The sequence below is a fragment of the Ursus arctos genome, unplaced genomic scaffold (assembly GCF_023065955.2).
Source record: "Ursus arctos isolate Adak ecotype North America unplaced genomic scaffold, UrsArc2.0 scaffold_12, whole genome shotgun sequence".
NCBI lineage: Eukaryota > Metazoa > Chordata > Mammalia > Carnivora > Ursidae > Ursus > Ursus arctos.
The window spans coordinates 31,994,542-32,282,899 of record NW_026622786.1 but is presented as its reverse complement, the minus strand read 5'-3'; the positions used below and the strand labels follow the sequence as shown (position 1 = coordinate 32,282,899).

The 288,358-nt window shown below is 43.1% G+C and overlaps 2 protein-coding genes, 2 long non-coding RNA genes and 2 pseudogenes across 7 annotated transcripts; 3 read left to right on the top strand and 3 right to left on the bottom strand.

Moving 5' to 3' along the window:
- LOC113254432 (palmitoyltransferase ZDHHC6-like) overlaps window positions 1-1,165 on the bottom strand; it is an 8,467-nt pseudogene extending 7,302 nt beyond the window's left edge.
- A 6,853-nt stretch (window positions 1,166-8,018) lies between these two features.
- On the top strand, window positions 8,019-86,605 carry LRRC8C (leucine rich repeat containing 8 VRAC subunit C). The gene is made up of 3 exons (XM_026497645.4): window positions 8,019-8,252; window positions 51,287-51,428; window positions 80,086-86,605. The coding sequence occupies exons 2-3, from the start codon at window positions 51,291-51,293 to the stop codon at window positions 82,357-82,359; spliced, it is 2,412 nt and encodes an 803-aa protein (XP_026353430.1). The 5' UTR covers window positions 8,019-8,252; window positions 51,287-51,290; the 3' UTR covers window positions 82,360-86,605.
- Window positions 86,606-112,389: 25,784 nt separating this feature from the next.
- Window positions 112,390-120,124, top strand: LOC113254433 (uncharacterized). Its single transcript, XR_007190322.2, has 2 exons — window positions 112,390-114,021; window positions 117,013-120,124. It is a non-coding gene; the product is annotated as an uncharacterized LOC113254433 (long non-coding RNA).
- Window positions 120,125-156,417: 36,293 nt separating this feature from the next.
- On the bottom strand, window positions 156,418-158,598 carry LOC113254314 (39S ribosomal protein L30, mitochondrial-like; annotated as a pseudogene).
- A 4,553-nt stretch (window positions 158,599-163,151) lies between these two features.
- On the bottom strand, window positions 163,152-174,285 carry LOC130543435 (uncharacterized). The gene is made up of 3 exons (XR_008958786.1): window positions 173,959-174,285; window positions 171,503-171,573; window positions 163,152-166,566 (listed from the first exon to the last, which is right to left on the bottom strand). It is a non-coding gene; the product is annotated as an uncharacterized LOC130543435 (long non-coding RNA).
- Window positions 174,286-174,298: 13 nt separating this feature from the next.
- On the top strand, window positions 174,299-286,834 carry LRRC8D (leucine rich repeat containing 8 VRAC subunit D). Of its 4 annotated transcripts, none has more exons than XM_026497641.4 (3): window positions 174,299-174,561; window positions 195,370-195,520; window positions 283,887-286,834. In XM_026497641.4, the coding sequence occupies exon 3, from the start codon at window positions 283,889-283,891 to the stop codon at window positions 286,463-286,465; it is 2,577 nt and encodes an 858-aa protein (XP_026353426.1). In that variant the 5' UTR covers window positions 174,299-174,561; window positions 195,370-195,520; window positions 283,887-283,888; the 3' UTR covers window positions 286,466-286,834. The 4 variants fall into 4 exon arrangements, with proteins under 4 accessions (XP_026353426.1, XP_044239599.1, XP_057166468.1 ...); XM_057310485.1 differs by lacking the exon at window positions 174,299-174,561 and adding an exon at window positions 174,799-175,465; XM_044383663.3 differs by lacking the exon at window positions 174,299-174,561 and adding an exon at window positions 190,456-195,056.
- Window positions 286,835-288,358: the final 1,524 nt, after the last annotated feature.

Genomic DNA, 288,358 nt, shown 5'->3' with positions numbered 1-288,358 from the left:
AAAGTTAGAGAAATGCTAGGGTCAGCAAACTTAAACAAGTATTTTTAACTCAGGACTTCTCAGAGTCCTAAGCATGTTAACATGCACTGTGAATCTCCAAAAGGGGTATGGTATCCTGCAAGGGAATTGGACCACAGATCCCTATCTCTCAGGGCGCTCGAAGGGGAGAGTTCAGAGGAAAGGAGCTCGGAAATGCCTCAACGGAGGAATGGCCCTACCTCATTGGCCATGGACGGTGAACAACAAAGGTGCTTTGGGAGGATCTTGCCTGATGGGCCTGCCATGCTCCAGGCAGATTTCCTATGGATAGCAGCAACGGGGGCCTTCCCCCTTCCTTGATCGAATGTTGGTGATTATATCCATTACTGACTGAAATCTAGGGAGGATAAATATGTATCATTTTAAGATCAATCTGAAAAGTTTTAGCACTGAATAAGTCCTAAGAAATCTCCTATTCCAACCCCTTCACTGCAAATAAGGAGACTGAGGATGCAAAGATATTAAGAGTCTTGTCCCAAGTCACAAAGTTAGTTAATGGCAGAGCCATGCCCGGAATCTAGGTCTCATTAATCCCAATTTGTACTCTTTTCACTAACAGCAATAAAAGTGACCGTTGCTGACCACTATCATTGATACTGAGAAGGAAAACCAGGCTTTCTTAGTTTTTTGCTTTTGTTTTGTTGTTCTGTTTTGTCTCTCAGAGAGATAAACAACATGAGTAAATTCAGGAAATTACTAAGTGAACTCAAGAAAATGCACCATGTATCAGTACGGGTGTTGATTTTAAGAAGAGATCATCTGCGTGTGGTTAAAGCATTTTCTAAGTATACAAAGCACCTTTCATGATAGTTTTCCTTTTTTAAAAAGATTTTATTTATTTATTTATTTATTTATTTATTTATTTTGGTGGGGAGGGAGAGTGCACAAGTGGGGGGAGGAAGAGAGGGAGCTGGAGAGAGAGAATCTCAAGCAGACTCCAAGGCACAGAGCCCGATGCAGGGCTCAATCTCACGACCCTGAGATCATGACCTGAGCCAAAATCAAGAGTGGGGCGATTAACTGAGTCACCCAGGGGTCCCCATATAGTTTTCCAAAGAGAGTCATGTTTATGTGAGTAACAAGAACATCTTCCATTTCACTACCCTGGTAAGGTTTCTCGAGCCATCGATAGTCATGCCTCAGAGAGCAAGCAGCTTCTTAGTCAAAGGAAAGAAGCAATTCCTTTGGCTTGAAATTAGGTGCTTTGTCAGGGCTGATGTCACAGAAATTTGAGGAAGTCAATGTTAAACTGTGATCTGAGATGTTCTATGGCATATTCTATATGCATAATAAGATATGGTGTTAAGAGACTGGAAATGTCAAGTCCTGGGAAAATTGAGTTACCTTCCTTAGGAGCTATACCTTAGTGTTTTGTTTTGTTTTGTTTTAATAAATAAGGACGTTCCAAACCCCTTAAAGATGTTTCATTACCTTTAGAATAATTTACTGCATGGCTACAGATAGTCATTTACAGATTTAATTAATGAGTTAATACATATAAAGTTCTTTGAGCAATGGCTGCACATGCTTAATAAATAGTAGCACGAAGATATTATTTAGTAATATAATTATAACAGTGAGAGGCGCAAAAAATAAAAACCACTCTTGAGAATGTCAAACTCATTTTTTACTTCAAGCTTATATATGTATCATGTGAAAGTCACTCATTTATCATTGGCCCATATGAACAATAATTCTAAGAATGAGTTTCTCTGCCTGGTATATTTCATATTGCCTGAACTCAGAGCCACAGACACTTACTGATCTTTTTTTTTTTTAATGATTTTTTATTATATTGTGTTAGTCACCATACAGTACATCCCCGGTTTCCGATGTAAGGCTCGATGATTCATTAGTTGCGTATAACACCCAGTGCACCATGCAATACGTGCCCTCCTTACTACCCATCACCAGTCTATCCCATTCCCCCAACCCCCTCCCCTCTGAAGCCCTCAGTTTGTTTCTCATAGTCCATAGTCTCTCATGTTTCATTCCCCCTTCTGATTACCCCCCCTTTCTTTATCCCTTTCTTCCCCTACCGATCATCCTAGTTCTTATGTTCCATAGATGAGAGAAATCATATGATAGTTGTCTTTCTCTGCTTGACTTATTTCACTTAGCATTATCTCCTCCAGTGCCGTCCATGTTGTAGCAAATGTTGAGAACTCGTTCTTTCTGATAGCTGAGTAATATTCCATTGTATATATGGACCACAACTTCTTAATCCAGTCATCTGTTGAAGGGCATCTCGGCTCCTTCCACAATTTAGCTATTGTGGACATTGCTGCTATGAACATTGGGTGCATATGGCCCTTCTCTTCACTACGTCTGTATCTTTGGGGTAAATACCCAGTAGTGCAATGGCTGGGTCATAGGGTAGCTCAATTTTTAACTTTTTAAGGGACCGCCACACTGTTTTCCAGAGTGGCTGTACCAACTTGTATTCCCACCAACAATGTAGGAGGGATCCCCTTTCTCCACATCCTCTCCAACAATTGTTGTTTCTTGCCTTGTCTATTTTTGCCATTCTAACTGGCGTAAGGTGGTATCTCAGTGTGGTTTTGATTTGAATTTCCTTGATGGCTAATGATTTTGAACATTTTTTCATGTGTCTGTTAGCCATTTGTATGTCTTCATTGGAAAAGTGTCTGTTCATATCTTCTGCCCATTTTTTGATTTGTTTTTTTGTTTCTCGTGTATTGAGTTTGAGAAGTTCTTTGTAGATCTTGGATACCAGTCCTTTATCTGTAGTGTCATTTGCAAATATATTCTCCCATTCCGTGGGCTGCCTCTTAGTTTTTCTGACTGTTTCCTTGGCTGTGCAGAAACTTTTAATCTTGATGAAGTCCCATAAATTCATTTTATCTTTTGTTTCTCTTGCCTTTGGGGATGTGTCATAAAAAAGGTTGCTTTGGCCGATGTCGTAGAGGTTGTTGCCTATGTTCTCCTCTAGAATTTTGATGGATTCTTGTCTCACATCGAGGTCTTTCATCCATTTGGAGTTTATTTTTGTGTATGGTGTGAGATAGTGGTCAAGTTTCATTCTCTTGCATGTAGCTGTCCAATTTTCCCAGCACCATTTATTGAAGAGACTGTCTTTTTCCCACCGGATGTTTTTTCCTGCTTTATCAAATATTAGTTGCCCAAAGAGCCGAGGGTCCATTTCTGGGCTCTCTATTCTGTTCCATTGGTCTATGAGACACTTACTGATCTTTTATTAAGAAGTTTGTTTTCAGTCATAAAATGCTTTTTGGTTAAAAAGTAAGCTGAAAAATCACCTCATGAAGACACATTTGGGATGTGAGTATGCTATTGGGAGAAGCACAAACTAATGCCATTTCAAAAACTACTGAAAATGTACCTTACTGAATTTACTTGATGGATTCAATTTAAAAACACTCATTTTCCATAGGATTGAGTCGCGGTTAAGCAGGAGAACTCTGAAATTAGACTTGCCTGGGTCCAAATCCTAATGCTTCTCCTGAGGGGTCATATGACCTTTGATCAGTGGTTATAATGTGCCTCAGTTTGCTCCTGTGTCAGTAGGAGAAGATCACACTGCCTGGATAGCGAAGGTAAATAAATCAGACAATGCGTATAAAGCTAGCACTCAGCACACAGCATGTACCTAGTAAGTGTTCATGATTATCATTTCCAAAGTCTATCACAGATTCGTGGGACCGACCACCTCCATCTTATGTGTCTGTGTGTGTCGGCGGTGGGTGGGGGCTGGAGGGGTGGTAAATAAACAAGACTGATTTTATAAGGATTTGGCCCATAGTTTTGTAGTATCCTATTTTTAAATCCTCAGCACCACCACCCTCTCCTCTGGCACAAATTCAACTGCCATTTTAGGGTCAAGACCACATTTGACCACATTATCTCTTGGGCAACTTCCTGCTCACACGACATTTTCTAGGGGAGGTTTTATTCTCCCGGTCTTAGCATTTTTAATGGCATAGAGTCAAGGATTTCAAAACTGTTGCTAAAGGTGGGTTTTAACTGGCAGCTATTAATTCAGAAAGTGCTAATGGTTGCAACAGTGTTATAAGAGCTGCAACTTAAAACAGCAATGCTTTCTGTTAGCTTGGGACCTTCCCACAAAAGCTCAGAGAGGATCTGGGGAGCAGATGTGCATAGGGTGGGTAGAGAATACTGGGCTAAACCCTGCTGGTGGTTTTGGTTTAGAATGTAGATTTTACTTTCACTATTACTAGGCAGGATCAACTGACATCAAATATAAAACAAAACAAGCATAACAGGTCGGTCTTCAAGAACAAGCCCACATAGAAAGAGCAAGGTTTAAGCAGAGACACACACAATACATAATGTCAGTATGAACTCTATGAGCTAAGGGATTCACATCCGAGAACCTGAAGTGTAGTACAAATTATACTGAAAGTCAGAACCAGTACAAAAAATGGAAACTTTAAAAAACTCGTTCTTCCAACATTTAATACCAGGCTCTGTGTTAGGTGTTGACATAGCAATGAAAAAAGATACAGTAGGGAAACAAAAATGTAAAGAGATAAATGGCAGCACATCATGGTAAGTGCTGTGGGAGCACAAGGAAGGGAGAATTACACTTGCCGGGAGCCTACAGAAGCTTCACAGAGAAAGCAACTTTTGAAATACGCCTTCAAGGAATGCTATAGCCCAGCCTGCATTTTGTTGCAGCTAACAACAAAATAATATAAATACCATTTCCATACAACCCACTAGAGGGGTTGCAGATACTCTTTCTGCGTCTCACCAGAACCTTAAAAAAAAGTAAGTACTGATGTTCTATTAGACAGATGGAGAAACTGGGGTTCAAAGATTAAGAAGCTCAGGGTCACGTAGATAGTAAGGAGTGGACCGAGGACTTGAGCCCAGATCTGTATCATTCCAAATCCCTTACCGTGGCCCTGCACTGCCCAGAAAGATCCACTTCAGCTCCCTATTGCCAAGCAGGACATGGTTAACTTGTAACTATGTGGAGTCTTGGTGTGGGAACTCACTCTGCAAGCCCATTGAGAATGGCAAATTTTGGTCTAAAGAATTGGGCGAGTGAAAGGCGAAGGTAGTGGCTCTGTACACATGGTTCACCTGGGCCCTAGTGCCCGCTTCTTACTCGGAAACGCAATCACATCTAGTTCGAAACGGATTATTCTGATTCACGGGCTGCCAGATTCCCTCTCTCCAGCTCTGTGAACACCTTGAAGTCAGGGAATGAGCCTAATTACAGTAGTCCCCCCTTATTTGAAGTTTTGCTTTCCACAGTTGCAGATACCCACAGTCAACTGTGGTCCAGAAGGAGATGATCCCCCTTCTGACAAATTGTCAGAAGGCTAATAGTAGCCTAACATTACATCACAACGCCCATGTCCCTCACCTCACTTTATCTCGCCATGTAGTTACTATATCGCCTCACATCATCCAAAGAGGAAGAAGGGGGAGTACAATACAAAAATACAATATGATATTCTGAGAGAGAGACCATATTTACATAACTTTATTACAGTATATTGTTATAATTGCTCTATTTCATTATTGTTGATTTCTTCCTGTGCCTAATTTATAAATAAAACTTTATTACACGTATGTATGTACAGAAAGAAACAGCCTCTCTAGGGTTTGGTGCTATCTGCAGATTCAGCCACCCCCTGGGTGTACTGGAGAATATTCCCCACAGATCAGGGGTCTATTGTGCTTCCTCGAGACCCTCAGAGTCCAGCACTCACAGGGGTTGGCTGATCAATTGTGGATTCACCTGATGTTTTTCCGAGGGCTTGATAAGTGTGGATGTCGAGTAAGTTAGGTTGACTGAGGTGAGGTGACTAGACTTAGGATTTGCATGCTCTAAAATAAGAAAAGGTGACCTAAGCAGTATAACAGTGGTTTTCAGACTAGTGCCTGTCAGACTTTCGAGTGCATGTGAATCATGTGACTCCATGTAGCCCTACCCAATACACCCTATTAAAAAACAGGTCAAGTGCAGACAAAAGTATTGCAATTAAGCATCTGGAGGAAGCAGGAGACTCAATTTTCAGGGTTCATATCCCATTTCCAAATCCTGTTGCCATGCCTGGTCCTTTTGCTTTCAGGTCTATGAAGAGTGTATTAAGTACATAACAGCTACCATTTTTTGTGTACTTATAAAGCGCTTGGCACTGTTCTTGCTGCTTTAAGCATGTTATCTAATTTGCACACCACCCTAGACTATTATCCTTATATTGCTGATGATGGGGAAAAAAATAAAATTAGCAATAACTCCCTTGTATTTACACAGGAAGAGTAGGGATTTATTCCTGATTCACCTGAGTCCAAAGTCTAGCGTGGAAGAATAGTTCCATGCCCCTGGGTAATGAAAGAGCATTTCAAGGATGTGTAAGCTTGAGGTCAGGGTGACAATGGTACAGAAGGATGGAGATACTCAGAAAGCCCTTGCAGAACAAAGCCCCCGACCAGAGGTTTGTGCCCTTAGTATTTGCCTCGTTGAGCGTTTAAATCCAACTAGGGTATTTAAGAGCTGAAGCTGCCTCGTATAGTATCCGGTAGCTTGCAAGGTGCTCACAATTTTAGCAAATTGCTGAAGCCAACCTCTCCCTTTCACCAGGAACTCTCCAGAAATTTTTCCGCCTGCTATCTAGGAGAAAGGCCCCACCCTAGATTTTTGTGTTGATCTAGGTTAATTAAGGCTGGTGTTAGAGTCATCTCCCACAGCCTAAGAGGGTTTAAGGTCGACTTCCACAACGTACTGGAGTTGAAACAAAGGTGGTAGCTTGCCCAGCAAGTAGGGGGAAAGCAGTTAAAAGCTTAAGGGAACAACTTCTGGACAAATTTTCTTTTCATTTTGACTTGGAACTAGAAATGGGGTTAAAGGAGGTGCCTGCTCTCTTAAGGCTTGCTTGTAGGAACAAATCAGTGAAAGACGATTAGATGCGTCGGCCCTCTCCTGACTGCCAGGACAGGGCAAGAGGTTCATTTTCAGTGCTCTTACAGTAACTAACACTGAGAAGGCATCCCAGGAGACTTGATATAACCGAGTGCTCTTGTCTGTACATTTTTCACTGGGCAGAAGATTTTCCATCCCAATAGCTGTCAGCTTTCAAGAAGACCGTTTGCTTTCTCATCCTGAAATTGGGTAGAATGTGGAGAAGAGAAACATGCTTCGGATCAATCAATAGGGAGAACCCCTCCCCCCATACTCTTAACAGGTGGTTTTGATGAGGACCGTCAACTCCTTGATGCACAGTTCACAATTGTAGGCGGAGCGTTCAATTCCAGCGTCTCGGGAACCTGCTGCTGAGAGACGAGGGAGCCCAGCTCTCAGTGTCCGGAAACATGGGGGTTCCTGCTGGAGAGGAGACTCAGGTGTCCAGGGAGATTGGTTTAACCATTCTCCTCAGTCTCCCTCAATATTCCCCCCGCCCCGCCTCATTCCTGTGATCTTATGGGGTCCTTCTGTTCTCCTGCGGGGCGGCAGATGAGAAGGAGGGATTAGCTCCATCCTGACCCCAGTCCTGCAGGGGAGTTGCCAGAGGGCTATTTTTAGTGGTAGCTGCTCCCCTCTAACACCCGGGGGAGGAGCTGCGGCAGTGGAATGGCCGCAGAGCGCAGAGAAGCCTCGGTTTTCCGCGCCCTGTTAGGGATGGGGGAGGTATTCGACGCAGCGGGTTCCCCAGGCAGAGGCCGCCAGGTGGCCGCCTCCGAGGCTGGAGCGGCCCCGCCGGGAAGCGCGGGAGGGTTCGTTTTCCATGTCCAGGGGAAAGCCTCCGGCGGCCGGCAGCAGCCTCGCAGGCCAGTCCCGGCGCGGGGTGGTCTCCGCAGGGGAGGAAGTTCCCGGGCACGGCGGCCTGCGTCACAGCGGGGCTGGGACCGCGGGGCGGGCGGGCGGCGGCGGCGACCCCGGAGCCGGGCGCTGGGCGGCGCTGGCTGCCGCTGGCTCGGCTGCGCGCGGGGCGGCGCTGGAGGCGGCTCCGTCCGCGGCCGGGGAGGCGGAGGGGAGGAGGGCTGCGGGGCTGGGGCGGTAGCTGCGTCCCGGCTGGGAGCCCGCGAAGAAGACGAGGAGGAAGGCGCCGCCGTGGCCGCGGCCGCAGTGCTCCGGGCGCCACACGCCATGAGCAGCGGCCCCGCCGACGACCCCGCTGTCGCTGGCCGCCGCTGAGCCGGACCCGGAGACAGCTCGCCGCTCCCCAGCACCCGCCCCGCCGGCACCCTCGCATCCGGAGGTAAGGGCGGGGACCGCCGAGGGATGGAGAGGGGCGGCCCGCCGGGGACCGCCGGGCTCGGTCCGCTAGGTGCGCGGGAGCCACTGCTCGCCCCGCCTCGCTCGCGTCTCTGCCTGCTCCCGCTCTCGGGCGGGCGGAAGGTGGTCGCCCGCCCAGTGTTTGGTCCTTGCAGCCACCCGCTGCTGGGGCTCGGGGACCCGTGAGCCCCTACCCCACCCATCCCAAGCCAGCCCCAGCGTCGGTGCCGGGGACCCCAGCCTGGCGCCAAGCACCGCTCGGCCGCCACAGATTCTGCGGACTTGGTGGGGGGTGGGGGGACCGGGGGTGGAGGACGAGGAGAAAAGGCGGCCACCGCCGGGGCAATCTTCCTTCTTCCCTACCTGAAAATCCCCTGAGACCCCACCGCCTGTCCCTTCTGGTCTGCTCTCCCCTTGTACCCCCGAGTCCCTGAAGTTAGCACTTTTGGGGAGAGAGGAATCTGATGGTCTCCGACGGGAACGGGAGCGCGGTGCCTGCCCCTTTGCAGGACCGGAGGGGAGAGAGGGTTTAGCCGGATCGGGCGGGCCCCAGAAGCCAGGTGTCTTAGGCCGGCAGTTGAGACCAGGACCGCCGCCTTCAACCCAAACCCAGGGTCGCCGGTCTTTCCCTTTCCAGCCGGTTCACAGCAGCGAGGTGGTTAGGGATGGAGTTAGCAACTCCGGAGCCTTAGGATGTGCTCTGTAGGCGCTAATTCCATTCTTTTCTCCTCAGCCAGCTCTTCCCTCCCCCACCCCACGCCTGCCGGTGCACATCAGATTACAGTTCCTTCAAAAGCTCACACGGTACCTAGCTCTGAATAACCACAGACACCTAGCCCACATCCCAGGACGGGTATTTCAGAGTGTCAAGACCAAACTTCACTTGGTTTCAAATTCTTTTTAAACATTTGAAACTCAGCAAACCAGTTAGGAAAACACTTGCAAGTCCCCATCCTCAAAGTAAAAAAATAAGAACCGGTCAGTTTTGTGGGAGGGCTAGCCTTGGGCAAAGGGAGGGTTGAGTGACCCTATTTATCGCAGCTTTGGGGGGGGGGGAGAGGAATAGATAAAAGAAATGGCAATCCTATTTTATTCACATACTTCTTATAATATAAGAAATGGAGCTTCAGCCAACGGGCACATTTCTGGACAGGTATGGAGTGGTTTCCTAAGGCATCCATGAGGCTTCTCATGGACAAGTCAATAAGATGCCGTCTAGATGGGAAAGGAGGCAAAGTGATAGTAACCCTCTTGCTTGGCACGTTCCAAAATTGCTGGAACCAAGGAGCTTTATACGTGTATAACTTTTTTCTTTATTTTTTAATGATTTGTATAAACTCAAAATGTAGGTTGAACTTACCCAAATTTGCTGAGATTCATAAACCATGTGTTGGGTTTATGGGTATATGGGTTTATGGGCATAGATAACCCATTAGATGTATACTACTCTAAGCTATGATATTTGTATTTCTTCTGACTTGCTTAATTAGGGAAGACCAGGGGCGTAACCCTGATTTACTTTACTTTGGAGTGATTAATTTAAATACTGTCTTGAGGTCAGTTTGTTTGCTTTTGAGGGGCAGTTGGCGACCAGCTTTGCAAGGATATTTTTCATGATTCACGTAATGGATTGACCACAGATGGGTCTTACCACTTTAACAATGCTATCAGAGATAGCAAGCATGTTTAACAATTTTCTTAGAAATAAAATTATCAAAGTCTTTGTTAATGGTACTATCTCTTATTTCTCAGATTGACTAAGCACTTTGTTTAATGGAATGCTTTTAGAAGAGAATGCTTTTAATGAAAAAAATATATGAGGGAGTATAAAAGAATGAATAATTTTCCACTTATGTAAATTTTAACTTTTAAAAACACTACAAAGTTAGCAATTTTTAAAACGCCTAAGGTGTTTAATTTTTACCAAACTGCTGTTACGATTTTCCAGTAGTCTGTAGTGTTTTTAAGTTACCAATAACATTACAATACAGCCCAAGTGTAAAAACGGATGGGGTGGAAAGTTATACGTATTTTGCCAAGTATTGTGTTAATGACTTAATATGGTGGGTACATTGCTATAATATAGTCCAGCACGGTAGGTACCTAACATACATTATACTCAAACTCGTACAACAAAGGCTTAAAGTAGATGGTGCCATCCGCCTTTTACAGAAGAAAGAGGGTCAGAGTTTGTGACTTGCCCAAGACAAGACAATGCCTGAATGAGGCCAAGCCTCTTTAGCCTTAATGATGTCCTTTTCTGTTATCCAAATCCGCCTATCTCTTTTCTACAAAAATGTATTGTTGACTTGCTATAATGACTCTATGCAGAAGCTGAGATTGAAGAGGTGAAATCACCTGTCCAGGGGTTTCCATGTAACTAGTAGATAGCAGAATTCACATTGGGAATCGGGGTCATCTCTTTCCTAAACCCATGTTCTTGCCACTGATCTCTATTAAATGACAGATTAAGAACTTAACCTAATGGACATTTTACTTTTTTTCATCAGCTGTTCTCATCCACAGGACAATGATGGTCTCATAGGCTGTAATACACTCTCAAGCTTTTATACTCAGTCCCTGGAGTGCTGGCTGTATCTCCAGCCCTAGATGACTGATGAAAGCATATTTGTAACCAATGAGGGTGACATTACAATGGAGGTATCCTTGAATCCACTGCATTTCTCTTAAAATAAAAATCAGGCTAGACTGGCATGGGGGAAAGAACATGGTCTCAAGATGGGAAAAGCTGGTATCAGATTTTGGTTTTACTGTCCAATACGAGTGTAAACTAATCACACTGTGGAACTTTCCTGAGCCCATTTTCTGATATATAATGGAGTTAATAAAACCTACTTAGTTGGAGTATTGTGCAGACTAAATGTAACAATCCGTGTAAAGGACAGCTCCTGTCACCTACTAGGTGTTCAGTAAATGGTAGGGATTAGCTCTCCTGTATCCTGGCGCTGATGGAAATTTCTGCTGGATTTTACTCCACCTCTATTTTACATGCATATAGTGATTAGTCATTGCTATCAGTGATTCATTCTTCATATGGCTAGACAAAGGTCTAATCTGGTTTCTAGCATCTTTAACTTTTGAATCACATCCTTTTTTTGTAGTCCTGACTTACATTTACTCACCTTACATAGTTTTTTATTTGCTCCACTCTGCATATTTTTTTAGAACTTTACTAGCCATACTTCAGTGAGTTGGAATTTGTAATTTTTGGCAAACACACTTTCCTGTTTTCTGCTTCTCCTGATTTCTCAGCCTTGCTTATCACTCAAAGCACAGTGACAATCCCACTATCTTCCCGCCACATACCTCACCCTTGACCAGATCTCCGCTAGCTAAAATTCTGCATGTCCTTCAAGGCCCAGCCTAAATGCTGCCTCCTTCCTGAGCCCATGTACCTTCCATTTTAAATCCTTTCTCAGTTCAATTATAATTCAGACACCATGTACTCCTAATAATTAAAAAAAAAATTTTTTTTTTTTACTTTTTTAGTTATTTGCCCTATGGTAATCCTATGAAATTTCATGGTATCCTATGAAATTCTGTACACTCTTTGAGGACAAGGGAATTTGCCTATTTCTTTTTATTTCTGGCTTAGTATAAAATACAAAGGGTTTCTAATTTCTGAATGAAAGATGAGTCAGATATTCCGAGAGAGAGCCTTATAGTAATTAGGAAAGGTGCCTCTAAATTATTTGTCTCAGTTTCATGATTATTGGTGACACCTTCCTCTTTATTTTGAGACTTCTTTGTCCTAGCCTTCTCCACCAATTTAACTGGTATTACATTTCCTGGAAGGCCTTTTTTTCTTTTTCTTTTCTTTTCTTTTTTTTTTTAAGAGAGGGAGGGTGGGACACGGAGAGGAAGAGAGAATCCCAAGCAGGCTCCAAGGCCAGCGCAGAGCCTGACCCCGGTCTCAATCTCACAACCCTGAAATCATGACCTGAGCTGAAATCAAAAAGTCTGTTGCTTAACTGACTGAGCCACTCAGACATCCCTGGAAGGCCATAGTTCTTACAGCCTTGGCCATTTGGTACCAGGTAAGATAGCTATGTTTCATTAATAAATGGCTCCTGTGATGGTATAAAAAACTCATTAACTTTGCAGGTATTGAGCACATCAACAGTATTTGAGTAGTTTGGCATTTTCAGTGGTCCAGATGGATTTCTTTAATGAGGAATAGGATTTACCTGAGGGAAAGGAATACCTACCTTGAGAGAAGGTTGAGGTAATGAGCAAGAAGAATTTCAAACCCCTTTGGCTGGAAATAGGACTAACCATGGCACAGCGTGGAGGCTGCAACCAGAAGTGACCTCCATGAGAGAAGTAGCACAGGGAAAAGATGCAGACAGTTTCACACAAACATGAGAGGTGGAAAAAATGGAAGAGGTAACGGAAATGAAGCACAACTATAATGGTATATGACCGAGGCCTGCTAGATAGATGGTATTCCTGGAGTGTAGAAATAGGAAAGAGACTGTGAGGCAAGATTGGCAAGAGAGGGGAGGAACTAGTGTGGCCTCAAATGTCCAGTACCTTTAGTATACTCTCATTTGCTCCCCGGGCTTCACAGAAAGACAAGAGGATAATCTCAGCGGTTTGCTTAAAGTAGATTGTTTGCCAGGAATATATTGAAAGTTTCCTAATTATTAAGAGTAGAGAATGACCGAACTCTTTCAATATCAGACATGAAGTAAAGAATCTGGGCTATCTGCTTAGAAGGGTAACACACTCGCAAGTTCTGGGAGTGAATTTAGGATCATTTTCTAATGTTGGATGGGTATTCTAAAATATGGTTCTGTAGGGGCACCTGGGTGGCTCAGTCAGTTAAGCGTCTGCCTTCAGCTCAGGTCACGATCCCAGGGTCCTGGGATTGAGTCCTGCATCAGGCTCTCTGCTCATTGGGGAGTCTGCTTTTCCAACTCTGCCTATGCTTTCATCTCCCACTAGTGCTCTCTCTCTCTCTCTCAAATGAATAAAAATAAAAAATCTTTTTAAAAGATAAATAGAATAAACTAAACTAAAATAAAATATGGTTTATAGTCTGTGGTGTATCCAGTTGTGAATGGCAGCTGGTAGAGAAATGGTCATATGGGTTCAGAAAATGAATAGGATTTAGAAAACGGGGAATTGGCAAAATTCAGAAATCAATTTTAAGAAAGAAGCCTTAAAGCTTAGGGAAATAACTGAAGATCTTTCAGATGACTGCAGTATTTTGAGTCAAAGGAATCCAGAAACAAATGTTGTTTGAAGAACTCTTCTAAAAACTGGGAAGAGCCAGAGCTATACTACTGGAGAAGGGTGGGAAGGGAGAGCAAAGGTGAGTTATTTTGGCTAAGCCAGGAAACTGCCCGAAGGCTTGAAACACTGGGGAGAACATAATGGAACTCATAGAAAAGTGTTTCCCAACCATTTTTTCTTTTCATTATTACTCTCCCTCCACGAGTTTTTTTAGATAAATTGTAATACCGCAGGTACACTGTGTATCTGTTCATGAACCGTGGCCGTTTGGCAGGCTGCAAACCATTATTTAAGTTTTTTTTTTTTTTTACTCTGCCCTCCAGAATGGATTTTTGACAGGGATGAGATTGTCACCCAGTTGAGAACACATGGTGCGGCATGATTCTATATTATGTCCAAAAATCATAAAAGAGCCACATAGAACTAAAGACATAAAGAAGAGTCAATATGTTTATTTGTATGAATGTGTATCATACCTTAATTGACAAATTCTCTGAAATTAGATTGTTTTTTTTTTGCCTTTATGAAGAAAAGCGTACTTTATCAGCTCTTAAGCTGAAATATACATGTAAAAAAATATAAGGCTTCTAGTTGGCCTAGTTCTCCCTTAGCAAAATTATTAAATTTTTAAAGTTATCTTCTGAAGCCCCCTCTACCTGCATTCTTTTGTTTCCTGGATAGGAGGCCGTCCCCTAACTTTAAATGCTCAATACCCTTTATTTACTTATGTTATGCTGGAAAGGCTCTGCTGTTAACTGATCATTCTTGTGACCTGTCAATTATACATGAGTAGAAGTTAGTCTTTAATAGAGCATGTGTATTTTAAGCCATTTATTTATACTTATGAAACACTACATTCCCTACCAAAGAGATTTCAGTTCATAAGAAGTAGATATTTGGGGGGGAGTGGGGCTCTGAAGTCATTCTTAGCTTTTTCGCGTTCTGTTCCTTACTCCGGTTCCCTAGGGAGTAAGCCTGGGCTTCTGGTGCCCAGTCTCAGGAGCTGTGAGCATTAGAAGGCTCGGCTTCTTTGTGTGTTGACTTCTTTCAGCATTTGGAGCCCATCAGCCCTTGCATACTCCCTTCCCCCCAAATAGCTCATCCTCATCTCCTCCAGCTTTTGTTTTAACTGTATTGTTCTTTTTCCTTTCCTTCACCACCAAACCTCCAGTAACTGTTTTTCAACATCTTTTCTCTTTCGTTTTTGGAGGTGCACTGAAACCTCCCTGAGGGCAGAGACCATATCTGTCGTTCATTTCTGTATCCACAGCACCTGCACAGAGCCTGGGACATAGCTGCTTAAGACAGAGTTGTGCGATAAATATTTAATGCCAGATGTTACAGTAACATGTCTAAGCTACCAGTTTGGAGTGTATCCTTCTCCCTTTCTGTTCTTTTAAATTCTGATATGAAATTTGATAGTGTAACTAGAAGTTACACTTCGTAATAGGGTCATGAACTATGCACAGGGGAATATTTCTATATGTGATTGGAAATTAGGAGCAAGCATTATGTAAAATATGACGACTGGACACCAAAATAAATCTGAGGCAAAACTCTCTAAATAAGCTAAATATATGAAAACTCATGAGTCCTGTGATTTTATTCTGTGTATTTGAAGACCTTGTCAAATCAATAAAAATTATTAAGTACTTTTTCTCAAATATTGTTGAGGTTTATGAAAATTAGGAATAGGGGGTGCCTGGGTGGCTCAGTCAGCTAAGCATCTGCCTTCAGCTCAGGTCATGATCTCAGGTCCTGGGACTGAGCCCTGCATCTTTTTTTTTTTTTTTTTCTGATGTAAAGTTCGATGATTTATTAGTTGCATATAACACCCAGTGCACCATGCAATACGTGCCCTCCTTACTACCCATCACCAGTCTATCCCATTCCCCCACCCCCCTCCGCTCTGAAGCCCTCAGTTTGTTTTTCATAGTCCATAGTCTCTCATGCTTCATTCCCCCTTCTGATTATCCCCCTTTCTTTATCCCTTTCTTCCCCTACCAATCTTCCTAGTTCTTATGTTCCATAGATGAGAGAAACCATATGATAATTGTCTTTCTCTGTTTGACTTATTTCACTTAGCATTATCTCCTCCAGTGCCGTCTATGTTGCAGCAAATGTTGAGAACTCGTTTTTTCTGATAGCTGAGTAATATTCCATTGTATATATGGACCACAACTTCTTTTTTTTTTTAATGAGTTTTTATTATGTTAGTCACCATACAGTACATCCCCAGTTTCCGATGTAAGGCTTGATGATTCATTAGTTGCGTATAACACCCAGTGCACCATGCAATACATGCCCTCCTTACTACCCATCACCAGCCTATCCCATTCCCCCACCCCCCTCCCCTCTGAGGCCCTCGGTTTGTTTCTCATAGTCCATAGTCTCTCATGCTTCATTCCCCCTTCTGATTACCCCCCTTTCTTTATCCCTTTCTTCCCCTACTGATCTTCCTAGTTCTTATGTTCCATAGATGAGAGAAATCATATGATAGTTGTCTTTCTCTGCTTGACTTATTTCACTTAGCATTATCTCCTCCAGTGCCGTCCATGTTGCAGCAAATGTTGAGAACTCGTTCTTTCTGATAGCTGAGTAATATTCCATTGTATATATGGACCACAACTTCTTAATCCAGTCGTCTGTTGAAGGGCATCTCGGTTCCTTCCACAATTTAGCTATTGTGGACAATGCTGCTATGAACATTGGGGTGCATATGGCCCTTCTCTTCACTACGTCTGTATCTTTGGGGTAAATACCCAGTAGTGCAATGGCTGGGTCATAGGGTAGCTCAATTTTTAACTTTTTAAGGGACCTCCACACTGTTTTCCAGAGTGGCTGTACCAACTTGCATTCCCACCAACAATGTGGGAAGGATCCCCTTTCTCCACATCCTCTCCAGCAATTGTTGTTTCTTGCCTTGTCAATTTTTGCCATTGTAACTGGCGTAAGGTGGTATCTTAGTGTGGTTTTTATTTGCATTTCCCTGATGGCTAATGATTTTGAACAGTTTTTCATGTGTCTGTTAGCCATTTGTATGTCTTCATTGGAAAAGTGTCTGTTCATATCTTCTGCCCATTTTATGATTTGTTTATTTGTTTCTCGCGTATTGAGTTTGAGAAGTTCTTTGTAGATCTTGGATACCAGTCTTTTATCTGTAGCATCATTTGCAATGAGCCCTGCATCTTAAGGGACTCTGCTCTCCTTCTCCCTCTGCCCCACCCCCCTGCTCATGCTCTTTCTCTCTCTCAAATAAATAAAATCTTTAAAAGAAAAAAAAAGGTTCAAATACCTTTTTCTTTTTTGAAATGGGAAAAATATAACCAATAAATCCAACTTCTGGAAAAGTATTATAGAGGATTATTAAGCTAATAATACCTGGGTTTTTCAAAATAACTATGAGAATCACTTCATTAGAAAAATACTGCCAGGCTAATTTGTATTATCTCCCTTGACATTAGCTCCAGGATAATGTTCTTATCAGCATAGTTAGGAAATACTGTCCAGCACACACGTCTTTCTAGTTAATGCAAAGCTGTGTGGCTCCCAGAACATGGTAAAGCTGAAGAATTAGCAGCTGCACGTGTGTCTAGTGCTTGGATCTGAATTGGGGGTTTAGGTATTTTATCTACGAATCTACGTGGAATAATAGGAAACATGTATCTGATATTTCATTAAATGGCTGCATGGTGGGTAGAATGCCTTGGTGTTGAAGCAAGGATTGGAAATGAGCTTTGCAAAAATAAAATAAAATGAAATTAAAATGAAAGGAAATAGTCAAAACGAAGCAATAAAATTTACTTAAGGAAAGTAAAGGGCTATATCTTGAAGAAAAATAAACAAGCCAACCATATAAATATACTAGAGTTTTGCTTGGGTATTGTCATTTCCGTATCACCAGTATTTAGAATAGTGCCTAACATGTAGCAAAGGATCAATGAATATTTGTTGAATGAATAAATGAATGAAATGCAAGATGGAGAAAGACTATATGCCATGAGGACAAAAGCAAATTTATTCTTAAGGAAATGGTGCTGGGTAACTAGTAGACTGAATAGACTGTTAGAAAGACCTTCTGGACAAATCATTTATTTATGAGCATATATTAAAGTTTTATTTCAGTCTGACATATAAGAGAAAAGGTTTCTGGTAAGTCAGTTTGAAAATTCATTCTTACTAGGGACATCTTATAAAAGTAATGGATGGTTAGACATTGTTATGAGATCTAGATAAAAAATGTAGGTTGAAGGTTATTAGACTCTTAACTGGGTCGTTCGGTAGCTGGTTTCCAAGGATGAGTCTTATCCCAATTCCACATTGTACAGGAGGCTAGCCAGTGCAATAAGGATGAAAAAAATGTAAGACGTCAAGATGAGAAAGGGTGAAGTAAAAGTATCTCTCCTGATAAACTTTGTGATTAGAAATTAGGATTCCATATCCTAAGGAATCTACAAAGTGGCAAGTAACAGTAAGTGCCTCACTAATCTCTAATTGACCTGCAGGTATTTAAAATCTATCTAAAAAAGCTTAGAAGTAAATATGTTGACAGTCATTATTTCAGTCAGCCCTTGTACATGAACGTGTAGATTTGATTGTCCTGAGAGTGTATCCTAAAAATGTAATCACATTAATAACATGTTGTCTATTAGCTTTTCCCCCCCACATGACAGCTTTCCCCATAATGTGATTGCAATAAACAGAGCAGCCTACTATTGACCTAATTAAGGAAATAGGGAGCAAATTAATTAAAACTAATGATTTCCAGCATCTCTTTTATTTATGAATGCCATATTCTGGATTGTGGGAGGGGGAGCAAACCTTTGATGCTACCTAGATACTGCATGGTATCAGATATATTCTGAGTATAAAAAATCTCCTGTTTTTATTGCTACAAATTTGGAACATAATCTTAAGACAACATTATAAAATGTTGTCAAAGAAGAATATAGATGACCAATGATAAGAGAAGGTCATATTGCTGGCTGTTGTATTAACTACTAACAACTAAATCAGAAAGTCTATTTAAAAATGTCAGAATTTTAATTTCTCTAGAGGCCAGGAATCTTTTATTATTCTGCTTGTTTACTTTCAGTTATTTATAATCTCAATTCCAAAAAATGGTATAAAAGCAAAAAAGCTGGGCATCTGGTTGGCTCAGTTGGTTAGGTATCTGCCTTTGGCTCAGGTCATGATCCCAGGGTCCTGAGATCGAGCCCCACGTGGGGCTCCCTGCTCATCGGGGAACCTGCTTCTCCCTCTCCCTCTGTCTTCCCCCTACTTGTGCTGTCTCACTCTCTCTCGCTTGCTCACTTGCTCTCTCTCTCAAATAAATAAATGAAATTTTAAAAAAAAGGCAAAAAAGCTAATTGCCTCTTTTGAAAGAACACATTGGGTTGGGTAAAGACAAAAATAACTTTTGCTACCTGGGTAGGATATATAAGTAAATAATTTTACAGCCTTACATTGATAAAGGCCATCTCAAAAATAATTTTTCTTTCTCAGATGCCAGTTATTTATTAAGCTACTTTAAAAAATAATTTTATCTCTGTATGTGTTATTTATACTATAAATCATATAAGCTAAGCAATGGTGGATGACAGTATTTAAAATGTTAGACTTTACTTTTTAAGGTAAAATTAATTTTATAGAGCATGTTATAAAATAATGATTATGATCTTTGAATGTTATGAAGAACAAATTATGTTTGTATATATGATATGTAAATTTAAACTATCATATGATAGTATTTTATCAAAGATTATTCATTATCTAATTTTAATATTAGTCCCAAGCCTTAAAATTAATTATCTTGAGTTACAATTTACATTGCCATTTAAAAATAGTATAGGGGCGCCTGGGTGGCTCAGTCGGTTAAGTGCCTGGCTGTTGATTTCAGCTCAGGTCATGATCTCAGGGTCATGAGATCGAGCCCCAAGTGGTCTCCATGCTCAGCACAGAGTCTGCTTGAGATTCTCTCTCCCCCTCTCCCTTTGCCCCTCCCCCCATTGCACACTTGTGCACTTGCTCTCTCTCTAAAGAGATAAAATCTTTAAAAATGGCATGATTCCTATTCATATTAAAAATCTATCAAAGAAATATGACATTCCATGGTTTCACTTTACCGCAGCATTGCCTAAGATTTATGACCACCATTAGAGAAACAGACACTAGTTATAATTCCATTTTGTTGAACATATCTACACTTAAATTTTTAGTGTAAATAATGATCTGACCTATGATATAAATACAAGGACTTTAACAACATCCAATTAAATATGCATCCTATCAGAGAACAGATCAGTCATGCATAAGCTAAAATACATTTTAACAGCTTTATTGAGATACAATTTCCATACTATAACATTTATTTGTTTAAAGGATACAATTCAGTGGTTTTTAGTATAATTACAGAAATCCTCACCATAATCTAATTTTACATTTTTGTCACCCCAGAAAGAAACCTGTACCCATTAGCTATTACTCCCCACCAGCACCCCCCCTTCTCCTTCTCCCGAGCTCTAGGCAGCCAACGATCTATTTTCTGTATCTATAGATTTGCCTATTCCAGACATTGCATGTAAATGGTGCCCTACCGTATATGGTCTTCTGTGACTGGCTTCTTTGACTTAGCATACATTTGAGGTTTATGCATGTCACAGTATGTATTAGTACTCCATGCCTTTTCTATTGCCAAATAATATTTTATTGTGTAGATACACTGTATTTTCTTTATCAGTTGACAGACATTCAGGTTGTTACAAGGAATAATGCTCCTATGAATGTTCATATATAAGTTTTTGTGCGGACATAGGTTTTCATTTCTCTATTGGATAGATTGATGTAGAAATGGAATTGCTGGGTCATATATAACTTGGTGTTTAAAATTTTGATGTGAATTTGGTGTAAATGAGGTATAATTTTTGCATCATATCCCAAACTAGAATAAAATTAGGGCTAAGACATTTAACTGTCTTTTTAATGAAAACTGACAAAATAGTTTAATTTGTCCAAGTATTCATCATTAGGAATATCCATTGACCTTTGAATTTTAATATCCTTCAACCACAGTTTGCAAAGTACTATTAAAGCACTACTAAATCTCTTTAAATGTTGGATTAAATTTTCTGGTCAAGAAATATAGAAAAGGGGGGCTCCTGGGTGGCTCAGTCGTTAAGCGTCTGCCTTTGGCTCAGGGCGTGATCCCGGTGTCCTGGGATCGAGCCCCACATTAGGCTCCTCCCCTGGGAGCCTGCCTCTTTCTCTCCCACTCCCCCTGCTTGTGTTCCCTCTCTTGCTGGCTGTCTCTCTCTCTGTAAAATAAATAAATAAAATCTTAAAAAAAAAAAAAAAGAAAAGAAATATAGAAAAGGGGGCATCTGCGTGGCTCAGTTGGTTGAACGTCCAACTCTTGACTTCAGCTGAGGTCACAGTCTCGGGGTCCTGGGATCAAGCCCCACATTAGGCTCTGTGCTCAGCAGAGAGTCTGCTTCGGATTCTCAGTCTCCCTCTCCCTCCATCCCTCCCCCTGTTTGGTTTCTTCTTCTCTCTCTCTCTAAAATAAATAAAATCTTAAAAAATATATATATACACATATATGTATATCTATATAGAAAGGACTACTGAAGGCTAACTCTATAGCTATTTGTATATTTTTGGGTTCTCTGTCCTTAGTGAACTGAACACCACCTGCTAATGCCAAACTTTTCTTCTGTGCATTTTTCCTCTTTTTATTGTAAGGTGGAGGACGGATATTTTTCATATTCCCTTACTCTAGAAGTATGTAAGTGTTTATTAGCTCCTGCCTAGAAACTGCGAACTCCAATCATTTGAAAGTCTGCAGTCTTGTTAGTTTCCCTCTGGAAAGAGGTAAAGTCACCTATAAAAGTAAAATATCTCTTATTGGTTAACATTTTTTTCGGGTACTGCTCTTTTGCCTGGGATGGTGATGGAGAGGCTGTCTTGATAAATTGGATCTGTTTCAGTCTATTTCGTACTATTCCTGTAATTCACTGTGAGACCAAGGCATGGCAGAAATTTCCCTTAACCCTTTCTCTTCACACCCTTGTAAAAAAATCAAGGCAGATTTCCCTTTTCCCTTCCTTTCAAAGTGTATCTATTTGTTTAAGGAAGTATTCTCCTAATGCACAAAAGACAAACTCCTGCAACCACTTAACCTTCATTCTTAGAGGTGTTCTAAGCAAGTGGGAAGCTAAAGGTCTAGTAGGGGCCCAAGGGACTCACTCACCATAAAAACAGAATACTATAAATAACCACTTCCAAACACAGGCAAATGAACAGAAAACCTCTGAAAAAATTCCTACATACAATTTTAACTGTTAGACAAATGCAAATATAGATGCAAATATATACAATCCAACTGCAAGCAAAACACAGAAAACTTCAGACTTCTGTGAATGTTGTCAAAGGGTAAGTTTCAAAAAGTTGAACATAACTCTTAATATAGAATGAACATGTCAAGGACTTATTCAAGTAAAGAAGCCGGCTGGTTCAAAGAGCATTCAAGGAACTATCTGAAAAACGAATGTTAGAATAACATTGCTAGGTTAGATACAAAAACTAGGTAATGTCCTTCAGGGCCATAAAAAACAAACAATATTTGGGGTTTTCTTTTATACTGGACAAAAATCTGCAAGCCTGGAATTTAATCAGCAATACTTAGCAAGTCCAAGAAAGGTATATTTCTCTAAATCTTTGGGTGAACCAGTAAAACAGGTCTTTAGTATTACATCGAAAGGGTGTACTGCCTTCCCTTAGTCTCGTTTCCAAGTTTTGGATCCTTTTTTTTCCCCACAAATGCATACTTTTGCTCATCCTAAATTTCTTTTTAAGGGATTTGATCACTTCTTAGTAAAGTAACAGACATTTAGCCATGGAATGCGTCAACTACAAAACACTGGCCATGGAAATCCTCAAAAGATGGGACAGAAACTTTGGATTCTACACTTGAGTCCTTGCAAGTCCTTTATTTCTCTTAGATATCAGTATACCTCTCTAACCTCATTCTGGGGAGGAGTTCTGTTTTAATTTCAATCCCAAATTCAACCACTTCTTAGGGCCCAAAATGCTCTCCAAGCTCTCAACTTGGGTGGCAAGTCATCTAAGCCCAGAAGAATGAGAATCTATTCAGATGGCCGTTAGACTTGGACATTCAAGTGCTCAAACTGCCATATTCCCTCAAAAACTCCAAGGCTCGGGAAGAAAAACCAAAGGATCTCAATAGCATACATGCCATGAAGTTCCTTAATCCAGAGGCTACCCACAGCTCTGCTTCTTTTGAGATGAGTGAGTCTCCATCGAACCTTCAAGAACCATTACACTAGGCATTGGCAAACTGTGGCCCACGTAGTTTGGGTCTGCAACCTGTTTTTTATCTGGCCCACTTGCCGAAATTGGTTTTTACGTTTTTGAAGGGTTGTTTAAATTTTTTTGAGGAGAATATGCAACACAGACTATATGTGACCTGTAAATCCTAAATATTTACTCTCTCTCCCTTTTTAGAACAAGATTATTTGTCCCTGCATTTTAAAAAAATGACGACTTCAGTGTTAGTGTGTATCAAAGTTTTATAACAAACTTCCTGTAAGAGAACAGCTCTCTAGTAGGCTAATTTAACGATTTGCTCTTGGTAGGGACATCTTGTGGGAAAAGAGAATGGTTAGAAAAGCATTAGATTTGACATCAAAAGAAAATAAAATTTGTTAAAGGGCAGTAAACTTGGTTGACAGCTGGTCAACTATGTGGGTGGTAAGTAATTTCCCAGAACAAGTCTCGATGTCATTAAAGTTCATGAGAATCAATTACTTACTTGAGTATTGTTTCGAGAGCACATTTCTTTCTGGGAAGAGGTTGCAAATTATATCATACAAACAGATTAGGAACAGTTTTTCTTTTACAAGGCAATGTATTGTATATTTTAAAAGCATACACTGGGATGCAGTAAAAGAAAAGTAGACTCTAGGAACCTTTGACGCCACACTAACTCTTACAGTTTAATTTAGGACTACACAAATAAATAGGAAGATGAAAACTTTGGAAGGGAGTCAGGAGACCATCGCAAAGAGGATTAAAGCATTGAAAAGCTGAATCTATGTGGAAAAAAAATGAAAGGAACTGGATATTTCAGCTAAGATGAGGAGGACAAGGAGAAATTTAACAATTACTTCCAAGGGTATAAAGGGGTCTCCAACTGAACATGAAGAGCGATTGTACATCTCTTCTCAAAAGAGGTAAAAATTAGGGGCACCTGGGTGGTACGTCAGTTAAGCATCCAACTCTTGGTTTCAGCTTAGGTTATGATCTCAGGGTTGGGAGGTTGAGCCCTGTGTTGGGCTCTGCTGTCAGCATGGAGTCTACTTGAGATTCTCTCTCCCTTTCTCTCTGCCCCTCCCAGTCATGCTCTCTCTCTCTCAAAAAAATAAATCTTAAGAAAAAAAAAGAAGAAGAAAAGAGGTAAAAATTTAACCTGCAGCATGAGGATGACATCAAGACATGAGCCTTTACACAAATTTTCATAAAGCCTGGGTCTTTAAGACAGTTTAAAAATACAGTAGAGTTGGGGCTCTCTGCCATGGATTTAATATGGCCGTGCCTGAAGGCTTAGCCAGATAACCCCTTGAGATCATATATTTTTCCTTTAAGACCATACTGGGTACAAGTCATTAGGTCTGCTATCCTTTGAGGAGATTAAAACCAGTAAATCCCTGAGGACTTACTCAGTGACCGAGGGGGTAAGGTAAACAAATACATGAGTGGCAAAGGTAAGGGGTAGCACTACCACAGGGGGACAAGGAAATATTTGCAAGTATTTTAAATATATGGAAAGGGAACCAATGAAAACTATGGCTTAGAAGCAAAGACCTGAACTCAGGAAGGGAGCCATCCCTATCTGAGGAAAGAGCAATCCAGGCAGAGGGAATAGCAAATAATAAAGACATATCCTTGGCACGATGGAGGAATGGCAAGTAGGCCAGGGTGAGGGAAGGGCACTGAGCAAGAGGGAGAATAGCAGTTATTAAGAGAAGATGTTGTAGGCTCATGGAGTGTCTTGTCCACTTTTTCTTTTTTTATAAGATTTTATTTTTAGGTAATCTCCACACTCAACGTGGGGTTCAAACTCACAACCCAGAGATCAAAAGTTATATGCTCTACCAACTGAGCCAGCCAGGCACCCCCCCCCCACCCTTTTTTAAAAGACTATTTTTGTCCACTTCTACTCTGAGTGAACTGAGGAGCTGTTAGAGGATTGTGAACAAATGAGGGTCAAAATCTGACTTGACTTTTAAAAGGATCCCTCTGGCTGCAGTGTGCAGAAGCCCTTAGCCAAATTTTTTTTTGGCCTCAGAGCCTTTCACTCTTAAAAAATTATTGAAGACCCCAAAAGAGCTTTGTGTGTCTTATATCTGTAGATATTTACCATATTAGGAATTTAAAACTAAGTATTTGTTTTAAAATGACAATAATAAAGCTACTACATGTTAACGCAGATAACATACTTTAATGAAAATAACTATATTTTCCTCTAAAAAAGAGAAAATGACATCGTTTACATTTTCACAGACTCCTTGGGGTCTGTTCAGCCTGTTCACTGTGGCATGTCATGTAGCTTCCAGAAAACTCCACCGTATACTCAGGAGAAAATGAGAATAAAAAGGCAAATAATGTGTAGTATTGACCTCAGTGATCCCCAGAGAAGGCTCCCTTTGAGAAACAGAGGCAGAGAAGGGACCAGGCTGTAGGAGGCAAGCATGGAAGCAGGAAGATGAGTTAGGAAGCTGTTGCAGTAAACCACAGGAGATCACTGGTGGCTCAGGGGATAGCAGTAGATGTGATGAGAAATGGCCCTATTCTGGAGATATTGTGAAGGTTGACCCCCACAGGCTTTGTGGACAGGACAGACCTGGATGTGAGAGCATAAAGTCCAAATTCCCGGTTTTGAACCAGAAGAACTGAAATGCGGAGGATTGTGGGAAGAGCAGAGTTGGTGAAATGAAGAATTCTGATTTGGACTTCCTAATTTTGAAATGTCGATCAAACATCCAATTATAAATGTCGCATCTGAAGCTGGATATTTAAGGCTGGGATTTAGGAGAAGGATTTTTAATTGCCTTTCCAGCTCTCAGTACTTTTTAAAGAAAGAACATATAAAAGTAAGTTTTCTGAGGCTTTCAGTGTCTAAGATCTATTATTTATTCTACTCTCAGACTTGAAAGTTAGTTTGGCTGGATATTGAACTCTAAATTAACAATTTCACCAAGAATTTGAAAGGTTTTCTTTTTAACCATTACCTTCTGGTGTTCAGTATTGCCACTGAAAAGTCTCATGCTGGCCTGAGTTGTGTTTCTTTGCATGTATCCTCCAACCTCCTCTCCCTCAGAAGCTTTTAGGGTCACCTCTTTATCCCTGAGTTCTGAAACCTCATGGTGGTACAGGTATTTATATTCATTCATTATGTCAGACACATTGGTCAGCCTTTTTAAATATTGAGTCTCATATCCTGCAGTTTGGGAGAATTTTGCAATATTTCCCTGGTAGTTTCTTCACTTATTTTACCTTTTTACTCTATGAGATTCTGGTTTTTAGCTGTCAGATCTGGAATCTGTATATCTATTTGTTCTTCCCCTTTGCCTTTTGTTTGACTTTAAGATTAATTTCCTTAGTATTATAATCTAACCCTTATAATGACTTTTTATTATTTTTAATTTTCAAGTTTTTTCTGATATGTTTATTTTATGGAAACAATATCTTCTGCTAGCACTCTGAGAGTATTAATTATTAATTTAAATGGGATCGGTTGCAATCTGCTTTGTGTGTTTCTCCTGCTTTGGTTTTTCTGTGCGTTCATTCACTCTTGATTATGTGTTTATATCTGTCTTTCAGGTTGGAGGCATTCCCCGAATGGCTGGTAATCTATAATAGTTTTTCACATTTAATAATGAAGCATAGAAAGTTGTTTAGGAGTACAGTGGGAATTGTAGAATTTATCCACTGAAGAGCTTCCCTGTAGGTTAAGATGGTAGGCAGCCTTTCGGGGAAGGCTTCCAGTTAGACATCATTGTGGCAGGATTACAACACCTAGCATTTCAAGATCATGTCTACATCATCTTTATCCTGCACACCACCCAGTAGCATGTGTATTTATATATAATAGTGTGTATTGACTGGACAATAGGTGTGAGACTCTGTTTTATTGTGTAAAAGCACCAGGGCAGTAGGATCTCGTCTAATATAGTGTAGTCAGAGGCGGAGTTTGGTCTAGAACCTTGAACTTCCAGTCTCATCTTCTTTCTACAACTGACGCTCTTCATACTTTCCATCAGAGCCTCCCGCAGAAGAGATTTTCAGAAGTCAGACTTTCAGAATTTCAGCTTATTTCAGAAATCTGGAATAGAGCTAGAAGCATTCTGTTGAAGCACCAAATCTCATTTAATATCTTGTATTTTAACTTTAAAAAGCACATTCAACTACACCCTTGTTGGTTTCAATATAACGCTTTCTTTTAATCCAAAATCTTGGAGTAAAGCCAGTGTGCCTGTAAAATCCGCCATGTGTGTCCTTTGGCTTCTCCTACCCCACTCTGGCGTGTGTGCACCTTCTCCAGGGTGAGCACTGCCCCAGGCGGCTAAAGAGTTAAGTTATGAGCACAAGTGCTGTCAGGGTCTCTACTTTCTCTCTCCCTAACAGTGACTGGAACAAGAAAGGTCGTTCTTTCTTTCTCTCTCATCCTAGTAGGAGCATAATCATGTGGGTCTATGATGTCAACGGTTCAGCCTCCTTACGTCCCGACGTTCCACCGTTGCTTTCATGTCTCCCCCACTGGTCTGATTGAAGATGGTGAATACTAAGCCTTCACCCCAACTCACAAGTGGGGAGGAGGATATATCGAGGGCAAACTCCTTGCCTTTAAGGGCACAACTCACAGTTGACTATATTTTTTTCTCCTTCCATTTCACTGGCTAGAACTAAGTCACATGGTCACCCCTGCCTCCAGTGGGGCTGGAACACATACTTAGCTATTATGTGAAAAAGAGAGACTGGTTGTTGGGAGACAGTAAGTGATCTTCTCTCCCACCGTGGTGTTGCCGTCTTATAGCTGAAGGCACAAAGGGCATAGGCACGCATGTTGCTGACCACTTGTGGACCCCAGAAAGGCAGCTGTGTTTGTAGATGGCCGCAGTCAGAGGAACAGCCTTACCAAAGTTGTGTGTTCCTCACACTAGTAGGTCTACCCACCCAAAGGTGTGCAGTAGGGACGGGCTTGCTCTTAAGGTCAACCGCTCAGTTAACCTTGTCATTACTCTATCATTATTATTATCAAGATTTCCTTCAACTCAAGATTTCCTAAAATTCGGGGTCATACCCCAGAGATGCTAGGTGCTAAGTAAGCTCCAGGAGCCACGTAGGCTGTGGGGCATCTGGCAGGCGTGCACATCGGAGACCTCTGGATCTGCAGATCTCTGGTTCAAGAACTGGGGTGGGGGGGCGCCTGGGTGGTTCAGTCGGTTAAGCATCTGCCTTCAGCTCAGGTCATGATCCCAGGGTTCTGGGATGGAGCCCCACATCCGACTCCCTACAGGGAGCCTGCTTCTCCCTCTCTCTGCCCCTCCCCCTGCTCGTGCTCTCTCTCTGTCTCTCAAATAAATAAAATCTTTAAAAAAAAAGAATTGGGGCAGGGTGACATTTTCATGGGGTTTTGTTTCAATCTATCCATGCAACACACATGGAATTAGAGATGGTTGATTTGAGGAAACTGGCCTCTCTTGAAAAAAAAATTAACAAGTGTTTTAAAGAGGACACTACAATCTTGGGGTACTTTTTAGACACTTTCCATGAGTAGTAAATATAGAGAAACATACAGTAAATAGGATTTTGAAGATCCAGAATCTTCCCGAGAAGCCTAGCTCATATTTTCTTAATTAAATAATGAGGTTGATAATTGTCATATTTACTGCCGGGCACTTCTCAAACTGTGCATAATTTAAAGAGGTTGGCACAGAGCTAGATTTCAAACCCAGGTCTTTCCAGCTGTAAAATTTGCATTGTAACCACTACAATTATGTCGAACAAAATGGCAAGTAGGGATGACTTTTTATTTTTTAGGTGAATGTGGCTATTTATGACCAAACCTCGTGTTCTGGGGATGTCGATGTTCAGTGAGGTAATATATACATACAAGGTAATAACAGGAATATTTTTTATTGGTTTTACTGTGGGCATATACTTGTTTTGGACTAAGGACTTTGTATCACCCTAGATATACACAACAACTGTAATCACTTCATAGAGAAGGAAATCTGCACAAACTACCTTTAAATTTTATATTAAAACTGTCTGCAAATTGTGCCAGTGTTCTGAGTAGGAGCACATCCTTTCTTTATAGGTTCCCCCACCTAAGGCGGGTAGTGGGCTCCATAAGCAGCAGCCACTGTGGTTTAGAAGAAGGATGCTTAATCTGATAACAGTGGCCTCTGCAGAAGTTTTCAGGGCATCGATTCTGCCTTGGAGGAGAAAAAAAAATGTTAGACCCAAACTGGAGCCGCACACAAAGGACCCTACCTCATTAGAATATTTTATACACAAAACCAAAAATGGTGTGGGTGAGGCAAGGTGTGTTCTCGGTGTTAAGCAGCAAACGTATTTACAGAGACTCTCGGCAAAGTGAGTGTATGACTGTGAGCATCTTTACATTTGCTTGTCCGTATTGAGATTTTTTGTAATCGGAATACACCATGCTTTCCAAAAGCCCCCTTGTGCCACATCCGAATACGAGCAGAATAGGTCCCTTATACGAGGAAACCAGAAGTCTTGGAAACAGTGGTGCTCCTTGATGTGCTTTGGCCACACGACTGTTTGGCTTAACTGACATTTCTGGTAATGGAATTGCTTGAGTCTCAGAATTAGTTTGCTTAGAATTTTTATGTTTCTGCCAGACGTCGCCCTGTTGACATATACAAACTGAATTGAAATTATTTGCATGACATCATAAGCCGTGTAAGTATAGCATCTGAGAACAGTCTAAGGCTCTGATAGGTTAATTAATCTATTTGGGTGTGTTTGCTTGGAAACCTGGAGGGAAGCCTGTTGTCAAATATATTTGTTTTTAGAATATAATCTGAAAAAGAGTTAGAAAATGTGTAACCGCTGTAACATTTGAAAATAGTCATTCCCCATCTCTCAGCATCCGACTAAGGCATTTATTTAGTGGAAGTGGGGAAGGTAGAGAGACAGAATATTTTAAAAATAGACAACCATGTCCTCACTTTAAAAAAGATTTTACTTAAGCACCATCACTGTTTTTATATTAGAATAACCTATGAACAGGATTAAAGAAATCTTCCTTACCATTTATTTTTTTTAAGATTTTATTTATTTAGAGAGAGCTCGAGTGGGGGGATGGGCAGAGGCAGAGGGAGAGAGAGAAAATCTCAAGTAGACCCCACACTCCGCGTGGAGCCTGATGCAGGGCTCTATCTCGTGACTCTAAGATCATGACCCGAGCTGAAATCAACAGTCAGGCACTGAACCGACTGAGCCACCCAGGCGCCCCTTCGTGGTCTTTCTAAAACTAAGCAATTGGTGTAAACGTTGAACCTGCATATTATTCTTCATTATCAAGTGATAAACTATGTTTATTAATAATGTGGATGCTCAGCATGCTGAGAATGGGCACTTCTAACAGGAAATGGACTATCCATACTCTCATTTAGCTATTGGGTGAAGTAGATTCTGCCCTTTGAATTCTGTAAAGTTATTAAGTGTCTGACCAAGAGACTGAAGAGCTAAGAGATTTAAAGCCAGAGTGTTAGGAGCCACTGCCAATGGGAAAGCAAACGGAAATGTAAAAGAAAACACACACAGATATAATGCATACACACAGAGTAGATATTATACCCCGAGTATAATATAAATTTAAAAGAAAGCATCTCTGATACTATAATGTAAGCTAATAGGAAATTTCAAGTAGCATTACTCCCATTTTTAAAGAAATTTTTCTGCAGAGGAAAACATCCTTTCTTGCTATTTCCTAAATTAAATCTAGAAGGAATTCAGTCTTCAGTTCTGTTGTTTCTATTGTCTGTGGACTGTTAGGTTGACTGACAGAACAGCTGGCTCTGAAAACAGGTTCCCTGCGCCGTGCTCGGGCTTCTCTGCGTACCGGTGTGTAACGCCGGGCCGAACATCCAACCTTCCACAGACTCGCTCTCCTCTGTAAGAGGGGGCTGTTCGGGCATGAAGTGCTATGTTACATGTGAGGTGGCAGACCCTGTCTAGGTGCCCAGCCGGCCTTAGCTCATGTTGTGTTGGAGGCGCGTTTACCTTTATATGTAAAGAGATCTTGGCTAGGTAAGCTCAATACTCACTGCCAATCTAAAATAAAATGCCTGTAAAATAAAAATGGATTGCAGTTCTCATGTTTAAAAGCATCATCTACATTCAGAGAATGTTCGGGAGGGGTAAATCATTGCTGTCCGTGCGGGGCTTCTTGTCCACGTACAACCGTGACTGCCCAGACAACTAAGGCAGAGGCTGGGAGTGCCAAAATGAGCAACACTCCGCCCTTGCAGGATTTACAGTGTGGGAGGGGAGATAGATGGGTGTATAAATAACCCAGGGAGGGGAGTGAAGGCGTGAACAGAGCAGGTAGGGAAAGCGTTGATCCTGGACTGCCTATAAAAATACTCAGCTACAGGCTTCCAAAATAGGACACTGCAGTTATGGTCTAAGACCCTTGCAGACGTCATCCAGCCGCGTGTGTTTCCCGCGGGAAGGGGGCCGCGGGGAGAGCCTGTCTTGATGGGGTGATCTGGGGAAAGAGAGGGTCGGAGGTACGTAGTAACTAAAGATGTGATTAACCTATTCCTTACGGCTGTAAAATATAAATTTATAGAGTACTGCAGTCCTTTTTAGTAAGTGATTTCTGCTTTGATAGGCCCAGATAAAGCTCTGGTTTTTCCTTCAGATTTCCTCTGATGCTTGGGTTTATGTTTTATTACAGGAAGAGGAATTAAGATGTGTGTAGGGAAACAGGTCTCAACCTCAGCTGTGTGTTAGAATCACCTGAGAAACCTCATGGCCAGGTCCCACCCCAGATATACTGACTTAACTGGACCCACGCATCAGTATTTTTAAAGCTTTCTAGCTGATCCCGGTGTGCAGCCAACATGGAGAGCCACTGCTCTACCCACCCTGGGCTTCGTTTTCCCAAGATGTTCTAATAAGCTTCAGAAGACTGGCTCAGCCCAGATTCTGTCAACAGGTTTTCCAGTTGAGAGTTCGTAATTTCATATCAGTCCACGTGTTTTCTCTTTGGAAACACATGCCGCTCTCTGCTGTTTCGTGACGTTGGCTCCCAGGGAAAGACTTACCTTAGGCTCTGAGGGGAACGGCAGGGGACTTTCTCAGCCAGCATTCTGCTCCAGAGAGAGAGCCTTGCCTATTTTTCACATTTCCAAAGCATGACCAACTAACAGGTTTTGTTCTAGAGCCATCTATTCAATCATTTAATAGCAGGTTCTCTCTGTCTACTGTAAACTTCTCACGTAGCGGTTTGCATTCTGTTTTTATACACAAGGTTGAAGCATTTTGTATTTGGTACCTTAATCTGTCCATATATTTACAGATTCTTGACTCATCTGTTAGACTTCTATATTCCTTTGCTTATCTCAGTGTATGTAACATCTCTGTATGGGTTCTGTTTCTACAAATTTTTCATTCAGCAAATACCTATTGAAAGACAAGTATGGGCCAGACACTCCCCTAGACGTTACAGACAAAATAGTGTCCAAAGCAGGGAAAAATTCCTGCCCTCGTGGGACTTACATTCAAGTGGGAGGAATCTGAAGAGAAATATAGAATTAAAATATATGGTATGTTCAAGGTGCTAAATGCTATAAAGAAAAATATGGCAGGAGGCGCGCAGTGATGGGGCTGGTGGTGGTTTGTGATACGAAATCGGCTTTGCCGTGTTATCCAAGCAAGAGCTGGTGAAGGCTTGGACCAAAGTGGTGGTGACAGAGATGGTGAAAACTGGTTAGAATCTGGGTAAATTTCAGCAAGGCCTGAAGAAAGCAAGGGATTGAGCCAGGCAGGTATCACCAAGAGGAGAATTCCAGGGAGGGTATTTGCAAATGCAAATGCCCTGAGGCAGGAGTGAACTTGGATGTTCAAGAACCTACAAGAAGGACCAGTGCTGCTGGAGCAAAGTGAGAGTGAAGGAAAGGGCTGGGATACTGGTATTGGAGGTGGGAGGGGTGCAGATTGCATGGGGCCTTGTAGAATTTTTGTAAAGATTCTGGCTTTTTTCTCTATGTGAGAGGGAGTTACTAGAGGGTTTGGAGCAGATGAGATGTCTAGAGAGTGTCTGGCCCAATATTTTAATAGGATCATCTGGCCGCCCCATTGAGACTTAATCTGTATGGGTCAGTGGTAGAAGCAGGGAGATCAGTTCTGATTGCAGTAATCTAGTTGAGAGATAATGATGGCTTGGACCGGGGTAATAGCAATAGAGATGAATCAGAAATGGTTGAATCTGGATATATTTTGAAGGTAGAATTTGTTGCTCTTAAATAAGTGTCTCATGTTTTTCCACATTCCTCTTAAAAGAGCCTCAAACTCCTGGGGGCGCCTGGGTGGCTCAGCTGTTGGGCATCTGCCTTCGGCTCAGGTCATGATCCCAGGGTCCTGGGATCAAGTCCCGCATCGGGCTCCGTGCTCGGTGGGAAGCCTGCTTCTCCCTCTCCCACTCCCCCTGCTTGTGTTCCCTCTCTTGCTGTCTCTCTCTCTCTCTGTCAAACAAATAAATAAATAAATAATCTTAAAAAAAAAAAAAAAAGAGAGAGAGTCTCAAACTCCAGTAAGGGACCCGAATCATTCTAGTTGTAGAAAAAGATAAACTTTCTGGCTCTTGAATACCCCAAATTCAGTATCCTGTTGTTTTGTTAAGGAACGGCAGTATTGCTGATGTGGTCTACTTCTGATCCACCATAACACCCCACATTTTGCTGCACTTACTTGCGCATTGCTGGTCAGCTGCCACTGAGAATTTTGACCCAAACGATCAGTGATCGCTGTTGCACTGCTGTTGCTTAGCAAACACCTATTCTTCCTTTCCTGTGGCCTTTACTGGATTTTGTGGTAGGTCCCTGGAAAGTGACTTAGACAATGAGAGTAAAGAACATAATCCTACTAATATTTTTATAAAGGAACCAAGGTTCAAAATAAATCGGGCCGAGAACACCTCTTTCCCATTCCCATCTTCCTTCTCCCAACTCCTTGAACAAGGCACAAAAAGATTTTCTTTTCAACCTATGCCTAAATCTCTCCGGTGGCCTTGGATGCCTTCTTCGCATCCCCTTTGCCCCTAAGCAGAGTTCAGGTAGCATGAGAAACTGCAGAGCGTTGCAAAAGACAGCTGCTGGTTCTCTTCCCCAAAACGAAGTGCACTTAACTCTAAATCCTGGTGTTCACAGAAATATTTCTGTTACACACTTTTAACAACTGGGAGAATTTCGGAATAAGCATACACTTGTCTTTCATTCAGCAACTATTGATTGCGTACTTTTTATGTCCCAGGCACTGTTCTGCACAGTGGGAGCCGGGAGTGAACAAAACAAAGTTCCTGTTTCTTTGGAACTGAGCTTATGACCCAGGAGACAGACAGTAACAAGTCCGTCACGAGTAAACAAGTGAATACATAGGTAGCACATCTGACAGAGATAACGCTGTTGAGACGAGTCACTTAGAATGAGAAAGGGAATGCTGGGCTTGTGTGCTACTGGCCATAGCAGGTTAGTATTAATATTTTAAATAGGGTGACCAGAGGGGCACCTGAGTGGCTCAGTTGGTTAAGCAGTCAACTCTTGATTTCAGTTCAGGTCATGATCTCAGGGTTGTGAGATCGAGCCCCGTGTGGGGCTCTGTACTCAGTGGGGAGTCTGCTCGAGATTCTCTCTCTCTTTCTCTTTCTCTCTCTCACTCTCTCTCTCTTTCTCTGCCCTTCCCCCTACTTGCACTCACTTGCTCTCTATCTCTCAAATAAATCTTTAAAACATAAACAAATAGGGTGACCAGAGAAGGTGTCTGATAATATGACATTTGCACAGAAACTCTTCCTCTGCATAGGAAGTGAGAGTGACTCAGTCCCACATCTGGTGGGAAAATGCTCCTTGCTACGGGAAGTCCTTAGGTAGCTTTCTTCTCGCTATGCACTTCCTAAGTGACTTCATCCTGCCCCATGGCTTTACCCACTTCCTGTAGGGTGATGACTCCCACACTTGTATCTCCTGCCCAGATCTTCCTGGCTCTGGCTGGGAAGTGTACCCAGCTGTGAACGGAGCCCCTGATAGGTGGCTCAGATTTAACAGATCTCTAATGAAGCTTATCACCCCCTCCCCAACCCGCTCTTGCTGCGGCTTCCCTCTCCCCTTAGCAAATGGCAGTCCCATCCTTTCTCCTTCACAAGCCAAAAATCTTGGTGTCATCTCCCTCTCCGAAACCCCACATCTCATCCATCACGTTGATCAGGATTACTTATATTGGGGAAAACTGGAAGTGGAAACTTGGAGAGCTGGGACAAAGCAACAAGTGAGATAAAGTACAAAGCAGAGCACTAGTAGAAGTATCAGCAGGGCGCTATTTGATGGTGTGAAGAAAATCGAAGCTAAGGGAATGGGAGCCCTGGAACTCAGTTGATGTGAAACCACGTCATAAGCCAGATGAGTCCCTAAAAGAGCCACAGCTTCGAGGTGGGCCACTTTATTTGGGGATGTCTTAACGTCCAAACTTAGCTGGCACAGCTAAGACTGTAGCCCAGGGTCGGAAAGAGACTTTAGGTACCCATAAGAACATTCACATGAAGTTCACCTGAAGTATTTCTTTAAGGTTTATTTATTTATTTGAGAGAGAGCCGGGGAGACAGGAAGGGGAGAGGGAGGGTCTTAAGCAGACTTTACACTGAGTGTGGAGCCCAACACCAGGCTCAGTCTCCTGACCCTGAGATCACAACCCTGAGCCCAAACCAAGAGTTGGATTTAACCGACTGCGCCACCCAGGCACCCCGACGTGAGGTATTTTCTATTCCCTGCCTCTGGAAACTTTGTGGACCTGGATGGGGAAGCCAGAAATGCAGAGTCATAATTTTAAAAAGGCAATGAACATTTGAACCATTTTGTAGAAAAGCCGATCCTCTTTGTGGGCACATCTGTAATAAAACAAAAACACTTTGCTGGAGCATCAGGGAAGGGAAATTCTGATAATTTTCTAGGGGCAAGAGACGGTTAATAGTTAAGTGTGTTGGCCAAATTAATTTGAAAAAGAACAATGAAAAGGAAGTAAGTAGTCGCTGTCCTTCTATTTTAATTTGGTGCACATTTCCCAGTATTCAAGTTTTCAGTACAGAAGGTGCTTGCTGTTTTGCTGCTCTGAGTTCCTGGAAATCACATGGAGATTCCCCCCAAAGAGAGCTGGGAGCAGTATAAACTTTGAGTGTGGCATTCTTCAACAAAGGGTTTGGTGTCAAATGAAAAACGGGTATAATCAAAAGTATAACATTAAGCACTCTCTGTGCCTCTGGTACAATTCTGTTTTTCTAGCTATTTATGATAGGATAGTAAGGCTCATTCCAGTTACTCCTTTACAGAGAGAGAAGCTGAGCCTTTTCTGACCTTTAAGAAGATCTTACCTCAGACTTTCTCTTTAAGATCTTACCTCAGACTTTCTCTCTCAATGCCAGATTTTTTTTTTTATTTTATTTTTTTTAAAGATTTTATTTATTTATTCAACAGAGATAGAGACAGTCAGCGAGAGAGGGAACACGAGCAGGGGGAGTGGGAGAGGAAGAAGCAGGCTCATAGCGGAGGAGCCTGATGTGGGACTCGATCCCATAACGCCGGGATCACGCCCTGAGCCGAAAGCAGACGCTTAACCGCTGTGCCACCCAGGCGCCCCTCAATGCCAGATTTTAGAGTAGAGTGAGCAAATTGCAAATATGATTGCCCTGAATTCAGCCCTCAGATACCTAACTCCTCACACAGGTGTTGTTGCCCGTGGATGACAAGGCTGAATTTCCCATAAAGGAAGTTGTTAGAGACTGAAATAATTTCTCTAATAAAGTGGAATGAGCTTGGGCATTGGAATTTGAAAGACCTGAGTGGGAAGTTTTGCTATGCCATTCACAGTCTTTGAAACTTTGGAGAAATTATTTAATCTCTCTCCGCACACTTCCTCTTCTGTAGAGCCAAGATAATACTACCTCTTGGGTTTAACGTGGCGTCTCCATAGACAGACAACATGTTCAATGCGTGGCAGTTAGTAGACACAATAATATTGAATGTTCATTATTATTATGCTTTTCCTTTTCCAGTTAACAAAAATGTTTCAAAGTTTGTTTCTTCGGTTTTTATAAGGAATTATTTTTTAGTGTGATACGCCAAGTTAGAACCGAAGGCTCCAAACACCAAGGAATTCTTATTCTTAATAGTAAACCCCCTACCACACTTATCAAATTTGATTGTTAGCTTTGTTGATAGAATCAGTAGTTGTCATATACTGAGCACTGCAGCACTGCAATTAGTGCTTGCTACAATTATCTCTTAAACACTTCTCCCGGTAGTCCTGTGATGGGAGAGTCTATCCTTTTCTCCATTTTAAAGAAGAAGAAACAGATTAAGTAAACCTGCTCATTGTCACTCAGCTCACAAGTGGCAGAACCAAGATTCACACTCAGGCACCTTGACTTGGGTGCTGTGCCCCCAGTCACTGTAATTCTAGAGTAATGCTTTAAAACCCTAGTACTACATTAATATGACCGTCTATTCTTGCTTTAATTGCCAGGGACATATAACCACCCAAGAAGTAGAGATTGCGCATGGAAAATTCAACCTATTCCTTCTGTTTGTTTCTTTCTTTTGTCTCTTCCTATAATAAAACCCGAGCTCTAGAATGTGTGGAGGTGCCATGCCGTTTGGGGAAAAATGAGTGGGTTGGAAATAATACATAAAGTTGAACTTCTAAAGTCATTTAAGATCACACATTACTGAAGAAAGTCTCATTTGATCCCTGTAAACCCTTTGCCTTGCCCCTGATTAATTCTGGAGTTAAAGAAAAGAAAGGTACAGAATGTTTATTAGATTAGCTCAGTCCTTATTACTATGGTTCTACTCCCTTGGATATTCTCTTTCGTTAATCTGTTTACATGTTTTTTGCCTGTTGCCATGGTAAAGCTCATTCCATGAGTGAGAGACCTCAGTGCTGAAGGAGGTTTTCTTAATGTTAAATCTTGCATTTTCACTTCCACATTTTATCTTGGTGTTACTAGGGCAACCCAAATAATTTCATTTTCTCTTTGAAGTTGATGCCTTTAAAGCTGTTATACCCTCATGCTGACTCATTCATGTTCTTTTTTTCTAGTTTAATTTCCACAGATACTTTCTTTACACAGATGTTTTCTGATTTTCTGTAGCCACGATGGCTGAGGTACTGTTGGTATAGTAGTTAAATATGTGGGGGAATTACAAATCCTACTGAGGATTAGAAAAGATTTATGGACCTTCTCAGCAGAGGAAAAAAATAAATGCCAGTTTAAGAAATAATGGATAAATATACAATGGGGAAAAGCCAGTCTCTTCAATAAATGGTGTTGGGAAAACTGGACAGCTACATGCAAAAGAATGAAACTGGACCACTACCTTATACCCCACACAAAAGTAAACTCAAAATGAATTAAGAACTTGAACGTAGGACCTAAAACTATAAAATTCCTAGAAGAAACATAGAGGATAAGCTCCTTGACATCAGTCTTGGCAATGATTTTTTGGATTTAACACCAGAAGCAAAGGCAACTAAAGCAAAAATAAACAAGTGGAGACTACAGCAAACCAAAAACCTTCTATATAGGAAAGGAAATCATCAACAAAATGAAAAGGCAACCTATGGAATAGGAGAAAATACTTGCAAATCATCTATCTGATAAGGGGTTACTATCCAAAATATGTGAAGAACTCATATAATTCAACAGGAAAAAAAGCAGTTCTATTAAAAATAGGCAGAGGATCTGAATAGTTCTTTTTCCAAAGAAAACATACAAATGGACAACAAGTATATGAAAAGGTGCTCAACATCACTCATCATCAGGGAAATGCAAGCCAAAACCGCAATGAGATATCACCTCTTGTTATCTATCAACCACTCACTTGTTAGAATAGTTAGTATCAAAACAATAGGAAATAACAAGTGTTGGGAGGATGTAGAGAAGAGGGAACCCTTGTGCCCTATTTGTAGACATGAACATTGGTGCACGAGCCAATGGAAATGGTATGAGGAAAACAGTATGAGGTTCCTGAAAAAAATAGAACTATCGTATTTATATGAAGGATACAAAAACACTAACTCAAAAAGATACCTACACCCCCCGTATGCACTGCAGCAGTATTTACAATAGCCAAAACACGGAAACAGCTTAAGCGTCTATTGATGGCTCAGTGGATAAAGCAAATGTGGTATGTATATATACAGGGGAATATTATTCAGCCATAAAAAGAAGGAAATTCTGTCATTTGTGAACATTCATGGACCTTGAGGACATTATGCTATGTGACATTAGTAAGTCAGAGAAAGACAAATACTGTGTGGTCTCACTTAAGTGTGGAGTCTAAAGAAATAAAACAAAATTTGTAGATACCGAGAAGAGATGGGTGGTTACCAGAAGCAGGGGTAGGCGAAATGGGTGAAGGGGGTCAAAAGGAATGAACTTTCAGTTACAAAATAATTAAGACCTGGAGCTGTCATGTACAGCATGGCAACTATAGTTAACAATACTGTATTGTATATTTGAAACTTGCTAAAAGAGTCCATCTTAAAAGTCCTCATCACAAGAAAAAAGTTGTAGCTATGTGTGGTTGGTGGATATTAACTAAACTTATTTGGGTAATCATTTCACAATATAGACACATAAATCAAATCATATTATACACCTAAAACTAATACAATGTTATACGTCAATTATATCTTGATTTTAAAAAGTCATGTTGAGGTGCCCAGGTTGATTGGTAGGTTGAGTGTCCGACTCTTGATTTCGGTTCAGGTCATGATCTCAGGGTCCTGGGATCCAGCCCTGCATCAGGGCTCCCCACTCAGTGGAGAATCTGCTTGTCTCCATCTCCCTCTGCCACTCCCCCTGCTCACACGCTCTCTCTCTCACACGTTGCTTTGGGTAAATTTTTAGAAAATTAGAAAAAGACTCTTGGTGAGTCTTGGTGCCTCTCTAAAATAATAAGTAAACCTTAAAAAAAGACATAAAAATACGGAACAAATATTATTTATTATTATCCAAATTTATTTGGGTCTTGGGTTTTGAATAGCAAGTTGCAAGAGTTATAGCAAGGGTTTCATCAAAAAGTGTGTCTTACTGTATTCTTTTTCTAAGTTCAGATTGTGAAAGTTAAGGTACCTGTTTATTTCGTTTCACTCTTACTTCATCCCAGGGCCATCTCCTGTTTGGTTTTATGTCTCTGTCCTTCTCTGGCAAGTCTCTTGGCAAACTACCTGCAGGAGCTAAATGGCTAGTTGGCATTCTTCTTTCCCAAGGCTGGTCTGGCTTACAAACCTTTTGAGTTTGATTTCATGCAAAAAACCAAGGAGCAAAGAGAAAAGATGGCGTATTTTGAGTCTCCGTGTTTAACAGGTCTGTTGCCCGTGTATTTGACTATAGCTTCTAATTTATCTTTTATCCCCAGTTCTTGACATGTAGTAGTTGGATAACAAATGTTGAAAGAGGGAGGGAAGGAGGAAAGATGGAGGGAAGGGGGAAGAAAGAAAAGGAAGGAAGGGGTTATATTTAAGGGAAAGAAGAAAAGGAGAAAATTTTAAAAAATAAACCAAAGGAGACTGTCCTCTGCTCAAAGACTGAATTTTCTATGTGTAACTCAGACATCAGCTGCAAAGGAGGAGTTCTAGATAAATTTTGAGCTAGGTGGCTACATGGCAGGTTGGCACATGTTTGGACAGATGCAGGGGAGACAAGCAGCCTGTGGCCCTCATAGCTGCCACCTGGGTTCAGTCCCAGGAAATTACTGAGTAGCCCTCTCATTGGTCATGACTGGTCTACTGAGATTCTAGAACAACGTTCACTATTGGTGGTGAGCATTTTGTGAATTCAGTACCAAACATGGCCCACCCACCCGGAACTTTGGGGCATCTTTAGACAATTAACAAGAGAGTGGAGGCATTGTGTGGAGGATGATTCGGGAGATCCAGTGGAGGTTGGTTCGTGTGTTTTAGAAAGCAGTTCAGCAGCAAAGTACCAGGTGAAGCTGATAGGGTCTATATGCTTCTACAAAAGGGTTGCTTTGGGTAAATTTTTAGAAAATTAGAAAAACTCGTGGTGAGTCTTGGTGCCTTTGGCATTTCAGTTTAAGAATGTGTAACTTGTTGCCCTCCTTGTCTCACTGCCTGAACCAGCTTGGGCTACCCTGTGTCTCCAGAGAGAGAAAATATCAGATCTAATCTTCGTCAAAGTACACAGAAACAAAACGATTCTGACAAGTGATGGAGGGCAAAACGATACATCTTAAAGGGGGAACAAAGAGCCATTGTATTACAGACCTTTCATTTTGGCTGGAGTGTTCTCCTGGTCCTTTACCTAGATAACTATTCCTACCCAACTTCATATTTCCATGCAGACAGCACTTCTTAAACCCGCAGTAGCTCAGGCATCTCAGTATATGTCAGCGTCCTAAACTTCTACTTCATCGTACCTATCACAACTGTGAGTAGATGGTTGTCGTTATTTACTGTCTCTCCACCATAATGTAAGGTTCATAAGGACTTGTAGAAAGAATGAATAAGGGGTGCCCGGGTGGCTCAGTCAGTTAAGTGTCCAACTCTTGATTTTGGCTCAGGTCAAGATCTTGGGGTCCTGGGATCGAGACCTGCTTTCAAAACAAGAAAAACAAGAAACTGAGTCTGCTTGAGATTCTCTCTCTCTTTCTCTCTCCCTCTGCCCCCCCCCCAGAATAAATAAATCAATCTTTAAAAAAATGAATGAATGAATAAAGCTGTCAGGCACTGTGGTAAGTGCTAGGATACAAAGCTCTTAAAGACACTGCGTCTATCCTTGAGAAACTGTTTCCTGAAGTAGGTATCTTCCAAGGATAATTTATCCCTCTCTCAGCTTCCAGAGGGGAAAGACCAAGGGTGAATCACGATGGTATGGTTTTCTTCACCTCATTTTCCCAAATCCTACTTCTTTCCCACAAGAATCCCAACATGGACTCTGTTTATCTAAGGACATGGGGTAGAAATGAACCAACCTATTTTTCCACCAATTTCTGTTTCTTTGTTGAATGGATATTTATTTTGGTTTTACCAAAAACAATTTAAATTTATGTCTATAGAGACATTTTTTTGGTCCCTAAAACATTAGTCTATTAAGCTTTTAACATGGGTCATCTGAAAATAGGATCAAACATTACAGAACAAATAAAAACAAACAAATCCCCACAGTTGTTCCATAAACCTTGATTTTCCCTTGGACCTGAGCCACCCAAAAGATCATCCACGCATTCCTAAATCCCATTTTGCTTCAGAACTTCCAGAGTGTCTCAGCTTTGAAATGTTTGACTTTAAAAAGTTAGGTTTTTCCCTTGTTTCTTCCTCACTTTTTCCAACTAAATCTAAGGTTTTAGAAAAATTCCTGTGACCTTTCTACACGATTTTTCATTTTTCGGTATTTGTGATTAATACATAAAACCTCCCAATTTGGGACACCTGGGTAGCTCAGTCCGTTAAGTGTCTACCTTCAGCTCAGGGCATTGAGTCCCGCGTCGGGCTCCTTGCTCCGCGGGGAGCCTGCTTCCGCCTCTGCCTCTGCCTGCTGCTCCCCCTGCTTGTGCTCTCCCTCTCTCTGACAAATAAATAAATCAAAGCTTTTAAAAAATACCTCCCAATTTAATAACTACTGAACTAGTTGTTTTCCTTTCAAGCCTCCCTAGTCCACCTTTTCATCCTACTGACAAAGTCACTGACCAAAACAACTTTAGATAACCAGACGGCACTGTGCAAGTTGATACATTGTGGGGCTTCAGCTGCTTGTTTTCTAGGTCTTTCAACCATTTTTAAAAATATATTTAGCAGGGCCCGCAATGTGTTTGAGATCATTTTCTCAGGAAGGGACTCCCTTGGCCCCAAGCCATCTTTCTTACTAATAATAGCAACTTCAAGTAAACAATTTCAAAATACTATAAAGTTTGTCTATAAGGTGGCACTGCTTTGGGTTCCATGTGAGCTGATGGGTCCTATTTTTTTTCCCCTCTGTTTTCTTTTTGCTGACAAAGTATTCAAATGAATAAGCCTGAGATCTCACACTCAGACAGGGCTTGTATTGTAAATTTGTTAATTATTCATTTATTCAACAAATATATGTTGAGCATCTGTTACATGCCAAAGAGTGTTAGGTGATGAGAATAGAATGGAGAGCAACATTAATCCAAGAACCACACAAATGAGTGGAAATGGGGTCTTGTGACAGAGGCCACCCAGGGAGTCCAGGGTGCTGGCCAGAGCCCGGGTTTGACCCAGTCGGGGAGATCAGGGATGTCTTACCTGAGCAAGTGGCGCTAGAGCCAAGGTCTGCAGGATCCATAGGAATCTGAAAAGCAAGGGGGGTGGAAAGAACATTTATTTCAGTTATAGGATTAACACCGCAAGGCCCTGCTCCTATTGCTTGAATCTCCCTCACAGTGACTTCAAGAGCCACACAGATCACTTGACCTTTGCAATCACGTAATGATTGCACCTCCTTTCACCCTTTCTTTTGGGATTAGGGGTAGTTTTTTTGTTTTTGTGTTTTTTTAACTAAAGAATCTATTATCTTCAGAAACAGATGTATTTTAGTTAGTTGATTCATATTTTCTAAGCTTTTCTTTCATTTAGATTTTGGGCACATTCTAGATCTAAGAGGCAAGTAGCCTTTGACCATATTCTCCTAGAACCTTCATATAAAGACATTTTATTCCCTCCCTCAGCTTCTAGAATGCAAGCCTCTAGGAGTACCGAGTATCATTGTGTTAGATTTCATTTAGCTTTGCTGTGAGAAAATAAGAGTTGAAAGAGGGAACTCATATATTATCTAATTTGGAAAAGATGGGCCATTAAATCAATATGTTAAATTTAGAGCCAAACCCAACAAGTATTTTTCCTGTAGCACAAGCCTTGCATTAAATATTTATTAGTTGGATGAACAAAAACCAAATATTCTAATTTTTAGGTGCATCTACATCCATTTTCATATTCTGACAATAAAATATGGTAGTTGTTAATTTTCTTACGTAGTGTCATGTCTTCCTGGGGGCTGGAGGACCTGGACCTCCTTCCGTCATGGATTTTACTGAGCACATCCAACAGGAAAGACAAACCAAGAGTTGACTTCTTAAAAACAATCTTTGTGAAAAGCCCCAAAGAGAATTATTTAGCAGTTAATGTTTTTCTGCTATTATGAAACCTTTGGGTTAGATCCCTGTGAAGAGTTTCATAAAAAGGGCAATAAAAAGGTTATCCTATAAATCCATTAGTCTTCCGATCTCTCACTTTACCAATCTCTTGTTTCCTGAGCAGTGTTACTTTGTTTCCTAGTTGTTATATTTAACATAGCTAGAAATGTAAAATTTTACCACATTAAAAAAAAAAAGCTTAGTGGGAAAGTTCTTGATAATAAGTTGCTTTAGCTGTCTGTCGCAATTTTGGTTGACTCTGTTTTTCTAAGTTATCAGTCTATCCATGTTTGTGAAACGTATTTGTAAAACATGCCAAACTGCCTGTTGGAACAGACAAGGCACCTTCCTCCCGTAGAATCATTAGGAATTCACCTTAAACTATGGAGCATATTGGGCCCTGGAGCTCATACTATGAAACAAAACTCCAGAAAGTGGAAAATGAGTAAGAGCCTTTGGTGTTGATGTTCTGAAGGACAGGGTCTTCCTGCCTTCCCCGCCGTCCTCTGTGGGCTGTCCTTCTGTCCGAAAGGAAGGAGCCTTCCATGTGGACTGACTGCTCGGCCAGCGCCTGTCGTGTCTGCATTTTCTGGCCTGTTCCGCATGCTCGCGGTACACTGCTGCTTAGGACTGTCATGCTTGCTTTGCTCAGGCGGGTAAAATGGGACTGAAGATAAATGTTTCTTTTTGTCCATTAAAGGAAGAGAGAGTCTTCAAAGCAGTCATTACAGATTTACTCACTTGAATCCTAGACTTAGTTTTTGGAAGTCAGGACTGATAAGATGGACTGAAATCTTGTCTCAATCACATTTCAATGATATCAAGAGTTGGAAGGGAAACACATAGTCTTTTCAAGGGTTTGGAATCCTGTTCAGGAAGGGGTGGAGGTGTGTGTGTGTGCACTGTGCCTCCTGCAAGACTGTCCCTGCTTTAAAGGAGAGAGAAACAACATGAAACGAAGAGGTGACCAAGACCACCAGCGGGATGCAGAGAGCCAAAGCCACATTTCTCAGAGAGACTTTCCGTAAATTCACAATGACAGAGATGAGGAAGGCAGTGAGTAACATTTGATGATAATCCTTTATGATTGCTTTTTAAGACCATTAGATCACAGTGTAGCCTCATTTTAGAAAAGATTTCTGAATTCACATTTACTTGAAATGTACACCATAAGCATCAAATAGTTATTAGTGTCATATAGATGAAGCTGAAGCTCTTTGACGAAAGTTCCAAAGAAAGCAGAGCCTTCTTTTAAGATCTCACCAAGATTTAGAAGTGCACTATTGCAAACCATTATTATCATAAACAAGACTATTACGTATGGATCTGTTTTCTGTCTCTTGTTTCTTAATAGAGCAATGTTCTGATAAGGGAGTCACAAAATCTGGCCATTGGGGACACGCTAGACCTAAGAAGTCATTATCGATCGACATATCCTCTTTAGCACTAGTGACAGAATATTGTGCATTAAAATTTCAATCATCCTTAACTTTGAAATTATAAATTATTCCTGACTCTTTTCTCCTTCTCAGACACTGTCTTCAGTAATGCATGTTCTTGAATAATCATTATTTACAATGCGAAGCTATATGGTAATAGTCGCTCTTGTATTTACTGCAGTGTCATACTTCATAACAGAGGATGATAACAGACGGAAGAGCTTGGTCCTTACTACAAAATGCTCAAATGGGCATATGTATCTGTATGTGGGTATGTGTGTATATGGAGGCCTAGTTTGATTTAACAAATATGAGTTGAGGTCCATTCTAAGGTATTGTGTTGTTTTCTAGAAGACACAGAGATAAACAAGATATAAACCCTGTCTTCAGTGAAATACAAATAACTTCTTTAAATGCATCATTGGCACATTTACTAAGCACTAATCAGTCACATTTACAAAGCAGACCAATGATAATTGATGCTTTCATAGGCATTTCTTTAATATGGGGGTGAGGACAGGCACCTTGTCTTCTGTTTTGCTCACTTCCATTCCCCTAGCACCTAGCACAATACCCGGTATATCTTACACTCTCATTATTCTCTAGCAAGTGCCTGAGTAAAGAAAGGTAATCTATGTGTGTGAGGAAAAAAATCCAGCTGTTGATCATCATATAAAACAAATTTTTAGTGGATTGAAAAGCTTCTGTCTAGGATGAAGATAACTGTGGAAAATACCATGTCAAGCAAAGTCCTTCAGATGTAAAATGAATGAAGGGATTTTTCTCTAAGTATGTGAAAAGTATAACGAGGAAGAGGTATATCTTTCTTTTAAGAACGAGAATTGCTAGGTAGGAGTGATTTTTGCTTCTCACCACCACTACCATCCTTAGAAAAACAGGTTAAAGGGGCGCCTGGGTGGCTCAGCCATTAAGCGTCTGCCTTCAGCTCATGTCATGATCCCAGAGTCCTGGGATCGAGCCCCACGTCGGGCTCCCTGCTTGGCGGGAAGCCTGCTTCTCCCTCTCCCGCTCCCCTTGCTTGTGTTCCCTCTCTCACTGTCTCTGTCAAATAAATAAATAAAATCTTAAAAAAAAAAAAGAAAAGAAAAAGAAAAACAGGTTAAGCTTAATTTGAATGTTTTCCAAATAATGTAATTGGACCATTAATTTAACATATGGCACCGTGGAAATATGCAAGGAGATAATACACAAATGTATCCATTGGGTTGCAAGTTTCACTTGCCTCTTCCCACTCCTTCTGAGTCCAAAATTCTTGCTTTATGGGACTGTAAGGGCAGTAGAGCTCAAGAATCATTTAAATGTATTAACAATAGCTTTTTAAAATTTTATACCATCAAATAGGGATATGAAAAGGGAAATTGAATACAGGAAAAATTCTACTTAAATTGTTTGTTTCTTAGGATATTGACTAGATCCTCTCTAAGTGCAATTCAGGTTCTAAAATTTTATAACTCGTTTATGATTTTCTTTTAATTGAATATATTTCTATAGAACCATGGAATTACGATCTTCTTTGGTGGGTTTTTCTAGAGATATTTTGTCATGTGTACCACAATACAGAGTAAAACACAATCTAGAGTCATGTTCTCCCAAGAGAGAAAGGATCATTTTAGGAACTGGAAAATTTGGCATTTTCTCCTGTTTTTTATTTCCATCATTGCACTGCCAGAAGAAAAGCAATTTGTTTTATTTTTATAATTGATGTTTGAGCATATCCTGATGACTTTATTTGGATTTATGGAGCCTTTGGGTACAGCTGAGAAGAACCCCTAAATAAATCGTGGTATTTCTGTGCTCCTCCTCACTTGCACTGCTTCTCCACACTAGCCTCAGGACACCAGCTGATTTCCTGGCCCTGTACCATGGGATCTTCCTCCCATGACGTTACTCAGAGACACACTTTGCCTTTATGATGATTATTTCTAAAGCTTAAGTCAGTTGCACCCCTGTTCTTCATTCAAATTACTACGTATTCACTAATTTATCCAGCAAATATTGAGTGTCTACTATATGTCAAGCATTATTTTCTGGGTAGTTGGGATACATCAGTGTACAAAATAGAACTGAAAAGTACCTGCTTTCATGAAACTTATGTTCTTATAGGAGACAGACAAAAAAATAAGGAGCACAATATATTTTGGCAGATTGGATGTGCAATGTAAGAGACAAGTCAGGGATGATTCCAAGGTTTTTAGCCTAAGCAACTGGAAGGATGAAGTTCCATCAACTGAGAGAGGAAAGTTGCAAGAGAAATGGGGCTTTGTTGGAGTTAGGAGGACGTAGGAATAAGGGAATAGAACTGGAGTTGGTTTGGGACATACTGCATTTAGTATGTCTGGTGGATATCCACATGGAGACGTCAGGTAGACAAGCGGGTCCATGACTCTGGATGCAGGTATGAGTTTGTGTTTAGTGTGGGTGCTCTTTAAAGCACTGTGACTAGTTGCAGTCACCAGACGATGAATGACTGTGGGAAGAGACGAGGACCAAAGACTGAGCACTGAGCACTCCAGAGTCAGAGGTCAGGGAGAAGAGGAGGAAACAGCAAAGGAGTTAAAGAAGGCACAGCCAGGGAAAGAGGAGGAAAACCTAAAGGACATGGCATCCTAAAAATGAAATAAAGAATAGTCAAATTATGCCTATGCAGCTGATACGCTGATAGAGCAAATAAGTGAGGGCAGAAAATTGGCCATTCAATTTAGTGACATGGTGAACGATATATGTGGATTTCTTTTCTGTAGAATTCATATTTCATGTGCTCAGGCATTATTGAATTTTTAAATTCATTTTTATAATGGGCCACTCACTACATTACGGTTATAATACATGTTACCATTTGGAATTGGCTCTTGTTCCCGTGAATGGTGTGTGGTTGTACTGTCTAAAAGTGTGCCACTTCCCAGCTGCCAGAAAAATGTGGACCAAAGCAAATGCTGGCTGTACCCGCCTGATAGGCATCGGAGACCAGTGTTAGCAATCAGGTTTGAATCAAAGTAGAACAAGTTTTGTATTCTTAAAGTTAAGGGTTAATAGAGCAGGATTTGTTCTATGTAATTAATTCTGGAGAAAACGATATTAAGATTCTCCTGAGAGGGAGGAAAATGGATTGTTCAGGAAGAGCCAAACAAATGAAGGAAAGAAACTCTGGGTTTGCAACTAACTTTACCAATATTCTTTACCAAAGGGTTATATGATATGATCTTTTGGAGAAGTAAATTTTGTAGAGCCATTAAAATGACTTTTGGAAATAAGTATTTTTTAATAAGGAAATGCACATGGATTTCTGCAAAAGGACACAGAGGCAGATATATAACATAATGTAAAAATCATGTAATTTTAATTAGGACACCAGAATCTCATGATTGAGTTGAAATGCCATATTTCCAAAGACATTATTTAATTAGGGAAACTAAACCCTTACATAATAAGTTGGAAATCAAAGTTGGAAGAAATATAAAGGTAATCATTTACATTTCTAAAATAGAAAAAAAAAAGAGAAATAAAATTGTGCTAATTGATCTTTAGGGGAAAAAACTGTTTAAACCCAAGCAGTTTATTTTCAGAAGTGACTCCTTCAGCTTGAAACAGTAACTCTTGAAATGGTAACAAATCAATCGGAAGCTACAATAATAATGAAAGAGACATCAAGTGTAGTCCCTGTTATGCATGTCTTTCATCAGAGGTGCTGAAATTTGTGAGAGAAGAATACAAAAAAGTTTTTTTCCGTCAGTGGGCAGAAGGTCCATCTGTCCTCTCTTTAGTTATTGGAGTTTTTTATTCGACTTCTTTATCCCCACACTGCTCTACATTGGTGCATTTTATTCCTGAAGTTGGTCCTCACTTTAAAGACCAAGCCCAATTCCCTCCAAGGTGTACAGGAACTTACCGTGAAGGAAAACCCAAGAAACCCATCAAAGAGTGTAGACCAGCTTGTTAGCGCTGTCACTGCAGCTGGTCCGGCTCGCCCGGGGTCTGACTTGGAGGAGCCCCACTCCATGAACAAGCATCGGAATTCACTCATTCACTTGTTCAACAGCAGTTGTTCAGGGTCTCCTCCTGTTTGCCAGGTACTGTGGTAAGTGATGGGAATGCAAAAAGGAGTGAGACAGCAGCTTCTGAAGCTGCACTTGGAGGCTAAGAGGAGTTAGAGCCTCTGGGACTGCCACTGGAACATTCGGGACTAGGAAACCTTTGGGGCAGTGAGGTTGTAATAATTCACTGAGAAGAAGCAAAGAGGTCATGAAAGTGTCAGGACATCAAACTTTGAACTAGCCCGAAATGCCAAGGATGCTAGGAATCTGCAAAGTTCTTTATTTAGCTTGTGTGGCTTGTTGGCAGCATGTGTTTTGAGAACACACGTGGATAACATGTAGCTTCTTCCTTCAACAGGCGTGCAGCTAGCGATAGTAACAGAATGGGGTTAGGAAAGTCGTGTTTGGATAAAATGAGAAAATCGTTAAAAAAATTATATCAAATGCTGCACAGATGTCAGATAGGTCATAAGTGAGAGCAGCACCAGGCAGTTGAAATTTTCAACACTGTGTTAAGGAAAAATCCAAAAAGACGACGAATCACTGCTTAAGGAAGTCAGCTAAAGCAACAAGACAGAACGGATAACAGGATAATAGTTTCCAAAGATAACCACCTGTGAACTCAAAGAAGAGGCTTGGCTTTGCTTTGCTTTGCTTTGGGCTGTTTATTGTATAGCCCTTAATTCAGTATTCGGGAAGGAAGGATCCGTAACACAAACAAGGCTTTGGAGAAAAGCAGCAAATGTAGCCTTGCCCTTGCTCTTTAATTAGGACAGAGTGACAAGGACAGATGCAGAGAGCTAGATTATTGGATCCAAAGGTGGCAAAAGGGAGAGAAATTTTCTTGTCTCGCATGGGCTACCCTTATTCGTTGCCATAAGATAAGAAAAGAACATTCCTTCTCACAGTAGCGCGATGATGAACTTCAGGTCCTGGATCACAGTAAAGCAGTGGGACGTGAGAACGTGTAAGGCAGACTAGAAGAGGCTGTGTCTCTTTCCCCTTCCTCCCAGAGCCTCAGGTGTATCCTATTCATTTCTCTACTGTTATTTTGATAGAGATAGACATTTCCAGGGACAACTGATTTCTCAGAGGAGAAAATCAGGATGAATTTGAGGTTCACGGTGAAATATGAGGAATACAGAAAATAGAGAAAAGAAATCAAGTCAAAAACACAGGGGCAAAAAATGGGAGGCAAGAAAAAATGAAGTCCTTTCCAAAGCATCCCCTCCCCCTACAGCAGCCTCCATCCATGAGATCTTCCCTCTTCTAAGACACGGACCATGTGGCAAAGTCGTTCCCCTTCCCAGGGAGCAAGCACTATTATTTTACAACTAGAGATCAGTAAATAACACAAGCCAATGCTGAGATTACATATAAAATAGTTTAAAGCAGCTTCCCCGGATGGTAAGGGAAATAACAGAAACACTTCAAAGGTTGGGCTCTGTTCTCTGCAGCACCTTCATGTTTTGTTTAGGGGAAGGGAGTCCCGGAAAGAGTGCTCTGCCCTCGCATGGTCTCTCTGGTCCACCTGCAGCCAAAGGGAACCCACTTATGGGATAATAGTCAGGAAAGGACTTGCCTTTTCCATGTGGAAACCACTCTACGGTGGTTTTATTCAAAGGCTTAATAACAGCCTCAGGTGCCAGGACAGCTCCTGGAGTAATTCAGACTGTTTCTCGCGGTTGAAGCAGCATCTCACATGCTGTCAATACTGTGTGTTGTGCATGAAGATAAAGTAATTCACAGCTTTTCCTTTCTCAGAACCATGATTCCGGTGACAGAATTCCGGCAGTTCTCTGAGCAGCAGCCTGCCTTCCGTGTGCTGAAACCATGGTGGGATGTGTTTACCGACTACCTTTCGGTGGCCATGCTGATGATCGGTGTGTTCGGATGTACTCTCCAGGTAGGTGCCCAGACCCGTCAGAACGGAAGCCAGAGCAAGTCACTCTGCTATCGAACCCTTGCAAAAGAGCTGGCAGTGTGATTTTTAACCCCGTAAATACTAGTTGCCCTTCTCTACCTACCTGTGTATGGGGTTCGTAGTCATGGCAGGGAGCCCCAAACACGTATTTACTGAACTTTCCTAAGAAGGTAACTGTGGTACTTGTAAGATTTCACTGAGCCCAAAGAGCAGTGGACTGTAGTCAGCTAATACTTGATGCCACTGACATCAAAGGGAATCCCTTACCTTTCAAAGTCGGACTTACAGTAAAATATAGCATGTATACAGCCACAGTGTCACTTGTCTTGCCAAAATGGAACCTTCTGAACTAACAGTTTGATGTGACAACATTATTTTACCCAATGTTTGTTTATTTTTTAAATATTTATTTTAGAGAGAAAGAGAGAGAATGTGCACATGCATGCGCACGTGAGTGGGGGGAGGGACAGAAGGAGAAGGAGAGAAAGAATCCCAAGCAGGCTCCATGCTGATTCCAGAGCCCAACGTAGGGCTCGATCTCATGACCCCGAGATCATGGCCTGAGACAAAATCAAGTCAGATGCTTAAGTGGCTGAGCCACCCAGGCACCACTCCGCAAGTTTATTTCTGAATTAAAATGTAACCCAATGAAAGTTTATTCTATACAGATGCTACATATTCATATATTGAATCCAGATACTTTTTGCGTTCCTGTTATGTGCCAGGCACTGTCTTTGCGGATACACACACACACACACACATACACATGCGTGGGCACGCACACACACACACACACACACACACACACACGGCTCATTTCTCAGGTAAAACTACATAGACCAGCAGTCAAGCGTTATACTATGATAGAGGCATCCGTAAAGCAGTAAGGGAGTGCAGAGGTGGGGCACTGGGCTTGGGGAAGAGAGAAAAGGCGATGGTTATTTTAAAACTTGGAAAACCAAGGAGCTTGGATGGCTCAGTCAGTTAAGCGTCTGCCTTCAGCTCAGGTCATGATCCCAGAGTCCTAGGACCGAGCCTGCATTGGGCTCCCTGCTCACTGTGGAGTCTGCTTCTCCCTCTCACTCTGTGCTCTGTCTCGCTCTCTCTCAAGTAAATGAATAAAATCTTTATTAAAAAAAAAAACGAAACGAAGCCTTGGAGAACCAGCTATAGTCAGGGGAAGGGAGCTGGGGGTGGGAAAAGGTGCCAAGAAGGAGAAAGAAAGTTCTAAGTCATGGATGTGGCGAAGAACACTACATCTTTGGGAAACTGTGAGTAGGACTGGCACTCGTTGGGTGTCCTCAGTGTGAGAGTTGAAACCATGCCTGTGAATGGAATGACCAAGGAGAATGTGGCAAATGAGATGATGTCAGAACTACCAAAGCGTGAGGAAGAAGGAAGGGGTCCCTCGGCAGGAGACTGAGAAGGGGCCACCACACAGATAGGTGGAAACCAGGAGGGAGGATGGGCTCAGAAGTCAAAGGCAGTGGTGACCAATGATGGCAGGCATACAACTAACCCATGGACTAAGGAGAGAACAGCGGCATGTAGGTCATTTGAAATCATAGTTTGAGTGGTTGGAAAAGTGAATGGAAATTAAAGACTGGGGTAGATGTGACTTTCAAGTAGATCGGCTGAGAAGAAGTTAAACTTGGAAGAAACAGAAATAACTAGAAGTGGTGCAGAATAGAAGTAAAGGCTTTTAAAGATTGATTTTAAGAGGCATCTGGGGGGCTCAGTTGGTTAAACATCCGACTCTTGATTTCAGCTCAGGTCATGATCTCAGGGTCATGAGATAGAGCCCTGCATCGGGCTCCATGCTGGGTGTGGAGCCTGCTTCGAATTCTCTCTCTCCCTCTGCCTCTGCCCCTCACCCTCACCCTCTCCTCTCTCCCTCTCTAAAAAAAAGAAAAAAAAAGTGGATTTCAATAATAGCTAACACATAGTGCTTCCTAAGTGTCAGGTACTCTTCTGAATACTTCACACATATTTTAACTCCTTTCATCCTCATGGCAACCGTAAGATGTAAGTACTATTATTATCCTCATTTCCAGTGAGATAACAAAGGCTCAGAGAGCTTAGGGAAACCTCCAAGGTAAATGGCAAAACCCTTGCTGAGATCCAGGCAGTTGGACCCCAAAGTCTCTGCTCTTAATCTCTAATTCCATGCTGCTTTTTATTTGTAGCCCGAAAACATTTTGCCCTTCCTCCATGCCTTTCCTAGTGAAAAACTAGGGCTTGAAAGAGAGAAAGAACATACATTCATTAATAACTAAAACAAATGGTTGTTGAAGAACCTGTTGTGTCCCAGGCACTGTCCTAGGTGCTAAGAATTATCAACGCAGGAGGAAAAAGTAAAAACAAATATCCCTGCCTCACAGAGGTTAAATTCTGTGGGAAAGCCAAATAAGAAGAAATCAGTTAGTGAATTAGATATTTTGAGGGTAATAAGGACAATGGAAAAGGAAATAGAGCATACGAGGATGGTCTTAGCAGGTGATGTTAGGAGTGGCAATTCTCAGACAGGAAGCCTTCGGGAAGGTGACTTCCGATGAAGGAATTGAAGGCAGTGCAGGAGCCGGCCAGGCAGATGTCCAGGGAGGAGCCTCCCCGGCAGAGGGAAGAGCAAAAGCAAGAGACGGGTGGACAAAGTGTTCACAGATCCCTTCCCCTTCTCCAGGAGAATTTGACATTTGACTTGCTCAACTTTCTAGCTCTGTTTCCCTGGAGACCTGATAAAAGTAGAATGTTAGCCATGTTACTAGGCAACATTGCTGATGGTAGAAATGACTACTGTTTGGTCAGCTGCATCTGGACTAGAAGAATGACAAATGCCTGGAAGGAAGCCACACCACGGGACTTCTGTGATTGTGGGGACACCTATGACTGGGCATGTCCCTTGACACACAGAAAGGCTATCTATTGAGGTACAACAGATATTAGTCCCTTTGGAGCACATCCTGTTAAGCCAGGATAAAAGCAGACCCCACCTCAGTGGATCTCTTTTCCTTGTGCCTGAGATGATCTGGGGAGGAAGGGCTCACGGAGAGACGAGGTCCTGGGCAGGGTGTGGATCACACACAGACAGTTATGAAGGTTCCTCCAAAGGTAGAAAGCCTGGTGCCACTTTGCTGCCAAGCTGTGACTTTAATCCTGGATCTTTCTAAGTGATTCTGGTGCCAGATGAGTGTTAGGATAATCTCAGAGTCTGAATGTTGAAATGAACCTAGGAAGACCCCTGGTGATGTTCCAGGCCACAAGCAGGGTTGGCCCTGGCATGCTGGAGGAAGAGCCGCGAGGCCGGGGTCTGGAGCAGAGTGAGGGAGGGGCAGGGTAGAAGAATAAGGCCTGAGAGGCAAAAGCTGTGGATCACATAGGACCCTCTTGGCCCCTGTAAAGGTTTGGGCCTGGCTCTGGGCGAAATGGGACATTTTTGGAGGTTCAAGCGGAATGTTGTCAGTATCTGACTTGTGTTTCAACAGGACCACTCTAGTTGTTAAGAATACAGTGTAAGGGGCACAGATGGAAGCAGGGGGATTGTTTAGAAGGCCAGTGCAGTAATCCAGGCAAGACGTGAATCAGATGGCTCGCACCAGGATTGTAGCTGTGGTTCTGGATATATTTTGAAGGATAAGCACCAAGATTTGCTGAAAGATTGAATGTGATATATGAGAAAAAAGAGAAATTGTGACTGTAAAGTTTTTTAGGCCTGAGCATCTGGAAAAAGTTTGTTTTTGAGCATAACTAGATATCTAAGTAGACTTGTTAAGTCAGCAGTTGGCTATAAGATGGAGGATTTCAGGGTAGGTGAAGAAGGATGGTCATCTTCACGAAAAAGGAGGTGATAGATTCAGGAACCAGATAACCCTTGATTTGGCGGGAGGGGGCATCTTCCACCAGATTGGGAATGATGGCTATAGATGCATTTTGGTGGGGTGGGGGAGGCTGAGAAAGGTGAGAGTTTATGCCTTATGGCTTCTGTGAGGTAGAAAGCGACCCATCTGTGGGGTGCTGGTGAGGGTCAGGGAGGTGGCAGGATGTGACAACAAGGAAGGCATGGGGTAGGTTCCTCAGGAGAAGGGCAAATATTTAGAATGGCCGGTTTGCGAAATAGGGAGGCGACATGGACAGGAGGACCTCATCTGTTTTACTTTATTACCACATCATGGCGCCCGGCCCTGCCACAGGACCTGCTTACAGAGTGCGGGAATCCTTTCTCTCATTCGTGTGTCATAGCAGATGGAGTGCAGAAAAGAGAACCCTCACAGTGTGTCTGTAAGAACCAGTAGTTCACTTGGAATAACATGAAAACGAGAGCATGAACCTATGAAAATGTCTATAATGAACTTCATTTAAGAAGTGTGGCCACAGTGAGCTCCGAAGGGACGAGTGAATGAGTTCAAGTGAGTTCAAGCACGACTTGATCATCTCTTCCTATGCCATGGTCAGAGTCATCTTCCCGGAGCACAGCCCTGTCATGTCTCTCTGCTGTGCAGGGGCTCTTGATGCTCCCCACGGAGCACCCCGCCCGGCGTCACCACTGCTTGTCAGAGTGACCTACCCTGGGCCCTTCACACACAGGCCTGTTTCATCCTCACAACCTTTAAAAGAAAACAGCCCTCAGTTAACTAGATCCGGGGAGTGTAGTCTGAGATGTCAAGTCTCCAAACAATGTGAAATGCCTCAAAGGAAGATTGCATCAGAATATGAAGGCTTCCAGGCTCAGAATTCACAGGGAGTAGACCACTCAACAAACAGCCTAAGTACCCGCAGTATGTCAGGCATCGTGTGGTGTGCTAGACACTGAGAGAGAAATATAGTACATTCCCAGCCCTCAGATTGCTAATAGACTGAAGACCACAGAAATCCATAAGTGGTATCATTCAGTGTGTGAGCCCCTCAATGGCAGTAGACTTCAAGAGTGTTAAATATGATGTCATCTCAGCTGCTGGAAGTTAGGGACTTGAGATGAAAATTGAGCTAAGTCTCAATGAATGAATATATGTATATAGAATATATATAGTGGTTTAGTATATTTGTATATTTTGTATATATGTATTAAAGGAATGGAAGGAAAATAAGCACAAACAGAAGACATAGTATAATCATTTTATAAAGCTCTCATTGATGGGTCAGTGGCATTTTAGGGGGCATGCTGCAATGGGTGGAACATTCCTGCACAGCGGATGAATTGACTTCTCCAGAAAGCCAGTAGCGTTTCCATTGAGTAGCCCTGGTGAGGGGAGCTGCCCTAGAATCTCTGGGTACTGTAGCTCTTCAGAAGGAAACTGTAGAGGTAGACGAGTCCCATTTTTCAGATGCGAATTTTCATCTGAAAGGTTAGGTACCTTGTCCCAAAGCCGAAGGGGATTCAGTGGCTGTCCAGATCTGCTGTTGCCTCTCCAGCATGTGCCTTTCACCCTGTGCACACTGCTGTGGAATCGCATGGAAGTGTTACAGTTGCACAGATCAAGGGGCCAAATACTGGCTTGTGAAACAGGATCTTAAGATAAAAACAAGTGCAAAATGACTAAAATGGAAAATGGAAAGTTAGAGAATATGAATTTCCTGAATTACATCTTAGATTTTCTAAAAGATTATTCGCTATACACCTGCCATAAAAAAAAAGAATAACTTTCACCCTATAGTAAACATTAAAGAAACAGAAAATAGGGGCGCCTGGGTGGCACAGCGGTTAAGCATCTGCCTTCGGCTCAGGGCGTGATCCCTGCGTTGTGGGATCGAGCCCCACATCAGGCTCCTCCGCTATGAGCCTGCTTCTTCCTCTCCCACTCCCCCTGCTTGTGTTCCCTCTCTCGCTGGCTGTCTCTATCTCTGTCAAAAAAAGAAAATCTTTAAAAAAAAAGAAAGAAACAAAAAATAAAACATGGTATAAATTAAGAAAGTAAAAACATCCCATATATCCATATTACAAATGAAAGTAATGTTCCTTAGGGGGAGAATTTGAGCTCTTGTTTTAGTTCTCATATAATCGTCTGAAATTGCTTAATGACTGATAATTTCATAAACAAAATATTCTCTATGAAGCTAAAATTCCTTTCCCAATTCCAAGGCAACAGTTTAAATACGTAAATAATCATTAAAATAATATCATAAAATAGGGTTTTAGGCCTTGGGTTTCCCTTTGTAAAGTGAAAGTGTGATCATTCTTCCTGATCTTACTTACAAAACAAGTTACTCCTGTGGTTCAAAAACATGACACAGCAACATCTAACGTAGGGTTACAAGGACGCTCAGTGGTGGCGGCTCGGTCGGTTCAGCGGCTGCCTTCAGCGCAGGTCCTGATCCCAGAGTCCTGGGATCGAGTCTCGCATCGGGCTCCTTGCTCAGTGGGAAGTCTGCTTCTCCCTCTGCCTGCCGCTCCCTCTGCTTGTGCTTTCTCTCTGTGTGTGTTAAATAAATAAGTAAAATATTAAAAAAAAAAAAAAAAACCAACCAGTAGTTCAATAGCTTTTTGACTCTTTTCAAAATGCCTTCTTCCAATGGCAAGGAAAAGTTTCTTGTTTATTCCTAAAAAATTGTGTTCAGCAGCGCCTGGGCGGCTCCATCCGTTGAGCATCCAGCTCTTGGTTTCAGCTCAGATCTTGATCTCAGGGTCGGTCGTGGGATCGAGCCTCACTCAGCTCGAGCTCAACAGGGAATCTGCTTGGGGTTCTCTCTCTTCCTCTCCCTTCCGCCTCTCTCCTGTGCGTGCACGCTGCGTGCGCTCTTGCTCTTTAAAATAAATAAATAAAATCTTAAAAAAAATATGTTGTGTTCATATAGGTTTAACAGTATGCATTTTGTAAACATGGAGAAAGGAGTTGTTACCTATGAATCAGTTATCAGTGCCCATTCTTTTTTGCCCTGATGTAAAAGGGTTACAGTCAACACTCGAGTCTTACTCTTATGACAAATATTTGTCCATTTCCAAGCAAGTAGCTATTTTCGAGGCTGCCATGCAATAAGAGCATGTATAAAAAGCATTCCTTAGATTACATCAGTGCACATTAGAAGCCAACGTAAACTCATTGTAAACCAGGAGACTGTACGTATCCTATTCCTGTACAGTCATACACCCTTGAGGGCCAATCGTGTAAACACCCAACTTTGTGCTATAAACAACACTATTCAAAACTCAACACACTCAATAAAATGGAACAAATCCTGAAAGGTCAACACATTGCTTCCTGGAAAAATAAGATTGCTTTAGATCTCTGCTCCGTGACTCCAGGTTATCTTATTATGACCAAATCCAAAACAGCCCACAGGCAGGCTGTTACCAAATATAGCGTTAGTAGTTAGAAACCAGAAACAGGAACTGGAAGAAACAAGCCCCCTGGAAGTCCAAGGGGACCGCTTTGTGACTGTTACACCAGAAGGACATTTCCTGCTTTCTGAATTAGGAAAGAAAAGAAAGCCCAGAGAATGATTTCAGTGACTTGAAAGCACCTACCGAAAAATCCTTGGGGACTTAACCCAATCCCAAGGTGCAGTCTGGCCAGCAGGGTCACCCTGGAGAGGAGTTTGGGACACCTGAGCTTGTCGGTCAGAGTCAATTCCCCACTGTGATTTCTGGTGCACATGGAAGGTAACTTCTGCTTCTCTGAGTTAGAGCCGTCAGTGTCAACCCCACAGCCAGTGGCCTGTTGGTGAAGAGGCTCACGGGCGGTTCACTGGAAAGTAGAGGTGATAAAAAATGATAGACTCCAGGACGATTCCAGAGGAGTTCATTTTGATAATGTGCCCTGAATTCTGTCTTCTGTCTCCTTCCCCCACCCTCTGGCCCATCCTGTCTGGATTTCTAGTAGATCTTTGTCTCTTGTCAAATTTGAATTGAGAAACGGAGACTCAAAAATTCTTTCTTAGATTAGCCTATTGTTTTAGGTGTAACTCAGAATTCTGATGAAAGAGTAGATGGCCTTAATGAGGAGACTGAAAATGAAGCCCTCATCCAAGATCTGTGTTGGTTTTTTTGGTAAGATTTTATTTATTTGTCAGAGAGAGTGAGAGCATGCACAAAAGGAGGGGGGATAGGGGGAGCGGCAGGCAGAGGGAGAAGCAGGCTCCCTGCCAAGCAAGGAGCCCGATGCGGGACTCCATCCCAGGACCCTGGGATCATGACCTGAGCCGAAGGCAGCCGATCAATCGGCTGAGCCACCCAGGCGTCCCTAAGATCTGTTTATTATGAAGTTTCTGTGTACCCTCATGTCACCATTCTACCTTGGGTCTTTGAGGAATGTAAAACAGAAGTCATTTGATGGTGAAAATCATTTTAAAGAGCAGCCTTGCCCATCTCTGTTGGACGGTGGCGGTTGCTTTTCGGGAAACACTATTTCAAAGTCCCTGTTGCATCTAAGTAATTAAAATATGCCTTAGTTAGGACTTCCTTGTTATGGTGGTTTATTCAAAATGATACTTTTGATCTTCCCTAGAACTTGACTCTTGTCATCTATCACCTTGACAATTTAATGTGGAATGAATTCCTGGCCACGAGAATAATATATGAGTACCTTTCACCGTATCCTCTCGGGTTTAACGTGGGCCTGGACCTAAATGCCTTTCTTAGATCATCCGGTGCCGTCCGATGCCAGTTAGTGAATGAGGAACAGTTCCTTTTATCTCACTACTACGGATTGTTATGCTCATGTTACTATTGATTGTTTAATAATGCATCTTTTCCCTCAAATAACGCAGCACTGTTGGACTTCAGGTGTGTGAGTGTGTGTGTATGTTTTCCTATAAGAAGCAAATGAGATTTACCATATATTTAGTCTCTGTTGTTGATCCTGGGTTATAAGTCACCAAGACCTGTGTTTCAATGTCTCTGTTGAGTAGGTTTGCTCTGATATGGAGGGCATGATCTTGTGTTCTAATCAGGGCTCTGCACTTGGAGACCCTCTCCAGTCCTCTAATCCTATCCACCGAACAGACCCACTAGTCCTCCTCTGCTCACTTGCTTCCTCTCAAAGTCCGCTCCTTCCCATTTCACTGAGGACACTGACAACATAAGGGTCCTCTCATCCACACAGGGGCCCTGAGATAAAGATGCAGCTAATACTGGGACTACATTTTAACTGTAAGGCTAGTAAGTTTCTAGGTTATATCTGGAGTCTTCTGTTTAGTATAAAGAGTGCTGCTCCTTCTTCCTCTATTGTACTGTTTTCCTTTATAAACTCTTGCATTTTTGTTATGTTTATTTTATAATTTCTATTGTTTTAGAACAGCTAGCCTTTGTATAGTTAAAAAAATTAACCCAGAATTGTTTTGTGCTCACTTTTTAAACTATGTAGTAAAACACTCCCAACTAGAAGATACATACCAACCAAAAGATTTAACAAAAAAACAAGATACCGTTCAAAATAGCAACTATCAGGGGCGCCTGGGTGGCACAGCGGTTGGGCGTCTGCCTTCGGCTCAGGGCGTGATCCCGGCGTTATGGGATCGAGCCCCACATCAGGCTCCTCTGCTATGAGCCTGCTTCTTCCTCTCCCACTCCCCCTGCTTGTGTTCCCTCTCTCGCTGGCTGTCTCTATCTCTGTCAAATAAATAAATAAAATCTTTAAAAAAAAATAGCAACTATCACATATATAGGAATTAAGCCAACCAAGAATACACAGGAACCTCAAAGAAAACTTTAAAATGTCTAGTAAATGACATATAAGATAATTCGAATTAATGGAGAGAGATTATATGTCCTTAGATAGCACAGAATTGATATTGCAAAGAGATCCAGTCCCCACAAATTATTTTATGAATAAAAGCAATATTAATAAAATTCCAATTTGATTTTTTTTTAGAAACTTGATAAACTTATACCAAAATTTATATGACAAGTGCTCACTTATGGCAGTGGTGGGGAATAGAGTGGCATAAAGGGATAAAAGGAAAGAAAGAGAGGGGTAGGAGGAGGAGAGGGAGGGAGGGAAGAAGGAAGAGGCATTGCAGGAATGATAATTACTATGCACTGAGGAATATGGATAATTCAACCCTGTGCCATTGGGGTTCCCCTCTCCCTACCATATGCACACACACACACACACCACCCCAACTATGTGAACTAATTTATTTAAATATTCTTCATAGAATATGAGTCAGGTGCTCCATTTAAATCTCATCCTTTTCTTCAGCTGTAAACTTCTAAATCTCTGTGCAAATGTTTCTATTGTATTTCACAAGCTAGAAATTTCTTTTTTTTTTTCCAAGCTGGAAATTTCTTAACTCCAAATTCCACAACTAGAAGAATCATTAGCTGTAAGAGTCATCATCCTTTTGTTTCAAAAGCAAAAATCTAGCTGGAAGAATTATCTCTAAGTGATATAAACTCCATAAGGCTATGCCTTATGTCAGGTTTATCCTCTATCCCCAGGACCAAGAGTAGTAGCAGGCCAGTGTAAGCGCTCACTAGAATCCATTCTGTGGAACGAAGAGGTGAGTGAGCAAAGAAGAGTAGATGAGACCGTTATTGCCAAGTGGAAAGGTGCAGTGGGCATCTAACAGCTGTGGAAAGGGGCTGAGACCTTTGAATCACAGAGACAGTATATCCATTTGTGGGCATCTCACACCATAACTTAAGAGACTGTGACCAGTACAAGAGAGAAACCCACACCCCCTGTCTGAGGCCTGGTGGAAGGTATGCTTAGCCTAAAGTTGAGAAGATTAATGGGAACATGAGATTGGATAGCAGATACTTGAAGAGGTGCCATGTGGAAAGTTGAAATGGCTTAAGCTTATTCCATGTGTCCTAGAACACCAAATAGAACCAATAACAGAAGTTTTAGGAAGGAAGATTTTGGCTCAGTACAACCCAGACTCTCAAAAAGTCTAGAAGTTTCTGAAAATGTCATGTGAAGTAGTGAGTTTTCTCTTATTAGAGATGCCCTTCCAGAAAGTGAATAGCCCAAGAATCCGTGTGTCATGCAAACAATGTTCCTTTGTTCTCTACATATAATAAATAGTGCTAAGCAGTGAGGTCAGGCAGTGATAAAAAATGATAAGTCCCTGGTAAAAATAAATAAATAAACAGTTAAAATACAACATTAGATATAAGTGCTTTGTGAAAATTAAAGCCATATAAGAAGAGAGAGTGACAAGTATCCTACTCTAAAAAGGGTGGTCCAAGAAGTCCTCTCTGAAAAGGTGACATTTGAGCAGAATTAGAGGAGCGGAGGGAGGGATGTGGGTGTCTAGAGGAAGACAATGCCAGCAAAGGCAACAGAAGAGGCCAGCGTGCCAGGTCCAGTGGGAGCACAAGGGAATGTCACCCCTTACAATGTTTCTCATTTGCATCGTCTTCATCAGGTTTGACACCAGTATTAACCTAAAGTGAGCATCACCACTGGTGCCCGGGGGCACTGTGCTTCCGTAAATATCAGTGGTCTTAGATTTAAGCTTTCAGATTTCGGTCTGACTTGTGAGATTTAGGACAAAGAATTTAATCCCATAGCGTTTGGGACCTAGGACCTTATGAACTGCTAAAGCAATTAGCATGACCCGTTGTTAACACCTCAGCCAGAGTGTGTGGCAGAAAATGTCAAGAGCATATCTCATTGTCCCTACAAGACTTGAAGTTACCAAAAGGCAGGATGCATGTCTGATTCCTCTCTGTGCGCACCTGCATGTCTTAGACCTGACACGCACTCAAGAAATGTGTTGAGTGGATGCATTAACATGCTTCAGCAGCTCTAAGAATTCAGTGACTGTCTTAATAAAAACAATGATATGAACATGCAGCTTAAAACTGAATCATAAACTGACAGAGGAAAGCTTTGTGTGGGGTAATTAATGAGGAGGTAATAAAAATCAGATCTTCCCCCAAAAGTAGAAAAAGCAGCCAGTAGCAAGTAATTTTCCTTTAGTGATATCAGATTAAACGCAGCCTTCTAGAACTGGGTAAGCACAGGGGGAGCATTATTCTTAGAATAATTAGCATAAGCCTTGGACAAAGAAGTGAGATAGGCCCTATGTTTGAGCAACAGACCTGGAAAAAAAAAGTTCTTCGAGGATGTATTGCAATAATGTGCTAGGGAGAGATCAACACACCCTGACTCATACATGGTTATATGCCCTCATGTGCTAGAAAACTACAGCCCAAAACTTGTGTAGAAAAAAATACCATGCTGTTTTGGCATAGAAACTTCCAGAAATTGAGCTGCCTCAGCGGAACAAGTTATAGAGTCAGTTCGGTGAGACCAGTGGAATATGTTTTACAGAACTGAGAATTTATGTTTTGACCGTATGTGGTTGTTTTATAATAAAATTGTAGTTGAGTGCCATGGCAAAACCCAGGTTTTTCTTATCCAGACGGTTGCCCATTTATTCGGATGTTGTGCAGAGAAGTATACTGCAACATCCCAAAGTAAACCATATTATGGGCAGTGATTAAGTTCCCTAACAGTATTAATACTTGACCTTGTACCCAGGGATGGGATTTTATGAGCTTCCCTAAAAGTCTAAAAACCTCCATGTTGTTTTGTGGGAAAATGCTTTCTTCATTCTAAACAACAGGTTTGCAAGGGGATTTTTGAGGGCTTTTTTAATGTTCATTAACTCTCTAGAATGCTTTAGTCTTTCGGGGATTTTTAAAAATTAACTTAAAATTTAGTGGTTCTTGAGTAATGGTGGTACTTTCATGATACAGGTTTATTCTATTCTCTGAACTTTGTAGTCCTGCACTAATTAAATTTCTTTAAAGAAATAGAAATAGCAGAATTTCAGAATTGCCAGAGAATTAGAGGTGATTTAGTATAGTTCCCATCCAGTAGAGAAATCTCTTCTATAACATCCTTGACAGATTAATATCGAGTTTCTATTTGAGTATATGTGGTGATAGGGAGAAGTATTCTGTTCAATGAAATTTTTGCCATGAAACTACAAATAAATCAGTACGTATTTGTTGAATGGTGACTAGTACCCAGGACTGTGTTTGGTATTATGGGGAAAACAAAATAATTAAGGCTCCATCTCTGCCCCCAAAGGAGCTTAAGGAATAGTTGGAGAGAAATGAGAATAACATATTCATTCATTATACCATCTTATTTTGTTGCATGTTAAGTTCTGACAACATGAAGCTTGGTCTTGGCTCTGAAGCTTGGTCTTGGCACTGTTGCAAAGGAAAACATTCATATACATCCTTCTAAAATGCAAGATAATTGTCGCAGTGTGTGTGTGTGAGCGCGTACATGTGGTCATCTTTCAATGGCCATTGCTCGCGATGACTGCAAAGGAGGAAGAACAGTTAAGTCTACCTGGGGAAATCGAGTTTGTCAATATTCTATATAGGATTATTTACATTATATTCCTGGGGGAAGGAAGTGTTACGGTATGTAAGATTTGTGAGGCAAAGTAAAATTGAATATATGTTCGCTTGGAAGATTCTAGCAAATGAGGACTCGGGTTTTTTTGATGTAATAGCATTTCTTCTTCCTAAAGAATAAAGGAATAAAGGCTTTTAAATGTGCATAGTGACTTTTTGTCATATAATAGCAAGTTCTAAACACTAGCTTTCCTAAGAAGTAAACTATGCTAACTGGCAATATTAGGGTCAGCTATTTTAAAATTGAGCTGATGTCTCAAAGCATATTAGTCCTTAAGAGCTGGTGAGATTCTTTGCACTGATACCTAAAGCTAAGGCTCTGTGGCTTTAAGTTCAGGCATGTTAGCTTATGTTTTTGGATGTTGACGTTAACTTTTAAAATGTAGGTGCTATGGTGATATATGGAATTGTTGAATCACTATATTGTACACCTGAAATTAATAGAACACTGTAAGTTAACTGGAATTAAAATAAAAACTTAATTTAAGGGGCACCTGGGTGGCTAGTTGGATGAGCGACAGCTCTTGGTTTCAGCTCAGGTCATGATCTCAGGGTCGTGGGATCAATCCCCGCATCGGCCTCCGTGCTCAGTGTGGAGTCTCTTTGGGATTCTCTCTCTCCTCTCCCTCGACCTCTCCCCTGCTTGCATGTGCTCTCTCAAATAAATAAATCTTTAAAAAATAAAATAAAAACTTAATTTTAAAAAAGAAGAAATCAACCACACCATCAACCACAAGTCTTTTGTCTAATAAACAGGCCATCAATTACAACATCATTTTACCTTGGAAGAAACCTTGTGTGCTCACTGGAAATGCAAAACCTGCGTTGATTTTTATAATTTCAGCTACATCAGCTAAATTTAAAGAGGAAAGTTAAATCCTTCCCCCCAAGCTCAAACAGAAAGCGTGAACTCTCCCATGGATAGGTTTTTAGGTGAAACACATGGCTTTTCTGAGCCTCCGTTTTATTAATGAGCAGAATAGACATTTCCATTTCACAGTTTATTGTGAAAAAATGGTGGTAAAATAGAAATATATTACTTTTATTCTCTTTAACTAAAGACTTCAAATGCCTTCATCTGGTGCATTTCCTTATAGCCCTAAGTGTGATTAGTTGGGTTCTCTGGTAAACAGATTGAGAAAGGTCTAAGATAAAGGACCAAATGCTCAATTCTTCCCTCTCCCAGAGGACCGTACAGGAGCTTGGTAGAGGACAAGACCAGTCAAGAGAACATTTGATGAAAGCTCAGCTCTGGTCCCAAAGTCGCTATATCCATCTCCTGGTGAGCTAAGCCAGACCTCAGATAGTCACAAGGCCTTCCTTTCCCTAAGCACCAAAGGCTATGTGATCTGGATGAGGAGGGACTGGGGGGCAGCTCAAGAAGCTTCCTTATGCTCTTTCCCTGCACTTTAATCTTTGCCTGCCTGGAGCGGGAAAGGGGACACTCGGGCAAGGAAGAGACCAAGGTGGGAAGGGAGGGTGGGGTGAGGGGAAGGGGGGAGGAGGAGATCGCTGATTCACCCTAAAGCCAAGGAGAGAGCTTGTCTGAGCTATCCTCCCCAGGCCCTCCTTCAGTACTTTCCACTTCCAAGACAGAGGCAGCTCTAGACGCAGCATATCACCAGCTTCGAGGAAGAAGAGAGACTTCAAAGTGGTGACTCCCAAGGGAAACTCTAAGGAGAGTCCAGACGAACTAATCTTGAGAGCTCCCGCCACTTGAACTCAGAGCCTTCACTCCTTATGAGCACCAAGGGTCACTACTTTTCCTTTAATGCTACTATCTCTACTAGCCCCGTTTCTCCTAGAAAGAAGGAAGGAGGAACAAAGAAGAGTCTTACGTTCTGCCCAGAGGTCAACCATCTAGATAAGTCAGAGAAAGATCCATAACTGGAATTCACTCTTCGTGGTAAAAGATCTATTTCCCTGGAATGTGTGGAACCTTTCTTATCCAAATGAATGATATTTCTGGAGTCCGGATAGGTCAGCTTCCAAAAAGCATGATGATTTCCTACCATCCAACAAACCCAAATGACTAAGAATTGCCATGAGTCTTGCCTTACCTGCAAGCCTTCTATGATGTCATAACGACGTACAGATATTCTCTCGTAAACGACACCATCTGTTCCTTCACGTGACATTGACCACAGCCTTGACACCTTTCACATGCTGAGTGCTGTTGCAATTTATTCGTTATCAGAGTAAATTTCTAAAATAAATGATCATTTTCTAAAAAACCCTTTCAGTACAGTTTTTTGTCTGTGCTTCCACAGTGCTTCCATTGTTTAGCATGATGCATTTTTGTGCGGCTTGTTCAGCGCTGTTGTCTAGCTAGCCCAGAAGATTTATGTTTCTCTTTGGACTCCCCCAATTTCTTCCTTCTTACTCCTGTTCGCAGATTTATCAGCGAACTACAGGGTGTCCAGGGCTAAGTCAGTTGAGTACAGAACTAGGATTTCAGTTCCTGGAGATTGCTTCAAAAAGAGCTTTCCCTTCATTATTTCAAGAGCATAATTATAAATATTTTACATTCCTCAGGCAACTGAAACAAACTGTGTCTATTATGAATCATTAACTGTAGGTTCCTAATGTTTATCCATAGTTTTTTTACATCCACTACATTTTCTCACATGGTTTTGACTTTGAAATGCTTTCCACTTAAATCTTAAATTGCCATGAATCAAATAATTCACTAGTCCACTTGGCTTATGGAAAAATGCCATGAAGCAAAAACAGTTTTGTAATCTGATCCACTCCCTCATTTTTTAATTTTTTTTTCTAGTGCCTTTTGCATCCCGCAGCAACCGACCTCCTAAGGAGAAGAAAACACAGTGTAGATACTACTAAGATATAAGAAATGAGAGCACCCTTCATAGCTGGAACGTCTCCGGCTAACCAGAGGTTAGAAACATTAACATTTGGGGCGCCTGGGTGGCTCAGTCAGTTAAGCGACCAACTCTGGATTTTGGTTCAGGTCATGATCTCAGGGTCATGAGGTCAAGCCCTGCACTGGGGCTCCGCACTGGGCATGGAGTCTGCTTAGGATTCTCTCTCTCTCCCTCTCCCCCTCCCCCACTGCACTCACAAAAGTGTACGTGCTTGCGCTCTCTCTAAAAATAATTAAAATAAAATGACATTTATAGTATGTATAGTCATCCTTCCCCTCAAAAAGTCAGTGTGTCTGTATTACAGTGATAGGAGAATCACCTTTATTAAGGGAAGTATCAGATGTAGACATGATCCTAAGGCAGATGGGATGGTTTCTTTTTTACTGTGCCTCCCAAGTTTGTCTCCCTGTTTGTGTATCTTAAATGAGTAAGCACTTAGCTCCGGCTTTAGGAAGCACTAGGCAGACCTCATTTGGCAATTTGGAAGTTGTGTGAAATGAATTGTTTCATCTCAGAGGAAGGTAGCTAGAAGCCAAATACTTCCAGATGTTCACTGGCATCCGATTTTATAAGTGTGCGTGCTTGCCCTTGTTGTGGTTTGTTTCCCTTTGGTGGGAAAAATGTGTTTGTTTACTCACCTCATATTTACTGCACTCCTAATTCGTGCCAGGCAGTGTTGGTGAGGATGGAGTCCGCCTCTAAAGAGCTTCCTGGTCTAGGAGGTAAAAGGATGAGCAATTATGCTGTGTTTCCTTAGGAGCTGTGATGGGGGCCAACCAGGGCTTAAAAGACTGTTCCAGTTCTTTTTTTTTTTTTTTTTAAGATTTTATTTATTTGTTTGAGAGAGAACGGGGGGGGTATACTAGCAGGGGGAGAGGCAGAGGGAGAGGGAGAAGGAGGCTCCTCACTGAGCAGGGAGCCCGATGCAGGGCTCGATCTCAGGACCCTGGGAGCATGACCTGAGCTGAAGGCAGACGCTTAACCAACTGAGCCACCCAGGTGCCCAGTTCTGTTTAACTATATATCCTTATTCTGTACAGTAATGACTCAGGAAAGTATGCTTTAACTTTTTCAGTGTTTAATTCTTCTCCTGGACTAATGGCATTCAGTTCCCTCAGGCACAGAAGTTTCTGATAATGCTCAACTCAAGAAAATGTGCTTGATGCCTGGGTTGGTCATGCACAGGTGAGCCTATAACAAGTGTACTATTGCTCTACCTTCCCACCGAGAGAATTCATAAATTCAAAAATTCAAGTTTTAATCAGTTCATCCCTCCAATACCTTGAATTTTGCTTCAAGGACATGGACTCCGGGCATCAGAGGTGCCAGGGTATGACTTTTTTTTTTCTTCTCCTTCCCCCATTGCTATCAAGGCAATGAGCAACCAATAAAAACAGACATTTTACTCAGCCCTTGTGTTTGTTAATAAACACTTTAAAATTGGGCAATTTGCTTAAGACTGGTATATTTCCCCCCCTCTTTCTTGTTACTCCCTGGCTATGCACTTCCTCTATACACTGTGTGTTATTACCTGTCCCCCATATAAGGACACAGGGAGCCCCACAGCCCTGCAGTTCCGCATTCCCGTTTCCCCTGGAGAAGGGCGCTGGCTTGTGCTGGTGAGAGGGAGGCCGTGTGCGGTGCTCGGGGATGTCTGTGCTTGTGCTCCCGTGGTCACTGCCCCCAAGTATACATGCACTGGCCTTGGAGGATAGCAAGACGTGTGAATCAGACATTTGCTGAGAACGAACGTGTTTAGATGTTCACCCCTTTAGAACCATCTTTCCCACCTTTTCAGTTCCTTTTCTTTCTCACCAAGATTTGTTTGTACCTAAAATATTTCCAGTGGTTAGCCCTGAAACAAAATCTGCATTTTCAGAGCGAATCCTGTCACTGGTGGAGGCAAATAGTGTCTCTTGAGAATTGGCGCTTTCTTTATCTTCTAGCACCTTGTTTCTGGGAGAGTAAGTTTGTAATTCACTGATAACTTAGAGACGTGCTAATTAACTTCCTTCCTTGTATCTCTGTCCCTTCTCCCGGGAGAAATGAGTCTACCTCAGAGAGGAAGAACCGCACTTGACCTTTGGCATCTTTTCTCTTACTCTTCCCAAGTGCAACCCTTTGCTCCTACCTCTGGAACCACGAGGTTCTGACCTTAACCCTCCCATAATCCATCCAAGTCCAGTAGCTTCAAAGTCCAAATGAAGGTGCTCCAACCCCACGAAGCCCACCCTGCTCACGCCAAGCCCGAGTGTTTATTGTACTTACCGCGCCGTTCACTGGGTGAACGGTATACTGCCTCGTTTGCACCCCTGACTTCTCATATGACTCTTTATGTCTCTCCAGTAGAAGTGTAAGTGCTCGTCGAACAGCAAACCTTGGTTATGCCTCCTTGATTTTCCTATGGTGCTTAGCATAGAGTGGATATTCAAGAAGTTTTCGTTGATAGAACTAAAACCTCTCTATCCTTAGTATCTCTGAACAAGCCCTGGGAAATAGGTCTTTAGGATATGTTTCTTGCTAGGTCATTCTTGGGTTAGGAGAGATTTTTTTTTTTTTATGTCAGACTGGGGGCAAATCTGGATGATTCGCTGCAGGGGAGAACCCTTTGGAATCAGCTGTATTTGAATCTGTGGGGTGGGAAGAGGATAAAGTTAATCACCTTTATATTGGCCCATCTGCCTCTTTGTGGCTGCCATCTACCTGTTTGTAACTAGGCCATAACCAAGTTAAAGCACTTCCTCTTCGGGACACCTGGGTGGCTCAGTGAGTTAAGTGTCTGCCTTTGGCTCAGATCCTGATCCCAGGGTCCTGGAATCGAGCCCCACATTGGGCTCCTTGCTCAGCAGGAAGCCTGCTTCTTCCTCTGCCTGACGTTCTCTCGCTCTCACTCTCCCTCTCTGATAAATAAATAAATAAACAAACAAACAAACAAACAAAATCTTTTTTAAAAATATAAAGCACTACCTCTTAAAGAATCAACCCCCATCTAAAGAATATGCCTGGATCACAAGTTAGCATATTGGAATGACACCTGTTGTTTTATCATACGCAGCAAGTTTTCTCACTGCTTACAGTGATAATACAGTCATAACTATGACTTAAAGTCTAAACGAGAGAAATAATTTGGGGGTTATAATGTATAGAAAAAGAGTAATGGACTTAATTGTTGAGGTTGTAGGACAGTACGTACTCTCATACGCTGTTATTGGGAGATGAATAAAGAAATTCAGCCTTTGGTGGGGAGAGGAATTCGGCATGACAGGTGTACCTTGTCTGGCACTACCCAGGCAATGCTGATTCTTCATTATTTTAGTCTTGAAACTAAAATTTCATATTAAAACACACACGCACTTCTTCTGGAAAAGATACAGAAGCAAGTGTTGCACTTCAAAGCACTCCCTCTGTTCAATGTACATAGCCATGGTAAGGTATAAAAAGAGATTTTAAAAATGCATACATGGATTCAAAAACAAGAGAGCATTTCTGTGGAGCAGGAATGGAATACTGAGTGGAGCTGAAGCAACTGTCGGGCTGTGAGCCAAAAGCAGGCAGTAGCAGCCAGGGCTCGGCTCCCGCCAGCAAGGGGAGCTAAAAATGCACGAAACGAGATAAGAGACCGGGAGCCTGGTCACTGTTTGAAGCCAAAGGCCCCCGCTCTGAAAGGAAGCTGAAAAGAATGACAAGTAACTGGATGGTGGACTGGTGCTTCTGAGGAAACCGTGCCTCCCAACCAGGAGCTGAGCCAGCCTGCCTGCTGTTTCCCGACCAGATCCGTGAGACCCTGACTTCAGAGCGGAACATCAGAAGGCCGTGATAAGAGCCAATGGTGGGTTGGGGGGCAGGGGGTTGGGTGCAGGAAACCACAAAAGAGTGCACAAGAGATGGTGGGAGACAATCTCCATCTCAGAACCAGCTTCCCACCCAGAGCACAGGAAGAAAACCATGCTCAGAGAAGGCTCTCAGCAAAATCAGCCGTTGGAACATTGATTCACTTGAGACCAAACTACATTTTGAAACAAATAATGAAGTCCAAATAAATACACTGACAATGGTCCAAGAGAAAGATACACCATTAAAAAATGGGGAGATGTGACAGAAGAGCAAATGGATAGAAAACATTTAGAAATTTTGGAAATAAAAAGTCCCTGAATTTAAAAATATGAAAAATAAGACTATGAATTAGATAAGAATCCAGAGTTAACCCAGAGCCCAGCACAGAGAGGCAGGGATTAAAGAGCACACACACCGTGGGTGATCGCCGAGAGGCTCTAACATACGTCTAATAGGAGCGACAGGGAAAACATGGAAGAAATGATGGCGCAAGGTGGAAGCAATATTTAAAGAAATTTTGCTGAAGTTTCGAAAATGAAGAAAGTTGAGTCCTTAGCTACAGATATTGAGCAGGATTAATCCACATACATTCAGGATTAAGGTGAAATTGTGGAGGATCTGGGGTTGAAGGCAAGATCTTAAAGAGACAGATCGTAGAGAAAGATAGATTGCCCACTAAAGAACAAACTCAAGGTGACAGCAGGCTTCCCAGCAGTGAAAATAGAGGCCAGAAGACGGAATAGTATTCTAGCACTGAAGGGAAATTGCTGTCCACAAGAGAATTTTATAACTTTCTACACTATTATTCAAGAATGAAAGCAATAGAGACCCGTTCAGATACACAAGGTATATGAGCTTTCAGTCCACAGACCCTTATTAAAAGAATTATTAAGGAATCTCCTTAGAGAAGATGCAGTAACTAAGAAAACTGGTTGAGTGCATGATTCCATAAACCTATAAATAAGCTCAGCCAACGATAGGTCATTTTTTTTTTTTAATGTGTGTTTCAGGAGAAAACAAACAAAGCCCAAGAACAACACAATGGGCTAGTTCAGTGGGTAGTTCCAACATGCTTGGAGCGGGGTTGCAAGACTGAAAACTTTAAATGTGTATGTTTTAAGAAATTATAGGTAGCCTCTTTCTAGAAATACAGTCTACACATTACTCACCAGGTGAGGCAGGATGGAAAATAGGAGGTGTGGAAAATGTGATCAATACAGCAGAAGGCAGGAAGAGGGAAGGAAAGGGATATATAAAAATAAAAAAAAAATACAGAAATAAATTCAAATATCAGTAAATATCCAAATATGAGTGAGCAAAATAATGTCATGGATTAAATTCACTGTAAAAGGAAAGAAGTGATTAGTTTGGATTTTTTTTAGGATCCATAAAAGAGACGCCTAAAAAATAAAACAAAATTACCGACAGGAGTGCAAAGTAGATGAAAGAACAATATTTTTTTAAAAAAAGCTGGTGGGGTACTGTTGATGCTAGACAGCATTTAGCCCTGCCACCTTCAAGAGTGCACTCTTTATCAAAACAAGATCTATATTTGAGTTTTAAAACGTGTAAATCTTGGAACCACCGCCACAAACAGGATAGAGCAGAATCTCAATAACCCAAGGCGAACTTCCCTGGTGCTGAACGTTTGCCATGAACCTCTGGCAACCGCCCATCTGTTCTCTGTCCTGTTTTGTAGAATGCCATGTAAAATCAGATGGCGTGTCATTTCTTGACATTGACATTGGTCTCAGTAGAAAAATTACCTAAATGCGTGTCATCATTGGAATGTTTTTAGTAAATTATAGCATAGGCACACTACGAGTTCTCTGGTCCTCAAAATGAAGCAGAGCCCTATGTGGCAACGTGTTACGGTCTTCAAGACAGACAACGGAAGGGAAAAGCTCCAGGTGCAGGAACAGCCCATGTAGTGAGAGCCCATGGGTTTGGATGTCCTATGTATGCATGTGCACAAGTAGAGATCTGGAAGGGTGTGCCCCAGACTTACTAGTCTTACTAAGGGATGGCACAAAGGTAGGGAAGGAGAAAGAAGGATGTTACCATCTGTGTTTAAAAAAAAAAAAAAGGTAATGACAAATAATAAAAATATTTAGGGATAACATTAAGTGTCCAAAATCTCTGTGAGGTAAGCTGTAAAACACTCTTGAAAGGCATAAAATTGGATAGGAATCAATGGAAACACACCGTGGAGAGAGAAAATCAATGCCATAAAGATGTTCATTCTTCTTAAACTAATTTATAAATGTAATTTAATTCCAATAAAAATACCACCATGGTGGGGTTCTTTTTCTTTCTGGATCTAGGCGAGTTGATTTAAAGTTCATTGTGAAAGACAAGCATGAGTGTGAACAGTTATCACAGTGATTACTGATGAGTTGACTTTCTCCCGTGCTTGACCTCGAAGGGCCTATTGTTCTTGGTATCCCTACATAATAGCGGACATACAGCAGATACGCCCAAACGCTTGACTTCTGAGGGCACACACAGAACTACTCCGCTCTCCTGTTCTGCCACTCCCATCAATGTCATTTCTATCTCCAGCATGTTCGAGATAAGCTGGCACTTGCTTCTGTTACTCTGTCTTTGTTATTTCAAGCAGCTTCTCTGAAGCTAAGTGGTTTTGTTTTGTTCTGTTTTCTTTTAACCTCAGCTCTTCGGTGCCTCATTCATGCAAATGAGATACTTTTTCAACTTGTTATCACAGGTGGGTTCTGCTTTTCGCTGCCTTGCGTTTCTGGAAATTGTCTAAATTAAGGGGATCTTATTTTTACATTATCATAGTGGATGTTATAATTCTAACAAAGTACTGAGACTCAAATAACTATCATCAAAGCTGTATCAGACAATCTAAGATGTAGCCATGACCATTAATGATTTAAAATCGTGACAAGTACTATCCAAAGGCGCTAATTTTGCCTTGACTGTGCAAGGCATTTCAACACGTGATAAAGTGGGCACACATTCCACTTAAAAATGCAACTCTTTGCTGGGATAAATGTGACAATTATGATCTTAAATATTTGATTTCTTTTCCTAGATCTGAGGACCACTTCAGGCATGGTTTGGTTGGGTTGTTTCCTTTTTTTTTTTTTTTTTTTTTTAAGATTTTATTTATTTATTTGAGAGAGAGCGCATGAGCTGAGGGAGAGGGAGAAGAAGGCTCCCTGCCTGAAGCAGGGCTCAATCCCAGGACCCAGGGATCATGACCTGAGCCGAAGGCAGGTACTTAGGCAGCTGAGGCGCCCAGGCGCCACGGTTAGTTCCTTTTTTTGAATTCCCAGTTATTTCCTTTTTTGAATTTTCACTTTGTTTGTCTTGAAAACACACTGAGTTTCATTTTTTTCCCCCTAAAAACTGCTGTTATCTCAAAATAATTTACAAATGAGAATTTATGAGTCCAAATTTTACTGAGCCCATTTCGGCAATCCCTGAAACCCTTGGGTTTCTTTTCCAGAAACATTACCTAGGTATTAATCACAGTGATGGAACAATTTTACATGTATATTTTTATCCCTCCGGGGCTTTTCATCGTAAGGCCTTGAGCATTTTATACAGGTTTGCCACCTGACATCAGCTGCCCCTTCGGATCTAGAGCATGATGGATCAAATTCCGGTCCCTGGCCCCATGGCCATCTCCAAGTCTTACAGACTCCTGGAAGGATTTGGTTCTCATGGTCCTCATTCCTGCTTCCATGGAAACGGCATTATAGATTTTTACCATCCCAGGCAGATTCTCCCTGTCTGTACAGATTTGATGCACGCATGCAAGTTTGTTCCTTTTTGTTGTGATTCTTATAAATTGACTAACAAAAGCTCTGTGTGTGTGTCTGTCTGTGCGTGTCTCTGTGTAGCAGATTTCACCAAACTTCCAGGCAAGACTGAAAGGTATTTATATCTCAAAATAGAAATAATGAGTATATACTCCAGCCTCCCACCATGTTGCCTGACCCATTTTCTTTGATTCAAGCCCCTCTCTGCTCTGCTGACTCACCACCTCCAACCTCCAAGCCTGTTCATCCCCGTATAGAGTAGGGTTGGCCATCTTTGTTGCCATGGCTTCATCTGACCTTTGCTTTCAGTGACTCACCTTATTCTGTATCCTTCCCTTCCTGGTTCCCAAACCAACTCAGATATTTTCCTTAACACAGATGATTTTTATTCAAGAATTATTCTCATATCCGCCTTTAGGATAGTAACTTTCTCACCTTGCTGTATTTTGGATTGGATTCTCTTGTTTATGCTTTTTCCATTTTGTTCTTTCCCCTTACCCCATTTCCCTCCCTTTTCAGTCTCCTTTTCCCTGCACAAACACCCCTTGTAGCTTCTGGTCTCAAGCGTTCTGAGGGTTGCCTCTGGATGAAAGTGGTGGAATTCCTCTGCATTGTGACACGTGTGTATGAGCTTGGGGGGGTGGGGGGGGCTTTATCCCTGCTCACCCCCAGCCGCTCTCCCTCAGCCTGCAACCCCGAGCCTCCTTTGAAATTGGTGTTGCAGCCTTTCTGTAAGGCTTGTTTGGCTCTCTAACCTTTAAATGATTGGCAAAAGGTAAAGAGAAGTGAGGTATCTAGGTTGAATTAACAAATTTCTCCAAAAAGCAGGAAAGAGGAAACAAAGAATTTCAAGTTCTTACAAGCTGCTCTTTTTTACAAAGATACCACAGAGCACCCTGTGCCGTTTGTTGTTGTGGTTGCGGCTGCTGTTTTAGGAAGCCTGGCTGCCTTACTTTTGTCTGTCTTTCCCTTTTTTACCGCACCTTCGAAAATGCAGATCCTTCTCCCAGTTCTTCTCAATGCTGCCATGTTCAGAAATACTGTGTGTCTTTAACATGGCGGAGGCAACTTCCGTCCTCTGTCCTGAGGCCATTTTACTGTTTAAATCCTCCAACTCTTGCTGTTGGACTCCTGAACCTGCCCTGTTCCTTCTCATAGTCCTGGATTAGGCAACCTGCCATCACATTTTTGGAGAATTCTGCTCTGAGCTGCATCTCTTCTGGAGTCTTCTTATGAAATGTTCTTTCAGCTGCAGGAGCAGCTATTGTCCTTAGCAACTGAATTCCAGTATTTTTTCTACTCTGTGCTCACTTCTGAATAGTTAACAGCTGATGGAAAATAGATCACCGTCTTTCCCCTCCTGGGATTTAAGTAGGCACGTTTTAAAAATTCTGTCTTTGTGAAGATTGAAATAGAAATCCGGCATCAGAAGACTGAGAGGAACTTGGGGAGATGCGCTCTGTCTCCCTCCACTATGCTGGGCTGTTCTCTATGAAGCCCTCCCAGCAGACGCTTGGTGAGATGAGAAGACATGTGGAGGGGTAGAAGACACTAGGCTGTAAACAGAAGACAGGTTTAAATTCCTGCTATGTGAACTTGGACAAGTTACTGCCATTCTCTGAACCTGAGTTGTTTTTTTCTTCTGTAGAATGGGGAGAATATGACCTGCCTTCCTAGCATGGCCGATGTTAGCCAATCAGGTACATTTGTGCAGAATATAAACAGGTAGCCCTCCCTTGTGACCATAGAGAACCCCAAGAGGATGGGGCTTCCATCCCGCTGAGGGGCACAGCAGGATTTCAGCCCACCCTTGCTTGCCCCCTTTGCTTGGCACCCTTGTGCAATGGATATCCTGAAACCCTATGCAAGCAAGCTCCAGAGGTCTGTCATCCTCCACCATCAGGAACAAGCCTGGGAAGTGCTGGGCAGGGGGCCAGGAATGGGGCTGCCTGGTTGCTTGGCAGGGAGTTAGCACTTTAAGAAGGTGCCTGCCTCGTTACCTTCTAACTGATCTTGCTTTCACAAAGCAAGGCTTCCGTGTTTTCCTCATAACACTAACAATGCCATATTAACACACTAGCTCCAAGGTGTCACTCTTGGGGAAGGTACTCAGGGACGCACTCCCTTTCCCTGTTCATCTCTCGCCCCTACCTTCTGCTGACGTCACAGACTGCTGGAGCGTTAACAAGACCACGAATGGGAGCACATCCAGAACAGGACCCCAAACACTGAATGGCTTGTTTGTCTCTCCTCCGTATTCCTTACGGGTAATCTGGCATTGTCTAGACTTCCTCCCGCTATTTTCTATTCCAGGGGTTTCCAAGGTAGAGTGCTTGACCCCCCAGAAATGCAAAGGGTGCTGCATTGAGATGTGAGATAAAAATGAAAACTTTTATTTAGACAGGCGCTCCTCATTTTATTGCACTTTGCAGATACTGTGTTTTTCTCAAATGGAAGATTTGTGGCAACCCTGTGTGAGCAGGTCTGTTGGTGCCATTTTTCCAATAGCATTTCCTTGCTTCATGTCTCAGTTTCACATTTGGGTAATTCTTGCAATGTTTCAAACTTCTTCATTATTATTATATTTCCTATGATGATCTGTGACCAGTGATTTTGACTTGCTGAAAGCTCAGATGACAGTGGGCATTTTTTTGACGTAACCCTTTAATAGACGATAGTACAGTGTAAACGTAACTTTTCTAAGCACTGGTAAACCAAAAAATTCATTTGACTAGCTGTGTTGCAATAAGTGCTTTATTGTGGTGGTCTGGAACCGAACCTGCGATATCTTCATGGTATGCCTGTATTTATTTTAAGCCTCAGGGGAAAGGAATTAAGCTTTTCTAATATTTCACATATGGATCAACAGGACTTTATGGATGTAATTATGAATAGACATACATATACTGAGTGGGCGTGGTCAATATTTTTTCTCTGACATAGGTAAGTGATAGAAACGCTTGAAGACCACTGCTCAGTTCTCACACCTCTGTAGCCACCAAATTCTAGAAATGCAGTCACATGTGTGATTTCTTCTTTGCTTCTCCTATTTGACATAGTAAATAATTCCTCCCTGCTTCATCTTCCAGGACAGAGCTTTTATAACTCTTGTAATGAGACTTCTTCTCTTCCCCTTAACCTAATTCTTTCACTGTCACCTGCATAGGGTTTTGCAGAAATAAGCTCTTTTCCTGTGACAAAATTTGCATAAGGTAATTTGTTATGATAAAGTCAGATTGGGATCTTTTCGGTTTAATTCTAGAAAAGCAGTAAAATGAAATAAGAATGTGGGCTCTGGGTCCAGGTGGCCTGAGCAGGATGATAGTAGCAAGTAACTTAACCTTTCTGTGCCTTGGTCTCCTCATCTGTGAAATGGGAATAATAAGAGTACCTGCCTCATCGGATTCTGGTGACAATGAATACCGGTGACATTTTTAGAACAGAGTCAGTGGCGTATTAAACACAGCAGAAGTTTTCTGCCGTCAGCACTATAATTGCCATCCTTACCTTCTTCCCTAGAAGAGCTGAGGGCCACATGCAGACATACGCAGCTCCGAACTGGAAATACTCGTGTCGGTTTGGGACTCATCCACTTTCTCAGCAAATACACGTGGGTGGTCTCCTTTGTCTTGGACACTCTGCTAAATGTTGGGTGCCCCACTCCATTGTCAGACCTTGTACTTCTGTCTGGGGGGCAGTGTCCCCATGTCACCAACTTGTGGTCACATTCCCATGCCACAGCACCCACTTGACAATGGATTCAGTTTCTGCTTCTATAATCAATGGAAGGAGCTTTGTTGTTTGTTACCAAAGTTACTAAACATTTTGCTGTTGCAGAATCACTGAAAGCTACGGGTTTCCAGCCATTTGACATTTTTAAGGTACAAATAGATTTTCCCTGCATTATTAATCTCACATTATTGCTGTCAATTCCTTGGTTATTATTCTTCCTCCAGACTGTTTGCTTATTGTTCCTGGGGACAGTTCCTCCAGGTTGATTCCAGGAGTATTTGGCCTCATACTCCTTCATCTGCAAAAAGGATGCCCTCTTCCTTACCCAAATTGCAATGTTAGGAGACTACTGGACATTCTTTGGGCTTACTTTTTTTTTTTTTTCCAACAAATTGCTGTATTGGTAGAGGGATAAAAGTTTTCAATGTAATATTTTGTGTGAAAAGCCAGCAAGTTTAAACCTAACTATTTTACTGTGAAGAGCTTCTGATTCCTTCATATCTCTCTGCAGAGAGATGAAATGGTTTTCATAAAAGCTTAGTGAATTCCCATTGTATGAAGGCCATTTGCATTCATCTATGCATGCATTCCAGGGTATGGGTAGAAAGTAAAGGGCAAATGATAAAGACAGGAATTTCTTCCACATTTCCTCCTGCCAATCCTGTTAATTCTCATACACAAGTCCATCTAATCTGGGGAGCCATCCAGTTCAAGATTGAGTCTGATAAGAGGATGTACTTCCCAGACAAATGACTGATTCTCCAGGCTCCAGGGAGAGAAGAAATGCAAAATTTTAAAATACATGAATGTTCTTTAAATACTTATTTTGTTGTGAGTTCTTCTGTGACCTAAGACAACTGCTGTGTTTTATGTCATAACTTACACACGATGAGCAAAGTCAAGTATTTCATTTTCCCAGCACATGGACAGGGAATGAAATCCTGGTGCCGGAATCGAACGTTGTATTCTCCAGGCAAAGGAAATGGACATTTATTGGACGTTATTGCTGCTTTCTTCACACTAATGACATTATCGGAGCTCTTTGAATAATATAATTTGAAAATATTACTTCTGTGTTCCAGGTCATGCAAGACAAGATCATCTGCCTTCCGAAAAGAGTCCAGCCTTCTCAGAATCACTCTTCCGTGTCCAATGTCTCCCAAGCAGTGGCCAGCACCACCCCGCTGCCTCCCCCCAAACCGTCTCCTACCAACCCCGCCACTGTAGAAATGAAAGGACTAAAGACAGATCTGGACCTCCAGCAGTACAGCTTCATAAACCAGATGTGCTATGAGCGGGCCCTCCACTGGTACGCCAAGTATTTCCCTTACCTGGTCCTCATCCACACCCTGGTCTTCATGCTCTGCAGCAACTTCTGGTTCAAGTTCCCCGGCTCCAGCTCCAAGATAGAACATTTCATCTCGATCCTGGGGAAGTGTTTTGACTCTCCTTGGACCACACGGGCTTTATCGGAGGTGTCTGGGGAGGATTCCGAGGAAAAGGACAACAGGAAGAACAACATGAGCAGGTCCAACACCATCCAGTCGGGTCCGGAAGGCAGCCTGGTCAACTCTCAGTCTTTAAAGTCCATTCCGGAGAAGTTCGTGGTTGACAAGTCCACTGCCGGAGCCCTGGATAAGAAGGAAGGGGAGCAAGCGAAGGCCTTATTTGAGAAGGTGAAGAAGTTCAGGCTGCACGTCGAAGAAGGTGACATCCTGTATGCCATGTACGTTCGCCAGACTGTGCTTAAGGTCATAAAATTCCTGATCATCATCGCCTATAATAGCGCCCTGGTTTCCAAAGTTCAGTTCACCGTGGACTGTAACGTCGACATTCAGGACATGACCGGATATAAAAACTTTTCTTGTAATCACACCATGGCACACTTGTTCTCCAAACTGTCCTTTTGCTACCTGTGTTTTGTAAGCATCTACGGACTGACGTGCCTGTACACCTTATACTGGCTGTTCTACCGCTCTCTGCGGGAATACTCTTTCGAGTATGTCCGGCAGGAGACTGGAATTGACGATATTCCAGACGTGAAAAATGACTTTGCTTTTATGCTTCATATGATAGATCAGTATGACCCACTGTACTCCAAGAGATTCGCGGTGTTCCTATCTGAAGTCAGCGAGAACAAATTAAAGCAGCTCAACTTAAATAACGAGTGGACTCCCGATAAACTGAGGCAGAAGCTACAGACGAATGCCCATAACCGGCTGGAATTGCCTCTTATCATGCTCTCTGGTCTTCCGGACACAGTCTTTGAGATCACAGAGTTGCAGTCTCTCAAACTGGAAATCATCAAGAACGTAATGATCCCCGCCACCATCGCGCAGCTGGACAATCTCCAAGAGCTCTCGCTACACCAGTGCTCAGTCAAAATCCACAGTGCGGCGCTCTCTTTCCTGAAGGAAAACCTCAAGGTCTTGAGCGTCAAGTTTGATGATATGAGGGAGCTGCCCCCCTGGATGTACGGGCTCCGGAATCTGGAAGAGCTCTACCTGGTTGGCTCTCTAAGTCATGACATTTCCAAAAATGTCACTCTCGAGTCTCTGCGGGATCTCAAAAGCCTTAAAATCCTCTCTATCAAAAGCAACGTTTCCAAAATCCCTCAGGCGGTGGTGGACGTCTCCAGCCACCTGCAGAAGATGTGCGTCCACAACGACGGCACCAAGCTGGTGATGCTGAACAATTTAAAGAAGATGACCAATCTGACGGAGCTGGAGCTGGTCCACTGCGACCTGGAGCGCATCCCCCATGCCGTGTTCAGTCTGCTCAGCCTCCAGGAACTGGACCTCAAGGAAAATAATCTGAAATCCATCGAGGAAATCGTTAGCTTCCAGCACTTGAGAAAGCTGACGGTGCTGAAACTGTGGCACAACAGCATCACCTACATCCCCGAGCACATAAAGAAGCTCACCAGCCTGGAGCGCCTGGCCTTCAGTCACAACAAAATAGAGGTGCTGCCGTCCCACCTGTTCCTATGCAACAAGATCCGGTACTTGGACTTGTCCTACAATGACATCCGCTTCATCCCGCCTGAGGTCGGGGTGCTACAGAGTCTGCAGTACTTCTCCATCACTTGTAACAAAGTGGAGAGCCTTCCAGACGAACTCTACTTCTGCAAGAAACTTAAAACGCTGAAGATTGGGAAAAACAGCCTCTCGGTACTTTCACCGAAAATTGGAAATTTATTATTTCTTTCCTACTTAGACGTTAAAGGCAATCACTTTGAAATCCTCCCTCCCGAACTGGGCGACTGTCGGGCCCTGAAGCGGGCCGGGTTAGTTGTGGAAGATGCTCTGTTTGAAACTCTGCCTTCTGATGTCCGGGAGCAAATGAAAGCAGAATAACTTATTTTTCTTTAAAGCCTGACTGAGACGTGCTTCTACCAAATACAGTATAAATAATTAGGTAGTCTTAATGCCTTTCCTATTTTGTTTTTTTTTTTTTTGTCACACAAAACAAAATGTACACAAAGATTGAGTAAGGAGTATGTATTTTTTAATAAAAATTTAATTGTATTTTTTCAATATTAATATTTTAAAGTTTTATTTGTCCTGGAACCTAATGTACCTATTATTGTTTTCTACTGACAGAAACAGGTGGTTCCGTCTGTTTTTTTGTTTTTTCATTTCATTCTTGTGAAAGGGAGGGAATTTTAAGTTGCATGCTTTTTGGTATTTTTTAAATAGATATTTTGCAAAGGTCATTTTTTGCCTGTTTCCACCTGTCCAGGGTCCTTACTTTTGTTTTTACTGTGTCTGTACCAAGGAGTCTGCGCTAGTCCTTGTAAGACCGGCTGCCTTCCGCGTTGGCCGAGTCCTTCATCCTACGGGAGACTCTTCTCTGGAGTGTAAATTCACATAAGTGCATTGCCACAGACCACTGCTTTCCAAATTTCTCCTCGTCTCCAACAGAACCCTAAATTGTGTTATTTCATTTACCTGACAGTCAATGTGGTTGTTAGGCTAGGATTTTGTAAGTGAGTGAAATCAATAATCTTCCATGGTTGGCTGGTCTGAATTGGTCATGTATCATCTGACTGATTTGTGTTCTCCCCAACATTTCAAAAATATCGTTTAAAAACAAAATACAGAGGCTCTCCTCCCCCCACCCTTCATCTTAATATTGCTATGTAGTACTGGTGAGCAACCTCAGAGAAGCTAGATATATTTTAATTAAAATAGGTAATTAAATTTAAAAATCAGAATCAGAAGCCTGGTTTTTAAGTAATGTAATAACCTTTGATATCTTGATATGTGGGTACATCAGACAGAAAAAAAAAAAAAATGCCCTGCCGAAGCCGTCTCTGAAAGAGCTGGCACTCTAGTCAGGGGCCCGGGTTGCTCCGGGCAGCGTGGGGCGGCCAGCTCCTCACGTCCTGCCTGTTACGCAGAATAACCCACATCTCCGTAAGTGGAGCTCCCGGACTCCTGCCCCTGCTGCGGGTGCGAGCGATGTGAGCACAAGGAACTGTTTCTGTTTTCTGGCTTAAAATAAGCATCTCACCTAAAATGGTTCTGTTACTTTTTTTTTTTAAAGGGGTGAATAAATTGCTAAGTGGCTGTCACTTAGAAATAATTTTTGCTTGGTGGTCAGCAGAGCTTTTATTTATCTTTGTATTTAAACCAACATAGTATACGCATCTTGGGCAAAATCTGTAACTGATTCTTCAGGAAAATGAAAACACGATTCGTGCCCTCGATCCAGGGCCAGTTTTGCTGATCATGGGAATTGTGTTTTCTGTAGTCAATTCACACTGACTGTTGTCAGAACTCTAGTCTGACCTAAGAGAGTTTTGTGACTTAGCAATGAAAGACAATAGGAAGATGCTCTTGGGGTTTCAAAATAACTGCTTTTATATTTTGCGCCTTGATCCTGGTGATTTTCTACAGTGCTGCTTTGGAATTCAACACAACTGCTCAGCAGACACACGTACCTCACTCGTGTTGGAGATGCTAGGAGGTGTCATGGAGTGAAGGATTTGGGGAAGAGATGCTTTTCATTTGTTGAATAACGAAATCATGCAGTCCGGATGCTTTATTGTTTCTGTTCTTGTCCAAGTGTTCGAATGGTGATTTTGTATAACTTATTTCCCACCTAGAATGGAAATGATATGTTAAAATAGTAACATAGCTATATTTCTTGTAGGGGCAGATATTCAATTCCAGAATGTGGTTAGGATCCTGCTTATGAACAATGTGTTGTATTTAGAAATACAGCCCTCTTATTTTAAGCAAACAAAAGACTTGGAGGATTCTCCATGGCTGAGCATGACAAAAATACCCTGTTGAAAAAGGTAAGCTTAGATAACTACTGGTAAAACACTGGGTGCACTATTTTTCTGGATAAAATTTATAGTTATTTTCTACACCACCCTTCAAAAGGGATCTATTCAGGTTAAAAATCGTATTTATGCTGAAGTCTTTATCTGGTGTTAAATCATAATCTCACGTGGGGTTCATAACTGACATAAGTGACTAGTAAGTACTTTTAACACTTGTCATAATTTGCTCTCAATTCCAGAAGACTCTAATTTGCTTGCTTAATGATTTCACAGGCTGACCCCTAACCTAAATTCTAAATAACATCCAGTAAATCAGTATTGTTCTATGACTTTATGCTTAAACTGAGAAGGATAATTCATAGATGTTTCTATTAGATTTTATAAAAATTCAAAAGTCTCAGACTTCATCTTGAGTGTCAATTTTCTGACTCTGGCCCTTTTTAATATTGTTTTTGTTCACATTTATAAGCAAAAATCATTCAATTACATTTAGCCTTTAAATGGGAAACTCAGGTAAATGAACTGCTGATTTTTCTAAAGTCCTTTAATGGATCAACTCAGTGTAAACGGGTGTTTACCTAATCCCTTTCTGTATTTTATAAGTGCTCTTGCTAAAAAAAAGGAACAACTAGCTCTATTTCTCCATCCTCTATAGGATTCCTGAGCAACTGCTTCTGTAAATCTAAAAGCACCATCTGTACTCGTAATGCCTGTGGCTGGTCGAAGCCCATGCTGGGTATGCTTTCTGGTCAGTTTTACTGGTTAAGTGTAGAACAGGTCATTGTCTGGACATGGTCTGGTTGAAGCAAAGCATAGAAGTGTATCCCAGTGGAACTCCCCTAAGAAGAGCACACCTCAGAAAACTAGTTGTGTGTTAGGTTTTTGTTTTGGTTTGTTCTTAACACAGCACTTTCAACATAAATGTTCTTGATACAGTGAAACAACTGTAGGTTTTTCTTGCGGTTCACCCACCTTTTCCCTGCCATTACATTTCCCATGGAGCTGCTGTAAAGAGTTGCCACAGTCTACATGGCATCGTGTTTGGCAAGAAGGCTTTCAGGATATGCCTGCTAGGAGTGTTTCGTTCATTCAGTGGTGCCTCTTTATCTGCCTCTCAAGCCATCCTTCTTAGAGAGGGTCTTAAACAACCTGGCATCTTTCTTGGGCTACTTGGGATGGGGAAGATCCAAGTCCTTGCAATGTGCTGTTTTATGATTTCTGATACTGAGAAAAAAGAAGACACGTTCTTTATATCTCTTCTTACTATTTCCCCCAAGAGGAGTTTTGCTGTTGTTTATTTTTCTAATTCTATCATTTAAAAAAAGTCCATTTTTAAGCAGTTTATTCTACTCTCTCATTTCCTACCAAATATCTGATCAGTAGTAATGCTATCTGTACTTAAACAGTGAACATTCGTGATCCATCTTTATGAAAATGGTCAGCGGTACTTAGTAGTGAATAGATAAGATGAATTTTCATATAATTTCAGTTGGTGTCTCCCATTAATTCTGAGTGTGGTAATGCCAGTCAAGCCGTCCACGTCTCGGTAGGATCTCAATAACTCACAGTAGGGTCCCTCAGTAACCTTAAGTTACCAAAACAAGGGAACAATACAGCTCAGCTATGAGGGAGGGGAATGCCTCAAGAGTCTGTCAGACAGTCTCGTCTTTTCTTGTCAATTCAGACACATTGTAAGAAAACTTGGACAGTCTCCACCAGACCTGCCATTGATTTTTTCAGATTTAGGTCTCAGTGACATGCTTCTAATACAATTTCATACCAGCCTTTCAAACTCGGTGTCCCCTCTTACTGCATCTTCCCAGAGCCATGTACTGACAAAGGTAACATCCTGAAGTTCATGCCAGGGGAGGGAAGAGTGTCCTCCTGGCCCCAAGGAATTTTTTTTTTTGATCAGAAGACCTTGAAAAAGGATACTTTGTACAACTTAACTCATTGGCCATGTTAAACCACAGTTCCTATGTATGGTTTTTAATGTAATTATAAATTTGCTCTCTGCTGAATACTATTCCTTCTCCCACTCGATTCTGCCTCGTGAATATTTTTACTGGGGTTGAAACTCAATGCCTTATGTGCTCACTCTGTTGTTGTTTTTCCTGCCACTTGTTTTCTCTCACTGTCTGTGTTCAAATTGTGTCAAATGCTGGTCAAACCTCTAAGACCGTCAAGAAAATGCTTGAAGGTTGATTTGTCATCGTGCAAATTCCCGATAAAATGTCTTCATGTTATTTGGCTATTGTAGTACATAGGAAGAGAAAATAACTTAAATAAAGTCATTTTTGTAATTTAAAGTTGAGATTCGTCCCTTCTTCGATTATAGAAGTCACGTTGACCTTTTGCATTTCTCCTGGTGTTGCTTCTGCCCTTGCGAAGGCTCTCTGTGCTCCGCAGGAAATGGGCCGCATGCCTTCTTTCGCTTCGTGTTTAGCTCGTTTCTGCAATTGTGACTAATTATTTCCTTCCTTAATTCACTGTGCGGCAGCATCTACCTCAGGGGCCCCTGGAGTTCTATTGGAGTCATTAGCGCTTGAATATGTCGTCTGGAGGCAAGGGCTGTGCCTTTGCCAGATCTGATTATGGGATCGCTGTCCAGCACAGCTCTCGCCACACGGTGTTCCGGTAATGCGCGCAGCTGCTTGAAGGAATCAGAACGGTTCTGCTCAGCTAGAAGCCTCCCCTCCTCCATCACACATACTCCGGCTTATGGAAGCCCTTTTCAGGAAAATCTCATATACCACTTACGCAGAAGAAAATTGTGATTGGTAACTTTTGAAGCTATGTTGCCACTTACCGTATTTTTCTGTAGTTGTTTGTGCCTCCATCATCTTACTGGTAATCAACTGATAGCCCTTGGGAGAAATTCTATTGAGACAAGGAAGGATTCTGAGAGTGGTGAGAGGCCCTGTGAATGTGTGCATCAGAAACTTGTACAGGGGGACGCCTGGGTGGCTCAGTCGGTGAAGCGTCTGCCTTCGGCTCAGGTCGTGATGCTGGGGTCCTGGGATCGAGTCTCCCATCCAGCTCCCTGCTCAGCGGGGAGTCTGCTTCTCCCTTTGCCCCTCTCCCTGCTTGTGCTCTCTCTCTCTGACAAATCAATAAATAAAATCTTTAAAAAAAAAAAACAAAAACCTCACACAGAATTGTGTGGCAGCTCGAGAAATTTTGGAGACATGAGCTGAGAAATGCAATAGAATGGAGACAGCTGGTGATTCAATGCAATTTGCACAAACAGAGAAGACTGTCCACTGGTACCTTCCAATGTCCCATCTTCTGGTCCTTTCATTTATACACAATATTGAGATAAACACTGACATTGAATAAATCAAGTCAGTTGTTCAGGCTAGCGAGATATAAGCCCTTCTGTTTGGGTACAGAAGTACATAAGAGGGAAATCACGACAATTTTAGACTCAGTGAGGGTACTCACATGGCCCCAGGCCTGCATATTTTGGAATGTAAGTTTGAATGTTATCATCAGTATCCAAGTAGGAAAAAAGTGAGAGGCTGTACTAATTTTGTGTGTAAATCTTTGAATACAGGCTATATACTTTAGATTTCATATTTGAGCAAAACAAAACACAAACATTTATATGATCAGGCATACCATAGATGAGACAGTATTTTCCAAGTTTAAATATTTTACATAAAGACACAGCATTAGGCAAAGGTATTATTACCGAACATAAACCAAACTGACCATGTTGATTATTTTGATTTAGGGAATCTTGTTAGAAAGTTTGCAAGCAGGGGCGCCTGGGTGGCACAGCGGTTAAACGTCTGCCTTCGGCTCAGGGCGTGATCCCGGTGATCTGGGATTGAGCCCCACGTCGGGCTCCTCAGCTATGAGCCTGCTTCTTCCTCTCCCACTCCCCCTGCTTGTGTTCCCTCTCTCGCTGGCTGTCTCTATCTCTGTCAAATAAATAAATAAAATCTTTAAAAAAAAAAAAAGAAAAGAAAGTTTGCAAGCAAGTAGAAAATGGGCTTTATTTTTTGAATCTTTCAGGGAATTTTTTTCAACTCAAGTTACATCTAGACATCACCATTTAAAAAAGTGTTTATTCAGTTTTTAGTAATAATTTCAGGTAATATAGTTCTTGGAAATAGTGACACAAAAGAGGCAGCCTGTAACTCTTTGTGTTTTATGTCTCCTTTACAGTCTAAGAAAAAAATTAACTTCCAGCAGTGATTTTAATATAAAAATTATAATATTTCCTCACTCATAATTGCAACAGTTCTTGGGATTCCTTTATGATTTCACATAGTCTTTGTGGAGTGATTTTGCTAAAATCATACTCTAACATTTGGACAGCCTAACTCTATTAACTGATAGCCTTGGGGCTACGAGGACCATCGTCCCCATCCAAACTGGTTCTGGGCTGTGTCATTTTCCCAGGGCTGCCATAACTATCACACACAGGGTGGCTTCCACAAACAAATTTATCGTCTCACGGTGCTAGATCAAGGTGTCAGCAGGGTTGGTGGCATCCAAGGGCTGTGAGAGAAAATCTGCTCCACGCCACTCTCCCGTCTTTTGGAGGTTTGTTGGAAATCTCTGGGAATCCCTGACTTATAGATGGGTCGTCACTCAATGTCTGCCTACATCTTCATTTGGCATCCTCCCTGTGGGTCTACCTCTGTGTTCAAACCCCCCCCCCCTTTTTTTTAAAGATTTTATTTATTTATTTGAGAGAGAGAGAGCACAAGCAGGGGGGAGGGGCAGAGGGAGAGGGAGAAACAGACTCCCCCTGAGCAGGGAACCTGATGTAGGGCTCGATCCCAGGACCCTGAGATCATGACCTGAGCTAAAGGCAGACACTTAACCAACTGAGCCACTGAGGCGCCTCGAAACTTCCCCTTTTTATAAGAACTCCTCCGTCATATTGGGTTAGGACCCACCTAATAATTTCATCTTAATTCGGTAATCTGAAAACACCCTATTTTCAAATAAGGCCACATTCACAGGTACTGGAGGTTAGGACTTCATCATTTTGAGAGTGTTGGAGAGCAAGAATTTGTGTCCTACATCGAAAACCAGGGATGTACTGTATGGTGACTAACATAATATAATAAAAAATCATTATTAAAAAAAAAAAAGAATTTGTGTCCTCTTCAAGGTCCCTCTAAGCTGGACTAAGAATCAAATTGATATGAGACAGATTAACAGGAGAAAATAAATTTTAATAGTGTATCTATGGGGAATCCACACAGACTGGAAATTCTAAAAACGGGAAAAATGAGATCTCTATGTCCTCTTGAACTAAGGAGAAGAGGGTAGAGGTCTGGGACTTCAAAGGGAAAGAATGCAATTCACAGAATAAGAAGAAGAGCAGATATTTGGTAATTAGATGTTTGCCCCACCTTATAGATAGGTCAGATAAAATTTACCTCTGCTAATAAACTTATTCTGTGAAAGACCCCAATTTAGATTCTTCTATGTAGTTAAGGGAGAGGCGAAAAGTTTCTCTTGAGCCTGCAGGGTCTCAATTGCCTTCAGCTCAAACTAATCTTCATGCCAAAGTGGCCCATCTTGGGACAGCCTGACCTTGGCCACTACGGGAGATACAATTCAATCCATAGCACTAGGCAAGATACTTCTCTTTCTTAATAAAACTATTACATTCCAGGTTTACCAGAAAGATAGAATTTGGAGCCCTTAAAGATTGGTTAACTCAGAGTTTTGAAATAGTGTTCCCAGAAGCTCTAACGGTCCAACAAAGTATCGCAGGGGGCCTCGGAGAGTAGATAGGGCTCCTGGTTTCGTATCTGTTCCAATTACTGTTGCCATGTAACGAACCACCCCAAAACTTAGTAGGCTAAAACAACTATTTTCTTACACTCCCAGATTCTGTGGCTATGGAATTTGGAGGGCATAGCAAAAACAGCTTCTCTCTGCTCCACAGTGCCTGGGACCTCAGTTGGGAAGACTCAATGGCTGGGAGCTAGTATCATCTGGAGTCATCTTCACTCCTACATCCAGCATTTGATTCTGGCTGTCGGCTTGAACCTCAGCGGAGCACAGCATGTCAGCTTCAGGGTAACCAGAGCTCTTCTGTAATCCCTTACGGCTCCCAAGAGACTATTCTAAAGGGCAGAAAGGATGCTGTATCACCTTTTATGACCTCACTTTTGTGACATCACTTCTGCCATATTCTATTGGTTGAAACCATTGTAAATCTTGCCCGGGGTTAGGGGCAGGGGAGAGGGGATACAAACCCCACCTTTCAATGGGAAGAGTGTCAGTGTCACCTAGTAAGAATAGCTGGAACAAGAGAAACTGGTGGCCTCTACGAAAATTACAATGTTACACTGTCCACACCAGTCTCTTCAACCAGAGGCAGCAGGTCTCCCTAATGTTCACTAGCAACCGTAGCTAGTAAATACGGGACCCACAGAGGCCAAATAAAGCTGAGACGTTTTACACAATCCCTCAGCAAATCCACTGATTATTGCAGAAAATCAGAAAATTGAGTCGGCTAATAGTCCCTTCACCCCTTTCCTTTGTTTCTAATTTCTTTGGGCAAGATGGGAGAGTCTGGCAGAATTTGTTACGAAATAACTGCAAGAGAGTCATTTCATTGTATTGAAATGCATCTTAAAAATCATCAACTTTGGGGGCACCTGGCTGGCTCCGTCAGCCAAGCATGTGACTCTTGATCTGGGGGTCCTGAGTTTGAGCCCTACTTGGGGGTAGAGTTTACTAAAATAAATGTACAGCTTTAAAAATTTTTTGTTAAATCCTCAACCTTTTGACAGGGTGTGAGAGGTGCTTTCATGAATTTTATTTGACTGTCGTATGTTTCTCCCAGTGACAGCCAGAATTTCCTGCAGTGCTCAGAGATGCACGTGTACACGGGGCGTGCACAGCCCTGGTCTGTGACTTACAGTAATCGGAGGAAAAGTCTCATCAGTGTCTGCGCTGAAAGGTGGGGAGAGCTGGAACGGCCCGTCAGCCAGGTCCCTCAGCCGCCACTCTTCTCCAGGCCTGGTGCCCAGCCCCCTGCCCTCCCGCCTCTCCGGCAGCCTCCCCGGCCTCCCTGACCTCCTGCAGTCGCCCACCCCCTGCTTCTCTGCGACCTTCTCTGTTAGCTCCTGTCCTTCCAGCTCAGGAGGAACATTTGGGGTTAGGAAAAGTTTTCTAGGAAACAATTACTCACAAGCAAAGGGACCAGAGAAGTCCCAGAGATGTTCTCCAGCAGACAGTTTAAACTAATGACTCGCAGCTGGGCAGCCTGCCCCATGGGGTCCCATGTGAACCGAGTCTGTGTCATGCTGCCTTAACTTCGGTGTCCTCCCTCCAGCCTACTCATCTTCAAACCATTCACTGCGGGCTCCCCTCACTCATGCTCACTCTTGTAAAATCCACCAACATATTTAGTTCATTCGGAAAAAATAACTTTAATGGCACATCTTCCCTCATAAGGTTGTACCGCAGAGGTCAGCTGGAGTCTGAACGTCTCTTAAGATTTAGATGACACTGGCTATACCCCCATCCCAAGCCCTTTGGAAGTCCCATGCCCTCCCCAAACCACAAAATTTCAGTGTGTGTATGATTTTAGGCCACTGGCTCTGAACCTCTGCTTCTGTGGAATGTCTTCCACACATCACCCCCACGGTTCCACGTGTTTGATCCCTCTTCCAGACCTGAAAGAGGAGTCTGCCCTGGTCCTTGATTTCCCCCGACTCTAGTGAAGGTTTGGGGAGAGAACAGAGCATTCACGAGAGCCATGCAGGCCACTTTCCAGCCTCATATTTGTAAAAGCCCTCAGCCTGTCCACAAATTGTTCCTCCACCTCCCAACCCCCTCCCACCCCCACTTCGCCACCTCTCCTCCACCCCCATTTCCCTTTCCCCAGCCCCTCTCTCTTGTGTGCTCCACACCCCACCCCCAGCTCAAATTCCTCAGTCAGTGCAGGACAGTTTAACTTTCCCCATTCTTCCGTGGCCTCCTGCTGTGGACACCCTCACTCACCTCTTCCACCCTGGCAGCTTATCAAAGATTCTCTCAGCACAGTTCCACAAGAGGAATGCTGGAGTCTGCTGTTAAATTATTTTGTCAGCCTGTTTGCTACAAGTCCTTGCTCTGGGCGGCACCTCTCTGACAGTTCCTCCCGTCATCTTCAAAATTCCCTGCCTTTCTCCTTCCCTCTGAACATGCCAAATCTCCAAGTTTCACCCTCAGCCCTTTGTGCCCCCCTGGTCCTCACGGGAGCCGTCAGTGACCTCGTGACTTTCAGGGTGATGCCTGCTGCCATTCTACAGCAACTCCCAGGGCCATGCCCCCGGCTACCGCTGCCCTCCGCCTCTCACCTCCTGCTGCCTTCTGGGCATGTCCTCTGTCCTGTCGTCTCAGGCCTGACGTGTTGGAGAGCAAACCTCATCTAAGCACAACGATTGGCAGCAGCCCTCTTAATGGTCTCCCCGCAAACTGCTCGTCCCTCCAGCCTTGCTTTCTCCTCTTCTCTATGGCTAGACTGGTTTTCCAAAGTGTAATTCTGATCTTACGGCTCCTCTGCTCGAAACCTTCTCACTGTCTATGTAATAGAGTCTGTAGACCTTAGCCTATGTTTCAAGGCCACCACAGTTTAGGTCTGACCCGCATTTCCAACACAGGTCCTGGAATCCAAAGTGAATTCAAACCCTCACTCTCCATTTACCTGATGTATAACCTCGAGACAGTTAATGTAAACTCTCTGGTCTCTGTTTATATTAAAGGCATCCATATTCTGCCCCTCCCAGGAAGCCCTAAAATGTTAGGTATCCCCATGCTGGTCTTACTTCCAATTCTGTCCTTGCTAAATTACAAATCTATGTTCATGGTTTATTACCAGTCCTGGTTCCAATCAAGGTAAAGACAATCTGTGCTCTGGAAATTCTACCTGTATCCTCAGCCATAAGTCATAGCTGTTTTCAGGGTCTCTGCGGTATGACCCATGGTTCGCTAGCAAGAGAGTAAAATGAAGTGACAATGTAATCATATATACAGTCCTCCAGGTGGATGGCTAGCTCTATTCTGCAGCAGTCACTGGGCTGTGAGGAGCCATGGGTGGAGTTAGGGAAGGATGACTGTTTCCCTTTTCTCCAGAAGTTCAAACACTGACAGGTAGCTGGAAATTCTGGGGGTAAAGGCTACAGCCAAAAGTCTGGCTGCCTCATAGCATTGATTTCAAACCGGAGTCGACCTCTCATCTCTGTCACTGTCCGGATGTGTGTATTGGAGCAAATCCCTTCTCTCCTCAAGTCATTGTCTCCCCATCTGTAAAACGGGCAGCAGGGAGGGGATACCCACCTTAAGGGCTGTTGCGAAGGTTAGTAGTGTGATGCATACAGTGTGCCTAGCTCAGTGCTTGCACTCAAGAGATTTTCCAGCATCATGATGACTGTGAACTGAGCTCTGGGTAATGTAAGAAGTAGCCTATGGTATTGTACGTTTTCCTAAAGCCAACATGAATTTAACACCTGGAGGTACTAGACTTTGTCTTACAGGCAGTAAGCTTGTAGCTTTGCCCCGGAGGAGCTGGTGCTTGCCAGGAGAGTCACAGGGAAGCAGTGCCAGTGGGCTGCACGATGAGCGGGGTAGCAAGTGTGTAAACACGGTTCTCTGGAAAGACAGGCTTTCCCACCAACTGCATTTTCTAAGCACACTCCAGGTATCAGACACTGTTCTAGGTGCTGAAGGATCAAAAATGAATATGATCCCTGTTTTTAAGCAATTCCTAATCTGACAGGAAAAGACAGCCAAGTATTCAACAGCTAGAATCCATTATAAGAGCCCACACTACACGAGTGCAAGGGGGCGTGTGGTCAGATTCACCCGGAGACAGAGAGGAACGGTTTCTGGAGGTAAACCTGAGCTGAGTCTTGACGCATGTGAAGCCCCTGGCAAAAATGAGAGGACTGGGGGAGAGCTTTCTGGGTGGGTCCAGAAGCCTGCAGCACCACACGGTGTCAGGGAGGGATCATGTGCCATCACGGGGAGGCAGGTGCAGATGGGAAGCCATGGTGGATCAGCTTGCAGGTGTCCCAGAGGAGCCGCCCACGCCAGCGAGCTCTTGAGCTCGTCCTTCAGGCAGTGGGAAATGGGAAAGAATTTAAGCCCATCCTCAGTTACACCCAAAGCCTAGATAATCTTACAAAGTCTGCCTGAGAGCTTCCTCTCTGTTTTCAAATCCTTGTGAAAAGAAAAAACTACCATCTGGTCCTGCAGAAAACCAAAAGCTGCAAGGGGAAAGCGTCGTGGGCAGACTGACAATGCCCAGAGCAGACTTGGCCGCGCACAATGAGACTCACAAACACAGTGTTGCTTGAACTTGTCCTTGGCATTAGGACACCTCGGGGAAACCACCCAGCGGACTCATTCTCCTCTGTCCCTGCCTCTTCCTCTTCTTTCACACCCTAGTTTCTTCCTTTGCTTTGCTGCCATTTTTTTTTAATAGCCCAGCTAATTGCTGGAAACTTGCCCTGTTTCAAGTCTGGAAAGTCAAAAGGAAACCACTCAAACTGAGCTCTAAGTGTGAGTCTAAGGACGTAACTCTCCTCTTTCCTCTGCCCCTGCCCCTTGGGGTATCGGGGTGATCATTTGGAGGTGCCGTTGATCTCAGGGCACCCGAGGATGTACACACTTTGTATCTGCCCGCCCCCTCCGAAGCCTGCTCCTGGGGGAGCCCAGGCTGCCTGCTTGTCCTGTGGCCTGGATGGTCCAGACCCGGAGAAGTGGAGGAAGGCGTGGCTCGGCTCAGCCAAGCGTCCCCATCTGACCTCTTGATCTTTTTCTGTCCCCAGAGGAAAGGTGGAGCTTTCCTGCCCGCAGAACTTAATTTCCTTTTCCCGTTCTTTACAACACTGCATTCCTGTCCTACCTCCTGGAGAGACTGGGACTTGGTATTTCACGTGGACAGCCCTCCATGAAATCCCTTTTTTCTCAAAACCAAGGGCTTTGATGGGCCTCCAAGGAGAAGCACAGGTTGAAAAGCTAGAGGTCGTCCCCCTCCTCTGCTGGTACCATGTCTCGGTGTATTCCTCACTCCCTTGCCTCCTCCAGGGTGAGGCTTAGATCCTGGCAGGACTCCAGGGAGCCTGCCACAGTGGGAGCATCTTTGTCACCCGCCTTCTCCCTGACCAGACCCAGGGAGCCCCTCCCTCTTCCAACCACTTTCAGACAAAGGGAGCACAGGCCACCTGAGTGTCAAACTGCTCCAGCAATGGCTGTCCACAGGGACCAGGCAACACAACCTGGAAGTGGGGCGAGTCATGCCCAGTGGGACTTACTTGAATCAAAAACAGAAAGGAGACCCCAGGAAGCAGGCAAATATCCTCTTCCTCCCTCCTACCAATCATCCCCAAACTCAACTGTTGGGTATGTCCTTCTAGAGACATCCATGTCAGCAAGAAACAGGCTGTGTTTTACCATGAAGCTGTCACCAACTCATTAACCAGTATTGACTTTCCTCCTTCCCTGCCTTGATTGTCTTCTTTCCTCATTTTTATGACCCTGCCATTGCACCTCCCAAAGAAGATTAGCAGGTAAGTTTTGCCCCAGACTGTGTTCTAGGGAGCGTACTACCAGCAGCCCACTGACCTCTCTCGACCCATTAATTTGGTTGCTTTGTTCCTGGATTGGTCTGGGCAGGTTTTTATCCGCCTCTGTCCAACACACTCTAAAACCCCAAAAGAAGGGCATTGCTTATTTCTTCCGTGGAGAAGTTCAGATCTACAGATCTCCAGAAAACATTTAGTCAGGAGGAGAGCCATCCAGCACAGCACTATTATCAAGAGTGGGGGCGAGAGGGAGATAGAAATCATCTAAACTTCCGAAAAACAGAGAGTGATTTTTTAAATGGTACATTTTTACAATAAAACACTAGACAGACATTGAAAATTATGTTACAGGCATATTTATTGACAAATAAACTTATTCATGATGTGTCAATTGAAAAAAATCTAAGTACAGTGTGATCTCACTCTTGTAAGAAACAAAAATACATATATCTCCGATTTTTAAAATTTGGGGTTATGTGCCAAATGCAAACAGAAATTGTCAGTTGAGGGTAAGATTAAGAGTGAGTTATCCATTATTCTTTATATGTAACAGTATATTTAATTTTTTCCTCTAAGAAATACATATTGTGTTTTTTTTTTTAATTTGAAAGGAAAAATGTGTCTTGGGCCTGTTGCTCAAAAATGCCTGTTCCTCAGAAATGCACATTCTGCAGTAATAGCTGTAACTTAGAAGAAAAATGCGATGAAGACCCCAGAGAGCCTCCAGAAGACTAATGATAACAGGTAAGTTTTCATACTCTTTTATGTTTGGTTAATTAAGAGGATATGGTTCATAATTGCTCCAATGACATACATGTGTTGAAGTATAAAGATACTGTCTATATCTCTCACAAGGGAAAGGGTATAGTATTGTTATTATAACTGTCTTCTCTGAGGCAGCTTGTAAAGTACACCCATGTATTTCATTACTTTATTATAGTCAATCATTGTATTATTCTTTAAAACATCTGTTGCTCCTTGAATGCTTTTTTTGTATGCATTTTAGTTCTTGAGAATTTTTTTTTAAGATTTATTTATTTATTTGAGAGCAAGAGAGTGCACCCACACAGGGGAGCGGCAGAGAGAAACTCAAGCAGACTCCACGCTGAGGGAGCCTGACCTGGAGCTTGTTCCCAGGATCCTGACATCACTCCCCGAGCCGAAACCAAGAGTTGGAGGCTTAACCACTGTGCCACCCAGGTGCCCCTAGTTCTTGAGAATTTTTAAGAATGAGCCATTGCATTTGCACAGGGTGGGGCAAATGGTGGGCAGTCCATATAGTACACCAAGCTTTGTCCCTTTTTCAGAAACTATGCTGGGTCCTGGGGAATCTGAAGTTAAAGACACGTACTCTTCCCTCCCTGAGCTCGTAGGGGCCAAGGACCAATGAAATGACATCTGTGGTTGGCTATAGCAGGAATGCTGTGGCCGAGCTCTATGGGCCACAGAAGAGCCTGCCATCCAGACCAAGGACTGGCGTGGTCAGGAGACACTTTCCCAGAGTAGGTGGCATCTGAGCTGTATGTTGAAGGATGTATGGAAATGAGCCAAAGAAAAGGAGAAAGGCATCCCAAGCATAAGCTAGAAGTAGAAGAGAGCAGACCCAGAGACTAGAAAATGAAATCTGTTCATCATTGCTGTCGAGAACTATCTGCAGTGATGGAAAATGTCTCTATCTGTGCTGTCCAAAATGGTAGCCACAGCGACATGTGGTTATCGAGCAAGCAAAGAACTGAATTTTAGTTTTATGTCTTTTTTTTAAATTTAAATTTAGCCACATGTGATTAGTGGCTAGTGTATTTTTTTTAACACCACTTTATTGAAATATGATTTGATGTGATTTGATGTGGGGTCTGGGAGTGAATGGTCAAGAAAGAATTCTTGAGGCATTTTCAGTAAAAAAAAGGTGTTTTTTTTAAAACATGGGGACAGGACCCATGGGCAGAAAGACCTGCACTGGGTCTTTTGGTTTTGTTTTGTTTTTATTTTTTATTTTTTATTTTTTTTTAAAGAATTTATTTATTTATTTGACAGAGATAGAGACAGTCAGCGAGAGAGGGAACACAAGCAGGGGGAGTGGGAGAGGAAGAAGCAGGCTCATAGCAGAGGAGCCTGATGTGGGGCTCGATCCCATAACACCGGGATCATGCCCTAAGCCGAAGGCAGATGCTTAACCGCTGTGCCACCCAGGCGCCCCTGTTTTGTTTTTAAAGATTTTATTTATTTATTTGAGAGAGAGAGAGTGAGAGAAAAAGCACGAGCCTGGGGAGAGAGAAGCAGACTCCCTGCTGAGCAGGGAGCCCGATGGGGACTCAATGCGGGGCTCAATCCCAGGAATCTGGGATCATGACCCAAACCAGAGGCAGACACCCAACCAACTGAGCCACCCAGGCACCCCTGCATTGGGGTTTTGAGGAGCTATTGGTTTTATACTTTAAAGTTGGGGGGCTAGAAACAAAGAAGTTTCCAGAAACGATTTCCATATGTTAAGGAAGACTTACAGGATGCTGAAGGTCTGGCTATTGTCAAGCAAAGGTTGCTTTTTGCTTTTAGCAAAGCATTAACGCTAAGACAGTTGGGATTTCCTGGAGAAAAGTCATACTCTGCCTGTCTCGAGTATTTGTCGATGGGCTGCAAGTTGTAAGGAAATTTAATTTTGTCTTCATCTCCTTTTGCCTTTGTTCTCCACATCATGATTGCAATACAAAAAACTGTGGTGAGGGGCGCCTGGGTGGCACAGCGGTTAGGCGTCTGCCTTGGGCTCAGGGCGTGATCCCGGCGTTATGGGATCGAGCCCCACGTCAGGCTCCTCCACTATGAGCCTGCTTCTTCCTCTCCCACTCCCCCTGCTTGTGTTCCCTCTCTCGCTGGCTGTCTCTATGTCTGCCAAATAAATAAATAAAATCTTTAAAAAAAAAACAAAACTGTGATGAATCTATGTATTCGATTTGATGAGTTTGGTGAAAAGTACACACCTGGGAAATCATCACCTCCAAAGGTTTGCCCCTGCCCTCTTTATTTATTATTATTCTGTGTGTGTGTGTGTGATAAGAACAGTTGATGAAAGAGCCGCCCTTGCTACTGTATTGAACAGCACAGGGGCAGGTGAGGTCTGCTGTTACATCCTCATTTTTTCTGGTAAGTTTCATTTTCATTCTAAAGGTGGAAAGGAGGGCACGTGGGTGGCTCAGTCTGTTAAGCGTCTGCTTTTGGCTCAGGTCATGATCCTGGGGTCCTGGGATCGAGCACCGCATCGGCTCCCTGCTCCGTGGGGGGCCTGCTTCTCCCTCTCCCTCTCCCTCTGCCTGCTGCTCCCCCTGCTTGTGCTCTCTCTGTCAAATAAAGAAATAAAATCTTTAAAATAAATAAACGTGGAAAGGAGTCCCTGCAAAATTTCAAAACAGAGTAATTACATGAGTAGGCTTAGGGAAAAAAAGATTACTTGTAAATTAGGAAGCAAGGTAATTTGGCCAGTTTTTAGCATGCCTTCATTTTCCATGACCTTCGTAAAGAAGGTGACAAAAAGGAAGCATGTAAAACAAACATCGCCATAAAATTCAACTTTGGAAATCGTCTGACTGTGGAAAAGACCAATTAGCTACCTACAAACCAATCAGTAAAAGATAACCCTCACAGAAGGAACTTGAGTAGATGGCGTGAATGGACCATTCCCCAGAGCCCGCATACAAATGGCCAATTACATGCATAAAACAGGGTTCACCTCACTAGTATCCAAAGTCATTGCAACGAAAATGAAATTCCCATTTTCAACAACCAAATTAGTAAAAGTTTTATTTTGAAGACCATATGTTGTTGAAGATGGAGAGTCACTCTCTTAACTGTCTTTAAGAGAATAAATGTATACATCCATACGTTCCGGAGGCCAGTTTGGCAGTATTTTTAGCAAAAGACTTGAAAATGTTTCATCCCTGTCAGCCAGCTATTCTGTTTCTGGGAATTTGCCATAAAGAAGTGGTTAGGGATTCTTGAAAAGATTTATGCCCAACACTGTCCATGTGTGGGTTACATACAATGGTGAAAACAGCACAACAATCTAATTGAGGTTCTCAATAGATTTATTACATAAATTATGATATATCTAACGACTGAGAGCCACATAGACATTAAATGTCCTGTTGCATATGGATATTTAACTGCAAGGGCAAAATGTGTGGGATATATTTTTTAGTGGAAAAAAATCAAATCCCTATGAGAATGTAAGCTTTCAGAATGTAATATTTGGTTGAATATTAAAAAATTGTAAAATAATACTGAAGGATATTTACCAAAATGTTAATGGTATTTATCACTTAGTAGTGATTTGTCACTTAGTAATGGTATTTATCACTTAGGTGATTTTTATTTTCTTCTTTGTTTCTCTATTTTATAATTTTCTACAGTGAAAATCTGTGACATTTAAAATAGAAAAGCATTTATTCAATTTTTTTTAAGATTTTATTTACTTATTTGAGAGAGAGAGAGAGAGCCAGCGAGAGAGGGAACACAAGCAGGGGGAGTGGGAGAGGAAGAAGCAGGCTCATAGCGGAGGAGCCTGATGCAGGGCTCGATCCCAGGACCCTGGGATCACGCCCTAAGCCGAAGGCAGATGCTTAAACACTGAGCCACCTAGGCGCCCCGAAAAGCATTTTTTTAAAATCGAGGTTGTTAATTATGTAGGTAGTGTTCAATTAAAACAGAAGTAATTTAAAGTATGTAATTGCCACACATCTGTTGTACTAGATAAAATCATTAACGTGATGGTAGGCATTTCCCAGTCTAGACTTGTGGACAACAGAGCTTTTAAGGAGGCAAAGTGACTTTGGAGTCCTTTCCAGAAACTCTTCCCTGCTGTTGGGAGCAGCAGAAGTGCTTTAATTAATCAAGATAAAATGTTTCAACCAGAGATAATTATGTATATGAAGATGATTTTGCAGCCAGATATGTGGATGGTTTATATAAATAGAAGAGATTTTTCCCCTTGTTAGGTTGTTCCCAATATTTTAACCCTGATGTATCTGGAAAAGAAGATGACAGTGGCAAGGAAAGCTTCCACCAGAGACTAAACAACCAGAAACCTCAGCTGATCAGAAATTCTTCCGCCTCTGACTTTTAGGAGAGAATGAAAAATCTCAAGAAAGTGACTGTAAATTAAGAATTTCTCATAGCCAACTTTCAGGATATTTCTCAAGGCTTTGACAATTCAGACTAGTCTCCAGACTCTCTCTACATCAGTATTTGTCATTATATCTGATGAAAATAATTCCTAACGGTGAATCTGAAATTCCAGAAGGATTTTTATTATCAACTGAAACAGATTAAATTATGTTCTGTATACTCTACTTACTACACTGAAGGAAGGGAGGGAAGGAGGGAAGGAGGAAGGAAGGAGGAAAAAGAGGGAGGGAGGGTAACTTATATATAGACTGGGAATACTGGACCCCACCCAAGGGCTCACAAGTCCGCATCAGAGAACTGGCTTCCAAGGGCTTGGCACATCTCTGTGTAGTCTGGACAGATGTTTAGTATCCTACTCTGCCCGGTAATTCCCTGGAGGAATATGAGTCCTGCCACCTCCCTTCTCCTCTAGCTCATCTTGGAGGTTCATAGATTTCTCCGTGAATAAGGGTGATGCCTGTGCGTCAGAGGTGAACTTCATCACTGAGGGCCAGGTAGGAGGTGGGGGAGGTCCGGAAATGGCAGGGAGACCTGGTAGTTCTGTCCTTAGGAAGGGGATTGGGTCCTGCTCTTTGTGTCTTTATACTGTATCATAAGCGCCACACTTCTCCTTATTGTCTGTGTATATATTAATTTTCTTGTTTATGATATTTTCCCATGCCAGGGCTTATTTATATTTTTTTCAACGTTAAATTAAATTGATTTGGGAGGGGCACCTGGGTGGCTCCATCAGTTAAGCATCTGACTCTAGATATCAGCTCAGGTCTGGATCTCAGGGTCATGAATTCAAACCTGTGTTGAGCTCCACACTGGCATGGAGCCTACTTTAAAAAAAAAAAAGAAAAAAAATATATGGATGGATATATTTATTTATTTATTTTGGGGACACCTAGGTGGCTCAGTCAGTTAAGCATCCTACTCTTGATTTCAGCTCAGATCATGATCTCAGGGTCACGAGATCGAGCCTTGTATTGGGCTCTGTGCTGGGCATGGAGCCCACTTAAGAGTCTCTCTCTCCCTCTCCCTCTGCCCCTCCCCCACCCCCACCCCCAGACATGCACACTCGCTCACTCGCTCGCGCTCTCTCTCTCTAAAAAAAAAAAAAAGCTGATAAGACTGATGACGTGCCACTCTTTTAAAAATAATTTAAAATGATTTGTGTAATTTTTCTTCAAAAAAGAAAACCCATTTTGTCTTTCCCATTCCTCCCTTCCCATCAGTCAAGCCTCAATCCCTTCTTCCACGTCGCAGCAGGAGCCTTTCCCTGCTCCTATCTCCCTCGGTTCCCTCCTGGGATCCGCTGAGGAACCGTCCAGGCAACTCTACTCACATACTTCACTCCCAGTTGTGTTTATTGACAGGACTGATTTCTGTTTTGACATTCGGGAACTTCATTAATTCGCAATGACTTCTTCATCTCTCTGGTTCTGGCAGATCCTTAGGGGAAGAAAAGGCCATCTTCCACTTGTAAAGTGACTTGGGTGGGTAATGAGGTGCAGGCCTAGAAGAAGAGATAGAGGTTCGTCAGTGACAGACAAGGGCAACTAGAGGTCCCAGGAGACTCTCCTGCCGGTTACTATTATGGGACCACACCTGTGTGGGGTAGGACTGGGTATTTTGTGGGTCTCAGTATGTAAGACCTGTATGAGAGGCCTGTGAAGAAACAGACCTACTTATTTTATTTTTAAGTGTATTTTGAACCTCTGTGATGAATAGACGCTGAGACAGAGGCAGTGTAAATGAATGAGCAATTTCACATTTTTGAGAGCTCACTTAGTAAGTCTAATCCTGCCCCAGGGGCAGCAGGACTCATCTGTTGCCCCCTCTCCCTTTTCCTGTGGCTATAATTAGATACCTCGGAGAATTCAAACGTACAGTGTATAATATTAATTTAAGCTCCAGGAAAGCCGAACCTGTCTGTATCCCCAAGGCCTAGTGCTTAGCACATAGTTGATGTTCAATGATTATTTGTTGAATGGGATGAATGAGTGAATGTGAATAATTTATGTGATCACTCCTACCTTTTATTGTGTCAGTAGTTGCTCACCTAGGACATTGTTTCCAAATCATGCCATTGATCTCTGCCTTTGTCCGAGGAAATGACTAGGATCTCCTCGTGGATGAATAATTTAGCCTTAGAGCACGGCCCCTGAGGGTAGTGCTCTTAAGCCGGCCTTCTGCCTGATGGGGCCGCCCGCTCTGCGCAGCGCCCTCTGTCGGTACGGGCCGGCAGGTGCGGTTCTGCGCCGTTCTCCGAGCCCAGTCCCAGGCGCAGCGTCTCAGTCAGGCAAAGGGAGGGCAAGGGAGCTGGGGGTGCTCCGGCTCCAGATCCCCGGCTCCAGATTCCTTTCTGAAGCTGAGGAAAAGCCAGCTCTGCAGGGTGGAAGGCAAACCTCCCTGTGGAGGCTAAGGAGCCTCACCACCTCCCCAGCCTCTTAAACGAGGTGCCTTCTAGGATGGTGTACCCTCTCCGCTCACTCCTGCACCCCAAATAAGGGAAACGCAGCATGCTGTCATTCTTTCTTCTCCCAAATAAGGTAAACCCGAGTGTGACCTCATCCCCTGACTCTCAAGTAAAGAAAGCTCATCAATGACTTCAACTCCTTTTCCCCAAAAAGTCAAGCTCAAGCATGCATGACCTCCCCTCACATCCAGCAGGGTCAGGCATGATGTCACTCCCACCCCCACGCCTCTCTTCCACCCTCCTGGCGGCTGACACATTTCCACCCCGACCACGGCCTCTTAGAAGTGGCTCTGCCCAGCGGTGTGGGCGTCTGGCTGGAGGCTGCTTCCTGCCAGCCACGGGGCAAGCCCACCAGTCTGAGAGGCAGCTCCCAGTCAGCGAGGAGTCACATCGCCGTGACTCAGCGCCTGCGGCAGAGAATTTTACTCCAGGCTCAACATTAAATACGGTGCTTTGAGGCAAGTCTGGAGGGCAACTGGAGCCAATTTAGACTGAGAAACTGAAAAGCAAAAGGGGAAATCCAGGGTTGAGAAATTCCTAGAAAAGAAATCACAACCTTGGCCTGGAGGAGAAAGTTGCTTGAGTTGACAGGGCTACTAAGTGGAGAAGGCCTCAGATCTGCCACAGCTCACAGGCCGGCCAGCACTTAGGATCCTGGCCGTCTGTCCACGTTCCCTGTGTGTCCTTCTGACCTCCCGTGCAGGCTCCAGGGCCCGCCATTGATGAGGGACAATGGCAGGCCCCCGACAGACAGGGCAGCCCGGGTGTGCGTGGGGGACTCGGCATCTAGTGAACAATATTATTTGAATCTGCAGCCCAGATTTCATTCCTAAGAAAGAGGCAAGACAGGGCAGGAGTTAACGTTTGTAAGTAAAAAGTCTAGCCGCAAGTGGATAGTCTGGGAGGCTGTGCATGTGTGGGGGCAGGGGGCGTATGGGAACTTGCTGCGCTTTCTGCTCGGTTTTGCAGTGAACCTAAAACTGCTCTGACAAGTAAATCCACTTTTTTTAAAAAATATTTTATTTTTTATTTGACAGAGAGAGAGACAGCCAGCGAGAGAGGGAACACAAGCAGGGGGGAGTGGGAGAGGAAGAAGCAGGCTCCCAGCAGAGGAGCCTGATGCGGGGCTCGATCCCAGAACGCCGGGATCACGCCCTGAGCCAAAGGCAGACGCTTAACGACTGAGCCACCCAGGCGCCCCAAAAGTAAATCCACTTTTAAAAATTGGCTGCAACTTCTTTTTTAAGTCTATTGCATGGCCACAGAACCCTGCCTAGCATCATGCTGAGGTTAATCCTCGCTCAAGAGGGAGACCGGGTCAGCAGGCCGACTAAGGCATTGCGATGATAGGATCCATAGGAAATGTAGCTCTTCCTCTGTCTCACACCTTTGGCATATCCCTATCCTTCGGGTTACAGGTCCTCAGCTGTGTACCATTGCTTTGCATTCTACAGCTAGGAAGAAAGCCATAGCAAATACTTCTGGGAGAGATAGACTCTAACATATGAATAATCTTATAAGAGATCTATTTTTGCAAAGAAGCTTTTCTAAGCCTCAGTTTCTTCACCTGTAAAATGAAGATAACAATATTAAGTGTCCTACAGAGATGTCATACAGATCAGCCTTCAGGAAGTCTTCACCATCTGCCCTATTTAAAGAGCCACAGCCCACCCTCCTGGACCCTCGCCAGTACTTCCTAGCACCCTTCCTCATTTTCTTTTTCTACAAAACATTTACCGTCTTCTCCATGTCATATATTTTACTTTTAAAATTCTCTTTATCTCCCTCTGGAATGTAAATCCCATGAGAGTAGGGATTTTCCTCTGTTTTATTCTAAACCCCCAGCATCTGGAACATTTTCTAACATATTATAGTCCTCAGGAAATAGCTATTGGATGAACGATTCCTGTAAAGGGCCCGGCACTACGGTTATCCATGCCAAGTGTGTGATACACATTGGTTATGTTTATTTGCATTATTCCATGCTGCAAGGTTCTAAGAGTAAAGAATGAAGAAGTTCCTGAGAGGAGAGGAAGGGATGCAGACAAGAGAGAATTAGTGAGGACCCAGGAAAACAATAACGTGTGTGGCATCGTGTTGCTGCTGTGGGTTGGGCCTACGGATGTGGGTGCGTGAATGGCTCCGTGCCAGGCCCCCCAAATAACTTGCAGTGCCACTATATAAGGATGGTTCATCATGTCTTCATCAGATGATATGTGCACCTTAGCCAACTGGTACACCTCTTTCTGATTCTTACAGCAGAATCTGGTGTGGGTCAATTGTACTTTTCATAGTCATTCCAATCACAAGCGTTAAAAACTTTCAGTATTTCATTTGATGCTTAAAAGGAAATATGAAGAATTGTCCTAAATAAGCTCCAATTAGCTGTGTCACAATAGCACCACCAGGAGGGTGCCGGGCCGTAAGAACCAAAGTAGAAGCTCAGAGGGGCATCAGAGCAAAAGGCTGAAGTGCTACAGCAGGCAGAGCTGAGCTGTGACAGGCAGCAGCGAAAAAATCATCCTAAGTGGATAGTAAGCTCTCCAGGCATCCTGATAAGGCGTGTTCCTGTTATGTGAGCTCACAGGCCATATATAGCCCAAATCAATCAACAGGCTGCCTTCCATCTTGATGGGAAGTTGGTGCTTTCAAAATGTACTTGCATTACCTCACTTCCTACAACACACACACACACACACACATACACACACACACACACCCAAATCCTTGTTTATCAAGCTCAGTTTTCTTATTGAAATGCTCTGCTGACTCTCAAAAGGGAAAGGAGGAATTCTTCAAAGTCATGATGAAGGTGTCATTGTCTTGATGCTTTGAAAGGACCGGTGTGAAATTATTTGTTTGGTTTCTTCATCTTAGCTCCTACTTTCGTCACATGGAGGTCCACTCAAGCTCCACTCAGGGTGGCCAGGAGCTGAGCTAGTTGTGGGCAGTCTGTGACGTCCAGTGGCTTCCCCAAGGGAGAAGAAGAGAAGTCCTGTGAGACAACTATAGGCAAGTGACTCAAGGGGCCCAGCCACACACCCAGTGCCTTTGTGCGAACTGTAAATAGTTGCTTCCTCTAGACCTGTGGATTGGAAGAGTTTCCATTTTTCAAGGCTGAAGCATCCCTGAGCCTGGTGAGAGAAGCAGGGCTATATTCTAGCCACTCCCATCCCCTCCCCTTGTTTGGACCTCTCTGTGCGGGACGAAAACAGCCTAACGTGGTAACTGGCTACGTGACTGGGGGTGTTGCTGGGCTAGATGAACATGAAGGACAAAATGCCTGACCCCTGCTACATACACCCCACAGATGAGACCTTTTTCCTTTGCAGCCAGAGTTCAGCCTGTTGTTGGATCTACTCTAGAAGATGCTAAACTCCTAGTCTTTCTCACACATGCTGCCTCCTAGCCACTAGCCAGCCCTGCTCGAGGCCTGTGATGGTATCAATACTCAAATTAGGTGGAACTAGGAAGAATGTCTTTCGTGGGTTTAAGGTTGAACAAGTAACTTAAAAAGCCAGTTGGAAAGGGACAATGTGGTGTTATGGAAAGGCCACAGGATATGGAATCAGCTGACCTGGAATGGTGGCTTGATAAGTGTTAACTTGGTGAGGCTGAACTACATTTCCCAGAATTCCCTTTCCTGCATGTTTCCCATTAGAGTGGCCACAAGAAATGTTCTTGGTTGAGATTTGAAGGGGACAGTGAAGCAATAGCCATTTCATAGATTGCACATGTTGCCACTAATCTGTGGCTCACCTCACTGGTTCCCCCAAACAAGTGTCTTTTATTGCTGGTCTTGCCTTCCCAGAGCACTCCATTGTGAAGCAATTGCTGGGGCTGACCCACCTCTCCCACCCCAACCCAAACTTCCTAGTTAAAATTACTCTTGCATTTTCCTCTGACAGCTAAATAAACCAAGCCCAGTCCCGTCAACTGACCTCCATCCCCTCCCAGGTGAAACAACAGCATTTTCTTAGGGTCTTTGAAGATGGGGCTTTTACACAAAGAAAGGTTGTGAGTAGAGCTTGTAGACAGTGGACCAGCTGGTAGGGGAGGTATTTTGAGGTGGTTTCCTCCAAATTGCAACATAACTGGCACCATATGCTCTATTTGGATTCACAATAAAGGTGATTACTTATAACCTTACTAGCAGAGGATATAAATACCTCAAAGAAGACCTCCACTGTTTAAAATCTTTTCCAGCCTTAGGGCTTGCTGGAATATGGGGCATTCAGACAAGGAGGCCTTTTACCACTCCCTCAGCTGTCTGCACCTTCAGTGGAGACGGCCACACATACACCCTTCCTAAGGTCACTTTCTGCCTTTCATCCTGCTGTGTTATCACCCTGTCTTCCATCTATCTTGTCAAAAGTGAACAAAGGGGTTTGAGCTACCCTGGGACAGCTTGACACAGAAAAGATGTCCTATCAAAATCCCAGAATGTCACGATGAACTAGTTTAGAACCAGTATGATGCTCCACAGTGACTCTTCCAAAGTCTGTCTCGGGGGAAAAAATATTGAACCTTTGACTCATTCACTGACAATGTGGGAAATTAAATGGGGGAAGAAAAAAAGAGAAAAAGGAAGGAAGCAATAAATGCCTTCCTTTTTGCCCATAGGTATCTGATTCAGGGCAGCGCAAGAATCCTGGACTGCAGTCAGCTACAGTCATGGGTGATTCCCTGAGTGAAGAGGCCAAACACTGGCAAAAACAAAAAACAGATTTGATCCACTGCGTTCCTACCCTAATGGATGCTGAGAAATCGACACTCCATAACCACCCACAAATTTCCTGGTACTGCTGCTGTCATTGCAAAATGCTGGCTCCTTCAAAGTATCATCTCTTGCCCCTGCCAGAGAAAGCCAGCCTTTAAAGAAACTGGATCCAAGGTCACTTACTTCCACATAGAGAGACTATTTCGTCAGCTGCCAAAATTCATTCTTCTAATGTACTCTTACCCAATAACTTAAGCCTGGTGTGCTGGGCAGAGTCCAACTTGGGTAATTCCATTCTCCCAACCAAATTCTCCCAAGGAGTTTGAACTGGACATAACATTATGCTTCACTTCCTCAGCTATCGTATTATTAATAAAAATAACACTTTTCATCCCCAAAGCATGATGGTCATATGAGGATAGAATTTCTAAAAAGGCATTATTCTTAAGAATTTAGTGATGAGGGGCGCCTGGGTGGCACAGCGGTTAAGCGTCTGCCTTCGGCTCAGGGCGTGATCCCGGCGTTCTGGGATCGAGCCCCACATCAGGCTCCTCCACTATGAGCCTGCTTCTTCCTCTCCCACTCCCCCTGCTTGTGTTCCCTCTCTCACTGGCTGTCTCTATCGCTGTCGAATAAATAAATAAAATCTTTAAAAAAAAAAAAAAAAGAATTTAGTGATGAGAGATTCCATTATATAAATTTAGTAAAGTTCTCTGGAAGTCGAGTCTAGATTCATTTATTCAATGAATAGTTATTAAAGTATATGCCAGGTGCTGTTCTCAACACAGTGGATTCAGCAGGACAAAGAGAAGGTTTTTGCCCTAAAAGAGTAACTATTAGAGGAGCAGGAATCAGACTATTTAAGTTATGATACAGAGTTTAGATATTATTAGAGGTGCAGTTGGAGAGTATTGGTGGCAGGATATGATCAGATTTGAGGTTTTTTAAAATAAGATCACCATGAAGAGGAGAAGCCATTATACAGAATATGTATGGGCCAGGGTCCTAGTCTTCTACTTTCCACTGGAACTGAATCATTCCAGGATCAGCACAACTGTTGCCATAATTTCCTCCCAACAATCCTTCAAACAGCATTGAATCTTGGTTAGCTCAAAGGGCCAAGGAGGCCAAAGCCATGGTTTGATCACGTGGCCATCAGCACTACACTGTTCCATGACAATTCCTACCCCTCTTCTCTAGCTGGCCGTACTTCATAGACTCCCTTTGCTCATATAGACACCAGACAAGAAGGTAAATGAGGAAGAATTAGCTCACCTCCACTGCTCCAAGAGCTGCCTATGATCTGCTGAAGGTAGTTCAGTGGCAAAATCAAGGAGCAAGTGTATCTCTGTGTATATGTGACTTATTGCATGGTGGTGTTCTTGGAAGAGCATTACGACTGACAAAGAATCACTGAAAACTTTCTATTTATTGCCCACCCTGTGAGCAGTGACAAATATAAGTACAAAAGTCACAGAATCTGAAAATAAGGGGCACCTGGGTGGTGCAGTCAGTTAAGCATCTGACTCTTGATTTGGGCTCCAGTCATGGTCTCAGGGTCATGAGATCAAGCCCTGTGTCAGGCTCTGAGCGCAGGGAGAGTCTGCTTCTTTCCCTCTCCCTCTACCCCTCCCCTCCACTCTCTCTGTCTCTCTCTCCCTAAAATAAGTAAATAAATCTTTTAAAAAAAGGAATCTGAAAATAAAAGGGGACCCTAGTGGTCATGAAGTCCAACCTCCCACCTAATGTAAGATACTTCTATGCAGCCCTGATAAGGAGTCTTCCCATGTTTTATACACCTCCTATGTCAGATGGGGGCCAAATGAATAGCAATTTAATTGCAAATTGTTCTGTTAGCTAGGAAAGATCATCGACTGTGGTACCTATTGCCCAAAGTTGTGGTCTGAAGGATCAAAGGACGGATAAAGTCACATCTTAAAGAGGGGCCAAGGTAAGACCCGGAAAAAGAGGACCAAATAAGTTTGTCAATCTCAGAAATAAGAGGGAGAATAAAGGATACTGAGTCCTACAAGAAGATACCCAGGCTGCTGATGAATGAGGAATACAGAGTACATGGATTGGAGGTAAGTAAGTCTGAAGAAATTCCTATGGGTGTGTACAGATTCTCATGATGGAATTTTTAATACAATTCTCACACAGATTTGTATGATTGTTACCAAGTACTTTTGGAGGGGCTGGAAGGAAATTTATATCCTGCTTCCCCTAAATGGTCACTGCCTCACATGGAAGCCCATTGCATCATTAGGAAGATGAATATTCTCTGTATCCTCTTCCCTCTGGCTATGGGTCTGCTCTTGCATGACATACAGAGCAAATCTAATTCCTTTTCCTCAGGACAATCCCTCAAATAATTAAACAGTTTTCATGTCCCCTTTCAGTATTTCCTGCCTCAGGCTACATATCCCTAAATTCCTTCGACTCTTCTCGGATGGCATAATTTCATAGGTGCCAAACTTTCAAATTGAAAAGGGCTTCAGAATTCAAGTCCAGATCTCCTTCTTTACCCAGGGGAAAGATGAGGTTTAGGGGGGTGAAGTGCAGCTGGGTAGGGAGCGGGTTCTGCCCGGCATCACCCGGAAGTGGCAGATCCAGAACTTAGACCTGGATCTCTTAATTCCCAGACCAGTGTTTTCCCCATATCTTTCAACAACCCTTCCTATTCCACTTCCCTTCTCTGGATTCATTCCAGATTCTTAGATTTCTTCTTTAAATGTAGCCCCTGATGCCAAATCTACTTGCATGTGTGTTCCAACCAGCCAAGAGAATAAGGCAATTGTTATCTACCTTATAGTAAACTCTATACATCCATTGAGGCTGTTATGATTGCTTTAGGTTTTTTGGCAGACCCTGATGATTCATATTGCATATGTAATTAATTAAAACCATTTGTATGTTTCTCTTTAACTTGAAATATGTCAAGAAAGATACTTTTCACCTTGTACTAGAATGGTTCACTTTTAATTTAACTTAGGTATAGGATTTTATATCGAATACTCCTAAATATCTCTTTACCTGGTTGAGGTATTTTTGAATGCTAATTTTCCTATCAGGCCTATTAAGTAACCACCCACATTTTATGACATACATAGACTCAACAAGCACACTGTAGCAAAGATAGTTCTTCCCAAATATGCCATAGCCTCCCCTACTTTTCCCAGACACTGTTGTAATTGGGTTGGGGGCATGTGACTACCTCTGGCCAACAGATTGTGAATGAAGGTGATGTCACTTCTGGGCCAAGTCATTAAAGAGCCAGTGCGATTCTTTTCTTCTATTCACCTGATATAGAGATCTTGCAGGCCACATGGTCTAGATGCCATAACTTCAGAGGAGTTTACGTGACCGTGGCAATCCATTAAAGACCATTAACAGTATTCCATTAAAGTCTCCACATCCAGCTACCAATTCAATTTATTGCCCAAAGACATCATAAAAGACTGAATTAAATGCCTTGTTAAAATTCAAATATATGAAGTCCCAAGGAGCATGATAATCCATTGTAGGATTTTAAGCGTGGGTGTGAATTTTGAATTTTAGATATGCATGGGAGTGGGGTGTGATAGGAAGGAGCTAGGACTAGAAGGAGAGGCAGCTAAGAGGTTGACTTTTGAATGTCTGGAAGGGGAATGGGGTGACTGCAGACAATATGATCTTACTAAGGACAAGTTTTGTCAGTTACTTCATGTCCACTCTTGCCAGTGTTGCTAGGCTGGCGTAGCAGAGAAATAACCAAGTCCACAGTCCTGAGCCTGGCTCCGGCCTGCCACTCAGCTGGTCCTGCTCCATTCTCCTTCTCTCTTCCAGCCATTTGTACACTTTCCCATTTACTTCGATGCCTTGAGGATTCCCTCTGATGCTGGGCTTTTGCACAAGTCCTTCCTTCTGTTCAGAATGCTTTCTTACCCTGTCCCCCTTTCCAGCCTAATTCCTCAAACTTCAAATTTCAAGTTTTTCAGGGAGTCTTCTGAACCCCCCCCCCAAACTAAGTTAGATTTCTTGGTTTAGACCATTTGGCCCATACCCTTCCCTTTTCAGAACATTCAGTACCCTGAAATCACCACTTCTTACAAAATCACTTGCTCTCTCCTTGAGACTAAAAGTTCTTTGAGGGCAAAGGCTATCTCTGTCACCACTGAGAACTTAGACAGTGCTCAGTAGGTATTCAAATAACATTGGTTGAATGGGATTATCTAATCATTTGTTCTGGAAACGTGCCAGAAATCAATGCTAAACTAAATGGATTGCAAACCGTAGAATCTCCTCTTCTTATCCTCTGCCCTTCTCCATATTCAGGGTATTTCCTCTTTCCTGCAGGGCTCCTCAGGGATGACCCACAGTGATTCGTTCAGGTTTCTGGGGTTGTCATTGCTCTGGTGCAGGGATCTACGAACTGCAGCCCAGTCCAAATCTGGCTAGCTGCCTGTTTCATAAATAAAGTTTCATTAGAACAGAGGTACACCTGTTTGTTTCTAAATCACTAACGGCTACTTTCACACTACAAAAGCAGAGTCAAGTAGTTGCAACAAGACCAGTTGGCCCGCAAAGCCTAAAGTACTACCTTTACAGAAAACATTTACCAACTGCTAGTCTCGTATAAATATTTTAACTCATTGAAGACAGCTAGGTGATTTCTTTCTGTCATCTCATCTATATTTGGCTTCTTTTCCTTTTTTCCCTTTTATCTGCCTTTACAATTTGAGATTTATTCTTTCTAATAAAGGATCTGTAACAAAATAGACAGATGCCTACTGTCACCTGCTGACATACCTTCTGCTCCATATAGTGTCTCTGCCACGTTTGTCTTTTTATAATAAAAATCATTTATTAAAAACAAAAATCAGTATTTCTTTATTCAATTCACATTTTCTTTTCACAGTTTTATTGAGGTATATTTGTGGGTTTTTAAAGATTTTATTTATTGAAGTGTCTGGGTGGCTCAGTTGGTTAAGTGTCTGTCTCTTGATTTCAGCTCAGGTCATATCTCAGAGGTGTGAGATCCAGCCCCACATCGGGCTCTGTGCTCAGTACAGAATCTACTTGTCCCTCTCCCTCTGCTCCTGTCCCCACTCACATGCTCTCTCTAATAAATACTTATTCATTTTTAGAGAGAGAGAGAGAGAAAATGTGCATGAACAGGGAGAGGGGCAATAGGAAGGGGGAAAGAATCTCAAGCAGACTCCGAGCTGTGCCCCACACAGGGCTCAATCTCATGACCCCGAGATCATGACCTGATCCGAAATCAAGAGTTGGAGGCTTAATAGACTGAGCCACCCAGGCGCCCCTCTCAAACTTAAGAGTTTTGAGAGCATGTCAGAAGAGCTCTCAAATTTTGGACTCTCAGGTGAGAATCTACTACCTTTCTACAGTTCCCCAACCAATTCTCCCACTTGGTCAGTGTTATGGGTTGAAATACGTACCCCCAAAGAAACAAGTTGCAGTCCTAATCCCCAGTACCTCAAAATGTAACCTTTTTTGGAAATAGGGTGTTTGTAGAGGTAAACAAGTTAAAAAGAGATCATAATCTAATAATAATGATCTCTTTATCTCCAACAAAGAGGAGAAATTTGGGCACAGAGACAGACACACCATAGGAAGGATGCCATATGAACCTGCAAGCAGAGACGGGGTGAGCATGTGCAAGCCAATGAACAGCAAAGATCGGGAACAAACCGAAGAAGCTAGAGAGAGCACAGACGGATTCCTCCTCCAAGGCTTCAGAAGGAACCAGTCTTGCTGACACCTTGATCTTGGACTTCTAGCCTCTGGAACTGCGAGACTACATGTTTCTGTTGCGTAAGTCACCCAATTTTGTGATACTTTGTTACAGCTGCCCTAGCAAACGAATATAGTCCACAGATGCAAGAGTTTGCCCGCTGATGCCAGTATGAACTCTCCTCATTTTCCTGGGTCTGCCTGCTCTAGTCCATCCCATCAGAGCCCATTGTTATCCCACTAAAGATTCTCAGACTTGAGACCTAACCTCCAGATGTTTTTGTTTCGGTAACTGGAAGGTGGAGTCTAGGAATCTTATTTTTATTAAGCCCTGCAGGCAATTCTGAGGTATGAAAGTAGGAAGGACTTAACAGACGTCATGTAGTTGAGTCTCCTTCCTGGCCCCAGGGCCTTAGCCCTCTGAAAACTGAGCTCAGCCAGGATCCAATGGCCCCAGTGGCAGCCAGTGGGATCTTGTGCTGCCTGGTGTTCCTCGGGTGCCCATCCTCAAGACCAGGCCTAGGCTGGGGGCCTGCTATTCCCTCATTCCCTTGTTAGTCCTCCCCCTGACCCTAGACCCCAGACCAGTGGCTAGGCCACTAAACCTTGAGGACAGATCTCCCAAATGACTGACTGCTTACTCTCCTGCTTCTTGAGTGCGTCCTACCCTCAGTTTCCAACCATGCCCTGGTCATTTTGGGGGACTCTTGTGCCCAGCATGGGAAATATTCTCAGTAACTGGTACCTGACTTATGAAGGGCCCTTCCCTGCCCTCTAGACCCTGGACGTACCAACCTGGCTGCATCTCCATAGCCAAGCTCAGCAACTCTTTGGGTGGCTCACTGTGCTTGTACTATACGCATCCCTTTTGGCTTTCATGTTAGGCTTCCAACCCAGTGAGGGATACAAAAGGTACATGGATGCACATTATCTATGAGTACAGGGTTCTGAGGGCACAGAGATGGAGCACCGGACCAGGGTCTGGAGGGTTTGGAGGAACAGAAAGCAGCCTGAAGAAGTTCCCATTTAGAACCAAGACCAAATAAATAAATAATTAAGTAAGTAAATAAATTTATTATGTCATATACCCATATATATTAACATATAATGTTATATATAATATTAATATTATATATAACAGCACATAATGCTAATATATAAACATACAGCAATATATTATTAACATATAATAATATAATGTTAAGACTATCATATATTATCAATATATTATTTATTATAATTAATAATTATTAATGTTAATGGGTTTGGGAGGAGGGGGAGATCTTCAGGCTCAAGAGCCAGAGAGAGCATGATGTTTCTGCTAAAAGCTAGTCGCTGGAGGGGTGGGCAGGAGGCAAGGGTTTCCCAGCCCCATCTTGTCCCGCAGGAGATCTTTTCCAGAAGACAGTTAAAACCAACAGGTCACTCACGTCAGTCATATTTGAGAACACGTTCCCTGTTCAGCAAAGCATCCCAGCACCTGCATGAGGGGAAAGTGGGTGGATGCACTTGAACTGACCCTCAGCCCATCTGTCCCTCATTCCATCTCTGACTCTCCTCTTGTCGGCTCTCTTCATCTTCCTGATTTCCTTTCTCTTCCACGCGACTCAACCAGCCTCATGAGCCACAAAAATAATCTGTTATTGTTATAGGCAGCAGTTTTCTCAGACTTCAGCTGGCAGCGCTTTCAACCTGATGTAGGGAAAATCTGAGGATAGCACGTTGGCCACAGCCCTGCACTACCCTTCCCCCATCCCTAACCATTCTGGATGGTCCTTACAAGCGGCCTGCAAGGAAATTAATGCCTGCTTGGAATTAAATAACAAGAAGTTTCTAGCAATCTAGATTTGACACTAACCACTCAAGAACTTGAGACACGGCACATAAGACTGGGTGTGAAAGACTATCCCCCAGTCCCAGGAATTTGAACTTGCTTGTGATGTAAGCCTTAACCGGGACAGCTTGGGGCAGATGCTCTCTTGAACTGCTGGTTATACCTTCCCATTTAAAGGACTATTAATCAGCACAACATGGCAGCTAATATGGAAAGCGAATGGTAAAAAGGAAAGGCAATCATTTCCTCACTAAACAAAAGAAGAGATAGAAATCTGAGCAACACAATCTGGCACTGATTGAAAGTAAATTACCAGCTGATTAGATGGCTGTAAATACAGGGAGAGAAGCCTCAACAGGCAGCTGGATTGCGCAAGGAAGAGGGAAATTAGAGAGGGCACGGGAGGTGCTGAGCACAGACAGGGCTCGGCAAAGAGGAACAGTGGCAGCTCTGTACCGCCAAGATTACAGAAGCAGGAAGGGACCCGTAGGAAGCGTTCCGTAGATGGAGGCGGAGGGAAAGCAGAGCCCCCACCTCCCACTCCGGTCTCCCAGCCCCACATCCCTAATGAGCCTGAAGGACGAGTGTTTGTTATTGCAACACAGGAAGTATCAATGACTTCTGTTCAGTGAGGAAAACCTGTTTTAGGTTATGTGCAATCTGGAAGCTTCTCACTTCCTACCATAAAAGCCACTCTCATAAAAACCACTCACATCCCTGCAGTCTAGAGACAGAGTCCACGCAGATGTCAGTGAGAGATACCATCCCCCAAATAGCAGCTGGGCCTGTTTCTGCAGAGGCAAGCGCTGAAGGAAGCAAGCCCCTATGAACTGAGGGCTCTCTGCAATTAGTAGAAGGAGCTTGCCACAAGGAAGGACAGAGTAATGTAATTAGGAAACTAGGTTCTCCTGTGCCTACCAAAAAGATCCCCTCCTCCTCTGGCAAATTGGAGAGAGTCGGGCCAGACAGGGAGGAGGTGATTGGGGCAGAAATGGTGGGGGAGAAGGAGGATGGTTGTAATTTTTGCATTAGTGATGGAAGTGAGTTTAGCAAAGGACAGACAGTGGATGCATTAGTCCCATGAGGATTACTGTTTCCACAGCCCTGAGCCCTGCCCTGCAAGCTTCTGTAATCCCTAAGCAAGGCAGCTCTCATTGTCCAAGGAGAGAGTACAGAAAGAATACAAGGCCGCTGGGTTAGCTCAGCAACACTCCACCCTCATTGTCTTTGGGTTCCAGCCCATAGGCCCTGGAGATGCTCTCACAGGAAGCAACGACTGGGGGCCATGGAAGCCAATGACCATATCAGCTACGGTTTGCATCTAGAAAGAACCATTCCAGTGTAACATAGAAGAAGACATAAGCGGATGGGTAAGTACTACAGAGTAAAGAGAACTGGGTGGGAGGAGTTGGGAAAGAGGTTTTTGAGCTTCAGTAAAAGTCATTTCTTTAGCCAAATCCAACTAAAGGTGTCACTAATTCTCTAAGATCGGGCATTTGAGCTGACAACACGCTGGATGCTTCCTGAAGCTCATTGGATGTGACTGATACGATTAACTGTTCAGCTAACCGGATACCATTCTCATTCTACATGGGGAGGTAGTCATTCTCCACACATGTTCAGATGACCTTTATACGATTCAGAATTAAAGAAACCTTAAAGCATTAGGGGTGCACAAAACTGTCCCTGTCAAGATTATGGTGTTCTGAGGGCAAATTCCAGGTAAGTAGTCCGTTTCATCAAATGTGTCCTTGCCACTCTGTAGATGTGACCCCCGTCACAAAAGCCAGGGTACCTCAGGTCACTAAAGGGACCCACAGAGCTTACACTGGCCGAGGAAAAATTCAGAGATTCTTTGAACTAATTTGGGACCAACTTTTAGATGAGGACAGAAATGCAACTGGGTTCACTTCATCTGGTGTTAACATGAACGTTAACATGCCAAATATCTGAGTCACTGACTAAAAATAGGAACAGATTGGAGAACTAAAGGGCGTGACTGGGAGGAAGGGTGATGCTGAAGAAAAGGACGAGGAACTCATGCTGACAGCTGCTTCCCTAACGGACAAGAAATATGAAGAGCAGACACTGCAGAGTGTGAGGGTTCTTCGTTTTTGTTTTCTGGTTTTTTAAAGATTTATTTATTTATTTTAGAAAGAGAGAGTGCATGAGCAGGGGGAGGAGCAAAGGGAGAGAGAGAGAGAGAGAGAGAAGCAGACTCCCAGCTGAGCGTAGAGCCCGACGAGGGACTCAGCGAGGGGCTCAATCTCACGACCCTGAGATCACGACCTGAACTGAAATCAAGAGGTGGACACTTCACTGACTGCACTCCCCAGGCACCCCTCGGAGTGCGAGGTTTTAAAAGACCTTTGAAACAACCATCCTTTTTTGCACCACCACATCCTTCCCCCCCCCCCCACTCGGAACAATTCCCGCCAGTACTGGTAAGAGGTGTGTTTCCAGTAATCCCTCAAGTTCATTCAATCCTCCGTCTCTGACAAAGTCGAGGTGAGGATTGAGGGAATGAAGTAAACATTTGGTTCTCACAGACTCGAGAAGTACAACTCCTCTTCAGGCATCTCTGTTCTGTTTTCCTCAAGACAGCAGAGGAATCCCAAGAAGCTACAGTGTGCCCTAAAGGAGCCAATGGGAAGCATTGAGTCTACTTAGTTTCTAGGAGTCTAGGTTGGAACAAAGTGTATCAGTGAACCTTGCACCAACTGTAGCTGCCCAGTTTATGCACATAGTTTCTTGTCTGTAGCCAGAAAGTAAAAGTAAAAGTATATCCTGGGCAAGAAACATTTAACAAGGTAATACTTTAGAACTGCTTTGGCTAAATCTTACTCTCCAAAAATTCTGCTGCAGGAGAAAAATGCAGTCCTTTCCTAAAACTGATCAGTATTCATGTAATTCCCATTGAAACCTGGGCAAGTTTCTTTGCTGGCCTTGACAAGTGTATTCCAAAATTTATACAGAAAGGAAAAGGCCCTAGCATAGCCAAAATGATGTTGAAACACAAGAAGGAAGGGGGAGAAATCCCTCTTCCCAACCATAAGGCCTCGTCTATAACTAGAGTATCAACACCGCACAGTACTGGGGGAGGGAAGCAGCATATAGCTCAGTGGAACCGAAGAAAGAACCCAGGTCTAGAGCCACACAAATATGCCGCTGGCTAATTTTGATAAAGGAATAAAAGCAATCCAGCGGAGGAGAAATCGTCTTTTCGGTAAATGGTGCTGGAAGGTTGGACCTAAACCTCACAACCTAATACAAAAATGAACTCACAGTGGATCATGGACTCACATGTGAGCATAGAACCATAAAACTTGTAGAAAAGAACACAGGAGAATATCTTTTGGACCCTAGGGTTAGGCAGAGTTCTTAGACTTGACCCTAAAAGTGTGATCCATAATAGGAAAAATTTATAAATTGGACTAAACACTTTTGCTCTATGAAGGACTCTGTAAAAGGATGAAAAGACAAATAGCAGGCCAGGAGGAAAGATTTATCAATCACACAACCAACAAAGGCCTTAGTGTCTAGCGTATTCATAAAAAACTCTAGAGGGGTCCCCGGATGGCTGGTCAGTTAAGTGTCTGACTTCAGCTCAGGTCATGATCCCAGGATTCTGGGATTGAGCCCCACATTGAGCTCCTTGCTAAGCGGGGAGCCTGCTTCTCCCTCTGCCTGCCGCTCCCCATACTTGTGTGTGCTCACTCGCTCTCTCTCTGACAAATAAATAGTGAAATCTTTAAAAAAAACAAAACAAGCAAACAAAGTCAACATTTAAAAAATGGATCCAAGACATCCTTCAGCACAATGTTTCACAGCACGTATTCTTTTTTTTTTTTAATGTTTTAAAAGATTTATTTACTTATTTTGAAAAAGAGAGAGAGGGGTCGGGGGAGGGCATAGGGAGAGAGAGAATCCCAAGCAGACTCCCCCCAATGAGGGCCACGATCTCACAACCTGAGATCATGACCTGAGCTGAAACCAAGAGTCGGACAGTCAGCCGACTGAGCTGGACCACCTGACTTAGGATCTTGGGGGTGGGGGAGGGATCGATAAAATGCAAATGCCTGTGCCTCACTCCAGAACTTTTAATTCCATAGATTTGTGTGGGGCCTGAGATATCTGCCTTTATTTGTTTGTTTATTTATTTATTTTAGAAATCTGCCTTTAAAACAAACTACTCAGAGTGCCTGGCTGGCTCGTTTGGTAGAACATGTGAGTCTTGATCTCAAGATCGCGAGTTTGAGCCCCATGTTGGGGGTGGAGTTTACTTCAAAAAAAGAAAAAGAAGAAGAAAGAAAGAAATCTATTAAAAATTAACAGTGACAAAAAAAAAAACCAAGCTCTTCAGGAGATTTATTATTATTATTATTGTTGTTGTTGTTGTTGTTGTTAAAGTTTGAGAATTTCCACAACTATTCAATCTAGTGAACTATGAAGGAAGAGCTGCATTAGAAAGGAAATCAGGATGGGGCCACTTGTGCCCTGAAGGCGCAAACAAGAACAGGGACTATCTGAAGACTAACAACATGGGGGCGCCTGGGTGGCTCAGCCCTTAAGCATCTGCCTTCAGCTCAGGTCATGATCCCAGGGTCCTGGGATCGAGCCCTGCATCAGTCTCCCTGCTCAGTGGGAAGCCTGCTTCTCCCTCTCACACTCCCCTTGCTTGTGTTCCCTTTCTTGCTCTGTCAAATAAACAAATAAAATCTTTTTTAAATCTTTTTTAAAAAATTAAAAAAAAAACTTGAAGACTAACAACAAACCAGAAGTGTTATGAAGAATTTCTAAGGAGCAACCACTCTCTAGATCTATTAGGATGTAAATGAAATGATGAAGTGCCCTCCCCCACACAGTCAAGTATACAAGTATAAGGAGACCTTGCCACGTATGGAGAGATTTTTTTTAAATTCTCATAGCCATGCTGCTCAAGGGGCCTGTTCACAAAGGGCTTGTGAAAGCCCAGGAAAGACCCTGTTTTCTGAGGATAAGGCATGTACTTTAGCAAGTTGGGGGACACTCATGCCCTGGCTGAACCAGTGTCTCTGGGCCTGTGGGGAACCCAGAGCCAGGGACCCCAGCTATGAGGGGCGAAGGCCTGCCTCGGGGTTCTTTAACGTCACTATCACCACCTTTCCCACTCACTCACACATCAGTCTATACACAGGTCAGAGATGAAGGAGCAGCTCCTTCTCACCAACCCACCAAATAGTCCGTGTTTCTGCCTTCACCACTTTGCCTCCAACCCTTCGCAGGTGGCAAAAGGAGAGCCTCAGGACAAAGCAACACGACAGTGCAGACCCCGGTCGAAGCCAGGCTCCTCAGGGGGGTGGGTAAGTAGGAGGGCTGTCACCACGTCTCTGGGGAATGTGCTGGAGGCCAGCCTGACAAAGAGAACGAGAAAGCTGCCAGGGGAAGGTGAGGCAGGTCGCTGTCAAGCCATCAAAAAGTGAAGTGGTCTTTAGGAAGGCCAAGGCCAGCCCACAGAGCTGCCGGCCAGGATGAAAGAACACACGGATCTGTGGCGAAGGGCAGGAGTGACCCGTCAGCCCGAGATGATGGCCTCTGCTCTCCAAGGACGCTGCCGGGTGGCTTTTCAGACCCCAGCACCACCCAGGTCCCCGAGTTCTCCGGCCTTTGCGCGCTCGAGTCTGTTGTACTGATGGGAGCTAATTAGTGCTGAGACCGACTCCAGTTCGTTTCCGTTCACCTCATCACTTGTTTGACTTCTGGGCTGACGCCAAGGCACAGACATGGTCGTTCCCCCTGCAGAGCAGGCGCACACGGGCCCTGGGAGGCAGGCTTCGGCGTGCCACACGCTCCCCGGCATGCACACGTATTTACACGCACGCACGCGTACTCACCCGTACACACGCTCACACAGGGCTCGCCCATGCGCAGATAGCGCCTGTATGCAGGCACACACTCGTGCCCGCGGGCACGCACAGCTGCCCCCGCGGCGGCTCGGCTGGGCCAGGCCTCTGCCTTCGGGGACGAGCGGGCCTCTAGGAGAACTTCGAACCTGCGATTGCCTCCGCCCGCCCTCCTGTTCCCCAGGCCACTGGACACCCATGCTTGCGATCTGTAATTCATCCCTACATCTTAGGCCTTTTTCCAGCCATTGTCAATGGAGTGGGAGACCTTCCAACCCTCCCTCTCAATGAAAAACAACTGTTGTAAACCCAGGCTCCCGTGAAGTTCCCGGGGCCTCGCCTGGCATGGATTTTAAGCAGTGCTGCCGCCCTCCCTGCCTGTGAATCAGGCTGGGCTCCAGACGGGGTGGGGAAGCCCTCTAGTGGCCAAGGCTGACGTGACAACAGCCATTGAGGGCTCCGGATGCTGCAGGAACGGTCCACTCTTCTTAAGGACATGGGGAGGGAACCACAGTCCATAAAAATCTTCACAGACGAAATCCTCCCTCTCCATCACCCCCAGATCCTGCTACTCACCAGGTCCTATCAATTTCCCTTCCGCACAGCTGTCCCCGTTGGCCCACCCTCGCCCTGCCTTATCGCCCACGCGTAGCTGGGCTGCAGTGGACTGTTGACAGGACCTCTGTGTCTGATCCGTTATGCACCTCGCTGCCAAATTCATCTTCCAGACTCTCACTGTTGGTCTTCTATGTTCTCTGTTTAAGACTTCCAGACTTCCCCACCGTCTCTAGGGGTGACGCTCAGAAGGGAGACGCCCTTGCGGAGACACATTTCGCTGTCTCAGGACAGGTCCGGCAGCATTTCCCCACACGGTCTGGAGAGGCCGACGCTCTTCCCTACACCGTGCTCGTGTTGAACCACTTTTATCGAGGTGTCGTTCCTCGTGGTACCCTATTCCTCAAATGTAGAGGGCTGAGGGAAAGATGGAGAACCACAAGTCCTTGGGGCAAAAGTTCAAACTTCTCAGCCCTCCACAATCTGGCCTCGAATTTCCTTTCTGGCTTTAGTGCTATAGTACATTTCAAGGTTACGGACTAGAATCAGACAGTCTGGCTTAGAATCCCAGGGGTACCACTTATTAGCTACGGTCCTGTATGGAAAGTTCTAAATCCTTAGTTTCTTGGTGGGGTTGTTGAGATGTTAGTGAGGTAGCCTGTGTATGAGACTTAGCCCAGTGCTGCCACACGGTCAGTGCTCACTTAAGGACAGCTGTTATTAGCACTCCTCTGTCTACAAGCCAACTGGTTTGCTCGCAGGTCGGGCACATGCTTGCATTTTCCATCTCTGCACTTGGGCTCTTGATGCTTTAATTGCCTGGAATGTCCCCTCCCTCCTCTCTAATGTCAAGACCTTACCTGTTCTGCTGAGCCCAGCTCAAATTTCTTCACCTGCTTAGAGATCTGAGCTAATCTTGGACTTATGGACCTCACACATTATCTCTTGTGAGAGGAAACAAATACTTTGTGATAGTGCACCGTATAAACTTATGCATGTGTGCTGTAGACAAATTGGGATATTTGTGCAATCATTCTGAAAAATAGATAAAGCCTTATAATGGGTGTTCATGCATTACTGGAGTAGTTATTCAAATTGTTTTAACATTTTACTTCTCTGCGTAACTAGATTATAAATGCCATGAGGATAAAAGCTCTGTTTTATACTTATATTCTCTGTAGAACATATCTTACATGATACTTTCACTATGTTAGGTAGTTAGTGCTCACTTAATTAAGAAGTGACTATATCTTTTATAATAGTAGTAACATATATCCTTGTCCCTTAAAGCGATTTTCCATTCATTATCTTATAAGCTTTGATTATCTCACTTCTACGATATCCCTGAAAGAAAAGCAAAGCCTAGACCTATTTCATAGGGAATTTCTTATTGGAAGTCTTGCAAGCAAGTTGTGTTCCTTATATGTGTTACATCACAATAACACAATCTCTAAATGGAAAGATAACTGGGTCAAAAAGGGTGGGGGGAGGTAAACTTTTTACAGTATGCTTGTACCATGTTTATTTACAAATCCTTTGGAATTTAGCCTATAAATTATATTCTGGAGTCTAAAAACACCTTCACTGTAAATTTCAAAAATAATTGGTATCCCACGATGAGATACCACTGCACACCTATTAAAATGGCTAAAATACATGTAAAAACCAAAATTGACAATACCAAGTGTTGACAAAGATGCAGAGTAACTGAGCTGGTTGACTTGCATGATGCTGTAGGTGCTTTAGAAAACAATTTGGTAGTTTCTTACAGAGTTAAAGAAACATGACCCGTATGAACCAGCAAACACATGCCTAGGTTTTTACCCTAGAAAACTGCACACTTGTGCTCACACAAAAACCTATACACTAATGCTTATAGTCGATAAAGAACGGATTAGTAGTTTCCAGGAATTATGGGTAGGAGAGGGTTCGGCTACACGGGTGCAGCGTAAGAGAATTTGAGGTGGGGGGAAGGGATGACAATTGTCTATATCCTGACTGTGGTAGTGGTTACACAAATCTATGCATGTTAAAAGGTCATAGAACTATAAACCCAAAAAGTAAAGTTTACTGTATATAAATATAACAGAAAAACCATCTTTTAAAGAAAACTCAGAAGTAAAGTTCAGGAAAAAGTGAATGCTGTCAATGAATTCAACAGAAAGGTATCAATCACCTATTATGTATAAGGTACTGCCTGGGGTAGGCAAGAGGGGAACCAGAGCCCAGTGATAACGTGGTTTTAGGAGCATTAGCTTTGAAATCAGCTAGAGCTAAGATTGAACCCCTGGCCTATCTTTTTTGAAATGTGTGTTCTTAGGGAGGTTATCTAACGTTTTTTGAGCTTTAGTTCAAGAAGATAATAAAACACAGAACGTAGACACAGTAAGAGGTTGGAAAATGATAACTATTATTACTACCATAGCATTGTCAATGCCAAAGCTGGTGACATCAGTAAAAATGATGTCTCTGGGGCGCCTGGGTGGCTCAGTCGGTTAAGGTCCCACTCCTGGTTTTGGCTCAGGTCAAGATCTCAAGCTTGTGAGATGGAGTGAGCCCCGTGTTGGGCTCCACACTCAGTGGGGAGTCTGCTTCTCTCCCTCTCCCGCTGCCCCTCCCCGTGCTTGTGTGTGCTCTCTCTCTGTCTCTCATAAGTAAGTAAATAAATAAACAAACAAACAAAAAAACCAAATAAATCTTTTTAAAAAATGATGGCTCTACCTTCAAAATATACCCAGAATCTAGTCCGTCTCAGCACTGCCACTGCCACCGCCCTGCTCCAAAAGCTACCATCACCTCCCGCAATAGCTAACTAACTGCTCTCCCCGCCCCCATCCTACAGCCTGTTCTCAACCAGCCACCAAAATGATCTCTTTAAAATGTAGGTCCGATTATGTCACTCATCTGCTCAAAACACTGTTGTGACTCCCCGTGTCACTCAGAGTAAAAGGAGAAGTCCTTCCTGTGTCTTCAAAGACCCTGCATGCTCTCACACTGTCTCTCTTACATTATCTTCTATTGCTTCCCCCACCCACTCTTCTTCTTCTTCTTCTTTTTTTTTAAAGATTTATTTATCTGAGAGAGAGAGAGGGAGGGAGAGAAAGCGAGTGGGGATAAGGATAGAGGGAGAGGCAGAGAGAATCCCAAGCAGACTCCCTGCTGAGCAGAGCCAGACCCAAGGCTCAATCCCATGCCTCTGTGATCACAACCTGAATCGAAGAAACCAAGAGTCTGAGGCTCAACCGACTGAGCCACCCAGGCACCCCCACTCTTCTTCTTCCACACTGACCTGTTACCCCGACTTGAACACACACGGCCTCTATTAACAGCCTTTGCACCAGCTCATCCCTCTGCCTCAAATGCTTTCCTCGTGCCTGCACTGCTCACTCCCTTGCCTCCTTTGTGACTTTGCTCAGATGTCACCTTCTCAAAAAGGAAGAAAAAGCCTATCCCAACTACTGTGCTTAAAAGTTCAACCTGCTCCCCTTTCCCCCAGCCCTAACAATCCCCCTTGTCTTGCCCAACTTTTCCATATGTCTTATCACCTTCTCTATAACAAAACCAAACATTGGCAGATGGTCTTCTCGTAAACTGCTGGTGGGAGTGTAACTGGGTACAACCACTTTGGAAATCTTTTAAAGATTTCAAAATATTTAAGTCTTCTAAATTTAATGAAGGTTTAAAAGTCTTTAAATCTTTAAATGTAAAGAATATCTACTAAAGCTAAGAATATCCTATGCTGCTTGTGCATGTAAATCCAACGGAAAGGAGTGCCAAAAGGCACATATTAAGAATGGTAAAAGCAGTTTTATTCATAATTATCTCTGAACTGGAAACAACCCAAATATCCACAGTAGAGTGGATAAATAAATCGTAATATTTTCAAGCAATGGAATAATACATAGCAATAAAAAATGAATGATGATACTCTCAACAGCATGAATGAATCACAGGCCTAATATTGAGCAAGAAACAAAAGAGAATATTGTATATGATTTATTTGATGTGCAAGAAAGGCAAGGACTTTAATGATAAAATCAAAATGGAGCTACTTATTTCCCTAATGGGGAGGTAATCTAATCTCTCTGAAAGTAATGATAATAATATCCATCTTGCAGGCTAACTGCAGGAAATGTATCTTTAACATCTAGCACCAGATCCTGGCACAGAGTTTTCCTAACTGAATGATAGTTTATATTCATGTATGTTCTTGATTTACAATAGTTCAGCAATTGGCAAGTAGAAGGTAGTTTTAGGATACCCAACACAAAGTTTCAGTTGTATTTGTATACCATTAGTTGCCTCCCAATAGCCATCCCCTTTTTCTTCTTAATAATAGAATCTATATTTTTGTTCCAAGAAGCCATATACCCAGTCCAGAATGATGAAGCATGACTAAGCCAGCCATGGACCTCCCATGCTCCTTTGCCAGACCCACTTTCCCAATTCCCCCTTACACCTAGAGATGCCCATGTGCCCAGTTTGGACAAATGAGACCTAAAGAGGAATTCTGATGGGAAACTGTTTAGAAAAGATTTGTCCCCCTTGCTAAAAGGAAAGGCACACATTCTCTCACTGCCCTGTCCCCCATTTTCTGCTTTTGGATGAATGATATACGGAGCTATGGCAACTGCCTTTTGACCATGAGAATCAGAGAGAAGAGGACAAATAGCCCCAACTTATCAGAATTAGCAGATCACCTACCTTCAAAGTTTTTGTTCTACGAATTATCTTTATTATTTACGCTCTATTATTTAAGCATTGTTAGTTAAGTATTCTGTTACTTCCAGCTAAAATCATTTCTGTGACTATTCCTTAGAGAAAACAAGCGTGCAAAAGAGAATGCTTACAATAATAATTAGGACAACTTACCATGTTCTCTTTAATTTGCCCAATGTCTCAGCACAACCCACCCCTTTCATGGTCCTTCCATGAGTCTCCTCCTTGCCAGTTTACTAAAATGCTTTCACCTTCTAAGGCAAACACCTTTCAATGGCATGTGAACACACTAACGAGGTCAGTAACTTTCCTTAGGCATCGAAGCGAAGGAATGAAACTTAAAACATAGGAAAATTCTCTTTGATTGCTGAATTTGTTGGAGGGTAGCCAACTGCTAAATGCTGGTGGGAGCGCATACTAGCCTGCATTTGCCCACAAGCACCCCAGTGCACCAGTGCTGTGCATGTGCTGCGAGGAGGTGGCTCACTCAGGACTCATTACTGTGTGGCAGGCAGATTTATCTTGAAGTTAATGACATTCCATGGCCCTCCTGTGCCCACACCACTTTCAAGGCCCTGTTTGGGGCCCAAGCAATGTGTTCACATGGTACTATGCTTTTGCAAAACTTGAAAGTATGTTAGCCACAATCAGATAAGACCTCTGTCTCTTTCTCTCCGAGTCACCCTCTCTTGCACTTGCCCTTCTGTAGGGTGGTGTTAGAGAGACCATGGGTTGTTTGGGATTCAGCTAAGGGGAAATTGAGTTGAAGATGCACAGAGTTTGGGTTAAGAAGGTTATATTTATGTGGTTTACTTTCACATCTAGTTAAGTTATTGCTAGCTATTCTGGTGCAGGAATGGCTTCTGGCATTATTCCCGCTGCCCGCTTGGGCAGTGCCAGGGGTCATATTGCAATATGAACATGACCTATTGCACTGGGCATTGAAAGGATATGGGTATTGAAGAAGAAACAAGTTTCCAAAGTGATGAAGCAAGAAGCTAGTCTGTTAAAATTCTGCCAGGCTTCAGATATGTGAGATTATAAGGATTTGATTCTCACACATCCCAGTCAAAACAAAAGTTCTGTCCTGCCAGGCATATACTCAATAAGCCCTGTATACAGTTATAAGCCCACAATATTCTTTTATGTAAATCACACAAAATAGAACTTACCAGAATTCCTGTGCTCGTGGGGCACAAAGCAACACCAGTTCTATGGTGACTATGTTTGTTTAGTTGTGTATTTTAAAAATCCAATATATTAGGGGTGCCTGGCTGGCTCAGTCGGTAGAGCACCCAACTCTTGATCTCAGGGTCAGGAGTTCAAGCCCCACGTTGGGAGTGGAAACTACTTAAAAAAATAAAAATTAAAGTTAAAAATTTAAAAATTTAAAAAAAAAATCCAATCTATCGGATCATGTCCTGAATAGGACAGCAGTTTTAAACAAAATGAGATAAAAAAATTATCCATCAGTGGAACACAACAACAACAACAACAACAAAATCACTCTACATATTTGTAAATAAAGCAATGTATATAGTATTAGGAATAATATGATTACATGGGGCACCTGGGTGGACAGTCAGTTGTCATCCCACTCTTCGTTTTGGCTCAGGTCACGATCTTGGGATGGTCAAGCCCTATATGGGGCTCCATGCTGAGCACAGAGTCTGCTTGAGATTCTCTCCCCCTCCCTTTGACCCTCCCCCAGTTCTCTCCCTCTATCTCTGAAATGGATAGATAAGTCGTTAAAAAAAAAAAAAAAAAGAATAGGGTGCCCGGGTGGCTCCATCAGTCAAGCATCTGCCTTTGGCTCAGGTCATGATCTCAGGGTCCTGGGATTGAGCCCCGTGTGGGTCTCCTTGCTCAGGGGAGAGCCTGCTTCTCCCTCTCTCCCTGTCACTTCCCCTGCTTGTGATCTCTCTCTGTCTCTGTCAAATAAATAAATAAAATCTTTAAAAAAAATAAAAAGAAGAATGTGATTACATAATCAAGTAGCTTAATGCAATGTGGGGTTTTTCTTAACGTATTTTAATTACTCCCCTGTGCCTTAATTTCAGTTATCTTTTATATTCATTCAGAATTGTTGATCATATCAAAATTCAAAAGAAACTGTAGAGGTATGTGTTTAAAACCATTCGTTCATAAACACAGTATGGGATTTTTCTGGAGTTTTGATGTTTGTGGTATTGCCAGCATCTTAAAATTTGTGATTTGTTATAATTTTTTTCTCATTCTGGGTAAATATTTGTTTTTATACTCAATTTTGTTTTCCTAATTTTTCATTTATTTCCTTAAAGAGTGTCCTCTTGTAGTGTGCAATGTACACAACCCAGAGCGGGAGCTGCTGGCCAGGCGACAGCTGCCATCAGTAGATAGCACACCTCATTTACCAGAGTGGGGGCTTCGCAGGCTTTGAAAGGACAAGAACACTAAATGAGAAAACCTGAACTTACTTTATGGAATGCCCTATATAGAATTCGTTAAGTGAATGTAACCTGATGTTAAATAGAACACACTCTCTTCAATTTCTCCAGAGGGACTGATATTATAGCTCTCACTTACCAAATATATGAGACAGAGTGCCATAAGAGGTATCTTAAAAAGAAAAAAAAAATCTGATATTTGGCTTCAAAAATTCAGGACATTTATCCGGGGACTTCTTTTGCACTTCAAGAATACAAAAAGTTTTTAGAGAGTGGGAAGGAAGCCCTTCTGGTGGGAAAGATTTCTTGGGGGAAATTTGTGCTGAGAACTTCAAGTCCTATCTTTCTGTGAGGAAATAAGAGGGGGGTTGTGCCTGAACCTTCTCGCCTTCAAGTCTTGGCATGGCCACTTTGAGAGTCTGACATGTGTGGCCTGGAGTTTGAGGAATGACGAGCTGCCCCAGAAAATAGGCAGGGCAGGAGAGAAGCTGGTAAGCTGTGTTGGGGGTGGTGGAGTCAAGGCAAGTAACTGCTTCATCTGGAAAATTACCCCGGGTCCCCCTGTGGCAGGACACAAAGATGCACGGGATCCAGGACCTGCCTTCCCGAGGCTCTTTTAGGGTCTGCCTAGAAGACCATCTGCAGGAGGCAGTGGGGTTCCAAGAGTGTGTGAGTGGGTCCTCAGAGAAGGTGGGGAGCTCAACACATCTCCAGAGAACCCAGCAGGGGAACCCCCATAAGGGTGCTTCAGAGAGTATCAACTTGAAACACAAGCCTAACTCAGCACAAAGCCAAGCAACGGCAGATACAACAGAAGCAGGACTGTTCCCTGCTCCCGTCTTTCCTTTCTCTCTGTGTGTTCTGGACCTAGGGGTGAGCCCAATGAAGGACGAGGAGCAAGAGAAGAGAAATAAAGGAAAAATGTGGGCCACCAAGCCACCGGTGGTGTAGTCTGACAAATGGAGATTTGACATTAAATCAAAGTCAGAGTTTTAATTATTTCCAGGGCTGGTTATTCTTTTTTTTTTTTTAAGATTTATTTATTTATTTATTTGAGAATGAGAGAGAAAGAGAGAGTGTGTGCCTGCAGGTGGTGGGGGAGGGGCAGAGGAAGAGAGAGGATCTCAAGCAGACACCACGCTGAGTGGGGAGCCGATGCGGGGCTCTATCTCACCACCTGAGCTGAAATCAGGAGTCCGGTGCTCAACCGACTGAGCCACCCAGGCACCATGCCAGAGCTGGGTATTCTAATGGGTACCTTAGACTGTGTTTGTGACTTAAAACGTCCACAGGACTGACTGTATATGGCCTATGAGTGAATCGTATTTATCCAGGGCAGGGAAGGATTACCACAGAAAATAAGCTTCATAGGATCAGTAAGACCAAAAGTAAAGCTGTTTTACCACATTCCACAAGTCACATCTATTTTGCTACATTAACTTAAGAATAAAGGAAATAGAAAGCTACAAATAACCTAAAGCTATAGTTTTGCCATTGATTGAAGGTGATTTTCTAATCCTTTCTTCGGAGAGCTTTATTGAAATCCATATACAGAAGTGCCCAATCCATGTCTCTGTCTTGTTCTTCATCTGAATCACCCATTCAACAAATATTTAATGAGACTTGACAAGTTCAGCTTCCTAAATGCTACTTTCTGTCTTGCCACTCCCCTACTCAAGAGCCTTCTGTAACTCCCCAGTGCTCACAGCCGTGATTTTCCAGGGGACGAACACTCCCCTGGTGGGAAGAGGGGATATCAGTAGGGTGGAGTTTTAATTCGCCCTCACCTCCCTCTCTTTTCATTCTGAGACATGCCTTTGGGGAGGTGGGGAGCGCCTTTACCTCCCTCTCCAGCCCTCTGGCCTCACTGCCCTAAAAGCCAGATGCATCCGAGGACTCATTTAATTTGCTTTCAGCAGAGCTCCTACCCTTTGTCCACCGAAATCACTTGGATAAAAAGGAAATAGAATTATATTTCATTTGGATTCAACTTACATTTTCTTTTATTTTTTTTATTAAGCTGGGAATAGAATATCCTCTGTTGGCAGCCGCCCAGTGAATAATCGTTTTAGCTCGATGGCTTCTCTAATGCCATATCCTGGGGAAGAAAAGCTTATGGGGCTTTCATGACAGCCTTTTATCTCTAGGGGCTCTTTAGTCTCTGCCTCTTGCACCTGGCCTGACAGAAGGTTTGGGGGCGTTGGGGGTCAAAGCAGTTTGGTTGAGAGAGGGAGGATGCACCCGGCTTGTAGAATATCTTTGCCGTTCACACATTACATGAATTATTCCAAGACGATAAGCCTCCACACTCTCTCCTCTGTGGTCTCCAGTACACCTTGTTTGGGAAGACATTAAAATGAATTTTTTGAATCCAGTATGATTATCCTGTTGTGACTTGTTCTATATCCCATTGGAAAGGCTAAAAGTAGTGATGGAAAACATGTTCACATACAGGTGTTGAGAGAGAAGATTGACACTTGTAGTCTATGCTTTCTTTTTCTATTAGTTCTTTCATTTTTAGTGTTTTATAGGCTCAATACCACAGTTACTTACTATGTGCTGGACATTAGCGATTAAACAAACCAACAAGAAAGATGGCGCACCTGGGCGGCTCAGTCGGTTAAGCGTCCAACTCTTGATTTCAGCTCAGGTCATGATCTCAGGGGTGTGGGATCCAGCCCTTTGTTGGGCTCCGGGCTCAGCTCCCTCTTCCTCTACCCCTCCCCCCAATTGCGCGTGTGCACACACACTCTCTTTCTTTCTCAAATGAATAAAGCTTTTTAAAAAATCAACAAGAAAGAGGCCAGGGGGGAGGGTCTTTGGGAGGAGGAAGTGTGGGGGGATTTGGCCCGACCATAATCTTCCCCAAAACCACACAGTTAACATCAGGATGATGATGATGATAGTAAATGAAAACTGTGAAATCTTGTGAAAAGAGTACAAATGCCAACCTCCTGGATCTAAGTCTGTACTCTCAAAACATAAGCAAATGAAAATGCAGCTTCAAGACAGGATTTAGCCCCCTCTTCCCACCAGATGTTTAATGCTCCACAAGAGAAGCATATGGTCTATTGGAGTCAGAAACGGATGTGTACACAATTAAATAAATTACTAGACGGTAAACACTATAATGGGGTATTATCATGTTTTCCTAACGAACCCTTTCCAGGGTGGACCAAGGGTGCTCATTTTCTTCTCGTAAACAGCAATCTGGCCCCAAGAGATACTCCTCTCCCAAATACCCGGTCAGCGCCAATGTCTTGATACTTCCAAGGAGTGTCCTCCTGCAGTTGGACCTTCCTTATGAGGCCACGAAGAAAGTGTTCCTTGCATCCCTGAATCCATTGCTATTCCTTACTAAGTGCCTTCCCTGCAGGTCCTGCCCTGAGCCATCAAAGTCGGTCATGTATGTAAAGGTATCTGTGTATTACTCAAGACAGCTGGATTTTCTTCTACCTAGGACAAAAAAAAGAAAAGAAAGAAAAGAAAAAAGAAAAGAAAAGAAAAAAAACTGGTTCCATAAATTTATGCTTTTCAGGGTCGGTTGACTTCTCTATCAATATTACTTCAGGAGCATTTTCCGCGTACCAGCACGGCGCTGTGCGTCGACCATGCTGTCGTAAACAAGGTGGATGTCCCTTACCCCCTGAGCTCCTCGCCAGAGAAGTTACCCGGGCATGTTAAGTTTTCTCTTCCCTCCTTTACCAGAAAGACCCATCCAGGCTTTCTCCTCTAGGAGTTGCCCCCCAAAGACTAGTCCAAATCCCTGCAGCCTGTTGCCGCCCACATGGATTTCCACGCTGATGAAATAACATACTTTCCCCCATGATATTCTCTTTCATGGAACCCTATTTCCTGCTTTCGTGAGACTTATAATCTGAGGATATTTCATTAATCCATTTGTTCCTTTGTTCATTACCTCACCCTCTCATTAGTATGGAAATTCCATGAAAGCAGGGACTGCTTGGTCTTAGTCCCCGCTGAATCCTCGGTGCCTAATCAGCCCCTTGCACGATGTAGGTGCTCAGTAATAGTTGTTGAATTAATAACTATGTGGAAGGAAGAAGGGAAGGAGGAAGGAAGGAAGGAGGGAAGGAAGGGAGGGAAGAAGGAATAAGGAGGGAGGAAGGAAAGGGAGGAAGAAGGAAGGGAAGGAGCTAGAAGAAAAAAAGCGTCAGAAAAGGTTATGCAAGGCCTAAGCAAAGATAGGGTCCCCTAATTTCTTAAGGACTTCAGGTATCCTTGAATACACTCCATTTATAAGGGATTACGGGTCTGGGGTGGCACCTTCCACTAGTCTGGAGACCGCCAGTCAACTCTCCCCAACATTCTCTCAGGGTAACTAGTGACATACTTTAGGTCTCGAGCCACACAGCTGAAAGAGGTTATTATTCCTGGATGTCGCCAAGCAGAGAGCAAGGAGCACAAACTCCTGGGCTCTGGTCAGGCAACTGTATCTGGTGGTTTGGATGTGTCCTTGGAGACAGAACACAAGGAAGGTTTGCCTGAGTCCAGCAATGTTTTCCTTTAACCGAGGCAAACATTCTAATGACAGTATCTCTTGAGGCGCCCGGGTGGCTCAGTCAGTTGAGTGTCTGACTCTTGATTTCAGCTCGGGTTTGATCTCAGGATGGTGAGATCGAGCCCTGCGTAGAGCTCCGAGCTCGGCGCAGAGCCTGCTGGAGAGATTCTCTGTCTCCCTCCCACTCTGCGCCCCCCCCAACTCATGCACACACATGTGCGTGCTCACTCTCTCAAATAAATAAGTAAATAAATGAAATATTTTTTTAAAAAGAAAATGAAATATTCCTGGTCTTATTAGACAATCTTAAATATATTTTTTCTCATATCCTTAAATATATTTTTCTAGTTAGAGTTCACATAGACTGAAAGCAAGCCTGTTAAATTGGCTAAGCAAGGATGTGTATAGACGATGAGGTCATTGCAGGGAAATGCATGGGATCAGCGAGGTATGATACCTTAGAGCCACAACCTAGACCTGAGTTAAGAATTTTAGGTCCCTGGGGCACCTGGCCGCTCGGTCTGGAACATGCAACTCTTGGTCTCGGGATTGTGAGTTCGAGCCCCGTGTTGGGTGTAGAGATTACTTAAAAATAAAAAAATATATTTAAAAAAATTTTATAAAAAGAATTTTAGGTACTTGAAGTCATTTGTTTATTCCTATTTCCTGCATTTATTAAACATTCATTGAGCACATAATTATGTCTCCAGTGGATTCATTTTTCAATGATAAACTTGGTGGACAAAACCAAATGGCACTTTCTGGGGAGGGATAGGGTAGTGGCCACTGCTGGATGTCCTGGATACCTAATATGAGTGTTCCACGCTGCCCTGTGTGGGATACACAGAGCGCATCGCTCCCACACCTGGAGAGCAGTGCTTCCCAGCCCACTCCCTGTGGGGCTGACGTGCTTTTTGATGCTACTAAGGGTACAAAGATGTCACTCAAAAATGTTTACACCAGAACATTCACTGGGTCTTTCTGCTTTTTATTAGCCACCATTAATATAAAAATGCTGGTGGGGACACTTCTTGGATAACACAGTGCAAATGCAAACACTGATAAGCAGCCCAAATTGTAGCCACACTGTGTGTAAGAGAATTTCAGGGCCAGGCTGCCATTTCTCAGTCTTTCACATTGACTTTTGATGCTGATGCCAGAAATCACATTTCCCTGGGTTTCCGGTTTGCTAGCAGATACTACATACCAGGTTCACCTGTCCATCCCACAGGGACTTACTGGTACGGGCAGCCTTGTTTGTCAAGCAGCAACAACATAGCTGTCCTGTCCCCAGCTGACGCACTGGAATCATGCCCCTGGGCAGCCCCTGGGGATCACTCTCTACCATTGACTGTTTGGCTGCTTTTTTTGTGTGACCCTGCCTGACCATCAGATGTGGAATATAACTCACTTATACTGTGAAACATTGAGAATCCCAATGTTCTCCATGTAGAGGGTACCTTGTATATATTTTTTGATGGTTTCTTTAGTCTCTGAGTTTCTTGGTTCTCTCGGCTGGAATAATCTTCCCCTGAGCTCAGAATACTTCAGCGGTGCCGTTCATAATTTATTTTTTTGTTGTTTCTCCCCTGCTTATCTTTGAAATTAAGAAGGTATGTATGGTAAGTAGAACAAGGACTCCCCAAAGCTGAAAATGCCCTAATCCCTGGAATGTGTGAATGTGATTAGGTCACACAGAACGGGGGGGGGGGGGGGGGGGCTAAAGCTGCAGGTGGAACTAAGGTTGCCAATCAGCTGTAGATATAAGATGAGCCTGCATCACACAGCTGAGCCAAATGTAATCACACAGGCGGGTCCTTGTAAGTGAAAGAAGAGGGCGGGGCCAGAGTTGGAGGAGGACATGTTAAAAGGGGAGTGAGTCTGGAGGGTTGTAACTGCCTGGCTTTCAAGATGGAAGATAGCCACAAGCCAAGGAATGTGGGCAGCCCCCAAGAGCTGGAAAAAGAAGGAATTCGGTCCTGCCATACCTTGTTTTTATCCCGGTGAGACTCGTTTTGAACTTCTGGTCTACAGAACTATAAGGTAATACATTTGTGTTGCTTTAAGTCGCTAAGTTTGTGGTAATTCGTTACCACAGCAATAAAAACTAATGCAATGTTTGATTCGTCTTTGTTTCTGTAAGTTCCCTTGCTTTCTGCATGTGTTGAATGAGTAAATAACAAAGAACTATTGTTTTATACCTACGGTTAATTTTTTTATTGTGATAAAATATGCATAATGTATTTTTTTTATCATTTGTAAACCTACAGTTCGGTGTTACTAAAGTTATTCATGGTGTTGTATAACCATCAGCACTATCTGTACCCTAAAGTTTTTAATCCTTTCTCCCCAAAAAGCTCTCTACTCATTAAACAATAACTTCCCCTTTCTGTCCCCCCTCCCCAGTCCCCGGTAACCTCTATTATGTTTTCTGCCGCTAGGAATTTGTCTATTCTCTGTAAATTATATGTAGTGTCACACACTAGATGTCCTATGTCTGGCTTATTTCACTAAGTATAATGTTTTCAGGGTTCATCCATTTGGTAATATATACCAAAATCTGATTCCTTTTATGGCTGAATAATATTCCATTGTAGGCACATACCACTTCTGTTTAGCCATGCATCTGTGGATGGACACTTGGGTTGTTTCCATCTTTGGCTGTTGTCAATATGCCGCTGTGAACACTGGTGTACAAATATCCGTGTAAGTACTCCCTGCTTTCCGTTCTTTGGTCTATATCCAGGAGTGAAACTGCTGGGTCAGACTGATGGCTCTATGCTTAACCCTGTGAGGAACTGCCAACGTGTTTGCCACAGCAGCTGTCCCTTGGTATATTCCCACCCACACTGCCTGCAGGCTCATGTCTCCATATCCTCATCGACACTTATTTTCTAGTCTGTCTGTCTGTCTGTCTTTTTTTAACAAAATTATAGCCATCCTAGTAGTTGTGAAGTGGTATCTTAGTGTGGTTTGATTTTCATCTCCCTAATTACTAATGATGTTGCACCTCTTTTAATGGGCTTCTGGGCTTTTGCATATCTTCTTTGGAGAAATATCTATGAAAATGCTTTACTTATTTTTTGAACTGAGTTATTTATATTTGCCCTCGAGTTTTTGTTGTTGCATTTTGGGTGTTCTTCTATATTCTGGTTATTAATCCCTTATCAGATAAATAATTTGCAAATATTTTGCCCCATTCAGTAAGTTGTATTTTTGCTTTCTTGATAGTACCCTTTGATCCACAAATGTTCATGAAGTTGTTAAAGTCCAAATTATCGATTTTGTTGTTGTTGTTGCCTATGCTCTTACAGTTTATCTCAACCTGTGATTCTATTTGAATGTCTCACAAAAAGTGTTGTAGCCTTCTTGATTTGATTTTCCACTTTGTATCTGTCGTCATATAAAGGATTGTCCAAATAGCAGAATTTGCATGTAGCAAGGTGTTCTTTTACATGTGAAAATCTCTAAGTAGCTTTATTCACAATAGTTTAAAATTGTAAATAATCCAAACGTCCATCAGTAGGAGAATGAAAAGGAAAGTGTGGAACACTGATCAGTGGAAGAAGACATAGAGATAAGAAAGAATGCAGTCTTACTATAGATACAAACATGGATGGACCTCAATGACACAGTAAAGACAAAGAGGCCAGACACAAAAGTGCACACACCATATAGTTCTATTTATCGTGAAGTTAGAAAACAGACAAAACCAAACTATGATGGGGACATCTGGCCGGCTCAGTTGGGAAAGGTTGCAACTCTTGATCTCAGGGTTGTAGGTTCGAGCCCCATGTTGGGTGTGGAGATTACTTAAAAGTAAAGTCTTTGTTAAAACAAACAAACAAACAAACAAAAGGAGTGCCTGGGTGGCTCAGTCAGGTAGGCATCTGCCTTTGGCTCAGGTCATGATCTCAGGGTCCTGGGATCAAGCCCTACATTTGGTTCCCAGCTCAGCGTGGAACCTGCTTCTCCCTCTCCCTCTGTCCCTCCCCCCGCTCATGCTCCCTCTCCCTCTCTCTCTCTCTTTCCAATAAATAAATAAAATATTTATTTTAAAAAAAGACAAACGAGAAACCAATCTATGATGATAGAAGTCAGTTTCATAGTTACCTGGCATAAGGTATTAACTGGGAAGAGGCCCAAAGGAGACAAGAAAAGCTCCTGTATTATTGGAAATAATTTATATTTTGATCTAGGCAGTGCCTCCTTGGGTGCATATGTATGTATAATTCACAAAATTTATGCAAGATTTGTGCACCTTCCTGTAAAATGTTATCCCTCGATTAAAAAAAACAATAAATCTCTGGCTAATAGCGAGAATCCCAGTGTTCATGTTCGTAAGTGATCTTGGCGGTGTCTCCTGTCAGGACACGGTCTGAACTACCGCTCCGAAATGCTCCGCCTTCTTTGGGAAGCGTAAGAAGAGCCGCGGACCGAGCAGCGGCGCAAATAGAAACTCCTTACGACCGTCTTGGGATCTTGGAAATGTGCTTGTGGCAGGAAGAGTTTCCTTGAGGACTTGATAGAATAGCAGTAAGTCATTAGCTTCTAGATTCTTGTTCTAGTCCTAAAATATAAAAAAAAAAAAAGGGTCCCTGGAAAAAACCAGCGAGCAACCAAGTAGGACGCTTTGATGGCTGCAATATTTGGAAACTACGCACTTGGTTGCTGCTCAAAGATGTTGCTAAGATACTTTAGATACCAAGAACCACAATTCAAAAGGGTGAAAAAGCAGATTTTGTTTTAAACCCAAGTGTAAGTTCAAGCATGTGTCCTGCTAACACAGACGCAGATGTGAAATTGAGAAAGCATCAAGTGATAGCACATGGCTGCAATTTGTTCGTTGCCTTTTTCTCTCAGCGGAGTATGTGAAGATGTGGAAACCCTGTAATACCTGATGTTTGAAGAATTAAAATTTCAAAATCCTTTAATATGGGGGCCTAGGTGGCTAGAAATATCAGCCACCAGTCCACGTCAATGAAACAGGGATATGTTGGGTCCTTGACTATAAAGTTTGAAGGGCAGGTGGGATGAGCGGGTAACGCTGGGCAGGGTTATCCTGAGACAATGTGGCTGTTATTCAAAATTAGATTTATAAAATGGCCCACCAAAACCGAGATAAAAGTCATACAGTAAGGCTAGGGGTATGAGGTTGCTTTTTTTTTTTTTTTAAAGATTTTACTTATTTATGTGACAGAGAGACAGCCAACGAGAGAGGGAACACAAGCAGGGGGAGTGGGAGAGGAAGAAGCAGGCTCCCAGAGGAGGAGCCTGATGTGGGACTCGATCCCGGAACGCCAGGATCACGCCCTGAGCCGAAGGCAGACGCTTAACGACTGCGCTACCCAGGTGCCCCTGAGGTTGCATATTTGATTCAATCCATCCTGGGTCCTGAGACAAGACTGAAAAAACATGTTTTATTAACGCATGCTATTTCAAAAGTTTTCAAGATACTAGAATGCATTAACAGAAGTCTGACCAAGACGTATAGTATTCAAGGGCTAAAAGGGATCCTCCGTGTGCAAATTACTGGCTATATCATATTTTGTTCACTGATTATTTAGAATAGGTTTTTTGGATGGGCTAAATGATAAAATAATTAGGAATTCACCTTGTATTAAGCAAGCACTATGGCGATAGGCATGGCAGTCCTGGGGACTTTGACACGAGTTAGGTATGACACCAATTTCAGAGAAGTTCTCCCAAACCATTTCCTTAAAAAGAACTATTAAATAATTAGAGATTAACCTTATTTGAGGGGAAAATCATAGGAGTCACTTCATAATCTTCAAGTATGTAATTTCTAGGGTTATAATAAAGAGATCTGATTAGGTGCTGACATCATTAATAGGTATCAAACAGAACTGATCTTAAACGCTACTAAGATATTACAATGTATTGTCTAATTTTGGATTTCACAACTGCAAAGGCGACAGCACCTATCTCGAAAGATCTGTAAAATAAGCCTGACCCCTCCTGTTCCTGATAGCTTAGGCATTATATATTTTTTGGAGTCAAGGACTGCATGATTTCAAGTACATCACACACACACGAGTTGTTTCTTCAAGTGCTCGCATGACCAACGGACGGCAGAACTGACTGCTGTTCCTCTATGGCCAAATACAAGTCTATATTGATACTGAGTCAACTAGAGATATATTTTTTAAGATAAGTGTGTATTTCCCCAGGAATCAGAATATCCTACACATTCACATGCATATGCCCTTCTCTTTCTCATTTCAAAGTGCATTTCTGAGCCCCTCTTTCCCCAAAACCTACCGAAAGAAAAGAATCTCCCCTTTGGCTGGGAGCCAGGGCTGACAGCACACTCAGTTCAGGAAAGGAGAAGGCTCGTGAACAAGGATATGAGCTAGAGCTCTGGGCTTTCTCTAAATAGGGATCCCATCTAAACGGGACAGTCCTTCCAATAAATGAAGGCTTAAAATCAGTGTAAACCACTGCCACCACCCTGTCTCAGTGTAACTGCTGGACTCTGACCATTTCCCCGAGAGGCCCTGGGGTGGATCAGGCCTCCCTTGGAGCCAGATCAGACTTCTGACCTCTGTCCCTTGCACCCGACTTGTGGTTCCAAACAGAGGTCCAGCCCATACCTTCCTCTCCGGTCCTTGATCACTTCCTGGATCCGGGTGAGAAAGTCAGACTTCGGCTTTCAAGTCTATCCTAAAGGGAGTTCAACTCAACCCAGGGGCTAGTGCATGCCTGTAAGAGCCAGGGAGCTAAGGTCCTAATAAGTGTGTGGTCTTAATTCGTCTCCCTCTTCCTGCAGGATCACAGGATCAAACGCTGTATAACTAGCATCTGAAACTCCAGGAATCTCATGACCCTTTCTCCGCTGGCAAAAACGGTAGCTAGCGCGTACTGTTTATGACATGCCAGAGCCTATTCTAAATACATTTGTTTGTAAAGGCATTTGTTCATTTATTCATTCAGCAAGTATTTATTGAGTGACCACTATTGCCAGGCACAGTCCTGGCAAAACAAACACTCGCCTTTTTAGACGGTATAGTCTAATAGGAGGAGAAAAACAATCACAAAATCAATAAATTAGATAGTATATTAGAAAGTTATAGCCCCAGAGAGAAAATAATTCAAGTAAGAGGGATGAGAAGTACCAGAGTAGGATGAGTGGCCATTGCTATTTTGAATAAGGTGGGCAGGGACCCTGCCAAAAATGTGGCCCATGGGCAGAGGAAAGAGTCAGTTCAAAAGTCCCGGGGCAGGAGTTTGTCTGGCATGTTCAAGGAGAGCGAGGATGCCAGTGTGGTAGGAGTAAAGTGAGCAAGGGGTAGAGACAGGAGGTGAGGCAGACGGGGGATTGACAGGATGGTTAAGCAGATGATGAAGGGGCTTTTCAGTCACTCTCGGGAATTTGACGTTTATTCAGTGGGGAAAAAAAAGCTATGGAGTGTCTTGATCTAATTTATGTGGGGTTTTTTAAGATTTTATTATTTATCTGAGAGCAAGAGCATACGAGTGAGCATGAGTGGAGGATGGGGGCAGAGGCAGAGGGAGAAGCGAACTCTTCACTGGGCAGGGAGCCTGACAGGGGGCTCCATCCCAGGACCCTGAGCAGAAGGCAGATGCTTAACCAACTGAACTACCCAGGTGCCCCTCATTTACATTTTAACAGAGTTGTTGAGTCAACTTTGTTGAGAAGGACTGCAGAGAATTAAGGGTAAAGCATGGAGACCATTCAGAAAAGGTGGCCAGGTCTTTGCATCCTTGCATCAGCCAGTCTTTGGTGGGGCTGCCCCTTGGGGAAGCATGGACGTTTTGAACGAGGTACTTCTCTTCCACCTAGGCAGTCCCCCTGAGGGACACACCCCCTGAGGGTTGCCTTCAACAACCAACCACCCCAGTGGGTGGGGGAGGAGCACACTGGTCCCAAAGAGGACATCTGGGAGGGATGGGCACCAAGTAACCACTGCAGAGACGAAGTGGCCAAAACCAAATGATAGCAGTGAACGTGATACAAAGCCATTAGATCCTGGATGTATTTTGAAGTTAGATCCAGCAGGATTTGCTACTGGGAGGAGTCAAGAATAGTCCAGACTTTGGGGACTGAACAATGGAAAGCTAAGACTACTATTAATTAGACAGGGAACACTGAATCAGAGCTATCTCATTTAAGCCACATAATTAAACTATGTGGCAAGTACTTTTATTAGCTACATAATGCAGCTGAGGAAACTGAGGCACAGAAATGTCAAATGGCAAAGCCAGAATTTGAAGCCAGCTAGTCCCACTTGAAACACTGTTTTTATTATTTAAAAAAGATAATGGGGGGGAGAGGGAGCCCCTGTGCCTCAGTGGGTTAAGTGTCTGACTCTTGGTTTTGGCTCAGGTCATGATCTCGGGGTCGTGGGATCAAGTTCCACATTGGGCTTTACACTCAGCATGGAGTCTGCTTCTCCCTCTCCCTCTGCTCCTCCTCGATCTCTCCCTCAAATAAATAAATAAATAAATAAAATCATTAAAAAAAAAAAAAGATAATGGGATCCGTTCTCTGAAATACCTTCAAGGGACCCAGAAACTGAACTTCTAGGATCTTGACCTCTCACACAGTTTAGAACAGTGACTGGCAATACTAAAGTGTTCAAAACTGTGTGTGGACTATGTGAAGGTCCAGACGCAGATACAGAATGCCTGTGTGTAGTGGCTGTTTAATGTTACATTCTTGCCCAAAACCCTTCAGTGTGTCCCACCTCCACATTCATAAAGTCCAAATCTTAGTTCAGAATCCATGATGTGGCTTAAGGCTCATCTCGGCCCCTTCCGTGCTCTTTCATACATCAACTCTTTTACTTTTCTTTTCTTTTTCTTTTCTTTTTTTTTTTTTTAAGATTCATTTATTTATTTAAGAGAGAGAGTGCACAGGAAGGGGGAGGGGCAGAAGGAGTAGAGAATCGCAGGCAGACTCTCCATGGACCCTGACACAGGGCTCCCATGACCCGAGCCCAAATCAAGAGTCAGTCCCTCAACCACCTGAGCTACCTAGGCACCCCTTTTTTCTTGCTCTCTTTTAGGCACTACAGACATGTGTTAACCGTGCTTTACCCAGACCCACTGGTTGCCCACCTGCCTCAGAAGCCACCATGCTGGTTTTTCTTCCTTGGGTAGGACACACTCCATACATGGGACATTTCTCTTTTCCCCCAAAGTAGCTGAATATTTCTGACTTTCAAAGCTGAGGTGGTGACTCTCCTCTATGAAGGCTTCTGCGCAAGTTAGGCTTTTGTTCAACTGCTTGTGATAGAAACTTGACGATGTCGCTTTAACCCAATAGGGGTTTATTTTTCTCACACACCAGGAAGTCCAGAGGTAGGCAGTCCAGGACTGCTATGGCTGTGTAAAGAAATCATCAAGGACCAGGTTGCTTCTGACTTCCTTGTCTGCCATCCTTAGCATCTGGCTTTAGTCCTCACGGTTGCAAGATGGCTGCTCCACCCCAGGTATTGCATCAGGGTCCCAGGAAGAAAGAAAGGGCAAGGGCAAAGGGTCAAAGATGCATATCAACTGAATCTGTGCATTTGTGCCCAAAAAATAATAGCTTTCCAGGGAGCCCGACTCAGCAGACTTCCTCTGCCATCCCACTGGCCAGAACTTGATTGCATGGCCCCATCTTAAGGGGCACACTCCTGTCTTCAACAAAACTGGCATTCGGTTAGAAAACAAGGGGAAGACACTAAAGGTGAGACAGACAATCAGCAGCTTTTGCCACAGCTTCAGAGCCTACTCCAGGCTGTGTGAACTTTACCCTTCTCAGAGCAGCTCTTTATTATTGCCACTTGTGTGCAACTGAACGATAGAGTCCGTGTCTCTATCCCCTTAACTGAGCGCTGAGCATATGGTAAATGTTCCAACGACCAATATCACGAATGTAGAGGTGATGTGGCATAATGGTGGCTAGGTGGCTAGGTTTGAATCCCAACTCTGCCATTTACCACTGACTTAATTCTGCCACCTCAGTCAAGTTACTTAACCTCTCTGTTCTTCAATTTCCCGTTGTAGAAAATGGAGGCAATATAGTCATACATACTTTATACAGTTGTGACAAGGACAAGGTTAATTTTACCAGAGCATGGAGACTAGTAGCACAGAAAATGGGATACACAGTTGGACAAGTTAGAGCACCTTGGTGGACCGAAGGCACAAAAGAGCTGAAGACAGGACTACTGAAGACAGTTTGGATGCATGGGGATCACCGTGGTGGAGACCAGGCATTGTGCCGGCCAGAGTTCGGGCTCTAAAGTCAGCTGCCCAGATTTGGCGACTTGCTTTTTCCCACTTACTGTGTGTCCCTGGGCAAATCACCAGATCAGCCTAAGACTCAGTTTTCTCCTATGTAGAATTAGGATTAAAAAAAACAACAACAGAGCCTACCCCTTTGGTGTGTTTTGATGATTAAATGAGATCAGCTATACAGGGTGTTTAGCACGGCTTATGGTTTGTCCGAATAATGTTAGTTTTAATAAGAAGCAGGACCAGGGCACCTGGGTGGTTCAGATGGTTAAGCATCTGCCTTCAGCTCGGGTCATGATCCCAGGGTGCTGGGATCGAGCCCCACAGCAGTCTGCCTGCTCGGCAGGGAGCCTGCTTCTCCCTCTCCCTCTACTGCTTGCACTCTCTTGCTCTGTCAAATAAATAAATAAAATCTTAAAAAAAAAAAAAGAATCAGAGCAATGGTGAAGGGGCAAGCTGGACCTTTTCACCGTGGCTGAAGGGGGTGCAGGAGTATAGAATGAGGCTTTGCCGTGAATGTCGATCCTCACATTTGAAATGCCCCAGGAAAAGGTGTCCAAGCTGCACAGTCCTGTGGTCTCCCTGTGGCACTAGGAGGCACGGTCAGGGCCAGTGTCTTCTTCTTTGAGTCCTCAGAATGGAGCCTTTAAAAAATGTAGCAAATTAACCAAGAAATGCCTACTTTATTTGTTCTTAGACCAGGCATTCAGCAGACATTTGCTTACCTCTGGAAGTCCCTGCTTACCACAAATAAAGGCTTATTGAGGCAGCCCTGCACCAAGAAAAACTCATGGGTCTTGAATCTGGCGCAGCCTTTTTTTGAGGAAGATAGGGCAGTGCAAACAGCCACCAGCATCTTTCTCCAAGCTCAAGCATTCGGGCCGTCTGTGTTTCCCAGTTTGAGGCAGGGAGTAAGCTGACTGCTACTAAAAACAAAGCAGAGCACCAGAAGCTCATGACGTCACAGTTCATGACGACTAGAACTTTCTTTGTGCATATATAACACTTTTTAAAAGCTTACATTTACCATCCAAGAGCCATGATAAAATGGCTACTTTTGCCTCTAATGTCGTCATTGCGTTATTGCAAGACCAAAATAAAATTCCAAATTGTTAAAAAAAAAAAATGGACTACATACTAAGCTGATTCTGTGTAACCAAATCTCCCTCAATTAGAATAATGAAGAAAACCTAGGTCAAAATAACTAATATATGTTTGTATAATGAAAGCACAAAATATGTAAAATATGTTTTGTGAAGTATTTTATCCTTTTAGATAAAATACACATAGTTAGCATCAACATATTCTAATAAACTAAATGAGACTAATTAAATGACAAAAGCTGCAGTTTAAAGTAGTTGTATGTCATAACCATACACGTCTTTGAATATATAAGAAGTAATTGTTGGTTCCTAAAATAGCCCGCATATTGAGGAACACAAATTTTTAATCCCTTGCTTCAAAAATAAAAGAATGCTATGAATTTAGCAAGTAAGTCTTTGAAAATGCTCAAAAGAAATCATCTCAAAAGCTTAGATTCAGTAAAACGGTTTGAACTATCACAGAAATTCAGTAAGTTTCCACTAAGCGTCTACTAGTTGTATGGGTATGTATTGTAGCTCCTTTACCCCTCACTCTGCTACAATGTACACTACAACACACACACTTCCAGAAACCAGAAGCTACATATCCCAGTTAGCCAGTATCACAAAGTTAGTGGGATTTGAACCCCAGCCTTCTAACTTTATTTATTTTTAAGTAATCTCTATGCCCAACATGGGGCTCAAACCCACAACCCCAAGGTCAAGAGTTGCAAGCTCCACCAACTGAGCCAGCCAGGTAGCCCCCCCCCCAGCTTTCTAACTTTAAATTTGTAGCATGTTACGTTTCAAAACAATTTCTTGTATTATAAAATCGAACACGGGACAGTCTGAGTTAATGTGCATTTCCCATATTCTCTACAGAAAAGCCTTCTCTTAACTTATGATATGTGGTTGCAAGCAGAAAGACCTGCAGAGAAGATCAGGGCCCTTCAGCCGCTAACCCTCTGCTTGTCCCTAACCCTTCGGAAGCCGCGTATATATGGAAGATTGTGTTGAGCCAAGGAAACCTTTGAAACCTGGGCTTTGGCCTCAAATATCACTGCACGCCCCCAGCAGACAAGGCTGAGCCAAGTAAAGTGGCCTGGAACTTGGAAATAAAACCAGTCGTACGGCCTACTTGACCCTCCTATCTAGGCACCCCCTGACCACAGCCCCCTCACGCGGGCGCTTGATGGTAAGGCAAGGCCAACCCAATGAAAAGCAGGAATGAGAGCCGAGAAGAGGAGAACACACGAGCGCGCATGTGCCTGGCTGCCCAGGGCAGCGCATTCTGGACCATCAGCCCCAGCCCTCAGCCGAACGCAGCTCTGCCCTTCTGACTCACCCAGACAAATGGGAACAAAGAAAGGAGAGAATGAAGTGAAGTAGCCAGGACCCTCCCTCTTCCTTCTCCCTCCAGAAGAAAACCATCCCCGAAGCCAGAAGTCTTCTTTGGCTCCGCCTGCGGTGCCCACACTGGAGCGAGCAGGGCCCGGGCACCTCTCCGCACGTTGGACTGGAACCGGACCAACCCAGTCAAGCATCACTCCCCCGGGCTGGACCTCAGAGGTAGCTGAGGGAACACGGACAGCTTCCTTAGCCGACGAGCCAACATTTTATATTCTTGGTGTAAAAATTTTAGAATCTAATAACTTTGGACAGCATAAAATAATCAATGCGGGGGTTTTGTGGGGAGTCTTGGAACACCCTCCCCCAGCCGACGCTGTGCCACATGTGTCTCCTACTGTCGCCCTTACAAGCCGACATGACCCACGTTTCTGAATGAATTTGTAATGTGAAGCCTTCCAAGGCTGGCGTGTAAGTTCCACCTACTTGGTTTTTACAACAGGGGCAGGATATTTCCAGGAAGGGATTTTGAAGACGTGAATACTAAGTAAGCAGTGTTATTATATGGATGTGAATTGGAAAAGTCTCCCAGTATTTGGGAGCTGATGCAGTGGACCAGAGCTGGTTTTAATTATGTAGAAGGGATTGGTTACAGTAAAACTCAAACTGGAAAATTGCCTCAGAGTTAGAGTAAAGAATTCTTAAGATTCTAGAGTTGGCAGAGATGAAAGGGCTTATCTCATTCAGTGGTGCCCTGCGTTCTATGTAATTCAATCAACAAATATTCACTGGACATCTATTATGTGCCAGGAACTCAAATACAAAAATTATTTTTTAATATTAAAGAAGGTCCCAGTCTTCCCTATGATAGTGATTGTGATTCTAGATATTTAAGGAGGAAAGTACCTAACGAGATAACATCAACTACAAATATAGTTACATTTTAAATATTACATTTTAATCATTACCACAACACCTACATTTGAAAATTAGGAGTATACATAATGAGCTGTATTATTTCTTCCATCGACAGAAAGTGCTCAATTCACAAACATTGTCTACAATTCCTTGTAATCACACCACAGCTCCCTCTCAGTATAAAGCCTGTACGTGGAAATAACTGATTTAGTCCCATGTGCTCATTTTACAGACAATAAAAACTGAGATCGAGAAAGATTATAAGCACCGTCCATCTGGTCTCATAACTAGTTAGCGGTAGAGCTATATTACGCAGCCTCTGCTTGTTTGCTGTCTATAAACTTAGGTCACACAGAACACTATCTCCCAAGATTTAGCCTCTCCTCTCTGGCCGCCAGATGGAGACGATATCTCCCAGCCTCTCTTGCAGGTAGTCATGGCCATGTGACTTTGGCCAACAGGACGTAAGCACTGGGATAAGAATTGTTGTATACAGGCCAGGTCACATTCTTGTATGGGATGCTTTTACCTCTCCACATCCTATCCCCAGCCTCGTTTGCACTTGTGAGCCACCTTTAACCCTGCAGATAAAGTCAACGCCTAAGGACAAACTCATAAGTAGAAAGAGTCCTGATTCCCCCAGTCACCCAGGAAGAGCAAGGCCACCCTGCATTGCCCTGCCCCCTTCTGAGTGGAGATTTTTCTCTTGCCTAAGCTACTATAGTTTGAGGTCTTTTGTTGCAGAAATTTGGTCTAAACCTCACAAAAATAACAAACTGTACACAGATAAAAGGCTGCAGGGTGGGAGGGCATGGAAAATAAAAATTATGCTCTTGAAAATAAGAGAGAATGGTATTTCATTTGTATTTCTAAATAATGACACTAACTAAGAGATCATGACAGAAAACTAATCTCTGGGGTGGCCATCTCCCTAGTGTTTACACCTTCGTGCAGTTCCCTCCCAACAGAAACCAATAAAAGCAATGGCGGGTGACTTCTGAGGCTAGGTCTTCTTCTTCTTCTTCTTCTTCTTCTTCTTATTTCCTAAGATTTATTTACTTGAGAGAGGGCGTGTGTGCTCGTGGCAGGGCGGTGGGGATCGTCAGAGGGGTACAGGGAGAGAGAAACTCAAGCAGACTGCGCCTAGTGCGGAGCCTGACGCAGGACTCGATCTCACAACCCAGAGACCAGGACCAGAGCCAAAACCATGAGTCAGAAGCTTAACTCACTGAGCCACCCAGGTGTCCTGAGGCCAGGTCTTAAAAGCATTGTTGATTCTCCTTGTTTTCTTTCTCTCGCTCTCTTTCTCTGTCTGTCTCATCACCCGCTCTGGGGGAAGCCAGGTACCACATCACCAGGAGACTCAGGCAGTTCTGTAGAGAGGCCCATGTGGTGAGAAACTGAGGCTTGCAGTCAGTGGCCAATGAGCCATTGAGGCAAACACAGAAGTAGATCCTCCAGCCTCAGTTAGATCTCCAGGTCCCGCAGCCCCCGGAGACAGCATGTTTGCCTTATAAGGGAGTCTGCAAAAGAACCACCTTGTTACGTCACTTACCATTGCTGACCTATGGAAACCGAGATAATAAAAACGCTCATTGGATGTTTGCTATGTTACCTTCTTCAGGGTTTGGTAGGTGCTATAGCATGCTAGAAATGTCTGCCTGCCTCCCCTGGTGAATAGGTTAGTACATGGAAGGTTTAGCTCACGCTAATGTTTTCTATAGGCTAGAGGTGATAATACCTATAAACACATCTCTTCTTAATGAATTTTGAAATTGTGATTTCTGGGGGTGAGGGTGGGGATAGGTCATCTCACCAAATACTACCCTAGACCCCAGGTAAAAGAGGCAAGTTGATGTCAATTTATACAATTGGTTAAATTTAGATTCTTCCTGATGTTTTTGAATTTATAAATTCTTTCATTAATCATGTAAACAGCTACCCAATGCATTGGGACTAATACCTGGGACAGTTTATGGAAACAATTATAGTAATCCTAGACTCCTCCTCTTCCCTTATTCCACATCCGGCCAGTCACTGTGTCCTATAGAGATGAATTCTGAATGTCTCCAGAGTCCCTCCTGCTGGCTAAGGCTTAGGCTTTCCTGGCAGGGTCTCAGGGAAGGTGCTGCCACATTGCTTTCTTGGGGGAGGGTGGGTACTTTCATATATGGGCTCAAAGAGCATCTGAGCTATTCATGCTCCTTTCTGAAATAGTAGCCATACTTTTCAACTCCCAAATCAGGGCATATTTTAATTAAGAACTGTTTCACAAAATCTGGGACCTAGGAAGGACCATCGTCACAGAGAGACAGGCTGAATTGACAACCAGCATCCCAGTGACCAATCATTCATTCCCCAGATATGCAGGAGGGTCCACTACGTGCCAGACAGGGCACTAGACCACATAAAGAGGACAGGCCCAGTCCCTGCCCTTGAGGCTCTTATAGTCTAACTTTCAGAGCTATTGCCCAAGGCCCTCAGGGCTCCCTCAGCTTCTCCCCAAGCTGGAAAGTGGAGGTAGGGACCCACCTGTGCTTTTCCTTCACTTCCTAGAGTGGGACCTTTATGGACAGTGGGGGCAGGAGGAGAACAGAATGGTAAGCTTGTTGGGAAGCTGAATGACAGGGGTATCACCCTCTACTATGTCAAATAGGAAAAGAACTTGAACTAGGCAGATATTTTTTTCAAACACCAAAGAAGCTAGGGAGCGAGAGCTATGTTTTCATTCTGTGTCAAAGACAATGTTTTACTGTCCCAGACACTCCTTCCCTGACTGTAGCAGTATGCAAGGCCACAGTCACAGGCCTGGGCTGGCCTTTGGAGACCTGTGTGCCATGCGGTGTACGGCTGGGACCTGCTCAGATGACAACACAGTCTTCAAGGTGTTTGAAGCCGCTGGGTCGCCTACTGGTTACAAATACATCTTCTTTTCCTCGTAGAGTATTTGCCTGCTAAGATAACACAAACCAAAATGAAGATTAATATTACTTAGATCCATGTTGGGAGAGAGGCGAGACTGTTGAGAGGGAAAAGACCTTTTACCCTTGGTTCATCTGAGGATAACATTCCTACCTCGTCAGATTGTCCCTACTCCTCCAATAACCCCCTGTGCTTGGAATAGTGTCCCACAAAATCCATGTCCATCAGAACCTGAGAATATGAACATCTTTGGAAATAGAGTCTTTGTGGATTTCATTAGTTATGATGATGCCATACTAGTCCAATGACTAGTGTCCTGAAAAGAAGGTCATGCGAAGACACAGGGGTGTACCCAGAGCAGAAGGTCCTATGGTGGCCGAGGCAGAGATTGGAGTGAAGCCAAGGAATGCCCAGGGCCACTGGCAGCCACCAAAGGCTAGGAGGAGACAAGGAGGGATTCTTTCCTGGCCCTTCAGGGGGGGGCATGTGCCTGCTGACACTTTGGTGTTTGCCTTCTGGATTCCAGAGCTGAGAGATTAAATCCCGCCCCCCAGTTTGTGGGACTTTGCTGTCCTAGGAGATGGGCCCCCTGGCCTGAGGCCCAGGAGTCCGTGGATATGTCAGCCTGGGGGAGGTCCTTCCTGTAGAAAGCCTGCCTCGATTGTGTAAAGCTGATCGGAGACCCAAGAACAGGCACAAAGAGAAGGGAGCAGTGGTCCTGAGCTTGGGGAGCAGCCAGATGACGCAGGGCCCAGGCTGTGGCAGGTGTAGACGGGGCCGTGCTGAGCCTCTGCTCGGCTGCCAAGCATCACCTCCCTGGGCTCCTGGGGAAGTCCATGCCTAGTATTTTCTTCTTGGCAAAAGTTAGGAAAGGAGCCACTGGGAATGAACACAGGCAGACCTTCGGTCATGGAGAGGCAGGCAGGCTGAGGCCCAAGAAGATGGGGTTGCGGCAAAGCCCTTTTATAAGCTCCACTCCCAGAACCACTGGATGCTGTGGTGGGTGTTGTAGGCCACAGACGAGGACTCAGACTGGTGGAGATTATCTTTCAGAAGGGCAGAAAATACTCATTTCAGGATAAACGTGGCATTGCTACCGCAAGAGGAGCTGTTGTCACAGTGTATTAACGTGCAGTTTTTTGACACAGTGTATTCACGTGCTACTGACAAGACAACAGGTGGCAAGGGCTCCCTGATTCCGCAGGGGCTTGCTAGCTCGGCCGTGCAAAGGAGGAGGCTAAGAACCGGTCTGGAGATCTTAGCGGACTACACAGCCCCAGTCTGTGAAAGAGGCTGGCGAGTCTGAACTTGAGGCCGGGGACCTGCAAGAAGAGGATCTGGTGGGTGGATGGTGTGTGGTTCGCCCCCAGAGCCCGCGATGCACAGAAGTGGCCAGCCTTCCGGGAGACCTTCTGGAGCAACTGACAAGTGTGCCTGGAGGTGGGGCTTGGACCCGTGTCTGCCTCTTGCCTAAGACATCCAGAGGGCGGAATCTGACTAAAGCTGCCTGTGGTGACAGCGGAGAGGGTGCAATTCAGGAAGTAAGTTCACTCCACGGACAGCGGGTCAAAGGTACGTGTTTACCGCGAAACAGAAGTGCGGATATGGGAGGGTTTGCTGTGAATTGACCTGGAACCTCCGTAAAGGGACTTTGCCCCCAAGGGCCAGACAGACAGAGTTCAACCCTCAAGGACAGAGGCTAAATGGGGAGTTAAGTGGCCAGTGAGTGAGTAGCTCATGGAATTAGAGAAGTCCAGCTGAACGATCCCCAGGCACTGGGTCTCTGTACAGTCTCCGAGCAGCCCCTGTGACAAAGAACCCACTTGGCACACTTGCCCATCCCAGAGAACACTGACCACTGCTCATCACCTAGTCAGTAGAACCTTTCTGGGCCCCTTTTGTCTACTTCCCCCCTAATCCTGGAGGGATTAGAGATTGCACGTGGTGGAGGGAGGGGGGCCCTGGCATCATAAAGAGAGAAGAAGCTGCCCACGTCCCCCTCTCCTACTGTAGGCTTCCTGCCCGAAATGAACCAACTTGGAATGACTCAGTTTTTATTATTCCTCAGGACTGGGCATGATTAGTTAAGAAACTGAGACTGTCCTGAGATCTAAAGTGACCAGAGCGCTTTGCATGATCTGCGAGGGAGCAGGAAGCTGTGGGCCCTGCCAGGGGGTCTCATCTGAGGGACACTATCCCCTCAGAGTGATTTATCAGGGCAATCGGGGGAAGAAGATAAGTTCACTTTATGATTGGCTTTTTAATTCCTACCCTTTCAATTACATTCTGAAAGAGAGAGATGTGGTGCAGGGGTGCATTCAGCAGGGGTCAGACCTAAGAAGGGAGGAAGTGGGGAGCCTGGGTGGCTCAGGCAGTTGGGTATCTGCCTTCAGCTCAGGTCATGATCCCGGGGTCCTGGGATCGAGTCCCATGTGGGGCTCTCTGCTCAGCAGGGAGTCTGCTTCTCCCTCTGCCCCTCCCCCCAACCATCCCCCACTCATGCTCTCTGTGTCTGAAATATATAAATAAAATCTTAAAAAAAAAAAAAAAGGAAGGGGGGAGGTGAGGGAGAGCAGAGACAGGGCTCAGGCTGTGGGGACTCTGGAAAGTTCACAGCCTCAGTGAAAGTAGAGGTGAAGAATAAACAAGGAGGAAGGGTAGGAATCAAGGTCAATGTGGCCTTTTTGAAACACTGTTATGAGAGATGGATAGTTTGGGGTGACTTCCAGGTCAAGAACATGGCATAGGAAGTGGTGTCTGGACTAAGAGAAGAGGAAGGTAAATTAGAGATGGAGAACCAAGGAAGCTGGAGGCTGAGGCCATCCAGGAGTTGTGAACACCATCCAGGGTGATGGCAGGACTTGAGACAGGGAGAGGGGCTATGACGGTGGTCATCAGCAAGTGAGGAAGAACAGACAGGAATCTGCCGGCGCCTCAGAGCAATAAGGTTCCTTGGACGCAAGCAAGAGTTGACAGGCTGGGTGGTCCAGGTGGACCTACAGAAGGGCTTGGGAATGAGGGATTGAGTGGAAACTGCTGGAGGAGAGGGAGCACTGATTTTGTTGGGGGTGAAATTACGGGGCGACAATAGGGAAGTGAGGCCGAGGGGATGCGGTTCAGCCTTGCCATCCAAGTGTGCTCTGAGGGCCAGCCCCGGCAGCAGCCCCGCCCAAGAGCTGCGCGTTCGACTCCCTCCAGACCGTCTACCTCCGACGCACATTTGACAAGCTCTCTCGGTGCTTCTGTGCACATTAAACTTTCATTCTAGATCATGACAACCTTAATCCAACTATGGCCAAAAGGGGCACTGTGAGGTTATTACATTATCTGGATATTCTTTCTCTTTTAGATTTGCGCGGGGCCATTACGTTGGCCTCCTAGTGTATGAAAATAAATGTTAGGAGGCATGACAAGTGGGCATTTGGGTACATGGTCCCTCACGGGTGGAAGAACCCAGACCGCCGTGAAGGTATTAGAGAATCCGGTCTGCTGTGTGCCCTCTGTGGCTGGCTATTTGGTGTGGATAGTGTGGCTGAAGGGACTTGAAGCCAGTTTCATGTCTGGACAGAGTAAATAATTGAAGAGAGCAAGCAAAGATAAAGCCCAGAATATCTCTTCATCAGTTTTGCTTGCTTTATGCCTGACATCCCACATATCTCCCTCCAGCAGCCAATTCCACAAATATTTGCTGGCTACGAACCAGGGGCCAGGCAGGCACTCCTAAATATCCCTTCTCATTTCCAGAGCCTTTGCATAAACCTTACCACGTTTTCCTTTTTATTCTCATAACCACCCTTTCAGGTCAATAAGGAATGTAGGATATGCTTTCTCTATTCACAGGCCTTGAGGATTTGCCCCAAAGCACAGAGCTAATAAGTGAATGAGTTGGGATTTTCCTCTAGATTTTCTGAGACCGGTTGGCCTCTGCAGAAAAGATGGGCTATTTCACGAAGGGGCATCTTTCTTATTTCATAGATGTAAGATCTTGGTGGGCCTCGAATCGTGGTAAAGTGTTTGATTTCCTAGTCATATGCACAAGGGAGTTTGCAACGCAGAGGGAGGGCCTCGTCAGGGACAATCTCCTTTCCCCATCCTCGCCAACACATCTCATGGGATACTGTAAACAAAGTGAGAAAGCAGACCTGCCCGCTTCAGTTGACCTATCTGGGGCAAGGTGCAAAGACGCCCTGATTTCCTTTGTGAAGGGAGAGCCCTCAGGAGAACCTAGCCATTGCTTTGCCCCTACCTCAGCCCCAGGTGTCGACTTTATAGCCGTGTGGCTATAAAAGCACCACCATCTGGCCACTCTGATTTGAAGATGAATGCACATCATGCTAAATTTATCCCTGGCAGAAGTCTTAATTTTTAAAACAAGAGAAATGTGGGAGGAATGAGCCAGCTCCCTGCACCGCTCCCAGACGCTCACACCTGTCTGCGCATGTGCCCCACCCTGCCCTCCTCACGGACTCCCCTGTCCTCGGGGAGGCACAGAGCCTCCTTCCTCAGTTTCTTTGTGCAACCTGGGCTCTCCCCTTTCAGTCATACAGCCTGGAAACAGAAATTGTTTTTTAATATCCAGGGGAAACCATGCTGACAGGAAGTTGCCTCATTGATATGGTAGGTCGCACTCCCTTCAGTCCCCCTAATACTGTCGGCAAATAAGGCCAGTGAGCTCTCATGGGGATTTTCCTCAGCTGGTGATGCAAACCTTCTTTACCCATGATGGGAGCGATGCTCGGGGAAATCAAAGACAGCAAGCCTACTTACAGCATCGTCACAGGCCCCAGAAGTACCTATCAGAGCCCAGAGCTTTTTGTTCTGACAGTGGGCTTATGGTCTTGAATTGGGCCTCCAGTTTTGTCTTTGTTTTTATTTTATTTATTTTTTATTTTTATTTTTTAAAGATTGTATTTATTTGACAGAGAGAGAGAGACAGCAAGAGAGGGAACACAAGCAGGTGGAGTGGGAGAGGGAGAAGCAGGCTTCCCACTGAGCAGGGAGGCTGATGTGGGCCTCGATCCCAGGACCCTGGGATCTATGACCTGAGCTGAAGGCAGACGTTTAATGACTGAGCCACCCAGATGTCCCTGTTTTTATTTTTTGAAGAACACAATATGGTGACCAGAATCTGGGTCAAGGACCCAGTGATAAGGAGTGTCTATCCTGCCACTGGTCCTAATGTTTTGCCTGTCAGGAAGCAGGATGTATAAGCCTATTCTGGGGGAGCAGCAGCCAGCTTGGGGAGCCGCATGGCCCAACTGGGGAGAGAATTTAAAGCCCAGAGAATCCAGAGATTGAGGGCATTTTGTATAATCATCCTGTTTCTGTATCCCTGGCCTCCTAAAATCAATTGGGTTACTGAATTTCTGAGTTGGCCATTCAAGGAGATTGCCAGAATCATTTCTAAACCAGGCATGGACCTCATCCTACCATTCCTACAAATCCAAGGCCTCCCGATGATTTTCCTGTAGCACGTCCCTAGAATTAAAGATGTACGCTGCATAGCAGGTCAAAAAGAATTCCTTGTAAAGTTTTGAGAATAAAGTCTTTGATTACTTATGAAAAACTCACTTCACTTTTCTTTCTTAGCTTCTTTACTCATTAAATGCTATAATGAAATTGATTAGAGAAAAAAGAAGAGCATATACTTAGTGAGCTCTTATTTTGTGCCAGGCACTATTTTCAGCGCTTTCTTTGGTGGTTCAGTCGGTTAAGCGTCTGCCTTCAGCTCAGGTCATGATCTCCGGGTCCTGGGATCAAGCCCAGAATCCGGCTCCCTGCTCTGCAAAGAGTCTTCTTCTCCCTCTCCTGCTTCCCCTGCTTGTGCTCGCGCTCGCGCTCTCTCTCTCTCTCTCTATGTCAAATAAATAAATAAATAAATAAATAAATAAATAAAATATTTTTTTTAAATGACTAGGATTTAAAATCCATTTTAATGAGAACACTTTCTCACTACTTTTAAGTAACAATGATTTACATTTTTAAATAAGAACGTGTTCTGGCCTTAGGACATCACTGATTCCTGATGGATGGGGTGTTGATGCCACGGGACTACCGAGTCCCCAGGGCTCCCGGGGCACAGTTAGACGTGTCCTCCTCTGCTGAAAGTCCCTGTGGCGACTTCAAGGGCATGACTCTCACCAAGGGTTTCACCACTGGTGGTTCCGCATTCACCGAAGGGATGTTCTCGTGAGCGCGAGGAGTACGTGCCTTTCCTCACCCAAGCATCTTTATATCTTTTCTCCAATACGGACGTCTTTTTGTACTTTTTGTTCTGGTAACTATATGCAGTTTATAAGGGTGCTGTGGATGCCACCATATTTTTCATGATCTGTGGGTGAAGGCTGAAACACTTTATTGGGAATTCTTGACTTGGCAAATGTGTGACAAATCCAGTCTGTACAAATGAGAGGCTCCAAGCGGTGTGTCACAGGCTATAGTCAGCCTGGGGGCCTCTGAACAATTCAATGCAAAAGCCCTGCCCTGAGTGCCGTGCTGCTCTCTTCAGAGGCCAGGGGAAGCCGAGCAGAGCAAAGACTCGCCCTTTCATGTATTTCCTTTATTTCTTATTTAATTACCACAACAATATTGATCTCTCTTCCTTTATAGTTTATAAAATTGAGGCTGAGGTTTAGCTAAAGTTACAGGAGCTACTAACTGGTGGGTTTAAAACTCAGATGTGTTTGTCCTTAAAGTCCTTAACTGCCATATGTTGTTTACAAGGAGATGGCTAGAAAGGGTTTCTTATTTTAGAATCTTGCATTTTCTATTGCATTTTATAGCATTCAACATATTTTGTGAACAGCTCTGTTTTGGGGGGGGTCTCAGAAGAACTGTAAATAAGGCAGAGCAGGTCTTTCTCCCATTTTTCAGGTGAGGAAACTGGGTCCAGACAGGTTAAATGCTTGACCAAGGTCCCAGAAGTGGTAAATACTGGAACAGGAATAAGGACGTAGGTCTTCTGACCCCTCTCTAGAAGAGACCTGAGTGACCATAGAAACCTCGGCTCTCATTTTGCATTTGCAGAAACTAAGATCCAGGGATGGAGTGTTACTTAGCCAAGGTCACCCAGTTAGCCAACAACAGAATTAGCACCAAAAATCAGACTGCTGCTATTCCCAATTTAATGATATTTCTGCGCTTTCAAAAGAAACTTATAAGTGAAGAAATCAATTAAAAAAAAAACATTGGAAGGAAATATTTCTTCAGTTGCTCTGGAAGCACAGAAGGGGAAGCCTCAGGATGGCGAACTTTTGTGTCTTTGGTTCTATCCTCAACAGCAAAGTATTTCCTAAAAGATTTTGTTTAGAGAAGAAAATCAGTAATTGGTCTTTGATATGATAGCTATAAGCTACAAAGTAATTTTCCCTTGGTGACAATGGGTAGCTTCCTATTAAAAATGTTATTTTTATGTAGGCTCTATTAGCTTGCAAAGACAATTTCTTATAAGATCAGGAAACTTTATCCTGAGTTCTAAGACTGAAGGTGTCATTATAGCATCCAGCACTAGAGGGCGCCCTATGAGAAGGCTGGCTACACAGACTCCCAGGAAGTCACCTGAGCAGCTAGACAGGCAGAGGGGGAAAAGAAGGGAAACAAACAGCAAACAGGTTCAGCAGTTATCATGGGGCCAGACATCACAAGCCACACAACGGATTATGAAAAGTTGTGTGTGTATCTCTGTGTCTGTGTCTGGTTTTAGCTTTTGTTATTATTTTAATGTAGACGTGGTCCAGAATAGGATTGATTATTCACATATATACCATTCAATCCTTACAACCCTGAAAAGTAGATATTATTAGCTCCACTTTATAGATGAAGAAATTAAGGTTCAGTGAAATTAAGTGAGGCGTTCAGTCACGGACAATACAATGGAAGGTCTGCAATGCCAAAGTAACTTACTATTGACCATCCTTCCACTGTGCTGGGGCTTTTTCTGCAGAAGACCATGTCATGTCCTATGGTCTAATTAAGTGTCTTTCTCTTGCAGACCTTCTTAGAATTTTTTCAGCCAAAACTTTGTTATTGCACAACCTTACCCTTCTACTCCAGCCAGGCCAAAATTTTTGCTGTCCCATGCACACACCTTTTTGGAGTCCCTAGTGATTATTCCAATCTCACCTTGCTTTTTGCTCATCTTGCAATAGCAATCCTTGCGTTTTGTCATCTGCCTCTGAGACCACATGCCTTCATGCCGCGGGGTCTGTGTGTATCCTCTGGGCTTTGGGCCACTTCTCTCTAATCCTGACTGTTGGGGCTTGTTGAGGTGTAACGGGTACTGGCAAATACTGGCTCACAGCGGTTCTCAACACTTCATAGACATCAGAGTCACCCAGGGCGCCTGCTGACCTTGCAGATGCCCAGGCCCTCCCTCCAGACATCGTGATACTTGAGGTTGAGATGGTGTCCTTGCATATTTAACAAGCATCCTGGCTGACTCAGATGTAGGTAGTTCGTGAACTTCATTTTGACAAACTACCTCTTGCTGCATCCCTCCGAAGGTATTCACACTCACATATCACATCATCTGATGCAATTTGCCATTTGTTGCTGTTCCTTTACACATTTTCTCAAGTTACCTCCTTTCTATACATTTTGTTTTTTCAAGAGCAGAAACTCCTTTCCCCCCCCTTCAGACCATTAGGCTCCTGTGGGGTTAGCAGTTTCCAGCACTTCTCTCTGCCTAAAACATAACTTCCTCCCTGGATCCCTTACCTGTGTAGTTCCCACTCCCCTTCAGGACTCGGTTTAGGCTGCTCCAAGAGATCTGCTTGCTTGAGTCCCGGAGGCCCCCCTGCTCTGTGTTCCCATGGCACCCCACACCTCTCCCACCAGAGCCCGGCACAGGGTACACACACCTTTCTGTCTCCCGCACAGGTCATTCCGTGTTTCCTTAGTGACTTTAGTCCGACCTTACCTACTGAGTACTTACTTATCCCTTTGTGAAAGCGGGAACTTCGGTTTTCTGGTCCATTATCGTATTTCAGCGTCCAGCCCAGAGCCTGGTGTATACTAGGCTAGTGCTTATCTGTAGAAAATGCATTTATGATCATTTGTAGGATACGGGAATGAACAAACTGAGAAGAATGACTAAGAAGAGAGAAGAAATTTTAAAAAGCATCTTAACTCACAATGGGCTGGGACGTATGGAGACAATGACCTTTGGGGTCAAGTGGAGGACCTAGGAGATGGCCAAGGGGAGCCGTGAAGCCCCAGCTACTTGACCAGCTTCATTTTCCCTATGGATGCAAGTTGGTTCAACTCAATACATATGTAATGTTGACTTCGATGAGACGGGCACTCTGCTAGACACTGGGCAAGAAAAAATGTGCAAGCCACAGCCCCTGAACTTATGGTTATGATATTTCAAGTGAAACCATTCTGTGATCTCTATGCCAGGGTGTTTAACTATTAATAGGAAACAAGAGATGACATTATTCCACTCTCGGGAGAGTTCAAATGACTGAGTCTTATAATCGCCACATAACGTAAGGGAAGTCTGAAAGAGCAATGCAGCATAATGGGAAAAAGCCAGGCTTCAACGTCCCATGAAGACTTGAAGGCAGAGCTGCAGGGAGCCTTGGTGACATGTGTGGAGTCAGTCTGATGATAATACTACCACTCCTGGCCTGTGATAGCAATGGTTAACATGACTGAGCTCTGCGCCGGGCACTCGGCCGAGCCCTTCCCATGGTTTAATTTACTTGATCCTCTCAGCTATCCAGTGTAAGTGTTTTTATTACTCGCATTTTACTACTTGAGGAAACTGGCTTAGACGTGTTAAGTCATTTGCCCAATGTCAACCTGATAACAAATGGCATGGTCAGGATTTGAACCTGGGACTGGCCGATGACTACACGAGGTGATGCATGGTGTCTGGCAGATAATTAGGCTCCAGTGAATGGTTGCTAATATTCTTATTGTACTCAAGAAGTGGGGCCCGTAGAATTATTGCTGTTGAGGTGAGTCAGTAGAGGACGGGTCAGCAGATAGGGAGGAGGGCTGGGTTCCTGTGTTTGTGACCCAAGCCAGAGGCAGGAGAGGAGGCCTCTCAACTACGGGTGCTTCTGCAATGCCTCCTGCACTGTGCTTCCCAGACCTGGGGAACTAGAGCATCTCAAGCTTACAAAGGCCTCGCAGGTCACCCAGTCGGGGTCCCAGTCTGGTGACTGCATCCCCCAACCACATGCCTGCCAAGTGGCCCTCTCTGCTTGAATCTCTGTTTCAACGCTACCCACCATCAGCACGTTGCCTCTTCATTGCTCTCTTGCAAGGGGGTCAGGGGATAAAGCCTGAGCCCCCGAAGTCACCGCTGGACCACACCTTCAAGATCTTCTAAGTTGGCCCCATGTGTTGTGCATGTGGTCCTGCTGGAGTGGGGATCAGCAGGGACGTAACCTTGGGAGAGGCTGGAGATCTTTCCACCCTCCTACAGAATGAGTCATTCTTTCCTACTCCCACTTCACTCCTCCCTCCAGGAGGCAGGGAGAGCAAGAAAGGTTCTCATACTTATGAATCCAAATGAACATTGGTACAGGCACAAAGGCCCGAAGTCCTGGGGAACTGGTGTGGTCAGCACCACTGCTGGGAGCTGGGAGGCGTTGTCGGAGCGGAGCTGGATCAGCGCTCTGGAGTCCAGAAGGCCCGGGACACACAGACCTGCGTACACTGAGTCCAGAAACAACACCTTCCCAGCTGGCACAGGCCCTTGGGAAAGCTCCCAGGCTACAGACTGCCATTGATGACTAATTTCCATCTCCAAGGCTCCCCTCGCTCTTCCTTTTGCCAACTTGAAAACCTGGGGAGGGAAGTTTCAGAGCACCATTTGCTGCCTCCAGAACCCTCCTGGTTTAGCTCTCAGCACAAGGGCTGGTTAGCGAAGGACCGGTGGATAAAACCCCACTTCCTGCAGGATTCACGCATGGGGACCTGTATGTCTTATCTTCTCTTTTCTCTCGGCACACAGCAGGCAAGGCCTTATCATCCCCTGATGAGTCAGGACCGCTGCCTTCTTCAAAGAGCTGCTGCCTTCAAGGGGGACGAGCAGCCCCTCAGGTTCTTTGGACCCAGCTGTCTCATAAAATTGTACCAGGACCCTGACAGCCCAAGCTGACTAAGAAATGCATGTTATGAACATTTGGAAACTTACAGGATATATGTTAATAGGTAGTCAATAAAAGCAAAATCGAAAAAAATAAAACAAAATCGCATTGACTCTGAGTACCAGTCCATTCTGGAACAGGGGCTCTGCCCCCCACCGCCTTGCTCCCAGAGAGCCCAGCCCTCCCCTCTTGCTGGAGTCCCACCGTTCCTGCAAGGGCTTTGAATTTCACTTGCAAAAACCCTCCCCGGACCTCATCCGCAGTTCTTCCTAACAACCAAAGCTTTCATTGTCTCTAAGACTTGTGCTTGGGCTATTTTTAACTTGTCCTTTCTTTTTTTAAAAAAAGAGAAATTACACCAGAGGAGCTTAATGAGCCCCATTTAGCTTTTCGTAGAGAAAGAAACTTTGCAGACATTAACCAGTAAGTGCGGGTGCACGCTGCGGCTGGCTAGCATGCCTCTGAAACCAGCCTTTCCCTCCTCGGTACAATAGCTTATTTTTGGACAACAGCCTCCGTACCACATCACAAACTTGCCAAACCAGGGATTCACTGGGAACTCAGCAGAAGGTAGAGATTTAGGTGAGAAGTTAGGAAGAAGAACTCAGGGTTGCATAGGGCAGAATGGCGGAAGGAGGGGAGAGTTCCTTGTGCTGAAGTCCTGGCTGCTCTCCGCACCTCTCACCCGCACGCTTCCGCGCCTCTACCTGGTCCGCAGTGCGAGGGAGGGGAAGCAAGTGGGAGAAAGAGGGACATTTCAGATTTGTGTTCATCATGTAAAACTCACACACACACACACACACACACACACACACACAAACCCCCCACCGCTGCTAGGGCCACCACCCTAACAACAAGACCAACAACAAAGGAGCTCGAGTATTCTTGCAGAACACAAGAAATTCTGGCCATACATGTCCCTGCTGTCCATCTACCCAAACTCCAGAGTCCTCCAGGGTCAAAGTTGATTCCAGGGAATATCCTCAGCTGTTCTGCATGGTAAGAAGTCCAAGTCACAAATGACAGGACTGCCCCCAGCAGGGACAAAGCCGGCAGGATGCGGCCATTGGCCTTCTGGACTTTGAAGGTAAAGCATCCCAGAGGCCTTTCCAGGGGGGAAAGTCTGGCCTCAATCCCTCTGATGCTCACACCCAGCCTCAGGGTTGGTCCAAAGTCTGCTGCTGACCTTCCCAGGCACAGCACGTGCGTTCTTCATTGGGCCGTGGCCATGCCTTCACTTCTGGGACACAGCACAAGTGTGCTCTGTGGCCCAGTGTTTCTGCATACAGTGAGAGGCACGTAAATACAGTCTTTGTAACTGCTGCTTGTGTGTCTAAGGTCTGCGGATGAGAGAGGACTTCATCAGAGGAAAAACTTCCTCCCGGGTAAATAGCCCACTCTCTTCGAACTGTGTTAGCGTTGTAATGCACCATTCTTCAGAATCCATGTTATTTCAAGCATTCCATGGTAACTCAGAAGATAAAAATGCTCACTCATAGCTGGAGAAAGGGCTGTTGGACCATCTTGGCTAAATGAAAAGATTTGGGGGATGCTGGGAAGTAAAGGGGAAATTTGTAAATACCAAGAATGTTTTAAAATTTATTATTGTAAAAAAAGAAGCTATTTGCAGTCAAGATGAATGTGAAGTATTTATTCATGATGTATACAACTCCAATTAATTAATCAAAAGCAGACAAGATGAGAAGAGGAGGTCGTTTGAATTGACACTCAAGTCTAGTGCTCATAATGAAAAAGGCAAGGATTCTCATGTTTAGACTCTCGATGAGAAATTCAAAGCTCCGCAAAGCCCCATCTGAAAAGCAATTGGCTGAGGTCGGTACTTGCATGTTTGCTAGCAAGGCAAAAGAAGAAAGTCAATGCTTTTGCTTTACACACAGTATAAGCAGAAACTGTGTATTTATACTCAGTCAAGGATTGGCTGAATTTAGGGTAGAAGAGGGCTTGTCCCTTCCATGTTAGGATGGGATGACAAGGATAGGATGGAGGTGGAGAATCAAACTCATACTCTTTTTTTCTTTGTCTGTGGAACTTCCCCTGCCCTACTAGGTGAACCCTTATTCATCCTTTGGGACCCAGCAAAATGATCACTTCTTCCATGAAGCCTCCCCTGATGCATGTAACAGAGGATTATCTTTGTATGTGCATCTCTGTTCCTCCCCACCAGACTGTGAGCTCTTCAAGAACTGGGATTAGGCTTTACTGATATACGTGCTTCAGTACCCAAGACAACACTTGGCTCACAGTTCGTAAGTACTCAGTAAGTGTTGTCATTACGTGTAATGTATAGAAATAAATTCCTGGTGAATGTATGCATGCAAGGCAATGGCAGGGAGAACAAATAATAAAAAGGGTTGTTGGTAGGTATTAATTTATAAATTCATAACCATCAATCAGCTCATCTCTGTGCAGAGGCAGTGGGAGTGAGTAAAGAAATATAGGGCAGACTTTAGGTCCTGGTCAGGAGAATCAAAAGAAACACACAAGAAATAGCAGGGAGCACAAAACAGTGTGTGATACAGTTAGTGGTTTTGAGTAGCAGGAGGTGGGTACCAGAGCTTGGCCCTATGAGTTCTTACCGCCCCACCAACACACACGCACAAGAGAATTAACCCCAAGCCAATGTTTAAAAGTCAAGTAGCTATCAGATCTCTTTTCTGGAGTGTTCCTGACCCCGCTTTGCACCTTGTTCTACTTTGCCTATTCTTTGAACAGCACAGCCCCTTTCTCATCTCTCCCAATCCCTCACACCCCTTCCTGCTTTTGCCCTTGAATTCTCTGTTCCTCCAACCCAGAGCCTGTGGCCAACCAACTCCTAGCCTGTGATTGCCCTCCTCTTCCTTGGTTGCCCTTGCTCACAGTGACACCCAGCAGGCGCCTTCTCTGGAGTGACCTCAGAACACAGTGCTCAAAAGAGCCACCAAGGCAGCAGCTAGAGTGTAAGAAGTCACAGAAACCACCTAACTTTGAGCAAATCGCTGCTTACTTTATTTATACCTCTCTAAGAAAGAAGTTGCAGATTTTGAAGCTTGCAACCCCATATGTAATCCTGAATTGGCTGGACATTGAAGGGAACTGCTACTTGATTAGTGCACCAGCTGCTGGGTATTAAGGGTCAGGTTGTATGGTCATTCTATTGTGTGAACGAATAGACAGTCTACAAGGTTCTAAGTTTCCTGTTGCCATACCCTGGAGAACGTAGGCAGAGCCATCAATCTCTGACTGAGCACATCTCTGGGGATTAAGTGGATACCAAGCAAAATGATGGGTCCAAGTTAAGTGGCTCTAATTCTAAAGGACCAGAAAAGCTGTGGACAACATACACCCCAGTACAGAGCCCTGAAAAAGGAGCATAGCGTGCGGGGTCAAGGAACCAGACTGCTTGTGGGGGCTGCACCAGCCAACTGTCGCTGGGTTACCCCATGACAAAAAGCATCAAACTCTCAGTAAAGGTTGATTTCTTGCTTATGCTGTATGTCACCTCGTATGAACAGGAGATTTGACTGTTTCCTCCTGTACGTTCACACTGCCTTAGGGTCAGCCCCCATGCTGGTTGTAACTCTGTTCCACGCTTTCTTCATCCCAACATTCAAACTGAAGGAGCAGCTCTAATCTGGCACCTTGCCATTTTCAAGGAAGAGGGAAAGAGAAATGATGAGAACCCACGGTGACTCCTAAAACTCTTTCTCAGAAGTGACATATGTCACTTTCACTCACACTTCATTAGTCAAAGCAAGTCGTATAGCCAAGCCTAGTCGCTGGGTGGGAAAGTATAATTCTCCTACAGAGGAGGACAGCAGATACGGGGAACAATATTGCAGCTAAGTGAAGGATGGACCTTGAACATCAGACCCAGTCGTTTATAGCTAATTATTTAGGAAACCCCTGCAAGTTTCTGAGACAAGCAGTGGCATCAGGGAGCTCTATTACAAGGCCATTTACTTTGCCTGTAAATAAATACAGATTGGAATGGACAGAGAGTGCTGTGTCAGGGCCTCAGCTGGAGCCCATGACATTAATCCAAGAGTGAGTCAATGGATTTGGGATGAAGACTGTTTACAGGGAATGGAGACAAGCATTTGGATAGAATAGTTGTTGTAAAGGAAAAATAGACAGGACCATTCACCCAGTTAGAGGAGGGGGCTGCAGGGGTATGAGTCAAAGATGATTCCAAGATTTCTCCTAACTGGTTGGGCTATAAGGCATTGAAACGTGTTATTGAGTTGGTGGCAGAGAACATTCTAAAGATTTCTCAGAATCACAGCACATTGACTTTCAAGAATGATACGCAACGGCTATGATGTGCCATCAAGAGCACTGAACTTGGCCTCAAAAATTTGGGCTTGGTTCCTGAGTCAGGCATTTATTAGCTGGATGGCCATGGGCAAATTCTTTCACTCCTCTGTGCCTCAGTTTTTGCATTTGTACAAATGGAGATAATAATACATATGTAGCAGAATTGCTTAAGGACTAAATTTTTCTGAAAATTATTTATAATTTATTATGACTATCAAAATTCTGGTTAGAAGTATGTCCTCAGTCCTAACCACCTGATATTAATATTAATTATATAAAGTCTTGGGTTGTTCAGGGCTTAAGGCATTCTACCACTTCATTTTGAACTCTAGATGGTTTTGGGGTTGAAAACCAGGGAGGACAGCCCGATAATAGAAACCATGGATCATAATCCCAAATGCCTGGAGTCACCAGATAGAGAGATAAAATACTAGTCGGGTATGGGAAATGTGAAGCACATTGTAGGAAACATTAAGACATGGTAGAAAGAAGCATTTGTCTGCAGTAGGAAAAAGAATAGTGTACACAAAATGACAAAAGGTGTTCGCCCCTCTCTGCCTCTGGGCCAGGAACTGTCGGAGCAGCCAAGCCTCCGGTGCCCTGTGGAACGACAGCCCACTGAAAGGTCGCTGCAGCTTCTCAGCCCTGGCAGGATTCGGTCCACAGGAATTACTCCAGGTTTGCCCGATGTTCCAGTTGTCAAAATGCTGGCAATCTGGGTAGTTCTGTGACATTTCCTGGTTATTAAATATTGGCAACTAATCAAAAAAATTTTTAAGAAAACCCTATGCAGTTACAACACATCCGTAGGCTTTGAGTGTATCACACAGAAAGAGAAGAAAGACCCACACTGTTAACTTACAAAACTCATTTAGAAAGTGAGAAAACAGTAGAGGTTTGGGGAGATGAGGCAAACATTACTGAGGAAAGTGGGAAGAGGAACTATCCATTAGTGCCCCAGAGATAATCTTCCAGGGGGTATCACAGAATCTGAGACATGGAAGGTCACCTCGTCTCAAGCATTCAGATTGAGATATAAATCTAGACTCATGGCCTGAGCTCCCCTTTGGCTCGGGCACCACATCCGGGCTCAGCAAATGCCCCCGGCTTGGAGGCGATTGGGAACAGGAGATGGGTCTGCTGTCTCCTCCGAATGTCCGCATCGCCCAAGGAGCAGTTCGAGTTAGGGCAATGCTGACTTTTAGTTCCATGTCAACAACCGCTCAGTCTCAACTTTCTTTTCTTTTCTTTTTTTTTTCTTAAGATTTTATTTATTTATTTGACAGAGATAGAGACAGCCAGCGAGAGAGGGAACACAAGCAGGGGGAGTGGGAGAGGAAGAAGCAAGCTCATAGCGGAGGAGCCCGATGTGGGACTCGATCCCGGAATGCCAGGATCACGCCCTGAGCTGAAGGCAGATGCTTAACCGCTGTGCCACGCAGGCGCCCCTCAACTTTATTTTCAAGTTATCTCTGGGCTGCACTGTTTTGAAGAGCTGTCAGATGAAGTTTCAGACAGTGCCCAGACAATATTACTCTTTCAATCCCAGAATGCTAGGATTTCACCCAAGAGTAAGAAAACCCCACAGGCTGGCTTGTCTCCCTGTCCTCTGCATTCCTCTCTCCAGCTCAAGCCCTGCTTAACCTCAGCTTGACATTTAAGGTTTCTGGCTGTGCTCATCTTTCTCTTCCCACAGAAGAGAGCTTTTAGGAGACATCCTGACAGAGTGAGCTCCATGTGGGTTTTTAAACCTTCAGCTCACCGTTTGGAAACAGCAATTACTCTTCCTTCCTCTTTTCAAATGGCTACACGAGTCAGTTTGCTTTGGGGGCTGGTTTTATTTTGTTTTGTTTTCAAGTATTACCCAATTCCTTTTTATGGATTTTCTCAGGATTTTTGTGTCATTTCAACTTTCAATTGGCAAAGCTATAATTAAGGGTCCCACTTGCTATTTGATGTCCCATCTCTGTTCTTCCGTTTCATTTGAACTTTTTCTTTGAGCCAGGTTAGTGTTCATAGCAACTTCACTACACAGTAAGACAGTTTTAAAGTAAGTTATATGTTACGACGAAGTGAACGTTTAATCTGTTCTAACTTAATTCTTATCACTGTTGTGTTACGTTGCTTACTTTCCTTAATAAGAGTACGATTTAAAACTTTGGAATTATTATTTTGCAATTCTGTTTGTCAACTCAGATAAGATTGTTTTCCTCTTCCTTTCTGCTAGGGAACTAGAACAAAGGTAATATGTTCCACCACCAAGTTTCTTCTTTTGCTACATAAACTCCTACATGCTGGGTGCTATTCTAGTAAAAGGTCTCGATTTGGACACTGAATATGAATGCCTTTTCTCATTAACAAATACTTAGAGAACAGCATGATACGAAAAAAATCTCCCCCTAGGAAAAATTTTCCTGACTTTGTATTGATTAGAAATCTGGACTTAATTCATGCATTCATTAAAACATCATTACCAACTGCCCACTATATGCCAGATGCTATTGTAAATGCATGGAATACATCAGTAATCAAGACAGATAAAATTTCCTGTCTTTAAAGGGCTTATATTCTAGCAGAGGGAGACAGATACCAAACAAAAAAAGTATGTAATAAGTACATAATAAGTGCTGAGAGGAAAATCATAAAGCAAGGTAAGAGGAATGGGTAGGCATGGAGCTGCAGTTTTATATAAGGTTGTCAGGGTATGCTTCCCTGAGTAAGTGACATTGGGAGGGAGGGATACAGATCATGCAAGAAACTTGCAAGTCACTGTAAAGACTATGCCTTTCCTGAGTAAAAAAGGGAGCTATTACAGGGTTTGGGCAATGGCATAAGCTGATTTGTCTTACATGTTAAAAAGCTCACTTTGGCTGCTGCTGAGAATAGCCCGTGGGGAGGGATGGAGCACGAGTGGAAGCATATAGACTAGTGAAGTGGCTAAGGAGTTAATACAGGAGAGAGATGATGGTGGATGGAACCAATGCATGACAATGAGGTGTATGTTTAGAAGGTCGGTCCAACAGCATTTCCTGACAGTTTCAACGTAAGTTGCGAGATAAAGACAGAAGAGTCAAGGATGACTGACTCCAAGGCTTTTTTTTTTTTTTTAAAGATTTTATTTATTTATTTTAGAGAGACAGCAAGCATGGGCAGGGGGAGGGGCAGAGGGAGAGGGACAAGAAGGCTCCACGCTGAGTGTGGAGCCTGATGCCGAGCTTGATCCCAAGACCCTGAGATCAGGACCTGAGCTGAAACCAAGAGTCAGATGCTCAACTGACTGAGCCACCCAGGCACCCCTGACTCCAACGCTTTTAGCCCAAGCATCTGGAAGGACAGAGCTGCCATTTATTGAGAGGGAAAAAGCTGTGTGGATTGTACAGGTTTTGGGGGGGAAATCAGGAGTTTGGTTTGGAACTTGTTAAGTTTGAGATATCTGTTAGAAGTCTAGGTAGGAAAAACCAAAAAAAGCAGTTAGAAATGTAAATTGGAGCTCAGACGAGGGAAATAATGCTGGGGATATAAGTGTGGGGTTGCTAGCATAGAAAGGGGATTCAAAGCCGTAAGAGTGGATGAGCTCCTCGAAGGGAGTGAGTGTGGTGTCTCGGAAGACCATACAAGGTAGTTTACCAAAGAGGAGGGAGCAGCGGATGGTGTCTAATACTGCTGAGAGGTCAGTTAAGGATTCAGTGCTGTATTTAGCCAAGTGGAAGTTGTCAGTTACTTTGGCAAGATCAGTTTCAGTGATATATTGGGAGTGAAACCCTGATTAGATTGAGTTGAAGAGAAAATGGGAAGAAAGGAATTGGAAACAAGGAGTATAAACAATTCTTGTGAGACATTTAGATGCAAAGGAGAGGAGAAATGGAGTGGGGAAGGCAAAGTCAGGAGACATTTTATTCCTTAAGATAGAGGAAACAATCACATTTTAAAAAAGATTGATGGCAGTCATCCAGTAGAGATGGGGAAATTTGTGACATAGGAGACAAGGGATACTTGCTGCCATGATCATTTGAGATTGGATGAGATTGGGTGCAAAAGTGAAGAAACTGGTTTTCAATAAGAACATGGGTAGTCCATTCCTAGTGTGGTGGGCAGGAAGGCAGAGGATATGGGTACAGATCTTTACGTGGTTAAATTTGGTGTTTTTTAATGCTCTTTTTTTTTTTAATTCTCCCCAGTGAAGAAAATACAGTCCAGGGCTACCAAGTGAGGAACCCTGGCTTGCCTAGATAGACAACCCTCATTTTTTCACTCTATGAATCCATTTTAGAAGGGAGAGGTCCACTTCTCCTCTTTGTGGTTAAGACATGTACCCTTAGTTTTTCTAGTTTCAATTTCACCATATCATTTCTAATTATAACAGTCTGGCAATTTCCCTTCCTCTTTGGACCTCATGTTACGTCAATAGTCATGGAGAGTTAACCCGCATCCCCGCCCAGTTCCATTTCCCCCACACTGTTCTCCCTCCACCTGCTTGCTCCTTTCTAATCTGGTCTCCAGCATTTCCATTTCCTCAGCTGTGAAGAAAGATGACAATTTGCTTTCTACCTCCAAGACTGAGCATTTAAATAAGCCTAAGAAGTGAAATGGTTTTAGCTCATCTAAAGTAATAGAAAGAAGAGTAAAGTGGGAAGGTCAGACAGGAGAAGAAAGAGGAGACCGCTGGGTTTCCATTTGCTTTGCCTGAGCCCCTACTCTACAATTTCAAAGCATAATATGGATGTGAGCTCCCAGATGTTGTCTATTTTGTTAGCTGTAGAGTTCATAGGGTCACAGTAGATTAAGAAATTAGGAAGCTCAGTCGGTTAAGTGTTCAACTCTTGATTTCAGCTCAGGGTCCTGGGATCAGCCTGCGTCCGGCTCCACGCTCAGCTGGGAGTCTGCTTCTCCCTCTCCCTCTGCCCCTTCCCCTGCTCTCATTCTCTCTCTCTAAAATAAATAAATCTTAAAAAAAATAAAGAAATCAGGTCACATTTATACTATATGAACACACTTATAATAGGTAACATTTACTGAGCAGTGTCTGTTCTAGGCACTTAACTAAGCCCTTTCCATATGTCGGTCCTTGGCCTCACAATAACTTGAGATATGTATCGTTTTCCCCATTTCAGAAACCCAGAGGTGAGAGAAAAAGAGGCTCAAATAACTTGAAATTTTGTATCTCTTCAGCTCTTCAGCACGACTGCCACTTTCCAAGCAAATATTGTCTGTATTTATTTACGTATGGTTATGCAGGTGTATCCAGATTTAGCCCTGTGCCCCAGGGCTAGTCTTCACTTTACAAGGAATTCATCATCATATTATTCATAAGCTACCCCAGTGTATTTGGGATCAACTTATAAAGCTTGATTTCCACACAATATTTCAAAAACATGTTTACAGATTATTGAAATTCATATTGCTTACCACATGTTGGGCACTCTACCAGGTGATAAAAAAAAAAAAGGAACAATGCAGAATCACTCCTCCGAGGAGCTCAGATTCTTCTCTATAGGAAAGTCAATTATTCATTCATTCATTCATTCAGTATTACTGAGTGCCTCAGGGCATGCCAAATGCTATAGTTTAGGTAAGCACAAATCAACCTAGAATTACAATACTTGCTAAAAAGAGATGCACATATAATGGCCTTTATCTCAAATGGTCCTTTTAGACAGTATTTTAAATGCTTACCTCTAGAGCCATTCACAGGTTGTGTGAACTTGCGCTAATTACATAACCTCTTCAGGCCTTTGTCTCCAGTCCTAAAAAATGAGGATAGGAATAGTATCTATCTGCTAGGGTTGCTGTGAGGACTAAAAGGGAACATATGTAAAGTGCTTAGAGAGGTGCCTTGGCGCTGCACAGGTTGTTATCATTACTGTGATTTACCAGGTGCTGGAACACTTGCTGATTCCTGACCATCACAACTCAGCAAAGGATAGTAAGTGCTCTCTAAGTTTTTATTGGACAGAACTTCCTTGAAACCGTATTGTGTCCCCCCCATCCTGTAGATATATCTGGAGTAGCCCCAGATTACTTTTCTGTCACATTCCTTAATTTTGAATCCAACATCAAATCAACTATTGTCCTCTGCTAGCTTCTTCCTATTTGTTTTCCTTGGGGTATCAGGGAAGCAGACAACTTTTTACATCCTGGACCATCAGGGTGATCTTTCATTATTTGTCATTGGTAGAGCTCTTACCAATTCGACCTTTAAAAATGTTTTTATTATTTTTCTTGTTATCAAAGTAATATGTGCTCAACATGAAAACAATGCAAACACCCAGAACTTTGTAACAGAAAGTGGATGGCCATAGTGATACCACATCCAGAGACGACCACTGTTAGCTGCTTCCTATATGTACTTCCAGATTTCCTTTAAGTATGTGTCTAATAACATGTGTTTTGAGACAAAAAATGCAAATAAAAATGGGATCACGCTATCTGTATTGTTCTGCAGTTTGCTTTTTTCACTTGTAGATTTTGGACACTCTTCCACGTACAAATAGATTTATCTTATTTTTATGAGAGGTTACATACAGTTTCCTTCTATAGATCCAGCAGAGCTAGCTTACATAGTTTCCTACTGGGATTCAGTTATTAGACTTGTACACTATTACGTGTGGTTATTACAAAAAATGCTACAAGACACATGCCTGTACATGTTTTTATACACACGTGTAAGTATTTCTGAAAGACATCATTTTTGCATATATAAGCCTTCAGTATAAATTCCTAGATGTGGAATTACCTGGTCAAAAAGAACACACATCCTTATTCTTTCCAAAATTGCCAAACTCTCCTCCAAAGGGATTTGCTCAATTTGTACTCATGCGTACAGTATGTGTGAATACCTGTTTCTCCACATTTGACTCTTTTCTGAGTATTACTTTTTTTTTTCTCAATTTTTACCAATCTTGAAATCATTTTTCTCTCAGATCTAGAATCATAGTTTAAAGCCCAGGGAAGATCAAAACATGGAACCAAGTGTTTTTACAAACAGCAAAACCTTCCAAATTAGTTATAATAGTGGGGTGTTTTCAATCAAAATATTACACCACTAGATGTTAACAGTTTTAAAATTGCTCTAAGCTCCCAGATGAGCAAATCTGCTACTGTGATTAAATCACCTACCCCAGAGCCCCTGCCCACACACCTCCTTCTTGGCTGGGTGTGTGGAATTGGAGGCGCTGCTGGCATGTGAGGGACAGGGCAAGGAAAGCGAGAAAGCAAGAGGTCAGAAGGGCTCAAAATCTAGTGTCGTGTTGTAACTAGTCTAGAACAGTCCCTTGAGCGTGCTCTGGACCTCTGCTCTTACTCCTCCAGCCAGGGCTGCCCTTCTTCACTTCAGTTGCTGATCCACAAGGGCTCACTATGCCAGTGTCCGGTCTATCCCCCTCTTCTCTCCGAAGCCCTTCCTGAAACCCTAGAAAACTACTCTTTGTAAGGCCTTGCTGTATCTGAACACTCACCTTCCCCAGCACCCCTCACGTTTTGTACAGCACATTTACAAAGAACATTCGACCACTGAGTAAACATTGATTGAACATTCACTGACATGGAGCGTCCCGGATAGAGATGAGACTTCCCATTGTTCACAGAAAAGGGTGGATTCGGATAAAAGGAGACACTGAAGTATTGGGCTGGAATCATTTGTCTTGTTATAAACTAACAATTCCAAACATCCCTCCTGGCCTTATTTCTTATCCCTGCTTCTCCCCACCCACCCACTAGAAGGACGGGAAATACATTCCCATCACACAAGAAAAACCAGAGGAAAAAGTATCAGGTTGGACAACACCTCTTAGCAGAGGACAACCTTTCATCTGCTTGCTTCAGACACAAGACAGTTTTGGCAAAAAAAAAAAGAATGGGGAAAAAAAGAGTAGACTCGGATTAAAACAAGAACTGACTCTCCAATCTATCTTTAATAGCAGAGACGGAACAAATCAGGCTGGGAAGCTATTCGTGCCAAGATAAAGTTGTGAGTGCCCCAAATCCGCGGCAAGTACTTTCTCTTTGGGTTGGAAACTGCTTAAGTGACTTTTACGCAAATTTCTCCCTACCATTTCATTGCATTTCTCCCTAAGTCTTAATATCAGAGTTTTAGTCAAAAGGATAGACCCAGAAGGGCGAAGGTTGCTGACCTTGCCCCGCTCCCCCTAGGCGACAGCGGCTGCCTGGCACGGCGTTTGACAGGTAAGTCTTTCGGTGGCCGGCGATCTTCCCCGCCTCATGCACCTGTTCGGCGTCTGGCAGCCTCTCGCCGCCAGTCCCCGACCCTGGGTCACCGAACCGACGACGCAGCCCCCTCCGGTGAGGCCGGCGCGCGGCGGGCGCGGCCGGGCGGCCCGGGGAAAGTGCTGGCCGTCACATGGAGGCCCGGGCCCGCCCCATTGGCTGCGGCCGAGCCAGTCGCGGCGCTCGCTGGCTGCGGTTGGTCCCAGAGCTGCAGCGCCTGCACGGGCCCGGAGTCCATGTTACGCTTTGTCTAATTCCCCCCGTTACAGAGTCATGTGCTGCTGCTCCCGTCGCCGCCGCTGCCGCCGCCCGTGGTGCCCCGGCTCCTCCGCCGCGCTTCGAGGTGGCAGCCGCGGGCGGGGCCTCGGGAGCAGGGTCCAGGGCGCCGCGCGCCTTCGCCGCCCCGGCGCGTCCCGGTGCAGCCGCCGCCCGCCGCAGGTGATGCCGCCACCTCCCGCCTCAGCATAAGCCGTGGCTCGGCGGCCAAGCTGCCCGGACTGCCCCCTAAGGTTGGTGAGCGCCTCTCCGGGGCCGGAGCAGGGGCCTGGGCCGCGCAGGTGGGAGCCGCCCCGGAGGCGAAGCGCGCCGCTTCCCCGGCGCAGGCGTCCTGCCCCGCGGCCGGAGCGGAGGCTGCGGCCGGGAACTCGCAGAGAGGGGCGGGGGCCGGGGGCACGCGGGCGGTGCGCGGGGCAGCGCTGGGCTCCAGTCTGCGACCGCCGGGGCCCGAAAGATTGTGCCGCTCCGCGCAGCTGGAGCGGCGGGCGCCGCGGACGTCTGGGCCGGCGGCGGTGGGCCCTGGGAGAGGAGAGTGCGGACTGCCTCCCTTCGGCTCCCCCTCGCGCGCGCTCCCTCCTCTCGCCCCCGTCCGCGCAATCGGGAGGGCGGGGAGACCCGGTTTCGGCTCCGCTGGTTCCTCCCGGAGGTGGGTGTTTGGTGTCTGGCCTTGCTGGCCCGGAGCCCAGAAGGTGAGCCCTTTAACTTCTCCAGAAACGCCTCCCCCTCGCCTTCTTCCCGCGCCGGGTGGGTTGGGCGGGGAATGAGGGCCGCACCCCGCCCCCCGCGCGGGAGGGAGGGAGCTGGGGGCCCGCAGGTGCACCCTGCCCGCCGCGGGCCATCTCCGGGTTGGGTACCGGTATAATCCGCTTCTAGCTTGTTTGAAGGCGTGGGCACTTGGGAACGGGACTTCTGCTCGTATCCTGGCCAGGGGCTTGGGAAGGTGGTTTGGGGGAAGTTGCTTTCTGGAGGGTTGATAGAGGCCTTCCTCTTAATGCGCCCCCTAATTTGGGGTATCCTTTAGGGATAAAGAAATTAGGGTTTTTGGTTTTAGGCGGGCTGTTTTTTGTTTTTTGTTTTGTGTTTCTTAAAAAGCCAGCCGCAGTGAGGAAGAGCTGCTGCAGGTTCGAGGGAGGAGAGGTAGGTCCCCGCTGTAGAGGAAGAGGTGGGGATTTGCGGTCCCAACGGTACGCTTTTGGGGGGTTGTGTGGCAGAAGGTGGGGAGGTAGGGCTTCAGGAAAGGAAGAAACGCAAAGGTGAGAGGGAGCGAGCGCTCAAGAGGCAGGCAGAAAGATGGAGAATAGATAGTGGGGAGTCCTAGCCAACTGTGGAGCCAACTGTGGGGCCCAACTTGAGCTGCTTGGGCTCATTCATGGCTCTCTCTGCTTTGCAGATTTTCTCCTTTCCTCTTCCTTGAATTTGAAAAATGTTTCTTGTTGAGCAAAGAAAGCTAGGAGGATCTATTTTGAAAGAAGTATAGGATAAAGAGAGAGCTGACTTCTGGAAACTTAGTCCTTAGTTTCGATAATACAATTCCGTTCAGGCAGCATTTATTGAACACCTATTTTGTGTTCTGTGCTGGACTTTGGAAGAGTCTGGACAGGCAAGGAATTCCTTTCTGCAGTAATGGTGAGGGCTGTTTACCTCATCAACAACCAAAGGGCATTTCCAAGTGCCAAGGATGGCAGTGATTCAGACCTTCCCCACCAAAGCTTCTGGGATCTCTGCTTTCTACAGACCTGTGGGAAGAATCCTGCACCATAACCAGTAAATGAGGTCTTCAGAGAGCATTTCTTTTTACTGTCCACGAATACTGACCAAACACCTACCATCAGCTAGGAAAGGGTTAGAGTTGTCACTTCTCCTGTCTTCTGCGTCAGTTGACTAAAACCATGTTAAAATGCAAAAGCAAGAGATGAAAAATCCTGAGATGAGTGAAAATAAGGATCCAGCAAAGTTGATTTGGAGTGTTTGATTTCTATAGGTTAGGTAGGGAGCCTTCCATAAAATGATTAGTAATCCACCGAGCTGAAAAAAAAATTCCAAATCTTGAATTGGCATGGTTTACTTATATATTTGAACATTTTATCGTAGATTTGTCTTGTTCTTATTGAGGGTGTGTGAGTGTGTACTTTGTTGATTAAAACTTAACATATTAGCAGGTGGAAGAGGAGAGTGTCCTTAGATGACCTGGTACCCCAGTCTCTTCCGATACCGTGTTGAGTAGTGGATGATGCAACGAACGTGGGGAAGTATGGAGCCATATTTGCATCCTTTCCTCCTTGCCAGGGTTTACAGAATTAAACAACAACAACAAAAAACTTGGTCAAAACTTGGCCTTTTCCCCTTAACTTTTATATTGTGCTGAGCTTTTTTGATTAATTTTACAAAATTTGATGTGTTTGTCTTGTCCCAGTAGCTCAGTTGTTTTGGTAGCTATATGATGGAAGTTAGACTTGGTTCAATCCCAGTCATGTAGGTAGATTGGCACTATGTATGAAGAAGTCAAAGTTTTATTCAAATTGTGTACTCATGATCACATAGGTTCTTAAAATGGTAGTTGGTAAGGGATTTCATGTATTTTCCATGTGTAATCAGAGCTGATGCTTGATCTTCTAAGAAACACCACTCGGGTTTATTGAGTGCCAGCAGCAAGCAGAGAACCAGAGTGGGTGCTGTGGTGCCTTAACGAGGAAGGAGAGGATTCATGTACAAATAGAGGGCCTGTAAGACAGGTATAGGTGAGGACACCGCCAGAAGCAAAGGATTACATTTTTCTAATAGGTCAAGGAATACTGAAACAGAAAGGGTTTGGGGAGCCAGATGAAAGCCGTGTGTGCTTTGGGAAAAGAGGAAGGACCCTGTATTAGGAAAGCAGTGAGCTTTGTCACAAGTCACAGATAGTAAATAGGTTTGCCTGGCTGAAACACAGAACATGACTGATGAAGGTGGGGGGTATCTAGTTAGTGGAAAACTTGAACCACAGTCAGTGGTGTTAATCATTTGCCTCAAGAAGAGTGGTTCTCAACAAGGGGTGATTTTGCGTCCCAGCAAACATTTGGCAATGTCTGGAGACATTTTTTTTGGTCATGGCTGGGAGGCAGGTGCTGTGACATCTAGTGGATAGAGGCCCGGGGCCCTGCTGAGCACCCCTCCTGCATGCCCAGGACAGCCTCCACAACAAATTATCCTGGCAAAAATGTCCGTAGTGCTAGGGTTGAGAAACCCTGCTCTAGACAGTAGCCGTAAAGGTCGCTGTAAAGCGAAGTTACATCTCAGAATAGGCCTTGAAGGAGGTGGTTCTTGACACGTGAAGGAGGGACGTCCAGGTTGGTCACCCGACCTGGGAGACATCTGCTGTGCTCAGGCCCGAGATGATTCGGATCTGGGCAAAACCTAATCAGAAGAAAAGGGCATTTTCTAGAGATCATGGCAGACGAGCTAGCAGGGCAGTATAATTGGGTAGGTGGGGAATCACAGAATCAGAATTGGAATTTTAGAGAGGTCCTGGTCTAACTTCTTTAGTAAATTCTTACGCTTGCTAGGCAGCCTGTATTTAAACACTCCCAGAAACAGGGAAGTCTAGTTATGAAGACATGTCATTGTGTCTTCGAACTGTGGACGCTTATTATTAGGGCTCAAGACTGCCTCCTGGAAACTTCGTTCCATTGATTCTGTTCCTCTGGAACTTCCCACATCAACAGGACAGCCCTTTGACATCTTTGACAAAGACAGTATGATGTATCCTTCCTCTTTTCTCAGTGCAAAATAGTCCACTTCTTTCCATAATCCTGTGTGGGTCATGGTTTCTAGATGTCTTGTTTGTCAGCATCTCCAGTGGAGAGTAACAGTGTCTGGAATTGAATACGATAATTGAAATGTGTTCTGGTCAACAAAGAGTACAGTAGGACAGCTGTTTCCTGAAACCAAGGCATAAGCATCTATTTACTGCAATTTAAACTTATGAAACTGCCTTTTTTTTTTTTTTTAATAGCAGCACTTAGCTAGCACGGATCCATTATAGGTTCTGTCCAAACAGTCAAAACATCCAGATATTTGTTGTATGAGCTGCTGCATCCTTGTATTCATTGGGCAGATTTTTGTATGCGTGTGAAAGTTTTTTGGTTTGTTTTTGTCCGTGTTCAGTGCCATCCTATTTATTTTGGTCCAGTCTTAAGGTCTTTTGATATTTAAAAGTCTTGCTTCTGCCTTCTAATCCTGTGAGAGAGGAGTAGAGGATGACTTTGCCAAGAGCTTTGTAGCCACTTGTATTAATACTCACGCAACCCAGTCGTGTGGCACTGTTAGTCCTATTCTGGAGCTGGGGTGCTGAGTGAGGGAGGTGAATTCCAGGGGTTGATTGGCCCTTAGTTTAGGAGCTTCTGAGAAATCTGTGTTTGTGGTCAAACTACATTGCATTTAGTTTTTGCAAATGTTTGCACCTGCGATGCCCTTTTGAAATTATTCGAGTCTGTTGCAAGCTTCTGAAATCTGTACTCCATCCTCTGGGGTCTTTGTAATTCTGTTTAGACATCTGGAAGAGAATTTCTAATGTTCTGTGCAAATCTGAAGCTTGCCAGATCAGAGCTGCTTCGGAAATTTGTGAAGAGGTAAATAGGATAAGTGGTACTGAAAAAAATACATATGAACTTGGTTCCCACTCAGGCCAAGCTTTTTTTCCTTTTCTTTTTTTGTTAGTATGCCCAAGATACTTCATGAGTGACAGCTTTACATTTGGGGAAGGAGAGAGGATTGGGGCTTAGAAACAAGCCTTTTCCCCAGAATTGGGGTTTAGCTTGTCATTGGTATAATTTCATACTTACCAGATTTCACGTGTCATCTCTGAGATGACATTAGGAAATCACCATACTCGGATGTCTTTTGAAGCAAGTGGTTCAGAAAGAACTTAGTGCCAAGTCCTCTAAATGTTCTAGATCTATCCAGCAAACTAGATTTAAATAAATTATTTGTTTGGGGTGGTAGCCATCCAACATCGTTGAGAGGGCTAGAACAAAATTCCAGATTTCACAGCTAACATGTGCACCTTCTTTGTTATGAATGTCCGTTGTGCCCTGATTCCCCTGCTGGTGTGTTGTCTGTCCAGATGGTAGTGTGTTTGCTCTCCCTTCTATTCTGGTCCGCATGGGAAACCTGTCCATGTCCTCTGGAGATGAGGGATATTCCTGAGAGAAAAAGGGATGTTTTGTGAAGGTAGAAGATTTCTTGAGAGGGGAAAATATTGGAAAACCCTTAGATATTGTCCTTTTATACTTTCAAGGGCTGTATGAAACTTGAAGTCTCCTTGGAATTAAGGATGTGATGTACCATTTGAATAGAAAGGTAGAATTTATAGAAGGTATCAGCACTCGAATTTCATAGATGAGAAAATCGAGGCCCAGGGAGGTGATGTGACTAGCTGTAGCTTACACATGAAGTGACAGAGCAGGCATTAGAATTCGTCTGCCTTAAAGACACAAATAAAGGCTAAGGATAAAAAGATTTCTCTTCTGCTTGAAGGTGTGTAAACAGTGGGTCCCTCAGGCCTTATTTACATAATTGATCCAAAAGAAGGAGCACACAGTGGAATTTCTAGGTTTACAGATGACAGCAAGCTCTTCTGAATTATGAAATAACTAACCAATGGGGATTTACTCCAGGGAAACCGTATTAGGATATGTGAGTCATCAGAAGATTTGCAGGTGAGTTTCTCTCTGGGCAATAGGAGGTCAGGTACGAAGAGAAAAATTACGGAACTGTCAGAGGATGGTGTGTTGGTGGCAAAACCCAGGAAAGGACTTCGAAAACACTTTCACAGTGTTGTCCCAACTTGCTCTTGCATATTAAAAAAGACAGGAAATGCTAAGCTCCATCAAAAAGACTTTGAAAAAAAAAGATTGTGGAAGCAAAACAGAAAGCAATCTTATTTGAGTTTCCACTGTGCTTTGTTCAAAGCTGGGGCACCTGACTTTAGGAAGGACAGTGGAGCAGGACCACCAATGTAATGGTACCTAGAAAACATAGGCATTCCTGCTAGAATGGAAACTCCACAAGGACAGGGCCCTGCCTGTCTGCTTTTCTGATAAAAATACTGGGATTTTTATTATCTGGAAAGAAGACCAGGAGATGTTATCGAAGCCTGTGGAACCATGAGGGTAAGGACGGAGGAACCTAGAATGTTCACCTAATCCCAGGAAGCCTGAATGTGGTATTTCCATCGCCCACCTCCTTGTCTGTTTCTCCGGTACTCTTGTCAGCATGGTGAGGACAGGGGCTAATGTGTCTTATTCTCCGATTATTTCCCAGTGACTCACACATGGCAGGCCCTCCATTCATGTTTGTCCCCTGAAGGAATGCCTGAAGAGGTATACCTTCCAGCTTTGTAATACATAAATTCAGGATGAAGGCAAAAAAATTCGGCACCAGTTTTCCTCAACCCTGCCTCGCTATCATTCAGTCTGGGGAATATTTTTAAGTTACTTGAGCTGTAGGTATTGAATCAAAGTCTCTGGACGTGGAGTTTCATTTTGAAAAGAGCTCTCTCTGCCCCCAAGTGATTCCATAGGTAGAGCCGAGACTGAGAACCACTGTCTTACAGAGCTGCACGCAAAGGCTGGGGACTGACTAAAGACACTCTCAAAAAGGTTTCGAAACATTTGTGGCTGACAGGATCACAATTCGTTACCAAGACAAACACGGAGTCTAAGGATACATCCGTATCCTTGGAAGGTGATGACCAAGACACTTGATGGTTCACAGTGTGGCCCTTCGTGCCTCCATGAGGTGCTGTGCCCCAGACTGGATGGCATAATGGGGCCAACTGGAAGTCCATTTCCAGAGGGGGGCCGTGGTGACAGTTGCTCCAGCCTATGGAGAAAGAAATGAATGGAGACAATGCGGCAAGCTTTTCAGTTTTGATTTTAATGCTGAGTTGATTCAATGTAAAAGGTCTTTTTAAAAAATCTTGGGTTCTTCCTACTTTGAGGTATTAATTTTTTTTCCTTTTGTGAAGGATGGTGATAGTTTGGTTTTTTGGGTCATTTCTTGGTCACCTAAGTCCTGGCGATTTTATGACAGTCTTTCAGATTTTACTAGTCTGAAATCAAGTCTGGTACTACTACTGCTCTAAGGTTTTCAAGATGTCCATATCTTCTGTGGACACCTGCTGTTGGGCAAGGCTCACAGATAACAATGTTAGATTCCATTATGAACGTTTCTTAAAACCCTTTTTACTTTGCTCTCTGCTTGCTGGTAATAGTTAGGAACATTGCCAGAGAAGGCTTCACTTCCCCAGCAACCCATAAATTCCTTTGCTAAATCTCAGCATCAACAGATCACCAGCACTGTAATGAATTCTACAAAGCAGGGAGAAGAAAGGAAATGCAAGACAGCCCTTCTCCCTGAAGGACGTTGATCCCCAGAGAGCTGCTTCTCCAGATTTCACGCATTGGAGACAGGACAGATTCATACCCGTCACATCGGGTATGAAGTACCATCAGTCAAAAGTCTCATCGCTGATTGTGCCAGCTTAGTTCTAAGAAGTATTTGAAAGTTAAAATTCTCTGGGAAATGGTCTGCATGATGTTACCCTACTGAATAAGCTTTTAAAATCAATTTATTATCAGATATAGCTAGTCTTTTTTTTTTTTTTTAATCTAAACTGGTCAAGAAGCAATTGGACAATTTGTGGAATACCCCAGATTAATACTAATAACTATTAGGCATTTCCTGATTGTCCAAACCTGTGCTCTGGAATTTACATGTATTCTCGTTCAGTCCCCAAAGCAATCCTGAGTGAAAGTGGACTACTCCCACCTTACAGATGAGGTAACTGGGGCTTGAGAGGTTATGTGGTTTGCAAAAAAACCAGAGGTGGTGGAGGTGGAATTTGAAACTACACTTGTCATTTCAAAGCCTATTTTCTTATCTGCTGTTCTCATTTCTCTTGTATTTTTCTGTATTCATTTTATAATACCTATTCATATTCTTGCCAAAAACAAAAAAGAGAATAGGATTTTGAGGTGTAGAGCGACCTTAAAACCTGTCTGGGTCTGCTCCCCATTCAGGGGTCAGATCTGAACCTGGGAACACAGGCTGTGAAGAGAAGAGCGTAGTGGCACCCAGGTCTGCTGACTTCCAGGCCAGTGTTCTCGCCAGCGTACAGCGTTTTCGAAAATACCAACCAGAATAAAACCACTTGAGGGTAAGTTTATCGTAGAACTGAGAGGGTATTTAAAAATCACTTGTCCTGGTGACTCCTTGAGCCCTATTCTCTTGTCACCAGTGTTGGCGATGGAGTGCCACTTGTAGTGGTGTACGTTGCAGGAGTGTCCTCCTTCTCAGGAGATGTGACCTTACGACGACTGCTGTACGTAACTACATACAGTCGTAGCTCGTGTTTGTCAGGTGTTAACAGCCAGTCCTTGCTGAATACGTGCCATAGCAAACATACGCAGTGAAACAATAAACACTCCTATCTATGTCCTCTCAGTAAGCAGTGCGTCAATAAGTATCCGTCTGTCTACATCACATATTTATAGACCCATTGGTAGATGTGTTCTGCTCATGTATAACCATTTCAGGGGAGTGAATTCATTCTGTTAGAATTTCGACTTCGGAGGTTGTATTTTCCACACTAACATTTAGCCAATAATAAAGTACAGATTAGAAGGTGGTCTGCAGTGCTAACACAGCTTGCACGAACGCACCCCCATCTCATGCACACGCACACAGGGAGGGAGGGACACTCTTCTCTCTCTTTAGTGTAGTTCCTTTCAGATAGCGTTCTATTATGGCACATTTTCCTTCTCTCTTAGTTCTTTTCCTTACACGTTATTTTGTATGTGGCAAATAACTTTGTCATTGTATCTGTAGTTCCTGCGCTGACCAGAGGGAGCGTCCGAGTTGGAGGCCTGCTCTGCCCTGGGGTCTTAAGCAAATATTAGGCACTGCCTGAAGTACGCCTCACAGAAGAGGATTTGTGGCAGTTGGTCCTCAGCCTCAGGGAAGGGCGATCAGGAAGGAGTGGGGTGGACCTGGGCTGAACTAGAAAGTGCAGGTCTGTCTAAAGGGGCTCTGTTCAACTGATCTGTTCAGCAGCCAATTGTTGCCATATGGGAATGTGGGCAAGTCTTGCCAGATCTTCTGATTTTTCACCGTAAGCCAGAAATCTGGATTATTACTTTAAAATCTCCTGATTTTAAAAGATTGGCTAACTCAACATTTTGAGTAAGAACTTCCTGCAGACCAAACAAAATGGCTTTGTGGGCTGGATACAGCCTGCAAGGTTAGGCCTTTAGCGATAGATAGCCCTTCGGAACCAGGTAAACAGAAGCATGGGATGTGAATAAAAGCACAATACACTTCGACAAATCTGTTTAAGTGGAAACCGATCAAAACTTGATTTCATTGTTCTGTGCACCCCCCCCCCATACACACACAAAGTAGAAAAACAACAACAAAAGCCCCCTACTTGTAATGGTAACAACTTCTCCCCTTTAAATTTGTTATGTTATACCTGGAATGAATGCATGTGAAGGGTTGTCTTGCTTGAGGAGTGGTAGATTCAGGGAGAAACATATAGTTTGGGAATGAAGCCGGGAGGCCAAGATCATACCGGTATGGGGGCGGAGGGGGCAGGTGGGCCCAGGAGTAGAGAATGAGGGGTAAGCGCCACTTGGAGGTGAAAGATCATCTACTCTCCCACGATAAGGGAAGAGGGGCATTTATTTATATCTCAAAATCGATTTGGGGGTAATAGAGAAGAGAGGGAGAGGCAAGAAGAGTCTTTACACCAGAAAGGGACAACTGTGACCCGATAAATATTTAGAAGTAGTGTGGAATCTATGTGGGTGGGCAGAGTGCCATGATTTTGCCATTCCTCGTGGGTGCGCATTAGTTTGTGTTGTGGCTTCTGCAAAAGGAGAATTGGAGTGGAAAGGAAGGGAAAGGGTTCCCGTCAGAAAGGAGAATACAGAGCAGCTGATAACCAAAAGGAAACCAGGAGGGCTGGCAAATGTTTGCACTGCAGAAAGTTGGCTGTTTTCGAGTACAAACTGCAGCGGCGTCCAAGGGGGTACGCCCGGCAGCCCCCAGCTCCCACGGGGCGCTGGACACCAGCTTGTTTCGCTCGTGGAGGGCTCGTGTGCTCAGCACGACTTGGAGCAGCCCCCACAGACCCTTTGTGTGAAGTCAGCGGCGGCAGGACTGCCTTTTCGTCGGGGCGCGCTGCGGGGAGCAGCGGAGACTGGGTTTCTGCCCCTGCTTCCTGGCTGGGCACCCCTGTGCAGGGCACGACCTCAGACCCGACCTATGACCCGACCTGTGACCCGACTGGTGCTGCTGTGTTCCGTCGTATCTGCTCTTCTAAGGGGAAGAGCCTTCCATCGTTGCCGTAGAATGTGTTGTGCAAATGCCCCTTCTGAGAGAGGAGAGGTGATGCGTGAGCAGATCTCTGTTGCTAGCTGACGCTGGGCGCCTAGCCCGAGAGGGGATTTTTTAAAGGCATTGTTCTCTTCATCATCCCAAGTATAGCACATTGTTCCTGGAATTTCAGCATTTTCTGGGAAAGAAATCTTTTTGATTCATCAGCAGGTTTTATTCCAGTCCATAGGACTGTCATCCCTGTGTGAGCGGAACCAAGTCCCTCTCAGCTGGTGTAACTTTAAATGTTTAATGCTTTGGTGGCTTTCAGAATAAAACACGCATTTTTAAAAAATTCACACACACACCAACCCCCCCCCCCCCGCATTAGTTAGTTTAATGCAATGAAGGTCTTTTTTTTTTTTCCATGCTGGAAGCCAGTTTGCAGTACTGAGAGAATGGGTGCCGATTTCCTTGCACTATCGCTGTTAGAAGAAGAATTCTTCCAATTCCACTGTTTCTTCTTACAGGGACTCTAGTCCACAGATGGAAATCCTGGAAGATCCTATCAGGAAGTGAAACTTGTAAATAATCTTCGTGCTGGTTTGGGGCATTAGGGATAAACCAATTGTACGAGAAGTCTTCTTGAACCTTCTTATAAAATACACTTGAAAAAGACAGCCTTAGAGACCAATTCCATTCCGGAAATGATAATAGGAAACACACGTGCCCAGCACTGTTTGGAGCACTTTGCATTGAGGAGCTCATTTGCTCCTCACCCGCCTGCCCCCCACCCCCATGGAGCCTAGGACACTGAGGCCCAGTTCCGCAGTCTGGCTGCACTTCCCCATGACCGTGAGCAGCTGAGGGACTCAGGGCCAGATACTGGCAGTGACAGAGCAGTGATGGGAGCCCAGGCCCTCGTGGCTTCAGGATCCGTGCTTTTGAGAACTGCATTATTGCCTCTCACGCTCTCTCACAGCAAGGATCACAGATTTGCTTTAGAACCTCTTTTGCTTCCCACATTGCCTCAGCTTTAAAATCAGGATCAAGATTGGGTTTGAAAAAAGAATGACAATTTTGCTCCTTCCCCAGTCGCTCCTCCCCAAACGGAATGAGCAGAGTTGTCAGGAGAGTTTCCATCTAGGAACAGAGAGCTGCAGCTCTTCTGGAATGGCGTGCTCGCATACCGCACAGATCCTCCTCGGAGCAGCCGTTGGGGCCTCGCTGCTGTGACAGCCCTCGCTCTTGGCACCAGAATTGTTTTTAAGAGCACAGAAACGGTTTACCTTTACAACTAGTGGATTTGGAGTGCTTCTGAGAGCATGTTGACAATTGCTTTTCACACTTAATGTAAGGCAGTGGGAGGACCATGGATCTGGAGCTGAAGGACTTGAGATCCGGTGTTGGCCCTGGCTTCTACTGACTGTGTGACCTTGGATTTAATTCACGTTGGGTTTCACTGGGTTTCGTCTCCATGGGAATGATGGAGGGGTAGTCACGGCAACATGACTGGTTTGGTGAAGAGCAGGTGCTATTCTACAGGACAGTCGTTTGTCAACAACAGTAGCCGTGTGTGTTAGGCAGAGAGGGGACCAGCGTGGCCTTTGTGAGCCCTGGAAGTCACTCTCCGTGGAGGAGCGGTGAGGGGGATGCTTGCGAGTATTGCGAAGGTTTATGTCTTTCCTTCCCTGTTCTCTCCCTGTGTTACAGTGTGGACCGTCGTGTGGGTGTCAACTCAGTTTCTGGCCCAAACTCCTTTTCCTTGGCTTTTCCCCCTCCTACTTTGGGCTCGCCTCCAGTTTGCCTACAAAGTGCTGTTTGTTGTAAGGGTGAAGCGGGCGGTTCTCTGGGCAGCGACCCTGTGGCCGTCGGCAGTTACTGTAGTTCAAAGCAAAAAGTCAGTTGGAGGAGGAGGGACGCTGACAGGGCTTGCTCGCTGGAATTTTGTACAATGATTTTTGAAGGAAAGAAAGGGGAGTAAGAGATGACTTGTCAGTAGACATATTATGAAATACCCTTCGTGACGGAACAAACTTGGGTAAGGAGAAAGGGCGTTAAGAAATCACTGCTTACTACTTTGAAAGCAAATGATCTGAGCACTGCCTTGCAGTACATTCCTGTGGCATAGGAAACTCAAATTAATAATAAAAGATAATGAAAAGCTGTCTCCTGGGTGAATTTTTAGGTGGTCCGTATTGAGCCAAACATTTCTCATGCTTTATCTTCACTTCAGTCATGAAGGTGGATATCATTTGTCATTGTTCCATTTCGAAGATTACAAAATGGAGGCACAGTGTGTTTAAATAACCCACCAAGGATTGCAGTGCTAGTAAGTACCTGGAAGAACTACACTTTGAACCTGGATCTGTCCCTTATCCACAGTATAAAACACGAGTCACATATGCCTCTGCTCTCCGTGGGGAGACCGGCATGCGAACAGTTTCGTGTAATTCAGCACAGCATGCGGTGTATGGGAGCTCCTACATGAGCTCCATTTTTTGGACATTTGCTCAGAGGAAGGAGAGACTGATTTTTGACTGGAAAGATCAGAGAAGGAGCACCTGGGTAGCTCAGTCGGTGAAGCGTCTGCCTTTGGTTTAGGTCATGATCCCGGGGTTCTGGGATGGAGGCCCCCCCCTGGAATTAGGCTCCCTGCTTGGTGGGGAGTCTGCTTCCATCTCTGCCCCTCACCTGCATATGCTCTCTCTCTTAACTCTCTCTCTCAAATAAATAAATAAATAAATAAAGTCTTCCAAAAAAAAAAAAAATCAGAGAAGATTTCACACACAAAACTATTTCAGAAAATTAACTTGAGCAGGGCCTGCAAGGATGTGGAAGATGTTGACTGGTAGAGAAAGGGTGGAAGACCGAGGGGACACTGGGGCGGTGAAGTATGGGGACGTGAAAGAAGCATGTGTGTGTTTAGGGATTGGTGCTGTGACGGAGGGAGGAATGTGGGAAGAAAGGATAGCAGAAAAGCAGTTTGGGACAGATTACAGAGGGCCTCGGGTGTCCTGCTAAGGAATTTGGACTTCATTCCATTGCCTTTGGAAGGTTATTGCACTAAAGGTTCATGAGAAGAGACGTTATTTGTTGCAGTTTCTGACTTCAGCAATTCTGGTGGTCGAGTGAAGAAAGGAGTAGAATGTCTTCAGGAGAGGTTCCCCAACCAGGCTGCACCTTAGGGCCCCCTGGGAGTTCCTTGAATGGACAGATTAAACACTCACCCCCAGCAGTGATTCTGATGGTGTAGATCTGGGGTGGGGCCTGGCCTGGATGATTGTGTTTACAAGGTCCTGCAGGTGCTTCTGAGTGCAGCCAGATCAAGCAGTGGGTCCTGTGGACATTAGGACATTGGGTATGGGGCCCAACTGTGGGTTTGTCATGGCATGAATAATTTTTAAACCATGGGAGGGGGCCAATAATCAATGCTTGGGGAAGATCTGTCTCTATGCTCTATAGGTATTAAATGATAATTTCAGAACGTGGTCGCTTTCACATACATTTTCCCATTCATATCTAGAATGTAGTTCTAATCTTTATGATTCTGTGTTAAATTTGGCTTTTTCCCTTTATTTAGAAGGAAATGGAATATGTAGGATTTCCTTGGTGACTGTTCATCCACAGTCTCTCAGAGCGTGAATTCTGGAGTCGCCTGGAGCAGGGTGTCTATAGTGCCCCCAGTTCAGTTCAGTCTCTTAGGAGTCGAATGAAATGCTGCTCACTTGTACATTTCCTGGGACCCAACCTGAACTTAAGCCATTTTTTTCCCCCAAATGTTACAGACCTCTCTTACTCCCATTTCTTGAGTTCTAAATCAACTACTGACGTTTAAAGTATAATTTCTGCTGGGAAGGCAAACAGTTCTACCAAGGGAGAAGCGATTTCTCAACATTAAAAAAAACTAGAAATTATAATTTATGCTTAAAAAAATAATGTTAGTCCAAGTTTTAGCTCTCTTCTCTCTTCCTTCTCCGCTGTGTGTTTGCAAACCATTCTCATGACCTTCTGCTTGTGTGGCATATTTGTAGTGGGGCCAGATTATACATACACTACTGACTTTTTCATCTGACCTCCAAATTCAGCCTTTGAGACCCTTCTTTTCTTTGAATTTTGCTAACAAAGTCTTCTTGTTGAAAGGAATATTATTTCTCATGGAACTTTACTGCTGGCGTGTGGAATAATAGGATCATGCTTTTTGAAGTTCAGACGTAAGGTCCAAAAATTTTAAACATACCCAGTTTGCCGTTGCTTACTTTACTTAGCTCAGCCTTGGCATTTCAGGTCTAGAGGTGGTTAGTACCCATTGGACATCCTAGCCCCTCCCTGAAAATTAAAAGGAGCCCAAAATGAAACTGAATTTCTCTTCACCTCTCTATTAATTTAACAGATTCAATTGGCTTGCCCTCATTTGCCCTTTTACACCTCCCAGATTAATGTTATGTGCACATTTGATTATAACGGTGTAATTTCCAAGTTACTTTTGAACACTGTTCCTTGTGGTTCTTTCTTCATCATACTGGTAGATCTATCCAGTGTTTTTCTTTCTAGCCTGCTTAACTCCTGTGTGGTTCTTGTTGCCACATAAGTTTCAGTTGATTTAGTGCTCCTGATTTCATGGGACACTGTATCAGATGCTTCAGGAAGATCAAAGTACATGGGGTTCATTGCATTCCCTTCCCTTGCTAACTCAGTTGTGCCATAGCCAGGCGATCCTGAAGCCTTGCAAGCCAGGATTCTGCTTAAGGCGAGGAAGTAGCTCTTCTTCCTGGCTTTTCCATTCTGCAGATATCTTTTCCTTTCTTTTCAATATTCCTTTTTTTCAGCAACATGTAGCAGGCTGTATATCTCTTACCCCTTTCAACCATTTTTGCTGCAAAAAGGAAAAACTCTGATTGTGCCATACTCATGGGCCTATCCCCCAAAGTTCCCCCTGGAACTTTCTTGCTGGAAAAAGCAAGTCCAATCCAATTGTGCCTTATTGGTAGTAAAATGTGTTGGTTAAAAGTAGACTCTGTGGCCATCCAGGCTGCCCAAGTTCCGGTATTTGCTAACAGTGTTACTTTAGACAAATTAATATCTCTGCGTCTATTTCCTGATCTGTAATACAAAGGTAGTGCTTTCTACCTCCTAGGGTTGTTGTCAGGAATAATTGAGTCAAGACATGTAAAGTGGTTAGAATTTGGTTTAATTTAAACATGGATGACTAATCTTTCCAAAGTTTATAATGATGTTTCTGGGTTTTCTAGGCATTTTGTTACTCTTTTATGCTGTTTGTCTTAGCCATTCTGTTACAGGCAAAGGAAAGGAAATGAAAATCAACTGTCCGATTTTATCACCTTAAATTATTCACAAATTGCTTTTTTTCTTTAAGATTCCATTGTAATAGATCACTAAGAATTGATACATTCAATAGACAGTGATGTGTGTGACGTATTCCCTATGAGCTCATAATACTTTGCTATCATCAGATGTGTACAGATGTTTATATATTTTTAAAATCTTTTTTAAAAACATTTTCTTGGCAGTGAACCTTATGTTTATTTGACTCATTGGGGCCAATTCTTTTAAGTTGTTGGGTTTTTAATATATTATTTTTTAAGCCCAAAGACAATTAAATCTTTTTTGGAGATTTTATTTTTAAGTAATCTTTATACCCAATGTGGGGTTCAAACTTACAACCCCAATATCAAGAGTCACATGCTCTTCCTGACTAAGTCAGCCAGGCGCCCCTAAGTTTTGTTTTTTTTTTTTAATAAGGAAGCAGAAATACCCACTACAGAAGATAAATAGACAAAACATGCTTTCCAAAGAGAAGTGTCTTACAGGACAGTGTTTAGTCTACACAATACATATCAAGATCGACAGTAAATAATCCAAGGCTGTGCACTGCTAACAGTTTGTGCCAGGAACGTTTCGAATACTCTTAACTTGTGTACAGGTATTTGCATTTCGTCAAACTTCTGTGGCTTCTTGCTATTCTTTCTTACTTATGCTCTTTAAATCGTTGCACGTCAGCCGCCCTGGCGCACTTTACTTATATATTTGCGTACTAACTGAAGAATGAGAGGGGAGACTTGGAAAAAATATATTGAGATTTTCGGCATCACAGTTTGACTAGTGGATATTATGATTTTATAAAATAATATTCAGCTGCGGCCCCAGAGCATATTTAACCTAATTTGTATGGACTTACATTGCTAGGGTTGAGAATCAGTTGGCCGGTTACAAAATACATGCTTATAATTTACACTTTACAGAAATTTGGCAAGGTGATGAAGTAACATGATGCAGCTGAGGGAACATTACAAGTTGTGTTTGAAAAGTAAGATTCTTCTGAGTAAAAGTTGTGTAGCACAGAAGAATAAATCCACAGCCAAAATGCACCCACTCATTTCTCTTCAATTAAAAGGAGGAAGAACAGACCCAGGGTGAGTTTTAGCTCCATTACCTGCTGCTTTGAGAAAATGACGTAACATCTGTGAACTCCACTGCTTCTTCTCACACAGTGATAATGAGTCTTCCCTGAAAAGGCAGTTGTGCAAGTTCAGGCGGGCAGGGCATGTGAGGGTCCCAGGTAAACTAATTCTATGCAGCGTGGGTGAATTTGTACGTGTGATTGGAAGCTGGGGAAACCAAGGTACTGAGTTGTGAGATATACCAGCCCAGGCTTGTAATCACCCTGGCCCTATGTTTCTGCTTTGTAGTGGGGTCTTCTGAGTCATGCTATGGGGTGCTCTAAGCAGTGCTTTCCTTCTCAGCTTGTTCAGAGCGAGGAAACTCTGTGCCCAGAAGGGACCCCAAACTGTCTTGCAGGCACAGTTTTAAAAAATGATTTGCACCGCTCTACTGCATTTTTGCCATGGGAAATGACACTCTGGCTCCTTGAAAATGGCTAATAACCCTCTGTGGGTAAATGCCAATCAAGCCAGCCAGTTGGCTCTGAGGACATCTTCCTTGAAAGCGATGGCCCAGGTTTTGCAGAGGCTGGGAGGTGAGTGTGAGTGCCAGAGACCTCCTTCACAGAAAAGCCTGTTGCATTGCCACCCTGGAAATGCAGGCAGATAGGGTCACTGATGTGAAGTCTGCTAGTACAGAGAGGCACTCTCTTAGGTAACCAGACGGCCTGTCAATTGTCTTTTTCTTTGCAAAATCCAGCTGTAATAATGGCCCAAGAGGGGTGCCTGGGTGGCACAGCGGTTAAGCATCTGCCTTCGGCTCAGGGCGTGATCCCGGCATTATGGGATCGAGCCCCACATCAGGCTTCTCCGCTATGAGCCTGCTTTTTCCTCTCCCACTCCCCCTGCTTGTGTTCCCTCTCTCACTGGCTGTCTCTATCTCTGTCGAATAAATAAATAAAATCTTAAAAAAAAAAATAATGGCCCAAGAATTTTCATACAAAGAAATCTGTGGCAAACATTTTTAACCACCAAGGTAAGGTCTTTTTCTTTTTAAGATGAAGAAGGATAAGCAGTATCATTTAAGATATGATTTTATCATTTCCTCCTCCACACCTGTTAGTCCTCAGAGAAGCTATCTCTTGTCACTTAATTTGGAGCCTCCAAAATGGCTTTCATGATGTTGCCGTCTTGATCCATGGACTGTCGTACTTAGGGAGTGGAGACTTTCAAAATGAACTTCCAATATTCTTCCAAAATCAGTTTTATCTCTTGTGGCATGATTTGTACCTACTGGGGAGATATTTTTTTCTCTGCCTATGAGGTCGTGTTTTAGATTTATTTCTTATTTTTTTTTACTCAACAGGTATAAGGTAGAAACACTTCTCTGTGAAACACAGAAGGTGTAGGAGAACAGCTGAACAATGGGAAAGTATGATACTCAGACCTTGTGGCTGTTAGGAAACAGGTCTGGGACTGATGCAGTTGTAGGAGCGTTGTATGTACATTACGGGATCCATGCAGGTTAATTTCAGCATGTTTCCTTTGGTTTTTCTTAAGAATTTCCTTTTTCTTCAGAGATTTTCCTTCTAGGCTCTTGGAATCATAATGAGTAACAAAAATGAAGGCAGGGATACCAAAATGTATTTTGAAATAGAATTTTATCCTCAAAAACATGGTAATTATTGACAGGGTTCTTTTATATTTTTATTTTTTTAAAGATTTTATTTATTTATTTGACAGAGCGAGCACAAGTAGGGGGAGCAGCAGGCAGAGGGAGAGGGAAAAGCAGGCTCCCCTCGTGACCTGAGCCAAAGGCAGATGCTTAACTACTGAGCCACCCAGGTGCCCCTAACAGGTTTTTTTTTTAGATGAGAGAGAAGTTTTGAGCTACATGCTTCCCTCCTACCATGTACTTTGTGGGGAAAAAATGGCAGTGCTTTGGGAAAAAGTATTAAGTCTGTAAAAAGAGATGAAGAGTTGACAAGTCCAGGGAAGCAAGGGACTGTGAGAAGGTACAAGGTGGCAGCCAAGACAGAGCTGGACCCTGAAAGGATGCTGAGACCCCTCAGGAAGTTTTCGGTAATAAGCCCTCATTAGACTGGGCACACATAACGGATGGGACTTTATCTCTGGGTCTCCGCCACCACCCTGCTTGGGCTGCCCTTGGCCATTCACCTGCAGAGTCTACAACTCCAGAGTGTGCTCCTTAGTGAGGGGGTGGGCAGGGCCAAGTGAGATGCAGTTCATCTGGTCACAGGATAAAAGCGCACTTCCTCCCTCACTCTCCCCAAGCGCCCAGGGTCTTGCCATTGCCAAGGTGCTTAATCAGCTTTTTTATGTGTACTTTTGTTTCTTGGCTTGTCAGGAGGCTGGTAGCATGCTCCTGACAGGTGAGTATGAGCTAAGTGCTGAAGCCAAAGGAAATAGAAAATGAGAGAATTTCATCAGTTTCACTAAAAGTTGAGGCTATGTGTGTGTTGTGTTGTTTTGTTTGCCCTCTTAAAAAATCCCAGGTAAAGAGAAAGAATTCACGGAACAAATATTAGTCAGCCGATTAGGTTCTGAACTTGCTCAGACTTTGTACCTTGGCAGAAGAGAGGCTACCCTAGAACCTTTTGAACTTTTGCCACTGAGTAATTCTGAAAAGGCTGAAAGAGCCAGTAGTAGATAGTAGGAAAGAGCATAGTGTCCTCTGCTTGGGTAATCAAGGTACATATTACTGAGGTGGGTAAGGACCCTAGCTAGTTCAACGGGGTTACAGCTTGTAAATTGCAGGATCATTTGGAGATGAAGAAATGGATCACAGATGGTCACTGGGCTTGATTTTTCTCTGGGGATTCACTATTGTTTTGAGAATTAGCGGAGTGTAGAGGAAATGGCCCAGATTTTATACTTAGGAAAGACCTGTTATTCAACTCTCCATTTGACCACTTTCTAGCTGAGACATCAGGACAGTTACTTAACTTCTCTGACCCTGTTTCCTCAGTTGGGAATATGAGAATAGGACATTTGTGGATCTGTTGGGAAATGTTAAAACTAAGAGCAGATTAGAATGAGATGCTGTCTAGCACAGAGTAGGAGCTTAATGTCCATCAGTTAATTTCTGCTTTCGTCAAAATTTGGCTTTTTATGTAGAATAATTATCCTATGTAGAATAATTATCCTACTGTCCATGCTGAGTTTTGAAACACGAATAACTTTTATTTAAGCCATCAGCTTGATGGTAAAAGGAGCTGTTTATCTGAGACAGTCCTTAAGTGCCTTGTGACCCCAGAGATTGGTGTGCAAGGGCAGGCAGGGTGCAGACAGATGAAGCCATGCACACCTGTAAGCCCAGAAACCCGGCACTGAACACACTTACAAACTCCTAGAGCTGGTATGCTCTGCATATGGCAGATTCTTAAACCACCTGTTTACTATTTTTTGAACACTATCCTGAAGTTCACCTAAGTCAGAGGGTAACACAGTGAACCCAAACTCAGAATTTTGGAACTGCTCTGTGTTTCATAAGCAGGAAGAAATACTTGTTTCCTGAAAGAATACACTATAGTATTCTCTTCTGTGTGGAATTGATATATGCAATGTTAGGGGACTGTGAGGATGAGGTTGTCCTAGTGGAGACCCTAGAACCCTGGAACTCCCCTCCACCCCCCCACCCCCGTTTGTGGCAGCTGTGTGCACGCTTTCTTTTGAGTCAGCCAGGCGCAAGACAAGTCATTTCCCATCCTGAGGCTGTTTCAGTGCTTAGTTGGAGTGGATGTACTGGGATGTGGCTATTCACTTAAAATTTTTGCATAAATCCAGCCTCCACTCCCCTGGAAAGGCTCGGTCCTGTCTTTACACCTTCCCGAAGGCGATTTTGTTCCAGGGGCGGGGGCGGGGAGGAGAGGAAAGAAGGAAAACCCAGGCAGACTACACGCGGCGCTACGGCGCTATGCTCGGGAGGAAGCGTGCAGTCCATTGACTCGGTACATGTGGGGAGGGGAGAAGCGGGGCAGGGGCTGGAAACGGAAGGGCTGCCAGCGCGCTGGCTGCGAGGCCTCCAGCAGGGGGAAGCCCGGCCCGCGGGGAGGCACCTCGTGGGGAGAGCCCGTGTGGCGGGTCGCCGCCCGCCCGGCGGGGGGGACAGCTCCCGGAGAGACCATGGCGAGGCCGGCGGGGGCGGCGGTAGTTATGCAACCCGCAGCCCCCCGGTGCTCCCTCCCGCCGGTCTGCGCCCCTCCCTCCACTCTGCCAACACTCGGATCTCTCGCTCTTTCTCTCCCCTGTGTTTTCAAACAGGAAGTGCACGGCTGACTGTAACGTGCCGCCGGGTCCCAGGATGGAGGAGTGAAGTCTCCGTTGCCGCCGGTTCCAGCCTGCGGAGCCCCCCCCCCCCGAAGCCGAGTCCCCGGAGAACGCCCTGAGGGAGCAGGGTGGCCGCCTGGTCCAGGTGCGTGTGGTCGGGTCGGGAGCCCCGCCGCCGGGCGCTGTGCTGTCACTGGCCGCCGCCCGTGGGTGCCGCCGAGCCAGCGCTCCGGCTCCGCGCCGCAGCCTCGCTTGCGGGCGGGTGCCTGGTCGCGCCCCTCTCCCCGCCTTCGCCCCCAGGGGTGTCTGCTGACCGTGGCCGTGCCGCCGGGGTGTGTGGGACCCCGCGGGTGGGAGGGGACCTGCCCGAGCTCATTCACTCGGCGTCGGCGGGCGCTTTCCAGCCCGGGCTGCCGGTGCCCGGGAGGCTCCCCGGAGTCCCCAGCTGCCCTCTCCGCCGCCTCCTCCTGCCGCTGCCTGAAGCGGGGCGCTTTGTTGCTGCCTCGCTGCCCTGGGGTTTTCTACCGGAAGGCCCTGGGAGGCTTGGGTGTTAGGAAGACTAGTGTGTGAGAAGTGGGGACCCAGGGGGAGAGAGGGTGAGTGGCGGGCGAAGCGTAAGGTGGAAAGGGGAGCGCGAGTCTTGGTGCCCAGGCTCTGAAATCCCACCTCTTGAGCGGAGCCTCACTTTGTTGTTGTGTTTTTGTTTTTGTTTTGTTTTGGGTTTTTTTGGAGGGGGGCGGTGAGGGGGAGCCAGGCTTTCAAGAACTGAGGAATTAGTGATGCAGACACGCACTGGAAAGCACTGGAAAGGTAGCGACGAGGAAGGAGGGACGGCTAGTTCTGAGGTGTTTAGTCTGGTGTCTGGCTTGTTAACTGCAGTTGTGGTTTCTTAGCCAGGCTCCCTTGCTCAGACAGAAGGTCCTATTAAAGGTATGAGCCAGACATCTTTATTCATTATATTCCATTTTCCATCAGAGTAAAATTGAGAATGACTTTTCTCAAATTCACCAAGTAGTTTGTAGTTGCACATCCGTCCATATCTTTCTCCTTCTCAGATGTTCATAGGTGGAGAGCAAACCACTGGAGAAGAGGTTGGTGTTAGGCACAGACTTTGTGCTGCTTCATTTCCCTGGCAGCTCCTGTCTCTGCAGACGAAGTCAGATTGACTTTTCCCCTAATGAAAGCCTGGCCTTGTTTCTCCGCCTATATTTATCCACCTGGTGAAACTCGAGTCTGGTGGAGGGTCACTGAGGGAGGTTGGATGGTTGAGAAGAATCAGTTTGATGGGCAGATTGGCCTCAAATGCTATGTTTGAACAATGTAAAAGCCGGTAGCATCCTCTTACTCTTCTATTTTGGAAGAAGGGATATGACTAGAGGGGCAGAGGGTGAGATTCTGCAAGAAGGGCCTTTTTCTCAGCACGGAGGGAATATGCATAATCCCACTACCAGGTGCACTTAGCTCCTTCACCTTATTGGGCGGCCAGGCCTCCTCAGGAAGCAGGGTTAGTTGTAATTAATTTTGCTTTGAAAGGGAAATCTTCTGTAGTCAGGTAGCCTGGTAAATTTGTACTGCCCTCTCCCTCCCCCCCCCCCCCCAGCAGTGATTTGAATTCTGTGATCCCATTATTTCAGTAGTCCTTCAGAACTTTAATCTCTTTTAAAATGCTGCTGCTCTAAGCATCGCGATAATATCAATAATTGGCATAATTGTGTTAGCAGTAAGTAGCCAAGATGCATTATAAGAACTGAGCGATTAATTTCATCTTTTCTCTAGATAGATGGATGTGGGCTTCTTAAATTTGAATTTCATTGTGTTATGTCTATGTTTATGCCTCTTCTCTTGTCAAATACATGACAAGATTAAAAGTGAAAACAAGTCAGTGAGAGAGACTCTTGAATGACCTGTACAACCGTAGTACTTTTATACCCAAGTATACTCCTGGCCCTCTGGTTCATTAATTTAATTGAGGACTTTGTTCAACATCAGTCGCTCTGCTTCAAGATAAAATAGAACAGCCTTTGTGACTCTCTAAACCTGTACCCCATTTAGAAACAGGATTTACTCCTACCCTAGCAGAATTTAATAATAATTAAATAATAACCCAGGAATAATGATAACTGATCTTAAGATCCTCATTTTCTGTTTACAGAGCACATTTTCTAGATCTCATTTATAATTTGTTATTCCCTTTAATAGTCTGGTGAAATAGGACTCATTTACTCCATTTTATGGAGAGAGGAAACTGAGGCTGATAAAATGTGACTTGTCAGTGGTCATATTAGTAAATGGAGATGCTGGGACTTCAACAAGTCTTTTGATTTATAGTCCTGGCCCTTCTGTAATCTGGAAAGTTGTTGCCTCAGGAAGAGATGGCAGTGCTGATTCAGGGGTCTTTCGCCATTCCAAGAAAGCTGGTAAACACTGACTTGAGACTAGCCTTACCTACATCTTCAGATCTTTTCCCACTCACTCCACCCAGAGTTCAGGGCTTTCTTTATGGTGTTTTTTTCCCTCTCATTTGAAATTTACACTTCCTCTGTATTAGTGACTAGATATAGCTGTGTTTGCATCAATGTGATTTGTTTTCTGCTGCCTAAATTCTAATGGCACGCTTTAATTTATAGATATCTTATGTCAGGTCTTAATGACCAGTATCTTTTTGAAGGGTCAGATTAGCATATAGCATCTAAAAAGCCTACCTTTTTAAAATAAAAAAGCGGTTCTTCTGGTTTACCCCAGAACTCTTCATGTCCCAGAAAAGAAACAATAAATTAAAAAATGATTTGTGTGACTCTCTTTGTAGCCTACTACCATACGTACCATACCACCACCATACATAGCCTTCCGACTCCCGTAGTCCCCCAGTTCAGGATAGCCACTAACGAGGTCATTACAGGTGCACCTGGCTGGCTGAGTGGGTAGAGCATGATCTCGGAGTTGTGAGTTCGAGCCCCATGTTGGACATAGAGATTACTTAAAAAAAAAGAAAGAAAGAAAGGAAAGGTCATCTATGGAAAGACATTGGCAAACCCATATATGTTTTAAATTATATATTAAGTATTTTTGTAGTACTCCTCAGATGGAAGTAAGTTTATTTTTCTTATCTTTGCAATGCTTAAAGTTAAGGCTCTCTTTAGCTAATGTTTTACGTTGCATTGAGAAGAATATAAATTAAAATGGGGAGTACATTTTCATTGGGAAATGCTGGATAAAAGGTTTATTTTCTCTTCAGCAATTGGGATATCTATAGTGATCTACAACTTTCCTCCTTAGAATTGTGTTAAAGTATCAGGAGAGGGGGAGAAGTTGGGGGAGGAAAGAGATAAAGTGAATGATTTTTCTTTTAAAAGTGAGTAATGGGGGGCGCCTGGGTGGCACAGTGGTTAAGCGTCTGCCTTCGGCTCAGGGAGTGATCCCAGTGTTCTGGGATCAAGCCCCACATCAGGCTCCTCCGCTATGAGCCTGCTTCTTCCTCTCCCACTTCCCCTGCTTGTGTTCCCTCTCTCGCTGGCTGTCTCTATCTCTGTCAAATAAATAAATAAAATCTTTAAAAAAATAAAAATAAATAAATAAATAAATAAATAAAAGTGAGTAATGAAGTATGTATATTTTCCTAATACACAGTGCACTGCCATTTCTGTTTGGAACAGTTGCAATGGCTTGTGACTAGGAATGAAAGCATAAGAAGCTTTGATGTTAAATGCCAAGGAAAAGTTTATGACCAAGAGAGGGCTAGGGGTGGAGATAAATGTGTTAGAATTTTCATCTTTTCAAAAACCTTTGGTTTTTTCTTGTCTATAATAAAGTAAAACTTGTCTTCTATTGGAAATTGTAACCTTTAAAGCAGTGGTTCTCAACCCTTACAAAAATCGTGAAGCTTTTATTAATATTTAAATTTTTCAAAGATTTTGACTTGCTTAGAGTTTTACTTCTTATTTCTGATGACTGCTAATATTTAGTGACACAGGTATTATTTAATATCACTCAACTGAGTATATATTGTAAGTAATGACCACAGCATCTGTTTTTATAAAGTAGTAGTACATATGTATGTGAGACCGGTTCAGTGTACTGACCTCTGCCAGCACCTTGAGGTCCACAGGGCGGGAAACCAGGGCCAAAGTAAAACAGCTGCTCCGGGCTGGAAGTGCGGAGATGGTAAATAAATGTACAGTAGTATGTTAGTTGCCAGATTATCAAGATTCCCAGGTGGAGATTTTCCTCTTTCGTGTCCATTAAATAGACGACGTGTAAAGCCCTGACTTTGGATCTGACTTTGTTTTGAGGTTGTTTTTCATGGTCCTCTTTGAGGTCTTAGGATTACTCAGCCACAGATAATTGGAATTCTCCTAAGAGCATTTTCCCTCCATTACTTCTGTGGATACCCCTACCTTACATTTGTTGAGTCAAGACTCTGACACCAGTTGCATAATCACCTACTGTCATAAGTACCACCAGCAGCAGCCTTATATTCATTTCCTAGAAGCTTCCTCTCAACCTTAACCTTTACAGTTTTTGATAAGTATGTGGAAAGACATATTATTTATCCCTGTTCTGTAGTGGAAAAAACAGACATACAAGTTCCCATTGAATCAGTCTCTTTGGTTTCCATGGCTGTTGCTGTGACTTCGGTATTCTGTTTAAGACAGGTTAGGCTGAGCACCCAAACCTGTTAGGGTTAGTGCAGGATATTCTTTTTTCTGGTTTAAAAAAAAAAAGGCACTTCCAATTTATTGAACACCTCATGTGTGTCAGACACTTTATATGGATTATCTCTAATCCTCCTGGTGTTGTGCAGGGTGAGTAATATCCCTGTGTTATAGGTGAAGAAACTGAGGCAGGCAGAGATGGTAACTCATCCGATTCACAGAAGCAAGCTACAGCCTGGAGTGGGATTCAGATTTCTGATCCCCCATGCTGAAACAGTCCCTTCTTTACATCTGCTTCTTGTCTGTCCTTAACCTCACCAGTGAAAAGAAATGATCACGCTTTTGTTTAGTCTTACCTTTCACTTTACTTTTCAGCAAGCGTTAAGTTACAACCATAGAAAATATATGTTAGGAAATAGGACATGGAAGAGTCAACATTTTTATAAATTTTAGTAAAAAAATTTATAAATATTTTTGGCTTTCATGCGGTACGTATTCATTTTTTCCTATAAGGAGCCTAGGTGTATTGAAACTGTTGGTGATAGTTTCTCGAGGCAGTATTGTCCACAGGCAGCATTGCTGGATTTTAGGATATAAGCGTACTGATTTTACTAGGAACTCTGCAGGTTGTGGTCAGGTTTATATCCCCACCAATACTGCATGATGATTTTTTTTTTCTTAACAAATTTCCTGATTTTTGCCAATCTGATGGATGTTATTTGTACTTCATAGTTTAATTTTGCCTCTTTACGATTACAAGTGAGGTTGAGCATCTCTTCATTTACTTAATTTAATTTCCCTTTTCTGTGAATTGAGTCTCTTGCCCTTTTCTGGCAAGAAGTTCCTTGAGAGTGTTTTTGTGGAGTTCCTGTATATTCTAGAAATGAATCCCTTCTTAGCTGTAGGTACTGTGAATACTTTCTCCCAGTATGTCACTTGCCTGATGACTGTCTATGGTGACTTTCATTAACAACAACAGAAATCCTTAATTTTAATGTAGGTGAGCCCACCGGCTTTTAATATTATTGTGGTCTGTGCATTGAGTCATTTCAGGAATCTTTCCCTCTTCTAGGCTTACAGTGTAGTCTTTCCTCACTTTATTAACTTTATAGGTTTACTCTTGAGTTTTTTAACTATTTGGAATTGAAAATATGAGGTAGAAACCCATTTCTGCTTCTAAAAAACTGTTCATATTGTGAGCCAGTTTCACCAGCACTATTTACAAAATAATCCAACTCCTTCTCTACCGTAGATCTCGTGTATAGGTGTGCGTTTATACAGATCTCTTTCTGAGAACCCTCATTTGTTTAGGTGGCTTATTTGTGTGCTCCTGGGTCATTGATACACTTTTTAAATTACTGTGGTTTTAGGGGCACCTGGGTGGCTCACTTGGTTAAGCGTCTGTCTTTGGCTCAGGTCATGATCTCAGGGTCTTGGGATTGAGCTCCACACGTGCGTGTGTGCTCTCTCTCTCTCTCTCTCTCTCAAATAAATAAATAAAAACTTTAAAAAAAAAATACTGCGGCTTTGAAATAAGTTTTATCTTGTTACATGTACATTTATATAACTTGATCTTATTATCAAGATTGATATAAATTTAAAAGTTCAAAAATAGATGATTTTAAGTAGATTTCTTGGCATTATCTGCATGTTTGCTAACTCTTTACACCTGCAAACATTCTCTAGAAATGTGTTTACTTCACTGGGAACATTTTGTATTTATTTAATAACATTTTAATTTTAACATCGCTCGCATTACATTTCCTTTTCAGTTTTATTTATTTATTCATTTTTAGCAGTATGGCTCCCTTCCATACTTGGTCATCTATGTAGGGCAGGGGGTGTCTCACTTCAAAGGCCTCTCTTTCTTCAGTGCTCTGCATGTGCTTATAGGGCTCAGATGTGTGTTCCTGGTATGGCTTTTGAATGAATGTTTTATGAGGTGTGATGCTGTAATACATGGCTGAATACTCCTGAAAGCCTGTTAATTATAGATGTCTATTATTGGGAAAACATTGCCAGTTTTGGCTTGGTTTTCTCCAGGTTTACTTTTCTCCACTCTCTTCTCAGTTCACTTGGTCTCATTCCTCTTGCAGACTGTAATATATGTCAGCCTGAATGCTAGATCACTTGATTTGATAAACGGGCATTTGCATGCCTATGCAGAATAGAGTGTCCTTTTTCCTTAGTTGATAAAATGGCATGAAACCATGTTGTACATAACAAGGCTTATTATTGTAAATAAATTTGAAATTACTATGGGGAACAAATTGTGGTCTCAACATATATTGCATGACATGATTGTCTGAACCAAAGATGTTCCCCTTGGGGCACCTGGGTGGCACAGCAGTTAAGCGTCTGCCTTCGGCTCAGGGCGTGATTCCGGAGTTCTGGGATCGAGCCCCACATCAGGCTCCTCCACTATGAGCCTGCTTCTTCCTCTCCCACTCCCCCTGCTTGTGTTCCCTCTCTCGCTGGCTGTCTCTATCTCTGTCAAATAAATAAATAAAATCTTCAAAGATGTTCCCCTTGACCATCAGTTCTAGCATTATATGGGTGACAGGCTATATTTTATTTTTCTTTCATCTGGAGTTCTTAAGGTGCTTTATGGATATAGGGGAGGGTTGCCATCTAACTACTAAAATTTAGTAAGCTTGCACAAAGTCCAATAAAATTATAATGTAGAATGTTCTAGACTCTAAAACCTGCTTAGACAGATAAGACCATGTCCTTGGGCTGTTGAAGTTGTTCTCCCAGTGTGCTTTAAACAGGATTTATTAGGTATTCATCTAAGTTTGATTATAGCAACCCCAGCTACTGACCTGATTGAACTTACATACTCAGGAGAGGTCTTCATCAGTGCTGACATTTTCCATTTCTCATTCAGGTTCCTTTATGCTCACCTCACCAGCTGTCAGATCCACCTGTCTTACCAGCCTCCTCTCTTATTCAATTATTCTAATATAATTGACAGCAAAGCTACTTCATCCATTCGACAGACATTTGCTGAGCTCTAAACTACTAAATCTTAGTTCCCTTATCTCTCTTCCTCTTACCTGCTGTGTGCCCGTCATTGTGCTAAGTTCTGAAGATACAATGTGAATATGACACAGTGTGTGACCTCAGAAGATAGACACATAAATCATTAACTGGAACTTAGAACGTGAGGTGCTTTACAGCAACACGTGATAAATAATAATAGAGAGCAGGGCACAAAGGAAGCAGTGATTTGTTCTTTCTTGTTCGTGAGGAAAGAATTCATGAAGGAGGTGATTTTGGTGCTGATTATTAGAGGGATAGGACTATTTACCAGGCTGAGCAGGAGGGGGAAAAAAAAAACCAGAAGAAATAGACCAGGTTTGGAACCCAGAAGAGTTCAGTGTGTGAGGAACAGAGTGTGAGTGACTGGTGTAGAGAGGTCGTGGTGCAGAGGGGAGAAGGGGTTAGGGGCGCATCTTGGTCTAGATTCTTGATGCAGCCATGTGTAGAGCCACACCTGCTATTTCTAGGAAGTGTGGGCTTCTCCCCAACAGCATTGTAGAATCACCAGAGATGAAATAAATGGTTAAATCACGGTCTTAAGGTGTATGAACAGGAAGCAGGGAGAAGTCCAGTGGCTATTAAAACAATCCCGGTAGATAGTGAGGACTGGAAGTATGGTGACGATAGTGGGAAAGGAAAGGAGAGGTTGGATTTGAGACTCATTTAGGAAAGAGAATTGGTTACTGATTGAATGGAAAGTGGGAGGGGAGGAAGAAGAAAGAAGAAAGATGACTCTTGATGTTTCTGGCTGGGAAGATTCACTGTCTGAAGGTGTCATTAGTCAGAATGGAAAATATGAGAGGAGCAATTTTGGAGAGAGAACAGTGAGTTCAGTTTGAACTTAAGTTGGGGTGCCCCTGGGACACTGAGTTGATCTTGAGAGGCCTCGCCTCCAGAGAAAAGTCAGGGCTGGAGATGTGTTTTGGGGAGTGACTGGAACTGATGATTATTGCTATGAATGTAGTTGAGACCACTCATGGATGGACCAATGACCAAAGACCAAACAGACAAAAGAAGAGGAGAAAGAAAGAACAGCAGGAAAAGATAAAAACAAAACTGATGGGAATATCAAGCCCCAAGGTTTTTGTTTTGTTTCTATATATTGTCATACAGTCCTTTCAACAGTATCCCCTGAAATAATTGTTGTTGGCTTTTACAGATAAGCTCTCCAAAGCTCCATTAAGCACCTTGCCAAAGCACCCAGGTGGTAAAAAGGAAAAAGCTCTCAGGTCTGTCAGAGGCCACAGGAAGGTCAGGTAGAGCAAAGATTGGAAGTGGGAGCCTGGGTTTGGCAATGAGATACTCAGTTGGTATTCAGTAGTCAGAAGAGTTCTGAAGTCTAAGTCTGCATTGTCATGGGTGAGGAAAGAGTGGGCGTTGAGAAGGGAAGCACCAGTTGGGACTGTGTGTATGTATGCATTTGTCCATGAAGGAATATATTTTTGTGTGTAGTCATGTCTAGAGCTTGTATTTTGTTTGAGAAGAGTGTGAGGGAGTGACTAAAGGTAGAAGAGAGAATAACTGATGGAGGAAGGCTCCAGAAAAAAGAGACCTAGCCAAGATCTAGAGTGCAAGCACGGTCAAAGGAGGTATCTTGAGGGGTGCCTGGGTGGCTCAGTCGTTGGGCATCTGCCTTCAGCTCAGGTCATGATTCCAGGATCCTGGGATCAAGCCCCACATCAGGCTCCCTTCTCAGTGGGAAACCTGCTTCTCCCTCTCCCACTCCCCCTGCTTGTGTTCTCTCTCTCTTGCTGTCTCTGTCTTTGTCAAATAAAAAAAAAAAAATATATATATATATATATATATATATATATGTATATATATATATATATATATATTTATATTTATATTTTAAGGGAGATGACTGAGAGGGAACAGGGACATTCATTCCTTTGGGGCAGGAGAGGAGGAGAAGATAATGTATGCCTAAAGATGAGTGTGCAGGTAGAGAAGGAAGTTAAGAAAGTTCATTCCTGAACGTTTGGGTTTTTTCAGTAAAATAGGAGCCGATGAAATCTGCTGGGAGTGAAGGAGCCTTGGGAAGACAGTTTAAAGTTACTAAGAGTAAGCTTGGAGAAAGTTGCTCACTGATGGAGGTAGGATGTGTAATCATTGAGGGACCAGTTGGGGCTTTGTCAGCCCGCATTAGGTGCAGATGGTGGGGTCTTTTTCTGGTGGATAGGGTACAATGAGTGTCATGACTGGTCTTTTAAAATAAAACGCTAAGGTCTTGCCTGCAATGTTAGGTTTCAGTGGTGATTTAAGGACACTTAAGGAAGCAGGGAAAGGGAGGGAAAGGAGCACAGAAGGAGTGAAGAGATTGAAAGTTAGGCAACGTGAGTTCTGGTCCGAGTTCTCCATTCACAGGGGACAGCCTCAGGGAAGTCCGCTAATCTCACTGAGCCTCACTGTCCTCATCTTTCAGGGGAGGAGGTTACAATTGTGTCCTCCTGAGGCTCCTGTAAGCCCCAAAGTGTCTGCGAGACTTGTCCATTAGTAGACAAAAATGGTGGACAGAAGAGTGAGAGTCGCTAGAGTCCCGTCATTTATCATTCATGAGTTCCTCTGATAGCAGCTGTCCCCGGTGCTGTTGGGGAGTTGACAGCACGAGGCCAGGCCAGCTGTCAGACGAGCATGCCCTGTGTCCACTTCCGGGCCGCACAGGGTAGCACGTCAGGAAAGGGAAGCAGCACTGGTGTGTGACCGGAGTTGTGTGAGGGCTTGGCAGGGCGTGTTTGCTGGGTGTGTGTGCCGGCTCCCTAAGACACCACAGGTCATTTCATAAAGGTGGTGGTGCTCGTTGCATTCATCATCTGTGCTGTTTCTTTCCGTTGTATGATTGCAGTTTATTTTTGCTGGGTTTATTTCTCCTTCCTCATCAAAACTGTAGCACTATAGAGGAGAATTCAACAGCTGAAGAAGGTTAAGCATTATTTCTGGCATCTTACCTCAAAAGGCTTTCTTTTCTCCTTTCCATCTCCTTCCCATCTCCTTCCCTACACCTTGATTTCTTTGCTGGTAGAAAAACCAGAAACAGTTTGAAGCATTTCATCACTTAAGGCTCAGTTGCGTATGTTCTTCCCCTGGAAGGTTTACTTTTCAAAGCCATTTAAACTGTCTCTGCCTCCCGTTAAGAACAGGGATGACATCTTAAACCCTAGAGGTGTGGCTGGCATTAAAAAATGAATCCAGATCAGGTGAGTGGCTCCAGAGATTATTGTAATAATTTAACAAGCCGAGACAGGTAATAGGACACCCTTTTTAAAACTTAAGTCTCTAATCTTTCTCTGTGCTGTTAAATATTGGAGAGAAACTTGGGCATTTCCTTTTTTCCTCATTAAGCTATTACACAACTTAATGCTTGGAAAATTCTTCACAGGAAGAAACAGGGTGTAACAGTTTGCGTGAGACCATTTTTTTTTAAATTCACCCTTTTAGCTTAAGTCTGAGAATACTATTCTCTCTCCACCCCACTGCTCTAGTTTCTTTCAGAAAGTCTAAATTTCTCCATATAATTAAATATTCTTCAAAGTGAAACATAGTTAAAAAAAATTAAAACCATTTAAATGTGAAGTTGAAACATAGTCTATAAATGTGTTCTTCCATTTCCTGAGAAACAACAGGAAGGATTTGCTTTCTCAAAATAAACTAAGTAGCCTGACTGTGAACTTAAGAGTAGTAGAGATCAAAGATTCCAGCATCATCACACAATGGGAAAGTTTCAGTCATTTTTTTCCAACCTCAGAAAATCAAATCGAATGCTACTTTTTTCACTTTTAACATGAGGAGCCAGGATATGTATGTGAAATTCAGAAACATACCTTTGGCATATGTGAAATTGTCATAGCCTCACTGCTGGCTGATCCGTCTAGGAGAGCCCTTGTCCAAGATGTATTTGATCGATACAGGCATTCTGAATATGCAGCAATGAAAATGTCTTTTTTGGGTATTCAATTCAGGAAGATTTGAGAAAGACCAACTGAGTTTCTATAAACATATAGCATCTAAACTTAAACATGCTAGCTCAGTGAATTATTTCATAGGTTTGCTAGTAAGAAAAGTTTAGCAGCTCATATTTGTCATTGAACTACATGGAAAAAGGAATCTGCTACAGTGATTATATATATTATACACGCACACACATTCTCAGGTAGGAGTAAGAACATTTATTAATATTTCTCTACTTTCAGAAACAAGGAGCGAGAGCTCATCTTAAAGGAAATAAATTGCGTTATGGTCAGCAGATTTTTGTTTGTGAGATACAGGCAAGATTAGGGAGAAATATGTGTGTTAAGTATTCAGCTATTATTAATTTGGGAGTTCAAATAATATGCAATTCTTTATTTTTCAATGGTATAAATAAGTCAACATTTTGAAATATTGACATTGTTTATATGTATTGGGGAAATTATATATACATTGAGAACTGTATAGAATTTCTCAGTAGACCAGTTTTTTCCTATACTTACCTTTCAAGAAAAGGTAGAAGAACAGATCTCAGAGCACCATACAGCTTTATTTATTTAAGATTTTATTTATTTATTTATTTATTTTTAAAAGATTTTATTTATTTATTTGACAGAGATAGAGACAGCCAGCGAGAGAGGGAACACAAGCAGGGGGAGTGGGAGAGGAAGAAGCAGGCTCCCAGCGGAGGAGCCTGATGTGGGGCTCAATCCCAGAACGCTGGCATCACGCCCTGAGCGGAAGGCAGACGCTTAACCGCTGTGCCACCCAGATGCCCCAAGATTTATTTATTTATTGGACAGAGAGAGACATAGCGAAAGAGGGAACACCAGGAGGGGAAGTGGAAGAGGGATAAGCAGGCTTCCCGCTGAGCAGGGAGCCCGATTCGGGGCTCGATCCCAGGACCCTGGGATCATGACCTGAGCCGTAGGTAGACGCTTAACAACTGAGCCACCCAGGTGCCCCCACCATACAGCTTTAATCTCAGTTTCTTTCTTTCTTTATTTTTAACCTATGTCTTTATGTTTACAGTGGGTCTCTCATAGACCATGTGTATTTGGGTCTATTTTTTAAAAATCTAATCTGATAAGCTGTGTCTTTTAATTGGTGTATTGACACGAGTCACATTTAAAGTGATTATTGATATAGTGGGCTTAATATCTACCATGTTTGTAACTGTTTTTTATTTGTTGCACTTTGTTTCTTTTTCCCCTTTCTTTTCTTCCTTCTGTGGTATGTGTGTTTGGTTGTTTTTTTTTTTTTTTTTTTTTTTTTTTGGTAAGAGTTATTTCTTTTTGGGAGAGAGAGCACATGTGTGTTTGCACACACAGAGTAGGGAGGGACAGAGAGAGAGGGAGAAGGAGAGGACCCTCAGATTCCCTGCTGAGCATGGAGCCTGATGGAGGGCTCAATCTCAGGACCCTGAGATCATGACCGGAGCCAAAATCAAGAGTCAGTCACTCAACTGACTGAGCCACCCTGGCGCCCCTCCTTCTGTGGTTTTTAAGTGAACATTTTACATGATTCTATTTTATCTCCTCTTTAAGCATATCAGTTATACTTTTTACAAAAAATTTTTAGTGGTTACCCTAGAGTTTACAATTGATTTTACTTTCTTAAAAAAAAAAAAAAAGCAAAAACATGTTTGTGTGCATACGCAAAGAAAAAAAATTTGGAAGGATATGTACTAAGACATTGAGAGTAGTTAATCTCTGGGTGGAAAGATTATAGATAATCTTTACTTTCATTTCTCTAGTTTTCCGTATTATCTGATTCTTTTAGCGGCAAGCAGGCATTTCTTTTATAATCAGAAACAACAAGGCTCTTTTCATTTTGAAGAGAAGAGGGTAACTCACAGCAAAACAAGCTGGAAGTCTCCTATGGTTCTACAATTTACACCCTCTCTTGTCTTCCAGCTTGAGATAACCACACTGTCCTACAACCCCCATCACTGCACTGGGAGGAAAAAGGAAAAGGGGTTGGCCACTCCTCACCTTGCATTGGGAAGGTTGTCAGCTCCTGTCCTGTACCTCCTCTGACTGCACAGTGAGAACGAACCCTCCGACTTAGGATCCATCCACTATGTGGTTTGACATAAAAATGGTTCTCACCTAATACAGAGTTAACCAGACCCCTCTTTCTGTATAATTAAGTTTTCCTCTGCGTGGAACGTCCTTATGGCTCTTCACTGTCTTTCAAAAAAATAATGAGCAGAGGAGTAAGAACACTTGAAAAGTAGTTTAAAGTATAGCTTTCCCTGTAAAACTTGTAATAGTTCTTCAGTTTGCTGGTATGAAGCCTGCTGTCGTCTTAGGCAGGGCGGGGCAAGAGTGTTGGAGCTGGTACCTGTGGTTGTAGGTGAAGAGCTTGTAAGTAATGTGAGGTCATTGCTGTCTGTATTCAAAAAACTCCCCTTCATGCAGTTTTAGAGAAAATTACCATTATTGTTCTTGCGATGTTGATTATATCCTTTGACTTTATGTGGGTTTGCATGTAAACCAAACCCAGGTTAAGGTTTAAAAAAGTTTTCATAGCTCAGTGCAAACAGGTGAAATGTAGATTTTCTTTTAAAAATGGTTTTAGTACCAACTAACCTGCCAGGTGTTTTCAAGAAGGGCATGAATTTTATAAATACCATAGTTTGTTAGCCTGTAAAATTGGGATCATTATCTTTTGCTGCTTACCTGCTGCATTCAAGTAAGCAAAAGACCAGTGAAGCTTTTTGTGTCTTCTGATTGGAAGAGGATCTTTAAAAAGCCAGTCAGTTATGTCTCTATTTCCAGGTGAAAATTATAGGTCTCCATTTTAATATATGTTATTATTAGAGCTAGGAAATTTCATTTAAGGTAAGAAATGAATTAGTCTTCATATTCTGTTTAAAGCTGATAGAATTAAACATTTTGGTATGTACAAATACAATTGGAAAAATTACGAAATAAGCATAAAAGATAATTCATTCACAACACATTGATTATTGCAACTATGTTGAGATATATACAAATTTTGAAGGGAATACAAAAATAAATATTGCTACTTAAGGGATACTAGGTAGAATTTACGACATTTTCTTTATATTATTTTGATGTTAGATATAAGATATAGGTCAGAAATCAAGTTTCTGATTTCTGATGCTTATTAAGTTAAGCTTGAAATGAAGTGAATTTTTAGATTTTCAGTATAAACCATATTAGTACTCTTCAGTAGGTCTGGGAGTAAGGGTAAGTAATTTGATTCTTTTTTAAACTCACTTCTGAATGAGAGACTTGATACATGGAAATGTTAGTGGAGAAACAATGATGAGAATTCTAGGGGTTGTTACTGTGTTACCCATTTATCTAAGCATTACCTGTGTTGGCTTTGGTGCCTTTGGTCCCTTCAGTTTTTAACTTGTCAACATCTACATTGTAACATTCTGTCTGCCTTTTTGCTCCTTAGGTACAGCTGTGAAAATTACTTAAGTGGGAAATGGTTTGGGGGTAAGAACTGTGAATGGAAGAAAGAAATAATCCTCTCATTATTTTAAACACGGGGAAAGAGGATTATCTGCAACCCTGAGCTTTCACCCCAAAAGAACTGATAGTATAATAGGTTATCTTTGCTTTTCTAAATGTAAACCATAATGCTTTAATAAGTACTCTTAGGAAAAAATCAGTAGGCACTAATTTTGGGTCTGCCTTATCCATTTATTCCGTGATGATTCCTCTATGTGTTTTCCTAATCATTTGCTCTTTGAAAAAAGTGTGAGCTTGTGATCAGCGCTGCCACAAATGCCCAGTATGAGATCTAGATATTAGAGCAGTGCTTTGACAAAGAGACTAACTCCCATTTTGTACCTTCAGGAGGTGGTTACAAACAGTGAAGTGAAAATTCAAAAATTGAGAAAATGATTTTTGGCAGTACCCTGTAAAAATACTGAACATTAAAATAATATTTATATAATTGCCGGATTAATATGTTTCATAAATACATATGTCAAATATATGAAGTATTTTTTTATATTTGTTAAAAGTAAGTTTCCCTGCCTTTTTTAGTGTTTAATTCTAGATGAGTAATTCATATATTTTGGAGGACAGTAAGACCAAAAGGCAACATTTTTACAACAGGCTTAAAATACAATTTACCAAGTAGTATTCCCACTTTATGGATGGAACTTAAAAGCCAAGTAGTTTAAGTTGAAGGTCACACATTAGATGAGCTTTTCATTTTTAAGTAAGCTTTCATCAGTACTGGGAAAGAAAGCTTACAAATCTCTTACTTAAGGCAGGCTTTTACCTGAGCCATTCCAGGGTAAAGGAAATGTACAATTTAAGCTTTTCTGGAAGAAATAAAAATCTCTGCACTCTCTGATCTCAAGTCAGTAATATTTTAAACTAAATCTTTTACGATAAAGCTTAAGGCAACTGTGATTCCTTTCTTAATAGAAATAGATGGACATCATCCTCTGTGAGGTACCTAATCAAAGACAGTCCCAATTTCAGCCTTCTCTGTAGTTAGTTTACAAATCCCAAGGCTCTTAACTCTTATCTTATAAGTCTTATTTTTTAAAAAATTACAGGATTTTTTGAGATTTTGCTTGAAAATTTTCTTACATTTTCCATCCCACCTTTTAGTTATTAACGGAGGCTTTGACAGGAAACCTTGTTGCTGCAAGTGTGTTGATCTCTTGGGATAAAGGCAGGTGGAAGTTGCAGGGAGACAGACTTTGGCTTCCTATGAGGAAGAAATCTCCTTCAAAGCTCTACAGAGCTGGCCCGAAGTGCCCTGTGCTGTGCCCAACACGTCCTCTGGTCACAGAGTGAGCTCTCTGAGGTCACAGAGTGCACACATACCATTCAGTCTTAAGTTAAATTCTCTAAGCCTCAGTTCGCTCCTCTTTAAAATAGGATAAAATGACATGAGACTTACCATGTGAATTTAATGTATATAAAGCACTTGGTCTAGTTATTCCTTCCAATTGAATGTGAGTCTGAAGCTTTTCACTCTGTGCTCCTTTTCATTTCTCTCTGTTCTTCCTTTTCTGTCCTCCCATTCATTCTTTTAGGACTTTTAATTATTTTCTCTTCTTTTCTCATCCTCCTCTCTATACCGATACCTTAGGGTCCACCAGTGGTGCCCAGGGACACGCTGAACTCCTTGGGCAGCATCTCCGTCGGTGTCTGATACCTGGGCAAGTCAGTGAACAGCTACCCATCCTCTGCGTCCTTTGGATTTGGCACAAGGATTACACCGAAAGCCCTGGATAAAGCCAAGATCCATTGCTGCTTCAGCTTTCCTATGAGCTTTTCCTATTGCACTTCCTGCTTCATCGTTAATGGTCACGAAAGCACTAAGGGGAAGTTGGATACGGGTAGAGAACAATCTTACTATACAAAGGCTTATGGATGTAGAAATCTGTGTCGGTAACATTTAATTTTTCCTCTAGTTAAGTTCCTTTTTTTGGAGCCAGGCTCCTGATTGCAGATGATGTATTTGAGAGAGAATATCAGATCCAGAAGGGCCAGAAGCATTATTATAAGAGAGAACATTTAACATAACTTTTTGGGGAATCTCTGTAGATACTAAACGGGCAACATAAAAAATTTATTCATTACAAGCTATTTGAAGACCTACTTGCTTGACAGAGTGGTATCACTTAGAAACGTGATAGAATCTCTTCCGTCCAGACTTACGACTAAAAGAGATCAGGTTTATACCATTAGAGAAATACAGATTGTTAGAGCTGGAAGGAATCTTTGGGACCACTCAATTCAATGGTTTTCTTGTATAAATAATAAATGGAGAATCAGGTGAAGTGACTTGTTCCTGGAAACATAGATCTTCACATTTAAAAAAAGGCAAATCAGGGAGACATGGCTGCTAACATTGTAGTTATTTTCTTAGACTCTAGTGCAGCGCCATGACACTAGCCTTTAGACCTAGGAGTCATTTCCCTGTGGCTCAGAGATGATCTCCAGGCTGTTAGCACTGTTGCTAACTGCTAATGGCACGGATGAAAACCTTCCTGTGTTCTTACTCCGATTCTTTCTTTTGTCCACGTTTGATCATTTTATGAGATCTTTAGTGGGTTCGATTGCTCTGGCCCAGGAATCATCTCAATAGACAAATATTTGGACAGTTTGGTTCTCCTATGTTTAATAGTGTTTTGACCTCTTACTCTCTACTAGGCACTTTCGTGTTCTTACGTGGTTTATGTGAGTGAATTCTAGGAGACAGGTGTAGCTGTAGCCATTTGGTGGATCAGAAAATGGACTTATAGGGCTTAAGCTGCTTGTTCTAGGTTTATACAGCTTGTAAACTGGAGCTAGAGCCCAGGCCAGCTTTCCAGACAGCACGTTCTTCATCGCTGTTCTTCTCTACATTTTCCGCTCCCCTTGCTGCTTGTGTAATGGGGGAGAGGGCACGGAATTGAAGATCTATGGCAGGTAATCCAAAGACGATCATCTGGCCTAGCCCCTTGCTTCCAGCAGATAAGGTGTTTGTTCCTATGATTTCATAGAAGAGGTATTTGAGGTCTTGTTTTTCTTTCTTTTTTTTTTTTTTTTTTGGTTTTCTGTTTCAAAGTAGAAATGATATTTTAGCTTTTCCTTATTGTAAAAGTAATAAATCCTCATTTAAAGAAAAAAATGGAAATACAGGAGAAAATTAAAATAACCTTTATAGCTCCATAGTCAGATGATTTATTTATTTATTTGAGGATTTTATTTATTTATTTGACAGAGAGAAAGTGCGTGCGTGTGCACAAGCAGGGGGAGCGGCAGGCAGAGGGAAAGGGAGAAGCAGGGTCCCTGCAGAGCAGGGAGCCTGATATAGGACTCGACCCCAGGACCCTGAGATCATGACCCGAGCCAAAGGCAGACGCTTAACCAGCTGGGCCACCCAGGCGCCCCATAGTCAGTTAATTAAGAGTGGGTTCAAATCTCATCGGTATAACTCACTAGCAGTTTGACTCTTGGCAAACTTTATCGCCTTCGCATGCCTCGGTTCTCTGCATGTAAAACAGGAGTAATCATAGAGCCCCTCTCATACAGTTGTTAGGAGGATTAAGTACGGGTTCTTATTTGTGAAGCTTTTAGGACAGTGTCTGGCACACAGTAAGTACAACACAAATTTTGATTAAATAAAATAAATGATCCCCCGTGGGGGCAATCACCCTGGGTGGCGAAGTTGGTAAATGTCTGGCTCTTGATTTCTGGGTCTTGAGTTCAGGGCCCACGTTGGAATCCATGCTGGGTGTGGAGCCTACTTTTTTAAAAAAGCATGATAAAATAGCACCCATGTAAATACAGTTGACCTTTGAATAACATGGAGGTTAGGGGCACTGTTTACTCCCCCATAACTTAATTACTAATAGCCTGCTCTTGCCTGGAAGCCTTACCAATAACGTAAGGTCGATTAACACGTAGTCTGTGCGTTATATGTATTATGTACTGGGTTCTTAGAATAAAGTAAGCTAGAGAAAAGGAAATGTTATTAATATCATAAGGAAGAGAAAGTACATTTATAATGTACTGTATTTATTGAAAACAGTTTGGGTACAAGTGGACTCTGCAAAGTTCAAATCCATATTTTTTAAGGGTCAGCTGTAGTTTTCCCAGCTCTGGCCCCTGGAGGAAGAGATAGAGACAGACCCAGAAGGTAGATCATGCAATGAGTGGGTAGTGGGCTGAGCTCTGTACAACCAGACAGGGTGGGTGGCCCTGGACCCTCTGCTTCTATTTGTCTCCTTAGTAATCCTAATGACCTGGAATAATACTAAAATTCTACTGTCTCCTACTTTCAAGATGTTCCAAATGGTTGTGACCCTCCTTTCTCTATGCATTGCTCTTAGGAAGCCCACAAAACCAAGCCTGTTTATTTGAGACTTTTCTTTTGCAGGCTAGGCCAGACATGATTTCCTTTCATGTGATATTTTATGCGGTCTGTTGTTAGTTTAGTTCTTCCTTTGTTTTCTTGTGCTTTGGTGTGAAGAAGATGCCCTGTTTATAGAGCCTTGGTGTCTTTCATGTATAATGCATTCTTAAACTAATTCCAGTTCCTCTGACCCTTTGAGATTTCAAAATTGTTTTGTTCCGGTTTTTAAGCATTTTTGAAATATTAAAAATGTTCATGAGGAGGTGGGTCATGGGAAAATTTTCCCAGAGTTGTTTGTTCCTAGAAAATTGTGAATTTGCATGGAGAGGTTTAATGCTGGGCTAAATTCTGCCAGGTGCATTGGTCATTTGAACGTGAGTTTCCAGTTCTTTTGATATTTAAATCCTCCTTTCTGTCACATAAAGTATAGAGTGAGCTGCTTAAACCTGAGTGCCTATGTTGAGCTGTTGCCCTTTGTCCCATCAGAGAAAGGTCTTAAGTAGTGTTTGGGTTTGCATTGAAGTGCCATGTCAGTAGTAAGGATCAAAAGATTTGTCTGTTCTCTGATTTTTGTCTTTGAACCAAGACTTTCCAAAAAGAACACAGAGTTGTTTTGAATATTGCCGCCCCTGGGTGTGAGTGATTATGCAAGTCAGTAGTATTTTTGTTTAAAAAAAGAAAAACTATTTATAATAGATTTAGAGGTATGAAATTGCAAGAAAAACAAAATACTTTTTTTCAAACAGCTTGTACAAAGCAGTCTTTGAATGTAGGTGGTCCTCAGCTCATAAAGGTTTGCAATTCTTCCTCCATCTTGGGAAAGACACCACTGTCTACTAGTTTCCATTCGGCCATTTTTCTTAGTACATCCTTCTCATCTTGCGATGAGTTGTCAAGTAGTCTCAATTCTATCTTAAATTCTTAAAGTTTATTTGATATCCCTTGAAACTCCAATATACTGCTCCAGTCCACAACTCCAGTGTGTCCACCAGTACACAACCCCAATGTGCCCACTGTCGGGTCTTGCCAGGACTGTTGAAGCTACCTCCAGCTCCTCCTCCCTGCCTCTGACCTCCAGTGCTCTCTTCTCATTGAAGTCTTAGAGGCTCTTACAGAACCAAACACAATATGTCCGTGACTTGCATAAAACCTTCCAGTGACTTCTCTGTGCCTTTAAAACTCCTTCAGAAGAAGTTACAAACCAGACTCCTTAAGAAGACTTTAAAACCTTGCGTGAGGAGGTCTGTAGGTGTTGCCTCACCTCATCCCCAGCTGTACTCCGGACTCGCTCCGTTTACAGCCTTAGAGAACATCTGTCCGTTCTTCAGATCTGCTATGCTTTCATTGAAAACAAGCCTTCAGGGTGTGTCTGATGCCTGGAACACTCTCCCCTCTGCTGCTTCACTTTTGTCTGGCTAACTCCTGTTTCTTCTTTTTGTCTTACCTTAAACGTCATATCCTTTAAGAAGCCTTCTTTAACCCCTAACCTAAATTAGGTCCCCCTGATGTTTGTTTTTTGTAGTAACTCGTATCTTCCCAACATTTCACTTACTACATTTACTTGTCTTTTCTAATAGATTCCAAGCTCCGTGTGGGCATAGAGATGTCTCTCTTTTTTCCCCCCTGTATCCTAGTGCCTTGCATATAGTAGGATCTCAAATGTTCTTTGAATGAAATGAACATGTTCCAAATCACTGCCATGTTACTACTTAATATTGCTTATCCAGCAGCCCATGCATGAATCTCTTTTCTTTAAAGGAGTTTTTAGTAAACTCCTTTTATTGACTTAAATTAGCTTTGCTTATTTATGTACAAACATGAAATAAAATATGTACTCCTTATGCTAATAGCTCTCAGGCAACTATTGGAACATTTGAACAATCACAAAAAAATGCAAACAATATTTTGAAACCATTAAACTTTAAATGAAAAATATTCATATGATGAGTGCTCTTTTGCTGAAACTAAATCACCTATACTGATTTTTTTATTTTTTTTATTTTATTTATTTATTTATTTATTTTTTTAAAGATTTTATTTATTTATTTGACAGAGATAGAGACAGCCAGCGAGAGAGGGAACACAAGCAGGGGGAGTGGGAGAGGAAGAAGCAGGCTCATAGCAGAGGAGCCTGATGTGGGGCTCGATCCCATAATGCCGGGATCACGCCCTGAGCCGAAGGCAGACGCTTAACCGCTGTGCCACCCAGGCGCCCCTGATTTTTTTATTTTTAATTTTTTTAGAAAGAGAGATTGCAAGTGGGGGAGAGGGACCATTAGGGAGAGAGGGAGAGAATTTAAGCATAGTCTGAGCTGAGCGTGGAGCCTAATGTGGGGCTCAGTCTCATGACCCTGAGATCAATGACCTGAGTCGAAGTCAAGAATCAGATGCTTAACTGATTGAGCCACCCAGGTGCCCCATACTGATTTTTTTAAAAATAACATAAAGTTGTTGCCTTGGGTCCTAATATTTACTTAATGCATATAAGTCTTTTGATTTTGATAATAGTAATGCAGAAAATACTTATTTGTAGTAAATATGTTATTCAGAGCCACATTATGGACTTGAAGACCTTGCTGACTGTCTCAGAACCGTGAGACGTCATCAGGCCACATCTGTCAGTGAGCAGTTCTTGAATTACAATTTCGATGATTTTAATGATTTCTCATTTTCTTGCTAGTGCTGTAAATTTCTTATACATGTAAAGATAAAATTAGCATTCTAGAATTACTGAAATCAACATCACACATTTACCTAATTCAACTATTACTAAAACCAGGAACAGGGATAGGCTTGTCAATTTTAGTTCTTGTAGATGTGGAAAATTTTTAAAGTTTTAGCATGTGGCCAAGCGTCAGACTGCTGAAGGAAGTCAATAGATAATAGAAGTGACTCATTCACACTATTCTGAAAACAACTTGAACATGGCTCTTTTTCTGATAATTGCCTCCTCTTTGTAATTTTTGAACCACTAAAACAAAACATTTGTTCTATACTATTTTCATGCCATTATGAAGGTATTATTATGAATGCATTAATATCACTTGGCCTTCACTTAGCGTGACTGCATCTGTTATGTATCAAGTGTACCTCTGTCCTTTCCTTACTAGCCTATAGCAATATAGTACAGTACTCTCCTGTTTATTTCATGGTGTCGTGAAATCAAAGTCTTATTCAATAAGTGTCTTACATTGACCTTTATCATTGCCACGTGTGCTTGCCAGCGTATTCTTAGTGCTGTTAGTGATGAGGGTCAGTAGAAGCCAAGGCAGTCAGAAATGCAAACCTGGGCACTGTATTGGTAGGGGGATTATTCAGATGGTCCAGTGTGTATTTATATCACTTTATTTTAGATTAACAGGGAAATGAAAACAAAATTGAAAGATTACTTTAGAGAGGTCACAGACTCTTGAATATGTCTCTGCTCCTCCAGAGCTCCTTAGAGCCCCATTTGAGAACATTTGCTTATAGCACTCATAGCAGGCTGCAGACACACAAACAGACCATTGTGCCATATCATTGTTTTTCCAAAGGTGTTCTGGCTCATGTGGGTCATTCCCTTGGTTCTCTACCCCTCCAGCATCCTAAACCATGTCTGCATCTTACAAAGCCTTGTTTTCTTGTCTTGCTAAGGGCTATAGGCTCTCTGTTGTTGTCGCTTGGTTTCCCTGGGTAACATGAAATAAAATAGCAAGATTTCCCCCAGGTAACCCTGTCGCCCTGCCACTCAGGAGCACCTGTTGAGGAAGGAGGGTAGTAAAAATACAGCAGAGCAGCTAGGGAAGGCCGGGAGGACTTCAAGCATATCAGATCCTTATATTTAACATAGAAAGGAAGATTGGTACAAATGTTACCATTACAGACCCCAAAGTTGAAGGCCTTTTATTAAGCTGAACAAAATGTCATGGCTTTGGCCTAAGGACCTAGCAAGTCACTTTTTTTTTTTTTTTTTTTTGCTTATATATATATATATTCTTTTTTTTGAAGATTTTTTAGAATTTATTTATTTGAGGGAGAGAGAGAGAGAGAGCAAGTGAGCATAGAGGGAGAGTGAGAAGGAGAAGCAGACTCCCCACTGCGCAGAGAACCTGACGTGGGGCTTAATCCCAGGACCCTGGGATCATGATCTGAGCTGAAGGCAGATGCTTCACCAACTGAGCCACCCAGGTGTCCCAACTTATATATTTTTGACAGCTTTGTTGAGGTGAAGTTCACATACCATACAATTGGCCCATTTAAAGTGTACAATTCAGTGGTGCTTAGTCCTTTCACAAAATTGTGCAACAGTCACCACAGTCAATTTTATATTTCGTAGCCTAAAAAGAAACTCTAGGGCTCCTGGTTGGCTCATTTGGAAAAGCATGTTACTTTGGATCTAAGGGTTGTAAGTTCAAGGCCCACATTAGGTATAGAGATTATTTAAATAAATAAAACATTAAAAAAAGAAACAAAACCGCCAACTCTGTACCCATTACAAGTCCTTCTCCATTCTCCCCAATCCCCCTACCCCTTGGCCACCACTAATCTACTTCTGTAGATTTGCCTGTTCTGAACATTTAGTGAGATTCATACAATACGTGACCTTCGTGACTAGCTTTTTTGCCTGAGCCTAATATTTTCAAGGTTCATCCTTGTTGTAGTGTAAGTATTTCATTTTTTTTATTGTCAAGTAATATTCCATTGTATAGACATGCCAAAAATTATTAAGTGTCCATTCAGTCGTATTATGTTCACATTATGGTGAAACAGATTTTCAGAACTTTTGCATCTTGCAAAACTGAAACTAGATATACCAAATTTTATTTATCCATTCTTATTGGTTGACCAACATTTGGGTTGTTTCCCATTTCTGGGCTGTTGTGTATAATGTTGCTGTGAACATTTGTGTACACATTTTTGTGAGGGTGTTATATTTTAATTTTACTTGGTATATACCTAGGAGTCGAACTGATATGTCATACAGTAGTTCTATATTTAACATATCAAGGAACTGCCAGACTTTAAGAAGCCACTGCATCATTTTGCATTCCTACCAGCAATGCATGAAGGTTTCAGTTTTGCCACATTCTGGCCAACACTTGTCATTATCTGTCTTTCTGATTGTAGCCATCTTAGTAGGGCTTAAGTGGTGTACCATTGTGATTTACATTTATTTCTCTAGTGACTAATGATGGAGAGCATCTTTTCATGTTAATATATTTAATTAAACATTTTTCCTTAAAATGAAGATTTCTGGGGTGCCTGGGTGGCTCAGTACATTAAGTGTCTGCCTTCAGCTCAGGTCATGATCCCAGGGTCCTGGGATCAAGTTCTGCATCAGGCTCCCTGCTCAGTGGGGAGCCTGCTTCTCCCTCTCTCGGGCTCCTCCTCCTTGTGCTCTCTCGCTCTCTCTGTCAAATAAATAAATAAAATCTTTTTTAAAAATGAAGATTTCCTAGGCTCTCAGGAATTCTAATACACTTAAGAAATACACCCTTGGGAATTCTCAAAAGAAATAAATTATGACCGCAATTATGACCCTGTGATTTCAGGGATTGGAAGATTGAGAGAAAATAGCTGTCCTCGCTGTCAGAGCTGACAGTTGGCAGGTTAGAATTTAAGTGGAAGCCGTTGAGCAGTCTCTCACGTTCAATAACCTATCAACTGGAAGGCTTGCCTTGTGATAAGCAAAGGAAGCCCAAGAAGGTGGAAGATGGGCTCAGACGGAAGAGTTTTCTTTTCAAGGTGCTAGATTACCAGCACAACCAAGCCACAGAACAGCCTTCAAATGGTGGGATAATGCGAAAGCCATCTTTATATTTTCTAGTACCTTGTTTGGTGTGTGGCAGAGTATTTATTCTTGACTTTGAAGAAGATGTAATGGAGCTGGCAAATCAAAAGAGTTTAGAATCATAAAATGTAAGAATTAGAAACCGTTGATCCCTTGCTGGGAACTTTACATCATTTAAAAAGGGGTTGGGGTTGCAAAATAAAACATCCCTAGATTAAGTTCTTAAAAGCTGACAGGCCTCCTCAGATCACACAGATTTCTTCAAAAATATCTGCCTCATCTCGCCCACGACTCCTGCACACGCCACCGCATGCGCTTGAAGGGTATTTGTGAATTCCATGATGCCAGTGAGGTTTATTTATGTAAATATACCTCACTTCATTCCTCCCCATATAAAGCAGATCAACTCTCATGGTGGTGAGGCTAGTCGTGGAGCTCTGAGTGCCAGGCACCATGCTAAGCAGCATACACTTCCTGTGTCACTTGAGGTGAGGTCAGTCCCCTTTGCCCATATTACGGAAAAGGAAATTTAGGCTCAGCAGGCTTAAGTAACTTGCCCAGGATCACACCAGCTCTAAAGAAGCAGGCCAGGAGGATTCCAGGCTTCCAGCCAATGCTCTCAGCCACTGTACTCAGTACAAAAAAAGTCCTCCTTACCCCTCTGAGTCTTTGCAACAGGAATTGGGGAAAGATGTAGAGCAAGAACTTTAGTATAAATATCGCCAAAGTATTATTTTGCAGGCAGTTCTGTCACTGCTCTCTTGGCCAGCTAACTGTAGGTACAGGTAAGTGCGGCAGGAACCTCACAGCGTGTGTGGCCGTAGGGCCCCTGAAGTGGTCATTGCAGCTTTGTGCACACCTGCAAAGGTTGGACTTGATCCCAGAACCAGCAGGGGAAAGTTACGATTAGAATTCCTTTTTCTTTTCTAAAGAAAATAGGCTGCTGTAGGTAGAGGTGGATCACAAGGAGTCCAGTTGGGGATAAAGCCTAGATTTAGGCAGTGGGGAGGGGAGGGCCAGATGGAATGATTTCTAAGCTGAAACCATTGGGGCTTAGCAACCTTCTAGATATGAGAGTTGACAGAGAGTTGGCTTGAAGGTGGCTTCAACAATTCTAGCTGGGGGACATGGGGAAGGGGCTGAATCGATACAGAGTTGTAGGATTGGGGAAGAGGTGCGGTGAGGGATACCAAAGCCAGCTGTAGACTCAGGTTCAAGGCTCTGCTGTCACTGACTGTGAGAACCTCAGTGGTTCTCTTGAGCTTGGGTGCTTTAGTCAACTTAATTAGAAGATAAAAGAAGTTAAATTGTGTTTGCTTGCCCTTTTGGTTTTTCTAGAAAATTGATGAACACGAAAGTTTCTCTTGGCCTCATGTGGTTGTAAAAGGCAAGGAAAGAGTTTTAAGCTATTTGTACTTTGACTACAGTTTTCCTTCAGTTTTTCAAAATTTTCTTTTAAGTAGGAGCATTTAGAAAGGAAACTCAAGAAACGCCATTTTGTCAGGAGATGAGACTTTTTGCATTCCGCCGCTCCCCAGAGGAATCCAGTCTGTGGTGTAGGTGCTCTTGCAGTTGTAGCTGCCAGCGTCCGATCCATCCCTGGCTGTAAGATTCCTCAAGACGAAGCTCTAGGTGACGGGCAGCAGACACTGCAGGGAGTGGTGACCGCCTGGGACTGGGCACCCCTCCCGATTCAGCTCCGGGAACATTGGTCTGGTTTGATTATTTGAAATTAAGCGAGTAGTATTCTCAGGATTTTGCTCTGGGAAGAAGTAACATTTAGATCATGTCTATAGGACACTCCATACCTTCCATTTGGGCATAGAGTTGAGCTTTACTAATTCTACTTCAAATCTGTTTCCGAGACGAGATACTTAGTAATACAGCATTGAAGTGGTGGAGGATGAAGTTACTTCCTGTGTTGTTCCATTCATGCCTCAAGGTTGCAAAGTTACGTAAGTTGTTTACAGATAAAATGCTAGTGAAGAAAAGTTCATTTGCCACTGCTGGAAGGTACAGACCCCTAGCAGTTAGCATGATGGGTATCTTTGGGCTCTTCTCGCAGCTGTCTTATGTTTACAGGGTCAAGTTATCTTACGCATATCTAGGGTTAAATGTCATAGTCTCATGGGTAATGCAGTGTAACATAGTTTCTGGTTTGTACTTTGTTGAAGAAAGTGAGTAGGTGATTACCTGAGGTTGAATTGGTATTTGGAGCCTCATTAATGATTAATTTAAAACATACAGAAGTGCTTTTTTTCTAAGTATCTGTACATAACGGTCTCTGAGGGTTCAAATATTCAAGAGATATCCTCTTACCCCTCCTAAGAAGTATGTTTACTCGTAGACTTAAAATATATTTGAACAGAATTGAAAGCTTAGAGTTCTTAGACTGTTTGCATTTGCATTAATTTACATAGGGCATGATTACTTTTAGGTCTCAGATAGCCACAGAGTTGCACTTTTTTCATTAACACCTGTTTCTTTATGCTGCTTACAGGGATAATAACAAGATACCTTAAGTATCATCTCAAGAGTTAATGATTTATGTCAATCAACTGCATTATAAAACGTCCTGGTGATTTGCAGTTGGAAAATGCTGGTGACCTATAGTATCTGGCTTGGTTTGATACAGGTGGTAGACAGATTTATTTCAGTACCTTCCATGACTCTTTCCGTAGTAAAACTCCATTGAAAATATTTTGTGAGATGGTTTTGTACATGTGTACTTTTATTTTGTTGTCTTTATTTTTGATTGTTTGCTTTCAAATGCTGCCTTATATTTCTCCTGTTTTCCTTTTGGGCACCTGTGGCTTTTACCATCATTTGGCATGTTTCTCTCAACCTGGCCTATATAGCTCAGTCCCTTAATGATTTCTTCCTCACTAGCTGGCAGTATCTTGCAGCATTTCAAATTTAGAATTTGGAATATGGCTTTCCTGAGAATATATTCTGTCTCCAACTTAAATGCAAGTTCTTTTGGGACAAGTACTATAGTTTGTTTGTTTTTTATTTGTTTATTGAGGCAAGTACCGTAGTTTACATGTAAATTATCCACTGACAGAAACTAGCCTGGAGCTCACTACATGGTGCTTTCAGGGTAAGTGCTCATTGAAATGAGCTGCTCTGGGTGCCTGATAGACAGCCTTATTATCTGGAAGTGGAACACAGAGCGTGTTCTCTTAGCAGCTTTCAGAGATGTTGCATATCCATTCCAGGCCAAACCACTCGTTGCCAAGACATGAAGTCTGCAACTGCCCAGTTGAGGGGTGGGTGGCGGGAGCGGAGGCAGCTGTCGATGCTTTCCTTACTCTTTACGGGGGTTCTTCCACTATAGTGACCAGGACGCCATTTGGCTGTTTGTTACAGAGCGAGCCAGACACAAACCAACCCAGTCATATTCTGTACGAAGACATTAGCAGTCTGTTCTGCTTTTCCCAGCTTCTGTGTTGTATTTTCATTCCACATCTCCGAGAATTACCATAAGGATAGCAATTGTTGAAAAATCTAGCCTATTGATATCGAAGGGCAGCCTCTATGCTGTCCTTTGGAGAAACCAAGCAGGATATGTATGTCACTATTTTCACTTTGCTGTGGGTTCTGTCTGCTGACTTAATGCAGCTGCATTTCCCTGAAGTCAGCATTGGTGTGTTCTTGTGCCCTTCCCCAGCTTAGCCCCGCCCCCCTGAGGTGAATGCCTAACCATGCGGGGCGCCCCACTTGCCCTCCTGTGCAGTGCCAGGTACCTAATAAGCGCTGATGATGTTTGTTCAGAGCTTGCATGAATGACTGTTTTTAAGAGGTTTAACTCTTTTTTTTTTTTTTAAAGATTTTATTTATTTATTCAACAGAGATAGAGACAGCCAGTGAGAGAGGGAACACAAGCAGGGGGAGTGGGAGAGGAAGAAGCAGGCTCATAGCGGAGCAGCCTGATGTGGGGCTCGATCCCATAACGCCGGGATCACGCCCTGAGCCGAAGGCAGACGCTTAACCGCTGTGCCACGCCCCAAGAGGTTTAACTCTTAATTAACAATATTTTGCTTAATTTCCACATGTTTGGGAGAGGATTTATTGGAGTCGAAATTGGGAAAGAATCTTGGGGATCTTAGGTGGGAAGAGTTTATGACCTAAGAGGAATAAAGATGGATTTTTAAAGCCATATTACAGCCAGGCTTCTAGTACAAACGCTTTACTTATTCTGTCCAGACTGTGAACAGTTGTCTTGTTCTCACTAAAGGCAATTTTGTTGAAATGTTCTTAGAAACAATGTGTACAGCTTCTGTAATCATACAGGGGAGAGATAGAGATCCAGGGAACATCAAGATACTAACTCAACCTGTCCTTTTTGGAAAATATTTGACCCCTTCCCTCTAACTGAACAACCCCTTAAAGCTGTCAACACAAAGTTGCAAAATAGGGAAGAGATCAAAACCAGTTTCTGTGTTACAGCGTTCTGGGAAGAGGACGCTAGGAGAAAAAAATATATATATTTCTAAATATATCATTTCATATATACCCTTCTTAGGTTCCTCTTGTATTTTCAGTGACCTAACCTTGAACATTTTAATAAGTTTTGTTCTTATGAAGTTTTGTCCTACCCCCCACCCCCACCCCACAGCAAGCAGCTGGAGGCAGTGAAGGACTAGGCAGTTATTGAAGCTCATGGCTCTTTTCCGTAGCTTCTCCTCTGTGCATTGCTCCGTGTTTATGTCCAGAATGAAGCGACAGCATTGTTATGTTGCAGATATGCTGGATATAGCAGAAGAAGGGCCTCACTATCCTATAAAATAAGACCCTCTGTACAGCTAACACTAATCATTGAAGAATTAAAATATGAAACACATCCTTGTCATTGCGTAGGATTGGAAATCATCTTGATTTAGACTATTGAATCAAATTTATATATGGTATGGTTCTTACAATTCTAAATTTTATAACCCTGTCTGTTAAGTTGGTTAATGCAGCCCAAATGTCTACCCTTACGTGCCTAAAACAGATTTATAAGGGCAGGATATCAGCTATATCATGGCAGACTTAGAGTGCCTTTCAGTGCTGAATGACCTAATAGGTTATTAATCTTTTCTATGGGGAACGCTTTTTCTTCATCAGCTGTCTAAAATATTTGGGAAATTATATCTTGTGGGAGTTGCCATTCATCAGGAAATGCTTGTTCATAGATGTAAGCCAGACCACATGTAGCAGTAAATGTTATGTATCACTATGGAAACCAAAAATCACAAATGGGATAGTCAAGCGTTCTTCTTCTTATGGGGATAAGTCACGTCCAGATTCGGTTCAGTTCACTCAAATATTTAAGGAGCATTTAATGATCAAAAGGTCTGTGGGTACTTTGTCAAATGACTAATTTTCCTCTACACAAAACAGAAAACAAAGGGAAAAACTAGGAGGACAAGATCCCAGTTTATGTGGATTATCAAGTTTGTAAGTGTAAAACTCTGAATTGGGAGGCAGGAGGCCAGGGTTTTAGGTCTGGCTCTTGCAAAAAACGGTTGTGTGGCTTTCGACAAATCTTTTAGCTTATTTGGGTCTCAATTTTCTCAGCTGTAACAGGCTAGAGTTGGACTCCATGACCCCTGAGTGATGAATCTGTTTTCCTTCATGGTTCCTTCAACTATGAAACTATTTTTTTAATGAGAGATATTATGCTTGGATGTTTCTCATTATTTCAAGAGTAGTGAGGTTCGTTGTTATACTGCAATGACTTTATCACCTAAAAAAAAATTCACTCGGGATTGGGGTCACATGTTGCCGTTTGTCTGTGGGTCCTGCCTTCCTCTCCACTCAGTATGTATTGACATGGGAATGCCAGTAGAATCTAGTAGTGACAAAGTATACAATAATCTGAAGTCTAGATGTTTAATTTGACTTGTAGAGGAGGCTGGCTGAATTGGTAAGGAGAATGTTTATTCATATATCCATTTAATTTTCAGTTCTAAGACTGTCATGACTGCCATTTCTATAATATATGTATTTATATATATATAAGCTTATATATATATATAAGCAGTTTCTATAATAGGGGTATCTCATAAGTGGAATCATTTAGTCCTAATGATTTAATAAACTTGTGAGAGAGGAAGGTGTCCATGTTTCCAGCTTTGTTGCTGGTCTGGGTGTGTGGACAAGGACTGGACTCTCTGGACTATTTGCTCATTATTAAGTGGGGGAAATACCTAACCCATCCTTACCCCTCAAGAACATTATAAGGATAAACAAGAGACCTGAGCGAAGCTTTATATGTTAACCAAGTAGAATCTTTAGACTTGCTCAGAATACAAATATCCTTTTGATGGTCAGATCTTGCTGTTTGAGTTTTTTGGTTTTTTTTTTTTTTTTTAACATGGAAAGGTTTCCTAGATTATACATTTTAAAATATGCATGTGATTAAAAGTGAGGGGCTCCAAAATATTTTACTACCAGGCCTTTACAAAACACCATAATATAGTAAGGATTTGTTAAATGTTCTTCATCTGCACTTTATTTCGTGTCAGAAGTAGTTTTTGATCATTTACTTTACACCAGGCACTGTGGTAGAAGCTAGAGATACAGTAGTGAACGTAACAAAGTCCTTACCTTCAAGGAGACCGTGAAGTGGGTGGGGCTGATACACAGCATCTATCTTGTAGTAAGTGCTAATAAGAAAAATCAAGCAGGATAGGAGACAGAGTAATGGGAGACAGGAACAGAGACCTGAAGGAAGTGAAGGTACATGCCGGATAGGGTATCAGGAGAACAAACATTCCAGGCAGAGAAAACCTAAGTACAGTAACCTCCTGGCAGCTGTGTGGCTGAGGGTGAGGGGGGGCGGGGAGCAGAGGAGACAGCGGATCCCCCACCCAGGGTCTTCTGGGCTACAACACACACTCTCCATTTGGGTTTTTGTTGTTGTTGTTTGTCTATTTGTTTTTCATTACTTTTTTTTTTAAGATTTTTTTTTTTTTTTTTTTACTTATTTAAGAGAGCAAGCACATGAGCACGAGTGGTGGGGGGCAGAGGGAGAGGGAGAAGTAGACTCCCCATTGAGCAGGGAGCCTGACACGGGCTAGGGCTAGATCCCAGAACCCTGAGATCACAACCTGAGCCAAAGACAGACGTTTAACCTACTGAGCCACCCAGGCACCCCTTGTGTATTTGTTTTTTAGAGCAGTGATACAATTTTTATTTTTCAATAAGATGACAAATCCTTATCTAGGAAGATAGTGCAACATATCACAAAACACCAACCGCATAAATCCACAATGAAAGTCATTGCTAAAGAGTCTTCATGGAACATCGTATCATGGAAGCAAAATGACTAGTTTATAACATGAGAGTCAAATGTGAATTTCCTTTAAAAAAAAAAAAAAAGCCCTGTTTTCCGATTGGTAATATTAAGTCCCAGTAAATGATACTCAGGATTTATTTTTTTTTTTTATTTTGGTTTTTTGTAATTGCTGGAGATTTAATACTGAATAGACTAACCACCATCTCAGACACTAGCCTAACTCCTGTCCTTCCCATGTGGCACATCTGAGCTCTGTCCCCAGCCTGCCTGGGAATCTAGTCTTTCGTTTAGGAACTGGGTCTCCCATTACATTGCCTGTGCGTCCCTCCTGCTTCTGTCCAATCCCAAATTACCCCTAGCAACTTTTCTTCCCCTTTCTCCTCACACCCTCCCTCTCATTTTCATTTGTGATTTTTTTATTGTGGTAATAAACACATAACACTTGCCGTCTTAACCATTTTTCAGTGTACAGCAGTAGTGTTTATATGCACATTGCAGGGCAACACAGCTCTAGAATTGTGTCCTTTGTGTTCTCACAACACTCCCTTATTTATACGCATAGCATATCCAACAGTGTTTCAATTTCCATCTCCTTGGAGGTTCTCTTTATTTCTGTATCTTTGCATCTAACACTGTACCTGACTGGTAGGAGGTAGTTATTAAATGTTAAGTGGCGTTTTTTATTTAACAACGGTCTCTAGAGCACTTACTCTGAGCCACTGTTCTAAGCCCGTTGCACATACTTAACTGATTTGATTTTCACGAATCCTCTATATACTATGTTTCATTTTAGGAGGAAACTGAGGCACCAAGATTTTGAGGGACTTGCACAAGGTCACAGCTAATAATGAATGAATCCATTTATAAAGAAAAAAGATAATGTAAAGACAGACTTTCGATGATTCTTTGTGCTGCTGCTGGGTTCCAGGGACAGCAAACAGGGTGGGAGTCCACATGCTAGGGGGCATGTCCCCTCCTGAGGTCCTTTGGGAAAGATTTTTTGTCCCCCGCCACCCCTGCCAGGCCAACTCCACTCTACCCAGGCTTCCTTCCACCCAGAGCTCTTTCCTGCTGGCCCACTGGGAGTCTTGTTTGCTGCCTCCTTTCCTCAGCTGACACTTGGACTTTCCTGGGTCTGCGGAATAAGTGCTAGCTTCTCTCCACAGTTTGGGAGTTACACTTTCTAGAGGGCAACTTACCACCTAACTCTCCGTCTCTTCTCCCATCCAGTGTTTAAAAGGCTGGCAGCATTTTTCACGCTGAGAAGCACAGAGCACCAGGAGTAACACCACCGGGCAGCTCATTTAACATACAACTTCCTTAGCTCCACTTCAGACCCACTAAGTCCGTCTGTACACACGGGGCCCCCAAATCTGTATTTTAGGCTTCTTAAGAGCTAGTGGGTCAGGGGCGCCTGGGTGGCTCAGTCGCTTAAGCTTCTGCCTTCGGCTCAGGTCATATTCTGGGGGTCCTGGGATGGAGCCCTGCATTGGGCTCCTGGCTCAGCAGGGAGTCTGCTTGTCTCTGCCCCCCCCCCAACTCATGCTATCTCTCTCAAATAAATAAATAAAATCTTAAAAAAAAAAAAAAAGCTACTGGGTCAGAAGATGTGTCCCTGCCCTTCTGAGGGGAAAGAGATGAAGTAGGAGAGTTGTATGACCCAAGTTCTTCTCCACAGAGTGCATGGGATCCTGAAATCCAACTGCAGTTTTGGTCTCTGCTGGTTAAGAGAAGTTCCAGGATGGTGGGAGACCAAACGTTAAGGGCAGATCTACGGGAAAACTCCACAGTCGTCTAGAATAAGGGATAGGAAACTGGCCTGTGAGACAGCTGCCTGTGTTTTTGGAACACAGCCACATTCATTCTTTATGTGTTGTCTGTGGCTGCTTTGCACTACAATGGCAGAGGCAAGTAATCGCTTCAAAGACCATACAGCCGCCAAAGCCTAAAATATTTACTGTTTGGCCCTTTCTAGAAGAGCTCTGTCATGCAGCTGAGCTATCCCGTAGACCTTTCTGTAAAGGCGGAAATTTTTCTGTCTGTTCTCCGTCTGCTAGCCAGTAACACTTGCAGTTTGGATATTGAACACTTGAAGACTGAGTAACTGAAATTTTTATTTTATCTAGTTTTAATTAATTCAGTTTAAAAAATTAATTTAAATTTAGAGGCGCCTGGGTGACTCAGTCGGTTAAGCGTCTGCCTTCGGCTCAGGTCATAATCCCACGGTCCTGGAATTTAGCCCTGTGTTGGGCTCCCTGCTCAGCGGGGAGTGTGCTTCTCCCTCTCCCTCTCCCTCTCCCTCTCCCTCTCCCTCTCCCTCTCCCTCTCCCTCTCCCCCCTCCCCCCCCACCCCCCCCCCCCCCGTTCGTGCTCACTCTTGTGCTTTCTTTCCCAAATAAAATCTTTAAATAAATAAACAAATAAATAAATAAATAGAGCTACTTGTGTCAGAATCTGCCTCTGCCCCTTACCAGCTTTTTGGCCTTGGTCAAGTGACTTAGCTTCTCTCTGCATCAAGTTTCTCATCTGTAAAAGAGATGGTAATAGTACCTACCATGTAAGACTGCTGTGAACTTTGAGTGCTTAAACAGTGTCTTGCATACATTTTTGTGTGTGTATGTGTGTGTCTTGCACACTTTATAAGTGTTTTTTGCCCTTTATCATTATTGCATAAGTTTTTTGTGGCCTAGGTTAGGAAAATAATCCTTATTATTTCCCCTCCCCCCCCTTTTAAGGGAAAGTGGATTCTGAATTCCAGGACAATTTGTACACTTCTCTGGCTAATGTAGTCTGTTTCAGATTTGGACACCTGTGCTTCCATGTAGGTTCATTAAGGTTAACCCGGGTGGGTCCAGCAGGTGACATATGTGGCAAGGTTATTGTCTGAGTTTTACTGATGGGTCACTGTAAACATTGATAGATGGCCAGATTATTTTGCAGAGACTCTTCACAAATAAATTAGGCATATTTAACTAGAAGCAGAATATTTCTTCGTGTCAGTGCTTGTTCCTAAGCTGAAGAAATCCTCGTAATATTTGAAAGGAAGTATGTTTCTGTTTTATCTGGAGACATGTCAGAGTCTCCTAACATGAGTAAGGTTGATGTCTTCCCTGTTATAGAAGGATGCGCAGGGCCAGCAGGAACATCTGGGGGGGGGGGGTGGCAATTGTTTGTGTAAATGATAAAAGTAGTAGAAACCCAAAAGTGAAAAAAAATTCAGAATACAATCACAGTGAGCTTTTTAAATTGACAATTGCTACCTTTCTCGTCTTGAGGATTACCTACTAATAATCCAGTGTATATACTTACCGTGGCTAAACAATACCACTTTTAAAGACTTTCCAGAAGCCAGTGAAGGCGGCCTCTTGGAAATCTACTTTTAGGCTTTCTGAGATAGCGATGACATAACAGTACTTTTCAGTCCTTAGATCTGTTCTCCAAGGCTGGAACGACAGTGTCCAGCAGATAGTATGTGCTCAGCAGTTGCTCTCCAAGGCTGCCTTTTTGATCTGTAAGACCATGTTGCAACACTCCTCGATAAGCAAATAATAGAAGGAGAAACTCTTGTCCGGATGGCAGCCACTGCTTCATTGTGCAAGTAGTGATCCCATCCTGTAGGCTGTGGTGTCCTGTTTTTCTGCTTTCAAATTCTAGATTGTGCTTGAATGTATCTGAGATACATTGAACCTACTGAAAGTTTTCATGGACTCCTTTTGCAGAGAGCAGAAAGAGTGAGAAAATAGTCAGCTATTCAAATCTTCCAGCTCGAAGTCACGTGTAGCCTGACACTTCCTCATTTTAGGGAGGGAGGATATGGAAGTATCAAGGTCTCTGATGTTTGTGGCCCCTGAGGGATGAGGCTGCCCAGTAAGCAGGGCTGTTTGATTTGCAGGCTCTGTTTTTGTGAGCACTTCTGTGCACCTCCCTGCTCCGTATCACCCCACCGCATTTGTCTGTTAGACTTTATCTACACTCTTCTAGCCATTTCTCTATAGCCCATTGACACCCATTTGCATCACTTCAGGTTGAAGGAGAGTAAGCAATAAAAACTTTTCTCTTGCTATAAATTCAATATTTTTCCTCTCTTTTTGTTTGAACTGTAGAGAGGGGAGGTAGTTTGCAGTTTGGAGGACCGTGGCTTCAATTATAGATTTCCTTGGGGTAGAAACCTTATTAATGTAAATTGTAGAGCTAGAATTAATGAGTTGAAGTTCTGAGAAGGCTGACTTAAGCTCAGTATAAGGAAACATTTGTTAAGCACCAGAGCTGGCCAGCGATCGGCTATTAACAGACTGTGGATGTGCTCAATCAGACCATTCTGTGAGGGATGTGGGAATGGATAGCAAGCTGGATGAGATGATATTGTTTGCTGTGATATTGTACCCACCAAAGATACTATAATACAAATAAATATTTTCCACTTAAATCTGTGATGTTACCTTAAAGCGTTGTATAGATGGAGTTATTTCTTTTTAGCTAGATTGTGAGACTAACTTATTAAATGTGACGCTCTAGCAAGTACATTTGTTCTAATGATGTGTGTTGTATAGTCATCCTCCCTGCAAGTTCATTTTAAAATTAATTAGCAATTTACTAATTAAAGTATACATGGATGAATTCAGCAGTTATTTATTTGGGACCTACTGTACCCTTCACACTATGCCAGCCTCATGGAGGATAAAACTATAAATAAGCTAGTGCCGTAGTGTTCTAATTGGAGAAATAGACATGTGCTCTTTAGCCAGAACATAAAGGAGACTATAAAAAATATTAATATCAAATTGCAAAAAGAGCAAAGACAGAGCCATATAATTCTTCCAAGGAGAATTCAACCCAAGGAGTCGATGTGGACTGAACTTTTAAAAACAAATAAGGTTGGAGGGGCAGATATAGTAATTCACATTTATTTTGGTATCTGGTATGTGTGAGACTTTTTTAGATGTGCTTTGTGTTTCTCTGTGAGGTTTGGCACTGTTATCTTCACTCTACAGATCAGAAAATTGGTTGTGTAAAAGAGAACGTGGTCAGGATAAGTGAGGAAAGGAATGTTGAGAGTCTGGTGTGGCTGAATGCAGCGTTTGTGGAGATAGAGAACTGGATAAGACAGGGGGAAAGGTATACTGGAGGCAGATTATCTAATCCAAATGAAAAAGTCGACTTTCTAGAGTCACTTCTAGGACCGTCACAAGTAAAGTGTTTCCTGCAAAATATATTGGTGTTGGAATGATGAGCTTTAGATTTCGGTTCTAGACTGTAATACAGAGAAATCTCATTAGGTTGAACATTTGTCATGACCAGAAAGAATACCCAGAAAACCTAGGGTTGATTTTTTTTTTTTTTTTTCCCTACCACTTCCTTGCTGAGTGTGCTGTGGAGAATTTGTCTCTCCATCCATATTGTGAGGGGCAGTAATACTGTTCCATGAGTATGTGACAGGTCTAGGCTTGGTGTCATATATACATATCTGTGAAGAACTTAATAAAATATCAGTTGAATCTAAATCAGAAAATGGGATTTAAAGCAGCAGCTCTTGACCAGCCAGCCAGACACACTAAATATATTTCCTTTCTATCCCCTTTCAACCTCTTTGTCTTATTAGCACCTTATTTCTTGTTACATGGACTATTATAAGAGTCTCTGAACCAATTTCCACACTTGCTCTCCTAAATGTAGAGTGTCAGAGTAATTTTTTCAAGAATAACGTATGTCACTTTATTGCTCTGTTCAGAGATCTGCCGGGGCGTTTCATCTCCTGCAGGAGGAAGAACAGGTTCTTACCTACTGGTTCCAACTATTCCCACCATGAATCTCTTTCTCACCTGCCTGTCTTTGGCCGCTTCTCATTTCCAGCTCCGTGTCTATTTCTCATCCCCTAGTCCAAACTAATTTCTCCTTTCTTTATTGCTTTTTATATCTTGCAACATTTTTCATTCAATTATCTGTTCAGCTAACATTTATCGAGCATCTGATATGTGTCACAGACTCTGCCCAGTGGTGAAGACACACAGGTGAATAAGATAAGTCACATCCCCATTTGAGTCACCTGGTGATATTCTCAGGTGTGCACATCTTACCACTGCTTCCAGACCGCAAGCTCCCTGAGGATTAAAGTTATGTATTTATACATTTCCATATAGCTCTAGGCATCTTACATTAGTGACATGTAAATTTTGTTGAATAAATGGTTGAATTTAAGTTAGTTTATTCCAAATTCCAAAATTATTCCAATTTCTTGTCTGAAATTCTGGATACAGTGTGGGATTTTTAGTGAGACAGTGAACACTCTGTCAGTCTTTGCATTTACAAAATGAGTACATCATTCCTTTATAATTAAAAACATGGGCAGTAAAAGAAATAGCTGTTCTTTGGACTCTTCAGACACAAAGCGATGTTGGTAGGTATTTGTATGTAATTCAGTCTGTTGAAAGAGGGAACATTTTAAGGTGTCTGTACCTTTGGTATATATTTTTTTCTGTACATATTTTTAAGTTTTTATAGAAATCTAAACTAGTTGGGAATGAAAACCACGTACCACGTAGAGAAGATTGTCTGAAACTGTTGAAAGAAGAAGTTAGGAATGAGTGGAGACTTGGAACAGGATGTGGACTCAAATCTCAAGACCCAGTAGTTCACAAAATAACATGTGCGTTTGAGCCTTTTCCTGTTAATACGTACGTGTTGTCCGTTTTCTTAATTTTAAAATTTAGTTGCACATGTAAATTATAAGAGCAAAAAAATAAATTATAAAAGCAATATGATACATTTTGGCAAATAGAGACAAGAAAAAGTATCTACACATAGTTATTATAATAAACATCTTGACCTCTTTCCATTCTGTCTCTAAAAGTGTATTTGAAGTTGTAGTATACAGAACATTTGAGATACTACATTTTTTCATATTAATATTTAGCTATCATTGTTACATGACTATATAATATTCCATTTAGTGGCATACGATTGTCTTACTGTGGTGGGAAGATCAAGTGCTTCACTGTGCTTCACTGTCATGCAAAGTGCTACAACCTGTAACACTGATTATCACGTGCTTATAGTTTTTCCCAGGTTTTGACATATTTCCTTAGGCGAGGTTTCCAAAACGGCTCTTCTCCTCTTTCGAATATTAAAAAGAACAGGAGAACCATCAGATGGAATCATTTTTTTCAAAACACAAGACTTGTTTTACTTATCACCTCCCTGCATGATAGATGAAGAAACGATGGCACCATTTTAACCAGTGGTTTGAATATATTACATTGACCACAGCTTTGAGTGAGTTGGTAAAAAGAAATTTTATGTCTGTGTCCACCAAGTGACTTTAGCATTTGAATGCTCAAGAAATAACCTTGGGGGAGGGGGAAAAGAAATAATGTTGAAGACATTGTTGACAGGCATCTGATTGAATAGAGTTTTATGCTCAGTATATACTTTCATGTGACTTAGTAAGGGGCAAGTTTATGTGTAACCCATCACATCGGGATGCCTGAAGACTTGCAGTGAGTCACAGGTGTTGACCCGATCCTAATGTCACACCTCAGGTGCTTCCTAGCAGCCTTCCCAGCCACCCATCGAGACTTGCAGACATGTCTCCCCACAGAAAGGAAACTGCTAGAGAATGCAAATTACATACTTCAAATGATAATCCAAGGAGCATTCTGTGATCTTAGAACATCCATGGGTCATATAGAACAAAAAACCCACACACATTATCATATTCAGAACTTCATAATGAGAAAGCCAGTGAGAAGGGAGAGAGATGGATACAATAGGTCATGTGTCAATAAGGACACATGTCAATAAGAACAATGGAGAAAAACACAGGATGGAGGCTAGGCGCTGTCAAGATGTATGTGTGAGAAGGTGGTGGTCAGGAAAGTTTGGGGGAGGTGATGGCAGGAGCCTCCTGGAGATGCCTCAGAGGAGTGTGTCAAGCAGAAGGCCAGCCTGGGCAAAGGCTCCAAGACACAAAAATGCTTGGCGCATCCAAGGATCAGCAAGGAGCTTGGGTAGCTGGTGTGGAGTGTTCTGATGGAGTGGAAGGGATGAAAGCCTGGTTCTGTGGCTTTTCAAGAGAACAGGAAAAGGGGCACCTGGCTGGGTCCGTCGAGGGAGCATGTGACTCTTGATCTCAGGGTTGTAAGCTCAAAGCCCATGTTGGGTATAAAGATTACTTAAAAATGAAATCTTAACAATAAAGAGAATGGTAATGAATGTAGACATCTCTTGAGGAATTTCCTTTTAAAGGGGAGCAGAGGCATAAAAGAGAACCTGGAGGAGGAGGTGAGGTAAAAGGGGCAGTTTTTAAAATGGGAAAAATTGCAACGTGCGCTTTGCCAATCAGTCCAACCCGGTGGCGAGGGGAAGGCCGGTGACCTGAGAGAGAGAGACAGTTGCTGGAGGAGTGATGATGGTGTGGGAGTCAGAGAAGTTGGGGTCTAGAATACAAGGCAGGAGTTGCTTTAGATAGGGCAGACCATTCATCCATGGAAACAGAAAGGAAGTTGGAGTGTGGGTCTAAATGCAGGAAGATTGGTAAAGGTGGAAATGGGAGTGTGTGGAAATTCTCCTTCCATTGCTTCTGTTTTCTCAGTGAGACACAGGGCACAGGGTTTTGCAGCTGCCGGTAGGGGGGAGATTTCTAAAGAGAGGAGAATGTGTGAAGTAGTCACCTAGGGGAGGGGAAGAGTTATGGAGTAGGGAAAGACGGTCGCATTGCGGAGGCTACACTAAGAACTCTCCAGTGATCAGTGGTCCTGAATTGAAAATCGATCTCGTTGGTCAGCATGATTCCCTGTTTCTCTGCAGCCACATTGGGCAGCCCGGTACAGGTGCGAAGCAAGCAGAGACTTGTATGTGGAACACGAACTATGGTTTGCCAGATCACTAGGATGAAAAAGGAAGGAGAGGCAGGCGAGCTGAGGTGGGAGGCGGGGTTTATAATCCTGTGGAAAGACAGGAGAGGCTGCGTGACATTGAGAAAGTGGAGGCTCCGTGGAATTTAGTCCCGGGGGATTAACAGATTATTAGAGTGACTACCAGAGGGAGGGGATTGGAAAATTAAGAGTTTCAGAAATGTTTAAAGGTTGAATAGAACTTTCTATTCATTAAATATAAGAGTGAGGAAAAGAGTGAAGTCAGGGATGGTGTTCAGGCTTTCGCTTGAGTTGACTGGATAAATACGGTTTCCAGGCTCAGGTACTCACCAGGCCAGGCAGCTTTGAGTGTCAAAAAACAAGGAGTGGGCAAGGGCTGTTGTACACTGGCAGACACGTTGGTCCATCTGAAAGGGGACAGCCCGGCTGCAGTTGTTATTACCGTGGAGTGTGTGGATCCCAGGCCGCTAGAGCCTCCAGTTTTAAAAATAGAGTCAGGTTTTTAATGTACGATCTCTCACTTTATAAATGCTGACTACCTTTTTTTCTTAGCTAAACAGTGGTGAGTTGTGTTTAGACCCCAGACCATTTTTTTCCCTTGAGGACATTCTGTCCAGTAAATAAGGTCTGTGTACATGAAGCTGCCTCTATACTTCATCTTAAGAAAGAATTTGAAGCCCCATGAGGTGGAGGCGAACCGGGTGCTGAGTTGTGTGGGCCAGGCCACACATGGAGAGCAGTTCTCAGAAGGGGCCCATGCGAGGTTACAAAGCTCTGGCCGGTGTTCTGCTGATTGTGTGCTATCTCCCAGAACCACGGGCCTTGCCCTCAGGCATGAATTCTTTGTGGTTTCCATCCCATTAACCTTGAACGGTTTCACTGAACTTTATTTTTAGCTTCTGCTTTTCATTTCCAAACTGATAACTGAATGAAGAAGCATTGGCCCAGAGTGGCAAGGCCATGCTGAGGGAGTACCCCTTGGCCATGAGCTCAGGGATGCAGTTGGCCCTGGTCACTTTGCGCCTTCCTGGGAGCTGCTCATGGGCCTCAGTCTGGAGCAGTTCATCCTCACCTCTGCCTAGGTGAATGTCTCAGGAGGGTCGGCTGCTAAAGCCCTGCCCAGCAGAGCAACCGGCAGGGAAGGTGTCATGAAGCTAACTCGTCACTCCCGTGGGAATCGGACCCAGGACTTCTGTTTCTTGTTAGAAGCTTGCTCTGGCTGAGTGCGGGGAGAGGAAACTAGAAACCTGACCATTGGTTGAGAGACAGGATCTTCACAGACAGAGGCCATGGTTATTTGCTAAATGTTTGTTATTTTCCACATGTGCCAGGCCCTGTATTCGGCCCTAGGGACACAAATGTGAACAAGGCAGACATTCCTGTTGTCATGGTGGCTTGCTTCTTGCCTCCTTCCTTCTCTTCATTTACTCTTCAGAATTACTGAGAGACTACTACATGGCACACATTGGAGTGGCTGTTGGGAATGTACAAAAATTAGTGTCGGTCTACTCAGGGATAAGCAGATAAGTTGCAGTACGTGTACATTCTGTAATTGAGAGAGCTTGAGAGTTCTGTGAGTCCACAGACGGTATTAAGTGCTGTGGGAGATACTGAAGGAGAGGGTTCATTCCCCGACATCAGGGAGTGTACGGTCTAGGGGGAGAAGAAGGGAAGCCACAGTTCCCCCCACAAGAAGCACATACAGTTATTTGATCATTTGTGTTTCCGACTCTAAGTGCCTTTGTATTCCCAGCAAGGTACCTGGTGCCCAAGTGCTTTATAAGTGTTGGTTGAATTAATGAATCAATAAATATGCTTTGCAGGACAGAAATTAACTTATTGCTAAAATAGAGAGCCATTCTCAGAAGGAGTGACATTTGAGCCAGGCCTGAGAAAATAGGTGGCAGTTCCACATGAGAAGAGAGGAGATGCCCCAAGCCATATTCCAAACTTCAGAAATGGCAGGAGCCACTCATTAAGCCCAGGAAACAACAGGGGTTCTGTTTGGTGATGAGCACAGGGCATATGGGGAAATGTGGAGAAATGAGAAAGGACGGGGGCAGGTAGTGGTGGGACATCAACAGCCAGTCAAGTGAGTTTCGACTTTATTTAGTAGGCCCCAGAGTTTTTAAAGGGTTGCTCCAGAGGGTACTCTCAGAAACTGCCATTGCTGGCGGTTTGATGGGTAAATTGGAGGGTTGCAGGATCAAAATAGGGTTGCATTTTTTAGAAGCGAGGGGTGGGGGGGGGGCAGGCATGACTGGAGGCTGAGAAGGGCCTTGTGGGAGAAGGAGCGTTTTCTAAGGTGCAGGGTCACGCTGAGGTGCTAAGGGAGGGTGAGATGAGCAGTATGCCTTTGGAGGGCCCTGTGAGCACAGGTGCAGGACACCCTCAGCAAAGCCCACGCCCCCCCACCCCCTGCCCCCCGCCTCCGGAGAGAGATGCTCTCAGAGGAGCTGGCCTAGGCTGCAGATTCCGAGCCTCTGAGGCCACGCATAAAATGGCTAACTATGGGGTTTCAGCTGGGGACGGGGACAAGAGAGGAAACCAGAAGAGGCTAATTCTACACCCCTTCTATGTTCCATAGCGTCTAACACGTTCAGGTGGTGTCATTGGGATATTGACAATTGGGCAAAAAATGCAGAATGTTGTACGTTCATCTCTCGGGGCCTTAATGACCTTCTTTGTCAGTACTCTTCAGTGCCTGCTCAGCACTAGCAGCCTGTGACTCTCAGTGGAGACAGAAGGGCCTGGAGAAAAGCGGGGTGCTTTCTGAAAGACCAGCCAGCCACCCTCTGCCAGCACTCAGCTGGGGGGGTGTGGGCATCTAAGCCTGGCACAGTGTGGCCACTTTGATCCATTTCTTGCTTACTCATTACTGATACTTTGTAGGTAAAGTTTATAGGAAAACAAACCAGCTAGTTCAGTGTTTCATGTTCACCTCTTTTCTCTTTGTCATCGCCGAAGAAAGTAGGGCATGTTGTTTGAACGGCGTCTGCTCGTGCTACAGCATGTACCTAAAATTGCAGACGGGCCTTTCTGTGAGAATCCCGAGCCCGTGAACACAGATGCTTCATTTGTTCTATATATCTTGGTATAAAGGAAAATGACCTCACAGTAAGCCTCACTAAGTTCATCTTTAGGGTGGGCTGTAGACGAGATACACTCTGTGTGTAATGGAGCCCTTTCTATTTCCTGACATTAGTCACTGAAGGAAAACGCCCACATAATAATAAAAATAATACCTAACATCTGTTCGGCACTTTAGAGCTCCCAAGTGCCATATATATTCACAACCAAGTATCAGAAATCGTATACGTGATGTTATACTGTAAACTAGTGAAAGCAAAATAATTATAGCGATTGAGTCTATAGGAGACTGTGCTCAGTTAGGTAAGGATTTGTGGTAAAGGGCAGGCGGCTTCTGTTTCTTGAAACCTTGACGGGGGAAGCAGTGGAGTAAGAGCCACAGAGTAGGAAGACAGAGGTTCAAACCCCAGTTCTGCCAGCCGCTGGCCTTGAGCAGGCACTCAGTGTCTTTAAGTCCAGCCTTCCTCGTTGTAAAGTGGAGTGATGTCTCCTCTCAGAGTTGGTGTGACAATAGAAAGAAATGGGGGTTTGCAGAACTTGTTGGGCACGGCCTGAAGCAGAGAAGTGCACGGTGGCTGATAATGTCTAGCCAGGATGGCTAGCTTGGTGGTACGCTGTCCGATCCTGGCATCACTGAACTGTCCTCACCTCTGTTCCTCCTGGCCACATTATCACACTTCCCACCTATGTTTCTTCTGTTGAGACTGCACATCTCTTTCTTTCTTTCTTTCTTTCTTTCTTTTTTTTAAGGTTTTATTTATTTATTTGAGAGAGAGAGACATAGAGCACAAGTAGGGAGGAGAGGGAGAAGCATACTCCCGTGGGGCTTGATCCAGGACCCTGGGATCATGACCTGAGCCGAAGGCAGCCACCCAGGTGCCCCTGCTCTTTCTTTCTCAGTCCCACTGATACCAGATTTGACCTCATCTCTAACTACACAATGGCAACAACCCAACAGCCAGGCTCCAGTGTCTCTAATACCCCCTGCATCTCCGCTACCTTGCATCTCACGTATCATGGTGTGACTCTGCTTTCTAAAGCTCTGTTCCATGTTATTATGAGTTTGCATGGTCTCTCTGTTGCCCTACTAAATAAAACCAAACTCCCGTGAATTTCAGTGTCCTCTGAAATCTAGCTAAACCTTAACCCTTTGACTTCATTTCGTATGACTAGTACAATTTTGTGCCCCACTCACACTGGCGTCTTAACCTTAGGCATATTTGATGAACTCAGTCCTGCCTCTGTGCCTTTGCTTATGCTGTTCCTTTGGCCTAAAATGCACACACAGCATTGTTTTTATTTTAACATATACATGCATCATTAGTCATAAAAGAAATATGAGGGCCCAGAAAGACCTCTTTCTTCTAAAAAATGATGAGGAGCTTAATACCTTGACACATAGCCCTTTGCTTTCCATTTCATTTCTGCCTTGATAATTAATTTTCTGACAGTTTTGGGATATATTACCTTCCTAATGGCATCAGTACATCCTAGTAAGGCTAATACCAGAGTATTAAACTGCCCAGAGGAAGATATTTTTGAATTAGGGGGTTTGTAAAGAACAAGGCAATAATAAGTTTCCTGTTTATGACACTGAGAAACATTTTCCTAGACCTCCCAGAGAATCATTATTTTACTATTGCTTGATTGACTGCCATTCCTTAACCTTTTCCTTAGCTGGAATAAGCAGATCACCCTCAGGCATTAGGGAAGACCTTGTGTGCTGAAGCCCTTTATAGGAAGAGTGCCAGGAATGCCAGCACCTCAAACTATGGCTTCAGATCTCAAGCTGTGGAAGCAGAATAGTCAAAAAGGCATTTAAGTTCACTCCCCAGACTCCTTTCCGTTATTTTTCTTTAGGTGGAACCAGATATTTTTTGGACATACAAACTGACTTGCATTTTTCCTTCTGTCCCTTTATCTCCGTAAGAAGAGGTGCAGGAAAGGAGAGAGGGATATTGATGAGACAATCTGTTCCCTGTCATACCTCATCCATGATGAATTTCATCAGTCTTTGAAGTTCTCTCTCCCATTTTCTAAGGAATATAGTGCCTCATCCATGGCAGGTAGTAGGAACTTCAATAGCCTAAGATTTCTCTTTTTGCCAATTCATTTCAGAATAGGAGAGACTGCCTTAGGATGGGGAGGCTGTCTTCTCAAGACCCTCAAGACAGGTAGTGATTTGTCACTGCCGAAGAAACGGCAGGTATATTTAGGATTTTCTTTTTCACCCAGGATTTTTTTTTTTTTTTTTTTTTTAAAGATTTTATTTATTCGACAGAGATAGAGACAGCCAGCGAGAGAGGGAACACAAGCAGGGGGAGTGGGAGAGGAAGAAGCAGGCTCATAGCGGAGGAGCCTGATGTGGGGCTCGATCCCAGAACGCCGGGATCACGCCCTGAGCCGAAGGCAGACGCTTAACCGCTGTGCCACCCAGGCGCCCCCACCCAGGATTTTTCTTAGAGGTTTAAGTAGTGGAAAAAGGATCTAGTAACTCTTGTAGTCTAGCTCGCTCAGTAAAATTTCTCCTTATCCAATAAGTGCTCATTAAATCACAGCAATTAAGAGACTACTTCTCTTTTTCTGTTAGCATTCATTCCCAAGGACAAGGACATCTTTTCAGAAATCTTAAAGCACTTAGCAATTTAAAGTGGGGCGAGGGAGGAAGCATTTTTCCTTGGTTTTTATCTCCAAACATACGGTATATTCACAGCCCATAAATTGACGGTAACAGCCTGTTTAGTAAAAGGGAAGAATGCTTGTCAGGTTAACCAAGTCAAATACAAATATGCATATGCAGTATGATAACTTCAATGTAAAATGAAAACCACAAATGTATTCACAGCAGAAAGTGGAGGGGAACTCCACAAGCAGTAACAAAGGTCAGAAAATCATCTGATTTGTTTTTCTTTTACTTCTCTCTTTGTGTCTGTGTTCTCCGACTTTTCTTTGCTCAGTGTTATTAACTTGATGATTAAAACACCACTTTTAAAAAAGCAGATGATGATGGGTGTGTATCAGTTTGGTGCTTATTTAGATGTTATTTTTAACAAAAGAAAATGGGGGGAAACATGGTATAAAACATGGAAGAATAAGTGACTAAATACAACATGTTGAATGTAGGGGTGGCTCACTTGTGCAGAAATGGGGAAACCTCAGCTATCTGGAAGATCACCAAGAAGCAAAGTCAGTTGTCTGGTTAAATGAATTAACACCTAGAAAGTGCTTTGAGCAATGCTTGGGATAAGATAAGCTCTAGTTATTTGCGTTCTTATCATTTTCATTCATTATCACCCCTGGGTACTAGCACACTTTATAATACCTTGTACAAATTGTATACTCACTAAGTGCTTTTGAGTTAATCTTTCTAGACCCTTCACAACCCTAGTTCATCTAATAGCTGTACCGCATTTGGACTTTGATGCCCAGAACTAAACTGAACACAGAATGGCAGGCATGATCGGACAAGCACAAAGATTAGTGGGACCACCTCCTCCCCGTCCCGGTCATTGTCCGTCTGGTAATGTTTGATCGGTGGCCAGTCTCATCTTTATCTCCTGTTAAGTTCCCAGTCTATGAGAACATCAAAGTCTTTTTCTCATAAATGTGGTAACAGTTAAGACAGTTCTTTTATACCCTGATCTGTGCTCTTGAAATCTTTTGAATTAAATTATTTGACTTGATTCCTACTAAATATAACCTGTTTTGTTTTGGTCCATCTTTCAGCCCGTTGAGGTGTTTTTATTGCTTATTCTCTTTTGCTGTCTTCTTAAGCTTTGTGCAATCAAAACCTTTTATGCATTCGTATCACGGGTTTAAATGTGGGCCTAGACAGGAGGAGGACAGAGAGCCCTGTGCCCTGGCATTCAAGGCTTTCTCATAGGTTGGCGTGGGAGGACATCTCACTCAGGCTCTTGTTCACCACCTGTTTATTCTTACTTTATTTATAATGCTAACAAAGTTCGCGTGCAGTAGCAGCACAATAGTAAGTAAGCTGAAGTGTAGAACAATAATTGGTACTTATCCTTATTTGGATGTGAATGACATTAAGTATATTTTCCTAAAGGCGAGATAAATAACCATTTAAAGAGTTGTCTCCTTTCTTCCCTCAGGATACAAGCTGTCCCATGTAGGTGAGGAAGCTCTTGGCTTACAGGTTATGGAAAGTTCTATCACATTCAGAAAGAACCATGCATTTAGAAGAGGAAAGAACTGTATTCCCTGCAACTTGCTCATGTGCTTTCATTGCTATCCCCAGAAGCCAGCTCCGTCCTCCAGCCCACCCATCATCACTCAGCTCACAGGCTGGTGCTTCACTGGCTACAGTGAGCAGTAACCGAATAACTCCTGTACGTGCTTGTCTGAGGACAGATAGGTATGCTGAGAAATTAGTAACAACGTGTATGATAACATAGTGAAAATTTTTGAGAAGCAGAATTATTACATATTCCTAAATATGTAACTGAGCATACTGGGAGCATATGAGGACTTTTACATTACTTCCCCCAAAAAGATAAGCCTTCTATATTCATAGAATACATTGTAAACATCTGTTAGATGGCATTTAAATTTCTTTGTTTCTCTTATTTGAAAAAGTTTTAAGTCTCTGTGTATTTACACACTTGGCAGACTTGGAATATTTTTTCAGGTGCTCGTTGTAAACAAGCAACAGCTTAGAAAAATTCACAGGTAGGTAATTTTATCCCAAACGTCTGCTCTTTTCAAAGGCAACTTGAGTTAGCCCTTAGCAAGCTCAGAAACTGTATATAAATATGTGTATAGTGAAATTTTTCTATGTAGTGCATGTATCTTCTGGATAACATACATGTTGGTTTGAAAAACACGTATATAAAGATGTAGCTGTTCATTTTTTTGGTTTATCTTTAGTTTCTGATTATATATGTGAACAAGTTTGATTTCTGTAACTTTAAAATTATTTAAAATGTCTCCATCCACAAGTTTCTATTCACATATGATCTATTCCATTTTATAGAGCAATTGAGCTTCTGAAAAGTTGTTGAGGCCTTGAACTTCTGAAAGTGAAATTATTTTTAGATGTCCTAAAAGAGCTCTTTAAAAAAATAAATAAAAATTTATTTATTTATTTGAGAGCAAAAGATAGTGCACGGGGAGAGGGGCAGAGGGAGAGAGCGTCTTAAGCAGACTCCTGAGCACAGAGGAGCCTGTCTTGGGGCTCAATCTCAAGACACTGAGATCATGACCTGAGCCGAAACCAAGAGTCAGACATTTGGGGCACCTTGGTGGCTCAGTCAGTTAAGCATCTGACTTGGCTCAGGTCATGATCCCGGGTCCTGGGATTGAGCTCCATGTTGGGCTTCCCACTCAGCGGGGAGTCTGCTTTTCCCTCTGCCCCCCCCCCACTTGTGCTCTCTCTTTCTGTCTCTCTCTCTCAAATAAATAAAATCATAAAATTAAATTTAAAACAAGTTGGATGCTTAACCAACTGAGCCACCTAGACACCCCTGAAAGAGCTCTTTATAAAGAAAAGCATAATCACTTCTAAATTTTTCTGTAATCTTAGTGATCTCTTTATCATATTTTCTGGAAGCAGTTTACATCTGTGTGTAATTTCTGAGACCAGGATAGAATGTCTCTGAGTTTGACACTGCACAGTATCATCTCCAGCTCTGGGGTGGGGGTGGGGGGGTGGTGTCAATTTCCATAGGAAACACCAGGAAAACAAAGGTGTTCCAGAAAATGTTCATGGAACATTTTACATAGTATATATATATTACATTTTCTTTTAACAGGCAGTTGTTGGAATCATTTGTAGAGATTATAATCTTAATATAATCTCAATGTAGTTTATGAATACATTCTGTAATAAACGTAATGTGATACATGAGTTTTAGTTTCCAGACTAGCCTCCAGAAATCTATGTCTTAAGTGGTTTGTTATAAATTCTTTGCCACTGATAGTGTGTTTCCAGAGCTTGGGCAGAATGTCAGAGTGTGGGGAGAGGGTCATTACTCAAGGACTTCCCCTTGGTGGGTGGGAAGGCAGAGGGGTAATTAGGAGTGATAAAGGATAGCTGGCAAGAGGCCCAGAGGGAGGGATGTGTGGGGGGGATCATAAAACTTCAGATCAGGAAGAGGCCTTGGAGATCATGTTGTCTAATGCCATCATCTTACAGAAGGGGAAACAGGGATCCAAGTCTATGTTGTTGGCCCAAGGTCACATAGCTAGTGGCTGAGCAGGACCTAGGGTCCAGGTCTCCTGATTCCCAGCTCAATTTATATACTAGGAGGTGTTGTTAGGAGCTGTAAAGTCCACAAGTCCACACTCTGGGGCTTGTGGGGAGAGGGGCTGTGAAGAAGGGTGGAGGGTGGGGGAAGCTCCTGTGTGGGGACCAGGTTTTACCTCCCCTGGAGGACGGAGATGGCAAGAACTAAGCAGAGAGGTCGGGGCCCTAGCCAAATAGATTAGCATTCAGGACGCAGTCCAGTGTGAAAATGAGAAGTTGCCATACCACAGTGCTGATGATAATAATTACTCTTCTACTCGTTGGATACCTGTTAAGTACTAGACATCAGGCTGTGTGTTTTATTGTAACATATCACTTAATTTTCATAGTAACCCCAGTAAAAAGGTGCTGTGTTTCCATTTTCAGAGGAGGGTGCTGGTATTCAGAGTTACACCGCTTGCCCAAAGTCACATAGCTTGCCATGAGAGACTGTGGCGTGATTTGAACCTGTCTTAGCCACATCTTTTTTATTTCGGCAGTGTTATGCTGCCACGGCAGAATCACAGATCAGAAGGGTCTGGGCAGATGTGACAAGCGTCTGAGATGGGGAGAGGGGGTAAGATGCAGCATGGTGTATGTCTGGTCCTGGAGGCTTATAGCGAGGGAACAACGTAGTCATGGGATAATTGCAAGCCACCTCACCTGGCTCGGCAGTTAGCAGAAGGAATTCCCACCTCATCCCTATACCGACTCCTGCAAAGGTAAGTAAAGATGACTTGTTATCTCTCCGAAATGTTGCTGAGCCTGCATATATGGTGTAGTGCCCATAGGCAACTGATACTGGGTATGTGGGGCAGGGGAGGGGGGCGGTTCTCGGGCTCCTAGAACTTGTAAAATACTTTACACAAGTAAGCAGCTGATGGTACGCCCGTGTACCAGAATCCACTGATGCTGTGGAAGGGATGCCACCACCAACGTTTGTCAAATCTTAGGATTTCAGAGGCACCTGGCCGGCTCAGTCAGGGCAGCATGCAGCTCTTGATCTTGGGGTCGTGAAACCCTACCTTGGACAGAGAGCTTATGTAAAAAAATGAAAAACGAAACCAAATCTAAGGATTTTAGAGCAGGAGACCTGAGACGGAGAGGAATGAAAAAACCACAGCCCGATGAGGAGTCATTAAGTATCCGTGCATTCTAGCTTAGCCCATTCTAGCGAAGCTTAGCCCCAAACAGGGCCTTGGGGGAAGACTTCCCACTCCACTTTTACGGGGAGAGAAAGGGAAGCATTAGTCATTGAGCACCTTACAGTGTTCCAGATATTAGGTGCTTTCCAATCCTCACAGATCCTACAAAGGAAATGCTCTCACTTGCTATGGATCAGGACGTGGAAGTTTAGAGATCATTTGCTGTGGGCCACTTACACACACACACTGTTTTACTGAGATACGTAGACAACCCCTGACTTATGATTTTTTGACTTTACAGCAGTGCAAAAGTGATACACGTTCAGTAGAAAACATGCTGCAGTTCGTGAATTTCGATCTTTCCAGGCTAGCAGTACTTGGTACAATACTCTGTTGTGATGCTGGGCAGTGGGCCGAGCTCCCGGTCAGCCACAGCATCACGAGGGTACACAGCCGATGTACTGACAGCCATGCTGTACCCACACAGCCGTTCACTCTCAGTACCGGACTGAATAAATCACGTGAGATATTCAGCCCTTTATTATAATAAGATAGGCTTGGTGTTAGTTGATTTTGCCCAGATATATGCTAATGTGAGCACGATTAAGGTAGACTAGGATAAGCTGTGATGTTTGGTAGGTTAGGTGTATTAAATGCATGTTTAAAAACATTTATTTATTTATTTTTTAGAGGTGGGGAGGGACAGAAGGAGAGGGAGAGAGAGAATCCCAAGCAGTCTCCACACCCAGCGCAGAGCCTGACGTGGGGACTTAGTCTCATGACCCTGAGATCATGACCTGAGCTGAAATCAAGAATCAGGCTCTTCACCAACTAAGCCACTCAGGTGCCACTATTAAATGAATTTTCGACTTATAATATTTTCAACTCACAGTGGGCTTATTGGGATACAACCCCATCATAAATTGAGGAAGATCTGTAATTGACATACTGTAACATTCACCTGTTCTAAGCGTGTAAAAGTGCCTTTTAAAGTAGTGAGTTTCCTGTCATTGAAAACGTTTGAGTAGAAGAGGCTGGAAAATGTCCCAGTGAAGGATATAGTAGAGGGATGTTCTGTTGATTTTAAATAATGCAGAAATGATTTCACTGCCCCCAGAGTGCTAAGCAGCTAGCTATTCACGTCAGTGTCTTAAACTTTGATGGACACATGAAAAAGGAAGGGCCCAGAAGACGTTTTAGTTGAGTTTGTCATCTTCACTTTGTGCACTAGAATTGCAGAGGAACTTTTTTTTTTAAGATTTAGTTTTTTAGATTTTTTAAGATTTTTTTTTAAGATTTATTTATTTTTAGAGAAGAGAGCATGGCAGGAAGGGCAGAGGGAGAGGAAGGGACAGTTTTAGGCAGACTCTGCATTGAGCACAGAGCCCAACACGGGGCTCGATCTCCAACCCTGAGATCAGATTTCACAACCCTGACGTCAGAACTTGAGCCAAAACCAAGAGTCAGATGCTTAACTGACTGAGCCACCCAGGCGCCCTGCAGAGCAGCTTTTAAACACTTCTGATGCAGATAGGAGGGCCACGCTCTGGGCCAGCTAAGTCAGCACTTCTGTGCTTGGGGCCCGGCGTTGACCACACTTTAGAGGCTCCCTCACATTTTCCTAGGGTACAGCTGTGCTGAAAACTGCTTTCCTCAGCTGGGGGGAGTTTCAAGTGCACTTAAGAGGGTTATGAAGGGTCAAAGACCCAAACCAGCCCCGTCCTGCCAGCAGCCACAGTTCCTACCTGTAGTTGCTTCTCTGAGCCCTAATGGTGACTCAGCCACCTCCGTGCACATTCTAGCTGCTACCACCGTCTTATGTCCAGCTCTTTTAAGAGGTCGGAGGCCCCCTTGGCAGTTTAACCAGAGACGGTTTGTCTCATGACCTTTTAATCAGATGAACTTTTGTCTGTCTCTAATTCACATCCACCAGACATTTCTGCAGAGCTGGGGGATAGAAAGGTCCTCGAGAAAAGAATAAGTGTGAATTCCATCTCCAGATCCGATCGGCGTTCCTGCCTTCAGAACAATGATTTTATCCATATTTGAACGTCTTGTGTCTCTTCTTCAAATGTCCAGGTCACCACATATAAGCCTACATCAGAGGATCAGTGCTTTCTCTTTTATCTTCTGTACAGAGCTTGCATCGTTAACTGATTGTAATGTGGTCCAGTGCAAATGTAGCCTGGAGCCAGAGGGTACCAGAACTCGTGGCCTTGGGGAGCCTCTGAAACCCTTCTGTACCTCAGTTTCTTCGTAAAATGAGACTAGCAATTCCTGCCTACGTGTCACTTTAAGAATCCAGTTAAAGACTGTGTGTGAGAATGCCTTGCAACGCGGGTGTGTTGCAGTCTTGCCGTGTGCCAGGTGCTGTTACTCGTCCTTGGGGAAACAAACATGAATAAGTAATACTCCCTGCCCTGGAGAATCGTACGGCTCAGTCAAGAAGATAGACTCAAAGCCAGGTAATTTTAAAAGGTTCCAGAATGCACAGGATACTCTGAGAGCCTTAAAGAAGGATAAGAAGGAGTGGGTTAGTGGCATAGAGATTTCAGGAAGGGCTTCCCACAGGCACTGATGGGCAACAAAGGGGAAGTCAAGGTGAGTCCGAGAAAGCTGGATATTCCTGGCAGAGGGAACAGAGTGGCAGAGGCATGTAGATGGGGACCAGGAAGGGGGATGTTGTGATGGGAATGCTCCTGAGGTTTTTATTCAGTTCTCACTTGCTTTCCCTTGGGAGAAATGACCTTGTTATTCCATAGAGTGCTTTGGGAGGGTTCAAAGGAAGAAAGAAGGCAAGAGATGTAGTCATCTATTTTCCTCTTCCTTTTCCTGATTTTGTGTAGGTGTTTGGGATATGGAACAGGAACGAGGCTGAGTGATTTATGTACATCAGCAAAACCCCAAGATGAAAAAGAACGCTTTGTCCAGGTCACGTGCCACATACACGTTGAGCACTCGAGGTGGGCATTGAAGCACAGTGGTACTTACAGAAAGCCTCTCTCAGAGGAAGGAGGCTGGTTTTCATAAAGAAAGCTTTTTATAGCTCGGGAGGTCTGAATTGTAATTAAACCGAGAGATGGTCCACAAGCCATGCAGAGCTCTTCGCAAGAGCGTGTGTTGCGCCTCACAGTAATTTTCTGTGTCTGCCCCCGTTTCACAGCCAGCAGCACCACAGCGCTACCCCTTTCAAGGCTGTTCTTGAAGCAGCTGCCTCATTCGGTTTACATGTCCGATCCTCACACTGCATCCCTCGCAGTTGTACCCCCTCAGGAATCAGGACACCATGAAGCCACGTATCCAGCAGTGAGGACCTGTGGAGGCAGTAGGGGTGCCAGGAATGTACATGGGGCCTCATTCTTGGGCTGTATGCTCTCAGGCCATCCGTTGTCGAGCCTACGCCGGATCTGGCCAGACTTCCTCCTGGCAGGGACACAGAGTGTGCCTGTGCATTTCTAGTCCAGGGGGTCCTATCAGAAGGGCGAGTGGCTTCATCAGAAAACTGTGATAACCACAGGGGCCAACTGTCTCTTGCCCCTTCTGTTGACAGTCAGCACGTGGCATGGAGGCAGGGGAGACCGCAGCACTTTTCCATGGCAGCTTGAGTTCTGAGCTGCCTGTCTGAACCCTGATCCCCCGTGCGTGTGAGCGCACAGAGGAGGGGGTGTACGAAGTGCGAAGAGCCCCCAGGAGGCAGCGGGAGACCCGCATTCCTGCTCCGCCTCACACTGGCGGCTTTGGCCTTGAGTAAGTTGTCATCAGTGGGTTGTAACTTCTCTCCCTAAAAGGAGAAGGTTCTCTGCAGTTCTCTCTAGATGGAAGCTGGCAGGAATTGAAGTCGCAGACCTCCCTTGAGCTTTGTCGTTGCCCCATTTCCAGCTGCCATCTCTTCGGTTCCCACTATCTTCTTCACTCTTCCCTCTCCACCCACCTGCCCTCCCCCGACTCCCTTTCAGGCCTGCCTCTCAGTGTCTGGAGGGAATGCTTCGGTGCCCAAGTAGGGCTACATTACCAGGTAGGCAGGTGAAACATGCGTTTAGGGACCTGCAAAGCAAAGACACCACTAGAAAATGTTTTCAAAAGAATTTGATATTCACTGCTTTAAAAAAAAAATCAGAGTGATCATCATGGGGGAAAAGCGGACATTTGCTGGATGTCCTTCGTATTTTATGGTTTGTCATTTTAATTTAAATTCTACTTGGGGGAACTCTGTAATCTTTTCAGTATTTAGGATCACTGAAGGCTTCATCTTCTACCTCTAAACTTCTGGGACTCAGCCTTTTCACTAAAGCCTCAGAGAGGTAAAGACAAGCACTCCGCTTTGCTCCATGCCCTTTTCTCTGGACTAGCCACCTGTGTGCTTATTTTGGTATCGTAGCAGGTATCTCTATAGCACTGGCTCACTGAGAGCCTTCTACTGAACTGTGTACTTTCCAGGTGAAGATGTCCACGGTGGGGGTTCGGCCTTGGGACAGACGTAGGCCAGGAAGAGAGATACAGGAGTATAAGCCACACACATACCTCCTTCCCATAATTACAATCAAATTGAGACATCAGTTATTCTCCAGAACAATTACACGCAAAAAGTAGCCATAAAAATGTGAAGGAGTGCTATAGGAGCTTAGAGGCAGAGCAGTTTCTGGAAGATGCTCCCCGCCGAAGGGACCTTGAAGGAAAAGTGGTGGAGAGTTTTGCCCTATTAACGAAATGTGCCTATCTGACTGGCCTGTTACTTTCTTTCTAAGTTCTAAATCCCATGATTGTCAACTGTTGGCTGCTACCTCTTCTCAGAGCTGCCCCAAACTAGTTTCTTCCAGATTCAAGCACTCTGTCTCTGTTCCCATATCTCTCCTGCCCTGGCTTTGGTCCTTTGAGCCTGCCCCTTCTGATAAGCCACTGGAGCCACCGAGAAGAGTCAAGTTGAGTCCCCTGGGGCCACAGTATAGAGGGCTTTTTTCTAGTGCACTCTCCGTATGGTTCCCTGGGAGACCTGTGGGGTCCCCGGGTCCTTGTTTTCACCGCAGTCTGGTTAAGCACATGTCCTTGTTATCATCGTCACCCTCACTACCGTCATCATCAAAGTGATATGTGTAGAGTGCTTACCATGTACCAGGCACCATGCTGTGGTGTTCCTGTCCGGATTCATTAACTCCTCACCACAGCCTCAGAGGAGTGCTGTGTTTTCCATCTTACCGATGAGGGGAAAGAGAGGGACAGAGATGTTAAGTAACCAACCTGAGGGTCACACAGCTAATAGATGGCAGAGCCAGAATGTTTACTCTAGCGGTAGGATTTTTCTGAGCCCTGCTCTTAACTATGACACTGTACTATGTGTACAAAGGAGGAGGAGCTGGGGAGGTCTGGTGGGCTGGGAAAAGCATGGGGAAGTGGTGGTGCTTTGTGTTGGAGGAGAGGAACAGCTGATACTGAGTTTCTTTGCGTCAAGATGAAGGTGGTTTGAATTGTTGACAAGAAAGAGCTTCCTCTTAAATATATTAGATAGTATCTTTTCTCTGTAATACCATCTTTTTCATTCTCCTCTTCGTGGGTTTTTTTTTTTTCACCCTGTATCTGATCAAAATAAAAGTTGTCTGATAGGGATGCCTTTTCAATGAGGTACACAGTATCATGTTGCCAAGTGTAATTTCCACTCAGGTGACACTGCTCTCACCACTGAGGGAAACGGCAGGATTAGCCAGAAGGGCTGGTGTTAGGTATCTTACCTCTCACTCTTCAAGCACAATTACACACATTGAGATGTGTCTTTTCAGCATTCTGGTGGTGTTGATTGATTTGTTTTAAAAAAGAGGGTTTCCTTCCAAAAGCTAAACACTCTTTCCTCTGTTTCTTTACCACCACTGACTTTTGGGGGTGTTTGCTGACATACATAATAGTGGTGATAACCGTGACTCCTAAAAAGGACTTTCTTACTTTATGAACATTTCAATCTGCCACTTCCCTCAAATGGAGTTCTGAAGACTAATTTTTTAAAAGATTTTGTTTATTTATTTGAGAGAGAATGAGCAGGGGTGAGGGGCAAGGGAGAGGGAGAAAAGAACTCCCCGATGAGCAGGGAGCCTTGACGTGGGACTTGATCCCAGGACCCTGAGATCATGAGCTGAGCTGAAGGCAAATGCGCAACCAACTGAGCCACCCAGGCGCCCCCGGAAGACTAATTTGATGCCTCAAATTGAGCCCAGAAATTTTATAGTTGCCTCTGAATTGATTTCTTCCAAACATAAGTATACTTTTAAGATCATCTTAATAACTCTGGTATCTGTCATCCGGTAGTCATTTATTTATTTAGTGGCCTGGGAGGCTCCAGTTACTCATTGTATTTGTCCCAAAGAGTAATTATCATCCTGGAATTCCCAGTATAGCCTGAGACCACCCAACTTCCGCCTTCTCAGGACTCAAGTCTGTTGCTATTTTTCTGAAGACAAACCAGAGAAGGTGGGGTCTCGAGAAGTCAAGGGAGGGGACAGGATGAAAACAGAGAGAGAGGTCTTTTGGAGCACTCTGGAGGAGCTCTCTTATCCTCCCCCCATGCTTCCTTCAAAGCCAAAAGCATTTCACCCTTAGCTTGGCTCTTTCAAGAGTCCCCAGGCTCAGCTGCGGTTTTCATCACAGCTGTAATGACCATCTGACCACTGGGGAATTCGAGAAAGTTGGACCCTCGGCTTCTCTTTGGAATTAATGGAGCATCCTATAATTTAACAGATGTGAAACTGTTTTTAGAGATATCAGCTTCCCACTGTTTTGGTTCCTGGGCTGTGTCTTTGTGGGTCAGGCCTAGGGAAGGGAAGGAAGGAAATAAAATGAAATGAGTTCACTTACTCTTCTTCCTTAAAAAGACTGAGAAGGAATACAGAAGGTCAGGGGAATCTAACCTCAGTGAGCTAGCTTGCTCTTCTCTCTGCTCCAGGTTACTTTTGGTGTTTGCTGCCGGGAGGGTGTAGACACCTTAGCATCCTGGTTCCAGCCTCATGACATCATAGACAGCGCTTAGATTTTACCATCAGAAGACCTGGGTTTGGGTCTCAGTGCTGCCACCGTTAATTAGCTGAGTAATCGTGGACAGAGAGGTGAACCACTTGAACAGTTTTCTCCCCTAATTTGAGGTTGAGAATAATACTTATTTCACAGGGCGTTTGTGGAGATGCATTGTAATCATGACACATGTTAAAAATCACTTTGTTAGCTGTCTGGGATCTTTGCTTGCTAGGGTTCTAGAAATCATACTAAGGGTTAAATTTTCACCTTTGTCATTTGGCTTGTAAAATACTTGGAAGAAAGTTTCTAGGTGGTTCATGCTCCTCATAGGTCAAAAACCTATTCCCATGTGCTAAGTTGTCAATAATACGTTTGATAGAGCTGTTCTCTTCTGAGTATATTTTAGATTGATTGTTTCCCTCTGAGATTTCACACAAATTTGGATACCATGTTTTGGACTACCTTCCCAAGAAACTGGTGGGTTGGGATATGGTCACAGAACCCCCCACGAACAAATAAGTCCAGATAGGTTATTTTCATTTCCTTCTCACCGCAGTTTTATAGACACATCTTCAGTAAATAGTTGCTAAAAACTATATGATAGACAAAGCAAGGTGACCTTGAAGTTTGAGGGGACCCAGAAATAACCCCTCCTCCGTTGCCCAAATTAAAAAGCCGTGGAGAAAGATAAAGGAGTCAGGCTGATGGACAGCAAGATGCCATCTTTATTACTGAAAACACTTTTTGGAGAATGTGGCTTTGGGTCTGCAGCCAAGTGGATCTTCTGAAATTTCATTCTTGACTCAGACTACCCACTCTTTCCCGGGCAGAGCAGGACAGCGGAAGCTGGCAGCCAGCAGGTAAAGCCTCCTACCACCCAGCAGGAGAGGAGTCCAGAATGCATCGTCTCTGCAGGCAGGCAGATCCAATGGGAGGAAAGGGGAAGGAGAAGGTGGAGAGGCCAGATTTGTTATTGTGGGGAATTTTGTCCGGGTGATAACATGAGGTGAGTAAATAAAAGTCCTCTTACAACGCCTGCTGTGGCGTCTCCAGGGGTAGATGAGACCTGGCCCTGCTCACCAGAGACACTTGGTGAGAAGGGAGATAAGCTCTGTCAGTGTGATTGAACCTGAGATTGCCCTTCTTTGCCCTTCTTCACCCTTTAGCTGAAGCTTTAAACGTGGAGTTGGAGCACATTTTATGTGGCTGCCACATGGTCACCCGTTGTTTCAACTGGCCCCCATCCCTTCTTACTTCTGATCGTTCCTACACCTGAAGCCTCTTTCAAGCACCACTTTCAGGCTTTAAAAAAATAATTCTCATTTGGCAAAAAAAATAATGAAAGGACTAATTCCTTTTCATAAAGAGCCAAACAGTATTGCCTTACGTACTCTGGTGGTGTATATAACTTAGCCCAGAGGTGAATAAGCAGGAGACAAAGTACCTTGTGTGGCAACACTCGGCTCAAATAGAAGCAAGTGCATTGCAGCTGCTGAAGAACAGAAAAAAATAGTCATTGGAAGGAATTTTACTGTTTTTATTATTATTTCCATGATTAATTTCACAGCTTTGGAAATCGATTTGTAGCACGTCAGGGACAGAACCCCGCAATCCCACCACCCACCCAACTTCTCTTTTCTGCTTTCCCCAATTTCTGTGCCATTCTAAAGAGTAGAATTTTACAGAATTTAAGGTCGACCATGACCTTTTTCTTCGTGTTCTCAGCCAAACTTTTGGGAGCTGGTTGTCAACCAGGACCCGGGGCTGGCTTTTTTCGGGAAAACCTGCCCATGTGCCATGCTGAGCTGTGTTAGCCGTTCCATGTTGTTCTCAGATGGGCTCTGGAGTAAGACTAATCCGTGCCTGTGCATTTGTAGTAGCCACTGGATAAGAACCAGAGTAGTGAGTCCAGAAGTAAAGGGTCACAGCTCTAACCTGCTGAGTCATCTCAGCTGAGCCTTGCTGGCGAGAGTTTCCAAGCTGCATTGAGTTTACTTTACTTCTCATTGTATTTCAGCCTGTCAGAGGCTCTGTCACAGATGGGGGGTGCAGGGGTGGTGCTCATATAGAAAGGGATAGGTCTAGGTGGAGCCCAGGAATCTGGGTTTGTAATACGTACCCCAGCTTATCTTGATTTGGGTGTTACTTTAGAAAAAATGCAAAAGAGTGGATCACTCAGTCTCCTCCATGCAAACCTGTCAGCATTTATTCCTGCAGAAAGGCTATTGTGAGCTGCCAGCAAAGGGTCCCGAAGGGCTTCTTGGCCATCCTTCGGGTGCTGGCTTCCTGTCTTCTTCCCAGGCTTTATGCACCGGTGCCAGCAGCCTTCACTCCCTTTTGTTGCTAACCGCCAGGGATGTGCATGAACAAGAAAAATAAATACCAGAGAACCGACAAGTACTACATGAAATTTTGTTTGGGAACTTGAAAGCCAAATACTTCCAGGCCAAAAAACATATATTTTTACTTCTTTTCTTTTCCGTTCCCTGGCCTGAGGTAACCTCATGCTTTAACTTTCACCACCCCATTAAAAATGTTTATTAATCTTTCCTGAACTTTTTTCCTTCTGCTTATCTTCAAGTGTCTAAGTCTTTTCCAGCTCTGAATCAGTCACTACTCTTTTGAGATCGCTTTTTCTCTTGAACAGTTGAATCATTAAAAATGAGCATGGCGTAGATTCATGCCCATCATATAGAGGCGGAGTGGAGGAGGGAAAAATGGTAAGGCTCTGCAAGGTGGGCCATAAAATGTTAAAGCATCTAAGGGTCTTAGATATCTTAAATTCCAAGAGCATGTTTTTTTCCTACAGAACTCACTTAAACTTATGACTTAAAATGTATGAAACTTGTATTATTATTTATCATCACAGGATTGCCCTGTTTCTAAATTGCAAATAGTTTATGGGTGGGAACTTTGGTTCATCTCCAGAATGTGGCCTAGAGCCCAAACAAAGGGGTACCAAATGAATGCTTGCTTGATAGCGCCGTTCAAAGAGTTTATGTTTTTAAATGTTTGGTGCATACCTTTTGTATACCAAGCAATTAAAACCTGTTATATGACAAATAAAACAAAGGTCAATAAGACATAGTTTCTTCTCTGGAATAACTTCCACTCTGTTGGGTAAACAAATAATTATATCCTAATGATTACCCTAACGAACAGTGTATAAAATAGTGTGGGGACTCAGGTACTCTGAGCAACTGACTATGCCTCGGGGTGAGGATGGGAGGCAGATGGCTTTTGTGGAAGGATATATTTGAGTTTGGATTTTGAGTGTGAACTGAATCTTAAAGTTTTATGTCAGGAAGGAAGAGACAGTCTAATAGAGTCTTACTGTTTTACAGATGGAGAACCTAAGACCTAGAGATTGCCGGGATCCAATAGCTAGTTAGTGCCAGAACTAGAATCCTACGAGAACTTTCCTATCGCTTCCAGAAATAGAACTTGGAATACCCAAATAATTCCCTGTTTAGGGAAAATGGGATCCACTTTCAATATAGTTTCTCCTAGAACAACCTGGTATTTTTATTTTTATTTATTTTTATTTATTTATTTATTTATTTATTTATTTATTTATTTATTTTTAAAGATTATTTATTTATTTATTTGACAGAGATAGAAACAGCCAGCGAGAGAGGGAACACAAGCAGGGGGAGTGGGAGAGGAAGAAGCAGGCTCATAGCGGAGGAGCCTGATGTGGGGCTCGATCCCATAACACCGGGATCACGCCCTGAGCCGAAGGCAGACGCTTAACCGCTGTGCCACCCAGGCGCCCCAACCTGGTATTTTTAGAGTCACCTTTATCATAAAGCTGTCTTAGAAGGATTGATTAACTATTAAATTCTCTTTTGTGTGAGCCTCCAGTAACAGCTGTCCTGGTGCACAAACTAGTTGCATTATTTTAATATTTTATTACAAAACGGTTAAAGGCAGGGCAGTCTGGAAACTTGCTAATTGTCGGGTAATCTAGGATTTCTAAATCACTGCACCAAATATACTAGAACGTCACACAGTATAATTGGGCAGGTAAAAGAAAGGATGAAAGAATCTTATTCATCTATTTTCTGAGCATACTCCTGGTACATAAGTGACAATAAATGGCACTGAATTATTTGAATGTTGATCACTATCTTAAACCTTTTCTATAAGATTATTAAAATATCGCTGTACTTTTTGTTTTTAATTAATTCTGATTATAAGGATTGGTTAGTTGAGAGAGTGGCCTTTTAACCTTACAGGGGACCTAAAATTTCTGTTCCTGTAAGGTTTAGTCCTAACTTTTTGACCATATGTCCACAAAGCACTTTTAAGTTCATTTTATGTCATTTGTAACTCTTGACTAATAGAATTAAACAGATTCATCTAGTATCCTCATTAAGAAACATTTGAATGCCTTCCTTGTATGTTTCTAAAATGATTACCTGGACAACGTACAAAAAAGTGTGTATGTTTGTATGTTTAAGTTTAGTTTTGCTTCCTGGTCTATCAGTTTGGTTTTGGGTTTTTGGGGGGGGGGTTAGGATTTTATTTACTTATTTATTTGAGAGTGACAGTGAGTGAGAAGGGGGGAGGGGCAGAGGAAAGGAGAGAGAATTTCGAGCAGACTCCAAGCTGAGCTCTGAGTCCAATGTGGAGTTCCATCTCACGACCCTGATCTCATGACCTGAGCTGATCAAGAGTCCGATGCCCAACTGACTGATCTCCCAGACACCCCCTGGCCTATCAGTTTTTAACTTTGTGACTTTATGAGAATGTTACCTAACATTTCTAAGCTTTTTTTTTTCCCCCACCTATAAAGTTAGGGAAATAATTTTCTTCAGTTTGCCTCAAGAAGTTGTACCAGTTAAATACTCTTCATAAGACCCTTCCCCAAATGTGCCTAACACATACTTCAATCAGGTAAATTATAACTTGAAGTATTTTGCTTCATTTCCTAGGGATATATTATAAAGCATTAAGTAGAGTCACTAAACAAAACTGTTTTGTATTGAGAAGAAGTATCCCATTCTTTCCAGAACATAAGTATGATAAATACCATGCCTCTCTCTTTATTCTTTTGGGGTTCTAGTGAACACTTTTTGTCAGCAGGTTTTAATGATTAATTTTGAGGCCTGAACCTAAGCATTATTGACTAAGATGAAAACCGCAGGCCCCAAGAGTCAGTAAGTATTGATGTTGGTTGAGAGCCAATGAGATAATGATGTTTAATATATTAAATATTAAATGCAGAATCTTCTGGTTTGGTGAGTGTTGCTAATGCTGCCAATTAAAACATGGCAGTTTGATTTATAGAAATTTAATTTTATCTGCATTCAATCCATTTCAGCTGATGGTTACCAACAATAATGATAAAATACTGTTACCAGCCTAAGTAATTTCCTAAAATTTTGTATGAATTCAGTGAGAAAAATGAAAAAAAACTTTGTTATTTAAATGCTTATATTTTTCAGTGGGTGGTTAAATTTGCATATTTAATATTACTTTGAATCTTTATAATTTTATTTTAAAGATTTTCATTTGAGAGAGTGAGCAAGTGAGAGAGAGACAGCATGAGCAGGGGGAGGGGCAGAGGGAGAAGCAGCTTTCTCGCTGAGCAGGGAGCCTGATGCAGGACGGGATCCCAGGACCCTGGGATCATGACCTGAGCTGAAGGCAGACGCTTAACCAACCGAGCCACCCAGGTGTCCCGAATGTTTATAATTTTAAAGTACTATAAATGATGTTTTAAATATAAAGCTAAATAGGAAAAAAAAATTGTGGGAATATAAGCATCCTTCCTTTTTCATTTTCTGCTTTTCTGTCATTCCAAAATATCATCCAAAACTCCTATGTAGTCACTTTACAGGCGAACAGTTTTCTGAAGTGCAAGTATCTCCAGGACCGTAAACCTGTATTGCCTGTGTTCGTTTCATATCTGCCCCTGGAAATGAATTTTTTAAATCATACTCAGGATGCTTCACTTTGGCAGAATTGGGGGGAATATATTTCTGAAGCAGATAACCAACATTTCATTATTGATAACATGAACGTTCCATAAATTTCTGAAAAATGAAAATTGTGGATTGAGACTTAAGTTGGAAACTTTCAGGCATAAGAGAGTATCTGTAGAAGAATAGTCCCCAAATGCCAGTTATTGTACTTTTGCAAATCACGACAGCAGCTCACTCAGGCTTTATCGTGTGCCAAGAACTGCTCTAAGCACACGTTGAATACTTTTAATCCTCATAACAAACCTATGAGGTAGGTGGCGGCGTTACTACGACCCCTACCACTACGCCCACCGCCCCCCATCACCTTTCATATGTGAGGAGTCTGAAGCACAAAAGAGATGGAGTAACTGAGCTAGTGACACAGCTAGTAACTAGTCAAGTCAAGAGTTTAACCCAGATAATCTGGCTCTAGGATCTAAGTCCCGTCATTAGTACAAATAGGGCTAACTGTGGACCCAGCTCCCATAGACTCACACAGACTTCCAAGTATGATTTGTATTTGAGTCACATTCTGAAAAATCTTATTGCTCAGAGATTTCTGAAGTACACTTTTCTAGCACTTAAGATAACGACATTATTTTTTAAATGATGTGTTGGCTGTGCACAGGTATGTATAAGCGGCCTCGTGGTGCATATCAATACTGACAATGATCTCTCTCAGCCTAGTTTTCTGAGAGCTCTCACCCCAAAAGAGACATTGATATATGCACAGTCTGATTTCCTTCTTTTCCCAGTTTACAAATGAGAGGAATTCTTCCATGAGTCCCCCAAAGTTAGTCATTTCCTGCTTTGCGATCCCAGGGCACTTCGTTCAACTCCATATTTTAAGTAAATACCATTTTATAATTAATCTGTTTATATGTCACTTCTTTCCATCCCCCACCCTTGCCTCCAAGTGAGTTCTTCAAGAGCTGGAATCAGGTCTCATTTTATTTTTGTCTCCCACCAGCCTGGTGACAGATGGATGAATCATGTTGCCTGGAGAGGTTAAGGGACTTGCCCAGAGTAGCAGACCTGAAATGTGAACAGCTTTCCTAACTCCCAGCCTAGTAGTTATCTCTCACGTACTGCCAGAAATGTTTTCAAATGATTTGGATGCTGCTAGGGAGTTAAGACGCAGTTTCCTGTTACGCTCTCCCAGACTAGCTCATTTATGAAACAGTACTAATAACGGTGTTGGTGTGGTTGCTGCTACTGCCACCACCACCACCTAAGCCACTGCTTCATTTTGAGGATCAAACGAAAAGGTAATATTTGTCAAAGCTTCGGAACTGGTAAAACCCCTTCTACCAGGATATGTATGCTGTTAGTCTGGGCGTTGCGATTTACGTGTAATTTGCAAGGTATTTTGGCATTCATCATCCCATTGACTGCCCATTACAACCGTGTGAAATTGGATGGCCTTGTTGCCATTTCACAGATGCGAGAAGTGAATCTGAGCGAGAGAAAGAACGTCAGCCACACTCACAAGTGGCTGAGAGAAGCTGACTCCGGCTCTCCTGCGCTTTCCAACACAAGCCACCAGAACTAGGCGGCGGAGTCCGTCAGGGAGTGGGCCCTGGAGAGAGACCCGTGGGAGAGGGGGGAGCTGGGCTTTTGCAGGACTGGGGACATTACGTACGTGTGTTTCCATTGTAGTCAGATTTTTCATTTTGCCAAAATGTAGGGCCTGGGCACAGAAAGCTTTTGAAGATAAAGTGAGTAGTTTGATTTTGAAGTGGCCAGCCAGACTTGTGACAGGCAGTGGCAGCATGTGGCTGTGGGTCCAGGCGAGAGGAGGCTGCCCCCCCCCAAGGCTTTTGTCTCAATGGGGAGTTCCTTACTACGACTCAGAGGAAATGAAGGATGATAAATCCAGCTGCGGCTTCCTGTTTCTATAATTCTAAGATTTATTTTTTTTTAAAGGGTAGAATGCTTTATTTTTAAACCAGTGGAAAATACCCTCAACCTGTTCCTTGTTATTAGTATTTCCTTAAAAACTAGATGTACTCACTTGGGCTTTAAAGGGTATGTGTGTATGTTTGAAATTCCCATGTTGCTGCCTGGTGTGTGTGTGTGTGTGTGTCTGAAATTCCCAGGATGCTGCCTAGGCTGGCTCTCACTCTCTCTGTTTTTCAACAGCAGCAACAGAAAGAAAACCAATTAAGGCAGATTTTACTGGGCAGGAAGCCTTCTGTGAGATTGAGGACAGCGTCTGATTCAGAGGAGGCCTTAATTTGTATCGGTGGTATTACCATCTCTCAGTTATGCTTGTGCAGTTCAGGTCTGGTTTTTCTTCTCCTTGTGATTGTGTTGTTAGTGAATGAAGACCCATGTTATTTAAGAAACACACTACCTGCTCAGTGTGCCGTAGTTTATGGAAAGTAGCCACTAGGTACAGATTATTAGGATGTCACTCGCTGGGTTTGATTGTGTGATCACTGAATTAAAAGTAGTAGGTAGAAATATTTTCTCTAATAATAATACCAGTTTTTTTCATTGCCCCATGTAAGAGATTGAGAATGTCATGGGGCGCCAATGGTGCATCTTTCCAGAAGCGCTAAAGGAAATTTTTATTGGCGAAGTAGAATTATAAGAATATAGTAAATGCAGGCCGTCCCCCCTACCGAGTAAGAATGTTAGCTCAGATAGAAGCCCTTACCCTTCCTGTAGTATTCCTAGAGTCACAGTACTATTGTACTCTGTTCACACTGGGGAATCAGTATGGATTTTGCACCGGGAACTGGCTGGCCCAAGTGAGTTACTTACTCTTTAAGAAGTACAGTTACAGTTTATAGTAAATGCATTCAGAATAAAAAGGAAAGTTTCCTACGCTGCCCTTGAGAAGGGTTCACAGAGACTGTTGGTCTGACTTCGTCAACCACTCCTTCTGAAGATCCGTGAAATTGTGAGACCGTCGCACGTGTCGGGGCCTGTTCTAGTGAGTGCGCTGCTTGATGGTTCCAGAGCTCTCCGCTTCCAGTCTCCACTGGCCACTGCCTCGTTGCATCAGTTTCTTGGCCAAAAAATGAAGCTGACCCTACTTCTTTGTCTCCTTGCAGTTTGTAAGGATCAGAGTAGTTGGAATCCATGTGAGTGGTTTTAAAAGCTGAGATGATGATAAAGACATGAGGTAATCCTGTTATTAAATGGCAGTCAGGTTGTAAATTGTCATTTCACTTTTCAGACTTTGCTCCTTGTGTCCTGAGGCAGCCTTTGAACACAGGGTTGTGTCTCCTTTACTTAAGCATTCCTTCTAATAATTCGTAAATTTGGGGGGAATTTTTTTTTAAGATTTTATCTATTTAAGAGAGGGAGAGCAAGCGAGGGAGAGAGCACAGGTAGGAGGAGCGGCAGGCAGAGGGAGAGAGAGAAGCAGGCTCCCTGCTGAGCAGGGACTCAATCCCAGGACCCTGAAATCATGACCTGAGCTGAACGCAGATGCTTAACTGACTGAGCCACCTATGTGCTCGGGGCGGGGCCGGGAGGGGGGGGGATTTTTACTTGAGTTAGAGCTACTCTCTAATTTAAAATAGGTTCAAGGCGGGGCAGGTATGGGCTTGGTAGGGGTCAGTCAGATCTGGGTTTGAATCCAGGTCTATGGATTTTAGCTGCTTGATCTTGGTCATTGCAAACTTTCTAAACCTCAGTTTTTTCTCTATAGAACTAGAACAGGAATGCCACTGCTGGCGGGGGTGGGGGGTGGTGTGAGACAATTTCATGAACTCAGGTGTGTGTTGATTCGTTATTGAGTGTGCGGTTTTCTTCCTGTCGCCGGTGTGTGTGCGCGGTTTCCTTGTTCTGTGATGGTGTCTCAAGGCCAAGCTTGTCACTCACAGATGCCGGCAGTGCATACCACCGCCTTCACACCCCATCTTCCCCTCCATACTGTGGCCAAGGAAATGAGAAGTGAATTGAGCTGATTTAGGTCACTGACACTCTCCTTAGGAATAATAAATATTTCTTTAACCACCTTCTTCCTTTCCGTGTAATCTGACTTGAGTTCTTTTAATCGCGTGACCTTAGCAGGGAGTTTCAGTGGGTGAGAGTGCCTGATACTGTTTAGATAACTTGAATGTACACAGACCTACTCGCTCCTATGTCTGTGTGCTGTGTTCTCTTTCCAAGTTACAGGAGTCGTAGAATTATTATTATTATTATTTATTATTATTATTATTGCAAGTCACCTTTTTTTTCCTCTTTTGACTTTCCCCAGAAAGGAACCTTTAAAGTTTTACAGCTGGATAAGTAATATGGTGGATAGCAAGGTTAATATTTACCAACTTACTAGAGAGAAAAGCAAACAATGGATGTCCAAACTGTGTTTAAGAATTTCTGTGGAATTATGAATTCTTTAGTCTTGATACATTTATTTAGTCATAACAGCATGCTGTGTACTTGAGCTAGAGCTCCTTAGAGAAATGTGTTTACTGCATCTGTTTTAACTTGATGTTCCAAGTTCATAGACAGCCATATAAAAAACATCTCTGCACCTTCTCACCCGTTCTTTTTAACTGCTAGCTCCCTGCTCCTTTCCCATCCTAAAAAGTAAACCCTTCCGTCTAACCTGCTTCCCCTTCTTGCTGTTGTCCCAGCCTTTGGTTTTTTTCCCCAGCAGACGTTCGAGAAGCAGACGCTTCCTTTCCCACTTACTCCTCACCCTCACTGAGCCAGACTTCTTCTCAGCGTAGGCTGAGGTCTCAAGTGACCCTCAGCTGCCAGACCCAGCAGTCATTCTTTACTCCTTGGCTTGCCCCCTGTGGCTTCCAGAACACAATTCTCTGCCTCATTCTCTCACCCCCACCCTCCTTCACTGAATCCTTGTCTTTCACTTGCCCCCTAAATGTTAGAGAGCCCCAGGATTCCTTGACCTTTTCCTCCGTATGTTCTCCCCTTGGGTACTCTCATCTTCCATATCCTGATTTGTCACAAATGAATAATTCCATCTTGGATCCTTCCCCTGAGATTTAGGTCAAGTCACTCCTAGTAATCTCTACTTAAATGTATCACACACAGGTCCTAGCTGTTCAGGCTGAAAAATTGAATTTACCTGGAAGTCACCTTGACTGGTACAACTTTCACACTCACTTCCCCTCCTCCAGCCTTTTCTACCTCCAGTCCCACTTCCATACTCTTTCTAAATCGGAGTGCTGATCTCATTGCCCACCTCCCCATTCAGACCCTTCAGGGGGGTTCCTTATTGCCCTTTTTCTAACTTGGATCTGACCATGTTTTGCTCTCCGTGAGCCCTCCTCTTAGAAAAGCCTCTACACTTTTATGTTCCGGGAAACCACAAAGAAGTACTCACAAATGAGTCTATCTAAATCTTTCTATTTCTGGATCCTTGTATTTAAAAGGTGTTTTTTGAGTAGTTCAAAATTTTGTTAATTTTGGTACCAGCTAAACTGCTCTAACAGAGACTCCCAAATAGAATGGCTTACAGGACGTTTCCATCTCCTACAGCAGTCCAGATGCGAGCAGCCTGCGGCTGAAAGACTGCTCTGCTGTGTCTTACATGTGGCTTCTGGGGTTGTGCCTGCTTCCCTATTTTCTAGCCCACAGGAAAAAGGAAAGAGGAAAGCCAAAGCAGGTAGGCTTGTCCTTTTGGAGCTTACCAGGAAGTGAGCAATCACTTCTCACATCCTATTTGCCCAGCTCAGTTACAGGGCCATACCTGGTTGCAAATAAGGCTAAGAAATATTACTTCTAGCTGGGCAACAGTCTCTACCCCGCTCAACGGAGCGGTGAGGGTAGCAGGTGTTTCTTACCAAAAAGGAGAAAGGGAGAATGGTTTCTGGAGGATACTTACTTGCCTTTATCACAGGAACAAAAGACTATGTTGATAAGAAGTGAAACTGGGGAGGGGCACCTGGGTGGTTCAGTCGGTTAAGCGACTGCCTTCTGCTCAGGTCATGGTGCCGGGCCTGGGATCGAGCCTTACATTGGGCTGCTGCTCACCCTGCTTGTGCTCTCTCTTTCTCTCTCTCTCAAATAAGTAAATAAAATCTTAAAAAAAAAAAAAGTCAAACTGGGAGAAAATTAGTGATTTTTTTTTTTTTTTTTTAAGCCCATCCAGACCTACCCTGGAAGATTTAGCAGTTACCATATGCTGGTAATAGGATTCGACACCTCTTATTTATGTCCTTCTCTTTCCAGAACATTGTGTCATCCAGGGTTAAAGGCATATGCATGGAAAGGGCAGTCTGTAGCTCATTCTCAGCTAATGCTTTGTGGTAAAGTTGGTGGCACCAGACACATGAGTACGAATAGCATGGAATGTCCCTCCAGACTTTTGTCTCAGCATTTATGTTGGTTGCATTCAGTACAACCGTTGGTAGCATTTCATCTCCATCTTCAGAGCATTTTCTGAAAGGTAATGTTGATACATTCTCCTTCTAAGGGAAAGTATCATTCATCCTGCCCCCTTGGATTCTTCATGTCAGATGTCTAAGCAGACAACATCTGTCAGTGTGTTGCATCATTTGGGTCCGTTTTTCAGGAGGTGTGCCATGGCACACTAATAACAGAATAACATATATGTTTGCCAAAATACCGATGCTCTCAGCTCACATGGCAGGACACCCCAGTTATGAGCAGCCTCAGTGCTGGTCTGCTTTGTACGGTACAGATATTATCACTTTCTGCACATATCTTGGTAGGAAATGCTGTTTAGGTGGTTTACGTCTGTTTCATCTTTCTAAAAATTTTAGATTTCTTACTAGAAAATAATTGTAATATGCAATATGCTACCGTGATAAAAGGTCAGTCCCCATTTATAAAGTAGTAAAGACTGTCTTGAGACATCAGCTACTTTGAATCAACTGCTATAGAGTGAAATATTTAAGATAGGCTGTGTCTAGGGACGCCTGGGTGGCTCAGTCGGTGAAGTGTATGCCTTCAGCTCAGGTCATGATCCCAGGGTCCTGGGATGGAGTCCCGCATCAGGCTCTTTGCTCAGCGGGGAGCCTGCTTCTCCCTCTGCCTGCTGCTCTCCCTGCTTGCATTCTCTCTCTCTCGACAAATAAATTAAAAAAATCTTTTTTAAAAGATAGGATGTGTCTACAGATTATTTGCCTTGAAAAAAATCTAGACTTGTGTTTATACATCATTCTTGCATAATGGCCTGAAATATTTCTAGCTTAGGTGGCCTATAAGGGTGACAGTAACTCCTGGTTTTCATGGGAGAGTCCCAGTTATACCTTATCCTGGCTTCCCCTTTTGTACAGCATTTAGCCCTCTCAAAAGTTTTCCGGTTCAGAAGGTGAACTGTATTTTCACTTTTATTGCATGTTACTGGTCTCAGCTCTCACAGATGTCATAAAGAAGTCAAATACTTACTTTGTTGTCACTTAAGATTTAGATGTGCTAGGACGGTTTACTCGAAATAATTCTGGGCAGAATGGTGGTAGTGGTTCATACTTCATCTTTTCCAGAGTACATAAAGTAAGCGTGCGCAGATCTTTAAGCTGTGGGAGGACAAGGACTGTATCTATCTTGCTCTATTATATACATATTCTCTGCATCTGTCCCATCACCTAAGCCAAATATTTCTTGATAATGTCTAATGATATGAGCCTGATAGCTTCATGCCAATAAAGGTTTCCTGAAGTCTGTGACAGGCCAGATAAGTTACCTTCAACTACAGGGGCGCCTGGGTGGCTCAGTCGTTAAGCGTCTACCTTCGGCTCCGGTCCTGATGATCAAGCCCCACATCGGGCTCCCTGCTCGGCGGGAAGCCGCTTCTCCCTCTCCCACTCCCCCTGCTTGTGTTCCCTCCATCGCTGTCTCTCTCTCTCTCTGTCAAATAAATAAATAAATAAAATCTTAAAAAAAAAAGTTATCTTCAACTACAAATCTCTAATATCTTCACACAGAATGCAGTGCTTGATGATGACTCAATGGGTGATTGAACAGCCACGCTCCATTGTAGCATTAGCAGCACCTACCTAATGATACCGGTCCATCAAAACAGTACACATCATTATTATAGTTCTAATGTGTTGCATGTAAAATGACACAAATGAGCAAACTGTTTCTTGGTTGTAATGATCTGTTTTTACTGGGTTTTGGCTCATGAAGAAGAAAGGAAAATAACATCTAATCATTCCAAAAATCATCACATCTCGGATGGATAAATTCTATCACTTAGAAGATTTTAGACCTTAATTTACATCCAGTATCTTATAGTTGAGTCTGGAATTCCTAGTCTGTGCCAGGCGTGGGTACCAGATGGCTGAAATCAGTTGATTTGGGTGGAGCCTAAAGCCCAGGGTTTGATTGTGTTCACTGTCTTCAGTTCACCAAGGGCTTGTAAAAATGTCCTTTTTTCTGTGGACCGTGACATGAAATGGGTTGAGGAACACTGTTAATGATCTCTACAGTTAGAATAGCAGATGCTTAAATAAATACGTTGGCACTTGCGTATGTAACACTTTTTTTTCCCCCAAAAATGTTATCTTGAGCCATTTTTTCAGAGTGGAATAGATGTCATGCTTTGTCAGAAAGTAAATACCCCCAATTTTTTAAAGTCAAGGATCTTCATCTAATCTGCAAAGAAGCAACTCATCTAAAATAAGTAGCAGCGTACTGAATTAGAAATTATGCTGATTTATATGTAAAGTAACCATGTACATTTAGGTAAGGTCATCGTACCTTCCCAATACAAAAAGGTTCGGGAGTTTTTACAGACCGTGGCCATTCCATTGCGCTTCAGTTTTACAGCTCCACTAATAATTTATAACTAGGGGAAATGTTATAAATTATATCATCAGATTGTGACTCTCTATTAACACTCCACTAATTCATCATAATTTGGAAAGAGGGAAAATACCATTAACTCCATGCACACCTTAGCTAGTGAGGGGCTTCCAGTTAAACAGCCTGTCAGACCCACTTTTCTAGAGATGATACGTAGTTTTCACAAGAGCTACACAAATAGATGTTAAGCACTGAGAAACAAGATAAAGTAAATTGAATGTGAATAAAACATTTCTTTTTTAATCAAATCCTTTGAAATAGGACAAAAGTGATATTCAGCCAAGTTTACCGTTTTCTCACTAATTCTAGGATGAGGCTTCGTATTACTTTCGAAGTCTGACCCTTTGGGAGAATTTTTTGTTAAGATGGCTTCTAATGTCAATAATGAGTTCCACTATAATGTAGAAGATTTTGTCAAATGTCAGTAATGATTTTTAATAATTTTGATTGTTTTTCATGTTTGTGGTATTTGATTTATACCTTTATTATCTTGAAGTCCCCTCCTTCTTATCTTGTTGGTTGGGGTTTTTTTCTCTTCTCTTTTTTCTTCATTGTTTTTTTCCCCCTCAAATCCTTGATGGTCCTTTTTTCTCTCTCTTGCTACCACATTCTTCACGGTTTTTGTTAAGGGCTCCTACCTTCCTTAATTTTTTCTGGACATCTAGAACCAGTTTTGGAGTGATTGGTGTGGAAGCATTCAGTGAGCATGCCTGCTGTGTGTTCAGCATTATACTGGATGTCTTGTGTATCTTGTCACAGTGGTATTTTATCCCCACTTCACAGCTAAGGAAAATGAAGGCCCAAATTTACATAGCTAGTGATGTGTGAGACATTAATTGTGTGTCCATTTTACAGATGAAGTGGTAAGAGGTGGAAATGGGATGAAAACTCAGGCAGGCTAACTCCTTAAGCCACATTCTTATCCATTATGCTACTAACTTATAAGAATTAAAATTCTGTTTTAAATTTTTAGTTCAGTAAAAGGAGACTCTAGATTATTTGTGCATAAATTATGCCATTTTTAAATTATTTTTCTATAGGTTTAAAGTATTTTTTTGTGTCCTCATACTGTTACCCCTTACAACTTTGCCCCGTCTTCACTGCCACCCCACTGCTTGGCTATTGTATACTTATAAAATATAAACTCATTTTAATATCGACCTAAAGAAAACATAGCGAAGAACAAAACTATGCTGCCTTTCCCTGTCTCCCCTGAAAGATCTAAAGAAGGTGTGTGTTTGGTTTTTTACTAGTTTCTGTTTTAGTTTATTTCAGAAACCAGGTTTTATTAGCATGAAAAATTATAAGCTTTGGCTGTATGTAGGTTTCTTACAGTGTTGTATGCTGGCGTTCTTTTGATTATATTGCATATAATGTTGTACAGTGCAATGCATTATATGTATGCATTCTCTAAATATAGATGAAAGCAGAACTGTTTTTGGTTTTAAAATTGTGCTTCACCCCAGAAGTACTGCAAAAAGATAGTTATCCATCATCTGTATGTTGATAACACTAAAGTAATTGTTTTTCAAACTAACTTAAGCTTATAGATTTCATGCCCTAACATGTGAGGACTTAGTTTCTTTTCACTTATTATATATAATCTGCTTACTTTTAAAAAGGATCTGGGGGGGAAAGAAGGAATAAAGGATTCTGGGAGAAGCGTGTGCAGGGGCTAGAGGGAGGATTTGAAGGGCTTAGGAAAAAAGATTCAGTTGCAGTGAAATCCTGTAAATGGACGTAGAAGAACAAGGGAACGGAACGATGCAGTACAGAATTAAAGGAAATCTGGGGGTCATCCCTTGACACCTTCCTCTCTTTTGCCTTCCTCATCCAGTCCATAAAGTCCAGTTGTTAGTTCATGGGCCTGTTAGCTCCTAAATCCTCCGTGTTGCCCACTGCTCCCTTCTCCACTCAGAGCCCAGTCTTCACCTTCATCCCTTGCCAAGAGTACCCAGTAGCTGCTCTCCTAATCTCCCATCTTCCCTCACTAGCCTGTCCACCCGACCCACAGTGATCTCGGAAGAGACACAACCCTGATTGTCACATGCCTCCTATCTCAAGCTCTAAACACATCGGTGGCTCCCTGCTGCCCTTAGTCCAATGACGTCAGAAACTTCCACATGGCTCACAGGACCGCATCCCCTCACACCGCACACTCTCCCTCCCTGAGCTGCAGACTGCAGACCCTTCAGTTCCTCAGATGCTCTTTCCTCGTTGTGTCTCTACAATGTGGGGCTTTTGGACCTTCTGACCCAGCCCCTCTGCACTTTTTCTCCAATCCCTACCCCAGTCGTGATTTCTCTGATCTTGCTGGCTCAAGGAAAAGCCCCTGTTATGTGCCTTCATGATGCCGTGCAAGCAGGGGAAGGTCAAGGTCTTCTGGAATCCTGACACAGGGGAGCTCTCTTTTAGGAAAAGAGCACAGAGATATAGAAAGTAGGCGCAGGGCCTTGAAAGGGGCCCGTGACAGCGAGGGGTCCTCAAGCTTACACTTCTCTCCCTGCGAAGTAAACCTGCCTCTTAGTGGTCCTCTTCTTGGTAGCTCTTCTCAGTTGACCATTTTATATCTTCAGTCATGACTAGTTCTCTCTCCCAGACTGTGCACTCTGTGAGAGAGAAAATATGTCTGAATTTGCTCACCAGAGTTTCTCCAGGAATTTGCATCATGTTAACACTTGAGTACACAGATAACATTTCATGGATGGAGGGATGAGGGAGTGAGTAAGCAAACAGATTCAGGCTAAGGGTTAATGCTTTTATAATGCCATTATACAATTTAGCTGACTTTCTTGGAAGCTACAGCTAAGTGGAGAACACCCAGGTTCCATTGCTCTTATATTAGTACATCATGAAAGGCAAACTTCTCTTCATACCTAGTAACTGTAAAGAATTTTTCTAGAGTTCTTTCTATAAAATGCCTTATACAACACAATGAATAACAACCCCAGCTTTCACCCCGCACTTACCATGTGTTGGGTACTTACTCAACCCTTTGATACGGTATTCTGATTTAAGTGTTGATTGACTCCAACAAACTGTGCACACATTGTTAGATGCAGCCAGAACATCTCCATCGAGTACGTGCGCAGAAGGGCAGAAAACGGCGTGAGGACAAGAAGGAGGAAAGTCTGAGGTTCTGGCAGCTTCCTTGTCCCTGGGAGTCTGCCTCTCCCGAGCTCCTTCCTGCTTGGTCTTTTCCTGTCACCTGGGTGTGTGTGAAATGGTGCTCTTTTGCCTCTGTCGCAGAGTTCACACTGGCTTATCACCTGCCCACCATCAAGAATCCGAGGTCAGTCTTATCTCTTGGTGAGGGTGTGCCCAAACTTACCTTTGTCTTTTTGTTTTCATGTAGGATGTTTATTTATAGGCCAGACTGCATGCAGATGGTTTATCAATAGGAGTCACCTTCAGAATAACCTGTTAAAAAGAGCTATATAGTACTGTCCATCTGGATGTTGAAGGATGCCTGTCAGAGCTGATCATTTTAACTTCGCCACAAGTGATAGTGACCTCATATGTTCCTGTAATGAACAGCGTCAGTATTTGGCTCACAGGTTCAGTGAGTTCTACGCCCTCTCCTAGAATGCTGTTATAGGTCACCAAGATTCGTTCTGGTCTGGTTCACATCTTTATTAAGTTCTTTTTTTTTTTTTTTCCCTGTGTCATGCTCTGGGTACATGCAGATAAAAGAAACTCTCCTCCTTTAGGTTAGGAATTCAAACCCGGTGGAGGGAGAGGAGACAGACAGATGGAAGTCCCAGTTCAGCAAGGGTCATGAGCAACCATTGTCTAACTCTGCATTAATTTCTAGTCTTGATGGCTGGAGTGCCCTAATGAACCACAAGTAGCCTTTTTAACGTGAACTATGTGTTCAAAGTATAGTGTATCCATATCTGAGTATCTTTTTCTAACTTTGAGACGTTTTCTTAGGGTTAGTAAGATGAGCACCAAGCAAGGTACTCAGGTGCTTTCTAGCAGTCTGGACTAAATCAGGAACAAGGACTGGCAGGCTCCCAGCTGTCCATATCCAGAGCAGATACCCCTGGGTTTGTGATGAGAAGGGCTTTCTGTCCCAAAGGCAGCTGGGACAGAATGTGGCAAGACTTCCCGGGACCATGGAAATGTGCTAAGGGGGTCAGGGAGCTCCATTCTGGTCCACTTCCCTTAGTCCAGTCTCAGGCATGTGCCAGTCATACTCTGGAGAACAATATTAAAGGTGAGTAAACTTAAAAAGAAAATGGTCAGTTTTGGTCTAAGATGTCTATCTTACAGGCAGGAAGAATTTAGAAATGCAAACAGAACTCTCCTTAGCAATCCCACTGGCTGCCTTGCAAACTGGATGAAGTTAGGCTTGGAAGGTTTTGACCAAACACTTCTCACTGAGTGTGGGATGGCTTTCTCTGGAGCCTTTATTAAGACCCATTAGCTGTCAGCTTTCTTTTTCAGGGCTGATCAGACATACCTGATCATACCTCCTTCTCTGTTCATGTTTCCTCTAAGCTACTTTCTCAGCGAGGAGAGTTTATGATTTCCCTTTTTATCCCCAGCACATAGCTACTCTATAAATATTTGTTGAATGAAATGTAGTTTCTGGTAGAGGGTGCAGTAAGCGAAGCCTGTAGGTACTGAAGGATTTGTGAAATTCTGTTGGCTTGAGTTCCGGGTCAAGGCAATGCTAGTGATAATTTGTAAGAGAAGCTCTGATGTTTGCACAAAATGAAATGTGGAACCCATTGATTTAGAGGTTCTTTTGTTCCATGAATAAGATCTCATTTTCTAGCTTTCAAACATGGGCCTTGACTTTCAGAATTAAGAGCTAGAAGAAAAGTCAAGAAAATACACAATTAAAACATTTTTGTTAATTCCTAGGATATTTTGCCTTAGATCTTCTAAAATGTATTGAGAGTTCTAGTCCTTAGCTTTTTTTTTTTTTTTTTAAAGATTTTATTTATTTATTCGACAGAGATAGAGACAGCGGCGAGAGAGGAACACAAGCAGGGGGAGTGGGAGAGGAAGAAGCAGGCTCATAGCAGAGGAGCCTGATGTGGGGCTCGATCCCGCAGTGCCGGGATCACGCCCTGAGCCGAAGGCAGACGCTTAACCGCTGTGCCACCCAGGCGCCCCTAGTCCTTAGCTTTTGAAGTGGATTTTCTCTGTGAATAGCAGTACTCTAGAGATAAAATCCAAATAGGTACCAAAATATACTTTGTGTAAAGTTGTTTTTGTAGCTCACAAGTTCTGAATTTTCTGAAGTCCTCTTCTTTCAGGTGTTAAATGGATTTATAAAAAGCTTTTGGAGGGGTGCCTGGGTGGTCAGTTAATTAAAAATCTGACTCTTGATTTTGGCCATGACCTCAGGGTCACAACATCAAGCCCTGTGTTGGGCGTGGAGCCTGCTTAAGATTCTTTCTGCCCCTCCCCCTACTAAAAAAAAGAAAAGCTTCTGGAGTTAGCAAGATGGGTGGATTTTGCCCTATGTGAAATCTGATTTTAGTAGGTTTTAGATAGCCAAGTGGTTTGTAAAATCAAGGGACAAGTCCCTGAACATTTTTTTCAGTTATTTTTGAGGTATCTAGACCCAAAGTAGTGTTAAAATTATCTTTTATTTTTATTTTTTTAAGATTTTATTTTTAATCTTTACACCCAACGTGGGGCTCAAGATCCCAAGATCAAGAGTCCCATGCTCTACCGACTGAGAAAATAGAACTAAAATTCTATTTACTAAAAAGAGAAAATGATTTTTAAAAGAGAATTTCAGGGCACCTGGGCAGCTCAGTTGGTTGAGTATCCAGCTCTTGATTTTGGCCCAGGTCATGATCTCAGGGTCGTGAGATTGAGCCCCACTTTGGGCTCTGCACTGGGTGTGGAGACTGCTTGGGATTCTCTCTTTCCCTCTCCCTCTGCCCCTCCCACCTTCTTAAAAAAGTAAATAAAAGAGAATTTCTTACAATCTTTTAAGGAGTAACACTAAGTGACTTATATTTATATATATATTGTATATGTGTTATATATCATATTATCTATATTAATTATATAATTATACATAATTACATAATTATAATATATTTAATAATTAGATAATATATAATTTTAGATATTAATATATTAAATATATATTTATATATAGAATTATATCAGCTAGAGTATCTTACATAATTATAATATCCATAACACTTAATACATATTAATAAATAACATACAACATCTGTAACAGTCAATACTTACATAATACCAGTCATACAGAGCTCTGTTTGAATAAACTGTAGCATTCCTTCTCTCTCGTTTTACATCTGAAGCATTTATTTTCTTCAATCATAGGAGTTTTTCATGTCTGAATTGGGTGTGGCCTGCATGTGCATTCCTGCACACGTGTATACATATGTTTACATGCATGTACATTGAATGTTGAAGAGGGGTTACTGGTAGTGATGATACAGTTTATTACCTCTTTATGAACTTTAATTTGTTCTGCTTTAACTTATTTCACTGAAGGATTTGAGAATTTGATCCTCACCAGTCTGAGGTGTTCTCCCATTTGCCTAGTTTGGCCAAGAAAACTGGCTGGTTTTTCACAGAACACAGTAGAAAGAAAATGAAAACTGGTATTTGATTGGGTAGGGAACTCATACCTATGTGAAAAATATGTGTGTGACCTTGATTTAATCAATCTAAACTTCTTTGTACTCTAAACTCTCTTCGTTAAATAACATTTCAGAGCCATTTGTCTTCCTTTTTAATAGGGGTATTGAAGGCCTCCTAATGCAGATGGGATTAATTTTTAAAGTTTTAAATTAGGTGGCCACAGTCTTCTGTTTTGCTGTATTCTAATAATGATCTCATTAATGTAAGTTTTCCAGCAGACGCTAAGTTCCCCACGTTTACACTGCTAAAGAACACGAGCAAAAAACAGGATTTGAATCCAGGTCTCTTTGGCATCAAACTTTGCCACCTCCTAATAGAAGTAATTTTCATTGTGGGGCACGTGGCTGCTTAGTGAGGGGGGCCTGTGACTCTTGATCCCGGGCTCGTACATTTGAGCCCCCTGTCAGGTATAGAGATGACTTGAAGTCTTAAAAAAGTAAGTAATTTTAATTGAAACGTTTCTGAAGGAAATGAAATTGAAACCAAAGTTTTACTGTCAGTTACTTATTTCAGGATTACTTCTGTGTACATAATGCTACATGCTAATTCAAAATTAACACGGGCTTGCTCTTCTCCTTAGTGATTCTTTTTCTGCATTCAGATTCAGCAAACATCTTTGGGGCTTACTTTGTGTCAGATCCTAAACTGAAGTGTTTCCAATACACGCCTATTGTGTTACCAAGATTTAATAGATGAGGCATGGATGCTCAGAGAGGATAAGTAAAGTGCTAAAGATTTTTCTCCAGAACCAGTTCAGTGTAATCATAATAGCATAGCAATCATTTTGGAACATATTTGAACCTAGAATGCAGTGTAGCATGACTATCGACAATTAGGCTACCTATTTTCACTATCCTGTTTCTGTTGAAAGGCAGTTTAGGCAGTAAAATGAAGATTGAGGTCTGGCTTCTAAGTTTTAATGACCTTATTGAGGTATAATTCATATGCCATACAATTCACCCAGTTAAGTGTACTTTTCAGTGTTTTTTTTCTATATTCACAGGGTTATCCAAACCATCATGGCTTCTAATTTTTGAATCTGGGTATCGGTTATTGGTTTAGTCCGTTATTACTGGTCATACTTTCAGATAAGAAAATAGAATCATATATTGTAAAAGAATTTAGATTCAGTCTGTTCTTTTCTGATTCATCATTGTTCACCCAAAGTCCATTAATTTCCCTCTTTCAGTTCTCTCAATTTCCATGAGAAATGTGTGCTTATGGGAATGTTAAGCTGATTTTCATGTGTACCGTAAACAGAGAAGCCTTGGAATGTGAAATCCTCATGCTCGTAATGTAATTCTTTAAGTCCTTTGCAACAGACATATTATAAAGGAGAACCCAAAGACTGTATGCAATTAATACTGACTAAATGTGCCTTCCTTGGGTAAAAACAAAAATCCACTGATAACCATGTATATCCATTCTGAGTCCCGATTCACTAAAGAGATCAAACCTTAGGATACGAAAGTTAGCTACTGATGTCTTTCATTGACTGGACTGTCGCATTGGAAAATCACTTGTGGATCATCATGTACTTAACATGCTATATTATATGAATATTTAATATACTTGGTATGCACTTGCATATGTGAAAAGCAACTTCTATTTTCAAAGCGTTACTGCATTTTCAGACAATTAATGGTTGAAACACTCCCTGGGAGGTAGGAAGTTCTTACTCAGTTTTTGATGGGTAAAACAGGATAGCAGGCAGTCCTGTGTTTGAGATAAGAGGTGGTCGGTGGCTGACATGCAGGAAAGTGCTGGTTTCCTGCCTTATGGTCCAGGCACTTCCTTAAGACTACAGTTAAACCATCCGTGCCTCGGTTTGTTTCCATCTTGTGACTTACCTGTAAAATGTGCTATCTGTACAGGGGCATATAGACTAAGAATGGGATAACAATAGAAATATTTGTAGTTTCTATAATACCTCATTTCTCCCATATCTCCATGCCTTTGTGCTTGCTATTTCTTGTGAAAAAAATCGTATTACCTACCCTCCCAGCCACCCCATGATGGTCCCCCTCCTTCTGATCTCAGCTTAGAAACCACCTCTCTGTGGAGCTCCCCGCCTCCCTGGTTATCAGATGCAGACATGGGTTTGTCCTGTCCTGTGCCTCCTGTGTTTTGTATTAACCCGGTCAGGGCGGTTTTCTTACTGTGTTGTAATAGCACACTTACTGCTAATGGGGATGCCCATTAGACTGGGAACTCCTGGATGGCAAGGACTAAGTTACATCATTTCGGCATTCCCCTCCATGGTGCCTGGCTCGTGGTTTCCTTGAATTCTGAGCGGATACTGTGAAAGGTCACCTTAAGGAAGGTGATGATTACATAATTTCATTCCTCTGTCTCCCCAAAGCCAAGGACAGTGGTCAGAAGTTCCTGCCTTTAGCAGCCAGCCGTAGCCACCAGCACAGCCATTAGAAGACCGCGTGATGGAGAAGGAGATACGGAGATGAAAGATGCCGTTAGCTGTGCCATCTAATGAGCCCAGGGAGGTCATTTCAGCTTGTTGTGCTCCAGGTTTCCACATCCTGGTGGGCAGGAGCAGAGCCTCATGCCCTGGGTTACTGTGAAAATCACCCAAGGCATTTCATAGAAGTTGTTCGCAAACTGCCAACGTGAGAAGTAGAAGAGAGGCAGTATAGCCCGCTAGAAGCGACATGTAGTTTGGCCTGAGATGAGATTTTTCAATCCAGAGTCCACCGCTAATTATTTGACTTTTGCAACTTAACTCCTGCAAGCCTGTTTCTTTATCTGTGGTGGGAAAACAATCACACTGTGGCAGATGAGAGGAACGTTGTGAGGGTTCGATGGAATTTGGGCAGTGTTCCACTGGCGTTCCATCTGTGCGTGTTCAGCTGCTCCCAGCCAGAGCTGTTGCACATGGTAGATTCATACCTCTGCGCCCGCTTTTCTGGGGAAGATTCAGTCCTCTGTACTCCAGGGAGAGTAGGTCCCTGGCCTCTGACCCCAGTCAGCCGATGCGTGCCTTGGGATGGGGGAGGACGAAGCCTCAGTCTGTTGACACCCCACATTCATAGGGCAGGTGTTTGTGCTTTTATCATTTCTTTTTGAAACTTAATATTGAAGTTAAAACATAATAAATACCCCAAAAGTCACGTAGCCTTAAGCATACAGATCCCATTTTATACACCGAGCAGACCCATGTGATGAGACCATTCATTCCCATGGATGCCTGATATTCCACTTTGTGAATAGACCACATTTCATTTTTTCATTCTACCAGTGATGGACATTTAGCTAGCTTCCAGTTTAGGGCGATTGCAAGTAGTGCCGCTGCGAATGTCATTGTACATGGCTTTTGATAAGGATATGTATTCCTCGTGGGTATATTGCTGGGTCATAGAGTGCACATGTTCAGTTTTAGTAGATATTAGCCCAAAAGCTTCCCAGTATGGTTTTACCAGTTTACTCCTGCCAGCAATGTTTAAGGGTTTTCATTGCTCCACATCCTCACCAGCACTTTGGTGTTATCTGTCTTTTTCATTTTAGGAATTCTGGTGGCTTTTAGGATGCTATATAGCATTTTGGAAGTAGAACTCTTCCCTCAGCCCCCAAAACCTGAAATTCTAAACCTTCATGCATTCATTTTCAGGAATGCATCCTGCACAAAAGCTGATTATACCAGATGTAAAGCTCCTATTGCAGTGCATGGCATGTGGCAGGAAGGCAACACGTAATAGCTGCCATTATCGTCATCGCCATCATCATCCTCATCACTAAATGCCTTCTCTGTTCTTTAGAGGGGAGAGCAGGTCACAGTGGATCAAAGGTGAATAATAAGGCATAGTCTCTGCCCATAAGGAGCTCAAGATCTACATGAAGAGACAAATACTAGAAACGGATATTATTAGACCGTATGATAGGAATTTGGGGAAAGAGGTAGTACTTGAGCTGTGCTTGAGGAGTAAGTAGGAGCTGAACAGAGGGAAAAAGGGAAGTGGGCCGGAGGAAATGGCAGGGGCACAGAACCCTTGGCGGGCAATGGCAGAATAGATGGCATGCTGGAGGAGAAGAGCCCACCCTTGCATGCTGGTCTCTGTTCAGATGTTGTCACCCTTGCTGGGATGTGGGGGCTGAGCTAGCGATCATTCAGGGTCATTGTGAAGTTACAGTACTCTAATGCTCCGTTCTCTGCCTCCACCTTTTAACTTTTTTTTCCTCTCCTCTGGGAAAGTGATCAGCTTCCTCCTGTCTCTCCTGGAATCAAAGCCTGTCCCAAGTTCAAGGTGCTTTAAAACAACAGATGAAGCTTTAACAGCTACAAAACACAGGTTACAAGGATCCCACAGTTTCTTTGCTCTGTGATCCTTTAGCTGTTTATTTTTATGCACAGGCCAGGCTTAGAGCTTTTATTTTTATAAGGGCCTAAGTTGCACTGTGGTGGCAATTAAGTTTAATAAGATGCTCTTCTGCCCAATGCCATAGGTAGATAGTTGATAGTTGTTCTTGAGGAATTTTGAGGAGGAGGAAGAGCACACTGAAGATGACGATCGAGAGCCATACAGTCTTTCCTTGATTAAGCACCTGCTGGGCATCGGGCATTGGCTATATGGGAATGACGGGGATGGACATGGTCCCTGGCCCCTGGCCCCATTGCATTTAAAATCTAGTATGGGATCAGACGAGTAAGAAGTTGGTTCCACCACAGTGTGACAAGGGCTTTCGTGGGTAGAGGTAGAGTCCTGTGAGAGCACACTGAAGAAGGACCCACCCAGACTAGAGGTCAGGGAGGGCTCCTGGAAAAGATGACAGAACCCTGGTGGCCTAATGAAGGTGATTGGGAGGAAAGTAGAGCAAATAGTGCATAGGAGGACTTGAATACAGGGGGGAATGAATGGCTGGTTGGAGAAGACGGAAGACATTATCAGCCTAGGGCATGGAGAATCTTGGGAGATGAGGAGTTTTAACCAAAGGACCCACAGCAGGTGGGAGATGGATTGAAGGAGGTCAAGAATGGAGGCGACAGACAGCAAAAGATAAACGTCGTATGATTTCATTTATATGTGGAAACCATAAAAGACAAAACGAACAAACAAAAACAGAAACTGACTCACAAATACAGAGAACAAACCTGTGGTTGCCAGAAGAAGGTGGTGGTGCAGGGATGAACAAAATAGGCCAAGGAGATTGGGGAGTACAGACTTCACGTTATAAAATAAAGAAGTCACAGGGGTGAAACATACAACATAGGAAATACAATCAATAACATCGTAATCACTTTGGTGACAGGTGGTGACCACACTTACCACGGTGAGTATTTTGTAATGTACGTAATTGTTGAATCACTATCCTACACACCCAAAGCTAATAGAGCATTTCACGTCAACTATACTTTAATAACAATAATTAAATAAATAGTAAGTAGATAAATAAAAATAAAGACTGGAAGCAGAGAAACCAGGTGTAATAATCAGGGCTTAACAGACAAGTAACTAATATTCTCAGGAGGATGACTTTCAAAATTGCCTTGTCCCCTCAGTTCTCCAACCCAAACATCCTGACTTCTTTAGAGCAATACAACTATTTGAAGAGTAAAGAAAAATCTTATTAGAAAGAGGTATTATGTGCAAAACAACAACAACTCTGTTTTTTTCTATTATTTATATGGATGACCCTTTAAAAGCATGGTCCCTGGGTGTGACCATATGAAGTTCTTTGCCAGGAAGAAACCTGTGAGGTGTGTTCTGCAATCTCTATACACAAAATAAGATTCACTCTGTAACCTGTGGCTCGGTGCTGTGTTTTATGCATTCTGTATAGGGACCAAAGAGCTCACATGACATGTGGTTGAACTGTTTCTCATGTAGCTTCGCCTGCTGCGCATTCCAGTAGCCTTGCTTCCTGCTTAAATTCACAACTACTCATGAAACCAAACACACACACACAAGATAAAAGAGCTCAGAATATAGGGATTCCGGTGGGGATGCTGTCTCCCACTTCCTTGGCCATTTTTTTTTTAAGATTTTATTTATTTATTTGACAGAGAGAGAGAGACAGCCAGCAAGAGAGGGAACACAAGCAGGGGGAGTGGGAGACGAAGAAGCGGGCTCCCAGCGGAGCAAGGAACCTGATGTGGGGCTCGATCCCAGGACCCTGGGATCACGCCCTGAGCCAAAGGCAGACACTTAACGACTGAGCCACCCAGGTGCCCCCCTTGGTCATTTTTTTAATAAAGACTGGGTGCCAGGCATTTCATACTTAAGCCTGGAAGTCTAGAAATGTGATTTCTAGCAATTTTCACAAAGTATAAGTACAACGGAATAGTTTAGATGTATTTGGAGTTCTTGGGCTTACATTTACCTAGTTACATAAAAGACATTTCACTTAAAAAAAACAAACTATAGATAAGAGAATTGCTATTACAATTGAATAGATATTCATTGTATTTTATTAGGAAATATTATGTTCTTGCCTTGTACACTAGTAGGTGTATGTAGAGAGTTTCAGAAGAAATAAGACATGGTTCTGACTTTCAGAGACTTACACTAGAACAGAGCAAGCAGAGTCCAAGTACTGATAGCCACTGCTCTCTTGTTTTGTCATCCAAGGGAGATACTAGTACCCAGTCATGTAGCACTTTCCTGCTGAAACCAGAGTCAGCCTCAGAATCCTTCTCAACACAGCAGTCCAGGCAGCTTGTACGTAATTAGAGAAAAATCTATCTTCTTTCCTTTATTTTAAGAAATAATGTATTCCAAGAACTTTAGGAATTTGCCTGGACTTTTATCTTTCTGGTTTTCTTACTTGCTTTTCAAAGAAATAAGTCATTTTATATATGAATATTGGAACCTGGGAGCATCCCAAGAAAGTAGAATGTGATAGTGTTACTTTTCAAGAAGTTGAAACTTCTAAATTCAAGAAGATAAACATTTATTTTACCTATATGATTACAGAAGCCCATTCCCATTACTTGCCCTATAAACACTGTGTTTCTCTTGGTTTCTTCCAGGATGATTGTCCTTGGTACTTTTATTCTTTGTATGAGTAGTTTCAGGACTATAATGCTGCCAGCCATCAGTGAATGGTGACCACATTTTCAGATGTCCTGGTAGTGGGATTCCCTTCGTTGCGTCTGGGGTCACCTGCTTTGGTAGAGATCAAAGGTCTTACTGGCCCTGACCTATCTGGTGTCTTTCCACCTATATCTCTGGCCCTCTTCTCATGCTACTTGCTGTTCCAAGGGGCTGCATCCAAAGCCAGAGTTTCAGCTACACCCCAAGTATGTATATAATAAGAGTCCTCTTAAACTCCAGACCCTTAATTTTAGCTGTCCGTGGCACATTTCCACCAGAGTGATAAGAGCTAACGTAACGAATGAACAAATACTTGTGGCCAGTGGGTGTGCTAAGAGCTTTATAATCAGTACTTAATTTAAGCTTTCCAATACCTCTCAGAAGTAATCATCCCCATTATATGGATGGGAAACACAAGGCCTGGAGAATCACACCATTAGTAAGTAGTAATCCTCAGTCTGGTACACAAGGCTTATGTAGAGTTTAATAGTGTACACGGCCCCTTCCATTTTGGCTTGTACAAGATAGAAGTCATCTCACCTCTCTCCCTAAAGTCTTAACCTTGAATCATTCCAGTCCACAGCAGATCCCATCTTGTTCTCACATCCTTCCTCAAGGTCCTGGAAGTTATAAGTCTTTCAATTCTGGCTCCAAAACAGCTCTCAAACTTTCCCCCCCTTTCTACTCCAACTCTTTAGCAGACTGACTTATTTCTCACCTAGAAGGCATTCTTTATTCCCCTTCCCCCCCCCTTTTTTTTCTCTCTTCTCTTGGGGTGGGAGGGAAAAGCTCCTATGACAAACCACCATTTTTCTCATGGGTGTTCCTTTTAGTTTATTTTCTACTACACCTGTGTTGGAGAAAAAGCTAGGACATGGAGGAGAATACTTTAATTTGGAGCAAGTAAAGAGTTTTTTTGGGGGGCGCCTGGGTGACACAGCGGTTAGGCGTCTGCCTTCAGCTCAGGGCGTGATCCTGGCATTCTGGGATCGAGCCCCACATCAGGCTCCTCTGCGGGGAGCCTGCTTCTTCCTCTCCCACTCCCCCTGCTTGTGTTCCCTCTCTCACTGGCTATCTCTATCTCTGTCAAATAAATAAATAAAATCTTATAAAAAAAAAAAGAGTTTTTTTTGTTTAATGTTTTTGCTTGCATCTTTGTAATGATGTCTTTTGCTTTCTTGTTTTCTAGGAATGTTTACCCTTGCGGAAGTTGCTTCACTTAATGACATTCAACCAACTTACCGAATCCTGAAACCATGGTGGGACGTGTTTATGGATTACCTGGCTGTCGTTATGTTGATGGTAGCCATCTTTGCAGGAACCATGCAACTTACCAAAGATCAGGTGGTCTGCTTGCCAGTATTGCCATCTCCTGTAAATTCAAAGGCACACACACCACCAGGAAATGCCGACGTTACCACCAATATCCCCAAGTTGGAAGCAGCCACTGACCAAGACCAAGACAGGCGGACGGCAAGTGACATTTCCTTTGGCGCATCTGCTGTGACACCTGACATACCTCTCAGAGCCACATATCCTCACACAGATTTGACAGTTCCACATCAGGAGACAAAGAAAGAGAAGAAAGATCCAACAGGCCGAAAGACAAACTTGGATTTTCAGCAATATGTATTTATTAATCAGATGTGTTACCATCTGGCCCTCCCGTGGTATTCTAAGTACTTTCCATACCTTGCTCTCATACATACTATTATTCTCATGGTCAGTAGCAACTTTTGGTTCAAATATCCCAAAACATGCTCAAAAGTAGAACATTTTGTTTCAATATTAGGAAAGTGCTTTGAATCTCCTTGGACTACTAAAGCGTTGTCTGAGACAGCGTGTGAAGACTCGGAGGAAAACAAGCAGAGAATAACAGGTGCCCAGACTCTACCAAAGCATGTGTCTACCAGCAGTGATGAAGGGAGCCCTAGTGCCAGTACCCCAATGATCAACAAAACAGGCTTCAAATTCTCAGCCGAGAAGCCTGTGATCGAAGTCCCCAGCATGACCATCCTGGATAAAAAAGATGGGGAACAGGCCAAAGCCCTGTTTGAGAAAGTAAGGAAGTTCCGTGCTCACGTGGAAGACAGTGACTTGATCTACAAACTCTACGTGGTCCAAACGTTTATCAAAACAGCCAAATTCATTTTCATTCTCTGCTATACCGCAAACTTCGTCAACGCCATCAGCTTTGAACACGTCTGCAAGCCCAAAGTGGAGCACCTGACTGGTTATGAGGTATTCGAGTGCACCCACAATATGGCATACATGCTGAAAAAGCTGCTCATCAGCTACATATCCATTATTTGTGTCTATGGTTTTATCTGCCTCTACACTCTCTTCTGGTTATTCAGGATACCTTTGAAGGAATATTCTTTTGAAAAAGTCAGGGAAGAGAGCAGTTTCAGCGACATTCCAGACGTCAAAAACGATTTTGCGTTCCTCCTGCACATGGTAGACCAGTATGACCAGCTGTATTCAAAGCGCTTTGGTGTGTTCCTGTCAGAAGTCAGTGAAAATAAACTGAGGGAAATTAGTCTGAACCATGAGTGGACATTTGAAAAACTTCGGCAGCACGTGTCCCGCAACCCCCAGGACAAGCAGGAGCTCCATCTGTTCATGCTGTCCGGTGTGCCCGACGCCGTCTTTGACCTCACAGACCTGGATGTGCTAAAACTTGAACTGATTCCAGAAGCTAAAATTCCCGCTAAGATTTCTCAGATGACCAACCTCCAAGAGCTTCACCTCTGCCACTGCCCTGCAAAAGTTGAACAGACTGCTTTTAGCTTCCTCCGAGATCACTTGAGATGCCTTCACGTGAAGTTCACCGACGTGGCGGAGATCCCTGCCTGGGTGTACCTGCTCAAAAACCTGCGAGAGTTGTACTTGATAGGCAACTTGAACTCGGAGAACAATAAGATGATCGGACTCGAGTCTCTCCGAGAGTTGCGGCACCTTAAGATTCTGCACGTGAAGAGTAATTTGACCAAAGTTCCCTCCAACATTACAGATGTGGCTCCACATCTTACGAAGTTAGTCATTCATAATGACGGCACTAAACTCTTGGTACTGAACAGCCTTAAGAAAATGATGAATGTCGCCGAGCTCGAACTTCAGAACTGTGAGCTGGAGAGAATCCCCCATGCTATTTTCAGCCTCTCCAATCTGCAGGAACTGGATTTAAAATCAAATAACATACGCACAATTGAGGAGATCATCAGTTTCCAGCATTTAAAACGACTGACGTGTTTAAAATTATGGCATAATAAAATCGCCACCATTCCACCCTCCATCACCCACGTCAAAAACTTGGAGTCACTTTATTTCTCTAACAACAAGCTCGAATCCTTACCCGTGGCAGTGTTCAGTTTACAGAAACTCAGATGCTTAGATGTAAGTTACAACAACATTTCAGTGATTCCGATAGAAATAGGATTGCTTCAGAACCTGCAGCATTTGCATATCACTGGGAACAAAGTGGACGTTCTGCCAAAACAGTTGTTCAAATGCGTGAAGTTGAGGACTTTGAATCTGGGGCAAAACTGCATCACCTTCCTCCCCGAGAAGATTGGTCAGCTCTCCCAGCTCACTCAGCTAGAGCTGAAGGGGAACTGCTTGGACCGCCTGCCAGCCCAGCTGGGCCAGTGTCGCCTGCTCAAGAAAAGCGGGCTTGTTGTGGAAGATCACCTTTTTGACACCCTGCCACTCGAAGTCAAAGAAGCATTGAATCAAGACATAAATATTCCCTTTGCGAATGGGATTTAAACTGAGATGATCCGTGCACGTCCGTGTGCAGGAAAACTTCCTAGATTGCAAACACTCGCGTACAAGTTATTGCAAGATAATGCATTTTAGGAGTAGATACATCTTTAAAAAAATAAAACACAGCAAGGATGCATAGAAGGCTGATAGAAGACATAACTGAATGTTCCCTGTTTGTAGTGTTTTCTGTCATTCATTTCCAAATCTTTTCTCTTTTCTTTTTTTTTCTTTTGGGGGAAAGGGAAGGAACGATTATAATCACTAATCTTGGTTTCTTTTTAAATTGTTTGTAACTTGGATGCTGCCGCTACTGAATGTTTACAAGTTGCTTGCCTGCTAAAGTAAATGATTAAATTGACATTTTTCTTACTATACCAGCTTTCTGGAGGTGTCTTGATTTACTTTGCCTAATCGGTGCGGTATTGCTTTAATTCAGACCACTTAAAGACACGTCAGGTCCCAGCTTGTAAATTTGGATTTGCTGAAATATTTCCTTCCTGTTTTAATTTAAAGTGCCTCAAATCAGCACTTCTTATAACATTGGGCTAGGGCTCCCACTTCTGAGAATCCTATTTTAGTGATGTTACGCTCTTGAAGGTCTGGAACACAGTAAAGGTGTGTAGCTTGTGGGGGGAGGGGAAGTCGTTTGTTTTTTTAAAAATAGCATGAAAAAATAAAAGAAAATGACATCCCCCTCACCAATAGCTGTTTTTCCATAGCCTGGAATTATTATGAGACACATTTTTCTATCAATACTATAAGGTTGCCAATAAATAGAAAATGTTTTTTAAAAATTAATTACAACCAAGACAAAAAGTTTTTAATTATTTATTTGAGAGAGAGAGCAAGCACACACAAGCGCAGTAGGGAGGGGCAGAGGGGGAGAGAGAGAGAATCTCAAGCAGACTCCCCACTGAGCGGGGAGCCTGATATATATAAAGGAGAAAGTCTTATATTTTATTGCTAGCACTTTCTCTGACTGCCTCCCCTAAACTCACAGATCATGACCTGAGCTGAAACTAAGAGTCAGATGCTTAACTGACCACGCCACCCAGGTGCCCCCACAAGACAAAATGTTTAATGGTTTAGTGATTAATGCTTTCCAATATAGCAACAGTTAGAAGATAACACAAAATCAAAGCAATTATCCTTCATTTCTTGCCCTTTTCAGTGTTGAGGAAAAAGTAGGACTTGTAGCTCACTGAGTTGGAAAACTGACTTTCTGTATTTATTTTAGCGACAGGCTGTATTTCCTGTGTTTGCCTGTGGCTAGGAGGGATCATGTCCAGGGAAATGCTGGCAGAATGTACTTCTTAAATGATGATTTTCCTTTTTTAACCTACAAAGTGTCCAAGTCCATCTCAGAAAATAAAAAAATTCCCTGCCACCTGGTTAGGTATTGGTCAGCAGGTGTTTCTCAGCCTTTCTGCAGATGTGTGTTTTCAAGAGAAGAGGACTGTTTGGCACTCCGGATGACAAAGTAATGTCCTCTCTGTATGAAACTGGACTCATCTAATAAGACACTGGAGGGGCGCCTGGCTGACTCAGTCAGAAGAGCATGTGACTCTGGATCTCGAGTTTGTGAGCTTGAGCCCCACGTTGGGTGTAGAGATTACTAAAAATAAACTTAAAAAAAAAAAAAAAGACATTGCACATTCTCCTGTCAACACCTTAGCATGACTTGACGGATTTTGTGGAGAATGTGAAAAGATGGACTCACATCCCTGCTTTTCCTCCCAGAACTGATCTTGGGGTACTGGCCTTGGCCTCTCTCGCTGAATTAGAAACTGACCCCAGCTCCAGCATCCCAGCCACTCTGTCTCTTCCTAAAAGGCTAGTTGATAAAATCTCAAGTTCAGAAAATGAGAGGACAAGGACAACTTTGGGATACAGAAG

Coding starts and splice junctions, on each gene's coding strand:
- LRRC8C (XM_026497645.4), top strand. CDS start 51,291: ATGATTCCGGTGACAGAATTCCGGCAGTTCTCTGAGCAGCAGCCTGCC. Junction 51,429..80,085: donor TGTTCGGATGTACTCTCCAG/GTAGGTGCCCAG, acceptor TCTGTGTTCCAG/GTCATGCAAGACAAGATCAT.
- LRRC8D (XM_026497641.4), top strand. CDS start 283,889: ATGTTTACCCTTGCGGAAGTTGCTTCACTTAATGACATTCAACCAACT.